The sequence below is a fragment of the Schistocerca piceifrons genome, chromosome 1 (genome assembly GCF_021461385.2).
Source record: "Schistocerca piceifrons isolate TAMUIC-IGC-003096 chromosome 1, iqSchPice1.1, whole genome shotgun sequence".
Lineage (NCBI taxonomy): Eukaryota > Metazoa > Arthropoda > Insecta > Orthoptera > Acrididae > Schistocerca > Schistocerca piceifrons.
The window spans coordinates 409298398-409586755 of NC_060138.1; the positions used below are offsets into that span (position 1 = coordinate 409298398).

At 44.5% G+C, this 288358-nt stretch overlaps 1 protein-coding gene and 1 non-coding gene across 2 annotated transcripts; both read right to left on the reverse strand.

The window, feature by feature from the left end:
- Positions 1-863: 863 nt before the first annotated feature.
- On the reverse strand, positions 864-196229 carry LOC124729998 (exostosin-1). Its single transcript, XM_047248499.1, has 6 exons — positions 196002-196229; positions 127734-127853; positions 32788-33048; positions 17593-17886; positions 13343-13593; positions 864-2309 (listed from the first exon to the last, which is right to left on the reverse strand). The coding sequence occupies exons 1-6, from the start codon at positions 196227-196229 to the stop codon at positions 2129-2131; spliced, it is 1335 nt and encodes a 444-aa protein (XP_047104455.1). The 3' UTR covers positions 864-2128.
- A 35814-nt stretch (positions 196230-232043) lies between these two features.
- On the reverse strand, positions 232044-232118 carry Trnas-cga. The gene has a single exon. It is a non-coding gene; the product is annotated as a tRNA-Ser (tRNA).
- Positions 232119-288358: the final 56240 nt, after the last annotated feature.

Below are 288358 nucleotides of genomic sequence, written 5' to 3' on the forward strand. Positions count from 1 at the left end.
TTTGTGAACATTTGTAAACATTTGCTAATCATTGTACCTTATAATGTAAATTTTGCTTTGTAAAGCTGTTTCACTTCAACAGCTAGTGTAAAATTGTGAGATTAATAGAAAAATTGCTCATTCATGGTTCTTATTTTCATTAATATTCAACCACTGGCAATAAAATGATAGTCAAAATGAAAAGATGATCGTAATTAAAACCATGCAGCAGAGCAGTAGATGATTTTTAGTTGAAGTTAAGAGAGAATTTGATGAGTTTTTCAGCCCACAAAAAATTTTATTCATCAAGAAATTTCAGGCTGAAATATTAAAATTTCATCACAGCTGATACTATTAGTTATTAATTACATAACACTGAAAATGTGCATGCACATTCAGAAATAGACTGAAATTTACAAATAAAGTTTCAGAGTTACAGTTAATAACTGAAATGTCTTGATTGGTAACTTGTGTTGTGAAATTATAGATTATCTCAAAGGAATTTAACTTGAAATGAGAATGCTTCCAAGACAACTCTGTTAATATTTTATGGTGTTCCTAAAGCAAAACGAGAATATTTTGTAATTTTTTTGAACAGTAAAGTATTTTAGTTGAAGTTCAAATGAAGGATATTACTCTATTTTAAAGCAAGGAGGCCAACTCGTCACAAAATAAAATTATATGCATTTGATGTCAGTTTTTTCATTTCAACTGAAATGGCAAAATTTCTTTGGGAGAAATATAACTAAATAATTAATAATACTATTAGTACATACATCTCATAAGCATCAATCGAAATGTACCACAGGTGGTGTTAATATTTACAATTATGATGGTAAACTGGGAAAGGTCATGTAATAGGCAGCAAAAATAAGGTTTCTCAATGCGTTAATAAAAGATTCATTTTATTAATCCTCACACACATACATATCACATTGTAACTGCAATATATCTGTGCTGAGACAATGGACAGTGTTACTGTATAGTATTCTCCATTTTATTGTTATGTATTAAACAAAAATAAAATATATGTTCCTATAAAAATGTGTCAATTTACATTGCTCTGCTAGCATATACAGTATGTAACAGTCGGGAAGCAAATGGTTGCACAACACAGTATCAAACTGTAGAAAAACAAAACAGAACAAGGTCAAGTTACATCAAGGTACTTCCCTTTGCTTTATGCTTCATTGCACAGTGACTTAGTGGAATGTAAGAAGTTACGTAAAACTAATGAATGAAACCAACAGAAAAGTCACTACAAGACAGTACTGATATCAAACTGCTGACCAAAAAATCAATGAGCCTTGTAAATTTTTACAGATGTACAGTGTCTTCCAAATGAGACACATGGATAAAACTTCAATAGTCAATAATGTACTCTCTATAACTTCAGAGTCTGTTTACATAAATTGATTACATACAGCAATGTTTTATTCAATACTGAAGTCCATTCTATGTTAAATTATTTCAGATAAATAATGAACAGGTGCTATTTAACACACAATTATGTCTGGAAAAGATGGTTTTCAATGTATATTATTAGCTCTTCTCCTGATTCATGCTTCAACAAATTATTCAAAACATCCACAAAAACCAATTGTATAAAATGTAATTTCCAAAATATTTCAATTTGTTAATAAATTCGTAAATACAAAGAAAATACACATCATTTGGGACTGTCACATATATAACTGGACAACAACATTTATTATGAGGTATAGCAGTCTGTTGGCTGGGAGGTTAGAAAGCCTTTGAATAGGTATTTTATCAAAGATTTAGTAATTCATGTCTTTGTATTCAGCGAGTTACATACAAGTTTTCAGTGCTTTAGTCATAAAGGGTTTGCAACTCAAAATAATAAATATAAAATGGGATCTAATCGATGCACATCCATTACAGGAAAATGTAAGCAAGGAACAAGTACCATTGTGTTCTCTGAAAGCACAGACGTTTCGTATATTCCTTTTGGTCTTGGTATACAATTTCATAACTTAAATAAAATACATTGCATTGATAAATACGACAAACTTTTTCTGAAAACGCCACGTCGATATAAACAACTTGTATATGTTCTTTTAAGTATCACACACCACAGGTCTGCGAAATAAATGTGAGGAACCACTGTGACTTTAACTGTCAGATGATACTAGCTGCCTACCAATTCAATCTGGCGGTACTTCTTACGCATGTTTGAGACGGGGTCTTTGAACAACACTGGATCGAGCCTCATGTTGGAACGCAGAAGAGGCATGTAACCAAAAACAGCTGCAAAGGTGTTGAGGCAAGTCTGGCGCTGAATGAAGTGATCTGGATCGTTCCATGGGGACCTGGAAAAATATCTTGAAGTAGCACAAAAAAGCAGTTTTAGTTTTTGATGTCCTGAATAAAGATTCAAAAGACAGAAAAATGCAATAAATTATATTTTAAAATCAATTTACTTTTTACTACTAACTCTAATGTACTAGTTGCAAGGCTAAAGTTTGAACTCAACATTAGCAGCGATATGTTTGCCCAAAATTACAAAGAAAAAGCTTCCTCAGATATATTTCTTTATCAGTTACTAAAATTGTAATCCAATTGCAACAACAGTTGATTTCACACGACTGGTTTCAGTGGTAATAAAGTCATTATCAAACAGCAGCAATCGAAGGAAAAATGTCTGTGATAATCAGATATTTGACATGACTGTTGTAACGTGACAGCAATTTCGTTCCATCAATATCTGAGCACTGGGGACTTCCGATGTTCCAATGCTGCGTTTTGACGATGCCTCTCACATGGGCGAAACCAGTCGCGTCAAATCACAGGTGCAACTGAAGCTGCATTGCTTATCTTTTGCACTGTCTCATAGTTGCAGACTAGCTTTTGCTCGGAACTGGTCTGCACACTGCTGAGCAGAATGCAAGAATGAAAGTAACTTTTGCACAATATGTCAATGCCACATAGCGTAGTCCGATGAAATTTGGATCATACATACAAATAACCGCTACATTGTAATATAGAAAGTAACTGAAAGACATAAACAATGAGACGAACAGAAATGACACTTATATTCAAAGACAATAAATACACTGAAGTCACTGCCAATTGTGATCATCCCCTCGCCATTAAAAAGGGTGGGAAATAGTTATCAATAAGGTGTGTGATCACCACAGCTGGCAGTGCAAGTCTACGACGTGCTGCCATACTGGCCAGAGAGTAGGTAAGGAGTTCTTGCGGTAGGGAGTTCTGTTCCTCAACCTGTGATACTAACAACTGCTGGATGCTTGTTGATGCATGGGGATGTGCTTCCAAAAGCATCCCACATGTGTTCACGGGGTTTTTAGTCAGGGTGAATGGGCAGACCAGTCCATTCGCCGAATATCCTCTCATTCCAAGAGCTCCTCCACCTTGCAGTGGGACACCCTTTTCTAAAATAAGATTTTTTTTTATAAAAACTACCAATATCATGTATACTATCAATTCTTGTATAGGTGAACACACTCAGCTGTTTCACTGAAAGAATTTCACTTGATTTTGCATATGATGTAATATATTTCAGACTAAAATTTATAAAAGAAATTACAGTGTTACAATCTATAAAGCTAAAATTATTTTTCTTTTAGAATTATCTGGCACACGTAATATTCATATTATTAATTGTACAACATAACGCTAAATATTAACTTTCGTTCTGGATTAATTTGGAGAATAATGTTATATTTTGGTGATCATTCTTCTTCTGTTGAGATAGTTTGTAAATTCTTTTGCTTTGTAAACTCTCTGGAATATTTTGAGTACTGCAGAATGTAGTAGTAGTGGGCATGCCTGTGATGGAATAGGATTTGTTTTTAATTGTGTCACTAATAATGTAATTTGGAATATTAAGTGGAAATTGTAAAAACGGTGTGATATTTAATAATGTGACAAAGAATAAAATTCAAGAAATATACGGGCAAATTTTTATCAGGATCTAACAACGTTAAATCAAAATTTCAGCCGCAAGAATTAGAGCCAACAACAAGAAGAGAAAATCAAGATAAGTAAAACGTTTTTCTTTTGTGTATCTTACGCCTCTCGAAGCTTCTGAAAATAATGAAAGGACTAAGAGAAATTTAATGTTAGTTTGTGGAAGGGTAAGATTACAACCTGCACTGTTCGACGTGGTCGCACATTATCATAAAAATGAAGTCAGGGCCGAATGCACCTCTAAAAGGATGCAGATGGAGGAGGGGTACAGTGCCACAATAAAGTTTACCAGTGAACGTACTGGGTTCTAAGATTTGGAGGTCAGTCACCCAAGCAACCTTTTTGCTTCCCCACGCTGTAATACCTGTGTGCAATATACGTTTCCCTATCTCGCCATATGAGGAGATGTCTGGCACTGTCAAACACGATCATTTTTATTGGCCATGTGTTATGGCATGGGAAAGCATAATGTTGCGTGGGTATACTGACCTGCAAATTTTGAACATGGTACAGGCACTGATCATCATTATTGTGATACTGTACTCTTTCCCCATGTGCATCCTTTAAGGGGCTGCATTCGGCTGGACATCATTTTTATGCATGATCAAGGCACAGGGCAGCTGCAGCAGCTCTTTTAAGAAAACTTACTTAACTTACAGCTCATCCACCATGTTTGGGATGCATTGCAGACAAGTACTGCAGCACATCCACTGTGTGTGTGTGTGTGTGTGTGTGTGTGTGTGTGTGTGTGTGTGAGAGAGAGAGAGAGAGAGAGAGAGAGAGAGAGAGAGAGAGAGAGACATTCACTTGAAGTGATTCACAGAAAATGTCAGCCTGGGTTTCTAGAGGGAGATTTGAAATGGTGTTCCTCTTGCGTCACACAGGAATGCATCAAGGCCTGATTCAGTTCTTCTCCTTGTCCAAAACCATTTCACAGTAGTTACAGATGTGAAATTTACTTCACCAAGCGTCTGATGATGACATTTACCATTGGTTTTATATGTACACTGGCACACATACAAGGTTTTGGTTAATTCAGAAGTCCAAAAATCAACTGACAGACTAGTAGCACAAAATGAGCGATAGTTGAAAAATAAGGAAAAACAACAGACATTATCCTTCAGATTTCATTTTCAATAATTTAGTATACTCATATCACACAGTACGGATCCTCTTGAACCTAGAGATGCTATCAGCTTAATTATAATACAAAACAAGTAAGAGTCAAGCTCAATAAAATTTGAAGTCGTATACTGAATGTAAACTACATTCTACATGCCGATGTTCATAATCCACAACAGAATACTAGCAAATTGTCAGTAACAGACTTCTAAAGATGAATCAGTTCAAAACGAGTTTTGCTGACCCGACCGGGGCCGACGTTCTGGGATATGGACGACTGACTGAGGGAACAGGAGACGATAATTAGGATGCCCTGGCAAGCTACAGACATGTGTAGCACAAGCGGGCAGTAAACGTTGGCGCCGTAACCGCAGGGGAGGGACACCTGCCTCCACAAGTATGCTGTTCACAGGGCTGGTCCGGAAAGCTCCAGTGACAAGTCGGATCCCGCTATGAAGCATGGGGTCCAGCACCCGCAACGCAGAAGGGGATGCTGAACCATAAGCCAGGCTCCCATAATCCAGACGGGACCGGATTAACGCCTGGTAGTGCCGTAAGAGGGTAGAGCGGTCGGCGCCCCAGCTGGTGTGGATCAAGCATCGCAGAGCATTAAGATGCCGCCAACACATCTGTTTAAGCTGCCGAATATGAGGGAGCCAAGTCAACCGGGCATCAAAAACCACACCCAAAAACCGATGTGTCTCCACCACAGCAAGAAGTTCGCCGGCAAGATAAAGCCATGGCTCAGGGTGAACTGTGCGTCGCCGGCAGAAATGCATAACGCAGGTCTTGGCAGCCGAAAACTGGAAGCCATGCGCTACAGCCCAAGACTGCGCCTTGCGGATAGCGCCCTGCAGCTGACGTTCAGCAGCTGTAATGCCAATGGAGCTATAGTAGAGGCAGAAGTCGTCAGCATACAAGGAAGCTGAGACAGACGTTCCCACCGTCACAGTGAGCACATTAATTGCAATTAAAAACGGACAGACACTTAAGATAGATCCTTGTGGTACCCCGTTCTCCTGAACTTGGGGGGAACTATGGGAGGCGACAACTTGCACGCGGAAGGTACGATGCGACAGAAAATTTCGTACGAAAATCGGCAGTGGACCCCAAAGACCCCAACCACGAAGCGTAGAGAGGATGTGATGTCACCATGTCGTATCGTATGCCTTCCGAATGTCATAAAAGACAGCGACGAGGTGCTGATGGCGGGCAAAGGCCGTACGGATGGCTGACTCCAGGCTCACCAGATTGTCGGCGGCAGAGCGGCCTTTACGGAACCCACCCTGAGACGGAGCCAGGAGGTCCCGAGACTCGAGTACCCAACTCAACCGCTGGCTCACCATGCGTTCGAGCAACTTGCAAAGAACATTGGTGAGGCTAATGGGGCGGTAGCTGTCCACCTCCAATGGGTTCTTGCCAGGTTTCAAAACGGGGATAACGATGCTTTCCCGCCATTACGACGGAAACTCACCCTCGATCCAGATACGGTTGTAAAGGATGAGGAGGCGTCGCTGGCAGTCCACTGAGAGGTGTTTGAGCATCTGACAGTGGATGCGATCTGGCCCGGGAGCTGTATCAGGGCAAGTGGCTAGGACACTTTGGAATTCCCACTCACCGAATGGAACATTGTACGATTCAGGATGGCGTGTGTGAAATGAAAGGCTCCGACGTTCCAACCGCTGTTTCAGGGAGCGGAATGCCAGTAGGTAATTTATAGAAGCGGAACTAAGAGCAAAATTCTCTGCTAAGCGGTTTGCAATTATGTCGGAGTTAGTACAAACTGCTCCATTCAGTGAGAGCACAGGGACACTGACAGGGGTCTGATAGCCATAGAGGCACCTAATCTTGGACCAAACCTGCGACAGAGAGATATGGAGGCCAATGGTGGAGACATACCGTTCCCAGCACTCCTGCTTGTGTTGGCGAATGATGCAGCGGGCCTGCGCACGCAGCCGTTTAAAGGTGATGAGGTATTCTACTGAGGGATGTCACTTGTGACGCTGGAGCGCCTGCTTGCGATCTTTAATCGCCTCAGCGATCTCAAGCGACCACCAAGGCACAGTCCTCCGCCAAGGGGACCCAGGAGAACAGGGAATGGCAGATTCTGCGGTAGTAACGATGCCAGTGGTGGCTGAGTGAACCACCGCATCAATGTCGTCATAGGAAAGAGGCTCAATAGTGGCAATGGAGGAGAATAATCCCCAGTCAGCCTTATTCATAGCCCATCTGCAGGTGCACCCAGAAGAGGGACGCTGTGGCAGTGACAGAAAGATCGGAAAGTGATCACTACCGCACAAGTCGTCGTGCACACGCCATTGGACAGACGGTAAGAGGCTAGGGCTGCAGTTCGAAAGGTTGATAGCTAAGTATGTGCCATGCGCCACAATGAAATGTGTGAATGCACCAGCATTATAAAGTGAAAGGTCGAGCTGTGCCATTACATGCTCAATGATGTTGCCTCTGCCCGTTGCCACTGATCAACCCCACAGAGGGTTATGGGCATTGAAGTCGCCCAGTAACAGTAAAAGTGGCGGCAATTGGGCTATCAGTGCAGCAAGGGCATGCTGCGGGACATCACCATATGGTGGAAAATGCAGACTGCAGACAGTAACAGCCCGAGGCATCCACACCCGAACAGCGACAGCCTCTAAAGGTGTTTGTAGAGTGACACTCACTGTGAAGAGAGTGGAGGACATAGATGCAGGCGCCACTAGATACCCTTTCATAAGCTGCTCGGTTCTTATAATAACCCCGATAGCCACGGACGGTGGGGGTTTGCATTGCTGGAAACCAAGTTTCTTGAAGAGCAATGCAGAAGAAAGGGTGAAGGCTGAGAAGTTGTCGGAGCTCAGCAAGATGGTGGAAGAAACCACTGCAGTTCCACTGGAGGATGACATTGTCCATGGCTGAGAAAGGCGTGAAGGGACTAAGGAGGCAAATTATGTTGCTGAGTCACCTGCCGCCACCGATCGAGTACCGACAGTAGTGACATCCATAACGTCCGAGGGACCAGCGAGATCGACGTCCTCAGCGGACGCAAGAATCCCCACCTCATCCTCAGATGCAGAGCTTGTAGGTAGTGGTGTAGGTGCCACCGCAGGTGCCTTGGTCTTAGGGGTCTTCAATTTCGCTTTATCGCGATGTTCCTTTGGATGCCCTTGCTGGGAGGGCTTTAGTGAGTCAGTCTCCGGGACCAAAGAGAATCGCGAAGCTCGACGACCAGTGACCTGTGGCTTCTTCAGCCACTGGTGGGTGTCTACTGTGCCGCTCGTAGGAACCTGGGAAGGGAGTGACCCAAGGGATCCCTTCTGAGCGAGAGAAGGCGAAGAAGACTTACGCTTCTCTGGCTTAGAAGTGGGGACTGGTGTCCCCGGTGGTTGAGGGGGTGCTACTCCGAGGTAGGTGGTGCGGGAGCAACAGAGAGAGAAGTGGCCCCCACCATCAACGGGGCAGGTGTGGTCCTCTGGCTCTGAAAGCTGACGGTATGTGGTGCAGCTATGGGAACTGTAGCAGGAGTGACAGTGGTGGCATAAGATGACTTCATGTGTACTGGATGAAGTCATTCAAATTTCCGCTTAGCCTCAGTGTAGGTCAGTCGATCCAGGGTCTTGTATTCCATTATTTTCCATTCCTTCTGTAGAATCTCCACAGCTGACACAGATGGGAGGTGGGGCACATGGAGTATCAGGATGGGATGGTCGACCACAATCGCGACATATGAGGCTGGAAGCACAGCAGGAAGACATATGGCCGAACTTCCAACACTTGAAGCACCGCATCAGGGGAGGGATATATCACAATGGTGGACGGTCACCTTGACCTTCTCAGGTAATATGTCACCCTCGAAGGCCAAGATGAAGGCACCGGTGGCAACTTGATGATCCCTCGGACCCCGGTGGACGCGTCGCACGAAATTGGCACCTTGTCGCTCTAAGTTGGCGCACAGCTCGTTATCGGACTGTAAAAGAAGATCTCTGTGGAAAATAGTGCCCTGGACCATATTTAAGCTTTTATGGGCGGTGATAGTAACAGAAACATCCCCCAGCTTCGTACAAGCGAGCAAGGCTCATGACTGGGCAGAGGATGCAGTTTTTATCAAGACTCACCCTGACCCCATTTTGGACGAGCCCTCCACCTCCCCGAACTTGTCCTCTTAATGCTCTACAAAGAACTGAGGCTTCACGGGCAAAAAGGATTTCCTGTCAGCTCTGGTACAGACGAGATACTGGGGCGAATACGTTTAGCTGTCATACATAGCCTTTCATTCCTCCCATTGTATGGCCAGGGAGGGCAACGATTTGGGGTCATACACATTAGCTTTAAAGTGAGCCCTCGAATGTAGAGACTGCTGGTGGCTGGCCACCAGCATGAGAAGATGTGCCACGCTTCATTGCGTGTCATCCACCCTGATGCCACCTACTCTGACCAAGAGCCCTCCCCACGGGCGCCACCCAGCCACAGCAAAGGCCACCTGGCAGGATGGCCATTGCCGGGAGTCCTGATGCCCCAGGAGATGGGCATCTACTCCTTGTCTTAGGTGGGGAGTTAACGGCGCAGGCATCAGTAGAGCGATCCCTGTGTTGTCAGGTGGCTACAACCAACAGGGTACATGGCAGCCCCACCACAACGGACTGGCTACCATGCTGGATATTAGGCGCAATAAAGTCCATGGTCATCGCCTCCGCAAAAAGCAACACTGCACAGTGCATAGTGGAAATGCACCCAGGAACGCATCCTCGCCCAAGAGATGGAAAATGAGCGGGACGGCAATGTGACGTCGATAAATTTGGCTAGAGGTCTCAGTGCACGATGGACAAAATGCACCACGCAAGGCGCCCTTCCCCAATTGGCTCACTCTGCGGAAGAATTTGGAAAGATGCAGGTCAAACACGAGAGGGGACCTTCACATATAGGCCGAAACGTTTGAGACTCCTTTTAGTCCCCTCTTACGACAGGCGGGCCTATTCTAACCCCCGAACCCGCAGGGGGTAATAATAAGAATGGACGACCAAGAACGAAATGCTCGGATTAAAAAGGATGTAAGACAGGGATGTAATCTTTCGCCCCTACTGTTCACCGTATACATTGAAGAAGCAATGATGGAAATAAAAGAAAAGTTCAAGACTGGTATTAAAATTCAAGGTAAAAGGGTATCAATGATGCGATTGGCTGATGACTTTGCTATCCTGAGTGAACGTAAAGAAGAATAACAGGATCTGTCGAATGGAATGAACAGTCTAATGAGTACAGAGTATGGAGTGAAAGTAAATCGAAGAAAGACGAAAGAAATGAAAAGTAGCACAAATGAGAACTGCCAGAAACTCAACGTCAGGATTGATGGTCGCGAAGTAGATGAAGTTAAGGAATTCTGCTACCTAGGCAGCACAATGACCGATGACGGACGGAGCAAGGAGGACATCAAAAGTAGACTAGCAATGGCAAAAAAGGGCATTCCTGGAAAAGTGAAGTCTACTAGTATCAAACATAAGCCTTAATTTGAGGAAGGAATTTCTGCGAATGTACGTTTGGAGCACAGCATTGTATGTTAGTGAAACACGGACTATGGGAAAACTGGAACAAAAGAGAATTGAAGCATTTGAGATGTGGTGCTACAGACGAATGTTGAAAATTAGGGCTGGCTGGAATGGCCGAGCGGTTCTAGGCGCTTCAGTCTGGAATCGCGCGACCGCTACGGTCGGAGGTTCGAATCCTGCCTAGGGCATGGATGTGTGTGATGTCCTTAGGTCAGTTAGGTTTAAGTAGTTCTAAGTTCTAGGGGACTGATGACCTCAGATGTTAAGTCCCATAGTGCTCAGAGCCATTTGAACCATTTTTTGAAAATTAGGGGATTGATAAGGTAAGGAAGGAAGAACTTTTGCGCAGAATGGGAGATGAAAGGAATATGTGTGGAAAACACTGACAAGGAGAAGGGACAGGATGATAGGACATCTGTTAAGACATCAGGGAATAACTTTCATAGTACTAGAGGGAGCTGTAAAGGGGGAAAAGTGTAGACGAAGACAGAGATTGGAGTACATCCAGCAAATAATTGAGGACAGAGGCTGCAATTGCTACTCTGAAATGAAAAGGTTGGCACAGGAGAGGACGTCGTGATGGGCCACATAAAAGAAAAAGCACTAACAGCACAACAAAACAGTAACTATGAAACAGCCATTACACTGCTGTAGGCCATAACTTTATTATTATTATTATTATTATTATTAGTGTCAGTGGTCAGGTGCAAAGCATAGGTATCCTGAAGTCTTTCCAATATCTGCCAGTTGAGAAGTAAGGAGAACTTCAGCAAATGATTTACAAGCGTAAGCCTATGTATAGTGCATACTTGATTTATTTTAAATGAGGGTGCATGGTGTGGGGGAAGCAACTACCGCTAGGGAGAGGAAGCATGTTTTGTAACAAGTTCCTACCCTCAATGTGGATAGCTAGCTTTCCTTTCTGACAAGGGAACCTCCCCATCGCACCCCCCTCAGATTTAGTTATAAATTGATACAGTGGATAGGCCTTGAAAAACTGAACACAGATCAATCGAGAAAACAGGAAGAAGTTGTGTGGAACTATGAAAAAATAAGCAAAATATACAAACTGAGTAGTCCATGTGCAAGATATGCAACATTAGGGACAATGTAAGCCGAGGAGCGCCGTGGTCCCGTGGTTAGAGTGAGCGACTACGGAACGAGAGGTCTTTGGTTCGAGTCCTCCCTCAAGCGAAAATTTTACTTTCTTTATTTTCGCAAAGTTACGATCTGACCGTTCATTCATTGACGTCTCTGTTCACTGTAATAAGTTTAGTGTCTGTGTTTTGCGACCGCACCGCAAAAACGTGCGATTAGTAGACGAAAGGACGTGCCTCTCCAATGGGAACCGAAAACATTTGATCGCAAGTTCATAGATCAACCGATTCCTCCACAGGAAAACGCGTCTGATATATTCTATACAATACTGGTGACAGCATGTGCGTCACATGACAGGAATATGTTGTCGACCCACCTAACTTGCACACTAGGCGAATGGGTAAAAAGATTCTTCTACCTTGCCCGATTTAGGTTTTCTTGTGGATGTGATAATCACCCCAAAAATAGTGATGAAAACACAAGAGTTTGTCACATAAACTGCAACAAATGAATGCAACAGTTTCACAGTCGCACAGTTTTCCCTGTGCTCTGTCAAAACATATGTTTTTTACGTTTTCAAATGTTTCCGCGTGTAGACCGTAAAATTGTGCATATGTCCAAGCAAATCTGAACATGCCCTGGAATTTTGGAGAGCGAAGTTGATTATGTGTGAGAGTCTGAACTTTGATAATTGTCTGAAAATAAAAAATTAAACTTTCCTCTCGAGAGAAGATTTGAACTGAGGACCTCTCGTTCCGCAGCTGCTCACGCTAACCACTGAGCCACGGCGCTCGTAGGCTGGCACTCTCCTTGATGTTGCCTACGTTGCGCATGGACTACTCAGTTTGTATATTTTGCTTATTTTTTCATAGTTCCACACAACATCTTCCTGTTTTCTCGATTGATCTGTGTTCAGTTCTTCATGGCCTATCCCTGTGCCACCTTATAACTAAATCTGAGGGGGGTGCGATGGGGAGGTTCCCTTGTGAGGAGGAGTTATTAGGTAGCACTCGCGACGTGCTGAGAATTACTTCATCATTCTATAAAGAAAAATTGTTAGTAAAAGTGGTACCAATTGTAGCTTTAACTCATTAGTTACCGCTTTAATAAAACAACTACAGAAAGTACCATATGGCTTATCTTTCAAATAGATTTTTCTTGATTCTCAGTTTCAGTTAGGAGCTAATCTCGATGATGATTGTTGTTGTTGGAATGGTTGAGACTGTGGTGGTAGTGATGGTGGGGGAGGGGCGGAGAAAGATAGTACCTAAGAAGTACCTAATATCTGGGCGCACTCATGGGTAATTGTCTCAGAAAGGTTGGGAACCATTGTGTTAGGTGCTGAAGGAATAACTTTCATGATACATGGCAGAGCTGTGGTGGGTAAAAACTTTCAAGGGAAACAGAGATCGGAATATATTCAACAAACTGAGGATGATCGATACAAGTACCACTCTGAGATGAGGTGGCTGACACAGGAGACGAATTCGTGGCGGGTCTCATCAAACAAAGTAAAACAATTTTATGACAGTCCTCTGATGACAGCCACCAATAAACGAAAATAAGAAGTAAAGCATCCCACAACCCCGGCCGCTACTGGCTGTCGCTCCCCACTACTACCCCTGGCCCAGAGAGTGAAGCGGGTTGTGGCCCACCTGACTCCGCCCGGCGGTTGCTCCTTGTACTGCTTGCGCTGCGTCACTTTGATGGGCGGCCGGCGCGTCACGTGCGACACGAGGAAGTTCATGAGGATGTCCTCGCAGTTCTGCGACTGCTCCACCGTCTTGTGCAGCAGCGGGCTCAGCCAGTACGTGTACAGATAGTTGTAGTAGCGGTGGTAGAACGCCGCGCCCGTCAGCACGATCGAGTAGTCGTTGGTCCACTTGGACGTGTAGCCCCAGGTGCCCTGGAAAACCACACAGTACGTTATAACATGCAACATATCTCAAAAAACTGTGCGCGCCAGATCACATTTTTCTAAATTCTTTTCAGTCCTACTAAAGAAACTAAGGTTTTCGTATTTCGCTTTGGAACCACCATGATAAAACATTTCCTCTTACAACATTGCAAGTGGAGGTATTTTCCTAAAATTTTCAACTGAAGGAAATAGAGATTTATTTATCTGCTTGTATTTAATGTGACATGAATAAAACCTGCAGGACCCATGTTACATTGATCACGCACAACAAAACTTTCTCAAGCTTTTCAGTTCTACAAACGCTCTGATTTAGTTTTGTGTATATTAGAGAACCAATTATCACTAAACAAGGTGAGTTAGAAGGAAAGGTATAGGCTTTGAGGGGTGATAGTATTAGTGATTCTGAACAAAAAACATCGTATAAACATATGTCATGTTCTTAACAGTTTTTGAAGAAACTGATGAAAACAGAGGGGAACAAGACAAATGCAGGTCATCGTAAATGAAACATTTTTATCTATGTTTTATTTAATAGTGTACATTTCCTCACAGAAGAGGTTCAGAAAGTCCACTGTTACCTTCAATGCAGCTCTTTTAGGCAGCAGCTGTGATGCTGATCTGAGCTCATTCGTACGGTCCTTTACTTGACCACACGCGTAAAAAATACGAGCTAAAAGTTCCATGTAGTAACGAATGTATTGGCTGTTGTTTCCGTCGAAATGTCTGTAACTGGAGTAGCATCTGGCCACAGGGTGTACGAGTCTGTTACCCTGAGAACATAACAGAACCCTACTGCTGGGAGTAGCAGGCCCAGTAAGTCATTGTGTACATGAGAAAAAATAGCGTGGTTTCAGAAAAATGACCTATGGTCAGTCAAGACAACACTACGTAATCGAATGTCGCTTTGGTTGTGTTCGCATGTGAGTGCTGGTGAAGGACGACATGCGACTGACGTCCATTATTTTCGAAGAGTTGTACATCGAATGCGCTTAAGAAAAGGACACACGTTCAGATGATTATTTGGTCAGAATCACCAATATTATGACCTCTCAAAGCATATACCTTTCCTCTTGACTCACCATTTATGTATAATTAACAACATGATTAATAATAACAACAACAACTTAATTTTTTCTACGTTTTATGAGGTTCATAAAATAAAACCTTTTTAGCTTCAGATACGTTTTTATTCCAATAGACCAAGCATTTTGGCAGCACGATGTTAATGACAATGGCATAACTGTTAACTATACCTCTCACTTCTTATACCATTCACACAATTTCCTACAATGTGTGTAACGTAATTAAGCCAGTGATACATTAGAGGTCCCACTATCATACATGACCATAAAAAATACTTCACACCTAAATATTCATATTCCAAGTATCTAAAACAATTCTGAAGTATGTTGCTTGAAAACTTTGTAAATTCATTTCTGTTTATTTTGCTAAATATGTACCAGAGATTGCCTCTGACGAAGATGTGAACTCTTTGCTTTGTAGAGTATCTCTACTGTTCTTCATTTTGTACAGACTTGGCAGGAGGTGGCTGTAAATGGAAGTTGAGTTGTTTGTGAGATTACAGGAAGAAGATGTATTACTGGTTGGGTTTGTTCAAATTGTGTCGTCATAATACGTAAAATGTTGCAGAATACAAACACTTAAAACTCGATTCAGTACATCGAGAATCACCCGATCTTTACAACCCTTTGATCAGTTAATCTTCCCCGTACTAGAAGAAGACCCACGGACATTATCATGCCTCTAAAGACAATGAAGCCATCATCAAGATAAACAGCTCAGTAAACTTATGTGTGAATATGTCATCAGATGCAAATCACTTCAAAATAATGACTAACGGTCGGGTCAGGAGACAAATCACTGAATATGCAGCGTTGAATAGGCACATTACAAGTGTGAAAGAGCGTGCCAGTGAGGTTATGTTCGAAAATGATATTGCCCCCGTCCAGGAGGACGAGTGTCTAATAGTGTGTTATAAATAAGAGAGTATGCTATCGTAGCCACTGCATAACACTTAAAACACTTGATAATGGTACTTTGAAGCCGAAATCATAACCGCGTAGGTGTTAATGTGACACTGCAAATAAACATCAGTCTAATGGCGGTACTGACTTTAAAGAAACAAGATTTTTTCGTTCGAGCAACTGTCTCACTTCGCCGCTTTGTCTCAGGATCGTACTCAAAAATGCAGGTGTCATCACTTGTGATCACAAAACTGAACCATTTGTGGTCATCGTCAATCCTCTCAAGAAGATCAACGCACACGTTACTTCGATAGCCCTGCTCGGTTGTAAGATCTTTCGGTACCATTTTGGCACAAACCTTTCGCATATGCGTAACTTCAAACAAAATTTTGTCCAAGTGTCTAAGTTTAACAGGTCACCCACCCTTATTGTTAAACGTCGGTCTGATCTCACAAGAGCACGTATATATTCGACGTTTTGGTCGGTCTTTGAAATTGAAGGTTTTTCCTCAGCGAGGTTCATCTTCAACGCCTTCTCTGACTTCTAAAATTGATTTGTGCAGCGAAACACTTGTGCTCTTGATAAGGAATGTTCCTTACTGGCATGTTTCAAAACGTTGCTCTAAATTCCACTGTTCCATTTTCGTAAAGCACACACACAACATAAAAACTTCACTGTGGGCGCTCTCAAAAATCACGTGATGGCTGTACGGAGCTCGGACTGAACATCTGAAAGGGAACACACCAGTCTACACAAGTAGAACAACACAGCATTTCCAGATCGCTCGCAGTCTTGTCGCTCTCACACCCCTCGTATTTGTCTAATAATGACTCTTCATGCTTCCCATTTGTTTATTTGTAACGATGCCGGTTCTTACTAAGTGTTAAATTGTGTGTCCTTATGCGTCTGGAACAACCACGCTTGCGAGAAGTCTTAATTAAATTCTATGCAACAGGTATATTTTTATATTAAAAGCCACTCGGTCAGAATTCCTGTAAATATTAATATGCATTAAACTGGGGACTTAGAAACGACGGAGAGGTTTCGCCGCCAGCCCCCACCCCGTGCCAGCCGTTGTGGCCGAGCGGTTCTAGGCGCTTCAGTCTGGAACCACGCGACCGCTAAGGTCGCAGGTTCGAATACTGCCGCGGGCATTGCTGTGTGTGATTTCCTTAGGTTAGTTAGGTTTAAGTAGTTCTAAGTTCTAGGGGACTGATGACCTCAGATGTTAAGTCCCATAGTGCACAGAGCCATTTTTGAACCTCCCCCCCTAGCCCTCAGTGGTTCACAACTCCACAATAGACCACAGCAGTCCAACCACCCCACACCGAACCCAGGGTTATTGTGCGGTTCGGCCCCCAATGGAAAAAAAAATGGCTCTGAGCACTATGCGACTTAACTTCTGAGGTCCTCAGTCTCCTAGAACTCAGAACTAATTAAACCTAACTAACCTAAGGACATTACGCACATCCATGCCCGAGGCAGGATTCGAACCTGCGACCGTAGCGGTCGCTTGGCTCCAGACTGTAGCGCCTAGAACCGCTCGGCCACTCCGGCCGGCGGCCCCCAGTGGACTCCCCCGGGAACGTGTCGTACCAGACGAGTGTAACCCCAAATGTTTGCGTGGTAGAGTAAGTGTGGGGTGTGTGTGTGTGTGTGTGTGTGTGTGTGTGTGTGTGTGTGTGTGTGTTTGCGCAGCAGTCGCCGACAATGTAACTGAGGCGGAATAAGGGGACCAGCCCTCATTCGCCGAGGTAGATTGAAAACCGCTTTAAAAACCATCAACAGGCTGGCCGGCACACCGGACCTCGACACTAAACCGACGGGCGGATTCGCGGCGGGGACCGGCCCGCCTTCCTGCTCGGGAAGCAGCGCGTTAGATCGCACGGCTAACCGGGCGGGCACAAATATTAATATTGGCACCAACGTTTAGGCTACAGTATAGCCGCGTTGTACTTCCTTCAGCGTAGTGGAAAGTATAGAAGTGGAAGCGAAGGCTCACCTTGGCGTCGTCCCAGTAGTGCGAGCGCGCGGGGTAGCCGACGATGCGGTCGGGGAAGGCTTGCCAGACGGCGAAGGCGAAGTCGACCTCGTCGGTGGTGAGCAGGCAGTCCTCGTCGAGCGAGAGGACGGCGTCCGACTGCAGCAGCGGGTGCGGCTGGAAGCGGCGCCCGATGCCCGCCGGCCCCTGGCCCTGGCCCTGCGGCTGCGAGAGCACCGTCAGCGGCACGTGGCCCAGAGAGGGCCAGCGCGAACGGCCGGGCGGCGCGCGCTCGTGCGCCCACACCACCACGATCTGCGCCAACAGACAGCGCACGTGGCACGTCACTCACAACACAGCATTGCAATTAAGCAGGCCGTCGAATATACTTAACAGATTATTCTGAGGACATCTAGCAGAGACTTCAGTCGTCAATAATATACCGGGTGATCAAAAAGTCAGTATTGATTTGAAAACTGAATAAATCACGGAATAATGTAGATAGAGAGTTACAAATTGACACACATGCTTGGAATGACATGGGGTTTTATTAGAACCAAAAAAATACAAAAGTTCAAAAAACTTCCGACAGATGGCGCTTCATCTGATCAGAATAGCAATAATTAGCATAACAAAGTAAGACAAAGCAAAGATGATGTTCTTTACAGGAAATGCTCAATATGTCCACCATCATTCCTCAACAACAGCTGTAGTCGAGGAATAATGTTGTGAACAGCACTGTAAAGCATGTCCGGAGTTATGGTGAGGCATTGGCGTCGGATGTTGTCTTTCAGCATCCCTAGAGATGTCGGTCGATCACGATACACTTGCGACTTCAGGAAACCCCAAAGCCAATAATCGCACGAACTGAGGTATGGGGACCTGGGAGGCCAAGCATGACGAAAGTGGCGGCTGAGCACACCATCATCACCAAACGACGCGCGCAAAAGATCTTTCACGCGTTTTTTTTTGTTCTAATAAAAGTCCATGTCATTCCAAGCATGTATGTCAATTTTTACCTCTCTATCTACATTATTCCGTGGTTTATTAAGTTTTCAAATTTATACTGACTTTTTGATCACCCGGTATTTTCCTTCTCTATTTACAACAGTCTCACAATGCTGGGGTAGTTTTTTTAAGACGCGACTGTAGAAAACACTCGTAACTAGTCGAGCCATATTCGGAGCGCACTTTAATTCGAAAAGGAAGTTCCTTGAAGATCGTTCGATAGAGTACGGGAAAGGTGAAAATCTGAAGCGCAAGATCAGGTGAATAAGGTGCATGTGAGACGATCTCCAAACCCAACGTCTGTATAGTGCTTTCTGTCAGTCTAAACGAATGCGGGAGGCCGTAATCGTGGAATAGCATCACTTCACGCAGTCTTCCTGGACGTTGTTCTTGGATTGTGTCTGCAAGACGTCTCAGTAGTTGACAACAAATGTCAGAAATGATGGTTCCACTTCGGGCAAGTAGATCGTGGTACAACACATCGCCTTTGTACGGGGAGTTGCTGCTTTGTTTGGGCTCAACCATTCCTTTCTTTTCCTTATGTTACCATAAAGACAGGAAGTGCAAAATGGCTAAGCAGGGATGTCTAGAGGACAAATGTAGGGATGTAGAGGCTTATCTCACTAGGGGTAAGATAGACACTGCCTACAGGAAAATTAAAGAGACCTTTGGAGAAAGGAGAAACACTTGCATGAATATCAAGAGCTTTGATGGAAACCCGGTTCTAAGCAAAGAAAGAAAAGCAGAAAGGTGGAAGGAGTATATAGAGGGTCTATACAAGGGCGATGTAATTGAGGACAATATTATGGACATGTAAGAGGATGTAGATGAAGATGAAATGGGAGATATGATACTGCGTGAAGAGTTTGAAAGAGCACTGAAAGACCAGAGTCAAAACAAGGCCCCCGGAGTAGACAACATTCCATTAGAACTACTGATGGCCTTGGGAGAGCCAGTCCTGACAAAATTCTACCATCTGATGAGCAAGATGTATGAGACAGGCGAAATACCCTCAGACTTCAAGAAGAATATAATAATTCCAATCCCAAAGAAAGCAGGTGTTGACAGATGTGAAAATTACCGAATTATCAGTTTAATAAGTCACAGCTGCAAAATACTAGCGCGAATTCTTTACAGACGAATGGAAAAAACTGGTAGAAGCCAACCTCAGCGAAGATCACTTTGGATTCCGCAGAAATGTTGGAACACGTGAGGCAATACTGACCCTACGACTTATCTTAGAAGAAAGATTAAGGAAAGGCAAACCTACGTTTCTAGCATTTGTAGACTTGGAGAAAGCTTTTGACAATGTTGACTGGAATACTCTCTTTCAAATTCTAAAGGTGGCAGGGGTAAAATACAGGGAGCGAAAGGCTGTTTACAATTTGTACAGAAAGCAGATGGCAGTGGTAAGGGTCGAGGGGTATGAAAGAGAAGCAGTGGTTGGGAAGGGAGTGAGACAGGGTTGTAGCCTCTCCCCGATGTTATTCAATCTGTATATTGAACAAGCAATAAAGGAAACAAAAGAAAAGCTTGGAGTAGGTATTAAAAGCCATGGAGAAGAAATAAAAACTTTGAGGTTCGCCGATAACACTGTAATTCTGTCAGAGACAGCAAAGGGCTTGGAAGAGCAGTTGATTGGAATGGACAGTGTCTTGAAAGGAGGGTATAAGTGAACATCAACAAAAGCAAAACGAGGATAATGGAATGTAGTCGAATTAAGTCAGGTGATGCTGAGGGAATTAGATTAGGAAATGAGACACTTAAAGTAGTAAAGGAGTTTTGCTATTTGGGGAGCAAAATAACTCATGATGGTCGAAGTAGAGAGGATATAAAATGTAGACTGGCAATGGCAAGGAAAGCGTTTCTGAAGAAGAAAAATTTGTTAACATCAAGTATAGATTTAAATGTCAGGAAGTCGTTTCTGAAAGTATTTGTATGGAGTGTAGCCATGTATGGAAGTGAAACGTGGACGATAAATAGTTTAGACAAGAAGAGAATAGAAGCTTTTGAAATGTGGTGCTACAGAAGAACGCTGAAGATTATATGGGTAGATCACATAACTAATGAGGAGGTATTGAATAGAATTGGAGAGGAGAAGAGCTTGTGGCACAACCTGACTAGAAGAAGGGATTGGTTGGTAGAACATGTTCTGAGACATCGAGGGATCACCAATTTAGTATTGGAGGGCAGCGTGGAGGGTAAAAATCGTAGAGGGAGACCAAGAGATGAATACACTAAGCAGATTCAGAAGGATGTAGGCTGCAGTAGGTACTGGGAGATGAAGAAGCTGGCACAGGATAGAGTAGCAAGGAGAGCTGCATCAAACCAGTCTCAGGACTGAAGACCGCAACAACAACAACAACAACCATAAAGATAACATTTCTCGTCATCAGTAATTATACAGGATATAGAATGGTCGGTGTTATTCACAAGCCAAATGATGACGTGCAAGCAGAGTGCACTTATGACCACCCGTTAATTTTTGTGATTGTGACCCACACAACCGATTTTTTGAAACTTCTCCACTGCATGAAAGTGTTGCACGATGGTGAAATGATCACAGTTCGTCACATCTGCTAGTTCTCGAATACACTGACGTGGATAATGGTGGATTAATGCATTTCAAGATCTCCATATAACCCAGAAGGTCTTCCTGAACGTGGGGAGGCACGAATGTCAAATCGATTCTTCCCAAAACGAGAGAAGTATTTTCTTACCGTGCTCTGTCCAATCGCATTATCCATACACACGACGCAAATGGTTCTCCCTGCCTCCGCTGCTGCCACCCCTCTACTGAACTCAAACAGAAGAATATGTCAGAAATGTTCTGATTTCTCCACTTCGCACTCCATTTCCTTGCGTCCACAGCTCCACTCACATCTACTGTTAAATATGTACCTAGAAGAAGCAATGATGGAAATAACAGAAAGCTTCAGGAGCGCGATTAAAATTCAGGAGCCACCAGATTCAGTAATAGATTCACTAATGTCATTGCTATCCTCGGTGAAAGTGAAGAAAAATTACAAGACCTCTTGAACGGAATGTACGGTCTGAGTACAGAATGTGAACTGAGAGTAAACCGAAGAAAGACGAATGCAATGAGAAGTAGCATAAGTCATTAACGAAAAACTTAATATCAAAAGTGGTAAGCAAGAAGTGGACGAAGTGAAGCAATTCTGCGACCTTTGAAGTAAAATAAGACATTACGGTCGAGGCAAGGAGACACACAAATTAGGCCAACACAGGCAAAGAGACCATTTCAGGCCGAAAGATGTCTGCTAGTATGACGCATAGGCCTCAATTTGAGAAACAAATTTCTGGTAATGTACTTTTGGAGCACAGAAAATCTATGAGAGTGTATTGTGGAGTGTGGGAAAACTAAAGAATCGGAAGTGTCTGAGATGTAGTTCTACCGAAGCATGGTGAAAATATGATGGGCTCGAAAGACAAGAAATGAATTGGATTTCCGCAGAATCGAGGAGGAAATGAACATCAGGAAAACATTGACAGGGCGAAGGTACACCCGACGACAGAATATGCGTTAAGATATGAGGCAATAACTTTCATGATACTAGAGGGAGCTACAGATGGTAAAAAGTGTAGGAAGATATGAACTGGAATGTATCCAACAAATGATTAAGGACGTTTGGTGCTATTCTGAGATTAAGAGGTTCGCACAGGAGAGGAGCTCGTGACGATCATCTAACCAGCCAGAAGACTGATGACCCCCAGAAAAGGAATGTCCAGAAATGAAAGTTATGCAATATAAGGTCTTTAGTCACCAACGCATATGACGTACGGGTTCGTAACGTTTGCAGCACTAAACTGACAAGTCTATACCCCTTCACCTACGAGAGGTGATAGTGAAAACTTCATGACCAACTCTAAAAAATGAGTTATTTCTCCACTTTACCAACGGACTGTGCCATTATGTTTTGCTCCTTTAGCAGCGTGCTGTGATAAAGTGGCGCGAGGTTTTCTACGCGTACTAGCGCTGCAGGCATGTCCCTGCAAACAATCAGATTAATCACGGAAGTTTATTTTTTCAAGGTGGTAGTTAAAACTTTATGTCTACCCGTTGTTTCTGTATTTATTACATGATTCGACTACTGTAATTGAGACTGAAGCAACACTAGAATGATAAGTAGTCTATATACATTATCAGTGGTCAAAAGTAAAAATTCACCAATGAATACTCACATTTAGAGCTCTTAAAACGAAGTACAGTGTCTCTGTTCATCCCTTGCGGATACGGGACAGCGACCGGTCAAATATTTGTTAAAGGAAATCTTCAAACAGCCGTACATTTTGAGAATATAAAGATTCCGTGAATTCGTTTCTGGAGTGTTTACTTCGAAGACTCGACAACAACCAGTCTTCGAAGTAAAGGCTCCAAAAACGAATTTACGGAATGCCGATATCTATGACTCCTGTGATGCAGGTATCGATATATCTGACTGTCTTTACATGGTGTGCACACGAGTCTGAAGATGGCATTAATGAGATGCTGAAACTGGATGTCTAAATAAAATTCTCAAAACGTATGGCTCTTTGCCGATTTTGCTTGGTAAAAAGTTCAGTGTCTGTTACGACAAAACCTATTTTTTTACATTTTTAATGAGCCGCCAGTTGAAGCAATGAATCGACACTGTTTTTTTTGCAGTATGTACTGAGCCTTCTTTTAAGAGTTCTAAGTTTCATTGGGTATATTATTACTTTTGTCAGCTGGTAATGTGTAAATGCAACACTTGTGTTCCCAGAAGATACAAGACGGCCTACGTGGAAGAACGCCGAGTGTGCTATTACTAAGGCGCAACATAGTTTAGGTTAGACTGCTAGCGAGGGAGCACGATAAGAACTACGTTAAGATTCTGCCTAACGTCACACAAACAGTTCCCAAGTGGACACCCACCCGCCAAACCTAGACATAAGCAGGCACATGGTTCCAGTCAGTTAGTTGGTCAGTGAATATCACAAGGACAATACCTCCAGACATGACCGTGTCCAAGAGAGAGTTTTAGGACTTATCTATAGACACCACTAAAAAGAGCCAAACTGGACATTACAAAAACTGATGTTAGTTGTCGTTCACTGTATCTACGAGTAAACTATTTTTTAATTACAGATCGATGCAAGTGAACACTGAGTTATATTGCCAAGCACATTCTTCATACTACAATTAAGTACTGTAAAAAGCTGTATAGTTGCTGCGTAGACGAGAGCCATCTCTTAATGTCAGCTACTTTCGAAGATAGGGGGAAGGGGTGGGTTCTCTTCTTGCCACATTTATATGTTCAACGCAAAGTGCGTTTGGTGAGTACATGAAACATATATCATTCTAATCTTATTTTGATATCAGTTACAGGAGCTGATTATGGGCGTAGGCGAAACACGCCATAATAAATAAAAATATATTAACCCATCTAGATGGTTTTATTCGGAAAAATTCACAATAATCAGACTAATTCAAGGAATTTATTGTCTTTATTAATTAAGATATTACCACTGTTTAACGTTCACAACTGGCAGTCGAAAATGGAATACCACTTGTTTGCAGGACGCGGCAGACATACTTTTAATCTGTGGAGGAGCACGATATAGTGACTGCAAGCCTGACTAATGTACACAGGGAAGTTTCGCAATGGACGTCATCCTAATTGGCGGAAATTCATAGCTGTGGACAGAAACTGGGCCACTCAAGCCACACAGAGCCAGTCAAGATTCTCGACAAAGATTTGTTCGCACAGTAGAATTTGACGAGATGCGTTAGATGGTGCGAGCAAAAAGAATCGCCAATAAGCACCCGTCAACTTGCGAGCTACGAATAATATGGCATGGACAGCTCGAATGGAGCAGCAGTTACGCTTCGTGATAAATAACGTGTGCAACCAATGAGAACAAATTCTTCTGAACCCACAATTCGTTTATTTCAGTGGGTTATGCTGTTCAGTAGTGCACGGTCGATCTTCCTACAATCTGGATTGTTCAACAATGAGGCTTTTCATTTATGATGACTTTTGCAGCTGCCGCAGCAGCCACGTCTGGAGTGAAGAAAACCCCTACGCCATTCTCATCTCTGGTCACCAGCAAAAAAACTCTCCCAACTTGTGGTGTGAAATTATACAAAATCAACCAAAAGGGATTTGTTGGTATGTGAACAATTCACGTTGGCTGGTGGCGCTTCCAGATGTGCTGTCACACGTTTTGGAGCCTGTACATCAGCTATCACGAGAGGACGTGGTTTCAACATGACGATGCACCATCCCAATTCGATAATAATCTGCAGCAAGGCAAACAAATCTGAAAGTTCGGGAGTGTATAAAATACAGTAGACGCCATGCGATGCCAAATATATTGCGCAGACAGGGAGAACTTTTTCGGTCAGGTATAAAGAAGACGAGGGCGCTGTCAGATTGAAGAGTTACGAGAAGTCAACGGCAGCCCATCACGTTTATGGAACAGATCACCTCATAAAAGGTATAGAAGACGATTTATAAATTCTGCAGACGGAAAAAGAGAGAAGAAGAATAAGGAACAGCCAAATGCGAAAAGAAAACTAACAATGTTCTTAATGTTCAAATGAATGATAATTGAACAAGATTTCTTAACAGTTTTTTGAAATTATTTTAATGCAAATGAATAGTTCGAAGTCTTTGGTATTCCATGGAAGTAATAACTAGAGGTTGGCCAAATAAATTACGTGGAAATATGAACAGGAGCTACACATGCGCAGTGGTACCTCAGACATGGTGGCTCACAGCTACCTCCGGACATCAAGAGAAGCGTCCAGTGAACACAGGACAAGGCCTACTGCACGGTTGTGAAGTTAACGATTTTATGTATGACTGTATGACACGGGCCCACAGCACACTATATTTTTTATTTATTCATTTTTTAATGAACGCCAAAAACTATGGATCAGCAACCTGGTGATGAGAGCACTGTCCATTGAAACGCATAGCTGAGTTGTAGCAATTACTATTTATGTGGTTAAAGGCATATAAGTATTACCGAGAGGTGAAACATGTTTCCTTAAAAAGAAAATAAAATTCAGTTGCAAATTATGGAAACATTTGTTCTTATCTAAGTCGTAAAGATAATAGTGTGAATTCCTGATTATCATGTTCAAAGTTTTATTTAATGGTCATTAAAGTGACTTAACCGTTGCGAAAATCTTCGTGTGGGTCACGAACATGAATACTATTATAGGAGTTATTTACCAAAACAAAAAATGACTTTCCTCTTACTCTTATAATATTATGAATTTAGTTAAGGACGATGTATGAGCGATAACAAAATTAGTACTCCATTTAAAAATTACAAAGTACAGCTAATACAGCTGTCTGTTGTGCCTCTTTGTCGACTTCTTGGCAGTTAAATCGGCGATAAACAAATCTTACATTTCTTTTAGTGTGAAAAGCGTATAAAATCAAACGAAAACCATTAAGTGTGCAAAGAAAATTTCAAATGGAAGTTACGAGTTCGTTTTGTCAGTCGAACCGGCGGGGAAGGCCACACTTGCTTCACTGACTGCAACAGAACGGTAGTCAGACGTCTGGAGTGCAGACTGCAGCGATGACGTCAGCAGCAGCGCGATACATTATGCATGTTGCGCGGCGCAGTCTTTACGGCACCAGCCGATACGTCGACGTGTATGCTTCCCCAGGTAGCAGAACCAGCAGGGACGACCGGCAGAGCAAAGCCTTGTAAAAGTTCTCTCTCTTACTCGAACACAATCTGTATCTGTATCGAACGTTTCCTTTATCTTTGACACTAGAAAGGTTATACGCCACATACCGTCGTCGTCGAAGCCATTAGAGACAGATAAGCTGGACAAGGACGGGGAAGTAAACTGACCGTGGACTTGACTGTTACTTCTATAACTGGTTTCAAGTGATGTGCAGGAACTACGGTTATCTTAAATCAGAACGGCTGGCAGTCTCTGCAAACGTGAATGCTGTTGACTAGGTCGGTGTTATAAAACCTTCTCTAACCTCGAAAAAATAACATGAAAACTTTATAAAGCAGACATGGTTTGTCTTTGTTTACATGTGTGAAATACACCAGATGCCATATTTCTGTTCATTCTTCCAAGAATGAATGAGAATACGTCTTAGGGCGGATACTTTGTTTTTTTTTTTTTTTTTTTTTTTTTTTTTTTTTTTTTTTTTTTTTTTTTTTTTTTTTTTTTTTTTGAGGGTTCCGTACTGCGACCGGTCACAACGAAGCCTTTGTCCATATGTCTATCCGACTGTTAAGAATCCTTTTTCTCACGAGAATGAAGCTGCCATTTATGTCAAATACTGAGGTCTACGATACTGTCCGTCTAAAAAATTAAAGCTTCTAACTCAATGCAATAAAAAGATACGGCCGTTTATGTCACATGTTTTGACATTCACAAAATCTCTCATCAAATCATGTAGATGAAATATCTACATACATGTCGGGCATGGTGGTCTAGCAATAAAACGCTCCCCTGGAAACCGAAAAAACGAATCTCGCTCGAACCACGGATTTTTCAGTTTTCATTTTAACGTAACTTTCACCATTCAAAGACGTGAGATATCTTCTGGAACGAAACATGGTTCGGATTCTTCCCTGGTTGGATAACTAGGACAGGTTAGGGACATGGAAGTCCCTGAAGTGGCGTCCGTTTGAAAAACTCGCACCAGGCGACTGAGCCACACGAAGTTATTATTATTATTATTATATACATAATTAAATTTGTACGGAACTCTCAGAGAGCGAAACCTACTAGCATCTGTCCGTTTCGTTTTCTTTCTTTCTTTCTTTCTTGAGTAGGTCGGTATTATAAAACCTTCTCTAACCTCGAAAAAAAACATGAAAACTTTATAAAGCACACATGGTTTGTCTTTGTTTACATGTGTGAAATACACCAGATGCCATATTTCTGTTCTTTTTTTGTTTCTTTCATGATGTTGATCTTTTTGACAGCCGTTGCTGAATTTGACCGCTGCATCGCGTATTATTTGCGGATCTGAGTAGCCATTAATTTGTTTGCGAAGGATGACTCGAGGAGAGGAAATACAGGTCTGCGTGCATGGATCATTTATACACACTTAACAGTCCAAGAAATTCGTTTGCTCTTCTCGTAGGCATATAGGCAGAGGTCTGCGTCTATGCAAATACAGGCGGTTATATTTTCTTTGTGGGGAAAAGTCCGCGTCGATGCGTTTATCTCTACGGATTACAGCAATAACAGTTACTTTGTGGTTAAAACATGAAGGATAGTGTCAGTATTACGGTTTTGGCCTCTTTCTACTACACACAATCAATACTAATAATACCGCTATGTTGGCTGCTATGCAGAGCGTCCTGAAGTGAGTAGCTGAGGGCTAAATATGGCGACATGTCCACCTCCTTAGTTTCCCCTCCCCCCTCCACAATTAAACGTACATTACACCCTATTTCCGTCTTATCAGCAACTGCCTTACGTCTGAATCATTCCTCTTTCTTTGGAGGGAGTAGCTATTACTTATGAAATTACCATACGTTGCCACAAAGCGACGTCAAAATTACTGTAGAACACACCATTGTTTGGAACCGTCGCTCTATGTTCTGATATCTGATCGGCTTTCATATACGACAGAAGTAACAATCGGTATACAGGTCAATGAATCCTTTCGACGTAACACACACACACACACACACACACACACACACACACACACACACACACACACACACACACATATATATATATATATGGTCATACCACGTGCAAATGATAAACGAACTACTTTACAACCATTCGACAGTGAAGACTGATAGAGTGTTCATTTGACTTCCCAATGTTGCAAAAATATTTCGCAGAAATATTCACAAAACCTGTTTCAGTAATTATCACCGACAGTTCTAACTTACGGAATATACGAACAAAAGAACAATGCGATAAGCTATGTTGCATTAAACCGTGGTCATGAATAGCCTTTGCGTCATTTCTCACTGAAATGTAAGTTGCAAGCTCAGACTTGTACTGACGAAAACTCGTGCCAGTCAAAAATTTACCAGCACAACTGGAAGGGAGTGAGACTAGGCTGCTATCTCTCCCCAATAATGTGTAACATATATTTGGAGCATATAATTCAGAAATGTTTGAAACGAAAAACAGGAGTGCGGGTTGGTGGTAGGACAGAATCCATTCGATTTGCTGATGATATGTTGTTACTGGCAGAGAGCGAAAAGCTATGACTGGAATGTTAAAAGCATCAAATAAAATCTGTGAGGAATTTCGAACGAGACGAAATGTGTGATGATAAGTGCAAGGAAAGTAAGAGGAAGATATAGAACGAGTTAGGGCTTCCACATATCTGGGAAGCATAACTATGCACGACCCAAGATGTAATTAGGAGGTGAAAACAAATACATCAATTGCCAACAAGGCATTTAATAAGAAGAGGAGGCTTCTATGTGGGTGTGTGGACAGGGACCTGAGAAAGGCGATGCTTTACATGCAGCGCGGCATTACACGGAGCTGAGACAAGGAAGCCGAGGAAAGAGGAACAAAGAAGAATAGAAGCATTCGTGATGCGGATTTGGATAAAAATGGAAAGGATAGAATGAGTTGACAAAGTGAGAAATGAAGGGATGCTGGGAAGAGTGAAAGAAGCCAGAGAGATTTTAAAGGTAATCTGGAAGTGGAAACATAGTTTGGACGTTGGATGAGAAGATATTGGTTACTGATGGATGCTATGGAGGGAACGGTGAATAGCAGAAGAAGAAGAAGACGACGAAGAATTCACCAGATGGTGGATAGTATAAAGACAGGAAACAATTATGAGAACACGAAGAGAGTAGCAAATGACAGGAGTGCATCGAGAGCTACATGTGAAGACCTGCCGTAGGGCAGAACACTGATAATTTTGGTTTTAAATAATTCTACATTTGTCACACGGTTCCTTACTCGGCGGATGTAGTTACCTGGGCCCTGATAAGGCAATGCTCAGGTTATTTTCGATGAGTGATTGTGCCGGGACAGGGCAGAGGCGGCGGCGCTAACAAATCGCGGGCATCAGTCCACGTCAGGCGGGCCATCACGTGGACCGCGCCGATAGCCTATCGGCACAGCCCCGCGACGGCAGCGGCCGCGTCCATCACTCACTGCGGCATTAATCACGCAAATCTGCGGCCAGCGATACGGCCCTGACAGCCAGCCAATTCGGGGCTACTTTCGAAATTCGTGTGCCATCGTAGGGCAGCGCAATGAGCGTCGCTCGATTGGCAAGTGCATCGACTGCAGTGCAGACCGGGACAGTCAACACGGCACGCAGTCGGATGGATCGGTCGTCAACTGATCTTCCATTGAAAGTGTGCCGAGAGTACAAAACGATGTATCGAGAGAGGTTATCACTGGGCGAGGTGACGCGGCATAGAACTCAGGACGTTCAATCCGTCGCACTATTGACCCATTCAAAATACCTCAGAGCACTCTGAACAGAGTACTTCAGAAACACAGTATTTCACAATGAAGGATCATTAAGCAGAGAGCACTAATTGAGAACGACGCAGTTGGATCCAAACACGTCCGAGACGTCAACAAAATTACAAATAACTGTTTTTCCATAGACAAAACCAAGAGGAAATCCTGAAAAGTAGTAAATACTTCCACACTGATGCTCATCATCATCATCATCATCATCATCATCTTCTTCTTCTTCTTCTTCTTCTTCTTGTTTCGATTACGGTCGTCTAGGAACATTTTAACAAGTAAATGCATTTTTGTTATCTACTGTAACTCCTTTTCTCATTCTCCAACAGTTATGTGTCTTCCCTCAACCCAGCATTGCCCCCCCCCCTCTCTCTCTCTCTCTCTCTCTCTCTCTCTCTCTCTCTCTCTCTCTCTCTCTCTCACACACGCACGCACGCGCGCGCGCGCGCGCGCACTCGGATCAAATTTCTAAACTTTCTTTTTTATATATAAATTATCTTGTTAAGTCGATTTCTACAATGCATGAGTTTGTTGGATCCACTGGTGGCCAATTCCATTTTTATAAACACGTTTGAAAATTGGATCACTCTGTCTACTTTCGTTTCCCCTCCTGTAAGACGTACTTCCTTGTAACAGAGGTCTTAATCTTTTTCTCTCTTCATTCTCCTGTCATGTTCTTACTGGACCCAAGTTGTTCCTTGGACTCTTTTCTTCAAACAATGCTGCTGCACGGCTGCAACGCATTTAAAGAACGGTATCACAGAAAACCGAAGCTGCTGTAATGTGTATTTGCTTACAGAGAACCATTTTCGGTCAAACGATCGTCGTCCTGTCGGAAATTAATGTTCCTTCCTTTCCGGTACCCATTACCCAGCCAGATTCCCGTCAGATCTGGTACGGTCCTCCTCCAATTTCGCAGCGAACAAACCATAACCGAATATCGGCTATTACTACAACGATTACGTCGCCACTTTCAAATGCATTTTAAATGCTACTGCCAGCTAAACCCGTCAGTTTAGTGAACTGAACTGCTCTAGAATACTTCAAACTCGATTTTCTCGTGAATTTTTGTGAGCTGATGACAACGAAAGCGATCCCGCTATGAAAAGACGTGGCATCCCAGACTGTCGTTCCTGGTTGTCGGGCTGCATGCCAAGCAACAGTCTGGTTGGTATCCCACCTATGTCCAAGGCGTATGCAGACTCGTTTTCGCTGGTCAACGGGACTGCACTCGAAGCGGGACTCTTAACTGGAGACAGTTCTACTCTAGTCACATCTCTGGACTGGAATCTCAGTGACAGTTCTACTCTAGTCACATCTTTGGACTGGAATCTCATTGAGTGGAGTAGAACTGCCTTCAGTGATGAATCCCGCTTCGAGCGCAGCCCCGTTGACCAGCGGAAACGTCTCTAGAAACGCCTCTGACAGCGGCCTGGTACCGACCTGACTGTTGCCTGCCTTACAGTCCGACATCCAGGAGTGGTATATGCAGTACCACTTCTTTTCATAGCACCCTCACAGCACAGCAGCACGTTGAAGATATTCTACACCCTGTTTTGTTGCCCTTCACGGCAAGCCATCCTGGACTTGCATTTTAACAAGATAATGTCCGCCCCACACGGTGTGAGTTTCTATTGCTTGTCTTCGTGCTAGCCAAACCCTACCTTGGCCAGCAACGTCGCGGGATCTCTTCCCAACTGAGAACGTTTGGAGCATTACAGGCAGGGCGCTCCAACCATCTCGGGATTTTGAGGATCTAACGGGCCAACTGGAATATCTCTCAGGGGAACATCGAACAGATTCGTCAACTAATGCAAAGCCGATTAACTACTTGCATAAGGAGAGAGGTGGAGCAATGCGTCTTTGATTTGCTCAATTTCTGAAGCTCTTTCTCTGAATAAATCACCCAATTTTCCTGAAATTGTCGTCACTTGCTTGTCTGCACACGTAGATCGCGTCTACCTATTTCCGTCCAATTCGGATAATTCCTTCGTGCTGCGTAGTGTTTATTGTTTTCGAGTGCGTTTGTGCTCTGAAGTTAAAGTACCATAAATACAGAAAAATAAAAAATCCGATTGCCGGGTGGTATCCTCGTTAAAATTATGTATTTCACGAAAATCTGTCACTTCACCATAAAAGTTTTTTGGTATTTTAAATTCTTTACACTTGTAAGATATTTTCAGAATGAGATTTTCACTCTGCAGCGGAGTGTGCGCTGATATGAAACTTCCTGGCAGATTAAAACGGTGTGCCGGACCGAGACTCGAACTCGGGACCTTTGCCTTTCGCGGGCAAGTGCTCTGCCAACTGAGCTACCCAAGCACGACTCACGCTCCTTCGCAGGAGAGTTTCTGTAAAGTCCGGAAGGTAGGAGACGAGATAATGGCAGAAGTAAAGCTGTGAGGAGAGGGCGTGAGTCGTGCTTGGGTAGCTCAGTTGGTAGAGCACTTGCCCGCGAAAGGTAAAGGTCCCGAGTTAGAGTCTCGGTCCGGCACACAGTTTAAATCTACCAGAAAGTTTCGTAAGGTATTTTGTTGTAATTACTCGTACGAGTATAATGAAGTACTTACGACCAGCCAAAGCAATGAAACTAAACGGGAACGACGAAATGAGAACTATGTTAAACAGGAAGAACGAAGGCAAGCAAACCGAGAACACACTGTGGCGACGAGAAATAGAGTGGATGGTCGAAAGATCGAAACACACAGACAGGATGAATGGTCAGGTGATGCGAATTTCCGATCGGCGCTACTCACCCTGGCGACGTGCGCGCTGCGGGCGACGTTGCGCAGCAGGCGGTGCAGCGGGGCGGCGCTGGAGGCGAGGGCGGCGGCGCCGAGCTGCGAGTAGACGACGGCGGTGAAGGTGGCGCCGGGGCGCGCGCCCAGCCGTGGCAGGTGGAACGGGTAGCGGCGCCACGAGTCCGAGAAGCCGGGCAGCGTCACCAGCGCGCCGGGGCTCGCGTTCCACGCGAAGCCCTCGCGCGACGGCTGCCGCGGCAGCCGCTCCCGGATGATCTGCAACAGCACGCGACCACAAAGCGTCACACAGCTGCCCGCTGTCCCTCAACTCGGCGAGCGAACATAAACTCGTTTACTTTCTGGGCTGGCTGTCGTTCGAGGACTGGGCGTGGGCGTGAGTGTTGGAAATTCGGAGGAGCAGGCATGCATAAAAAAAGAAAAATAAGATTGCGTTTAACGTCCCGTCGACATCGAGGTCATTAGAGACGCTGCACAAGCTCGGATTGTGTCAAGGATGGGAAAGGAAATCGGCCGTGCCCTTTTCAACGGAATCATCCCGACATTTGTCTGGAACGATTTAGGGTGACCGGACGTGTGTTTGAACAGTCGTCCTCCCGAACGTGAGACCAGTGTGTAACTGCGGCGTCATCTCGCCCGGCCCAGGTATGCAGGCGATGTAGCAGTGACAAGGGGGACTGTGGTGGCGTAACTGGGCTCATTGCCGCCGATGGCAGCCTTCGAGACTTACGGGGGGTAGGACGTCAAACGGGCCGACTTGGAGCAGGAGAGGCATCACAGGGCATTTTAATTTCCACTATCTATACTTTTACAAATAAATTCATAAAACTTTGTCAGCATGACCAGGAAGGATTCAGAATTTACACTCACAGCAGTGGAAGTTCGAAAACATAAAAAAAATTTTTTTTACATGTGAAATTTCATCATTTTTTTCACTTACTAATGGCAGCATTTGTTGCTACAGGTACACTTTTCTTCATAAGTAAGAGAGATTCTTCGATGAATTTTGCACAGCATAGAAACCATACTCAAAGGTGTACGAAACTCTTAGACTTTTACAAATCTATTAAAAACTGTGGTAAAAATTGAGGTAATTAACTAGAAAATGTTTTTTCTAAACATCAACTTTAAAATATAACAGCTCATTCCTTTTTTCATAAATTAAATAAATTCTAGAGTTTCATACACCTGTAAGTATGGTTTGTATGCTGTGCAAAATTCATCGAAGACTCTCTCTATCTTATCAAGAAAAGTGTACCTAGAGCAACAAATGCAGCCATTAGTAAGTGAAAGAATGATGAAATTTCACACGTAAAAAAAATTATTTTGTTATGTTTTCGATCTTCCACTGCAATGAGTGTGAATCCTGAATCCTTCCTGGTGATGCTGACACAGCTTTATGAATTTATTTGTAAAAGTATACACAGTGGAAATTAAACGTGCCGTGATGCCTCTCCTGCTCCAAGTCGGCCCGTTTGACGTCCTACCCCCCTTAACCACCACCCCCCCCCCTGCACCCCCCACACCTTCACCTCGCATCTGCCCATTTTTATGTTTAACCCTCGTCGTCGCTCAGCTTGCGAGATTCACTCATGAACTAAGTCTCAGTATGTCTACCTGATCTTGCCTGTTTACCTCTGCAAAGAAAAGATAACCCAATGTAGGATCAGGTGTGCGAATCGGCGCATGAGAGTCGTCCAATCAGATCTGTGCAATGCTCTTATCGATTTCGTCTCTCGCAGCTAGGGCTGCAGATGTCCAGGTTCAGCCAGACATGTCCGGTTTTATAACACCGCATCCGGCCTATATATAAGTCCGGCATGTTACCCTTTTGTTAATATTTTTAGCTATGAAGAAGACAACGCACAACTAACGTCTCTCCCAGGCTAAGCGCGAGAAATGAGGAACAAGGACATTTCTCATAAAGATATATAGACATACCAACCAATGCTATTCGTATGTCGCTATCCATGGTTTTTTTTTCCGCAGGGTGAACGAGCCTAAGGGCCCTCGTACGCGATCAAACAATTTATCAAACTTTACTATGTTTGCCAAAAATTTGATGGTGTACAGTGCTGTTTCACATGCATGTCGAGCATAGATCACGTTCGACGTGTTTGAGAGAAATTTTGATTGACGGAAAGTTTGATGAGATGGCGGACATTGTTTATGTCGTTGTTTCGCCATATACGTTTGGTGAAAAATACATTTAGTAGAATTTATATCACTTTATCCTGAGTTTCCACGATTATGGAAACTACGATCAAGGATAATAACAAAATAGCATTGGCAATTATCAAAATTGTAGATATGTCACGTCTTTCCCAGACATATATTACGCAGGAAGAGGCTACGAACAAAATCACTATTCAGTCGCATGTATGCTTTCAAAGTTAGTTGTTTTCCCCATCTGTGGCCCGTATGGTCGCTACAATGAATCCCCAGAGACAGCCCGCTCTCGTGTAGATACTTCGCAGGAAAATTGAAGAGCGCGTGAAAAATCCATCTCAGGGGCTCTTCTGTTCATTCTGAAGCCGGTGAAGGTGTGTGATCGCTGCTGTGCCCCAGGCTGCACTTCCACAGTCCACTATTGGACGAGTATACGTCCTACAGGTCGCGGAAGTTAGCTACATCCGTCAAGCAGAGGATACAACGCTCCAAGCCTCTGTTCAACTTTGTCTGACATCGGCAGTGTGGCGTTGCCGGATTAGTTTGCTGTCCAGTATCTCTGAGTAATTGGCGTCCTTCTCCTGGTGAATATAACGGCTTGACGTTTCAACGCATAGAATGCAATTCTCCATTCTCTAGACCATCTTTCAAGTTCCTTGCATGCCCCTTTGCAGTCGTCTGTGCATCACCTGATGCCATCCGCTTCTAGTATAAACGGCAGTGTTATCGGTGTAGATTGCACGCTCCACTCTTTGGGACCAAGAAAGGTCGGATGTATAAACAGAGCACGTATTGGGTCGGTCCAAGGACGGATCCCTGTGGAAGTCCTTCAGAAATTCGTCTCACGGTTGACGTCCATTCTTCGACCCGCACTGCAAAGTACAATCTTCTAAGTAGAAGACTAAGATGATCTTGTAGGCTCTGGGGAATACCAAGCTGTGTGAGCCATGTACGGCTCGCGTTTATCTCATTTATTGTTTCTCATCTTCTATTACGGTACTGCCGCCTCGTTTTCTTATTCCATTTACTGGTTTCACTAACTTCCGCCTTACTGGACGTGAGCGGCAGCAGCAGCAGCACGTATCGATAAGTGCACTGTCGTACCATCTCTGGAGCGACCGATAGTATTTCCGGGTCGTCGTGTGACTGGCAGTCAGTTCGAAACGGACCAGTAGTGTAGTCGGACTGCAGCAGCAGTGGAAGTCGGGGACGGAGCGCCGGTGAGGTGCCGACAGCCAGTGCTCGCCGACCGCTGGTGACACACATGAACTGTCAGACGGAGGGAGATTGGAGCGGGTCGGCCGTTGGTTGGTAGTGTCATCGGCCGACGTGTATGTGGTCCTTCACTGTTTCCGGGCCTGGGCAGTTGGTCGGTTGGTGTGGAGCAGCGACGAAATCGCGACGCATAGTTCGCCGCGGCCGCTGCCGGCGTCCACGCGCGGTCGGAGTGTGAGGGGCTGTTCCCATTGCTACGAGGTCCGTGGCTCACCGATACCGGGACACGAAAGTTAAGTTATGCTGTCGCTTGGTCCGTTGACTGTCGGTCGGTTAGGTTGACGTCGGATCGTGAATGGTTGACCGACTGCCTGTCTCACCTAAGCGAGCGTTAGTGTTTGAATTCCAGGCCGACTCTGGAACATCTGGGCACCCTTGGGTGTACTGCCCTATTTTTTTTAATTTGTTCTTGTTGTTTGTACTTGTATGGCTTATAGCCGATTTGTTTTGCTCTTAAGGCCCTCAGCGTAATTTAAAGTGCTGTTTCACGTAAGCCCTTTGGCGTTTTAAAAATTTTAATGTTGTTGAATTTTTAAGTCTTGGGCCTTCAGCCGATTTTGAGTTTGAGTTGTTGTGCTCTTAAGGCCTTCAGTCTAAATTAAAGAACTGTTTCACGTACGGCCTTTGGTATTTAAAAAAAATATGTTATGGAGTTTTAAGTGTTAGGCCTTCAGCCGATTACAATTTAAGTTGTTCACTTCAGACTAACTAAAGAACTGTTTTAACATACGGCTTGCCTTTAAATTTCTCATTGTGTTTGCGTTTTAAGTTATTAGCCTTCAGCCGTTTTTAAATTAAATTGGCTTTCAGCCGATAATTAAACCCCAAAGATTAAAATTGTGTGTTTAAAAAAAAATTTTTTTTGGACTCTTGTAATGTTTGATCAGATAATAAAGTTATATGTTCGAGTGTAACTGACAGCCCCTTATTTTGGCCCCTTTCCACAATTTACACTATCTGTCCTGTCCTGCGGGATTAGCACGGCGTCTCACTGTGGAGTTTCCATATCAGTCCTTGATGACAAACAATGTCGAATGTTTTCGGCACGTCTATAGATACAGCGTCACAGTATTCTCTGTCGTTTTACGCCTTGGTGATATATTCTACGATCCTGATGAGTTGCTAAGTGGCAGTGCCCTGTTCAAATTAGAACTGTTTTGGGGGCAGTATCCCTCTATCTTCGATTATTCTAATTCTCAGAAGGAATAGTCTTTCGACGATTTTGCGTATTTGCCACAGAAGACTGATGGGTCTGTAGTTTTTGTGATCTATGTGGCTCTTTCCTGGTTTCGGAACAGTTATCACCATCTCCTGCTTCCAGTTTTTTTTTTTTTTTTTTACATGTCAGTATCCTTTTGAAGGCCTCCGTCAGGTGGTTCAAGGCTCCTTGGGAGAGTTCCTTTAGTGCTTTTCCAGATATGTCATCCAGTCTTGGCGCTTTGTTATTCGGAAGGGCTTTTAATGATTCCTCATTCGTCTCTGCTCTGCTTGTATGCTCCCCTTACTTTCGCGCCTGCAACGCCACCAGATGGCATCGTCAGTGTGTACCCGACCAGGAGGTAGCTCGCATGTTCTCTAAATGGATGACTACTGTTGTAATCTCCGGCAGTAGAGATTCAGCAGGAAGGAGAAGGCATTTCGTGGCCGTGGACCCGCTGTGTCATAAAAGCTGAAGGAGCGAGTGAGGATGGGTGTTGGGAGATGGCAGAGACGGCAGCCCAGCGGAAAGAAACAAATTAGTCCTGTAAGGGACTCGGAATGGACAGGCGGGCGTTTTAATTGCGGCGGGTCTCATATTTCGCATCCCATGTTTAAATAATCAGGAAACAGGCGCGGCGCGGAAGACCGCCAACATGAGAGATAATGTCTGCAGGTTCCCCTGGGAGGCGCCATTTAACCAGACGTGGTGGGGATGGGGCAGGGAGGGAGGTGGGCGTGGGGAGGCGCCGCCGCACACACTTCGCATGTTTCATCAGCGCTACTCTCGCTGACACAAGAGAGGGAGCAGCGATACAATACTGAGGAAAGTCTTTGCGGCAGGAAAACAGCTTTCGAGGGAGATGAAAAGACAATTACTAAACGGTGTGCACGTTTCATAGTAAAATGCTGAAAGGAAAATTTAGAAGCAGAGCAGGATTTACAGAAACTATACAAGTACATAAACTGCTGATGTACGGTATCACAATGGGTCGAGCATGAATCCCTACTAAACCGACATACAGGGGTACGCCGGCAGACGCGAATACTTCCTTCCATCAAAATTAAGGAAAGAAATCAAGGAGTGGTAGATTCAAAATGGTTCAAATGGCTCTGAGCACTATGGGACTTAACAGCTGTGGTCATCAGTCCCCTAGAACTTAGAACTACTTAAACCTAACTAACCTAAGGACATCACACACATCCATGCCCGAGGCAGGATTCGAACCTGAGACCGTAGCAGTCACACGGTTCCGGACTGCGCACCTAGAACCGCAAGGAGTGGTAGAATTTACAGTTTTGGTCACATTTTATTGTGTTTGCACAGGTAACTGGTTTCGGCTGAGTAGTCATCCGATCTACGAAAGGACAATAAAAATAAAGGGTTTGCAGAATTTGTGAACCATTAACTATTACAAACAAATGGGAAAACAATCTTACTGTCTTATGAGCAAGCTACATAACGGGCGCCCAGTAGTTTAGTGAATTGAGTAATAATGTACGTGACACTAAAGTAATGGCGCTGATGAAGAGAATGGTGACGCACCTCAAAAGGGAAATATTTACTGAGAGTATGTCACAAAGTGCAATCAAAAGTGGGGTCTCATACATTTGCCAGTTATGTCTATCAGTCATTTTAGTAATATGATATAACGAAATGTAGTGCTATAGTTATTTATGGGAGCTAAAATAGCATGAGCTAATTACGTACAAAAATAAACCGATAGTTCAAAAGTAGTAGTAATGTAAAATACGCGTAAAAATCGAAATGTCCTTATTCCAAGATATGAATGCCTCGCCTTTTTTCGAAAATACTAGCAGGTAACATGCTAGGAGGAATCTAAAGTGGTCCTCACACGTTAAGTGTTATTGACACAAAAATACTGTGGTAGTATAATACGCGAAACTACGAGGTCAAGGACAGCACAAAATTTGTGCGAAATATTTACGTTCTTTACTAGTCAGTTAGCTCTCTGCCTCCATACAGAACATGTCCGCGCTCGAGGGTATGGATGCGTGTTGCAGCTGAGTTGCTTGCCTCGCACAACATAAGCACAACTATGGAGGACAGGTACAAGTCTGAGAAGCTCCCTACGAACGTTTCAATGGACTAGGGACTCTTTCGTGGTAGCGTAGACACGTAACCACAACAAACGTAACCAACCACTTAATAAAACATGTCAACCATTACACGATCTTATGTCTGTGCTGTGCCAAATGTTTCAAGAAAAATAAACAAGGCAGCTGACCTGATTTTTTTTTACCTATTATGAGAACTGCTGCAAGTAAATAAAAAAAATTCGGTTTACTGTCATGATGCCATGCTCTGCAGCTTCCTCCGATATTATGGATAACGAGGTATCTGGCGTATGCTGAACTACCAAGAATTTCATTTCTTCGAAGTAAAGCATGGTGCTTTCGTATAATTCTATCCTAACTCCTAACCTTTAATCATTAACTTTTTTCAGTTTTTTACGGAACTTCCTTTGGAACAAGTATAATTTCTCTCGGTCTCGCAGAAACTGAGGTGTATTGCACACCACCAGCGTACCATCCTTACATGTTACAGTATGCTGCGCAATATAGTGAACGAGGGTCAATGTAACTAATTTGTTTCCGTTGCCACACTATACCTTTATAGTTCTGCGCAATGCGGCAATACCGATCTTAGGCGGTCAATTCCGCAGTACTCAATATTATGTAATAAATATAGAGTTTGATTGGGATTCTTAACATTTGAAGCTCAGGAGAAGGAAGGCAACTGATCCTCGACGGAGAATATAAACTGTATTTGCGCGCAACTGCCTGCAGACGGTTGGTTATTTAAAGTAAACTGCGTAAGCGAAGCCGCAAAGCACATTCAGCAGATTAAGTTCTCCGTGCGCAATAAAGAAGATGAGCTGTCCTTTTACTTTCATTACATAAGAATTCACGAAACATCAGATGAAAAACACCGAGAACTCGGCAATCCAAGGGCACCCTGGTTTCAAGTAACCCTGTCATTTTCATGAGAATTCCAAGTGAAATTCCGTACAGGTTTCTCCCTTTTACTCCGTTTCCATTTCTTCTCCCTTTCACTCCCGTCAATTCTGAATCACCGGAGTGCGTTATCGCAGGAAAAAAGACTACGTACTAGCATTACGAAGTGGTGGAGTTGAAATTTCCGTCCGGGTAATGCTGGTCAAGGTTTGCAGTGAGTTCCCCAAACTCTTCCAGATAGATTCCCTCAGGAACCAATTGCTGACGTCTCCAAAATTGATGGTGCTGCAAAAGACTCGATAAATATTTTAACATAGTACCGATGATAAAAAAATTTAAGTCATCAGTCTTTCAGCCGATCTGATCCTGTCCTCTGTCTTTCTCTGTCTTATACTGAAGTTTTCATATCTATGTAACTACTGCACCCAACGTCCTTTGTAATCTGTTTTTCATGTTACAGTCAGCGGTCTGTCACTGCTGCTCCGTCCTGCGCCAAGTTAACTATCCATGAATGCCGTACCACACGTCCCACTGACTTGTGTCTTCTCTAGGTAAGGGTCTTTCATATACTTTCTCACTTAATTTTTTTCCGCAGTAAAACATTTTAAAAATACACGGTTGCTTCTTCTAGAATTCTCCAATGGTCCGCGTTTCACTTCCATACAGCTCTGTGCTCCAGATGTACTAGGAATAGCAATATATACAGCTGATAGGGAATATGTCAGAATATTCCTTGCTACATTCTGTGACCCAGTGCCCCGGCGGCTGCTTTCATACGCTGGGAGAACTACACACATCAAAAAAGTTTTGCATCGCCGCGGTTTTTTTTTTTAAAAAAAAGAAAAAAAATTCTTTATTAACAACAATATTAATTATACATATTTAGCCCACCTCCTGATATGATTAGTGGGCCATTATTGTTACATGAATCTGAGGAAAAATTTTTGCAGCTAATGTTACAATTTGTGTTAGTGAGCTACATTTAAGTTCCTAAGGTAGTGTTAATTCCTACAGTAACTATGGACACTTTAGTTTACCTACAATTTGTATTAGTGAACTACTACTTGTTAAGTTCCTACGGTAGCAATGGGCAGCTAATTTTACCTACTTCTAAACTAAGAATGACTACTAACTGCAGCGTCACAGGTGTGCCAGTAAGTACAAACCTACTTGGAATGGCCTGGTTCCCCGAGCTAATCCCGAGGAGCGTGCCCCTGGCACTGGGCCGGCCGAGGTTAGTAATCGCTGCAGTTTCCTATGTTAGTATTCTAATCTACGTCCTACTCTACTAACTTAACCTACGTCATAATTGGTGCTTTGTCATAGTCGGTGTGATTGATCCCATCCCCCTAATCCCGTACGTGGCGGTTTCCAACTGATGGAAGTCGGCCATTCCACGCACAGGCGGTATGGGACTGGGATCAGGTCTTAATCGGTTGGTTGGTTGAAAATTTGGTATTTACTCTTGATCCCTCAGGTACTCTATTAGAACTTTTCGTGGTACCTCTTCTGCCAGAGCATTCAAGGTATGAAAAGTGTCTTCCTGTCTCAGAAGGTCGTATGTCTCGTTGTGTGGAAGTCTATCTCTATATGTTGTCGCCACGTCGTTGAAGAGAGGGCACTCGAAAACCACATGTTCGGGAGTTCCTTCCGCTGCGCCACAGTCACACTCGGGGGTTGCCCTTTTCCCAAACCGACATAAGTATGTCGGATAGGGTCCATGACCAGTGAGAAAGTGGATGAGTCCTCGTGTGGGTTCGAAATAATTCATGGTCCCGCGTTCTTTAACATTGGGTAGGAACTGGAATGTTCTTCTCCCCGTTTCATCTTCCTCCCAGTTCCTCTGCCACAGTTCCTCCCCTCTGTTTCTTATCTCCCTCTTATCCTCTACTCTCACACCCATGATATCTGTTATTTTTCCCCCAACTCCCTTTTTCGCCCAATACCATGCTGCTTGTTCTCTTATTTTGATATCTAACGGGCAGAGCCCCATTATAACTAACAGAGCTCCCCCTGGTGATGTCCTGTAGGCCCCTACTGATCTTAATATCATATTTCTCTGGACTCTTCTCACTATCATGGCGGGCACGACCCGCGTGAGCCTGTGCGCCCAGACTCCCGAGCCGTAACCCACTACTGATGTCAGAATGCTATTATGATAAAGTTTGATGAGGTGAGGAGGGAGATGAAATCGTTTATGTCCGATGGAAATGAGATTATTTAATAACTGTAAGGCTTTCTGTGTTACGGTTTCTATGTGCTTTCCAAAGTTCCATCTCTCGTCAATTATGACTCCCAAATATCGCGCCTCACGTCGCCGAAGAACTGGTGAGCCATCAATTCTCACAGTGGGATTTCTAATAAGCTGACCTTTTAGTAGTAGATAAGTAGACTTAGTCGGGGAAACTTTCATTTTTGTTTTGAGGCACCATTGGTGCAGTCTGTCAATGGCCCTTTCGATTTTCGGTTCTATGTCCTCTCGGCTACGACCACCGACCAGCAGGAGGAGGTCATCTGCGTAGGCTATCACCTCTAGCACTTCTTCACTTTGTTGCAGTTCGTCTAACAAGGGTTCCATATGCATGTCCCAGAACAGGGGCCCCAATACAGAACCTTGGGGACACCCCTTAGTGATTATTTTTCCAATTCTCCCGCCGCGGTTTCCAGAACTCCTGAAGACAGACGTTGACTGTGGATATTTTACACAAACACAGTCCTTTTGACTTTTCAGAGATGTCACTAGCCGCGCGGGATTAGCCGGACGGTCTAGGACGCTGCTGTCATGGACTGTGAGGCTGGTCACGGCGGAGGTTCGAGTCCTCCCTCGGACATGGGAATGTGTGTTTGTCCTTAGGATAATTTAGGTTACGTAGTGTGTAAGTTTAGGGACTGATAACCTTAGCAATTAAGTCCCATAAGATTTCACACACATTTGAACATCTGAGATGTCACTAGACCCGCCCAAAGATGTAAACAAATGTGCATGAGCAGCGCCTATTAGACGGAGGGGGTCCGACAGCCTATCTGTTCCAGTCATTCCACCAGGAAGAAGGTACACTACTCGTGTTGTCTGCAGTTGTCATGCCTAGACGGTCAATACCGCGGTTCGATCGCGTCTGCATTTTTACTTTGTGCTAGGAAGGGCTCTCAACAAGAGTAGTGTCCAGATGTCTCGCAGTGAACCTAAGCGATGTTGTTCGGACATGGAGGAGATACAGAGAGACAGGAACTGTCGATGACATGCCTTGCTCAGAACGCCGAAGGGCTACCACTGCAGTGGATGACCGCTACCTTCGGATTATGGCTCGGAGGAACCTAAAAGCAACGCCACCATGCTGAACAATACTTTTTGTGCAGCCACAGGACATCGTGTTACGGCTCAAACTGTGCGCAATAGGCTACATGATGCGCAACTTCACTTCCGACGTCAATGGTGCGGTCCATCTCTGCAACCACGACAACGTGCAGCGCGGTGGTCATGGAAGGCGCCGTAACGGCTGTACGATACGTGAATACCATCTTCCGACCGATAGTGCAACCATATCAACAGCATATCGGCGAGGCATGCGTCTTCGTGGACGACAATTCGCGCCTCCATCGTGCACGACTTCCTTCAGGATAACAACATCGCTCGACTAGAGTGGCCAGCATGTTCTCCAGACACGAACCCTATCGAACATGCCTGGGATAGATTGAAAAGGGCTGTTTATGGTCGACGTGACTGACCAACCACTTTGAGGGATCAACGCCGAATCGCCGTTGAGGAGTGGGACAATCTGGACCAACAATGCCTTGATGAACTTGTGGATAGTATGCCACGACGAATATAGGCATGCATCAGCGCAAGAGGACGTGCTACTGGGTATTAGAGATACCGGAGTGTCCAGCAATCTGGACCACCACCTCTAAAGGTCTCGCTGTATGGTGGTACAACATGCAATGTATGGTTTTCATGAACAATAAAAAGGGAGGAAATGATGTTTATGTTGATCTCTATTCCAATTTTCTGTACAGGTTCCGGAAGTCTCGGAACCGAGGTGAAGCAAAACTGTTTTTGATGTGTGTATGTGTTACGTGTGATGCGAGTCCTCAAGCCAAGTTGTGTGCATATATTTTGAAGCTAGCAAACACGCTGCCCGACAAAAAAAAAAAAAAAAAAAAAAAAAAAAAAAAAAAAAAAAAAAAAAAAAAAAAATATAGCGATGTACCCAGAAGCGGAGGAGGAAACAAAGTGAAGCTTCACTCGTTCAGAAGGTATGTGGTGTCATTTCAGTGATTACTAAATCGAATCAAATTCGCAAAGAACTTGGCAGTATGAGTCCATTTACTAGTGAGACAACGCACCTTCTCTGGTTCCGATTCAAGGACAATTTCTGTCGGAAATCGTGTCATAAAGCCGTCACATGCATCCCTGAGGCAAATGGACCCACCACATGTTCTATTGGGGACAGATTTGGGGAAGTTGCCGACCACAAGGTTACCTCAGCATCACCATAATGCCATGGGTAACACTGCTGTGCCTCTCCAAAAACAATGGAAAGACGGTATCTCTCCACAGATAGCCGACGGTGGTCAGTGCACAACCGCGATTCATTACTGAAGGCAGTGCGACGCCCATCATCAGCATTCCCTGCTTCCCAGTCACGCAGCCGTTTGTGTTGTGGTGTTAAACGGCAGGCTACACATGAGACAGTAATTCCCTACTCCATCTGCAGCTAGTATCCGACCAATGGTGCGGGATGTCACTCAGTGTTGCAAGCACTACATTACTTGTTCTCGGACAAAATGAACAGGTTTGATCGGACTACGATGTGCTTGGTGTACAATACGGAGACCTTCCCTAGTCGGTCGGAGTCTTGACAACGTGTATGCCTGGCCTCATGTTTCCACGCTTTCCAGCAACAGACAATTGTCAGATCCGAGTACATCAATAATCAGGATATTGGATGATTCGAACAGCTGGCCAAATGGATACACAAACTGATACCCGTGTCAAACTGTCAGGTGCTGATAACGCTGCCTCACACAAGTACACGGCATCTGTCTCCTTCGCAATGATCACTCATCATCTGACGCTGTTCAATCACCTTATGTACCATACCAAGCTTAGCAATAACATTAAATACGAATGACACTAACACACACTGGTGGCCGTTCTACGTGTCAAAGAGAACTGGAACTCTTATCATTTACCCCCGATGGTGTGTACTTGCAGCAAGTTTCATCGACATCCGACCTTGTGCTCTGGCTGCTTCACTTTTCTCGTGGGGCAGTGTATTACGCACCTCTCTGGGAAATTACTACAGACATTTCTAATGAACCAAACGGCATGGAACTTTGTATACCTTTCATAATGAAAGTAGTTAACAAGTGTATGAATCCCAACGTAAAATATGATGTAACTTTTGAAATACACGGAATAGCCTAAAACACAATATTTATCAATTCCTATGATGAGCTAATTTGTCTCGTTAAAAATCAATGAATGATTTTCACTGTATATTTTATTACTAAACGACTAACTAAACAGCTTTTTGTTTAAGGAACTGTAATTTACGTAATTCTTTCAGTTTCTGACAGCCAATATTACCGTATATGTTGGATGCTATTAATTCTATTTGTTGTATTGCCTGAATGAATGAAGAGGTGAATATGATATGCATGTAAAGACACTGAAACTGTTAATAAATACGAGTGAGTACACGTGAGAATCAGACTGTGCAACCTGCTTATGAGTTGCTTAGATGGGGGAATATGACCATCGTAGAACAGCGAGTTTTAGCTAGTTTTGTAACGTAATCTTTATTTCCGTTCTCCACAAGCGTAATTATGGGGTTCTTTTTATTTGTTTGGAGTTTATTAATATGAGTTTTGTGTAAACTGACTTGGAAGCTGGGACAAGATGAAAGAGGGAGTGCGTAACACCAGACATGAACTAAAACCTCTGCTTTCGGAAGATGAATAAGGGGTAGAACTGGAATCTGTGCCAACCTAAGAGGACGAGAAGCAAATCGAAGAAATGGAGAGTAAAAACTGATGGTAACGAAATACTCTATGAAATCCAAGTCACTTTGATTTTTGCTAAAATCTCAACTTTTCTGAACTTTAATTTCAATGAGGCAAGGATGAACTAAGCACATTGAACTGAAACTTAGTCTATCTCTTTTTCTAGTCAAACGGCAACGTTAAAGAAGACCCCCGATAAAAATTCTCAGGTCGATTTCTCGTGACGCACGAATGCGTCCCATCACCATAAGAAGACAGCGCAATGCGGAGCGAAAATGCTGTACATATCGTTTGTCGTTTAGTGCTGAGCATAGTTGGCACATTACTTAGTTGCTGAAGAAAGATACAGTTCGAAGCCCCGAAGCTAGATGTGTAGGGACGACACCCGATCTACCAACCACCACGCTAAAGAATTTCTTTGGTCTTCTAATGTACGAGATATCTTAGACATTATAAGTAGTTGCACTTTTGATTTTTTTGCTGCATATTTATTGAAGCCAAATTTATTCAATCTTAAACCTATAACGCTGTCTCACTTATATTTCTAATAGTGACGATATAGAAAAAAATAGGTAATATGTGAAGGCTCTAAAATATAGTATTTAGATATGTCTTACAATTACATTTGACTTAAAAGCCGTCTGTTAGACCGGTTCTTGAGTATTGTTCACTGACACCTTCACCAGGTAGAACTGATAATAGAGATGGAAAGGATTAAACGAAGAGCGACGCGTTTCGTCACAGGATTGTTTAGTGGGCGCTAGATCGTCCCAGAGATGCTCAACTACAGTGGCAGACGCTACAAGAGAGGCGTTGCGCATCACGGAGAGGTTTTCTATTGAAATTTGGAGAGAGTACTTTTCTGGAAAAACCAGACAACATATTATTTCCTCACACAAACCTCTCGCGAATTGATCACTACAAGAAAATTCGAGAAATTAGAGCTAATACAGAAGCTTACCGACAATCATTCTTTTCATATGCCATTCACTAGAGGAACAAGGAAGGGGGGGGGGGGGGCGAAAATCAGTTAGTGTTACCAGTACACTAAGTACCCTCTACCACACACGGTCGGATTGTTTGCGGACTATTGATGTAGACGTAGATCTGTAATTATAGCTGAAAGAGAATTAAATATTATGATTATAGTTTTTTTAATGCATCAGTACCACTATTAATGCCGATTCTAGAGCTGTCAGTCATCACCAACTGTTACTGCAGACAGTTCAAAAACGAAGAAATACGGATGTATGTCTTTCCGCTGTACTTAGTCATACTGTGCGTAGTTTTTCTTCCTGTCACAGGTGAATCGGTCGCTCCATTCAGCGTTATCAAGGAAACAAATTCACTCGGTGGTATTTTTCTAGTTGTGCACTTTATGCGACTGGTTGCTTTATTTCCACAGGCAGTGCCTCCTCCCCCACCCTCCTCTGGCACGTTACCTTCCTGTTAGCGTGTCTGTATCCGGCTATCTATGCGCCCCGGCGCCCCTTTTATTCTCTCGGTAACATTTTACTGCGAGGCTCAGACGCTCCGACGCGGCAGCGAGCAGCATTTGCATTTTCGGACAGATAAACTGCAGCGCTACGAATATTCAGGCCCGGGGCGGTACTGGCCAGTCCGCTCTACACACGGCGCGGATCCGTCTACCTCAGCACAAACACGCCACATACAACCTACCTGCAGCATGAATCGGCCAGCCACGCAATTTGCATAACGCGGTATCTGGGCCCGACTGAGGACTGTGCGACTGTGTACCTGCAGACACCCGCCGCATAAACAGCTGTAAAGATTAATATATTTTTGCAACCACGAAAAAAAGTTTAGTCTCTCAACGGTGATATGTAAAGCACGCCAACTGAGAGGAAGCGCTTCCTCCTTTTAGTGCAGAACGAAAAGAAGGAAGGAAGCTATACCCGCACTGCGGATCACTGAGACGACTGCATAGCTTGAAGGTAATACACTTCTGTCCATTAAAATGGCGAATCAGGAAGGATAACAAACAACAAAAGTTTACATACTGCGGAATACAGATTACAGGATAGTAGGTACTCTGCCAATACAGACTACAGCATAGGAGGAGGGATGGCAATCTAATTTGTAGGCGACCTGTGGGTATAGAGGGTGCGAAATTTAACACACAGACATTCTACCTGTGGCAGCAACAACGCCTCTATGCCGACTGGGCATCGATCGGAAGTGAGCTTAGATAATAAATACGCGTACTTCATTTAATGGTACTTGAATTCAGTGCGATACTTCATCAGTTGTTGTAGCTGGCGAGTAGTGGCTTGACAGTCTCTCAACAAAACACATGGCCAGACCTATCCAATGGGTCAGCGATATGTAGAATATACTGGCCAGGTCAACAGTGGCAGACTCTCACTACTGACGTACATCGAGACAGTACGGGCAATGTGCAGTCTAACTTTTCATGACTGGGATCCACAGTCATGTTAAATTTTTTGGAAGACATAACGTTTACGCCAGTGACTGCTGAACTTTTTATTTCCACTATTGTAATTTCGGCTTTAGGCCATTATCAAGTGCAGATGTTTTGGCTTTTAAGCCATGTCAACTTCATACACGCTGACACATTTATATGTCGTTGTCATTTGCTGTTATCTACATTCGTAACGCAGGTAAGTAGTGCGAGCACACATGCACTTAGCAGCGGTACGACTTGTAGAGGGGACTGCGTAGATAATGTTTTACACTACTGGCCATTAAAATTGCTACACCAAGAAGAAATGCAGATGATAAACGGGTATTCATTGGACAAATATATTATACTAGAAATGAGATGTGATTACATTTTCACGCGATCTGGGTGCATAGATCCTGAGAAATCAGTACCCACAACAACCACCTCTGGCCATAATAACGGCCTTGATACGCCTGGGCATTGAGTCAAACAGAGCTTGGATGGCGTGTACAGGTACAGCTGCCCATGCAGCTTCAACACCATACCACAGTTCATCAAGAGTAGTGACTGGCGTATTGTGACGAGCCAGTTGCTCGGCCACCATTGACCAGACGTTTTCAATTGGTGAGAGATCTGGAGAATGTGCTGGCCAGGGCAGCAGTCGAACATTTTCTGTATCTAGAAAGGCCCGTACAGGACCTGCAACATGCAGTCGTGCATCATCCTGCTGAAATGTAGGGTTTTGCAGGGATCGAATTGTTAGGGATCCGTGATCCCACGAACACAGATGCTAGTATCCGACGCCCAGGTCGATAGTGCACAGGAGTCGATTGTTGAGCGCTGCAGGAGGCAGTGAGACGATTGTCGAGGGGTAGTAGTACTGGAGAGTGTCTAGCGAGAGGTAGTGTGGGAGAGACGGGCAAGAATGGTGGTCGAGTGAGTTGTAAACGGTAAAATTCACCGGAGTATGACGAGTGAGCACGTCCCCGTGATCGTCGTGGGGTTGACCCTCACTAATACCGATTCGCGAGTGATATGAAACAGAAAGTGACAAGTGCCGAATTACGTGTTTCTCGTCGGCCAGCAACAACCATGGATTGCAGTGGGGATTGTTGTGAATGTTAACCATCAGCACTGCGTGTGACGAAGTACTGAAAATCAGCAATCAATAAAAAGATATAACGGTAATTAGACGTGTAAGGCGAAGGTAGCAACTGCTCAGAATTTGTGTGTTCGTAGAAAATACAATACAGTTTGTACATCGCAACCTTTGTGGTCTTTAATAATAGACAAACTTTCAATCATTCCACTACTCAGTTGCAAAACAGCCGTACTCGGTTGAAATATCCCCGAAACCACAGCAGAAAAACCGACAGCCTTTCATCCATTAAGCACACGGTCATATAATTATAATAATTAACTGTTTGGCGGCTACGATAATTTACACAAAACCCAGTAAAGGAATTTAAACGGGGGTGTTTCAGAATAAGGGTAGAGCCACGGGTAGTAACACATCTGAAATGTAACGTCCACCGTTCAAAGTGCCGTCAATGCGAACAAGGGGGGCCAAGACGTGTAACCAATGGCACCCCATACCATCACGCCGGGTGATACGCCAGTATGGCGATGACGAATACACGCTTCCAATGTGCGTTCACCGCGATGTCGCCAAACACGGATGCGACCATCATGATGCCGTAAACAGAAAATGGATTCATCCCAAAAAATGTTTTGCCATTCGTGCACGCAGGTTCGTCGTTGAGTACACCATCGCAGGCGCTCCTGTCTGTGATGCAGCGTCAAGGGTAACAGCAGCCATGGTCTCCGTGCTGATAGTCCATGCTGCTGCAAACGTCTTCGAACTGTTCGTGCAGATGGTTGTCGTCTTGCAAACGTCCCCATCTGTTGACTCAGGGATCGAGACGTGGCTGCATGATCCGTTACAGCGATGCAGATAAGATGCCTGTCATCTCGACTGCTAGTGATACGAGGCCGTTGGGATCCAGCACGGCGTTCCGTATTACCCGCCTGAACCCACCGATTCCATATTCTGCTAAGAGTCATTGGATCTCGACCAACGCGAGCAGCAATGTCGCGATACGATAAACCGCAATCGCGATAGGCTACAATCCGACCTTTATCAAAGTCGGAAACGTGATGGCCACCGGCGCCAACCGTGTGTGAATGCTCTGAAAAGCTAATTATTTGCATATCACAGCATCTTCTTCCCGTCCGTTAAATTTCGCGTCTGTAGCACGTCATCTTCGTGGTGTAGCAATTTTAATGGCCAATAGAGTAGATAATATCTTAAATTGGAACCCATGCCCAGGAATGTACCATTTCCGTGCTACACACATTTGAAAATATGTTGATAACGCGACCATCTATACAAGTACGTAATTTACGTTGTATTTGGCGTGACAGAGTACTTCACTTGCTGTACAGTTCCACACCTTAATAACCAACAAAAGAAAATAGAAATTTAATCACATTTCACGAACACTGTTGTTCACAGTTAAACCGTTTTTGTCCTTCTAGAAGGAGAGTGAGCATTCTCGTCCACTACAAGTAAGGCTCGACGTGACGACCACCAAGTTCGGTCACACATTGTACCTAAGGATAATATTGTGGTACACGCGGTCTACCGCATCTAGTGTCTCTAAATCTGTCCCGGAGCGATCACAACTTATGCCACTAGACATCCTCCTTTCTTTCCAGGAGTCTCATAAACCATACAGCTTCACTCGACACCAGAGGAAGAAGTCCAATGGAGTCGGACGTTGTGACTAAAGATTTTAATAGTGACGAGCAGGTCTTCCTTTACGTTAGCTTCGTCATAGGATCATGGCGGTGTATTCTGCAAACGTGTACTCAACCATGTTGCTCTAACACACACAGACACGTGAATGAATTCGAAGCAGGACAGATGTCAAGTGACATCAGCCGATCAGAAGTAAACATCCCCCTCCCCCCCCCTCCCCAACCACGGCTACCCTGTTGCATACCTACCGAGCAAACATGTTTTCAAACGACTCTAGCACGGAAATGGTACGTTTCTGGACATGGCTTCCAATTCACATTATCATCTATGCAATTCCCTCTAAAAGTCCTAGAAATTCTTAAGCGGAATTTTAGAGCACCTAGTGTATCTGAGTGTTTTGACAATCCCTCACGTCTTCTCTGACTTCGGCGATCTATTTGATGTTTTTCATGTTTTTTGTGTACAACAAGATGTGTTTTGTTTGTCGGATGTCCGGTAGATATATTCTCTGTCTCTAGTGCGTTCCGCAGTCTGCAGCATTCTTCTGTCTTACTGGGACCTAGGATTTTTACGATGATTCTTACCTCTAGCATGAGATTTTCAATCTGCAGCGGAGCGTGCGCTGATATGAAACTTCCTGGCAGATTAAAATTGTGTGCCGGATCGAGACTCTAACTCGGGACTTTTGCCTTTCGCGGGCAAGTGCTCCACCAACTGAGCTACCCAAGCACGACTCACGCCCCGTCCTCACAGCTTTATTTCTGCCAGTACCTCGTCTCCTACCTTCCAAACTTTACAGTAGCTCTCCTGCAAAAGTCCCAAATTCGAGTCTCGGTCCGGCACACAGTTTTAATCTGTCAGGAAGTTTCATTCTTACCTCTAGTTTCTAGATATTTTGTAGCGCGCCTTTCTAATCCACGATCAACGTTTCTCTGCTCGTAAGGTTGCGGCAGTGTTGTTTCACTTCTACGTTACGTGATAGGCTCGATTTATTGTAATTTCCAGTACTCCATTACCTACCGAAGCCTAATTTTTCTTGATTTCCGATGACCCAGATATGTACACTCTACGACAGCGGTGTATTGCTTGATGTGGTCTTCAGTCAAAAAATTGGTTTGATGATCACCGAGTAACAACTCCAACCTTCATCCTTATGAATCTGCTTATTGTGTTCGAAATAAATAGAAGGAACGAAACCGAACCAATACCACTTGTAACTTCCTACAGATACATCTGTACACTGAAGAGCCAAAGAAACTGGTACATCTTCCTGATATCGTATATATCCCCCACGAGCACACACAATTGCCGCAACACGACCTGGCCTGGACTCCAGTAACACCATGAATCTTGCAGGCCTTTCCATAAATCCGTAAGAGTACGAGGGGGTGGAAACCTCATGTTACAAGGCTTTTCAGATATTCTGAATAATGTTCATGTCTGGGGAGTTTGGTGGACAGGGGAAATGTTTAAATGCAGAAGAGTGTTCCTGGAACCGGTCCGTAGCAATTCTGGACGTGTGGGGTATCGCACTGACCTGCTGAAATTGCCGAAGTTCTTCGTAATGCACAATGGATATGAATGGATGCAGATGATCAGACAGGATGCTTACGTACGTGTCACCTGTCAGAGTGGTACCTAGAGGTTCCAGGGTTCACATATCACTCCAAATTCACACGTTTCACATATCACTCCAACTTCACACGCTCCACACCTCTATAGAGCCCCCACCAGCTTGAGCAGTGCCCTACTGGTATACATACAGGGTCCGTGGATTCGTGAGGTTGTCTCCATATCCGTACACGTCTATCAGCTCGATACAATTTGATGAGACTCGTCCGACCAGGCAACATGTTTCCAAACAAATAGTCCCATGTCGGTTTGACAGCACCAGGCGAGGCGTAAAACTTTGTGTGGTGCAGTCATCAAGGGTACACGAGTGGACCTTCGGCTCCGAAAGTCATATCGATGATGTTTCGTTGAATGATTCGCACGCTGACACTTGTTCATGGCCCAACATTGGAATCTGCAGCAATTTGCGGAAGGGTTGCACTTCCGTCACGTTTTCCGGCCGCAGAGATGTCGGAGATTTGAATGTTTTACAGGATTCCTGATATTCACGGTACACTCGTGAAATGGTCATACGGGAAAATCCCCACTTACCTCGGATATGCTATGTCCCATCGCTCGTGCGCCGACTATAACATCACGTTCCAACTCACTTAAATTTTGACAACCTGCCATTGTAGCAGCAATAAACCGATCTAACAACTGCGACAGACACTTGTTGTCTTACATAGGCATTGCCGAGAGCAGCACCTTATTCTACCTGTTTACATATCTCTGTATTTGAATACACATGCCAATACCAGTTTCTTTGGCGCTTCAGTGTACAGTCAGCAAATTTTAGCATCAACAGTACGATTTTTTAGTAATTACTATTACTTCTTGTTGTTTCTCTTAATATATAATATTATCGTATTTTTCCCAAATTCTCTGGAATGAAGGAGCCACTCTTTTCTGTCAAAATATGTTTGAAGTTTGGAAACGATGTCTACATCTCGCATGGCTTTAGAGGAGAGAACTTCAGAGTAGGAATGTTGCTAGGAAAATAATGTTCCACATGTATCTCTGATTTCTCCATCAGCTACGAAACCGTAACAACTATAGTCTTGTGTCCAACAAAGGTGAACGAAGCCCAGTTTCTGTAACTTGCAGCTTTCATCACCTGGTCCAGTTTAAAAAAAGCCTTGTTTTAAATAACTCAAAAAACGTGCTAAGACAGTACGAATCGACCCCAGTTTTCAGAAGGAAACATGTGACCACGTTAAGCATATTGCGTAACTGCTTTCATCTCAAAGACAAGCCCTAGTTTCATTTCTTCATTCAGAGAGCGAAACGAATTTGGCAGAATTTGCATTTTAGCATTTGTAAAACAATATATGCACTTACGATCTAATAGATGACACATATGTACACGAGCCAAAATCCGCTCATTTCTCACGAACAAATGAAACGGATAGCGGAAGTGACTGCATGCCGTGGCAAAGATTATTCTTTCTTGAGCTCTGCAGAGATGACCGAACAAATATCACATTTCAGTCCTCTTGAAGCTGAGTTGGTGCCTGCAGTGCGGTCCTGTGTGGAGCATGGCCCTCTGGAAATTGTCCACAGACCGCACGCAGGGACGTGGAAGAGGGAAAGGGGTGTATGGAATCCTTTGTCTTCGTCTTCTTTGTAATCATCGTCGCCAGTTCAAAACATATGGTTCGAACCGCGACGGATCATTTCCTCATCGTGGATTCTGATCGACAGCATCCACAACATCCTCATCCGAAAACGAAGGACAATCAACTTCTTCATCACCACCATCGCTATTCGTAAGAAACCTTTTTACTTCGACACCTTGATAATCCGTGCTTGCACGTCTCCACATTTCTTCGTAACCCTCCCACCCTAACGCAATACGGTAAAAATGAACGAAAGACAAGTAATGCACGTTCTTACTCCGTCTATAAATAATATTCATGTACCTATGAACACACTTAACACCTTCATAAAGCGCTCTAAGCCAAGTCGTGTATTTCTGCTATGTTGACTCATCAAAATGTGCACACCCGACATTCGCGCTCCAGGTGCTATTGATCCCTGCTGCAAATACACGTCGTTGGCATGGACGGCGCAAACGATAAAAGCATTGAAAGCGTTAAATTTCATCACACAAAGGTGAGTTTGAAGGCCACCATTTGCGTCCTTGGTGATTTTTGTTCCATGGTCATTAAAGCTCCGCAACACACTTTGGTGCGACATCGCGGTCTGATGAGGACACGAACTGACTGTTGCGTGGACACATGTAAACAATTCGGCTTGCTGAGCTTCCTTCAGACTCTAACTGCTTTCAGACTCATTGTAGCTTCTGATGATGTCTGCAGCATTGAAAATGAAACGTTAACCAGATAAATGTGTCTTGGGCCACGGTCTAATGCCCATGATACAAAAATCACCGAGGACGTTGATCATCAGTTAAGCCTTTCCACACAGGTGTAGCACAGTCTAAAATAAGAGTAGCGCACTCCATCTCGTTTTTGTTACCGGCAGCGATAGTAGCGCCCCAAGTGGCCAGCAGGGGTCACTTCTGAATGTGGTACCGGATGAGTGCGAATACTAACGTTTATATTGATCTGTAACATAGTTTTTACAGTAGAGGTGTATATAGTCATGAAAATCGACAATAACTAAAAAGTGACACCACAATTGCCGTTATTTAGTTTCCCAAAGAGTCTGGGAGATACGAAACGGTACTTCGCAGAACAGTTTATTTACGATTCTTTTGTAACATAAAGATATTTACTAAACGATGGCGTTTTCATTTAATAATAACGAATTGCTAGTAAACACCGGAAGACCTGACGTTTTGTAGAAAGACATCATATACCTACCCAACAAAGCGGAGTTTTGTCCAGCACATTTTCAGCCAAATCAGTAAGTGTAGAGCGTAGTAAATCTATACAGAATGTAATACCTACATTATTTAACATACCAAATAAGCTACCAAAGCTTACGGGAAAACTACACAGACGTGATAATCGTCAAAAAGCAATAAAACCGAGTGCCAACACAGAAGAAACCAATCCCACAACTATTGCTAAATCTGAGCCACAAACGACAAGAATATTCAATATATTCGCTTTTGGACAAACAGTAATTACATTCACAAAAATCTGCGTGTATTAGAAAGTCGAGTGAAATGTAAGAACGGAAGAATGATTAGACTCCATAATTTTTTAGTGCAATGGAAAATGCCTATGATGATAACAGCACACAACACGCAAGAAAAACGTGTTTGTATTCTTTTGCTTTCAGCGGAATAAGCTGCAATTATACACACACATTCGAAAGTATTTTCTCATGAAGAAGTTGTCGCTTATACCATGGATCATGTATTTCATGATAATTCAGGTCTCTTGGTAATTTACTAACGCATGGAATACAAAAATTTAAAAACTATTTCGTTATGTAAGTATAAAATAATTAAAAACAAACACTGTCCTTACGACGCTTGCGACTTGGGGCGCTAGCGTCGCTCCAGCTATCAAACTGTAAGAAATTTCGCATCAGAGTATGTCGTACCTGTCTATTAAACTATGGGTGCAAAAATTGGCTCTAAGCACTATGGGACTTAACTTCTGAAGTCATCAGTCCCCTACAAGTTAGAACTACTTAAACCTAACTAACCTAAGGACATCACACACACCCTTGCCCGAGGCAGGATTCGAACCTGCGACAGTAGCAGTCGCGCGGTTCCAGGCTGTAGCGCCTAGAACCGCTCGGCCATCCCGGCCGGCAAACTGTGGGTGCAGAGTAACAGTTAAGAAACATACACCATTTCATTCCGTAGTAAATAATGGGACAGTTTCAACCTCAATCATTTCATCTCTAATCTAACTTTTGATTTGGCTTTCGGATACCTTGAACACATCTGTACATCTGTAGACGCTCACTGTCTTTCGCTATTTTTAAGGTCGCATGGCAGAGCGACGCTATCTTCAGAAGACAGCTGCTATACTGAAAAGCTTCAGTTAGACCTCTGAAACGACTAACATGACGAACGGCACAGACCTCGGTCCACTCATGAGCGGAGTACCTGGCCAGTGCGAAAATGTCCTCCGGCGACATGAGTCGACACTTAGCTCCCCGGCTGTACGGGCGGCATCCCCCCGGCGCAACTTCGGAAATAAGCACAATAATTTGCATATAAACGCAAGCGAGGGTAAGTTGGCTAAGATAATGCAGGAGAAGGCGAACTCTGTTATATTAAGAGTGACTCAGAGGGCTTGACAAACTCCCGGAGGAACGCATCACCTCCTTCCGCCAGCTCTCTCACTCTCCTTTCCCTCCCCCTCTCACCCTCCAATGTTTGTACACCGTTGTCCGATGACAAACTTGCTGGCAGCAGTTGTAAGCTACTTTCCTTATAGCGGGCCGGGCCGGGCCGGCAGTTTCGCTATTAATAGAGTTTGCGAACTCTGGCGGCGGGCAGCGAACGTCGCGAGAGCAGCCACTGGCGAAAGCGTCGGGCCCAACTTGGACGCGCGATTTAATTATTCGAAAGCGAAGGCTAGAGCGGCAGCGGGGGTGGCGGTGGGGGCCTGTCCGCCGCCCCCCGGCTGCGAAAGGACGCGGCGAGTAGGCGCAGCCTGAATATGGATCGCGGCCGGCCGTCTTGGCTGCGACAAGGCCAGACCGCCGCCAGATGCCGCCGCTCTAATTGGCCAATCCTCCCGCAGGTCCCACGTCGACAAGCGCCGCCGTCCACCGTGGCGGGCGCAAAAATCTGCGTCCCACATACCCACCTCCATTTGGATCTGTGACACGCAGCAACTTATCTAATTGTAGTGTGGGAATCGTAACAAGAGACTCCCACCACTGTTTCGCAAGTGCTACACTACTGGCCATCAAAATTGCTACACCAAGAAGATGGCGTGCTACAGACGCGAAATTAACCGACAGGAAGAAGATGCTGTGATATGCAAATGATTAGCTTTTCAGAGCATTCACACAAGGTTGGCGCCGGTGGCGACACCTACAACGTGCTGACATGAGGAAAGTTTCCAACCGATTTCTCATACACAAACAGCAGTTGACCGGCGATGCCTGGTGAAACGTTCTTGTGATGCTTACCGTCACGTTGCGACTTTGATAAATGTCGGATTGTATCCTATCGCGATTGCGGTTTATCGTATCGCGACATTGCTGCTCGCGTTGGTCGAGATCCAATGACTGTTAGCAGAATATGGAATCGGTGGGTTCAGGATGGTACTACGGAACGCCGTGCTGGATACCAACGGCCTCGTATCACTAGCAGTAGAGATGACAGGCACCTTATCCGCATCACAGACAGGAGCGCCTGCGATGGTGTGCTCAACGACGAACCTGGGTGCACGAATGGCAAAACGTTATGTTTTCGGATTAATCCAGAATCTGTTTACAGCATCATGATGGTCGTATCCGTGTTTGGCGACATCGCGGTGAACGCACATTGGAAGCGTGTATTCGTCATCGCCATACTGGCGTATCACCCGGCGTGATGGTATGGGGTGCCATTGATTACACGTCTCAGTCACCTCTTGTTAGCATTGACGGCACTTTGAACAGTGGACGTTACATTTCAGATGTGTTACGACCCGTGACTCTACCCTTCATTCCATCCCTGCGAAACCCTACATTTCAGAAAGATAATGTACGACCGCATGTTGCAGGTCCTGTAGGGGCCTTTCTAGATACAGAAAATGTTCGACTGCTGCCCTGGCCAGCACATTCTCCAGATCTCTCACCAATTGAAAACGTCTGGTCAATGGTGACCGAGCAACTGGCTCGTCACAATACGCCAGTCACTACTCTTGATGAACTGTGGTATCATGTTGAAGCTGCATGGGCAGCTGTACCTGTACATGCCATCCAAGCTCTGTTCGACTCAATGCCCAGGCGTATCAAGGCCGTTATTACGGCCAGAGGTGGTTCTTCTGGGTACTGATTTCTCAGGATCTATGCACCCAAATTGCGTGAAAATGTAATCACATGTCAGTTCTAGTATAATATATTTGTCCAATGAATACCAGTTTATCATCTGCATTTTTTCTTGGTGTAGCAATTTTAATAGCCAGTAGCGTATTTACGGCTGGCTCCGCTTCGCGCTTCCGATTTTCCATCTCTAGTCAGCCAATCTTCTTCCTGGAGATCTCTGGCAGTCATTTCCTCATGGCGAATTTCCTTTCACGTTCTAAGAGGCTGTCCTCTCTGCCTTCTCTCTTACGAAGCCCATTTCTAAATTTGTTTTGGCCACCTGTCATCGAACGACCTCTCAGGGTGCCCGATGCTCAAGAGCTATTTTTGTTATGTGACACGTCAAGCAATTGCTGATATGTGAGCGCGGAGCTGGCGTCCGATTGCGTCTCAGATGTGTTCCATCGCGTTCGGATTAGGCGAATTTCTTGACCGAGACATCAGCACGAGCTCACTATCACGCTTTTCTAACCACTGTAGCACAATTCTGGCTTCATGACACAGCCAGTTATCCTGTTGGAAGATTCCACCGCCGTCGAAATAGATATCAAGCCTGAAGGGTTGTATGTGGATCGCAATAATGAGCACAAAGATCACAGTCGTCATGGTGCCTTAGATTACTACCACAGGTCCCATTAATGCCAGGCTCAATGTTCTCCATGACATAATACTGCACGCACCAACCAGCTTCGTGACAGGATGCATGTTCCGAGCGACCATTCACCTGTATAACGGCGTATCCGAAAACGACAATCGACCTACTGAAAGTGATTTTTTCGAGCAGGCAATGCGTTTCCACGGTCCAGTCTCAATGATCCCGCGCTCACTGCAATCGCAACTGACGATGTCAAATGGTTACAGAGTTAATACGAAGACGTCATGACCAGTGTAAGTAACATCAGTCGAACTTCAGACGGATATTCGAGATCCGTTTTTATTCGCGATACATAGGATAAGTACGATTCATTATTTATTCACTGTAGTCATTTAAAGAGCAGCTAAATGACATATTTCTCTCTCTTGCACAGACTTGAAATAACCATGTCACCACCCAGTGCAGTTCATAACAACATCGATATTTTTCAATTAATAAGTCAAAATACAGACCTCACAAGCGTTCCCCACACAGCAGACCGAACACGTTGAAAGGTATGTGCTAAGGTCTGATCAGGGTAGATCCAGAAAATAAAGTCGGTAGTTGCCAACCGCAAGGTGGAATGAGTATAATATCTTTGAGTACGAGGATCTTTGATGGTTAAGAGAGCCGGACGCGTGCAGTAAAAAAAACTCGGGGAGTCGCATCTAGGTGCCCGTGGAAGCAGATGTGTGGTGACAGCTTTAAGGTAGGACTCGCGCGGGGCATTACACTGAGCAAACTTTAGCACGTAAATGAGAGAAGATATATAATGATTTCAAAAAAGGTTTTTGTTAGATAATGTTAAGAGTTAGGATTTGCAGGTCCAAGGTTTGACGCAGTAAGCGTTTTGTAAAATTTTTTGTAAGAGTGATTCGTGCCACAAAAATGTTGGAAATGGTAGTTTTTGTGTATGACTTAAAAATTTAATAATATACATATTGAGATGAACATTGTGTTTAAATCGAACAGCCTGAATCATAATCCACATCCTTTGCTTGTATTCAATATGAAAATAAGTAGTAAAGTTACCCACCAATGAAAGAACGAAAAGAAAATGAGGCCTCTATGCAATATATATGTGCAGATCATGGTCTGAAATCGATTTTGGTGTAACTAAAGTTATCAGAGCAAAGTTATTTACATCAGGTGCAAAAAATGGCTCCGAGCACTATGGGACTTAACATCTATGGTCATCAGTCCCCTAGAACTCAGAACTACTTAAACCTAACTAGCCTAAGGACATCACACAACACCCAGCCATCACGAGGCAGAGAAAATCCCTGACCCCGCCGGGAATCGAACCCGGGAACCCGAGCGTGGGAAGCGAAAACGCTACCGCACGACCACGAGATGCGGGCTATTTACATCAGGGCCACAAGTTAAATTTTCAGTACCATCTTAATGCCATTGCACAAACGGCATTAGTCTCTTAAACTTGATTGCTGAGTCAAATACATGTTTCATTACTGGCAAAATGGAGGAGTGCAAGAAGCAAGTTCACAGACGCAGTCAGATGCAGGTTTGTTGAATAATTAATTTGGAACAATTTTATCTTTGAAACTTTCACGAATTAAAAAGGAAACAATTTTGGTTAGATACTTTCAAAGTTACTCTGCGGAAACAGATCAATCGTTGCAGCAAAACGCTCAGCAAATAACCTTAATTGCTGGTAAACTTCGGACTCAGTCTGTGATATTACAGTTCAGAAATTGACCAAGAATCGAAACACTGTGTTCGCAAATTTGTAGTACGCATGCATGATTGAAATTCTTCTTCGTGCTTGCAGTATCCCTGCCGTGCAATATGTTCACTGAATATTCCTCTTGTTGAAGTGCAAGGAATTATATGCCCCGAAAACGGGTTGAAGTAAAGAATTTTTTATCAAATTATCTAAATAAACTCTGTCCCTATGCCACCATGCGTTTACTACGACATTTCAGTAGTCGATTCTGTTTTTCATGCCTTCGAAACGAATCCAGTCGTATAGGGAGCGCGACGCGCTACAGGAACAGCCAGAAGCGGCGCCGCTGCGGCCATGATTTCCTCGGAATGGAAGCCTTTCCTCAGCGTTCTCCCCTCCGTCTGCCGCGGCAGGTCAGAGCGACTCCAGCCAACTGGCCGCAGAACTTTTGTTTTCTAACGCAATCCAACTGGCGCGCAATCTACTTTCAGTTTTAACCGTGATTGGCGCCGCTGCCGAGATCCGAATCCCGTCCCGCCCTCTTCTGCCCTCCTCTTCGTCTGCCCGGCGCTGGCAAAGTCAATCTAAAGCTCTGGCCGGGCTGCCTCGGCGCCCTGTGTCAATACGTGCCCGCGGAAGTCGAGAAGTGCGAGCACCGGCCAGTGTCGTCCCGAGACCTGACGAGGAACAATTCCCAGCGTCTGGAGAAGGTCTACTCTGAACTGAAAAATGCGCTGCACATTATACTTTAGCTCTCGCAGAGGCAACTGGAAAGTGCATAGAATTCGAACAGAACGGGGCAAGTAACATTTTAAATCTCTAGGGATGGAAATCGTTAGGAGAAAATTTCTCATTTAAGGTGCAAGGATTGAGATCTACCCACTTTATATTGTAAAGTTTATTTTAAAAATACATCCTGAAATAAAAAACTCCCCTATGTATGCTTAGCTTATGGCCGAATAACAAACACTTCGAGTAAAGTTCGTTTATTATTGTTCAGTAGTAAAACAATAACACAAATATGATGCGCTGAGGTAGACTGATAAGCCAAAACATTATCACCACTGCCGACTCCAACGTTGGATGCTGCATAGTGACGCTGCGGGCACGTGATACGGTAACAAAAGCATGTAAGCGGAGCCCGGCGGCGATGTCATCTTCCGGCAGTATAGATGTCTACGTCTCGGAGCCAGAATCTTGCTACAGTGGTTTGAGGAGCATTACAGCGAACTCACGTTGTCATCTCCGTGACTAAATTCATCTGATGTAAGTCCTATGGAACCCATGTGGATCGCTATCGGGCGTCATCACCGTTTGCCCAAACCAGCGGCCCGTTACACATGGTGGTCCACTGATAGCGACCGGGCCAAAAATCTCAAGAAATAAGCATCAAACGAAAAAAACTACAAAGAACGAAACTCGTCTAGCTTGAAGGGGGAAACCAGATGACGCTATGGTTGGCCCGCTAGATGGCGCTGCCATATGTCAAACGGATATCAACTGCGTTTCTTAAAATACGAACCTTGTTTATTTTATTCATCTCCATGCCCTGACACCACACTTCATGTAGTACGTAGAGAAATATGAATGTTTTAGTTGGACCACTTTTTTCGCTTTGTGATAGATGGCTGACAGACAGCAGTAATAGTTTCAAAAACAAATTGAAATCATACCTCCTTGACAACTCCTTCTACACCATAGATGAATTCTTTAATATCAGAAAATAAATCTGGAGATATAATTTATGCATTTTGTGCCGTTTAAGGGAATGGGATAGATAATAGAAATATTTAGGTATAAGGCTATAATGAAAAAAAAAACCCAATTTGTTTCCTGTGCGCATTTCTTGTGAATTTGACACGTTCCACATCATAACGGTTTTTCCGTGCTATTGATCAATGCAACATCTAACTAACTAACTGCTACTATGGAGACGGAAAGTAATGGGCAATTGAATTTCCTGGATGTGTCTTATGATTAAACGATGGGACGGAACGTTGGGCCATAAGGTGTATTGAAACGCCACACATACTGATCGTTATCAGCATAAAGATTCAAACCACCACCCTGGACCAAAAAAGAGGTGTAATGAAAACCTTGGTAGACAGGGCGTACAAAATTTGTGAACCTGTTTATATAAAATATGAGACTGAACATCTACGGTCAACTTTCGTGAAGAATGGCTATTCTAGCAAGGATATAGCACTTCGCTCTAGGCAGAGAATCAAGAGCAACGACGAACAACAGTTCGGCAAGGTTTCTCTTCCGCTCATTAGTTAAGGTCACAGATCGCATTGGGAAAGTATTAAGCAAGTATGGGGTGGACACTATCTTCAGACCCACCAGAAAAATAAAAAAATATTTAAGATCGGCAAGAGAAGCTCGACATCCTTTGGCTACACCGGGGTACATAAAATTCTTTGTAGCCGTGGACAGGTGTATATCGGTACCACAAAGAGAAGTGTGAACACCCGTCTTGTTGAACATAAGAGGAATTGCCGCCTGGGTCGCACGGATAAATCGGCCGTAAAAGAACATGTTTACCAGGAAGGTGATCATGAAATAAAATTCAGCGAGGCAGGTGTCATATCTAAAACCTCGCATTATTGTGCACGCATGTATAGAGAGGCTCTCGAGATTGATAAACGCTGTAATAATTTTAACATAAAAGACAAAGGTCAGCGTTGCACCGCATGCGTAACGATCGATTACTTTTAATCGAGAATGTTGGTGTTATCAGAGACAATCTCATAGCCGACGCCAAGTGATTAACAGTGGTGCCCTCTGTACTGCCTATATAATCAGCGCTTCCTCGAGTTCTCTTCGCAGTTCACCGCCTCACCTCGAAGGATGTCTCCCGCAGTCGGAGACGAAACGTCAGGAGAGAGTTTTATGCCTTGACCAAGGCCTATCAGCCCGAAAGTTTTAAGTGAGGATTAAAGCGGGTGGTCGTAATGTTTTGGCTCATCAGTGTAATTGGGTATACCAGTAAAGACATATGGTGACATGTACTGCTGCGAGTTTGTTGGATGATAACTCACTCAAATACACTGAAGATAGATGTTTATAGCAGAAACCTGGAAATATCAAAATATTAAAAAACAGTGGCATTACGACTGACTGCTGTTTTTCTGTCCTTCCTTAATTAATCTACAGTCGCTGTGGCCATTGCTCCTCACGCAATGAAAGTTGCCTGTGACAGAGTGCTGCGCCCTTGTAGACAGGCAACCTCTCACACCCCTCCGACTCGGTATGCCTACTAGCAGGCGCTACAGCGGCGGCTTAGCCTGCCGGCAGGGAACACGGGTTTTCTGTGTACATGCGCATTTTAAAGTGATCGATAATGGCGCACAGGTGACACCGGGGGAGTTGCCGAACTGGGGGGATATTAGATGGATCCTTAGCCGTTTTATTCATGCACGTGTCATGATCGCATCTCTTCGTGATCATCCAAAGGAGGAGGATGAAAAACAGGAGGGCTGAAAAAGCATAACCACCCTCTGCTACTGTGGATCATTTTCAAATTTCGTCGAATGGTTTTGAACAATCTGTACCTGTTCCACGCTCTACACCAGAGTGAAAATTGCGATCGCACTGCACTCCAAGGTGGTGCGATCATGTTCAGTAGGGTTGCTGGATCACCATGTCCTCAGAGGAGGACTGAATCGTCCGGAGGGCGTCAGAGGGTGTCAAGAACGTTGCCCTGTTGCTCATCACACTGCGAACTGTAGTCCTCGACCTCGTAATGTGTGGGAATCAATGCCCTATTAGTAGGCGTAGTTTATCGATGCCCTTTACGCCACCCCATGAGAAGTCTTCGTGTCGATTGTGAGCGGCAGGGTGTCTGAAACATGTTCCTCGGCCACCGATAAGAAAACCGCTTGATTTCAACGACTGGTTTCGAGGTTATGACCTCCATCAAATGGTTCAAATGGCTCTAAGCACTATGGGACTTAATATCTGAGGTCATCAGTCCCCTCGACTTAGAACTACTTAAACCTAACTAACCTAAGGACATCACACACATCCATGCCCGAGGCAGGATTCGAACCTGCGACCGTAGCAGCAGCGCGGTTCCGGACTGAAGCGCCTAGAACCACTCGGCCACAACGGCCGGCTTGACCTCCGTCGCGGTGGCGTAGGAATAAAGGGTGAAATGTGGGTAAGAGGGGATGCGACAGTCATCCCATCGTGTGATAGTCTACGGTGACGTCGAGCCGAATTGTGGTAAAATTTGGTGCCACTTCAGATATACCTCCGAGCTCCGGCTTTTTTTGTTTCTCTCATGTGTCAACACTTTTACTGTTTGAAGTGTCGCTGTGCTCATGGGTGACGTAGCAGGGCGCCACGCTTTTGAACTATTACACAGGAATGTTTAGCGCCTTTTAACCATATCTTGAACTTCTATATCGCAATGAGAAACAATTAGGGAGTTTCGAAAAGGTGATCCTTTAAATGTGTTGCGTAGTACAGAGGCTCAAAAGCAAATATTTAGTCACTAAAGCAGAATTTTTTAAAATACGTAGTCTTCGCATTTTAACAAACGATGAAGTATCTCGTATTCACAGCAATCTGCAGCCTAACGGACTTAAAACATCTCCCAATATTTACGAGAGCACAGAATAGAGCAGGAACATTTTTTTGCCTTGTGAAGTATGGCGCTGCACGCATATATTTTGCTGAGTCACGAGACGTGTGGGTGTGTCACGTGCTGCGAGCAGTGTAGTGCTCCCCGCGCCCATCTGTCTAGCTGCGGCTTTTGGGAGGCATACGGCCCCGCGCCTTCCGCTAGAGGTTCCGCCGATAGCGGAAGGCGGACCATCCCCCGTGGGCGAATGTTTAGGATTCTCCGTGCTGCGGCATGAAAGATTCATGGCGATCGGATTTCCTTTCCGCCTGAAGAATTGCATTCGCCGAGGAACACTTCAGATAAAAGGAAAGCAGCGGCTGCCGCCACGGTTAAACGATCTGTTGAAATTGAAAGCAAACGCCGGCGTGCAAGAAGGCCCACCAGTTCACTAGCACGTCTTCCATATACAATGAAAACCGAGACTTCCCGATGAGAAACGGTGCGCTGTAAACGCGTCCGAGACGTCTTCCTGGATTAGTAGGCAATATATTGGCAGAGCGGAGCGGAGGGAAATAGTAGAAAGCGGCACTGGAAATTTCCCTACGTGTCTGGTGGCATTTGAGTGTACCCGAAAACCCTAAAACGTAACAGTGGATTTGGGAATCTGAAACGTGGTCTGTGTGAGAGTTCGTTAAAGGCCAAGGGAACACAGCATGCCTCCCGAATTGCCGTGGAATTACTGGGGACTGATGACTTTGCGATGCTGACAAATTTTTACTGCATCGACACACCAGAAAACCCTTCATCTGTGTACGTTGTAAAACGATTTAAAAAACTGAAGCTGTCCTTTATCTGTAAGTTCCTTTGAACATTGGAGTTTTAATAGGTGTGGCTTCATTAACCAACCAGTTATAGTGGGTTTTATAGTTTAGTGTGGATTCCAAATCACAATACGACTCGGCATTTTTCACTTTAACAAATGTTTGCCAGAAGTGAAAGAAGCAATAACAGACAAAAAAAAATTTGACAGGAATTTCACAAAACTTACTACATCTCAAACGACCGACAGTTGTCGACTTTTTTTTCAGTAGTTCAAATGGTTCAAATGGCTCTGAGCACTATGGGACTCAACATCTTAGGTCATAAGTCCCCTAGAACTTAGAACTACTTAAACCTAACTAACCTAAGGACATCACACACAGCCATGCCCGGGGCAGGATTCGAACCTGCGACCGTAGCAGTCCCGCGGTTCCGGACTGCAGCGCCAGAACCGCTAGACCACCGCGGCCGGCTTTCAGTAGTTACACTGATTCCGAAGTAGCAAGCATATTTCATACAGGGGGTGCATTTTCTATATCATTAATACGAATGCAATTATTTTGATTCAACGGTCTAAAATTACATCCTTTTTACAGCTAAATCCAGACATTCAACGATTACTCGTTAAAAAGATTTGTTCATGAATAAATGACGTTAGATTTTCACCAGAAATTAAAAATCTCAAACAGAAAAAAGTCACAACGACTCAGAAAATCATGTTGCATAGAAGAAGAAGAAGAAGAAGAAAGAAAAAAAACAGCAAACATTCCGAATTACTACCATCCAAAGCGAAGAAACTATTATGCTTTAAAATCACAGGAGTTTCCAATGCGCTCGGCAGAGCGATTTAGCAGAATTGCAGGCGATGATTGCAAGAAATTCGCGAAAGTTCTGTAGTAAGTGTATAAAGTCTGCACCCCGAGATTCTTGTCCCCCTCCCCCCTCACCTCCCCTCCCCTCACCCAGCAGACGCCCATGCTCCTAGTGTACAAATTTTTCACAAACGTGGCTCTGGCGCCACTCTCAGCCTGGCATCCCAACCGGCTGCTTCCGTCCCTTGGACCTACGACTGGCCTTAGTGAGACTAGGGAGCAGGAGACCCATATTCGAATCCCATCCTTGATACAAATTTTCATACTGCATATACAAGGCATTCTGGAATTCCCGTTACAGATTTATAGGGCTTGTAGAGGGGAATGAGTACGTAACATTTTGAACAGGAGCCCATTGCCGGCAATGTCATCCAGCGGTGCTACAGAGCATCGTGGTCACAGGCGCCGGCGCCAGTAAATGTATGTATATATACAGGATGATTCCGTGACGATGTTACAAACTTTCTAGGTTGATGGAGACAGATAAATGCATCAATCTGAGGTAAAGGTCCCTGGTTTGGAAACGAATGAGTCGAAAGTTACAATAGAGGAAATGTGTTTCACAGTAGCCAACTTGAACAAGTGCTAATAGCTCCTCAGGTATGCAATTTAGAGCCCATGTTTACTAGATATTTTCTTCCTTGTTCTCGTGCATACTACCATCTCTGAAAGTTGCATCCCCTACATTCTTATCAACAGTTGCGGTACATGTATTCCACCGTCAGAGGTATCAGAACGATTTCCGTTTGTAACTTTCGCCTCGTTCGTTTCAGAACCAGGAACCTTTACTTGAATTTGATACATTTATCCGTCTCCATCATCCTACAAAGTTTGTATTATCATTACGGAATCACCCTGTATACACGTACATTTACAGGCCTATAATTCGAGGATCTAGAGCGTAGCTGGGTGACCTTTCCGGAAAAGGGTTCCTATTCAACATATTATCTACTCACTCCCCTCTACGAGTGCTAGAAGTTTGTAACGGGAATTTCCGAACACACTGTATACACCTAGTTGAACGTTTCCCCGTGTCACATACCTATGGTGTGCAGGGGATACACCCAGTATTTGATAGCTTTCCTCTGTAATGTGTTATTTAATCGCATATTGTCTGAACGTTTTTTCATATTTTATTAAGTGTTTAATTCTTTTGTTTATAAATTTTCTAATCAGCATTTTGTGAGCAATGTATTGGTTCGTTAAATAGTCGAGTGGCTTAGACTCGCACGGTCCTACGCAACCTAATAATAAATAAATAATTCCGTAATCCCGCCAATGTGGGAATAGGACGCATCGTTACTTCTTTTCAAAACGATGTAGGTCACCACGTCTAATTTATAATTAACAGTTTTGATACGAATCTTTGTAAAGTAATGTATCTCTTCCGAAATATTCTACTCACATGTCTCTTCAAAAGACAGTCGAGCAGTTGTAAGAATCTTTAGTGTCCATAAATATTATGAATTTTCCTACAAATAGGCGACAAATGAAATTCGTTAGCGCTTCGGCGAAAATCCAGGCTGTTCATCAGTGGATATTTGGCTTGGCTGATGAAATTTCATTTCAAATACTCCGCTACAACAAGATAGCTTTTATTCGCACACAGTCTTTGAGATCGTATAAAATCTAACTGTCTATGTGTCGGCATTGGAACGGTGCACATCGTTATGCACAGGTCCCGTAGCAGATTTTTTTCTTTTTAATATCTAAAACGAGGTGAGTGAAATGAAGGAATATCTGTGTATAAAAGCATTGAAATGTCAGTGTATTAGAGAAATCCTCTACTGAGGGTGGAAGAAATAGTAGAACTTTAATATCGTGAGCATCAAATGGTCATTTACGTTATGTGTTATGTGCAACTACTGTACAGTCTCCAAATGCAGCGGAAGGTAACGTTAAATATTATCCGCAAGTTGCCACAATATGGTAAAAAAAAAATAACTTTCTCTACGACAATAAACACTTTAGTTCATTATTTACTACTGCTGTCCACGTCTTATTCCTAGTCTTCGCTAGAATTGGTCGCATGCCGGTCAGAGTTTGTAGAAGTTGGGTGTGTGTGTGTGTGTGTGTGTGTGTGTTGCTGCATTCAAGAACATTATACAAGAAATGAAGTTGAAGGATTCAGACGAGATAATGTATTCTTTCACATATTTGTAATGTGTTTAAAGTTTGTGAGAGAATGAGCGTAGGTGCGTGCATACTAATCCCAAGGCAGTTACCCAGAGAGGTGGCGCACTGGTTAGCACGCTGTGCTCGCACTCCGGAGGGCGACGCTTCAAACCCGTGTCCTACTGTCATGCCCATAAAATTATTTTTATCTGCCAGGAATTATTAGCTTTCAAATTCGGTATTGCAGAATTATTTTTATTCTACTAATTTACTGTTTAAAATTAAATAGAAGAAAATTTTTTCACTGTAAGCTCTAGATACGACCTGATGTGCCGTACGGAGGCAGTGACAGTAAGCATATAAACACACCGTATGACGTTCCGGATATCGTCAAGAAATGTCGCAATGAGTCACTAGCTGTACAAATTAACAAAGCGAGGTAATGCAACACTTAAATAACTGGGCTTGTTTCCAAAAGGAACGGTCATCACACACTCGTCTGTAGTTTATTTTTGTGTTTTTAGTTATTTCCCACTTCAGTACGATTCAGGCATGGTTACTTAGAAAGATCATGTTCGCTACCTTCTCCCAACTGAATTTTTACACTGTCTTTATATCTGTAATTATCTCAAAGTAGACGAGTTGCTATATTTTGATTAGATGCCAAAGGCGGTAAAAACATAGTAGGGTACTCTTTTACGCTATTGTAAACATTAATAACTACTCAAAGTTTTTGCCCAGTGAAGTCCCGAATTTGCATTTGCTTTTACTCATCTCGACTGCTAAGTTACGTACAGTCATCACGCTACATTGCGCTATGGGTTGAAATTTTATTTTCGCATTGTGCTAGGGGGGTTGAAACGTCCCTGACTGTGAACTAGTGGGAAGATTTTTGACTGAAAATTCGTCCGGTCATGATATCTAATTACTGCATACACATACGACTTGAATGTCGTGAGCTAGGACAAAAACTTTGAAGACTGTAAACAGGTGAGCTGTTCCCAATCGTGAGAGATACGTTACAGGGAATTACGAACGTTACTAATTCAGACTTTGTACGCTTGCTATCAACTTGCTCACAAAAGTCGCTGCCAATTAAAATTTGTAACAAAAGAAAAAAAGGTTCGATAAAAGAGTTTGCGTGTTCCGAAAAAGATAAAGTAAAGATAAATCTGGTCGATTCACAGTGCACAAACTTGCTATATCTGATGCCAGAATAAACCGTAAACCGATCGAAACTCCGTCGAAGACTTCCTGTTTTCGCAGCTGGTCTACGAGCAGCTCTCATGACCCGAAGCAATCTTCAAACTTTTGCTGCTTTCCAAATACGTTCTAAACTGGCGCAAAAAAACAAGAGAGAGAGCAACCTGACGACAACCATTCTCATCCTGCCGCACTGCTGCAGACGATCCATCATACTCACTGCCAAAGGTAGGCAAGAAGTTTTGGCCACTGTATGTAAGCAACGACGACTCCTTGTGTTGTTGTTGTTGTTGTTTCATTGTCCTTGAGGCCCCCAAGAGTGGCTTAATGCAGCTCTCCACGCTAGACTATCCTGACTATCCTGTGCTTTTCCATTTCTGCGTAACTACTGCAACCCATATGCCTTTGAACCTGCCTAATGTAGTCCAGCCTTGATCTTCTTCTACCATCCCCCCCCCCCCTCTCCTACCCCCCCACCCCTCACTTCCCCAAATCACCCGACTGACAATTTCTTAATACCTCAGGTTGTGTCCTATCGACCGACTTTTTTTTTTGTGACGCTGTGCCCAAAATTCCTTTCCTTCCGAATTCGATTCAGGACATTCTCAGTACTTATCCAATTTACTCATCTACACTCCGATTAAAATTTGTTGTTAGTAGACCACTGACGCTTGCCGCTACAGTATTGCCATACTGGCTGTCGCTCGGTTAAAGGCGACACGCAAACACGACTAGTCCCTTCTCAAGTGCTGTAGTGTTGTTACATGCAACGCGGAACGATGATGGAAGCGGCTGCCGTCAGGTATGACAGGAACGCAGAACGCTCCGTCCACAGCTGATTTCAAGATTGAACTGCGGCAGACGACACATTTTGCAGCCTTGAATTTACACTCGTGTCCTAACCTAACCACAACCTCGTGATGTGCAATGTATTTGAGAAAAGAGCGGCCAAGAACCTCCGGCAGACTATTAATCACGCTCGCTTTGTTTGCAGCGATTAAAGCTGACCTCTAAGAGCAAACTCAAGACAAAAACATTTCAAGTTCTGCACTAAAGGCGAACAGCAATTTCTCTGTTTCACTGGTTAGCTGAAACTATCCTCACGCTGACTAGTCGATCTGATTCGGTACCAAGCGAAGAGCAGTCGGTTACAGGCGACATAGGCAGATTCCAAACGAAAAAGGAATGACAGGAAGAAAAAATAAGGACAAATAAAAAAATTCAATGTGATTATGAAAACAAAGACTAAAAAATAAAAAATTACATTTCAGCCAATTAATTGACCAAAAATACTAATGAAAGCCATTTTGATAAATATTAGAAATACAAAAATATAACACCTGACGAAATTCGATCGAATGACCTTTTGGATGTCATGACTGTATCTTAACCACTTCGCTACGCCACCATTTCGTGTTACATTATATTTATTCATTTACAGAACCTGTCGCTACGCTGATTTGCTGACTTCAAGAAATTCGGATTCATGCAATATCACATGAAGCTCGTCTATTACAGGCCAGTCTCTCTTATGATAATAGCTGAATATGTAACGCCGAATCGCGTCTTATGAGAAAGGGTCCAGTAGTATTTCGCTAGTGCTGTGTACGAAACGTGGGTGTTTCATGGCCACCGTTGTGTCTGTTGTTTTTGGTGTGGTTATAATGTCCGACAAAATGTGAAATAAAACGACCACACGCAGTATTCGGTATACACACACATCAAGAAAGAAAACCGAACAATGGACTGGATGTGAATTGATCATTTGTCGTGGCAGCAGCGAAAACTTCGGGTACGACGTTGAGCGCTCTGATTGTAGACAAACATCTCCAACGCATGAAGTTTAAACTAATAAGTAACTTTTATCTTACTAAAATCTTCAGCATTCTCTTGTCTGAACTGTTTATCCACCATATTTCACTTCTGTACAAGCCTACACTGCAGACTAACACTTCCAGAAAAAAGTTCTGGCGCCGCGCGGGATTAGCCGAGCGGTCTAGGGCGCTGCAGTCATGGACTCTGCGGCTGATCCCGGCGGACGTTGGAGTCCTCCCTCGGGCATGGGTGTGTGTGTTTGTCCTTAGGATAATTTAGGTTAAGTAGTGTGTAAGCTTAGGGACTGATGACCTTAGCAGTTAAGTCCCATAAGATTTCAAATACACTTGAACACTTGAAAAAGTTCTGGACACTTATATTTATAGTCTATACTAACAATTTCTCTTTTTCAGTAACACTTTGCTTGCTGTTGCCAATCTGCATTTCATGCCCTCTTCTACTTCGGATAACATCAGTTCTTATGTTGCCCAAATAGCAGATCACATCATCTACTTTTGGTGTCTCAGTTTCTAATCTAATTCCCTTAGAATCGCCTGATTTAATTCAGCTGCATCCCATTATCCTTATGTGTTTTTTTTAATAACCACTAGAACCGCTTTTCCAGACACTACCTATTCTGCTCATCTATTCTTCCAAGTCCTTTGCGGTCTCTGCTATGTTGCTATGATATCAGTAAACCCCAAAATTCTGATTTCTTGTTCCTGAACTTTCCAAACATCACCTTGGTTTCTTTCAAAGTCCGCTCACTGCACGTACTGAAAAACATCGGTGAGAGGCTACATCCATGTGTGACTCCGCTGTCAGTTACTGCTTGCCTTTCATGTCCCTCGACTCTCATAACTGCAGTCGGTTTCCGGAAACGTTGACTTCATAGTGCAGAGATACACCGATAGAAGTACAACGGCCTTACCGTTACAAGAAATGAATGAAAGTAATACAATGGGTATCTGCACGTAGGAAGATACCTCAAGAGTAAATACTCAGAAAGAAGAGGACATGAGAAAGAGTACAAGCCTCATCCAATATATTTACTGCTTTAAAGGCCCCAATTGCTGCACGTATTCAGAGCTGTCTAGCCCCAATGTACAGGGGTGAATCGCTGCCAAAGCGAGTGGCAAGGCGGGCCGCGGCACGCAAATTGACTCTTGGCCTTTAGCCCTCCACGCTAGAGGCCACTGAACTTTTGTCAGCGCCCTTCACAAGGCGATGGCGCAGCTAAAATGGTAATGACGCCATAACAGCGCGTTAATGTCCTTCCTTACACGGCGGAATATGGGGGAGAAGAGGGAGCGAGGCGGTTCGCTGCAGAACGTGAGCTCCCCATAAATGATGGCCGCTATACATCGCCACCTCCCTCCACCTTCCCCTTTCACGACTGCCACACGCCTTATATTGAATAAACGGCTTCGGGACGGTGGCTGTCCCGACGCAAGGGAGACATACTACACAGTTCCCTTTGGTTACAACTATTATTATTTCCAGCAGTCTGGAGGTAACACAGTTTACCACAGTGGAAGTCCATTTGGAGTATAGTTGACTAGTGAGCTCGGATGAACGGATCGGATGGTTATAATTAAAGTGCAGCTACTCAAGGATGTCGACTGTGGGCTGTAATTATCGCATGGCAGCGAGATTTGGTAGATATGCTAACGTAATAATGCGGAATCGATTAGCGCTGGAAAAAAATAGTTCCAATTTTGGGCACCAGTTGCATATCTGGCGCTGTACAGCATCTCGTCGACGTCTCACGTACTCCTATAGAATAAATTATGTAAGCGGCCGTTAATAATAAACTCAACAGTATGCCTTTCTCAATTGTTTGTCACTTTCTGTGCACGTCCCATTTCTAATGAATTACATATGAAAACATTTCTATAATCTGTCTTGGGTCCACAGCCCCCGATTTGCACCTGGTGGCCAAAACTGGAAGCTATTTTTTCAGCGTAAATTTGTGCCACATTAACGTTTTATAATATCAAGAAAATTTCGTTGCCATACGATAATCATTCCCCAAACTGGGTCTATATGAGTAGTTGCACTTTAATTATAACCACACTGTGTATCAGTTCGCGATAAGTACGGGGATAAAGTTGGTCCAGTAATACAATTTGGATTCAAAAGCTCTCAAGATCGTAAACGACCACCCATTAACGACTGCATGTCCCCCTCCCCCTTCCCTCCCTCCCCCCCCCCCTCCAAACACACACACACACACACACACACACACACACACACACACACACAAAAGCCTTTATGCGGTTTGCGATCCAACAAAAGACTGAATATACCGTAATACCACATACTTGATACTTTTAATTGCGAGGGTGGAATGGTATACGTCGTAACATCTGCGCAATTTTTAGTGGCATCATTGTCTGTAAGTGTGATGTAAATGGCTGATTGGTTGTGGCAGAAATAGTATGTACACCGCACCTTTCTTGAAAGAAAGCGTAGAGAAAAATGATTAGTACCTACTGATGGAACTTTGTGGAGTCTATTACTAGACAAATTAATTTAACATGAGTGCTGATGATTTGGCAGTCCCATTGAGTTTTTTCCCGAATTAAATGTCTGTTATCGTGTAAGGAGAACTTAATGTGAAGTCTGGTGAGTTTTTTCAACTGTCCTGAATACTCATGTTCTTTTCGTTATTAAGGACCCGAGTGCGCAAGTGGCGCCACTTTTTTTTATATTATGTAACAAACCGGCAGAGGACGACATTACAGACTCGAGCATGGAAAACTTAAGCGTGATTTTAATTTATTGAAGAGTAAGCTAGGCATCGCGCAGTGTGGATATTTTTGTCAGCTTGCACAGAAGTAAACTTCGTCTTCTTGCGCAAAGTTATTCAATTTTTTCATAGTGAGTTGAAGCATAAAAGACCAATATTTGGAACTTGTTAACGCACCTACCCACACGTAAATTTTTGCGTTGGCACATCTGCGGAATAGTCCCTCATCATACGTTACTTCCGATACTCATCCTTACGGTGAGTTACTTGTTTCTTTCCTAACATAAAACAACCACCAAAAGAGCGTAAATTTCTTGCAATATCTGAACCGTACACGAGAAGTAGGGGACAAATTCCTTTCACGAGAATTTTTTTTTAAAAAAGTCTAAATTCTGCTACATCAAATACAGTTAGCTCTACAGACATTAAATTGAAAATAGATTTTTTGTGTTAGCCTGTTTTCTTACTAAAATTACTATGTACTCTCGTACCCCATACGTCAATTAGCATCATGTTATTTTTTTGTCCATGTTCCATGTATGAAGTGATTCATCTGTCGCGCGCTGTGTAGCTATACGCAACCACAGATTGTAGTCATTCTACAAATTTACGCCTCGGTCGCTGATTAACTATCGTTTTACTGCAACAGCTCTACTTTGGTGCGCTTCCGACCTATGCTTACCTGGCAAATTTTGCCTGATTCGACGTTCTCTAGCCTACTCTGACCATATTATCAAACTGTTTTCCCCCATCCTCTATACGAGGCTGCGTAAACGGGTTCTCTAGCGTCAGGTTTGGTCATTGAGGCTCAGTCCAGTCACTGTCTGGCGTAAAATTCGATCACCGACTTTTATCTGTTGCCGTTAAGTTCAGTTATTAAGTATACATCTTTGCATGGGAAGTTTAAAATAAACATTTCAAAGAGCAACTCATCATGCCACACTTCATCGTGTTGCTTTGTGCTCTTTCACTTTGCTGTTTACCCCCAGGATTGGATTGGCTATGGATTGGGTTGGCTATGATACGGTTGTCACCGATTCCGGCTTGTTCTTGTGGCATTATGTTGCTTTCTTCGGTGAATTTTTGTAAGCTGTTTTGAAAGTGTTTCGCATCGAGAGAGCAAGGTAATCTATTTATGTGAGCTGGGGCTATTTAATGGTTTATCAGGTTAGGAAATCATTGATTTTAGTTTTTTTCTATTTACGAGAAACTGCTTTTAGTGTTTAAAAAATCTTATCTGGTATTTAGCTCGATTCGACGTTCTCCAGCATACTCTGACCAGCCACTGTCTTCCACCATCCTCTATAAGAGGCCGAGTGAACCGATTCTCTAGCATCAGGTTTGGTCATTGAGACTCAGTCCAGTAAGCATCCTAGGATCTAACCCACAAAACTAGTCGCACTAAAATAGTAGTGCAGGACACAGGCCATATAAAGCATGTTCTCATTGTAATTATTATAAAATTTCACCAAATACGCACACTTAAGTAAATACATGTGATCAGTTATAAGAACTACAGTAGAGTTAGGCCATTTGCTTGTTATTCGTGGAAATAGTCGTCTGTCTTCACATGTAGACGACGGTCGCGATCTAATTCTAGATCAAAATTCCTGAATCGCCATAAAGGTTATTTGTAAAACTCTCATACTGCAAGGCGTACCAAGTAACGTTTACCATTCCCCAAATACAAATGGCGTAGTGATTATGACGGGAAAACTACGAATTTGGGGTTTACACGTAGGCGGACGAGCCATCCCCGAATCGGATAGGGAAACTGCGAACCGTTACGTCCCTTACGTCACATAAAATACAGAGTCCAAATGCAGATTTCAAAGGAACACGTCAGTAGTCTTTAGTTAATGAACACGAGTATACTGCCTGTCGTGCAAAACATTATCAAACAACATAACCAGCAACGGCAAATATTAAACCATCAAACACACATTGAAGGCGTACAATGCCAAACTACCGCACCTTCAGCAGGAGCACACAAAGGCCGCATTGTACTACCGATACATAATGGCAGAACTGTGCGAAATGTGAATTGTGCAGCTACGGGCTCACTGGAAGTTAATGCATTGCCCCTCCAGCAAGGAAAAAGCAGAACTTTACTCGAGCTAAGTTCCAGAATGGTGGACGGAGAATCGTCTGCCAATTACATTGACTTAAAGGAGTTTCGGTTATTTTCCATACGTATCGGTGGATTTAGTTCAGGAAAGGGTTACGACGCACACTTTGTCTCTACGTCGATCTTCCTGCTTTTAAATGGCAAACTAAACTGCTGTTCTCTTCTGAGTAACTTGGTTCACATGGCTCTGAGCACTATGGGACTTAACATCTGAGGTCATCAGTCTCCTAGAACTTAGAACTACTTAAACGTAACTAACCTAAGGACATCACACATATCCATGCCCTAGGCAGGGTTCGAACCTGCGACCGTAGCAGTCGCGCGGTTCCAGACTGAAGCTCCAAGAGCCGCTCGGCCACACAGGCCGGCTCTGAGTAACTTATAATGAAATCTAGATTGAATGATAAATTTGGCCGGTACCATTCGCTATTGTACCAAGAAAATAACAGGAATATGCTCTTTCTAACTGATAACCATATCCCCATTAAAACTGTTTATACTTAAAACTGACTGTATTGCCAAATGCATTATTACCATCATCCTTCTTTCGTTTCGCAAAATACAGACTTTACATCACAACTGCTTGTACAACACTGTCGTGGGATTCACAATACATTCCCTTCAACATAGGCAACCAACTACCTGTCTGCGTTACCAGAAGCAGTCACGCATAAGCTCCATTCAGCTCCATTTCGATACGAACAGCGTTACTATCTGCATCAGTGCAGAGTAACTACAAAGTGATTCAAAAGAACGAACAGATTTCAGTCGTTTATTACAGACAAACTATGAAAGATGTCACTTGACCCACTCACGAATCAACAGTTCCCTGTATACTGAACTGACAGCTTCAACAATTTGATTTCTCAGCTTTTAAAGAGTATGGTTCAAATGGCTCTGAGCACTATGGGACTCAACTGCTGAGGTCATTAGTCCCCTAGAACTTAGAACTAGTTAAACCTAACTAACCTAAGGACATCACAAACATCCATGCCCGAGGCAGGATTCGAACCTGCGACCGTAGCGGCCTTGCGGTTCCAGACTGCAGCGCCTTTAACCGCACGGCCACTTCGGCCGGCCTTAAAGAGTAGCTGCCATAGATGGGACAAAGACTTTGTCTCTTAGTTACGCCCACAGAAAAAAAAATCGCAAGGTGTTATGTCTGGTGACCTGGGAGGCCAAAAGGAATAAACAAGATCTTGTTGTCTACCTCTTTCAATCCAACGTTGTGGGATGCTGTTGCTAAGATAGCGTCGCACCTCAAGGTGAAAGTCAGGTAGGGCGCCGTCATGAATATTAATGAAATCATTGGGATCTTCGTGAAGTTGAGGAAACAATCAACTTTTCATCATGTCCAGGTATGACATTCCTGTCGCAGTTTCCTCCGCAAAAAAGGAAGGTCCATAAACTTTGTGACCAGAAACAGCAAAACAAACATTCAGTTTCGGTGAGTCTCCTTCAAGTTCGGTGACAACCCCAGGATTCTACTATCCCCAATTATTACATTACGGCGGTTTACTTTACCCGATAGACGAAACGTCGATTCGTCCGAAAAGATGAGTCGTTCGGAGAGGGTGTCCTCCGCCCAATCTTGGAGCACTGAAATGCAAAGTTCTTACGTCCTGTTATGTCCTGCAATAACTGCAACTTACAGGGCTTCATATGCAGGCATCTTTTGAGAACACGCGACGCCGTTGTTTGAGGGCGTTGAAGGTCCTGAGCTGGCAGGCTTGTGGACTTTCGGATGCTCGGAGTGCACGCATATCGGATACACTCGACATTGTGATTAGACGCGCATGGCCGACCCGTGTACTTCCCATTGCATATACAACCAGCTTCCAAGAATTTTGTATGCCAGTCATAAATATGTTTGTGCAGAGACAGCTTCTTGCTGAATCGACGGCGGAATGCACGTTGCGCTTGAAGAACGGGTTGACTTCACGTTAATTCCAAACCACAACATTATTTCGCCTGTGGTGTAGTCGCCATTTTGTTACAAAAACAGCGCAGCTGTGCCAAAACTTCGAATCTTTCTTTATCCAGCGGCACGTGCAATGTGTTTCTATCTTTTATAGTTCCTTTGTAAGAAACAACTGAAATCTGTTGTTATTTTCTGAATCAGCCGGTATAAAATATAACAAACGCACCACGAAGCGCGGCTGAGTTTGACTTCTTGACGGTAGAATAAAAAAAGGGTGAAATCTGTTACTTTGTTCAGTACTGTAAGCATCTTCGTCATGTTACTTTGCTCGCTAAACCCCTGTTAACAGATTTACCTTGTGTCACGGTGATTTGAAAATACTGCCTAGGAGACGAGCGAGCGTCATTGAAATTTAGCAACGTCGGCGACTGCACCAAGCTTAGTCGAATTTTCCCTTACGAATTTACAAAGGAAACCATTACAAGGTTAGAACTACCAATCATTTTTGCGGGCAACATAACAAATATTTCGATACATCTCCATTGCTGCCGCTGAGGTTAATTTTCCCCCGGTGAAAACCTTTCGCAGCAACTGAAGTTAGGTTTTTAAAGCCGGAATGGGGCCATAAAATTGCTCAATAGCGGCCTGGTTTTAATAACCTCAGCTGTAAAGTGGGTGCAAATTTATGCCGAGTAAATGCCACCGTAAAACAGGAGGGAAAGCCTTGCAGAAAATGGCTGAAAAGAACACTATGGAGGTACGGTGGGTAATATCTTCGCAAAACTGCGCCAGACTTTTATCACTTCGCCGCTAACGGCTATCTTTCAGTAATTAGTCCACCAGCTGGTGCGTACCACATTGCACTGCTCAGTTTCTTCCCGTCGTTTCTAACTTCGCCTTCTTTTTATTTACCGTCTGCAATAAGAGAGCGTCGCGGAGCAGCAACTGAGCTGTTGGAATTGGTACTTAGCTGCACCACGTTATCCATAACTGACCTGGTCTTGCCCATAAATACTACTGTAGCTCTTAACACGTCAGAGTTTCGCTGTGCGCTTTATGTAGGCTCACTAGTTTGGGATAGAAAATTTACGCTTTGTTGCAAATAACTCTGAATATGAAGAATCTTATGGTTGTCGTCCGTTTACAGACAACTGTGCAGAGATCTCTTAACACCTATCGCTTTACACAATACGTGCTGGAGTTCCACAACACTATGGAGCAAGCAGGCTCAATCGTACAGTCCAATTTAAAACTTCCCATCTCTAGTAAGTTTAAGACATTAAAGGTATGATAAGGAACGTACACCTACATTGTCATGAACAAAAAATTACAGGAAAATCATATCAGAAACTCACCTGCTCTTCCCATAGACAACCACAAAAAGGCGATATATTCTCAAGTGTTCTAAGCAGAGCAGTATGGTGACATGCAAGTAAACCGCAGTCGATGCTCACTAGAAGTCGACTCCCACGCAACATTTTTACCACCTGACGGGCGAATAGCTATTTCGGGCAACCTATAGAAGATACGTTAAATTCTCTTTGTCGCAGCGTTTTCAGTCAAATGCACTTTGCTATGTCTCGTGCAGCGTCTGGTTACCAGGAAAAACGTATTTGAAAAGCAATAATACACACATCAAAGAAAATTTGGCATCACCTCGGTTCCGAGAGTTCCGGAACCTGTACAGAAAATTGGGATAGACATCAACACAAACATCATTTCCGCTCTTTTCACTGCTCATGAAAATCACACATTGCATATTGTACCACCATACGGCGAGACCTTCAGAGGTGCTGTCCAGATTGCTGTACACACCTGTGCCTCTAATACCCAGTAGCACGTTCTCTTGCATTGATGCATGCCTGTATTAGTCGTGGCATACTATCAAAAAGTTCATCAAGGCACTGTTGGTCCAGATTGTCCCACTCATCAACGGCGATTCAGCGTGGATCCCTCAGAGTGGTTGGTCAGTCACGTCGACCATAAACAGCCCTTTTCAATCTATGCCAGGCATGTTCGATAGGGTTCATGTCTGGAGAACATGCTGGCCACTCTAGTCGAACGATGTCGTTATCCTGAAGGAAGTCGTGCACGATGGGGTCGCGAAGTTTCGTCCATGAAGACGAATGCTTCGCCAATATGGTTGCACTATTGATTGTAGGATGGCATTCACGTATCGTACAGCCGTTACGGCGCCTTCCATGACCCACATAATGCTACCCCAAAACGGCAGGGAACCTCCACCTTGCTGCACTCGCTGGACAGTGTGTCTAAGGCGTTCAGCCTGATCAGGTTGCCTCCAGACACATCTCCAACGATTGTCTGGTTTAAGGCATATGCGGCACTCCTTGGTGAAGAGAACGTGATGCCAATCCTGAGCGATCCATTCGGCATGTTGTTGGGCCCATCTGTACCACATAGCATGGTGTCGTGGTTGCAAAGATGGACCTCGCCATGGACGTCGGGAGTGAAGTTGCGCATCATGTAGCCTATTGCGCACAATTTGAGTCGTAACACTACATACTGTGGCTCCACGAAAAGCAATATTCAACATGGTGGCGTTGCTGTCAGGGTTCCTTCGAGCCATAATCCGTAGGTAGCGGTCATCCGCTGCAGTAGTAGCCCTTGGGCGGCCTGCGCGAGGCATGTCATCGACAGTTCCTGTCTCTCTGTATTTCCTCCATGTCCGACCAACATCGCTTTGGTTCACTCCGAGACGCCTGGGCACTTCCCTTGTTGAGAGCCCTTCCTGGCACAAAATAACAATGCAGACACGATCGAACCACGGTATTGACCGTCTAGGTATGGCTGAACGACAGACAACACCAGCCGTGTACCTTCTTCCTTGTGGAATGACTGGAACTGATCGGCTGTCGGACCCCCTTCGTCTATTAGGCGCTGCTCATGCACGGTTGTTTACATCTTTGGGCGGGTTTAGTAACATCTCTGAACAGTCAAAGGAACTGTGTCGGTGATACAATATCTGCAGTCAACGTCTATCTTTAGGAATTCTGGGAACCGGGTTGATGCAAAACTTTTTTTGATGTGTGTATTTCGTCCCACAGTTAACGATTTTTAAAAACAGCAAAATTTTGTTAACATATGATGCAATATCAACTAATTAAATTTAAGCTGAAGCGAAGCAGTGATATACACTTTAACGGAAGAAAGTAAGGAGGCATCACGAAGGAGTTATGCAAATTGATCATAAATTAATATTCATAAAGGTATCGACAGAAAACGCAAAACAGTAAACATTGGCGATCGATGGATGAATGTGTGAAGCTGCAGTACAATTTCACCGCGGAGAAGGCAAAGATAGTAATCAGGGCACATGTCGTTACCAGGGCACAAAGTCCCTGCGACTTTCATTCCGTAAACTCAGTTCGACAGTAACTATGCTTCAGAGACAGGCGCGTGCACAATATACGCCGATGACAGCACTTGAGAGACGACGCGTTGTTGCGTCAAGGAAACCGGTTTGAGTAATCGGCGAATCGCTCGACGTATGTGAATAGAAACGACGCCAATACTCCACGATCTTGGCAGGAATGGGTGAGCCATGGGTGAACAGCAAAAAGAAGAAAGCGATCGACTTAGAGAGACGACAGAACGTGAGAAGCGAGTAATCGTCAGAGAGGCCCTCAGAGCCCGGATTCATCATTATCATGGACCCGACTTGCAACTGGTGCATCAGTGACCACGAGGACCATTAACAGAAGCCTCACAGAGACGGGCCGGAGCTCACGGAGCCTATTGCGCCATCACTGAGCTCTGTCACTAGGCCCGTATGCAGTGGTGTCTGGCCTGGAATCTCATTTACTGGAGTAGAGTCGTCTTCAGTGATGAGTCGCGCATCGAAATCAACCCCGAAGACCAACGAAGACGTGTCTTGAGACGACCCGGACAGCAGTGGGATACCAACCCGCCGCCCGCCATACATCCCCACGACCAGGAATGATGGCCTGGATGCCATTTCATTTCATAGCTGGACCACCTGGATTATCATCCGCGCGCTCTTGCAGCACAGCGGTATGTCGACGATATTCTACGACCCGTTGTGTTTCCCTTCATTGCAAGCCATCCTGGGCTTACGTTCCAGCGAGAGTTTCTACTGTTTGTCTTCGTGCTTTCCGAACACTCCTTGGTCAGCAAGGTCGCCGGATCTCTCCCCAGTTGAGAACTTTTGGAGCATTATGGGCACGTCCACAGAACCAGTTCTGGATTTTGGCGATGTAACGAGTCAGTGGACAGAATTTGGCACGATATCCCTCCGAAGGACATCCAAAAAACTTATCACTCAATGCTAACCCGAATAACTGCTTGCATATGGGTCAGTTGTGGACGAAAGCGATGTACACTACTGGCCATTAAAACTGCTACACCAAGAAGAAATGCAGATGATAAACGGGTATTCATTGGACAAATATATTATACTAGAACTGACATGTGATTACATTTTCACGCAATTTGGGTGCATAGATCCTGAGAAATCAGTACCCACAACAACCACCTCTCGCCGTAATAACGCCCTTGATACGCCTGGGCATTGAGTCAAACAGAGCTTGGATGGCGTGTACAGGTGCAGCTGCCCATGCAGCTTCAACACGATACCACAGTTCATCAAGAGTAGTGACTGGCGTATTGTGAAGAGGCAGTTGCTCGATCACCATTGACCAGACAATTTCAACTGGTGAGAGATCTGGAGAATGTGCTGGCCGGGGCAGCAGTTGAAGACTTTCTGTATCCAGAAAGGCCCGTACAGGACCTGCAACACGTGGTCGTGCATTATCCTTCTGAAATGTAGGGTATCGCAGGGATCGAATGAATGGGAGGGCCACGGGTCGTAACACATCCGAAATGTAACGTTCATTGTTCAAAGTGCCGTCACTGCGAACAAGAAGTGACCGAGACGTGTAACCAATGGCACCCCATACCATCACGCCGGGTGGTACGCCAGTATGGCGATGACGAATACACGCTTCCAATATGCGTTCACCACGAAGTCGCCAGCCACGGATGCGACCATCATGATGCTATAAACAGAACTTGGATTCATCCGAAAAAATGACGTTTTACCATTCGTGCACCCAGGTTCGTCGTTGAGTACACCATCGCAGACGCTCCTGTCTGTGATGTACCGTCATGGGTAACCGCAGCCGTGGTCTCCGAGCTGATAGTCCATGCTGCTGCAAACGTCGTCGAACTCATCGTACAGACGGTTGTTGTCTCGCAAACGTTCCCATTTGCTGACTCAGGGATCGAGACGTGGCTGCACGATCCGTTACAGCCATGCGAATAAGATCCCTGTGAACTCGACTGCTAGTGATACGAAGTCGTTGGGATCCAGCACGGCGTTCCGTATTACCCTCCTGAACCCACCGATTCCATATTCTGCCAACAGTCATTGAATCTCGATCAACGCGAGCAGCAATGTCGCGATACGACAAACCGCACACGATAGGCTACAATCCGACATTTATCAAAGTCGGAAACGTGATGGTACGCATTTCTCCTCCTTACACGAGGCATCACAACAACGTTTCACCAGGCAACGCCGGTCAACTGCTGTTTGTGTATGAGAAATCGGTTGGAAACTTTCCTCATGTCAGCAGGTTGGAAACTTTCCTCATGTCAGCACACTGTAGGTGCCGCCACCGGCGCCAACCTTGTGTGAATGCTCTGAAAAGCTAATCATTTGCATATCACAGCATCTTCTTCCTGTCGGTTAAATTTCGCGTCTGTAGCACGTCATCTTCGTGGTGTAGCAATTTTAATGGCCAGTAGTGTATTTCCATCCCATTCACACAATCGCTTCGTGGTGTAGTAGTTACTGAGCACCGACAGACAGACCTCCATTTAATAATAGTTATTTACTTGTTCACTGACAAAAGCCATTACATATCTGTGTTGAAGGTACGTGCGAAATTTTATTAAATATTTATAATGTTGATTTTTTTTACTTCCTTCTTCTGCCAACTAGGCGAACTTCGTAGCTTCTTCTTATGTTGTCGTCAACGCTACTAGCGGTTTTACAACTCAAGGTATATTCAAATTCGGATATTTGACTTGAAAAGGAAGAATTTTAAGGCCAACGACGACACTACGGAAGGGAGAAAAATTTTTTGCATGCTGTTTAGACACAGCGGTCTTTTGGGTCGGGAAAAAGCTCAAATGCGATACTGTGTCGTCAGTTTTTAATTTTTAGCACTTGAAGTAAAATAAAAGAGTATGTTGCAATTTCAGAGAAACAGAGAAAACTTGTACTTTGTTCCTGACAGTGAGAAGAATACAGTTAAATCACCTCCCATGAGACTTCACGCTGACACCTTGCAACTCCGCCTCTAGCCTTGATCCCGTACAGTGCCAATTTACATAGATGATGATCCGCTCCGTTTTACCTACTGTTTCAAACAGTTGCAGATATTTCCTTTAGGTTTTAGACTGGCTGATTTAGTGGACCACTCAAGAGTCACAGGGCGCCTGTGCGTTCGTCAAAAAAGGAATATATGGGTGTACCCCTGTGAAAATAGCTGTTGCCATCTTTGAAGACGGAAGTATTTACAGCGTACTCATTTGGAAGATGTAGAGGAAAGATCAACACCTGATCACCCAGAATATTTAAATAAATATCGTGGTTCATATTCATGGTGCCGTGAACAAGTGGGCTCAGATCATAGCACGGAATACCGTCACTGAATCATTACGGAGCCACCTACAGCCTGGCATACACCTTTCACACACGCTGCGTGCAATCGCCTGGTTCGGCCGTTGTTGCACTCTAAGCCTGGCATCATTTGAGAAATGGCTCCAATCAGCTGCTGTCCAGTCTCTGTATGGTTTGGTCCTTTGAATACGTGCAGCCTTATATGTCGTTTTGAGCAATGACCTAGTGTACGTGCCCCTAGCCGAATGTCCATTGCATGCAGTTCGCTATGAAACTAATTGAGTTGGATCTGTATCCACTGATGGCAGCAGTGCCTGTCGGGTATAACCCACAGCCACTGGGAAGCTGACACAAACTCCCGTTCATGTTGGTTAGGATCTTTTTACGACCGCTGTTCTTTATGTCGTGTCACATGGCTTCGAGTGGTACAGCATTGCGTGTAGACACCTTGGATATTTCGAGTTGATATACCACCAAGTGGGGCAACTTTGTTTGCCGTGTTCTCACGGGTACATCCAAATACAGTAACTCCGTTCAGTCATTCGTCTCTACGTCGATCCATCTTATTGCACTGATTTCATATATCCGAATGGTGGCATGCACGCCCCACCTCCCCCCAAACACACACACACACACACACACACACACACACACACACACACACACACACACACACACCACAACACTAGAGTATTACGACTTATGTCACTGTTTAAGAGACTGGCTAAAATTTGTCCGATGACTTTCTGTAAGATAAACTGTACCTGTACCTTTATGAATATGACTAAAGAAAGTGAGACAGATTTTGTGATAGTAAAATGTACATTGTATCTGGCTCACGACAACAATTTTCTTGTTTATCAGCTTGTACAATATACTCTGCCTCTTTTCTTAATATACTTCAGTGGCGCTATCGGATTTCGTAAAAACCGTAGAACGTAAACGCATATTTAGAGTAAAAGCCGCACGTTACGGGCAAGTGTGAAACTTATAAAACCAGAGCATGGAGCATTAATGGAGTTATTTCGTTAAGGACAAAACAGAACAAACGTAGCGACACTTACTAGACAAAGTGGGCTGCAGATCTGGCCTGTGACAGTGCTAATGGAAAGGGTGACGGAACGTGCAAGCAGAGTGCTGAAGTTGGTACGTCGATACTTTGTTTACTATATTCGCGTGACTTGGCTGCTCACATCCCGGATCGCAGACATGGCCATTTGATCACCCGTGGAGGTTTTCTTCGCCCACGTGTTCACAGCCGGAAATTTGTAGTTTAAATAAGATATTCGTTGTAATTATACGCTCCCTAACAAAAAAAGTGAGGCACTCTTATGACATTCTCGGATGTCACTGTCACTTCGTACACTTCACACATCATTGGCAGGTATGAGATGCACTTCTCCTTGACAAGTAGAACGGCCACCAAAGTTTATTAGAGCTGTTCATGTTTAGTTTTCTATCAGCTCTGGTGGTATATAAAGGGGCGAAAACATCATCAGATCTTGAGTGATCACTGTCAATAACACGGAGATGCCGCATAATCGTGGTATAGAGCGTTATCAGTACCCGATACGGTTTGAACTGTGTTCCATTACGGGTCTCCGTTAGATAGGTTGGTTGAACTGGGCAACATTCAGATTTGTGGGGGTTTGGGGTGAGATAGTGGCACGATGTTTAACTGTATGGGAACCTGAGGGCAGACATACTCGTCGTCAATGTTCTGGTCGACTTCGTCTGACCAGCGTAAGAGAGGATCACTGTACTGTGCAGCAAGGACATCGTAACCTTATCAAATCCACAAATACCATCCTAGGACAAGGAAAGGACTCTGAAACATTCTCTGTGATCCAGCACCAAGGGTTGGAGACTAGCAGGAGATCGACAAGAGATTTACGGTACCGTGCATAAGCTGCCGTTAACACCACAACACAAATGGCTGTGGTTCAAATGGCTCTAAGCACTAAGGGACTTGACATCTGAGGTCATCGGTCCCCTAGTACTTAGAACCACTTAAAACCTAACTAACCTAAGAACATCATACACATCAATGCCCGAGGCAGGATACGAACCTGCGACCGTACCAGCCGCATGGTTCCGGACTGAAGCGCCGAGAACAGATCGACCGCAGCGGCCGGCACAAATGGCTGTGTTTGGGCTGGTGTCGTGAGCAGGATGTAAGGACTGCTGAAGAATGGCGTCGCATAATGTTCAGCGATGAATCTTCACTACCCCGGATCATCGCTGTCGGTGAGTATCGTGGCGATCTGCTGAGAGGTCTCGTTCTTCCAGTGTTTTGTAGAGGCACAGCGGTGCTGCTGCTGGCATCGTGGTGTGGGGAGCCATCGGGTATGACGTCAGGTGACGGCCGGCAGTGACTGAGGGAACTCTGACGTCACACCGGTATATTACGGAGAACGTGCTTCCTCATGTGATATCTCTCATGCGACAGTAGCTGGCGCCATTTTTGCAACAGGTTAATGCTCGCCCACATATGACACGTGTCTCTATGAACTACGGGCTTGATGCTGAGGTACTCCCCTGGTCCGCAAGATACCCAGAGCTGTCATCGGCAGTACACGTGTGGGGCCAACTGCGATGTGAACTCGGTCCTAGTTCCAGTACCCACGGTATCAACAAGAAGTTGTGAGCCAGCTTTCCTCACCAGGGCATACGACGGCTTTATGACACCCTTCCCAACCTAATCAGTGCTTGCATCCAGGCCAGAGTGTGTGGAACGCAATACAGTTAAGTGGGTTAGTACTGTCAAGCTCTTTGTATATTTCACTCGATATTGTAATCCCTGAAGTAACATCGCATACCTGCTCCACCCATGAAGTTTCATTCCTTTCCTTCTCCTCTTCTAAGTGATTCATCGTTTTTGTGAGGCAGCTCAATTATTATTTTTATTTCTACAACAATCGCCGAACCATTCACAGTAACTCCCAAACCGAATAATCTGAAATTTGCCCTACCCCCTGTCCTATTTCTTGGTTCTAAAGACGACAGTATTGCTACTCTAGACAGATATTCAGTTCTATGTATGTGCTGTCTGTTCTTTCGGTCATGTCCACTTTTTACAATACTATTTATTTATTTAAATAACACCAGTTTCGAACCGACACTTTCATGTTCAGACGGATGGATCACGTTACGAAACATTTTACATTAGCTTTCACTTTTTTACCGTCCCAAATAATGAAATTTCCTTGTGGTGGTGGTTTCCTACAACCAGAACAAGATGTGAGACAACGTCTTTTTAATCGTAATTGTGCCTGACAACGATTTTAAATGACGTAAACAAATTATTAAAATAAAGATGTTTTGGTAACTTACTTTGAAAAATCCGCGCCATTACGTTCCAGTGCTGACTGCTTGTGATCATGCAGCAGCGAAGACTATATGACGCACTTCTTTACGTGCATGTATACACATAATCTAATGCACCACCCACACACCAAGAAGTTTCACCACATGGAAGTATGTATAGAAAGATGGCGATACCGCAACCATAACAGTGCCAAGGAGTTCGACTCTCGGAGCTATTTCTATGTATGCATACATGTGACAGTTGGAATTCAGAAATTACTGACGTTCCATTACTTGCTATTTGTAGTAAAAGAGAACTGCTCAAAGTTAAGATAAACAAATAAAGCAGTAAGTTTGTTATAAAGTGGTACTGCAATGATATTATGTAAATATTGTGGTATTCATTGGAATGAAAGTAAATGATAAGGGGTAGACGTACATAACTAAAAATTACAACTGTGGACATATTATGTAAATATTCTGTCACACATCAGAAGCAAAGTAAATGATTTCGGAATTAAGGTGAAATCGGCATTTGACCCACAGCATCTCGACGAGATGCTGTGGGTAATGAAGCTAATGAACAGGGGTGTTGGTTTGGGTTGTTTGGGGAAGGAGACCAGACAGCGAGGTCATCGGTCTCATCGGATTAGGGAAAGACGAGGAAGGAAGCCGGCCTTGCTCTTTCAGAGGTACCATCCCGGCATCTGCCAGGAGCGTAATGAGCAGGGGCACTACATCACTAGTGTGTAATATAAGTTGAGAATTTGGGTCTGATGGGATGCGTGATAAGGCAGTCCGCGGCTGTGGTGATCACTGTGTGCTGTGGAGAGCAGCGCATCTGTCCAGTAAACTAGACACCTGAGTTCAAATCCTGGCCCAGCACAGGTTTTCAACTTGCTCCAGTGATATAAATCAATGGCCACTTTAATTGTTTTGTGCCTAGATCTTCAGTTGGCTTTACCTATATATAGACGTAAAGCTGTCCGCTCAACACGGTGTCTCTGAACGATAATATGTACGGTGACAAAGCCCGCAATTATGAGCAACGCGCCAGCGCCCCCATCCTGCTCTCCGTTCTTCCCTTGTTGTTCCCCTTTATCCCTGACTGTGTATAACCCTCTGTTTACCCTCGCAAGAGAAGCCGCGGCACAGGAGCGCGCGCGCCCACACACACAAGCGAGATCGAACACACTTTTATCCCGGGGCGTTCAAATTTTCACGCCAGCTACAGTATTAACGACGCACCTATAGTAAACGGCCCGAAGAACCGGCGCGGAGACACTGTGTGCGAAGCTAAGCAGGCGAGCACGGGGCACGTAGGGGACCGGTTTTACTTACCGGAGGCGAGATGCGAGGACCGAGGGACCGCGCTTTGAAAGCGGCCGCCGGCCGGCGAGATGGGGCCGTGCACAAAACGCCATGAATGCGTTATGGGGAGCAGAGGATAGCAGGGCAGAGCAAGGCGCGTGAATAGTAATGGCGGCGCAGACAAAGGCGCCAGTAAACTGGCGGCTGCTGGCGCCTGCAATATTGAGTAGCCCGGCGCGCCTTCGATGCCGTCTCCGATTCTACGCTGGCGAAAACACGCCGCGCCAAAATTTAACTACCCCGCGGCTCTAGGCGCGCGGCATCCACAACCGCGGTAGCGCACAGGTGTGGTCGTTCTAATGAAGCTTCTTTAGCGACGTCTCAAATAGGACTGGTGGTATGCTTCCGGGTGTACAGTCACGCTGGTGATGCCAATCCATGCACAACACACTGGCGTGCCTGATCTTAAGGAAAAAGTAACTTCCACATGATGTGTCACTTCCAAGTAATACAGCTCGATGAAACTTGGACCGTACATAGAAAGAATTGCTTCAGTATAGTACAGAAGGTAAATGAAAGAAATATTCAATAAGACGAACAGAAACGATAGTTTTATTCAAAGACAATGTCTACAGTGAAGTCACCTTGATTCGTGACGGTCCCTCGTGCATTACCAAAAGTGAAACATGGTACCTAACAGGGTGTGTGACCAGCACAGACGGCAGTGCGTGCTCCGCAAAGTGTTCCCACACTGACCAAAAGGGTGGTAAGGTGGTCTTGTGGCAGGGCGATCCATTCCTCGACCAGCGTGGTTGACTACTGCTGGATGGTCTTCGGGGCAAATGGACTTGCAGTAATATGTCTCCTCAACGTACCCAACACGTGCTAGACGGGGTTTGAGTCGGAATAACAAGCAGGCCAGTCCATTTGTCGAATATCCTATCGTTCCAAGAGCTCCTTTATCTGCGCAACTCGATGCGGTCTGGCTTTGTGATCCATAAAAATGGAGCCAAGGCTGAATGCACCACTGAAAAGTGGCTAATGGCGAAGGTGTACATCGTCACAATAACGTTGTCCTGTGAGTGTACCCTGTTCAAAGGTTTAGAGGTCAGCACAACCCCTTGCAACATTGTCTTCCCAAACCGTAACACACGACCCACCAAAATATAACATTCGACAACGTTCCTGGGTACAGTACTCTCCCGAACCCGCTTGCCAACACGGAATCGCGTTACAGAGCATGCACCGCCGTCCATGGTAATCACACACCCTACTGAGAACCATGCCCCGCCATCTGTAATAACCAAGGGCGTAGTATAAATAGCGAGGACTTCAGTGTAATTATTGTCCTTGAATAAAAGTGTAATTTCTGTTCATCTCATTGTGTATTTCTTTCGGTTGCCTTCAGTACTGTACTGTATCGCAGCAGTTTCGTTCTGTGTGTGGTTCAAGTTACTTCGAGGCGTGATACATGGCAGTGACAAATCACGTGAGAGTTATTTCCGTCCTTGATTTTGGACACCAGTGTAGCTACGGAGGAAACCAAACATCTTCTCTCTACTGACAATGCGCATCTCTTGCTCGAAATGGTCTTAGTTTCTGAATTCCCTGCATAAAGCTAACCTGCACGTGAACATTGCTTGAAATGTGTACACAGCCACACTCCTACAGTACTGAATTTATCTAGCCATTTTCTCGCAAATATATGGCTTTGCAGTTATATAAACCAAATCTACGGTATTACCATTATGTCACTCTGTGTCTCGACATTATCCGACACATAAGGCGCCTCTTACTACAAGGAGTGATTACAAACTAAGATTACAAATCCTGCAGTGAAACGCGTACACTTTACTCGATCAACAAATAAAGCCAACTGATTGTATAAACATTAGGTTATTTTTCAACATAGTCTCCACTCTATTTAGGCACTTGTAGCTTAATGGGATGAGTCTGAATACATACTCCTGTCCTTGCGTGTTCAGCCACGCTGTCGCGAAGTGTTCCGCCTCCTCGCCTGGAGCGAATCGTCGGCCTCCTACGTGATCCTTTGTAAGTAGGCTGTTTAGGGTTTTATATTGGTAAGGCCACGTAGCGCTCTGTATGAAAGTCACTGACTGTGGCTGATTTGCATTGTTGAAATATTTGCTATTGTAGTGTTGGGCATTTGGATGTGATCAGCGCGTAGCGTTGCGCAGTTGGAGGTGAGCCGCCAGCAGTGGTGGATGTGGGAAGAGAGATGGCAGAGTTTTGAGAGCGGACGATCTGGACGTGTGCCCGTCATAAAAACGAAATTTGTAAGACTGGCTGTCATATATATATATATATATATATATATATATATATATATATATATATATATATAACTTTTGAACAATATTAAGGTAAATACATTGTTTGTTCTCTGTCAAAATCTTTCATTTGCTAACTATGCCATTCCGTAGTTAGTGCCTTCAGTAGTTAGAATCTTTTATTTAGCTGGCAGTATTGAGGCTCGCTGTATTGCAGTAGTTCGAGTAACTAAGATTTTTGTGAGGTAAGTGATTCATGAAAGGTATACGTTATTGTTAGTCAGGGCCATTCTTTTGTAGGGATGATTGAAAGTCAGACTGCATTGCGCTAAAAATATTGTGTGTGTCAGTTTGGTGTTGATCAGAATAAGTAAAGAGAGAAATGTCTGAGTACGTTCAGTTTTGCTCAGCTGTTTGAAAATCAAATAACGTAGAGGCTTTCCAGCACTGCCATTTATATACTTTTCTAAGCGGATGTTTCACCTTCAAGTGAAGAAAAAGGTCATCCTCCTGTTGTCCTGAATCAGTTCCTCCACGTGAGCTGTGTACATATCGGTTGACGTCGTGCTGGGACGGCCACTGCGATCCTTGTCGATGACGCTTCCTCCACGGGCCGCAAACTTCGGCACCATTTTGCGATATGCTGACAAGACGTTCCAGCCTTTCCCTAAACCTCTGCTAGCTGCCGGTGAATTTCAGTCGCTGCTACGTGTTTCGCCCACAGAAGTTGAATGACAGAGAGAATTAATTCGCGAGACCTGTTTTTCCAAATGATTCGCCATATGTGTTTGTCTACAACTAGCGCTGTAGGTGTCGGATGGCAAAAACTCTGCACAGCTGGCAACAAGATTTATCGTACGAGGGCTATCCACAAAGTACATTACGTTTTGGAATTAAAAATAAATAAAGTATTGGATAATTTTTTTGTTATATACAGATGAAAGCCACACTTAAATACTACTTTTGTACATAGTTGCCATTTAAATTAAGGCATTTATCGTAGCGATGGACGAGCTTGGAAATTCCTTCGTCGTAAAATTCGGCCGCTTGCGCCTTCAACCACGTGGTTACCTCTTCTTGAAGCTGTGCGTCGTCATCAAAACGCTGCATAGCCAACCACTTCTTCATTGCTGGGAATAAGTGGAAGTCGCTCGGTGGCAGGTCGGGACTGTACGGCGGATGAGGAAACAACTCCCACTTAAGAGATTCGAGAACTTCACGAGTGGCATTGGGCGTGTGGGCCCGGGCGTTGTCGTGAATCAGCAAGATCTCTGAGCCCAACTTTCCCCTGCGCTTGTTTCGTATTGCTCTTCTAAGGTTGTGCAGAGTTTGGCAATACCTTTGAGAGTTTATTGTAGTGCCTCTTTCCAGGAAATCCACAAAAATCACATGTTTTCTGTCCCAAAAGAAGAGGTAACCACGTGGTTGAAGGCGCAGGCGGCCGAATTTTACGACGAAGGAGTTTCCAAGCTCGTCCATCGCTACGATAAGTGCCTTAATTTAAATGGCAACTATGTAGAAAAGTAGTATTTAAGTGTGGCTGTCATCTGTATATAATAAAAGAATTTTCCAATACTTTATTTATTTTTAATTCCAAAACGTAATGTACTTTGTGGATAGCCCTCGTAATTACCGCACACTTCTAATCACTAATGATTTCTCTTTAACAGACCGAACTCTGGGAACACTGATGTTCTAACTTTCGTTTCTGATCATCCCTCCTAGTATGTTGAGCATAATATACCTTTCTGGTAATTGTAATGAAAAGGAACACCTGCAGCCGTAATTTTGATGTTATTAATTACATAGCTACCAGTTTCGGTGATTCAGTACACCATTTGCAGGCCTTAACTGACGCTGAGAGCATTAAGTCCAATTGTATACACGGTCCCATTAATGGCGAACATCTATGAACTGGTTTACATAGATTGTAACAACGATGATGTGACTCTAATCATCAACTACCAAGTTGATGATTGAAGACACTTCTTTATGTTAACGAACAACATCTACTACATGAAGGGCATTCGGCCAAAAGGTTAAAATAAAAGAAACAATTTGCCCAGTCCTGGAAAACAGCACAAGGGTTAAACGCTAGGAAATATAGAATCATTTCATAGTCGCTTAAATACACAGTCCGCCGCGAGCCAGTCCTTTCGCATATCTTCATTAGCACTTTGTTGAACAGAACACAGTCCACCACTGTCAGACTAAGACAGATGAAGGCCTGAAATTTCACCTCCGCTGCATTTTATGCTGCTACATACATCTCAGCAGCTTGACGTACTAATTGTCCAATCCAGGTAGCATGGAACATCGACAGTAGTTGTTATGGGAATCGCACAAAAACTGACTGTTACACATCTTTGCATAGCCGACAATACACAGTGATACTTCATAGCATTTCCCTCTGATCCAATCAATATCTGGTGACCAGATAGCAACATGTGGCATCTTTGCTTGTACAATGAAAGTAAGAAACATGGATGGCATCTTTCCCTCCTTACTTGCCTCCAAATTATTATTGTATTTGTAATTTTAAACTCTGTCAGCAATCTTTATATACATATTTTTATACTGGATGAAGTTACTTTGTTCTACTTCTACTATTCATGATGTTTGGTGGACGCAACTCAACCCTATATAATCGCCGGCACTGTCGCTTCTCCGTCACAAATTTTTTCAATTACGCAGTTGATTAGTGCCCAGTATGCAGTTCTAGTACTTGAAAGCTGTCTGCGCTGCGACCTCAGAAATATTTTAAGTTTTTATGTAAAGAACGTTCCAAAGCATTTGCACCAAACGAATATGAGTGGAGACAAAATTTTCACTGACGCTTCGCAGCGAAGCCGGGCATCTTTTATTATCACTTACCCCGCTGAGAGATGTCGGGACGTAGGCACTCGATGGTTTCCACATACAATGTGTGTTGCCTATAATCCAATCATCTATTCCGTGCTTAAGGAAGTAGGCCGAACTTCTGAAATATCTTTAAAGAAACTCATTCTCAAGATTTTCTAGTTGAAAATCAGCCTATCAGTTTACTGGGGGTGGTTAGCATGCATATTGTGCTGATGTTTACGCCAATCTCTAGATAGGAATTGGAGAGTTAAGTGGATTTCCTTGCGGCAGGCTGTTGAAAGGGCCGGAAGAACGTCCCCCCCAAATCACTGGACATTTAATCCGCAATTTGTCGGCTTTTACAACCAAGAGTCATATCGCTGAATTGAGTTATTAGTAAATTACGTGTTCCGTAAATCACATTCACGATGAAGGTTATAATATGTACACATGAAAAATATTTATAAAGATACGTACTGACGATTTACATCTTCTTCGGTAGAAAAAGACTATTTCTATTCCAGATTTACTCTATAGTATAGAAGGACTTTGTATGGAGAAACATAGTTAATTTACATTCGACAACTATTCTGGTATCTGTCGGATTTTTTTATGTTCGTGGCTATATTTTCTAAGAATTTTATAGCTGCATATTTTACCCCTTTGTGTCCGAAGTTACCTTCATTAAAGGATAATATCAATCATTTTTCCTTATAGTGACTTCCCTCTGAATATCTCTGTTTCTCTCAAACTCAGATGGACTGTTGATAACAAATTTCGTAGGTTAATTAATGTACTGTAAAGCCGTGGTTAATATTCCCAACTGCCTAAAGAGATGCCTACAAAACGTACGTGTTCGAACCCAACAAACAATTCTAATTAGTTTCGTATAATGCATATTTTTGCCTAAACGAGAAGTTACCTCAGGATATTACTCTATATGTTACCTGTTGAACCTATACCCCAAAGTTAACAAATAATCTTATGGTGGAAGTAGAACGTTTTAGCAGGTTTACTATACGATTTTTCAAGTTTAAATTTTCATCTGCTATTATGGCCCAAGAAAACACCACAGCTCCATTTTAAAAGTGTTAGTTACAGATTTTTTTTTTTTTTAGAAATTGTCATTAAGCTAATTATCGGCAGTGTAGTTAGACAGGGCAACTTAACAACCTGCGTCCTAACAGTTGCCGTATTACGAAAAAATTAACATAAAATGGTTCAAATGGCTCTAAGCACTATGGGACTTAATAATATCTGAGGTCATTAGTCCCCTAGACTAGCCCTCTAGACTTACAACTACTTAACCTAACTAATCTTAGGACAACACACACATCCATGCCCGTGACAGGATTCGAACCTTCGACCGTAGCAGCAGCGTGGTTCCGGATTGAAGCGCCTAGAACTGCTCGGCCACAGCGGCCAGCTAATTAATATCGATCTTGCCAGAGTTACGTGGGACAGCCTGCATGTCATTCTCGATTAGATATTACACGACGTACGTGATGAGGACATATACTCGTACGCTGACTGTTAGATGAATGTTGAAACGTGGCCTGGAGATGTTACAGATAATTTGCAGACGAAAATTCCTCTTTAGTTTTGTTTGTTTAGTCAACGATTTGGTCAAGAGTTACCGTTCAAGCTGTGATCCATAAGCTGTTTTTGACGTATTTGTCAACTGGATTTTGGCACGAACATCCCAACATTGCGACTGTCATTAAAGAAATCATCCAAATACGAACCAAATAGCAACCGATAAACAGTGACTGCCGCTACATTCTCAGATACAATGTGGATCCCGCCCTTAGTATGATTAAGGGGAAGGATGAGGTACTCAGCACACACGGGATGACTCAAAGACGCGCTACAGTCGCAGGTTCGAATCCTGCCTCGGGCATGGATGTGTGTGATGTCCTTAGGTTAGTTAGGTTTAACTAGTTCTAAGTTCTAGGGGACTGATGACCTCAGCTGTTAAGTCCCATAGTGCTCAGAGCCATTTGAACCATTTTTTTTTACTCAAAGACGGGTTTAGTGCCAAAAGCTACTGCTCTGATGCTGCCTGCGCAGACACTGCCAACCACTCGGCTGGCCCGCGCCTTCGGACGTGGACGGCGTGCGGACGATGATCAGGAGACAAGGAGGAAAGGTATGTAAGTCATCTGCATACCAGCGATAAGTCAGTTCGCCAACGTGCGTGATGATGCCGATGGGATTGCTCGCCAAAATACTGCGCCTAGAGCCGACAGTACACCAGTGATCACTTGTACGAACGACCAAGATACTTCGTTCACAGAAAATACTTTCATAAACCTCTCGTGTCTGTAACGGGTAGCCGTGTGCGGATGTTGGAACAAGCAGCCGTATAGTGCACTTACTGGTTCGCATTGAGAACAGTCAGTGGATACTTACAAGGAAAAGTACGCCAAGGAGCGCTGCAGGCCAACCGCAGAGCTCGAACCGTGTTTCCACAGTTACTGCCCACTTTCCCTTAGTCCACTTTTCCTGCATGTTTTTACATACTTTGCTTAGGCGAAGCTGTTCCACGAAATCTTTATGATGTTATCATTTAAAATACACCGTCGTTATTTATCCGTGATGACTTTATTCCTGGCGCGTAAGCGATATCAGCTCAGAACCTACAGTGGCAGCTTGGACCAACACTATAAACAATAGAGGTGTATTGGAACAACCTGTTGTGAGCAGACGGAGATAAGTAGTGGATATGCGGCCGTAGCATGTCAATGTTTTTGTGTCACAAATCGCAATGAAGCAACATCTATAAATCAATTATTCAAGGCACTCTCCAGAATGTTTTCGAGAAAAGACAAGTGGCGCAAAGTTTGTCCCAATACATCTTGGCTCTCGAACAAAACCAACGGCACGTGGATGCCCGCCGCGATGTGACATAACTGCAATACGCGGATAATTCTTTTCTCGAAAAATCATCACAGGTGACGACTATTTGTGTTATCAGTAATGACCTACCGCAAAACGAAAAAGTTCAGTTATTCACATAAAGGTCAACGCTTTGACGACATAACCGACTTTCAACCCAATGTGACGTGCGACTTGAACAACATCCCCGAAAGGAAGTTTCTGACAGTTTCACATGGTTGTAGTGAACATTCTGTGAGTTGTGCTCATGTGGGGGATGGCGCGGGGGAGACTATGTAGAATACCTAAAGCATCAAAACCACCATCATGACTTCTCTCGGTTTCTTTTTACTAACCCAGTCTCGAAAGTTTTTCGATTGACAGTGTATGAATTAGTTGGCTTTATCTTCTCTCAGCTTGTCCCTTGAGAACTATATAAAGCCACGTTAAGATCAAAACGAATTCCAAAATGATTTATGCAAAGTATCTGTATGATGCAAAACGTGGCAGAACAAAAAGTTTGACGACTATGTATACTAAAAAAAATCCGTTGACTTCAGTTATACGTTAAATCACACAAATTTAAAGCTTGTTAACTAAATACCTAGGCAGAAAAATTACAAGCAACTTAACTCTTCCACGATAGGTTATGTGAGTACCAGTGGCTATCTCCTGCGTGTTATTGCTATGTATCAATGTCCCACCGGTAAAGGGAAGTCTGCTAATGGTTTGTTTGCAGAATTCTTATCGTTACAGATTGTATCTGTACCTTTTGCTGTCTTAAAACTTCTAGAAGTAGTTCGCGCCCGCAAAAAAGCAACCCAATGAACATATTTGCATAGCAGGATGCTGGCGCATCTTGCCAGACTATTTGTCTCAATGTACTGTGTGCACGTATTGACGTTTGCCGGGTCATAAACGGTCCCCGTACCAAGCATCTGTGACGGGAGTAAAAAACTTGGAGAGACGCCCTGTCCACTGATGTGTGTCTGCTTTCTCTACGTCTTGTTTTCGCGCAGTCGCCTTCTGAAACCCAGGAGATACATACGAAAACTTCAAGTTCCCGTACTGGGAAACGAAATTGCCAGAAATATTTTTTCAGATTATTGCTACTAACAACTTCATTAACTAAAATAATGAGACTTTAAACTCTTCCAATTAAAAAAAAGGCAGAGAAAGGGTTAAATTGCATGGAAGGCGAACCAAAGGCTGCACTGCATTAGTGAATCACTAAGAAAGTGCAACAGATCTACTAAAGAGATGGTTTAACTACACTTGCGCCCGTCGTCTTCTATAGTATTGCTTTACACTATGGGATATTCACTAGACAGCAATGACGGAGGACATTATAAAGCTCAAAGAAGGGTACGTCGTTTAGTATTATAGACAAATAGGGGAGACAGAGTGTCACAAATACGATACCACAGGCAAACTGGGAAGGCAGTTATGAACACAAAGGCGTTTTTCCTTACAGCGAGCTGTTTCTTCCGAAATTTCAATCACCACGTGTATCTTCCAAATGCCAACGACGCTCTAAGAGGGAAGTAGAAGAAAGAAAGAAAAAGAAAGACGCACAACGACGGTATTATCCGAATGGGACGGAAATCGGTAGATGTGATATAAGTGTACAAGCAAAGAAATGATTACAATTTCAGAAAAATGGGATGATTTATTCAAGAGAAAGAGCGTCACAAACTGAGCAAGTCAACAACGCGTTGATCCATTTCTGGCCTTTTTGTAAGCAGTTATTCAGCTTGGCATTGATAGACAGAGTAGGGATATCGAGCCAAATTCTGTCCAATTGCCGCGTTAGATCGTCAAAATACCGAGGTGTGTTTGAGGAGGGGGATTGCCCATAACGCCCCAGATGTTTTCTACTGGGGAGAGCACTGGTGACCTTGCTGGCCAAGACAGGGTTTAATAAGCACGAAGACAAGCAGTAGAAACTCTCGCCGAGTGCGGGCGGGCATTGTCTTGCTGAAACGTAAGCCCAAAATGTCTTCACGCGAAGAGCAACAAAACGCGACGTACAATATCGTCGACGTACCGCTGAGCTGTAAGACTGCCGCGGATGACCAGCAAAGGGGTCTTTCCATGAAATAAAGCGGCCCCCAGACCATCACTCCTGGATTTCGAGCCGTATGGCGGGCGACAGTCAGGCTGGTATCCCACCACTGTCCGGAGTGTCTCCAGACCCATCTTCGCTTGTCACTGGGAATCAATTTGAGGCGTGAGTCATCACTGAAGACAATTCGAGTCCAATAAGTGACATACCGTTCGGAAAATTCCTTCGTGATGCGACGCTTTTCTTTTTCTTCTAAGGGTGTATTTTGTTGATTCCCAGCTACATAAGAAGCAATTACCATCAAGAAATCAGAGCCTGCTAGGACAGATTCAGGTGTCCGTTTTTTGCAAAAGATTGGTACGAAATTATTTCTTACTTGCCCACTGAAAAGAAACAACTAGCTAAGAATCGCAGAGTAATCATGTAGATGTTGAAAGTAGTGACAGCTCCGCAGACACTCATTTGCGTGAAAAGTGGTAAAGAAGCTCTAGATGCCTTTCAGAATTTTCTTTTAGTCGGTTAGGTTTTCGCTTCACATTGGAAAGCTAACTTGAACATCGTTCTCGGCAGTGCAGAACATTTTTTGCGTTCAATATACGGCCGGCGGGTGTGGCCGAGCGGTTCTAGGAGCTTCCGTCTGGAACCGCGCGACCGCTACGGTCGCAGGTTCGAATCCTGCCTCGGACATGGATGTGTGTGATGTCCTTAGGTTAGTTAGGTTTAAGTAGTTCTAAGTTCTAGGGGACTGATGACCTCAGATGTAAAGTCCCATAGTGCTCAGAGCCATTTGAACCATTTTTTTTGTGAAATATACAGTGAGGTGACAGCGCCTCTCCTGGTTTGGACACCACATCAGGTGGACCCTAAACAACTGGAAAACCGTGGTCTGGTAGATGAGTCCAGATTTCAGGTGGTACGAGCTGATGCTACGGTTCGAGTGTGGCGCAGAGGCCACGATGCCATCGACCCAAGTCGTCAACAAGGCACTGTGCAAGCTGGTGGTTGTTCCACATTGGTGCGGGCTGTGTTTACACGGAATAGAGTAGGCCCTCTGGTCCCACTGAACCGATCACTGACTGGAAATGGTTATGTTCGGCTACTTGGAGACCATTTTCAGCCATTCACGGGCTTCATGTTCCCAAACCACAATGGAATGTTTATGGATGACAATGCGCCATGTCACCGGGCCATAACTGTTCTTTATTGGTTTGAAGAACATTATAGACAATTTGAGCGCATGGTTTGGTCATCCAGATCGTCCGACGTGAATTCCATCGAAGTTTTATGCGACATAATTAAGAGGTCATTTCGCGCACAAAATCCTCAGTTATAGAAGACTATAGAGGCAGCATGGCTCAACGTTTCAGCAGTGGACTTCCAACGACTTAAGAACGTAGGTTTCCGAACTAACAACAATAATAAACTAAAACAGACGTTTCGGCCGAAATGCAACTACCTTCCTCAGGGCACGACTGGCTTTCCACAAACCGAACGCTGAATGGCGGACAGCTACCAATCGTTGACGACATGGACATCCACGAATAGCCTCTTTCCTTCCAACTGCCCTTACGTTATGACTAGCCGATCATATTAGAGGGCCAATTAAAAGTTTTACAACAGTGATGTCAGACATCGATAGTCCGTAATAAATAGAAGCACCTATCCCCATGCAAAACCAGTCGTGCTCTGAGGAAGGCCGTTGTAGTTCGGTCGAAACGTCGGTTTTTATTATTACTGTTAGTTTTTAGCAACAACGCGGCATAATAACCAGAAGAATTTTATTCACTAAGCCAACGAATTGTTTAGTTCATCCCACGTCGAGCTGCTGCAATATGCCGGGCAAAAGGAGGTCCGACATGATATTAGAAGGTATCCCATACCTTTCGTCATCTCAGTGTAAAAGAGCCAAATACATTAGGGGCAGAGTTTAAAGAAGTGCGGTGAGACGCCAGGAAACATGATGGCACGCGGAGGACGACAATATCGGAAACGATTCACATAGGCCGAAGCGCCGGGAAGAGTCGATTTAAATGGCGGCTAGCGTGAGCGGTCATATATCAGGGCTGCGAGGGCTTCGCGCAGCGCCGAGTTTAGGGGTGCAGCGCAGCCCCGCCAGGGCAGCGCTCCAGCGCCCGCAGAAATCATAACGTGGTAATCCCCGCGCCGCCGACCCGCAGTCAATAAAAGTTAAGCCCGACACCGGCGCCCCACCCCCGCCGCTCTCCGGCGGTTTATTGTGGGCCAGCGGCACCGCTGCCTTCCGAACCCCCCACCTCCGAAAGCCCCGCACGCCACAGCACACCAATTACAATAAGTGCAATTTACTGCCGGCCCGCTATTAAACGCTATTACAATAACGCAACGAATTAAGTGTTGCAGCCATGTGCGCCGCCAACCATAAAGATACAGCGCCGCTGCTTCCACGCCTCCTTTTATTTTTGTACAGTAACGTATTCATTTTATTGGCCACCTGCATTAAAGAAGATCAACTCTCTCGTACGTTGCTTAAGCGAACTATATTTATAGATAGTGACCCAAATCTTTAGTGCTAAAACTGTACAGACTGTTGTGACTCTTAAAGTGTGTACTCAGAGATGAGAAGCAGACGGTCGGAAAAATAATTCGCTGACGTAAAAAAAAGCCGCAACACCAAAAGATAATTAATGTAGGGTGATAATATTTCGCGAATACATTTGACTACGCAACAAATTTAAGTCATTAAAGTTGTAAGATTTCAGGTTAATGTAACCATGAGATAAGCCATTGCAAATGCGAAAGCCTAGTACATTAATAATCGGTGTAATCGCAAAAATGCTCAATGCAAGTATGCAAACGTGCATGCATTATTCGTGCAGGTGCTGGATGTCTGTCCGCGGAACGGAGATCTTTGCCTGTTGCACTTCGCCGGTCAGTACAGCGCCAGATAATGGTAGTACTGGACGATGCTGGAGTTGCCATCGGTTGAAATCCTATATACACTATGTGATCAAAAGTATCTGGACACCCTCCAAAACACACTTTTTTTCATATTAGGTGCATTGTGCTCCCACCTACTGCCAGGTACTCCATATCAAAGGCCTCAGTAGTCATTACACATCGTGAGAAAGCAGAATGGGGCGCTCCGCGAAACTCACGGACTTCGAACGAGGTCAGGTAATTGGGTGTTACTTGTGTCATATGTCTGAACGCGAGATTTCCACACTCCTAAACATCCCTAGGTCGACTGTTTCCGATGTGATAGTGAAATGGAAACGCCAAGGGACACGTACAGTACAAAAGCGTACAGGCCGACCTCGTCTGTTGACTGACAGAGACCGCCGACAGTTCAAAATGGTTCAAATGGCTCTGAGCACTATGGGACTCAACTGCTGTGGTCATCAGTCCCCTAGAACTTAGAACTACTTAAACCTAACCAACCTAAGGACATCACACACATCCATGCCCGAGGCAGGATTCTAACTTGCGACCGTAGCAGCCTCACGGTTCCAGACTGCGCGCCTAGAACCGCGAGACCACCGCGGCCGGCCCGCCGACAATTGAAGAGGGTCGTAATGTGTAATAGATATCTATCCAGACCATCACACAGGAATTCCAAACTGCATCAAGATCCACTGCAAAAAAGCACTATGATAGGCGGGAGGTGAGAAAACTTGGATTTCGTGGTCGAGCGGCTACTCATAAGCCAGACATAACGCCGGTAAATGCCAAACGACGCCTCGCTTTGTGTAAGGACCGTAAATATTGGACGATTGAACAGTGGACAAACGTTGTGTGGACTGACGAACCACGGCAAACAATGTGGCGATCCGATGACAGGGTGTGGGTTAGCGAATGCCCGGTGAACGTCATCTGCCAGCGTGTGTAGTGCCAACAGTAAAATTCGGAGGCGGTGGTGTTATGATGTGGTCGTATTTTTCATGGAGGGGGCTTCACCCCTCGTTGTTTTGGGTGGCACTATCGCAGCACAGGCCTACATTGATGTTTTAAAGACCCTCTTGCTTCCCACTGTTGAAGAGCAATTCGGGGATGGCGATTGCATCTTTCAACACGGTCGAGGACCTGTTCATAATGCACGGCCTGTGGTCGAGTGGTTACACGACAATAACATCCCTGTAATGGACTGGCCTGCACAGAGACCTGACATTAATCCTACAGAACACCTTTGTGATGTTTCGGAACGCCGAATTCGTGCCGGGCCTCACCGACCGATATCGATACCTCTCCTCACGGCAGCCCTCCGTGAAGAATGGGCTGCCACTACCCAAGGAACCTTCCAGCACCTGATTGAACGTATGCCTGCGAGAGTGGAAGCTGTCATCAAGGCTAAGGGTCGGTCAACACAAAATTGAATTCCAGCATTACCGATGGAGGGCGCCACGAACTTTTTAAGTCTTTTCAGCCAGGTGTCCGGATACTTTTGGTCATATAGTCTATGTTGGACTAGAGACAGATTTGATGATGGAGTAGGCCAAGGCAACATGTAGACACTCTGTACAACATGTTCGGTTACAACACCGGGATGTGGGCGAGCATTATCCTGTTGGAAATCACCCCCTAGAAAGCTGTTCGTGAAAGGCAGCATAACTGGTCGAATCACCAGAGTGACGTACAAATTTGCAGTCACACGAAATCGCACCCCAGAGGATAACTCCAGGTGTAAGTCCAATGTGTGTAGCACATGGACAGGTTGGTTGCAAGATCTCAGCTAGTCTCCTTCTAAAAGACACACAGCCGTCAATGACAAGCAAGCCTGCTTTCATCACAAAATACAACAGATATCGATCCTGCTCTCCAATGAGCTTCCGCTTGACACAACTGAAGTAGGAAACGACGGTGGTTTGGTGTCGGTGGAATGCACGCTACAGGTTGTCTGCCTCGGAGCTGTCCTTCAGGTAACCGATTTGTTACAGTTCGGTGTGTTACTGTGGTGCCAACTGCTGATCAAATTCCTGCTGCAGATGCAGTACGACAAGCCTGAGGCGATACGTCGAACACTACGGTCTTCCCTCTCGGCAGTTGCACGTTGTCGTCCGTAGCCCGGTCTTATTGCGACCGTACATTCTCGAGGCCACCGCTGCCAACAGTCACGTACAGTGATTACATTCGTGCCAAGCCTTTCTGCAGTATCGCAGACGGAACATCGAGCTTCTCGGAGCCCTATTACACGACCTCTATCAAACTCACAATCAGTGAGGTGTTGATAACGGCGTCTTTGACGCATTAAAGGCACCCCCGACTATCAACAACTCACGAAGTCCAGTAACTAACGCTCACGACCGTTACTGTGTGTATTTAAAGCAAATTGATTTGGACCTACCAACTTTCATTTATGTCAGTGTATTCCAAGGTACTGAATGCATAATTCGTGAGAGATTATGAAGTGTTTACATGTCAATTAGTCGATGGAAACCTCCCCAAACCCCACAAATATTACTGTGGCGGTCACAAAATGTTTTTGTTGTCAAACACAAATATGCAGCAGGAAGAGAACCCCATACACCGAAAGTATCAGGTGGTTATAACTGAAGTGCATCTACTCACAGAGGTCCAGTGTGTGCTATAATTATCATATGACAGCGAAACTTCGTACATAAACTAATGGATTAATGCCGAACCGATTTATGGCGGCAAAAATTAGTTCTAATTTTGACCAGCAGTTACAAAACTGTCGGTGAGAACGCAAGAAAAATGTATAGAAATGTTTTCAGATGTAATACATTAGGAATGGGACGTTGGCATAACACATCAAATAAGTAAGAAGGACGTGATGTTGACTTTATTACTAGCTGCCGCTTATACAGTTGGTTCAATATGAGCATGGAGGAGTTGACGAGATGCTGTAAGCGCCTGATTTGCACCTGGTTGTCAAAATTGGAACTAATTTTTTTCCAGCGTAAGTCGTGCGAGCTAACATCCGAAAGATGTTCGGGCTCACATGCGGTTACTTTTCGTCGAAATGTCTTGGCTCAAACTCGACTAGGGGGTGAACTGCACGTGTCGCATTACACGCCCAAAATTTGACACTTGTGGCCCTTTGGTTAAATTATCTGGCTGACGGCAAGTTTGCGAAATACAAAGTTAATGTAACATATAGTAACAGTAATAATAATATCGGGAACTAAATTAACGACCCATAAATAATGCAAGTCACACAGTTGCGATTTGGTTAGAATAATGTTTATTCAGAAAGAAAACTAATAGCGAAAGTGGTCGTATTTAGAGTTACTGTTACACTCGAGCGCATATCCATTTGATACAGTTCGATCATTCAGAATCTCATTGCGAAACCCAAGTCCAATACTCCACCTCCTTGACTACACGAAAAGTTAAGAGTTCACACCAGGTGCGCGGCTGCTCACCGCTCAGAGATTAAGTCTCGCGATACCACACAACGCGAAATTTTTAAGTCGTTTCACTTCCTAGCTACCTATAGACCGACTGACCACTTTCGCGTCTCTACCAGCACTGTCTGTACTCGGCAGCGTTTCCCACGCGCCGAATATCCTCGCTTCACTGACTTGGGCAGTTCCCTTTCCTGAAGCCGTCCATCTGATTGGCTACAGCTTATTCTACATTATTTTACATTTTAACATGTTTAAATAACAAAGCTTGACCACTTTCACGTCCTAAATAAAGTAACAATAATATCCATTACATAATAAACGTTAAATTCTCTTACATAAAACCAATGCAATTTCATTCTTAACTTTGAATGTCACGGCCAGTAGCCTTACATCAATGTGCTTTCAGAAAAATAAATTAAGAATAAAAGTAACTATTATGCACTACACTTTGCAGCTAATATTGTATTGCCTTATGATTCAATAAGGTGTCATGCTGTCATCGTTCAATGTGTTTTGTGTGGAGGAAATGATGGTCTGATGCTTAACTGAAAATACAAATAAAGTTACAGAATTGATATCTACAACGTTTGTCATTTTAATGATGCGCTTCTACATGAAATGTCGATCCTTCAGATTGACCAAAGCGTTCAGATTTTAGCATACTGGTCTTTGTTACAAAACTTGATGATTTCGCTTTAGCAAATATTCAGATGTGTGTGAAATGATATGGGACTTAACTGCTAAGGTCATCAATCCCTAAACTTACACACTACGTAACCTAAATTATCCTAAGGACAAACACACACAATACCCATTCCCGAGCGAGGACTCGAACCTCCGCTGGGACCAGCTGCACATCACTTCAACAGTCAGTCCTCAACTATTATAGATATGATCAATATTCAAGTTTTATTGAGGTCACCATGAAAAATTATGGAGGATGGCAGATTAAAATTACTGTAGCTTGATTCCCTGAATTGCTACAGAATTAAATAGTTTTCATAGATGTTTCCCTTTATGGCCGGTCTTAGATCCGCCATATTTAACATTGCTACGTCTCCTTGGCCACAAAAGCCTTCTACTGGGTTTCCCTATGACGTAGGTTCTCGTCTGTCTCACTCGCACAGCCGGCCGTTGTGGTCGAGCGGTTCTCTGCGCTTCAGTCGGGAACCGCGCTGCTGCTACGGTCGCAGGTTCGAATCCCGCCTCGGGCATGGGTTTGTGTGATGTCCTTAGGTTAGTTAGGGGTTAGTTAGGTTTAAATAGTTCTAAGTGTAGGGGACTGATGACCTCAGATGGTAAGTCTCATAGTGCTTAGAGCCATCTGAACCATTTTTTCACTCGCACACTACAGCGCTTAAGCCTCAATAGACAATAGACGCCTGTGAATTTCCCCATCTCGTGGTGAATCTGCACCCTTTGTGACACACGGTCCTGGACGACAGGGTTCGTATCACAATTCCTGTAGGCTGACTCTTTCGGCTATATATTTAAATGAGAGCGCAGTGCTCGTTAACTCACAATCGGGTTCGTGTTAACGCATTGGCATCTCTACCGTGCGATAATTTAAATCCACAATGGATCTCCGTGAGCGGCTGCACTTTAATTATAAACGCCCAGTAGTTACCGTTGGTTCAACGGCCTTTCCACAGTGGAATCATCGGTTCCCGTGAGATCACCAACGTTATGCACTGTCGGGCTTGGCTGGCATTTGAATGGGTGAACGTCCAGGTCTGCCGGGCGCTGTTGGCGAGCGATGTGCACTCAGTCCATGTCAGCGGTATGCTGACTCCCCCGCCCCATGTCTGGCGTATAGATCTCCACTTGGAAACCATTTGTGTGAGGACTTGTCATGTTGCGCCCTCTCTTGGAGACTAGCCTTAACGCAGTTGCACCTCACCTCACTACTGCGCTGCTCTGCAATCCTCTACGTACGGCTGTTTTCGGTATCTTTTGGAGGACACAGCACTTGCCACTCTGCCCACGTTACTGACCTCATTTGTTCTGACATTGCAGTACTGCGTTCAAAGTGATCGGAGTTGGGTCTGAACGCATCGGAAAAGATCGCAGATTTATAAGTTTTATTAACCTGGCGTTTTCGCCAAAGTCCTTTGTCCCAGTTCATTGATGGGGAGGCGTCGATTTTTGATCGCGTACTGTCATCTGATACGGATTGCTACTATACATGACAGATATTCATGTTTAGGCAGATTTTAAGTAACGTACTTGAAATTTCACGGCTTGTGTCAAATATTTTACTCAGGACGTCGGTGTTGCTTAAAATAACAAAACCAGTAGCACAAATTCATGAAATCATTCGCATTGAGAATACGAACAACCATCAGCTGTATAAGGGAACGATGACAACGAAAATGTGTGTCGGACCGGGACTCTAACCCAGATTTTCCGATTATCGCGAGCGGTCGCCTCAACTGCTTTGGCTATCCTTGGACGGCTCACGGTCATACCCAAACTTTTGTATATTATTGTTCCTGCGGAACGGCCTGTACTCGTACACACGTTATGTAATTCTCGTGCCGGGGAGGGCATTTTAAATGAAAGCCACTCCCTGGTACTGGCAGGTTGTTACACAGCAACTACGACATAGGGAGGTTTGGGCCTGGCCGTGACTAGTACATGGATAGCCAAAGCGGTAAAGGTGACAGCTAGTGCAAAGCGGGGAATCTAAGTTGGAGTGCCTGCCCGCCACAAATTTTCACTATCCTTCCCTTGTACAGAATCTGCGAATACATTTCGCGTATTTCGTAACGGCTGTAATCGCCGCAGTGCGTACTCCGTTGGACGTGCATGCCGGTCGGTGTGGCCGAGCGGTTCTAGGCACTTCAGTCTGGAACCGCGCGACCGCTACGGTTGCAGGTTCGAATCCTGCCTCGGACATGGATGTGTGTGACGTCCTTAGGTTAGTTAGGTTTACGTAGTTGTAAGTTCTAGGAGACTGATGACCTCAGATGTTAAGTCCCTTAGTGCTCAGAGTCATTTGCACCACTGGACATGCACGCACGTTCGAAGGAACATTGGATCGTTGTTCTTAACAACATAGGCATTGTAATATCGTCTGGCAGTATCACAATGTCGTGAGGTCAAAACGATGAACAAACCGTAATCCACACGCAAAATAATATACATACATTACAAGAATACTTTTCATGCACAATGAGCAATAAGTAATATCCTGATGAGTAATTAGTTTGAATTGCCCACAGACTTGCGCCAACACGCAACAACACTGTCGGCGTCAAGGCACGCAAACCGCAACCTACTGCCAGAGCGCAATGGTTCGTCACAGCCCAACAACGCACATACTGATCCGCGATGATCATATTATTAGTATTGTACGTACAACGTTTTGGACAAATGTGCTGCATGTCGATTTATCTAACTGATTTAAATAGCTCCCTAACATAGTTGGCTGTGGACGCCTATGGCGTAGTGAAAGTAACAGAAAGTGGTTTCGCTACATAACGATGCTCGGCACTCTCTTCAGATGAAGGATATGACCATACCGATGACAGGATGATGTGAACTATCGCTAGAGCCGCTCCAGGATAGCCCCACATTTTAGCGACAAAATGGGATTCTGATGTCGTTAGGTCCCGGGCAAAGCCGCCGGATATTGCATGCCTGGGGAGGTGACTGCGGGGTTGCGCGCTGCTGCGGTTCCACTCGGGAAACACCCCGGGCTCTCTGACCGATATTTACCGTTTCCGTGCGCGTGGTGAATGTTAGCTACTTACTATCCCCATGCAACATGCAAAGGTCCCTGCTTCCTTAAGAAAAACAGAGATACGACAACCTGTGAAACCCATTCCAAGCGCCGAAGAACTATTGTACGCGTCTCCGGGAATGATAAAATACATCGAAACAAGTAAGTTTACATAAGGTATAGGTCGGGAGCGCTTTGCTACTTCTCTACAGACCATAGATCTGTAGCTATGGAAATCGGTAGCTACTAGATGACAGAAATATTTGGATGTGGGTCACTGAAAGAAGAATAATTGTTATCATCCAATCCAATCGGTAGCGATTGTTCTCAGTTTGCAATTCATACACATTACTGCCACGTGTTGCTTCTGTCTGGTGAAGAAGGCAGCACCGTGTCGTTTTGCTGTTCAGAGGGAAACAGACTTAGTTCTAAGCACACTCAGAGAACGAAGTACTATGAATCACATGTTACTGTCCGAGTTGTTATTCACTCCGCAGACGGAAAAATCGAAGTAAGTCACTAAGTCACCGTTGCGCTTTTCTCCCACGCAACCACTTACCTTGATTATGCTGTTCTTTGCAGGACAATGTTTTGTTAACCAGTAACATTATTCTTCCAACTTCAACATGGAACACTTTAATCGGCTTGAAAGGGCAGATGTGCACCTTGCCTCTTGTGCTGCACGAGGTAAGTAACTTTATATCGTAAAAATTTGTCAAGGGTTTTTTCCAAACACAATCAATGTAACTACCTGTCAGAAGCCTGAATGGTCACCTTTTGCAGAGCGATACGTGCGGAGAGAGGATGAATGAGGCTCTGGAACGTATCAACAGGGATGTTGAGACATGCAGAATCCAGCGCCGTCTCTATCTGCGCTCGATTTATCATTTGAGGATCCAAGGTGTGAACAGCCCGATCGAGGTGATCTCTCAGATACTCGGCTGGATTTAACTCCGGGAAGTTTGGTGAGCGGTTCAAAATGGTTCAAATGGCTCTAAGCGCTATGGGACTTAACATCTGAGGTCATCATTCCCCTAGACTTAGAACTACTTGAACCTATCTAACCTAAGGACATCACACACATCCATGCCCGAGACAGGATTCGAACCAGCGACCGCAGCAGCAGCACAGTTCCGGACTGAAGCGCCTAGAACCACTCGGCCACAGCGACAGGCTTTGGTGAGCGGTAAACTCATCGTGGTGCTCTTAGAACCACACGCGTACAATGCGATTCGTGTGGCGCGTTGCATTGTGCGGCTGGTAGATGCCGAATGTAGGATTGGACACGGTCTCCAAGAATAGATGTATACTCGTGCCAATCCGTTGGAGCATAAAACGTGATTCGTCTGAAAAGGCCTCCTGTCTCCACTAGGTGGACATGTAATTGCGATATTGGCGTGAAAATTCCAACCTTCAGCGTGGGTGCATGAACCAAGTGCCTGCTGCAGAGTCCCCTAAGCAGCAACGTTCGCTGACCGGTTGCTGAGGAGACGTTGTTGGTAGCCCTTGATTTATCTCGGCACCATGTCTATTCGCTCGTACACATTTTCACAGCCGTCACTTAAGCGTGTCATCTGTGGCGCCACACTTGCCTCGGGGTCGGTTTGGGGTAGCGCCATTAACAGTATACTTTAACCACGGTGGCACGTCATCAGTTTACAAACTTAGCCGTTTCGGAAACACTTCTGCTCTTGACCCGAAACCTAGTGACCATTCTCTTGGACGTCAAATAAATCGCTCCATTTCCGCAATACGAGAACGCTTGCACTGTTTCCGGCGTTCGCCCGACGCGCTTTATATACCCACCACTACTAGTGCTGCCACCTACAGTGTGCGAGTGGTTATCGGACATTGTCATCAAACGTAGGCGGTGGTCACATTAATGTGACTGGGCCGTGTACGATCATTCCGAGCAATTTGAAGATTGTTGTGATAGAGAGGTGATGGCTAACAAACGGTCATGTTGCTCCATTGTCTTTTAACTTGGTATCTGCAACCTTTTGCCAAGCAAACGGAATGCTGTCACTGCAGTCTGATGCAAGTAGCTGCAGAGGGACTGACCTGACACTGCAGAAGGCTCTGCTACGGCACTAGTGCGGCGCTAATTACCGTATGTCCAGCTTCGAAGCAGCTGACACGGCTGGACTAGTGCCAACACAGCAATGTATGTTGACCAGGCTCTCGCAGTGCTAACCTGATTACCACACGTCCGAGCTTGGCGCCAAGCCGCTTCCTTGGCTTACGTGAAAATGAATATCCGTTAATAACAGAGATTGGTCGAGTGACCACAGATACGACCTGTTTCATCTATGCAGTGTCTGTCACCGCCTGCATCCAGCTCCGAGAGGTGTACTCCACTACAGCCATCGACCTGATGTGGATCATCCGATATACTGTTGCTAGACACCAGCTCCACTAGATGCCGAACTATGGGCTGCACCGGGAGGTGAACTGGTCTGACTTCAGGGCGTCTACCTGGGGTCCTTGGTTCGCACCTGGACCTCACTAGCTGCGGAGCGACCGCCTGCCCTGTGCAAGCACACACTGCTACTGAAGAATACGGCATGGAATAAATGAACACTGAGGTGACAAAATAATGGGAAACTTTCTAATATCTGCCTCTATTGCCGTCCATAACTGCAAAAGTGTTGGCGCTGTAGGATTTTGTGCACGAAATGATCTCTCGATTATGCTCCATAAATGTTCGGTGGGATTCACATAGGGCGACCTTGGGTGGCCGAAGTATTCTCTCGAACTGTCCAGAATGTTCTTCAAACCACTGACCAATTGTGGCCTGGTGACAGGGCCCATTATCATCCATTAAAATTCCACCGTTGTTTGGGAACATGAAGACCATGGAAGGCTGCAAATAGTGTAAAAGTAGCCGAACATAACAATTTCCAGTCAACGATCGGTTCAGTCGAACCAAGGAACAAGTAAGTGCTTCTCACATCACTATGAAGCCAGGGGCAGCTTTCACAGTTCCTTGTTCACAACTTGGAACTATGGCATCGAGGGGTCTGCGCCAGACTCGAACCCTACCACCAGCCCTTACGAACTGATGTTGGGACTCGTCTGACCAAAAAAAGATGTTCAAATGGCTCTAAGTACTATGGGACTTAACATCTGAGGTCATCAGTCCCGTAGACTTAGAACTACTTAAACCTAAGGACATCACACACATCCATGCCCGAGGCAGGATTCCAACCTGCGACCATAGCAGCAGCGCGGTTCCCGACTGAAGCGCCTAGAACCGCTCGGCCACACCGGCCAGCTCGTCCGACAGTTCATGGTTTTGCAGTAGTCTAGCGTCCAACCGATGTGGTCACGAGCCGAGGAGCTGCAGCCGATGTTGTGCTGTTAGCAAAGGCACTCCCGTCGGTCGTCTTCTGCCATAGGCTATTAATGCCAAATTTCGCCACACTGTCGTAACGGGTACGTTCGCGGTAAGCCCCACATTCACTTCTGTGATTACCTTACTCAGCGTTGCTTGTCTGTTATCACTGACAACTTAATGCAACGTCGCTGTTTTTGGTCGCTAAGAGAAGGCTGTCGGCTACTCCGTTGCCCGTGGTGAGGAATCATGTCTGTAATTTGGTATTCTCGGCACAATCTTGAAACTGTGGATATCGGAATATGAATTCCCTGATGATTTCCGAAATGGAATATCCGTGCGTCTAGCTCCTACTACCATTCCACCTTCAAAGTCTGTTGATTCCCGTCGGTAACCTTTTCACACGAATCGCCTGAGTACGGATTGAATGTCTGCTCCTCCGCCAATGCGCTTTTTATATCTTGTATATGCGATACTGCCAAGGGTGTAAATCGTATAAGCTGCCAAAAAAATCCTGTCACTAACACACAAGTAACAGAACGTCTAATAACATGTCCGTCCATTTCTTACGGTTGTCCCAGAAAACAAAAAACATTTCATCTCGGGACAATATTGACAATATTTTTGAAAAAAACAGACATTATCGCTACGCGTATTGACATCGAGAGCGTGAGGTGCAAACACTTTGTATATATGAAGATGGTATGTCCGTATATGAAGATTGTATGTCCGAATATATAAGGCTCACCGGCCATTTGACCATCTTCTTCTGTGCAGATGCAGAAACAGTGCCCGAACGCTTACAGGAATCGGTAGTAAAGCAGCGAGTAATGAGTATAATGGGCAGGGGCACTATGAATATAGTGCGGGACAGTAAGTTGCGAATGTGGGTTTCACGGGAGGCGTGCCAGAGATAAGTCCCTGCAGTCACACTATCCTGTGTGTCCTCGGTGGCTCAGATTGATAGAGCGTCTGCCATCCCGGGTTCGAGTCACACATTTTCAACTGTCCCCGTTGACATCAACGCTGTATGCAGCTAGGGGTATTAATTTCATTATAAACACTTTGGCCACAAAGGCCCGCGTGGTTGAGTCACTATAATACACCGACCGTCGGCAGTCATCGAGTTACCCGTGCAGACGCTATTGCAACTCCGTTAATCGTTAATATGAACGGGAGACTTTCTATTACTGAACAACGCGATATTCAGTTCATTTATGGTGAGGCGAAAGGTGTTGCGAGAGCAGCTGCACGAATTTATCGAGAACGCTTCCCTCAACGAAGACTTTCTGCGCGATCGACATTTGTCGCTGTTCACCAAAGGTTTGTATCATCATAATTCTCCACTTCTGATCCCTTATTTTGCTATTCATTTGAAACAATGTAGAGCACTTCAGCTGAGTGTTGCCTGCTGAATGCAGCTCAATTGTTCTCATTGCTGTCTCTTTATTACACAGCACGGCACTGTACTCTTTATGCACAATAGGTACAAGTTATGTTCTTCATAGTCTGGCACATGCGATTATATGCAATGCCATTAGATTTTTGTCAGAAGAGGCAAATGAGGAAGCAAAAAACTTGTTACTAATGGTGCTTTAGAGTCTTGAAGGAACAGCTAGCTATTTCAATCGATCAATAAAGAGAATAAAGAAGGAGGGAGAAAACGTAGCTGCAAGTGCTTCTGAAGACATCACAAGATTGGAAATGCTTCGAAGACGGAGAAGAGAATATTTTGTAGTTAATATTACCAAATACGTTATCAGGCACTGACACTCGATTTTTCAAGTGAAACATGGTTTTTATTTTACACTTTCAGTAACTTTGTACGTGAAGCTGTCTGCTAGGTTACATCTTTAACATCCTTTTCCTTTTATGAGATTTCTTTCTGGCAAGACAAGTTATCATTGTTTCCCTTTAGGCAGTCCTTCGATACTCAACTTTCCTTCTGTGGTATTGTAGTGAAAAACTACTGAATCTGAAGTACAGTTACCGCTTATAGTAACATCAGCTGTTGAGGGGGATAGGACGTCAAACGGGCAGACTTGGAGCAGGAGAGACACCAAAGGACATTTTAAATTTCACTGTCTAAACTTTTACAAATAAATTCATAAAACTTTGTCAGCATGACCAGGAAGGATTCAGGATTCACACTCGTAGCAGTAAAAGCTCAAAAACATAAGGAAATAATTTTTTTTTTACATGTGAAATTTCATAATTTTTTCACTTACTACTGGCTTCATTTGTTGCTATAGGTACACTTTTCTTCATAAGAAAGAGAGATTCTTCCACGAATTTTGCACTGCTTGTTAAACACAAACTCCTTAAAGAAAAACTCTAGAATTTTCCAAATCTATTAAAATCTGTGGTAAATGTTGAGACAAATAATTATAAAATTTGAATTTCTTCTAAACATGAAGTTTAAAATGTAACAGCTCATTCATTTTTCCATAAATTAATTAAATTCTAGAGTTTCATACACCTGTACGTATGGTTTGTATGCTGTGCAAAATTCATCGAAGAGTCTCTCTTACTTATGAAGAAAAGTGTACCTATAGCAACAAATGCAGCCAATAGTAAGAGAAAAAATTATGAAATTTCACTTGTAAAAAAAATTATTTGGTTATGTTTGAACTTTCATTGCTATGAATGTGAATCTTGAATCCTTCCTGGTCATGCTGACAAAGTTGTAAGAATTTATTTGTGAAAGTATAGACAGTGGAAATTAAAATGCCCTGTGGTGCCTCTCCTGCTCCAAGTCGACCCGTTTGACGTCCTGCCGCCCTTAATACGATCATTTGCAGACCCTCTACTTGCAGACTGCAAGTTATCTAAGATATGAATTCGTTCATATGCTCCAGGTGTCCAGCACCACCCCTACTGCGCCTTAGCCGTTCACAGCGGAGCCCCCACCACTACCGCTGCCCCCTCCCCTCCTGCGCCGTCTGCACACACACAGGCCGAGTCATTTCGCGCGCCCTCTGCTGTGATACCGAGGAAGGCGGGGACCGTTTGTTCAGCTGCCAGCCGCCTGTACGGTGCAACACAGTGCTGCCTAGAGGACAGAGAGACGGCAGAGGAACACTTTGGCGCCGCGAGAGAGGTCTGCTTGTTGGACGGACGGCGGCGGCTGTCAAAGGCGGCGCTTAATGAGGCTGCCCACTCGCTGATCATCAGCAGAGAGAGAGAGAGAGAGAGAGAGAGAGAGAGAGAGAGAGAGAGAGAGAAGGGGGGGGGGGGAGGGAGCGTGCTGCGCTGCAGACTCGCGCTCGTACCGACACGTCATTACTGAACCCAGTAACGAGCCATGTCCGGCGTATGTGCTGAGTGTACCTCACGTCTTCTTTACGAGGAAAAAAGCGGCTATTTAACGTGGAAAAGTAAGCACTGGACGTCGATTCCGCTGTGCTTCTAATGAAACCGTCGTCCAACAAACTACGCAGACCAAGTCACGGTTATAATGGCCACCACTTTCGTGCCATTTTGTGCTAGCTCGCCTTGGGCTTTGTGAACAGCCCGTTATTTGGTCAAACGATCTTTGCTTTACCTTACGTTCATCATCACAGACTGGCTATTCTGTACCCTAACTGCACTTGTTACAACGGTAGAGAAAAAGCTACAATTCTGACTGACCAGAGAGAATTCGCTCACATGAGCTTGTGTACAATTCTACCACAATGAATAGCCTGCAACCTGAGTTATGATGCTGTAATTTAAATTTTTTGATCAAATGTCTGAGTCTATCGAAAACAAAACGCTGTAAAAATTACAAAATTGATTTTTGTCCGAATTTTCGTAGGCAAACGAAGAGTGGGAAATAAGGAAATGGGGCATGTAACTGACTAGCGTAAGGTCTTGTTTTGCAAACAATTAATTGCTTGAAAGTGATCAGAGTAATGAAGAAAAACTAAGTTATTTGAAGAAAACTGAAAAATTCCACGAACACAGCAACTGCTAATTATGCAAGTCAAGTGTCAAAAATATCAAATCACAGCATGAATTGAAATGTCTTTTCTTTCTCTTGATCTGTATTCTCTCAAGAATAATAATAATAATAAAATAATAATAATAGAATAGCGATCAATATAGAAATAGACTACATTTAGTGCTTTCTGGACAAAACTTGAATTTTTATCGCAAAAGACTGCAAACAGGTTTCTGAAATGATTTGTACTACAGCAAGAAAGACAACAGATTAGAGAAATACTTGATACACCAGTGACTGATAGTCGAAATCGTATACAGCAAATGAGTTGCCGATTGGGAATTTAAAGCTCAATGTTTAACTTGGGATCGTTGAATATTGAAAGAGTACTAGAGGACATTTTGTGAAATTTCGCTCAGTGGTCTCCTTACGTCACTAATGTATGAGCATCTCAGCTACTGTACATTATTTCGAGTATCATTCAAGTGTGCTTCAAATGTTCCTCTAATTTACTTTTATCTGACTATTAAAACAATTCATTTCAGAAAACACTGTGTTTTTCGATTTTTTTAATTTGTCATAGTAAGTCCTGATTACTGGTATTTAACAACTGTAATCGTTCACCTGAAGAGAGAGAGAGAGAGAGAGAGAGAGAGAGAGAGAGAGAGAGAGTAAATTATTTCTTTAAACTGTGATATTCGTGTATGAAATTATTGAGTGACGTAGTTTTTCCTTAAATTTATAAGTTACTGAATATGCACTATTTACTGGTAAAAGAATTCATGATTACGCGTCGGCAACTGAAACATTTCTATTCAGTTACCGATTTAATTTGGACGAGACACGCATTGTTATAAGCTATCCGTTCGTATTTATGACTTGAAAGTGGTCACAGACACCGAAATCAGCTGGTATTGGAAGGCTAACAAACACAGTCCAATAAAGGAAAAATGACGCCACTTCAGAGTGAAAAATGGCAACAGTTGTAACTTTACAAGAAGAATTAGTGACTGATTCTGCTACCAGTAATTGAAATGCAGAGCTATATACAACACAGTAGTATCCATTACCGATGTCGAAGAACAGTAGTCTAAACATAAGGAAAAAGTATGTAAAAAAATTCATATGAAGCTCTCTTCTTTATAATTCATAGATAATGCAGAGTCAGAAAGGAGGTTGGGGAAGTGTTCTAAAGAAGGCCGTGAATACATCTCCTGTTTGAATACACCATCCGAGATTAGAGTTTCGAAGCTCATTTTCTGTTCGCAATAATATTAACTGGTTTTCTTCGCTAACACATGAATAATCCGTTATTTTGGAATCTTTTCAAACCGAGTCCGGAGTTGTGGATAAGTCAGTTCATGCTACGATTGCCGCCAAAGCAACATTCTGTTAGTTAACAGATATGCTAGGTAATGTGGTAAACCCCGAAACCTAGGCCGCAAAAAAAAATACTTAATGAAACCAGTTGCAGAAAGGCGTGGTTTTTCATGCAATCACGGGTCACTAAGTACCACAGTAAAATGATAACTCTTGCACGAATCGTAACACTTCTGTTAAAATGGGTACAGAATATTCGTAATATGATGCAATATGTCACAAGACGCATAGTATGGGCACAAGGACACATGCAGGACACTGGGAACGAGGCCCGCGAGAAATATAGGCCAAGCCGGGTACGTCACAGCACATGACACTGCAGGTCTTAGCGTAGAGTTCGAGAAATTACTTCAGACGAATTTAATAACTTTTGACTGCACTTTAATTGCTTACAAGTTCTCGATAGAACACGACAAAGTTAAGACTATCTTCAGTGGGTACCTTTTCAACTAAAAACTGATTCCCCGTGTGTCCTGCAAGGAGCGGAACGTGGCCGAAGTGTGGCGGGCAAGCCGACTAATGTGACGTCACAAGTTCGTTGCCCGAGGCGCCACGAGAAAGACAGGCCGTGAGGCATAGCTCACAGCACGTGACACTGCAGGTCTTACGAGTGCCAGCAGCCGTACCCGGTGGGGAGCAAGTATCTTCTTATTTCAGACGCGTTTAATAATTCTTGACTGCGTATTTAAATGCATGCAAGTTCTCGATGGCACACAACAAAATTAAGCCCTTTAGAGGATATCTTTCCAATTAAACACCGATTTCCCGTGAACCCTGCACGAAGCCGAGGGTTCGCTATGTGTGGCGGACAAGCTGACAAGTGTGACGTCGCAAGTCCGTTTCAAGACCCGTATATCTCGCTGGCCCCGTTCACTGCGAGGCCCGTATTTCTCGTGGGCTCCATCTGTGAACAACGTCCTCGCTTGCTATTGGCTAAGCACGGCTCCACTATATATCGTAGCAAAAAATTTCCTTTGCTGTGGTTGGCTAAAACGCGCGAGGCAGAAGCTCCCTTGTACCGGCAGGAACTGTTTTCTTTGCTGGTAGCACGAGTCTGGTATCAGGTATCCCAGTGGTCGGTCGTATCTGTGGTGACTCTTGTCAGCTGTTGTAAAATGGTATTGTTTATTCAAGAGAATATCAGGACGACGGACAAATTGAATGGTCTGGGTTGGCTAAAACGCGCAAGGCAGAAGCTCCCTTGTACCGGCAGGAACTGTTTTCTTTGCTGGTAGCACGAGTCTGGTATCAGGTATCCCAGTGGTCGGTCGTATCTGTGGTGACTCTTGTCAGCTGTTGTAAAATGGTATTGTTTATTCAAGAGAATATCAGGACGACGGACAAATTGAATGGTCTGGGTGGTCATGGAAATATCAAATTTTTATGGAATATTACATTATTAAATGTGTCGTCACTGGGCGCGAATGTGGCAGCCAAAATAGCCGCCACGCAGAATAAGTGTTGACTAAAGTACCACCAATGACGACCTTGTTACTCAAAGTGTGGTTCGTTTTTATTAGATTAACGCACCAGCAAGTGATACGTGTGGCTACTGTTTCAACACGGTGCTGTGGCATGACTCACTGACCATTATAAAACATGGCATCCCTTGAAACAGATGATATGCTGTTCATTGCAGAACAGCTCCCCTCCATCTTACAATTTAAACTGAATAGCGCTACAACATCTCACCGAGCTCTCGACCGGTACTTTATCTGCTGCAAGAGGGACGTCTTTAGAAGATACCCGGTAAGACCCCTGTACACAATTTTCGCGATGTGCGACGGCTTTGCACATCTCCAGCCACAACTATCGCGTGTGCGGTTTGTTTGTTACATCAGACACCGGGGCATGAACTTGTTACCACAAGGGAAGTGTTGTACAACAAAAACATAAATTGCAAGTACTTTGCGTTCGCACCACGTGCAACTGTGTAACATGACCCCTACGAAGGAAAGGATGTGGTAAGACTGAAGAGAAGCCCCCAGGCGGCTGCAATTGCACGACGCCGCCTTAGGAGCTGTCGATGCGGACGGAGCGTCTGAGGCCCCGCCGATAACTAATTACGACACCAAACTTCCGTCACTGTTTCCGCGCACCAGTAATTACTTCATCAAAAGCTCCGATTCGCGAATTCCACAGGCAGCGGCGCTCGTAAGAATAATTAACAGACAGCAAAATTTGAGGAGAGTCACAATATCGCAGACGGCGACGCGGTGTCTCCGCGAGTCGCGACGAACGACAAACAAACGGAACTTGTGCGGCAGGCCGTCTTAATTAATGCCGCGGCGGTTTCCGGACTTTGCTTGCACCGGCATCTCTCCCGCGGGCAAGGAGGGGAGCGACGCCAGCAAACAGCGCAATTCCAGGACGTCTGCTGCACACGGCCAACTGCAGCTGGTGAGGCAAGAATTCTCCTGCGAATACCCGAACTACAGATGTGCATCCACGAGGGAGTTTACGTCGTCCAAAGACAAAAACTTAGACATTATTAACAGAATGACATCGTAGTTGCGTCCGCTATTATAACTCCAACAAAACTTCAACACGATCATTAGAGACTTATTTCAGTTGCAAAAAGAGGTCATAATCTATAAAGTAGTGGAGATCAGTATAAAGGCAGGTTTCCACGAAAGTAAGAGTACAATGTCGGAAGCACATATGTATCACAATGTCGGAAGCACATATGTATCACAATATCGGAAGCACATATGTATCGAATATACTATCAAGGTCTTTCCGGGCGGGAAGGAGCGCCTGGTCCCCGGCACGAATCCGACCGGCGGATTTGTGTCGAGGTCCGTTGAACCGGCCAGTCTGTGGATGGTTTTTAGGCCGTTTTCCATTTGCCTCGGCGAATGCGGGCTGGTTCCCCTCAACCCGCCTCAGTTACACTATGTCGGCGATTGCTGCGCAAACAAGTTCTCCACGTACGCGTACACCACCATTACTCTACCACGCAAACATAGGGGTTACACTCGTCTGGTGTGAGACATTCCCTGGGGGGGGGGGGGGGGGGGGGGGAGGGGGGGGGGGTCTACCGGGGGCCGAACCGCACAATAACCCTGGGTTCGGTGTGGGGCGGCGGAGGGGTGAAGTGGACTGCGGCAGTCGTCGTGGGGTTGCGGACCACTGCGGCTGTGGCGGGGACGGAGCCTCTCCGTCGTACCTAGGTCCCCGGTTAACATACAATACAATACTATGAAGGTAGTAGGTACACGTTAGACATACACAGTCATAATAGAATACCAAAGTTTGTTTCATAACACGAACAAGAAAATAAGAAGTTCGCATTTCTTGTACGGAAATTGTTATAAAGGCACTCATTGTCCTGTTAAGTTATTGCATTGTTAGTACTTTCTGTAAGCTCTGTTCTTCCTAATTACCTCAAAAATTCTCTTCGGCATCGATTTTGTTAAGGTTTGTAGTTCTTGCGGTCAAATTGTCGCCGACTCTTCTCGTATCGCTCTTTCGGCGCACATGCGGCCTCTAATTGCCATTCATTGCGATAAACACGCCTTGCAAGTATTCCACAAATCTTTTCCATGGGGATCAAATCCGAGCAGAGTGCAGGGCAGGGCAAGACATCGATATCTTTAGGTCCTCATGCGTTCTAATCAATTCTGTCCCTAGCATCTCTATATCTACATCTCCATCCACACTCCGCAACCCACCATACGGTGCGTGGCGGAGGGTACCTCGTACCACAACTAGCATCTTCTCTCCCTGTTCCACTCCCAAACAGAACGACGGAAAAATGACTGCCTATATGCCTCCGTACGAGCCCTAATCCCTCTTATCTTATCTTTGTGGTCTTTCCGCGAAATGTAAGTTGGCGGCAGTAAAACTGTATTGCAGTCAGCCTCAAATGCTGGTTCTCTAAATTTCCTCAGTAGCGATTCACGAAAAGAACGCCTCCTTTTCTCTAGAGACTCCCACCCGAGTTCCTGGAGCATTTCCGTAACACTCGCGTGATGATCAAACCTACCAGTAACAAATTATCTCAGTGTACATAGAACTCATTCAACTGATCATCCAGACAACGCGTGATTCAACCTCAGTGCTGAAGGCTGCCCAAATCATAACACTTCCACCACCAAAATTTCTTCTCATTCTTACCTGCCTCTCCGTTCTGAGATCACGTCAAAAATATTGAAATCCATCCTGCTCATCTAATTAAACTTCTTCTCATCATTGTAGATCACTTTGTCCCATTATGAAGTCCATGACATGTACACTCCTGGAAATGGAAAAAAGAACACATTGACACCGGTGTGTCAGACCCACCATACTTGCTCCGGACACTGCGAGAGGGCTGTACAAGCAATGATCACACGCACGGCACAGCGGACACACCAGGAACCGCGGTGTTGGCCGTCGAATGGCGCTAGCTGCGCAGCATTTGTGCACCGCCGCCGTCAGTGTCAGCCAGTTTGCCGTGGCATACGGAGCTCCATCGCAGTCTTTAACACTGGTAGAATGCCGCGCAAGCGTGGACGTGAACCGTATGTGCAGTTGACGGACTTTGAGCGAGGGCGTATAGTGGGCATGCGGGAGGCCGGGTGGACGTACCGCCGAATTGCTCAACACGTGGGGCGTGAGGTCTCCACAGTACATCGATGTTGTCGCCAGTGGTCGGCGGAAGGTGCACGTGCCCGTCGACCTGGGACCGGACCGCAGCGACGCACGGATGCACGCCAAGACCGTAGGATCCTACGCAGTGCCGTAGGGGACTGCATCGCCACTTCCCAGCAAATTAGGGACACTGTTGCTCCTGGGGTATCGGCGAGGACCATTCGCAACCGTCTCCATGAAGCTGGGCTACGGTCCCGCACACCGTTAGGCCGTCTTCCGCTCACGCCCCAACATCGTGCAGCCCGCCTCCAGTGGTGTCGCGACAGGCGTGAATGGAGGGACGAATGGAGACGTGTCGTCTACAGCGATGAGAGTCGCTTCTGCCTTGGTGCCAATGATGGTCGTATGCGTGTTTGGCGCCGTGCAGGTGAGCGCCACAATCAGGACTGCATACGACCGAGGCACACAGGGCCAACACCCGGCATCATGGTGTGGGGAGCGATCTCCTACACTGGCCGTACGCCACTGGTGATCGTCGAGGGGACACTGAATAGTGCACGGTACATCCAAACCGTCATCGAACCCATCGTTCTACCATTCCTAGACCAGCAAGGGAACTTGCTGTTCCAACAGGACAATGCACGTCCGCATGTATCCCGTGCCACCCAACGTGCTCTAGAAGGTGTAAGTCAACTACCCTAGCCAGCAAGATCTCCGGATCTGTCCCCCATTGAGCATGTTTGGGACTGGATGAAGCGTCGTCTCACGCGGTCTGCACGTCCAGCACGAACGCTGGTCCAACTGAGGCGCCAGGTGGAAATGGCATGGCAAGCCGTTCCACAGGACTACATCCAGCATCTCTACGATCGTCTCCATGGGAGAATAGGAGCCTGCATTGCTGCGAAAGGTGGATATACACTGTACTAGTGTCGACATTGTGCATGCTCTGTTGCCTGTGTCTATGTGCCTGTGGTTCTTTCAGTGTGATCATGTGATGTATCTGACCCCAGGAATGTGTCAATAAAGTTTCCCCTTCCTGGGACAATGAATTCACGGTGTTCTTATTTCAATTTCCAGGAGTGTATTTCAGCAAACTTCAGTCTAGCCTGTTTACGTTTCGATGTTAATGCGGGTTTCCGCTGTCGTTTCTTGAATGCAACATGCTCGTCATGTGACAAAATTTGTATTACACGTCTGGTAGTTACTGGGAACGGTAAATCACCAACAATTTGAGAAGAATGACTGTTTGTGGCCACCGCTTTGCGCAAAAGTAGCCCTTTCTATGCCTCAGATAATTTTCTACTTTGTCCGTATTTCCAGTTCTGTCTACATGGTAAGCCCAATGTGCTTGAACTATTCACCTTCTTAGTAACGGAAATGATCGTATGGCATTGCTGGCCGGGAGGCCCCATGCGGGGCAGTTCGGCCGCCGTATGGTAATTCCTCTTTAGTTGACGCCACTTCGGCGACTTAGGGATCAATGATGATGAAAATGACGATGATGATGGACACACAACACCCAGTCCCCTGCCAGGAATCGAACCCGGGCCCCCTTGCGTGGTAGGCGGAAACGCTACCGTTACGCTACAGAGGCGGACACCTTCTTAGTAATTTGACGATTAGAGTGTCCCATTTTTGCTTTTTCATCACTTCGCAACTATTCTCAGCGTGGAATTATCACAATCGTGGTTTATGTACGAAACATTCACCGTCACCAGTGGTGTCTGCTTCCAATCTGTAGTAAAGGCACGTACGCACACACTAACAGCGCACTGAGCCGACTGCCTTTATACCAAGTTCCACCTGAATCGTCGATGTCTTGTTGTATACTGTACTACTGACATCAAATGCGATGCCATTTGACTGCATTTATTGGAATAACGGATTTCATACTACTGCGTATAGATTGTGCACGACTATTCCAAACGACAATGTTAATTTTCCTGAAAATATCCATGCCTTTATACCAATTTCTACACTATCCACTAAAATACAGAGGTGCTACCTAAACTTTTTGCCTTTGGTGTGTTGTAAACATACTGTATTTGTGTTACTCTGTAAATCTACGGATAGTATGTGTATGTACTGAAACCTGTATACATTATTTTGTATTATAATGTATTTATACTGGATAAATGCCGTTAGGGAAAGTTATGGAAAGCAATATCGTTGGCAGAGCGCGAAGGGGCTTACTTAGTTGACAGATGAAAGTGTGAGCACACGCAAGTGGCGTGTACTGTCTGGCCTGTGTGAGGCACAGCTGTTACTATCAAAGAACCAAGAGCATGACGAATGTGGGCAGAAGTAAGAAGCACCAATAAGATCAAGATCCCTGCCCCATAATTTGTCATCGCCAATGAAGGGGTGCCCGCAATATTACGCGGAGAATAACAATATGAATAACTCCATCACTGCTAACTATCGAAAGACGAGGCAGTTTTGAACATAAATGGATCGTTCTCTCCTACAACTTCATATCTGATCTGTTTTGGTACTGAAGTCTAGCTCTTCCCCTCCTTTCTCTATTGGTTTGACTCATTCCTTTGATTACATTACCTAGAAACCTATTATGTCGAGAGAGGTGGCCAGTCTCTTCTTTTCCTTACTGTTGAAAGCAGTGATCCTTTATCGCCTATTCATCTAGGAGGTTCTTCATTTGTGAGATTTGCTGTCCACAAGTTTTCCATTCTCCTCCAGCACCATGTTTCAGATATCTCCAGATATCTCTTGTCGTATGCGGGGTTTTCTCGGTCCTCATCATTTCATCCTCATCATCATCATTCGTGACAGTGGCTCGATTAGACTGTGTAACAAAAATTGGACCGTGTAAAACTTGGGACTTTGTACGGGCGCTGATGACCGCGTAGTTGAGCCCCCCACGAACCAAACTTCATCACCATCACCATCTCGTCGTACGCGCCAACAGTCCAGGTTTCAGAGACGCACAAGGCAAAGTTTCGGGTAATCTCTCAATACATCTCTTTTTGGTTTCCACATTTAGGTTGCTTGATGTAAACTTTGTCTTGTAATACGCTACATTTGCGATTCTGCTCTTTACGTTGGTTAAACGTTTGCCATACGAGAGGCCTTTACTTCCTAAGTAGTTATAAGTTTCTGAGTAGTGTATCACTGACTCTAACGTCTACTGCGGTATGTTGGTGGTGCATACCATGCTTCTTGTCGTCTTTGTGTTAATTTGGATTTTATACACGATCATTCTTGAGACAGAAGTATAACATGCTGACCTTATATAACAACCAACATTAGCAGCCTACAGTTTACTATTAAATGCGGAGCTATTTTCAGTGAACAAGAAGTATCGCCTTTGACAGGACTCAAACGTCCAATACTGTGGTGTTACTGGGATTATATGCAGAGTGTACATAGCCCAAAAAGCGTACGTCGACAAGGTACTCACCTCGAGGGTGGTGAAGACGATCTTCTCGATGGAGGAGAAGTAGCGCTCCCACAGCACCTGAGTCTGTTGCCGCAGCGCCAGCACCTTCGTCGCGGGCACTGACCGAACTATGTCCGGAACCTGCAAGCACAATACATCCTTCCTCAGGCAAACGCCCACTAGCATTTAAGGACTCTAGAACATAAACACAAATTATTATCTGAGTTGTAGCCTTTCACGGCCGCTGTTTACTCAGTTACAATTTATGCACTGAGAAGCCGTCGTAGATACATGAAACTGTTCCCCGTCGTTTCGTCTCCGGCAGCAGGGAAATCTTCGGACGTGCAGTTTGTTCTTTACTCACGTGATATCCTGCGAACCGTGCATGAAGGGCAAGAGGCAGGTTCCATATGCCTAGATTTTCGGAAAGCGTTTGACTCGGTGTCCCAATGTAAACTGGTAATGAATGTACAAGGAATAAGTTCCCAGACATGTGAGTGGCTCTAAGTGGCTCTTAAATAATAGAAACACAGAATATAATACTACAGAATAGAATAGATTACATTATCCTCGGCGGCGAGTGATCATTAGAGATAAGGGTACCGTCAGGAGTCCCCCACGGAAGTATGATAGTCTCGGTCTTATTCTCTGTGTACATACAAATCTGATGGACAAGGTAAGCAGTAATCTGCGTCTTTTTCCTGATGACGCTGTCGTGTATGCGAAAGTATCGTCGTCCAGTGACCGTTGGAGGATATGACTGACTAAATCTGTAGTTCGTTTGATGAATGGTAGCTTGCTCTAAATGTAGAAAAATGTAGGTTTATGCATATTAGTAGGGAATAAGTCCTGTAATGATCCAATACAGTATTAGTGGTTTGCTGATTCACAGAGCCATTTCGATTAAATACCTAGTAACGTTGCAAAGCGATATGAAATGGAACGAGCATGTAAGGACGATAGTAGGGGAAGGTGAATGGCCTATTTCGGTTTACTGGCAAATTTTAGGAATGTATGGTTCATTTGTAAAGAAGGTCGCGCATAGAACACTGGTTCGCCGCCGCGCGGGGTAGTCGCGCGGTCTATGGGCGCTATGCACGGTCCGCGAGGCTCCCCCCCGCCGCGCCCCCCCCCCCCCCCCCCAGTCGGAGGTTCGAGTCCTCTCTCGGGCATGGATGTGTGTGTTGTCTTTGTTGTCTTTAGCGTAACTTAGTTTACGTTAGATTAAGTAGTGTGTAAGCCTAGAGACCGATGACCTCAGCAGTTTGGTTCAAAAAATGGTTCAAATGGCCTTGAGCACTATGGGACTTAACATCTGAGTCCCCTAGAACTTAGAACTACTTAAACCCAACTAATCTAAGGACATCACCCACATCCATGCCCGAGGCAGGATTCGAACCTGCGACCGTAGCGGTCGCGCGGTTCCAGACTGTAGCGCCTAGAACCGCTCGGCCACTTCGGCCGGCGCAGTTTGGTCCCATAGGAACTTACCACCATTGGTTCGCCCGCTCCGTAAATCAGGACACAAAGGAATCAAAGACATTAGCTGCCGGTAGGCAGCGCTGACCAGGTCATCCGGACACAGTGGCCACCACAATCGGACGGACTACCCTAGTACGCTTCCCGTCAGACCCACATTCTCAAATTATACCGCACACTACTGATGATGTCCCCCGGGTAAATTTGCCTCATTACTTGCGGCATCCCCGAGCTTGGTGTGCGTCTGCACTGAAGGGATCATTGGCCGTCAGCCCCGTAATTGTATATGCGGTGTCAGTTCTTTCAGACACGTCCGAAAGAACAGGCACTACATACGCCGATCAGCCACAAAGTTATGACCATCGACCTACTATCGATATAAGCCCGTCCAGGCGATATCAGCGTCACCTGGCGAGGAATGACTACTAGCCAGACACACGCACAGTGCATTTAGTATCAGCGAGAGTGCTGTCCGTGTGTAGAATTGGGAAGGGCGGTATCTGTCTGAGTTTGACCGAGGACAGGTTGTGACAACCCGGAGGTTAAGCACGAGCGTTTCGGAAATAGCACGACTTGTCGGGCGTTCGAGGAGTGCCGTGGTGAATGTCTTCAACACGAGGCGAAACCGAGGTGAAATCACGACCGGACGTCGTGTGTTTGGGCGGCCACCTCTAATTACAGAAGTCGGACGTCACTGGGGAGTCCAGTCTCGAGAAAAAAAATTAATAAACAATACTTGTCAGATCAAATGAAAGGAGACTGCGCCAAGAGCCACAAGCCCTGACGCTAAAGGAAGCTTTCCAGTATACGTAAAGTGGTAACATCGAGAGGAAACCTGTAAGAGAAATCAAACATTAAAGTGTTTTCGTGTCGAAGGAGCCAGCTGATGGAAATATCCCCAAAAGGCTATTATAGAAGGTCAGCCTCGACTTAGAACTATATATAAGCAAGAGATTCTGAGAGAGGAAGCAGAAAGAGAGAGAGAGGAGGCAGAGAGAGAGAGAGAGAGAGAGAGAGAGATAGAGAGATAGAGAGAGAGAGAGAGATAGAGAGAGAGAGAGCAGTAGTGGCCGCTTTGAGAAGACACCGTGTAGCTACGCCAGTCAGCAGCAGCAGAAGAAGAAGAATGCAGAAGTAATGTTCTCAGCGAGAAGTCGGTGATCAGACCTGGTGACACGCACATCAACTGCGAGATAAGAAATCGTTATCTATTCTGAGGAATAGCTATGAACATAGACGACCTGTCTTTGTCTCGTGGAATAGATAGCATTTGTAGTTTCATTTAAGGAATAGTAATTGTCTCTTGTAAGCTTAGGCGAGTGGCCTGTTGATAGGAATAAATTGAGTCGGACATTTATTAGAGAAGGGGTTAGGAACTGGCACCTCTTTTATAAGTTATCAAAGAGATAATAAATAAATTACTTAAATAAATACTGCTCTCTTCAGCATACCCATCCTGCCATTAATCCTAAAAGATGACCACTGAAACCAATAACCACAGTTCCACCTCGGAGAGCTTTCTCCCTCTCATCTCCGACAACAAAGGTGGACAACCCAACAACCCTCAGATTGTCGTCAACGTTCCGATTGCACTAAAAAAACTGTGCTGGGACGCGACGGCTAACATCAGACTAAAATGCAGGGCAGAGTACAAGCCTGTCTCAACACACAGTGCAACGAACAGTTCTTAACGACGGGCCTCCGCAGACGATAACCGATGCATGTGCCAATGTTAACACCACATCGGCAACTACGACTGAAACGGGCACGTGACCATCGGCACTGGAGATTGTCGCAGTGGCAGAGCGTATCATGGTCTGAGGAATCCCGTTACCTTCTACACCATGCCGATGGGAGGGCGCGAATCCGTCGTCTTCCAAGGGAACGGCTCCTTGACGTCTGTACTGTGGGAGACAAGCTAGTGGGGGCTCCATTATGGTCTGGGAAACATTTACGTGGGCATCCATGGGTCCAGTGTAGCTCGTGCAAGACACCATGACGGGCAAGTACTATCATATATTGGTTATAGACCACGTAACATCCCTTCATGACAATTATGTTTCCCGACGGCAGCGGCATTATTCAGCAAGACAATGCGACATGTCAGAAGGCCAACAGTGTGATGGAGTGGTTCGAGGAAGACAGTGGCGAGTTCCAATCGATGTGCTAGCCATTCAACTCGCCACATCTGTGCCCGATCGAACACATATGGAGCGTAATTGGACATGCCGTCAGAGCTCATCACCCCCTCCCCGGAATTTGCGGGAATTAGGTGACATGTGTGTATAGATGAGGTGCTAACTTCCTCAAGCATCCTTCAAAGCCCTCACTGCTTCCATGACACGATTTGTTGCCGCTGTTATCCGTGCCAGAGGTGGACAAACCGGCTTTTACATAGGTGGTCATAATGTTCTGGTTGATCCGTGAACTCAGATGGGAATCCCCTGAAAGGCAGACGACTTTCTTTCCATGAAATAATATTGAGAAAATTTAGAGAACCGGCATTTGCAGCTGAGTGCAGCACGATGTACTGCCGGCGCCACTGCACTTTTCGCGAAAGGACCGCGAAGACTTAAGTGAAATTTGCGCTCGTATGGGGACCACCTCCATGCAATATGCTGTGGATTGTGGAGTATGTGTGTATGCATTAACATGCACATGTAAAACGGCAGCTGCATTGCATTAGTGGTACGTTTCTTTTAATTATATAAGTACTGGTACAATGATTAATAAAACGATATTTATGTAACCTCTACAGTTAAAATTAATATAGGACGAATCTCGATTTCGCAGCTGGTAATTCTGTGTGCATCGCCAGATATGACGGATTAAAATCAAAATGAACACTATTTGTGCAGAGCACACGGAGCTGGGAAAGGTCTCTCACGGAGTATGAATCGATGGTCGAGACTGCTTTTTGCGATCAGAATGGCAGCCGCGTCGTCCTGCACTTGGCATAACAACGGCCGACTTTATTGCCAAATGGCCGTGGCGTCGGCGGACGAGTAAGAGCAGATTACAACTTCGGCGGATCTCGGGCCGGCAGTACGAGCGCTCAGCGGCAGTGTATGCGGCGCATCACGCACTGTGGTCGCGGTCGGCCCGCCAAAGACCGCGGCCGGATTTGCGAGCCTAACGAATGCCATTCACGAGTCGCGCGGAATGCGATTAAGTGTAGCCGGGCAAGAGTGGTGGACGAGGGAGGGGGAGAGGGTGCGCAGCAAGGCAGGCGGGTTGACTGTACAGGGCGGGGGCGGCGCGTATCCCCCGCGTATCTCACGATTCGTTCGGTGAAACGATCCGACGGTTTCCGCTCGTCGTGCCAGTTTAATCAACGTTAAAACGGGACGCTGCCGGCCCCGCCGCATCACAGCCGAACAAAAAGTTTCGAAGCGTGCCGGATTTACTGTTGCCGGAATGTGGACGGCGGTTTTGACATTTCAGCGTCACTTCCAAATGGAGCACAGCATTCCAGCTACGAGTATAGACAGATATTTTCCCCGACAAAAAGAAATTGAAGGAAGGAAAATCAGGGTTTGACTTCTCGTTAACGAGAGGGTGTAAGAGACACACGGCATGCTCGGGTAGGGGTTGGTGGGGGAAGGATATTAACCCTCCTGGTATTCTACTCAGTCGATGAAGGAAAACGACGGAGAAGCTAACTCTGGATGGTCAAATGGCGACTTGAAAATATGTCCTCCCAACCATATGTGCAGCGCCAATTAGGTCGCTGACAAAAAATAAAAAGAGGCAAGGGAGGAAAGAATACTGGTGTCTTAATGTTCCGACGGTGTCTGGGCCATTAGGCACAGAGGATAAGACGGCTGAATAGACTTGCCGACCTGGGCATTTCCGACCCTACTAGAGGTGCCACAGGGGCCGTGGCACATTTTGCACCGTGACATTTCCGACCAGGGCCTCCACCACTGCTGATTTATGCTAGTCGTTCACCAGCAGGGCTTGTGCTGTCACCGCCAGTCTGACAGTGCCCTCCTCGACAGTCTTCGTTTCCGTGCAGCTTCGTAGGCTACTTGAGTTCTGTGCACTGCGAGCAATGGAGATCACTGCAACAACGAAAGGGAAGTCGTTTCTCCTCATCGATGCTGATCTCTAGCGAGTGCACAAGAAAAGAAAAAAAATTGTGGCGAATATAGGAACTGGTTTGCAGTCACAGACGGGACGAACATCGCTCTAGTCTGCGGCGTAAGAACGGGGATCTAAACTATTCCTGCTGCGAACCTAGCAGAACTAGCACTCCTGAAAGAAAGGATATAGCGGAGACATGGCTTAGCCACAGCCTGGGGGATGTTTCCAGAATGAGATTTTCACTCTGCAGCGGAGTGTGCGCTGATATGAAACTTCCTGGCAGATTAAAACTGTCAGGAAGTTTCATATCAGCGCACACTCCGCTGCAGAGTGAAAATCTCATTCTGGAAACATCCCCCAGGCTGTGGCTAAGCCATGTCTCCGCTATATCCTTTCTTTCAGGACTGCTAGTTCTGCTAGGTTCGCAGGAGAACTTCTGTAAAGTTTGGAAGGTAGGAGACGAGATACTGGCAGAAGTAAAGCTGTGGGTACCGAGCGTGAGTCGTGCTTGGGTAGCTCAGTTGGTAGAGCACTTGCCCGCGAAAGGCAAAGGTCCCGAGTTCGAGTCTTGGTCGGGCACACAGTTTTAATCTGCCAGGAAGTTTCATATCAGCGCACACTCCGCTGCAGAGTGAAAATCTCATTCTGGAAACAACCCCCAGGCTGTGGCTAAGCCATGTCTCCGCTATATCCTTTCTTTCAGGAGTGCTAGTTCTGCTAGGTTCGCAGGAGAACTTCTGTAAAGTTTGGAAGGTAGGAGACGAGATACTGGCAGAAGTAAAGCTGTGGGTACCGAGCGTGAGTCGTGCTTGGGTAGCTCAGTTGGTAGAGCACTTGCCCGCGAAAGGCAAAGGTCCCGAGTTCGAGTCTTGGTCGGGCACACAGTTTTAATCTGCCAGGAAGTTTCATATCAGCGCACACTCCGCTGCAGAGTGAAAATCTCATTCTGGAAACATCCCCCAGGCTGTGGCTAAGCCATGTCTCCGCTATATCCTTTCTTTCAGGAGTGCTAGTTCTGCTAGGTTCGCAGGAGAACTTCTGTAAAGTTTGGAAGGTAGGAGACGAGATACTGGCAGAAGTAAAGCTGTGGGTACCGAGCGTGAGTCGTGCTTGGGTAGCTCAGTTGGTAGAGCACTTGCCCGCGAAAGGCAAAGGTCCCGAGTTCGAGTCTCGGTCGGGCACACAGTTTTAATCTGCCAGGAAGTTTCATATCAGCGCACACTCCGCTGCAGAGTGAAAATCTCATTCTATTCCTGCTGCTCGCCGGGGCCAGTCCCAGTACGGTGTTTATTGTTTTCGTTTAAATGCTTGCTGGTGCACGTCTACTTTCCTCTACGTAAAGACTGTGTCTCCATCTGATAAGGGCACCACCTGGCAATCGGATGCTTGTAATTTTTAGGTTTCTCGTGCATCAGTCTGTAAAAACGGAACGCTTATAGTGTTGCTTCGTTCTCTGTTTGTCTGTCCAACTGTTCAAAACTCTTCTCTCAGAAACAGCTGGACGTATCACGCTCAAACTTGTGTCACTTATTAAAGTCAATGGTCCATTGAAGGTATATAAATTTTAAGCTTCTAAGTCAGTTCAATAAAAAGATACTGCCATTTATGCCACATGGAATCACTCAATAGAGGAAAGTCCACTGGACCTGATGGGATACCAATTCGATTCTCCAGAGTACGCGAAAGAACTTGCCCCCCTTCTAACAGCCGTGTACTGCAAGTCTCTAGAGGAACGGAGGGTTCCAAATGATTGGAAAAGAGCACAGGTAGTCCCAGTCTTCAAGAAGGGTCGTCGAGCAGATGCGCAAAACTATAGACCTATATCTCTGACGTCGATCTCTTGTAGAATTTTAGAACATGTTTTTTTTTGCTCGCGTATCATGTCATTTCTGGAAACCCAGAATCTACTATGTAGGAATCAACATGGATTCCGGAAACAGCGATCGTGTGAGACCCAACTCGCTTTATTTGTTCATGAGACCCAGAAAATATTAGATACAGGCTCCCAGGTAGATGCTATTTTTCTTGACTTCCGGAAGGCGTTCGATACAGTTCCGCACTGTCGCCTGATAAACAAAGTAAGAGCCTACGGAATATCAGACCAGCTGTGTGGCTGGATTGAAGAGTTTTTAGCAAACAGAACACAGCATGTTGTTATCAATGGAGAGAAGTCTACAGACGTTAAAGTAACCTCTGGCGTGCCACAGGGGAGTGTTATGGGACCATTGCTTTTCACAATATATATAAATGACCTAGTAGATAGTGTCGGAAGTTCCATGCGGCTTTTCGCGGATGATGCTGTAGTATACAGAGAAGTTGCAGCATTAGAAAATTGTAGCGAAATGCAGGAAGATCTGCAGCGGATAGACACTTGGTGCAGGGAGTGGCAACTGACCCTTAACATAGACAAATGTAATGTATTGCGAATACATAGAAAGAAGGATCCTTTATTGTATGATTATATGATAGCGGAACAAACACTGGTAGCAGTTACTTCTGTAAAATATCTGGGAGTATGCGTGCGGAACGATTTGAAGTGGAATGATCATATAAAATTAATTGTTGGTAAGGCGGGTACCAGGTTGAGATTCATTGGGAGAGTGCTTAGAAAATCTAGTCCATCAACAAAGGAGGTGCCTTACAAAACACTCGTTCGACCTATACTTGAGTATTGCTCATCAGTGTGGGATCCGTACCAGATCGGTCTGACGGAGGAGATAGAGAAGATCCAAAGAAAAGCGGCGCGTTTCGTCACAGGGATATTTGGTAACCGTGATAGCGTTACGGAGATGTTTAATAAACTCAAGTGGCAGACTCTGCAAGAGACGCGCTCTGCATCGCGGTGTAGCTTGCTCGCCAGGTTTCGAGAGGGTGCGTTTCTGGATGAGGTATCGAATATATTGCTTCCCCCTACTTATACCTCCCGAGGAGATCACGAATGTAAAATTAGAGAGATTAGAGCGCGCACGGAGGCTTTCAGACAGTCGTTCTTCCCGCGAACCATACGCGACTGGAACAGGAAAGGGAGGTAATGACAGTGGCACGTAAAGTGCCCTCCGCCACACACCGTTGGGTGGCTTGCGGAGTATCAATGCAGATGCAGATGTTCTAGATACTCGAAAACACACTCATTGCTGTGCACACAGAGTCATGAAATTTAACAAGAAGCAACGTTTTACACTATAGATAAAGGAAAAAATTGAAAATTATTAATTTGTGATCGCATCGCTTGAAGAAATATTTTTTCTCATATTTTATCCATCTGTCTGTCTGTCCTCCTGTCAAGACCAGTTTTCCACAGGAGCAAATTAATATACCACGATTAAATTTGTGTCACATACTAATATCTGTGGTTTTTGGCGCGTAAAATATTTAATTTCCTAAGTCAACGCAACCGAAAAATTCGATCATTGATGCTGTGTGTTTTGATACTTGCAAACTCTCCCATAAAAACCTATTAGGTGCTTCCCGTTCTAATAAAGCCAAATGTTCTATTAAATATTCTCTCTCTACATATATAACCTGAAGACCCCAGCTCGCTTCTTCTTGTGTCTCCAGACAAGTCTGAGGAACTACTGCATATTATTGATAAGGTCTTGGAATTTCAGTGATCAATAACTTGCCGGTATTGATATCAATGACAGCAAGAAATCCTTGAGATCCTCGTAATTAAATTTGTACGGAACCCTCAGTGCGAGGTTTCTAGTAGCACTTGGCCTTTTTTTTTTTTTTACACTGAAAAGCCAAAGAAACTGGTACACCTCCATAATATCGTGTCGGGCACCCGCGAGCACGCAGAAGCGCTGCAATACGTTATGGCGTGAACTCGACTAATGTCTGAAGTAGTGGCGGAGAGAACTGACACCATGAATACTGCGGGGGTGTCCATAAATCCGTAGCCGCGCGGGATTAGCCGAGCGGTCTGAGGCGCTACAGTCATAGACTGTGCGGCTGATCCCGGCGGAGGTTCGAGTCCTCCCTCGGGCATGGGTGTGTGTGTGTGTGTGTGTGTGTGTGTGTGTGTGTGTGTGTGTGTGTGTGTGTGTGTCCTTAGGATAATTTAGGTTAAGTAGTGTGTAAGCTTAGGGACTGATGACCTTTGCTGTTAAGTCCCATAAGATTTCACACACATTTGAACATATTTTTTTTAATATAAATCAGTAAGAGTACAAGAGGGTGGAGTTCTCTTCAGAACAGCACGTTGCAAGGCATCCCAGATATGCTCAATAACGTTCATGTCTGGGGAGTTTGGTAGCCAGCGGAAGTGTTTCAGAAGAGCATTTCTGGAAGTGTGTGGTGTCGCACTGTCCACCTGGAATTGCCCAAGCGATGTAAGTCATCAGACAGGATGGTTGCGTATGTGTCATCTGTCCGAGCCGTATCTAGACGTATGAAGGGTCCCATATCACTCCAGGTGCACACATGCAACCACATTCCAAAGCCTCCACCAGCCTGAATGGTCCCCTGCTGACATGCAGGGTCCATGGATTCATAGATTGTCTCCATACCCGTACACGTCCGTCGCTGGATACAATCTGAAACGAGACTCGTTTGACCAGGCAACATGTTTCCTGTCATCAACACTCCAATGTCGGTGTTGACGGGCCCATGGAAGGCGTAAAGCTTCGTGCCGTGCAGTCATCAAGGGTACACGAGTGGGCCTTCGGCTCCTAAAGCCCATATCAATGATGTTTCGTTTAACAGAGCTAGGGGAAATAAAGTTAATTGTGGGGTGTTATTACCGGCCACCAGGTTCCACCGTGACAGTTCTAGAATCATTCAAAGGGAGTCTATTTTCTGTATTGCAGAAGTACCCGGATCATGCTATATTAGTCGGAGGCGACTTCAACCTACCTAGTATACACTGGGATGTCTATGGATTCATTACAGGTGATATAGACAAGCCGTTGTGTGAATTACTTTAGAACACATTATCCGACAACTGTCTTGAGCAGCTAAATCGCCATCCAACGCGTAATGGAAATATTTTTGATCTGGTAGCCACGAACAGACCCGACCTCATCGACGGTGTCAGTGTTGAGACAGGGATTAGTGATCATGCTGTTGTCATTACGACTATGGTTACGAAAGTCTAAAAGTCGGTCAAGAAGGCTAGGAGAGTATTCTTGCTAGAAAGAGCAGATAAGCAGTTGTTAGCATTCCACTTAGTAAATGAATCGACTTCATTTACTTCCGGTACGATGGACCTGGAAAAATTATGGGCAAATTTTACACACATTGTAAATCACGCATTGGACAAGTATGTGCCGAAAAAGTGGGTTACGGATGGAAAAGACCCACCGTGGTTTAACAGCGCAATTCGGAGAATGCTCAGGAAGCAAAGGCAGTTGCACTCGCGGTACAAGAAAGATCGGGAGAATGAGGACAGGCAAAAGTTAGTAGAAATTCGTGCTGCTGTAAAAAGAGCGATGCGCGAAGAATTCAACCACTACAACCGTCATACCTTAGCAAAAGATCTTGCTGAAAACCCAAGGAAATTCTGGTCTTACGTAAAATCGGTAAGCCGGTCGAAGGTTTCCATCCAGTCACTCACTGACCAGTCTGGCCTGGCAACGGAAGACAGCAAAACGAAAGCTGACATTTTAAATTTAGCATTTGAGAAATATTTCACGCAGGAGGATCGTACAAACATAGCGCCGTTTGAGTCTCGTACAGATTCCTGTATGGAGGACATAGTGATGGACATCCCTGGGGTTGTGAAGCAACTGAATGGGTTGAAAATAAATAAATCGCCAGGTCCTGATGGGATTCCAATTCGGTTTTACAGAGAGTACTCTACTGCATTGGCTCCTTACTTAGCTTGCATTTATCGCGAATCTCTTGCCCAACGTAAAGTCCCGAGCGACTGAAAAAAAGCGCAGGTGACGCCTGTATATAAGAAGGGTAGAAGGACGGATCCTCAAAAATACAGACCAATATCCTTAACATCGGTTTGTTGCAGGATTCTCGAACATATTCTCAGTTCGAATATAATGAATTTCCTTGAGACAGAGAAGTTGCTGTCCATGCATCAGCATGGCTTTAGGAAGCATCGCTCCGGCGAAACGCAACTCGCCATTTTTTCACATGATATCTTGCGAACCATGGATGAAGGGTATCAGACGTATGCCATATTCCTTGACTTCCGGAAAGCGTTTGACTCGGTGCCCCATTGCAGACTCCTAACAAAGGTACGAGCATATGGATTTGGTTCCCAAGTATGTGAGTGGCTCGAAGACTTCTTAAGTAATAGAACCCAGTCCGTTGCCCTCGATGGTGAGTGTTCAACGGAGGTGAGGGTATCATCTGGAGTGCCCCAGGGAAGTGCGGTAGGTCCGCTGTTGTTTTCTATCTACATAAATGATCTTTTGGATAGGGTGGATAGCAATGTGCGGCTGTTTGCTGATGATGCTGTGGTGTACGGGAAGGTGTCGTCGTTGAGTGACTGTAGGAGGATACAAGATGACTTGGATAAGATTTGTGATTGGTGTAAAGAATGGCAGCTAACTCTAAATATAGATAAATGTAAATTAATGCAGATGAATACGAAAAAGAATCCCGTAATGTTTGAATACTCCATTAGTAGCGTAGCCCTTGACACAGTCACGTCGATTAAATATTTGGGCGTAACATTGCAGTGCGATATGAAGTGGGACAAGCATGTAATAACAGTTGTGGGGAAGGCGGATAGTCGTCTTCGGTTCATTGGTAGAATTTTGGGAAGATGTGGTTCATCTGTAAAGGAGACCGCTGATAACACGCTAATACGACATATTCTTGAGTACTGCTCGAGCGTTTGGAATCCCTATCAGGTCGGATTGAGGGAGGACATAGAAGCAATTCAGAGGCGGGCTGCTAGATTTGTTACTGGTAGGTTTGATCATCAGGCAAGTGTTACGGAAATGCTTCAGGAACTCGGGTGGGAGTCTCTAGAGGAAAGGAGGCATTCTTTTCGTGAATCGCTACTGAGGAAATTTAGAGAACCAGCATTTGAGGCGAACTGCAGTATAATTTTACTGCCGCCAACTTACATTTCGCGGAAAGACCACAAAGATAAGAGACATTATGGCTCGTACTGAGGCATATAGGCAGTCATTTTTCCCTCGTTCTGTTTGGGAGTGGAACAGGGAGAGAAGTTGCTAGTTGTGGTACGAGGTATCCTCCGCCACGCACCGTATGGTGGATTGAGGAGTATGTATGTAGATGTAGATGTAGAATGGTTTGCACGCTGACACTTGTCGATGGCCCAATACTGAAATGTGCAGCAATTTGCGGACGGGTTGCACTTCTGTCACGTTGAACGATTCTCTTCACTCGTCGTTGGTCCCGTTATTGCAGGATCCTTTCTGGCCGCAGGGATTACGGAGATTTTATGTTTTACCGGATTCCTGATATTAACGGTACACTCGTGAAATGGTCGTACGGGAAAATCCCCACTTCATCGCTACCTCGGAGATGCTGTGTCCCACCGCTCGTACGTCGACTATAACACCACGTTCAAACTCACTTAAATTTTGATAACCTGCCATTGTAGCAGCAGCTGCCCCAGACACTTGTTGTCTTATATATGCGTTATTTTCAAGATGGTCCGCGTGGTTCAGTCGGTAGGGTTGGGTACTATTAGTCGGATAATCAACGGATCGCTGGGTCGAATCTTGCGACGGTCTTTTTTTCGTTTTTATTTTGTTCATTGGGTTCCTTGCCTTTCTGAGGAAACTAGTGTGCAGATTAAAATACGCATGTATAACTGCAGCAGAAAACAATTCCGCAAAAGAAAGACGGCGCCTGTTTTCCAAATATTTAAAGGTGAATTTCAAGACTTGAAAGATAAAAGTTTATTATTCGTTTCAAGTATGCAAATGACGAGTACTCAAAGACTGGATTTCGTAGAGCAAGAAGAAGAGCTATTGGGACGACCCAGAGTTCTGGCCCTAGCTGACCAAAGACATTTTGAAATTAACTGAAAGTAATAATTTTTTTGAAATTTGACGATGGGTCTGTTGCTGGCAAAAGAATAGAGAAAATCAAGCGAGAAGACGAGCGGGACATTTGAAAGCTGTTTGAAACAATTGAAACAACTGTACACAGTATATGTCGATGTCAGGAGCACGGAAGAGGAGATGAAGGTATTTTCTGTTGTATTTGATTTGCTCCCAGACAAAATTCAGAGTGTTTATAAAAGACTGTTTTCACATTGAAAAATAACATGCTTGGTTGGTTTCCGAAAACTTCAGTATAACATTTCGAAATGACTATAACTAAAGCTATCAAATCGTGCTTCCCAAAATATTGGTTTCCAGTTGCAGTTTTCATATCAGCTAAGGTCTGTGAATGAAAATACAAGAACTTGGATTAACGGGGGAGTATCAGGATATAAGTTCGATTATTGTGCAACATGTGTGTTGCTGATGCACGTCTTCTACTAAACAGTGCCGATTAAGCTTCGACAGTAATAATGAAGAAAATATCTAACAAGTAAAGGTCTCACAGTTCGCGGACTATACGTTCAATCCGTGGATGGAAACTCTAAATCCCTCAATAAAAACTCCAGCGTATACTTTCGGACAAATAACATGAAGGAAGAACAGTAAATGCTATACTTGAAATTGAGAAAGATAGCATGCGCCAGCCTCTTCCAGAAAGAAAAAAAAAAAAAGATACATAAATCTTGACAAGAAGTTAAGCGACATTATAGAACTACATAACGACTCTGAGGATAGTAACCTCTCCATTACAGAGTAGCACTTGCAGCACATGGACCTTAGTTATTTGATGGAATATTTCAATCACTGGATTTCACTGAAGTACTACCCACTGCAGCTCCATCTAGTACAACGGAATGTTTTTCCCTGATGTTTCAGCACATGTCCAGTCATCCTGTCCCTCCTTCTCGTCGGTGCCTTCCGTATGTTCCTCTCCTCGCCGATTCTGTAGGGAACACCTCACTTCTTATCAATCCACCTACTTTTCAACATCCTTCTAAAGCACCACATCTCAAACACTTGAATTCCCTTTTTTCCGGTTTTCTCACGGTCCGTGATTCACTACTTATAACGCTGTGCTCCAAACACACAATTTCAGAAAATTCTGTACTTTATACTAGAAGACTTCTTTTGACCAAGAGTACTGTTTCGGCTGCGCTTGTCTGCCTTTGACGTCCTTCTTTCTTCATCAGCGACGTGCTATTTTGCCTCCAAGGTAGCGGAATTCCTTCAATTAATCTACTACGTGACCATCAAGTTTGATGTTACGTTTATCGCTAATCTTATTTCAGTTACTGATAATTACTTCCCTCTCTGTTCGGCTTACTCTCAACCAACAGCGTGCGCTCATTAGATTCTTCATTCTATTCAACACGTCTGAAATTCTTCCTCGTCTTTACTGAGGGTAGCTTTCTCATCATCGAATCTTATCATTGATATACTTTCACCCTGAATTTAAATCCCACTCTTGAACTTTTATCATCGTCATTACTTCGTCGACGTACATATTCAACATTAGCGGCGAAAGACTACATTGCTGTCCTTTTTGTTCTTGTACATGTTGTACGAGGGGGTGCTGAAAAGTAATTTTTGTCTTAAAACTCTTAAACCTTTAAAACAGAACAAAAGTTATTAACACTACATTCTTATTCTTCATGTCTATATATTTGTTTCTCAACGTAGTCACCCTGGCGAAGAACGCATTTCTCCCAACGAGAGACCAATTCGTTGATACTGTCACTATACAGTAGAACGCTACTTTTGCTCCGCTTCATCACTATAAAAGTGAAGTCCTCGAAGATGTTCTTCAAGTTTTGGGAATAGATGATAATCGATGGGGCCAAATCAAGACTGTAGGAGGATGATCGATGGCAGTGAGCCCAGGGAGTCGAACTGTTGTAGATATCGCAACGCACGTGTGTGTTCTATCATCGTCACTGTCATTGAGATGGTGCTCCATTTGTGGAGGAGCTATTCAAAATTGCTGTTTCTCACGCATCGACATAGTTACGTTACACACCACCGTGTTACACGCTACAATCGGGAACCCGCTAGCGGAAGAGCGCTGCAAATATGTAGACACGAGAAATAAATATGTAGAATGTTAATCATGTTTGTTTTATTTAAAAAGCTTTAAGAGTTTTCACGAAAAATGCGGAGGCATTACTTTTCAGCACGCCTCCGTGTATTACCCGTCCCTTCATATACGCTACATCTATTTTCCTGAGAATTTTGTATTTCTATTTTTTGTACCATATTACAATATCGCACAGCTTTTCTAGGTCGGCATACTTTATGAATGTGTCTTGATTGCTGCCAACACTAGGCGCAACGTCAGGACTTTCAGTCTGGTGACTTTGCTTTTCCTAAAGCGAACCTTATCGTCATCTAATAGATCCTGAATTTTTTTTTCCATTTGTCTGCATACTATTTTTCTTAGCACATTAAACATATGAGCTGTTACGCTGATTGTACGATAGTTATTGCACTTATCTCTCTTGCTATTCTTGAGACTGTGTGGATGATATTTTTCCGCAAGTTTTATCGTAAGTCTCCAGTCTCACAGATTCTACAATCCAATGGTCGTTTGGTTGTCACTACCGCAATGATTCCAGAAATTCCAAGGGAATGTTGTCTGTGGCTTCCGCCTTACGACTGACAGATAAATACAAATTATTCAACTAATTTTTGAATATTTCTGCTAATGTCCTAGGAGCGCCGTCGTCCTGCAACAGATAGCGACAGTAGGAGAGCGTTCCAAAATGGCATATAACACCGAGGTGCGTATAAAATAACAGTGGGTCACTGAATTCCTCACTGCTGAGCAAACTGCACCAATTGGTGTTATGGTCGGGGGTACGACACGTACAGATAAAGCAGCGGTCTAAAGTACTGCTAATAATACCTGTGTATTCAGAAACAACTACAGGAAAAAATAACGCTACTAGTTATTGTTCGTATCGTATGTATGTGACAGGAAGAGAGAACATTGTCAATTAACTCCGTGGAATCGTTCGCGATGAAGCCTAGCACAGTGAAGCATAGCATGAGGCCTAGGTCTGCAAGTCGGCGTCCATTACGATTAGGACCGCCGACGATCATCGAAGGTTGGCGCTGCTCGGGAGTATACTCAGAATGAGGGAGCACGGAATGGTCGACGCATCTGCCCGGAATAACTCCCAACGATAACTGACTTCTCGGAGGCCGTCTGGGCGGAGGTATACAGTGTGGACTATTTTCAGACACGTGACTTGCGGAGAGACTGGTCCCACACTGGATGCCCCTCCGGTCGCCGACTGGAAGGCCACGAAACGGGGAGAGTAGCGGTCGCAGCGTCCTCAGTTCCCGGCGACAACAAACCACGTTGTTATTATTATTGTTGTACTACCTTGCTACCCAGAACTGGTGTAGCTGGCCTGCAAACGCCTGAGCATAAAGTGGAGGACGCCTGAGGCTAGGCCACCCGCTAGATACCGGTGTGCGTGCGGTTGCGTCCGCGTGGAGAGTAGGGGCGGATACACATTCCTTCTTCATTGGGGAGAAGACGGCAGAATCATCTTGCTCTTAGCCGAAGATCCTTGCTCATCTACGCCTTCTGAATGTTTGTGGAGACGATATAGTAGAAGCGATTAACATGAGGCGGTGGCTATTGAGTTTCAGCAGCGATGAGAAGAATGTGCTTGACAAATCACTACCCAGTCAATCCTGCACACCTGCCATCTCTCTTAAGGGGCAGCATTTCGATCAACACGTCTGTCATGATGGCCTATTACGACCAAGGTACTGCGAGTGTGAGCTGAGAACTTTGGTTGTTTACGTAACCTTCAAAAAATCATGCAACGGAAATTTTGCGGGACCACCGGGACCAGTACAGAGTCGAAGGCGACACTTTTCCAGTCACGACAGATGTGACATGGTGTCATCAAAAATAGCCCATGTACTGGCAGTCTTGTGTATTGTCCAACATACAAGACGCTGCCACCTACAAGTAAAGAGATTTGCATAGTTTTATGAGTGTGTGTGCTCATTAGAGCTGTGGTTCTTGGAGCAGTTGCTAGATGGCGACACTGATTATGCTGAAATCCCGAATTTCCTGTCAGGCCATTCAAGGACTTGTGCACGCAACAGGACAAAGACAGGTCCAACAACACTTTTGGGACCAAGGACTCCATGCCATATTTAGATAGACTGGCCTGTCACTCCCATCGTACAGTGCTTGATTCAGAACCGTCAGACTTACATCTCGATGGGTCCTCGAAAGATGGACTAAGTGGCCAACATTTTCCAGACTCCCATGCTGTCGTCAGAACTCTAAGACAGTAGCTAGGCTCAGATGGTTCAGGCATGCAGGCCCCTGTTCATCGCTGACAAAAGTGCATTACGGAAGGCGACAGTACATAGTTAAAATTTTGCGTGATTTATTGCGCTTTCTTTATGTGTTTGTTTCCATCAAATGGATCGGAGATATATGTACATGGTGGTGAGAAACAGTGTGTAAAGCTTGTAAAGGTGTTGAGGAGTAGACTGTGCTGAGAAAAATTCGATACGTTGAGCCGTTCCCTAGTTACTTAGCAATGAAGTTAGCCAATCACGCCGTTGCGCGTGCAAATTCAAGCGGCCTGACATAGACGGTGTTGCAAACGTCTACCTAGTTTGGTTTCCTAAAACAGAATAAGAGAATGATACAAAAATAGGACATGGGATGGTAGTAAGGATGGAACTCGAGCCAAAGGCTGAGTGCTGTCTTGTGCTATCATCTACTCTATGAGTATATGTAACACAAACAAAAAATGGTTCAAATGGCTCTAGGGGACTTAACATCTGAGGTCATCAGTCCCCTAGACTTAGGCGGAAGGTCAGCCTATTGGCCGAAACTAAAATGGACATAGGGCACGATAGTACCCTACGCTCGTGACAGTATCCTGGCAGTGTCTGTTGCAATCCTTTTCAGTCTGCTATTTGATAAGATCATGAAAATATGGCACAAAGAAAACCCTAGAATACATATGGGAACAAAAGTAAAAGAATCCCTGTCAAAAGTTTTGCCTTTGCACTTCATCTAGCAATAGACACAGCACACAGACCCGTTCGCCATCAGGACTAAATTCATAGTCGCTCCGGTTCAGCACTTCAACTACTTCGGTGAAATTGCCGGCAACGCTAGCGATTACAAAGTGAGCAACAAACTTCTGCAAAGCCTATACTATCATCCGGAATATTTCTAACAATAAATCCCTTTCCACCAACCCCAAAGTAAACCACTATCGAACCAGACTTTCTCCCAATACTCCAGGCAGCTGAGACAACATTAAGCACAAATGTCAATGTCAACGCGAAATGTAGAACGACAGATATCGCGAAAAATATCCCAACTCAAGATCCCGATATCGGGATGCGGAAAGGAACAAAAGATGTGTAGTTCCTGAAGAAATCATGTAGTTTCATTAGACAGAAAAGACGTCTGAAATTTTATGAACGCCGTACAAATGGACTTCTCACGATTAATCAATAAAATCTATATTCTCACTAACGGAAGTCGAAAATTCAAAGAAACCGATAATGATACGAAGGAAGTGGCAGCGACACGGATGACATACTTGTACAGACAAGTAACTTATAGGAAGATGCCTGAAACTAAAATACGCATGAACATTAGAGCGACGACAGATCAAAAGTAACGAGATAAAGTAGTTTTGCTAAGGTACATGAAGTAAAGTTAACTAATGGTCCTACGTGCTTTGTAAAGAGGAAATTGAAATTGTTGTGTACCCTCTCTTGTGTTCTGCGTATAATTTGAACATAAACTAAACTAAAACTACGAGAAAGGCTTTCCTATCATGGGAATCACAGATTTAAAAAAATCATATCCATTGTAAAACACTGCGAGTAACGTCCCATTTCCAGTACCTCAGTTGCAACATATCACATGCAGATAAAAAGGGTATGCAACTAATAGAATATTAAAGAATACTTGAAGGATAAGCTCGCACTGATAGTCGATTTTGTGCCGTGTTTGAGTTGTCGAGACTGAAGAAGCGCACGCATTCCAGCAACCTACTCCTCCTCGCTGCAGACGTGCGGTGTGCGGGCTGCATGCCCGCAGGCGCCGGTGGGAAATCCTCGCAATTACGTCTGCTAACCGCCCGGCACAACTAACGCTAAGCAGCAAGCGCTCCCCGCGTAATTTCTTTGCCTGGGATTCCGGGCTGAGGCTGTTCCTCCTTAATTAGATTCCTTAAGCTCGTTCCTTGCGCACTAAGTGACCTAGTGATTTCATTTTTAGTAATGCCGCAACAGAAGCCTCCGCGCTATTCAGCCGCTCTTACAGACAACCTCCATTGTGGAGAGATAACCTGCTTTTTTTCCTTCTTTTCTTTCATTTGCTATGGCAGAATACACAACGTAGTGACAGTCGGATGATGCATCTACTCGAAACGAATGCTACTAAGGACCAATCTGCATGTTAAGAATAAGGACCGAATTTTTTAAAACAATCACACACACACACACACACACACACACACACACACACACACACACACACACACACCTTTTTTCCGTTCTGCGTAGGCCCCATTGTTTTTCTGAAACCGTAGAACCAGCTTTCTTAACCTTACAGATCAAAATGTTGTCGAATCCAGCGCAGAAACGAGATTTTCAAGATTGAATTATCTACAAACGTTGAAAATCAAGTGATTTATTGAGCTGCAGGAAGAGCGGAAATCAAAATGGGGCAGTTCACAAAACTAAAGTTACAAATGTATACATTGCCGGAAAAAAGTGCGGCACCCTCAAGGAGTGGGTACAGTGGAGAAAAGGCATACTGAGGGGCTGCAGAGTGAGTCATTCAGTTTTCATGGTAATAGGCGGTCAGATGGCTCATACGAGGCCTGCCTGTGCACCCTCTGTTTTGACTATGCAGGCACTAACTGTACTGGGTTTACAGGTGAACAGTGTTTGCAACATTCATTCTAGGGTAAACCACTCTTCATCAACAAGTACACTGAAGAGCTTCAGCCATTTGAAAGGCGTTACACTGTGTGCCTGCAGGAACATGATGGACGTATCGACGAATTGCTACACATTTTCTTCACAATGTACCGGTGATGTGTCTCAGCTTGCAGCAGTGGTCTGGACGCACGTCAAGATCGAAGATTTGTGCGAACTGTGTTGACCGACAGACTATCACACAGGGACAAAATCGGGACTCGTGCTGCACTTGCTGTGTTATCAGCGACCATCGGAAACCATCTGTTTACAACAGTGTAAGATCGACTGTGTCTGTGGCCAGGCTACCACTGACTCATACACCACCAAGCACCGCTTCTTTGGTGTCGTGAAAGGGGCGAGTGGAAGCTGTATCGGCGGTTTGTTGTCGTCACTGAAAAAAGTAGGATCTGTCTGTATGCGACTGATGAACGTACACGTGTATGGCGCAGAGTCGGTGAGTTGCCTGTTCCGCAGTGAATTCGCCCACGACACACAGGGTCGATCCCAGGCTTCATGGTGTGGAGGGCCATTTGTTACAACTCGATCCCACATTTGGTATTTCTGCTGGGTAAAGTAACCCACGTCAACTACATTGCAAGGTGCTCTTCGTGGTGTAAAACAACTTCCCTGGCCATCAATATCGCCAGATCTCTCGCCAATAGAAAACGTATAGGACACGATGAAGCTGGAACTTACTCTTCCCCAGAGCCTACAAGAACTATAGCCGAATTGCAAAAATGGTGCAAGATGCTAGACACAATCCATCTCAAGACGCCATTCGGAACCATTACTATCATTTACATGTGTGATGACTACACGTCCGCGTTGCCGCCGGCGGGTAGGGCGGGGGGGGGGGGGGGGGGGGGAAGTTGGTACTGTGTATTGATGCGACTGTTTGGACCCCTTTACTGTGGCCTGTGTGTTCCATTTGGTCTGAATTTGCTATCGTACACTCCTATAATGATGAACCACCTGCCACACGACTTTCAATAAAATAAGTCCGACAGAACGGACAACACTCATTTACATTAACACAACCTAGCGCGACAGCTCCGTGACGTGTTTTCGTGCGAATGCATAAATGTCAGCCGACCGGAGTTGCCGAGCGGTTCTAGGCGCTACAGTCTGGAACGCGCGACAGCTACGGTCGCAGGTTCGAATCCTGCCTCGGGTATGGACATGTGTTATGTCCTTAGGTTAGTTAGGTTTAAGTAGTTCTAAGTTGTAGGGGACTGATGACCTCAGAAGTTAAGTCGCATAGTGCTCAGACCCATTTGAACCATTTTTTGCATATATGTCGTTGGAACCCTTACGGTATCACGAATTTGCGAGTAGGGAGCGTAATGGACCAGAGACGCTGCAATGTAGCATGCAGTAATTTGTGAATTTGGGGTGGAGGGGAGGGGTGTCCGGGTGGCAACCGTTCTAAACACGCAGAGCATCTGGGTTCGAATCCCGATCCTGCACAAATTTTGAACTTTCGCCATTGCAACACAGCAATGCCTTGCGCGGCTAGGAGTCATGAGTTTCCACCTCGCCCGTTCCCTTTCTTCCCGCTTCCTCTGTTTCAGAGAATAAAAAATAATTTTCGTGAATAAAGCCGTCTAAATCGCTTACTATGTTTCTTTATTTACACCGACATTTCGGTTACTGCCCTCATCGAAATTTAAATCATGTAAAACAGAGTTTAGAGTTAGTTTCAATAACACACCTAAGCGTAGCGTTCCTTTCATTCACGTTCCCATTGCGCCTTGTTTAACAGGGTTTAACTTTTAAACTTATCATTGCAGTTGCTGAAACATCGGTATAAACGCAGAAATATAGTAAGCTGTATAGACTGCTTCGTTCATAAAAATTCACAATCATAGCAGATTTCTTCAGAAGGTTTATGTCCTTTATTAACAGAACAAAAATTAATTGTCTTGGAACAAATAAAGAGTGCGTAGCAGAATTGTACTATTTCAGATTTACAAATTAAAAACGAATGACCAATTCAATCCTGGAACAGCAGTTACTAAGAGTAATCGAAAAAATGTTCCAAAGCTCCATAATTGCCATTTCCAGCAAAGAGAATATTAGAACAACAACGAATCCATGCTCACTGAAAAGATACTGTTATCCTCCAATACTTTTTAATATCCGTGCTGACAACATGTTGAGACAATGGGTAAATTAATCGTAGCTTTATACCCGTAACTTTACCAACAGATTTACCTAATGACAACGCCCTTTATTGACGACCAATGTCTTATGCGTTACAATGAGGACATCGTTCAAAAAGCCACTGATACGTTAAATATAACTGCCAAGAGCTATAACATAAAATATCTCCAGAAAAAATGCCTTTTAACGGTATAGATCCGGTCCCATATAAAATTGTAATAAACGTCCACAAAGAGAGAGGAAGAGGAAGAGGAAGAGAGAGAGAGAGAGAGAGAGAGAGAATAGATCTAGTTTCTTGGGATATATCATCTTCACATTCCAAAAAAACCGAAAGGTTAAACTGCGTTAATAGGACTTCATACAGAACACTGAATAAAGAGATGAATGAAGGAACTCTAATAAAGTTCAATAAACGGCGAAAATACCATCTATGCTTTGTGGACAATAACAGATGGAAATGAACGAACAGTACAAGCTGTGGAAATGAGATTTTGCCTATAGGCAACCGAAAGTAAGGAACACAACAAGGAAACAAAAAATAGGACTCAAAAACATAAACGAACAATCGAGTAGTCTAGAAACAAATGGACAGATCACGCCAGAAGGCTGAATGAAAACAGAATTTCGAACATAGGATTTATCGACCAATAGCGAAAAGATCGAGAGGCATACGAAGAAATGTGGAGACACGAAACAGAAATTAACCACAGAAATTAAATACACTGAATAAGGGTATGAAACTAGCAGATGCCGAAAGAAGAAGAAGAAGAAGAACGTCACATTTTTAGTGTGTTTTGCTCACAGGCAGTAAACGGGCCATCTAATTTTTGTAAGTTTTTACATTTATGGTACGTGAAATTCAGAACTCAAATATCAATGAACGAAAGCAGTTAAAGACAATTCTCAAAAATGCTGAAGGTAATCGACGTTTAAGAGTTCCGAGGAACTTTGATTTACTAAAATTAAGGGGATTTTCGCAAATAGCCGCACGGTCCATTCGATAGCTTAATAAATGGTAATCGGGTAATCTAGGAATAGCAGGTTCTAATGTCGCTATCGTCTTTTTTTCATTTCATTTTGTTCAGTTTGAATACCTAAATCATTTAAACGTCAAATTCACCAAATTCATATTGTTTCTACTTACGTATCACAGCACTTCAAATACAGATTTTTAATTATCGATATTTTATAAAGGATTTTTAACAGAGACTGGGCAGTTTAAAAAATATAACAAATTTATCAAAAATATTTTATAAAACATCGATAATTAAGAATTTATATTTGAGTGAATTTGAGTTAATTAACATATATTTGATTAACTAGACACTTAAATGGTGTAAGTTTTCGAACTGAGTGAATAAAATGAAACGAAAAAATAGATCGTCACGACATTCAACCCAACGATCCATTGATTATCCGATTAACATTACCCAATGCTAACGAGTGACTGACGCAGCCCATTGTGAAAATGGCCTTAATTTTAGTAACTTAATTTTAGTAAGGTTCCTCGGAAAGCTTGAAAAGTCGATTTTCTCGAGAGCTTTTGAGAGATGCATCGAACAGCTCTGACAATTGATATTTGAGTTCTGAACTTCGCGTACCATAAATATAAAGAGAATCGGCCAAGTGCGAGTAGAACCCTCGCACTGACGGTTCCGTACAAATTTAACTACGTAGATAGAGGCGGCTACAATGGTTTGGCCACATCTTACAGGGGAGTCGTCCACACTCAACCCACGGGAAAACGCTCGAGAGGACGCACAAGAACGCGAGGGAAGGATCGAGTGACGACGATCCTTCAAGAAGTGAAACTGGCGGCCGTGGAGGATGATGCTAGAGACCGGAAAAGGTGGACTGCCATCTACAGCTAATACGAGGGTTGACTGAAAAGTAATGCCTCCATCCTCGTAACACTTAAACAGTTGGCAGCATTGGTATGCGACAGGTACTGGCTTGTTCCGTAGCCTCTGCTCTACAGCTCCAGTTGCCGGGAAGCCTTAGCATTGAACGATTGTGTTGTTACAGTGTAAAGTATGGAACTCCGCGCAGACGGTCGGTCAATGCGATTTAAGCAACTTGCAGTCATTGAATTCTTGACAGCAGAAGGTGTCACCCCAAAGGAGATTCATCTAAGAATGAAAGCAGTTTATGGTGACTGTGTTGATGTGAATACTGTGCGTCGTTGGGCGAGTAAGTTTAAAGATGTTGAGGCGGGAACATCTGACCTGCGTCACAAAAGAGTTGGACGTCCTGTGACAGCAACCACCGTATTTCACAAGCAAAATGTTGACAGATTGATTCAGGATTATCGTCGTATCATTCAAGGAGAAATTTCAAGCACAATCGGCATTTCACAAGAACGTGTGGGTCACACTATTGCTTTGCTTGGCTATCGGAAGATCTGTGCACGATGGGTACCCCGGATTCTGACTGCTGAAGTGAAAGCGCACAGACTTGAAATTTGCCAGGAACTCCTCTCGCGTTACGAGCATGAAGGTGATGCCTTCCTCCATTCAGTTGTGACAGGAGACGAAACGTGGGTATACCATTACGACCCAGAGACGAAACGTCAGTCTATGGAATATCGTCACAAAGACTCGCCCCAGAAAAAGAAATTCAAGACACAGCCCTCAGTTGAAAAAATCATGGACATAGTGTTCTGGGTCGCAGATGGTTATCCATGTTGATTTCCTTGATCGTGAAAAAGCAATAAATTCAGAGCTTTACATCACAACGCTGCGAACTCTGAAACGACGGCTAACAAGGGTCCGAAAGGAAAATGGAAATGTTTTCCTGTAGCATGACAATATCAGACCACACACTTCACGTGCCACCACAATAGAACTTCAGAGACTGAATCTCACCACCATACGGCATCCTCCATACAGTCCAGATTTAACACCGTCTGACTTCCTTCTGTTCCTGATAATGAAAGACGATCTGCGGGGACATCATTGTGCTTCTGATGAAAACGTTGAGAGAACTGTGAGACTGTGTTTGTGGAACCAGAGTGTCGACTTCTTCCGTTACGGCTTCAGAAAACTTGTTCATCGTTGCCAGAAATGTATCCAATTGGCTGGTGATTATGTGGAAAAGTGAATATTAATATTGGCAATTAAAGATCACATTCTAAGGATTATTTCTGCATTTGATTTATTAAAATATTCCCATCCAAACCCAATTAACGAAGGTGGAGGTATTAATTTTCATTCAACCCCCGTACCTCCTCTCCTGTGGTTGACAGACATTCCTTTTATTGGGGTTTTTATGTTTGTAATGTTTTATTTATCTTTCCTATTGTTCTTCTGCTGTGGGGCTCAAACGCCCGTCAATTGCAATAAATGATTATGATGATGATGATGATGATATAATTCACCCATAATGGGAATCGAGAATCTCAACGATTTTTTTTCTGTTGCCGATATCAATACATGTAACATAAGGGACTGAATTGATCACTGAAATGCCAAGACCATATCAATACAATATGTGATAGAAAGTATCCGGACACCCCCAAATACATACGTTTTTCATATTAAGTCCATTGTGTTGCCACCTACTGCCAGGTACTCCATAACAGCGATGTCAGTAGTCATTAGACACGGTGAGAAATCACAATGGGGCCGTCCGCGGAACTCATGGACTTCGAACGTGGTCAGGTGATTGGATGTCACTTGTGTCATACGTTACGTTTCTCATACATCCCTAGGTTCATTGTTTCCGATGTGATATGGAAGTAGAAGCGTGAAGGGACACGTTCAGCACAAAAGCGCACAGGTCGACCTCGTCTGTTGACTGACAGAGACCGCCGACAGTTTTAAAGGGTCGTAATGTACAATAGGCAGACATCTATCCAGACCACCACACAGGAATTCCAAACTGCATCACGATCCACTGCAGGTACTATGACAGTTGGGCGGGAGGTGAGAAAACTTGGATTTCATGGTCGAGCGGCTGCTCATAAGCCGCACATCACGCCGGTAAATGCCAAACGACGCCTCGCTTGGTGTAGGAGGCGTAAACATTGGACAATTGAACAGTGAAAACGTTGTGTCGAGTTACAAATCACGGTACACATTGTGGCGATCCGTTGGCAGGCTGTCGGTACGGCGAATACCCGGTGAACATCATCATCCAGCGTGTATAGTGCCAACAATAAAATTCGGAGGCGATGGTGTTATGGTGGGGTCGTGCTTTTCATGGAGGGGGCTTGCACCCCTTATTGTTTTGCGTGGCGCTATCACAGTACAGGCCTAAATTGATATTTTAAGCACCTTCTTGCTTCCCACTGTTGAAGAGCAATTCGGGGATGGCCATTGCATCTTTCAACATTGTCGATCACCTGTTCATAATGCACGGCCTGTGACGGAGTGGTTACATGACAACAACACGCCTGTAATGGACTGGCCTGCACAGAGCTCTGACCTGACTTCTATACAAGACTTTTGGGATGTTTTGGAACGTCGACTTCGTGCCAGGCCTTACCGATCGACATCGATACCTCTCCTCAGTGCAGCACTCCGTGAAGAAAGGCTTGTCATTCCCCAAGAAACCTTCCAGCACCTGACTGAACGTATACCGGCGAGAGTGGAAACAGTCATCAAGGCTAAGGGTGCCCAACACCGTATTGAATTCCAGCATTACAGATGGAGAGCGCAACGAACTTGTAACTCATTTCCAGCCAGGTGTCCGGATACTTTTTATCACATAGTGTATCTGTGTAGTAGCTCCTGAGATTAATGTCGACATACAGAAAGATACGAGCAGCAGACTTCAGTTTATACATATAGAGACAGAATATTTAATAAAGCATTTTTATTTATTAGAACGCGAATTACCCTATAGGTTTTGAGGAGAGTGTTCTCAAGTATCATAACATGTGACATAAATGACCGAATATTTCGACTGCATTGACTTAGAAGCTTACTTTTTTTACACCGCCAAAACACACATAAATTTGAAGGTGATATACTGATTTGTTCCAGAGAAAAAGGGATCTCAACAGACGAACAGAGAGACAGACATATGGATGAAAAGTAGAAAAAAAAAATATATTTTTTCTTGTGATACGATCACAAATTAATAATTTTCGTATTTTTCCTTTACCTGTAGTGTCAAAACATTGCTTCTTGCCAAATTTCTTGAATCTAGGTTAACAGCAAGCAACCTGTTATGTTTTGATGAGTGGGTTTCTGAGTATTAAAATATGTGACATAAATGGCAGTATCGTTTGAGTGAACTGACTTAGAAGGTTAACATTTATACACCGTCAAGGGATCATAAACTTTAGTAAGTGACATAAGTTTGAGCGTGGTACGTGTAGCTGTTTCTGAGAAAAAGAGTTTTAAACAGTTGGACAGACAGACGGACAACGAAGCGACAATATAAGGGTTCAGTTTGTACAGACTGATGCACGGAAACTTAAAAATTACAAAAATAAGATTACCAGGTGGCGTCCTTTTCACATGGAGACACATTCTTTCCTTAGAGGAAAGTAGACGTGCACTCGGCAGACATTTAAACGAAAGGAATGAACACGATATTGACTTTCGCCCCGGCGAGCAGTGCAAAATACTTCAGCCTACGACGCAGACTGGAGCTCTGTTCCTCCCATCTCGGACTGTCGTAAAAACGAAGCTCGCAAACTGGGCGCGCGACAGCTGCCACGGGACTTCACGGCTCAGCAGGAAGCATCGGTTACACGGGCGCGCCAGACGCAGCCGCTGCGCTTTTTCCTGCGGACCGCGCCCGGGTCTCACAATTAACCGGCCGTCGGCGTCGCCGGACGCTTCGTAGCGCGCCCTTGCCGCCACAGCCGGAACTACCGCCGCGTGATTTACTGCGCTCCCCGCAAACCCTCCGGACATAAATTATTTCTCGATTAATTAAATGCGTTTCTGTTCCCAGAAAGCCGCGGGCCACTTTTAATTGCCGTGCAAAGCGATATAAATTACTCTCGCGGCGGCAGGCCGGAAACAACGCCGGCACGACGGCCGCCTCGGCTGCGGCTTTGCGCCTTTTCGGAATCCAATCGCATTAAAGACGCTATACAGGAGAGTTAACGGGCTGTGAGTACGGGGTTGGATGCGGCTGACAACAGTACACTGATGGCTACCGATACAGCGTCTTTCTTTACGAGTTCTTTTCCTTTTTTTCTAAAAATAATATTTTTTGTGTTGTGATCTCTCCGGTTTCTTCGACGCGAGTGATTAATGGCATGATTTCTCCCGTTCTGCCGATTTGTTGTTCGAGCCGGCCCGGGTGGCCGAGCGGTTCTAGGCGCTACGGCCTGAAACCGCGCGACCGCACTGTCGCAGGTTCGAATCTTGCCTCGGGCATGGATGTGTGTGATGTCCTTAGGTTAGTTCGGTTTAAGTCGTTCTAGGCGACTGATGACCTCAGATGTTAAGTCCCATAGTGCTCAGAGCCATTTGAACCATTTTTTTGTTCCACTTCATGCGCAATATTTCAATGACAGACGCAGCCGCCTTTTCAGGTGCTACGAGTTTCACTGTTACGTACACTTGCTGCCTAGACTCCAATCACTCGGCAGGACATCCGGAAGCACATCATTAATAATTCGTGTTATATGAAATATGTAAATTTCGTATAGATAAAAATAGTGTACATGTATAGCTTGTGTAATTTAAGTACTTTGCACAGAAAAATAATCAGAGTTAAATTAAAAGAACAGAGAGTCGTAGACGGCCGAAAGACAGTTGAATCTAGAGACGAATAGTCACGTTTGTGGGACTACGTCCATGCTCTGCAAATCACTGTCATGTGCGTGGCACAAGGCACTTCTCATGTACCAGTTAGCAGAACTTTTCCGTTCCAATTACGTAACGAGCGCTGGAGGGATGGCAGTTTTAAGTTCCTCTGTACGCGCTTTAATTAATGCAATCTTGTCCTCGCGATTCTTACGAGCACGATACTTAGGGACTTTTAGGTATTCCTAGATTTAACAGTTAAAGTTTGTTCTTGAAACTTAATAAGCCTTTCACGGAATAATTCCCATCCACCTTTAAGCGTTTGCCAGTTCAGTTCTTTCAGCGTCTCCATAACACTCTTCCATCCGCCAAACAAACCTCTGACCATTCGTACTGTCTTTCACTGTATACGTTCAGTGCACCTGTTATCTCTATTTCGTACGGATCCTACACACTTCAGCAATAGGTCCAACACACGTTTTCTAAGGAATCCCCTTTGTAGATAATTGCATTTCCCTATGATTCTACCAATGAAACGAAACCTGCCACCTACTTTCAGGGCTGGAAAAAACCGATCTGTTAAATCCGATACCGGTGTTTTATTCTCAATGACCGGTATTTTTCGGTATTTGTCTGATCTCCGTTACAACACGTATTTTTATTTTCACTAATACTGAATAAAAAAAAAACGAAATACCAATTAGCCACAACGGCAGTAATTTTTTGTTTTTAAATGAAACTTTTACTAAAAATTTTTATTCATAAAATTTGCATTGCTTTGAAATATTGCGTTGTGGTAGAAAATGGGAAAAGCGATCAGTACTATTTTAAACAGTGCTGACAGAAACGAGCAACAAACACGTGGCATGAGAACTGCCGCAGTGCTTATCATCATGTGGCGTGGCCTGTTAGATGGGAGGCACGGACATGTAATGTGCATCTTTTCACTACACCACCTTCTGTGATAACTTTTTGGTGAATAAATGTTGATTGCTTTTCTTCATGCAATGCACGCCATTCACCCATGATTGACAAGGAATTCTTTACTTAGTTTCTCGTTTTTATTTCCGGAACTATCGTTCCGGCTTGCAAGTACTGCATAGAACGACGATGCTTCCCGCGCTCACCATACTGTCAGTCATCCGGCTTGTTGTGAGAAAAGTTTCGTGATCTCTGCTTTAGAGGATCGAAGAACAGTTCATGCCGGATAATCAACCGAAAACTTCACATCATTACTTGACGGAGGGAAACACGGAATCAATATAGCATTTCCCGCATTCATCTTATCTTTCGAAAATAACTTTTCTTGTCAAACAAATCCGCCTCCGCAGCCACACACTTTATACTTAAACACAGGTCGGAGGAAGGCCTCCACTACGACCTTACTGAGAATGACGATGCAGAATTCCTGCATCTGCTCCCCTACGCTCATTTCCCGAGTTTGCGACTGTTTTGATTTAGATGTCAAACAAAAAAAAAAGAGTGAACAATGATTTTCATCACCCCAAGAAGCTGGTCAGTCCGTTCTAAACCATGTTTTATTGGTCCCGACCTCAGAATGGGGAAAAGAATATTTCCGAAACATAAAGCATGCGAACGTGTACACATTTTAAAGACTAATATTTTCAGAAACAATAAAATTATTTGTACTAAACACCATATGTCGTCGCATACTTTCACCATCAAGTTTTCACCTTGTGAAGGACGAAACTGCACTGTATGATGGAAACGGTTCACTTTACACGGTGTGACTTTGCTTGCAAGTTACATCGTAATATCGTTCCTTCTCATATTTCTAACATGCACTACAGCCGTAATAACTACAGGAAACATACGTTCAACTTGTATAGTCTTTTTGCTTTACATAACAAACGTCGAAGGGATGTTGACGTCCCTAACGAAACAAATCTGCGGTACGTTAGAGCAGAGACCACGCTGCATTCAGAGCTGCAGCACTGCTCTGAAAGGCACAGGCTCTGCGGTTTAGACGGCAACGCTACAGTTCACCTTATCAAATTCCTCTCCCCTGGCGTACAAATTTCCAGCAGAAACTGATCCCATAATTTATCCGCTGGGCATTATATCAAGCAGCCGTTATTGTCAGTGTGCTCGAAACATAGTATCGTAAAATAACTTTGTGGCAAGTGGAAATGTGCAACTATCAGCACGTTGTTTTGTTCCTTTACCCGTGGACGGAAACTATGCAGATCTGCAAGCCCTGTTTAGTTGGTTGATACACATCCAATTTAATAAACGTATTTTCTGCTATTGGTACAAACCATGGCAGAGCAATAGCAACCCGACACTATAATCATACTCCAAATCTGTCTCTTTCTTGAACTTTACATAACTCATTTATAATGCTATACTCTTCTGTTAAAAGTATTCTTTAATACGCGACCGGTTTCGGTCACAGAACCTGTTCTAGCACAGCTTGTGTTACCAGCAAGAGTTAAGTTGGAATAAAATGGCGACAGGAAAGGAGCAAAGTATCAAAAAGCTGACCGTAAACTTACTGGGAGTAAAAATTCTTATATGATATAGAATATGTTAAGCCCCCTTCCCGTTGCATTCCGATATAATTCTTACTGTTAATTCAACTCAAAGTGAAAAATGGTCTGACCGAAACCGGTCGCCTACTAAAGAATACTTTTAGCAGCAGCTTACGCTGTTACGTAATGTAATTTCTACAGTTCATCGAATCAGTAGAACACAACCAACAGAAAATCACTTTTTTTAAAGTTACGGCTGTTCGTGTGGTGTCTCCCGTGCACCAAGAAAACTAATAACTGAAATATTCATCTCCTCCTGGGGATCGAACGTGTACGACGCACACGATGTCGCTACACTATTTAATTATCTCTCTATCGGAAAACACATGAATGGAGACCTCGAGTAGATCTCAATTACTAGTACGACCAGAAAATCGCTTTAATCAAGTTCGCCAGCCTCGCTTTGGCTTGCGAGACTAATTAATGCAGTATGTGCTGCTGCACTACTGATGTTACCTCACTGTACTCGGGAAACTAGTGATCTGACTGCATCGGTAATTATATGCTACATGCTGTCCTAGGCACTTATGAGTCTCCATAAACATTCTCGAATCCCTGGAGGAAAAAGAAAAAAAAAGTTTAACGATAATAACTCGAAAAGGACCAGATCTTGTAGGAAAAAAAATCCATTTTATTGCCACTTGAAGCAAATTTAACCGAGTCTGTTCTTCTACACACTACGCTCTCCAGTCAGCTGTAAGCTCTATGACCTAACGAGGAGCAACTGTGGAAAAGTTTCGCTACCCACGATTGAAACAAAATCAAATCTCTCCTCTCGCCGTTTCTACGTTAGCCAACGGTGATGATAATCGTATCGGAATATTTTAAAATACTTCAATGCAGTTGAATCCCAGATCCAGATCTCATTGTACAATCTAACTACTGTTAGTTTTTCTATCGTTTCCCTAAATCAATTAAGGGAAATGCTGGGATGATTCCTCTGATTCCTGGGATGATTCCTTCCCCAGAGCGACCTTGTCGTCGAGGGAAAGTAAAATCCATATCTTCCTTCTGTTGTAATTGGCTTCCGCATTAGTAACATTTCTGACAAACAAATATGCAGAAGAATGGGAAAGAAAAATTGACAATCTCTTATATGACTATCAGTTTGGCTTCAGAAAAGGGGGAGGCAACAGGGCGACAGTTCTAGCGTGACTAAAAAGAGCACAACACGATATGTGTTATAGGAGTGGTAAGACTGGCACTGCGAAATTACTATCCTCAATCAAAGTGAAGAAGAATTGCAAGATCTGTTGAGTGGAGTGGACAATAGAATGAGCAAGTACTATGAGCCGAGAGTAAGCCGAAGTCACGCGAAAGCAATAAGGAGTAGCAGAAATGAGGTTAGCGATAAAATTAATATCGAAATTGGGGACAACGAAGTGAAGGAATTCTGCAACCTTGGAATGAAAATAACCCATGACAGACGAAGGAAGGACATAAAAAGCTGAGTAGTACAGTCAAAGGTACAACGACAAGATATGAAATGAGGAGGTTTCCAGCAAAGTTACCGACGAGAGGAAAATGTTGAAAAGTTGACAAGAAGAAGGAATAGGATGACAGGTTCTTTGTTAATACATCAATATTTGTACACTGAAAATATTTTCAATAAACTGACTGTCGGTGACGTAGGGAGTATAACAAAATACAATAAGACTATTTCTAAAAACTTTCTTCTTTTGTGTGTTTGAACACACTAATCAACAAACCTAATTTACGAATATTCGTGCGGTTTTCACAGATGGCTTGAGTGTAGCTGGGGGCAACATATAAGTTTTATTTCATCAAATCTGAATCACGAAAAAAAAAATACATTTCAAAGTTTTAGGAAACTATTTAGCTTCGTAATTTGTTTACCTCAGTGACACGATCATCACGGCGTAACAGATCAGAGAAACAATAGAAGGTGGTTTTTTTTTTGTTTGTTTTACGTAAGTGGCAGAAGTATTCTCGGAAGTTCACATCAGTGACAGAATTAAGTGCCACAGTCTTACATTTGCGAATACAAACTAACACTGAATTTACTTGACTAGATTATATGAGTTTACTATTTAGTTTTGCTTCCTTTGATGAGTTTTATTTATAACTGACTCCTTTGTTATTAAAAACGAATTCATTGAGTTTGCTTTGTGATTTGGGTACCTACTTATTACGTTTTGATTTCCTTTCCTTTACGAATAAAAATGGCTAGCAAACAGTCGAATCTTTCTCAGTACACTAGAACCGTTAATAGACTGACAACTACAAGGTCTCAAGACCGCGAGGTGAAATTTGCTGCAGCTCGAAACCATCAGGCTGTAGGTCGCTCTTTGCAAACTACTTCTGAAAGCCAGGCGCGATGTAACTCTGATCGAGAGCGTCATGCGTAATCTTGCTCCTCATTATATATTATAAATAAGTTCTCTGGCCATACATACTTGTACAAAGCTAGGGCGGGTCGCTAGTCAGATAATAACTTCGACTGTACTCGAGGGACCTATGGAGAGTAAAAAACGAATGGGGAGACAGATATTGCAATATGTCAAACAAATAACTGAGGACGCTGGGTGCAAATACTACTCCGAGATGAAGAAATTAGCAAGAGGAGAGCACGTGGTGGCCGGTCGCATCAAACGTGCCTAACACAATGCTGGATAGAAAATCGCAGCACGGAAGAAATGTAGAATAATGAAATTTCAGGAATACATTACCTACGTAACATACTTAAATGATCAACATTCCCAGATCACAGGTTAGTGTAAGTGCGGGATAAATTGTTGGTAATGTGAAATGCTGGTACATTAGTAACCGGCGTAACCGACAGAATACTGAATGCAAGCACGCAAGCGTGGATTCATAGTGTCGTACAGGTGGCGGATGTCAGTTTGTGGGATAGAGTTAGCTGCCTGCTGCACTTGGTCGGTCAATACAGGGCAGATGATGCTAGTTGTGGATGACTCTGGAGTTGTACGATGATGTCCCAACCGTGCTCGACTGGAGACAGAACTGGTGATGCAGCAGGCCAAGGCAGCATATCGACACACTGTAGAGCACGTTGGGTTACAACAGCGGTATGTGGGCGAGCATTATCCCGTTGGAAAACACCCCCTGGAATGCTAGATCGAATCACTAGACCGACGTAACCACGAGAGTGCTCACGCTGTCATACGAAATCGTACCCCACACCGTAACTCCAGGTGTCTAGAACGCAGACAGTTTAGTTGCAGGCCCTCAACTGCCCTCCACCTGATCAACACGTGGCCGTCACTGGCAACGAGGCAAAACCAGGTTTCATCAGAAAACACAACAGACCTCCACCCTGGCGTCCAATGAAGTTTCGCTCTACAGCACTGGAGTCGCAAATTTCGGTGGTTTGGGGTCATTGGAATGCACACTACAGGGCGTCTACCTCACAAGTGTCCTGGATGTAACCGATTTGTAGCAGTTCTGTGTGTCCCCGTGGTGCCAACTGCTGCTCAAATTTCTGCTGCAGATGCAGTACGGCGCACCAGAACTATACGCCGTACACGGTGGTATTCCCTCTCGGTAGTGCCATGTGACCGTCCGGAGGCCGGTCTTCTTGCGCCCGTACATTCTAGTGACCACCACAGCCAGTAATCATGTACAGCCGCTACATTAGTGCCAAGTCTTTCTGCGTTATAGCAAAGTAATTTCCAGCTTCTCGTGACCCAATTACACGATCTCGTTCATACTGAGTGAGGTGTTGATAATGGCGTCCGTCACCTTAAAGGCATTCTTAAGTAGCATCAACCAACCACGTCCAATCTCAAAGGTATTGTATTTATGTATTGAATGTTAACCGGGGGCCTATAAACGACGGAGAGGCTCTGTCCCCTCCGCAGCCGCAGTGATCCACAACCCCACGACGACTACCGCAGTCCACTTCACCCCTCCGCCGCCTCACAGCGAACCCAGGGTTATTGTGCGGTTTGGCCCCCGGTGAACCCCCCCTCCCCCCCCCCCCCCCCGGGAACGTCTCACACCAGACGAGTGTAATCCCTATGTTTGCGTGGTAGAATAATGGTGGTGTACGCGTACATGGAGAACTTGTTTGCGCAGCAATCGTCGGCGTAGTGTAGCTGAGGCGGAATAAGGGAAACCAGCCCGCATTCGTCGTGGTAGATGGAAAACCGCCTAAAAACCATCCACAGACTGGCCGGCTCACCGGACCTCAACACAAGTCCGCCGCGTGGATTCGTGCCGGGGACCAGGCGCTCCTTCCCGCCAGGAAAGCCGTGCGTTAGACCGCACAGCCACCAGCGCTGGCCATCTCAAAGGTAACTAACGCTCACAACTGTTATAGGGTGTATTTAAAGCAGATCTGATTTGGATCGTCATAGTGGCGCCTCTAGCACTACTCTTGTGTGACTGTCGCGAAATTTGATAACACGTCGTCTTTCAAATATAGAATCAGGCCTAGCAGCTTTCGTTGATGTCGCACAGCTCCTCTGTACTGTGAGTTTTTACCGTCAGTGTATCTCGCCAGGTGAGTTTTTATTTTGTTACCAATACAAATGAATCGTGGCATCGACAATAACTAGTTAAGTCAATTGTGTACCACTTTCGTTTAAGTGTAGGTTAGATACATGTGATAAAACAGTGAATTGTCGTAGGAAGAACACCTGTGATTTCTACTCTTGTACAGGTATGTTTGGAAAGCACCTGAAAGTAGAGGGACAGGATGGTGGAGAGTGTAAGGAGCCCGCTGGCGCCAGCTGGTGCCCAAGGCGGCTGGCGGAGCAGACAGGGGGCTGCAGCCGCTGCCAGCGCGCCAAGTCGGCGTCAAACGGCGGCTCAACCGGGATTACAGCGCGCCCGCGCCGCGGCTCCCAGCCTCGCGGCGCCTCTCCTCGTCGCCTCCCGCCCCATCCCGTTCCAGCTGCCGTCTCTGACATGCTGCGGCCTCCACGTCGAGCAAGCAGCAGGGCGGAAGGCGCAAGGAGAGTGGCGGGCTAGCAGTCACTACAATTACCGCAGTGACTCTGATTTTCCTAAAATGATACACGTTGTAAGACGTGTATATTTCTATTGTCAAACCACAATTTATGAAAGATGTTTATATTTTATTAATAGGATTAAGTAGGAATAATTAATATTTGTCATTTTGGAAATAATTGTGGTATAGCACGGAATGTCTGCACCAAAGTATTGCTGGCGGGAGAGACCGCACATTGATATAATTTTAAAAAGGGCGGGAGAGACCGTGTATGGATACATTTTAAGAGAAGAGCGGGAAAGGCCGCGCATTGATACATTTTGTAATGGTAGCAAGTATTGTCTGCACCAGAAAGCATTGTTGGCAGGAGATACTGCACGTTAGCGTTCGTAGGAAGTCAGTAGTAAGCGAGACGTGAAGCGTGTCGGTAGCAGGTCTGAAGCTAGAGGATGAGAGGAGCGGTGTGCCTGCCAGCCACCAGCTGTGATTTAAAAGAGATTATAAGCGGATGTACAGAGACATCAGCTAATTATTATCATAAGAGGAACTAAAATTATCGAATTTTTTTTGAGAAACTCAGGACTACTGAAGGTATGTTTGTGCAATGCTAGTTGTAAGATTACTGTAAAAAGTAAGTCCCATTCGAACGTTTGTAAAATCATTTCATTACCAACAGTAAATATTTGAAGAATGGTTTTCAGAATATAATTAATTTTTGGCAGCAATATTGCATTACTGCTTATAATCCATCCCAAAAACCATCAAGGTAAAACTTTGCAAAATTTTATTGTTGTCAAGAAATGAATTACGTAACTTCAGTCAAATTAATTAAAGAATAATGTCAGCTTTGGTAATAAATACAGCCACTTATTATAACAGCCCACCAGCAGCTAATAGAGTATAGTAAAACAGAGTAAGTATATTCAGGTCGCAGTTCGATGTAGCAGTCAGATGGCGATCCAGTAACAGTAAGAAAGGTAGGGAACAGTTGTGGGTTATTGCAGGTAACGACTGAGGGCCACGACGACGACACATTCTATGTTTCGCCGAAATAATCAGCAAATCACTTTTAATAAGCAGCATTTAAATTTGTATGCGAAGATTGCACTTATTATTATTATTATTGAGAAAGAGAATTGATTTCAAAGGGAAGATTTCATTTGTTATTATTAAGCAAGAGATAGAAATCCTAAGGGAAGGTATCATAGGTTATTGTAGAAAGGAAGGTAGCGTAACAAAAGAGAGATACAGGAAACGAGAAGGTTTCAACGTATCTGTGTGTGTTAGACATTCCATTACAGGGAATACAGTGTAACCGTTTAGAAACCTCGACAAGGTGGATTAATACTACGCATGTTCCATGTCTATGATGGTCGCGCCTCAGTTTTCGTTTACTCTCGTTGGTACTCGTAAACTACCTGGCGAAACAGTTTTTTAAGAGCTTTTTTCTAAGTCATGAGTTTTGTGACCCTTCTTCTTTGGGTCATCCGTCTTTCGACAGGTCTGTTGGGACCCAAAACGAATTCCGCTCCTCTGCCAATCTCTCCATTTCAGACCAGCACTTGTACCCAACGTCCTGAATTGTTTGTTGGACGTTTTCCAACTTCCATTTACCCGTACAGTTTTTACACTCTACAGTTCCCTCGAGTACCATGAAAGTTATTCCCTGACGTCTTAACAGATATCCTAGCATTCTGTCTCTTCTTCTTTTCAATATTATCCACATGCTCCTCTCCTCGATGATTCTGCGGAGAACCACCTCACTTCTTATTTTATCAGTGCACCTGAATTTCAGCATCTTTCTGAGTCGTGACGCTTCCGTAAGGCCGCGCGCGTGATCGTACTGGCGCCACTTCTGCGCGCGTTCCATCGACTCTGGCCCTCGTCGTATGATCTTTGCTGGGTTACGCGTTCCCTCTGAGGTTGAGTGGTGTGTCAGACACGGAGCTGGACGGCTGCGCCCGAGTGCTCGGCAATTGCAGCGTTGCGCCATGGGGGAATCGCGTTTTCCTCCAGCGCTGATCGTTGCGACCGGCGAGTTTAGTGGGCAAGGAGCGGCTCTCGTTGCGTGCAACCTGCATCAGTCAACTGTGGTGTGCTAAATACGCCGAGCTACTCTTTAGCAGCCACGACAAACAGGGCAGTATTATCCGGTGCCTACCTGGAGTCCTGAGGCTACTGGCCTCCTTGGAATTTGTTTGAAATTATCTACGAAGACTGTCTAGTAAGTACTGTACTTAAAGATTGTATGGGGTTGCACGTCTCAGTCTGGAGGTTTCTGTATGTACCAAGCTAGTATTTTGCCATGTTAATTTTGTACTTGAAATCATGGTTTGTTATTTTTATTTGATGCTAGCGATTGTAATTTCTGTTTGTTGCAGATCTCATGCCCCTCCCTGGTGCGCCTTATCGGATTTGTTGTACTTGGACACACTCTTACTGCGTGTCGAGGAGCCCTTCGGGCCATAGGTGTGTAGTTTAACAGGCCATCTGTCATTGGGTGCGTGTCCCAATTACCATGTCTATTAGCCCCTAAGTGATACCAGTGAAGATATACCTTTACCTTTTACATTTGTTCGAATTATTATGTAATTATTCTTTTACATGATCTTGTACATTGCTTCTTTTTGCTGGAAAGGTTAACTTGCAGTGTTATGAGCGGGCCGCTCCCAGACTGAAGTTTTAATAGCTCAGTCTTTAATTGCCCGTTTAAGTATTACTTTGTATGCTAATTTTTATCAAAGTTGCTTAACTGTTTGTTGTTTGGTGTACGTTGACGGCTTTGTATAGGCAGCGGTTGAGCGTTGCTTTCTGCTAGCCCGGGCGGCTTTCGCGTCATGATGCGAGGCATAAGTACTTGCTGGTCACACGCAATTCTGCCGATCTCACGTTACAGCCTCAAGCTGAGTAGTTTGTTGTTATTCTTTTGGTATCATGCCACGGCGGGGTGACAGAATTTCTGTCACTGTAAGGCCCTTGCAGCGTGTGATGAAATTCTTTGGGCAAACTGAGCACTGAGTTTCTTGACGTGTTTAAAAAATTGAGTTATAATCATTTTAATTGTATTTTAGGGGTCCGGTGATTTAAGTAATTCACGTGATTTATGTGGGACAGGCTTGTGGCCAATTAGTGAAGGAGTACTGTGGGATGCCTTTGGGCAGCTTGGCCGTACTTGTCTATATGAGAGCACAATGCCAGTCGAGATGTACGCTTTTTAATGTCTTTTATTTAACATTTGTTGAACTTATATTCAAGTCCTGTTGTCGAATTAGCCACAGTTGTGATCTAGCTGCGGGGACAGAGTGCCGCCGCAGATTTATTTAATTAATTAACTGTTTGTAATCGGGCCACCATTGTATTGCACAGTTAACATTTTTGGGTACTATTTGTAATTTCATGTATGATACAAATGTCGTTATACATTGTGAACTTAATATAAAGATCTTAACTATACGTATGTATGTCGCAAGAATCTTCGAAACTGTAGTTGGCTCATGATAGAATTCTTATTAAATAAAAATATTTGTTTGCGAATGATAAATGACGCTCCGAACTGAGCCATCCTTCCACATGTTTTCCTTAAATGAATCTCGATTCTTGTTCTCGGTCTCACTTCTACACCTACAGCACGTAGGTGTCCAAATTTCTACTTTTTCGGTTTAACGACAATACATGATTCACTCCCATACAAGCTTCTGCTGTAACGTTTATTCTCAGCAATTTCTTCCTCAAATTGAGACCGATATTTGATACCAATAGACTTCTTTTGAGCAAGAATTTTCTCCTTGCCTACGCTAGTTAGCTTTTTATAACATCCCCGCTTCACCCGCGATTTGTTATTTTCCTTCCAAAATAGAAGAATTGCATCACTTCGTCCACATGGTCTTAATGCTATTGTTGCCTACACGTTTTGGTTGGTGCAAATGGCTCTGACACTATGGGACTTAACTTCGGAGGTCATCAGTCCCCTAGAACTTAGAACTACCTAAACCTAACTAACCTAAGGACATCACACACACCCATGCCCGAAGCAGGATTCGAATTTGCGACGGTAGCGGTCGCGCGGTTCCATACTGCAGCGCCGAGAACCGCTCAGCCACTCGGCCGGCCTACACGTTTTAATTTTATGGATCTCTACCATCTTAATTCTTCTCTGACCGCTTTTTATTATGCAACATAGTGTTTGCCAACGAACTTCCTTTCACACGAAAATAGCATGTGGTTTTTCTAAGTGTCCAAATTTAAGCGCCATCGTACGCCATGGCTTCAACAGAAATAATGTACAGCCGCTTTTTTGAGTCTGGATATACTGCCATTCCGTAATACTCGATGGCGTATGGAACGATAGTAACTCCGAAGTTACAAAGAACCTGCTGTAGAAGCATGTTGTCATGCGAGAGACAGCAGTGATCGCTGACGAGGAAATTGAAAGAAAGATAGAGTATTGAAAAACCGAAATAGAGGAGAGGGTAAAGAATGAAGTCGTAACGCAAGAGAAGGGAGCAGATACGACAGCTGCAAAGTGGATAAAAGAAAAGAAATGGACTAATACGGCCGTGAAACGTATGGATGGTAATGGAATACCTTCTAAGGCGTTGGCATGGAAACCACGAGGAAGACAGAAAATAGGGAGACCTAAGAAAGGTTGAATTGCAAGAACTGATGTCGCAGTGCAGCGCAGACGGTTAGGATGGAATATCTACGCAGATAAAGAGGCATGGTCAATGATGCTCTACAACCACTGTGGAAAAAAAAGTACAACCTGTAATTCGAAGTACAGTACGTGCACTTACTACGTTCGCACGTAGCTGCTCAAATGGCAGGACACGGTGGAGAAAAATGGAAGGTTAGGGTTCAAGGTGTGACAACGACGCGCTCATTAGCGACGGAACACACATTACAAAGAAACTTACTATACTGCCACGGCAGTAGTACTGTATGAGAACAGAATCCGGTATGACAGTGAAATAACTGCGACACTGCCTGTGACTTGCTACCGGCTGCCGAGGCAACAGGCATTGGACGCGAGAGGCGACTGGAGGCTGTGGCGTCAGACGCAGGGCAGGGCAGGGGGCACGGAGCTCGGCGGGCAGCCAGGCAGCCGTGGAGCGTGCGCGGCAGTGCTCTCGCATTCATGAATTCAGCGCTCGAGTTGCCGCCGCTTCCTGCAGGAAACGCGCGGGAAGCAATTTTCAATTCACTCCAGTCAATCTAACTTTGAATCGCTGCTGTTAATTGCGTAATGCCAGGGGAGCCGCGGAGGAAAGCCGCCGTGTAATTTCATTTTTCCGGACACGACTCGCGGGACTCGTTTGGCGGTTTCTTGGGCTTCATTTGCTTTTATGCGCCGCGTTGAGGTACTGCCTAAACAAACACTACGAATACTGGTGCGCCGAGAGTCTCCGGTGCGGTACAGCAGTTCTCCGTGCAGTCGTTCGTCTTTTAGTATTCAAAATGTTGCCTTCGGGACCTCCAAGAAGAAAGGATAGTGGCGATATGTCAGGATTAATCTTCCAGTAGTGGTAGCCATTTACCAATATCAGTTCCATTTAATTGGTAACATTATTAATAAGGGACAGTGTGGCAAGTATGACATTTTATTTCCTACATCAACATATCACAAAATAACTATACTGCCTGACAAAAAAAGTGAAGCACCCATAACACACGGTCGATTTACATGTACACAGACACAGCACAGGAGTATATGTAAATGATTAGAGTTGCAATTGTCTGTGCGACGTAGAGTAGCCACCAGGGAGCATATGTTTTATTCGTGTATAACATTCTTACCAGGCCTGACGGGGTATATAAGGGGTGTAATTAACATAGGATACTGAGTGATCACTGTGAAGGACACGGAGATGCTGCGTATTCGCACGAGACAGCGTTATCAACACCCGACGAATTTGAAAGGAGCCTCACTGTTGGTCTCCATATGGCTGGCTGGTCGATTTTTGCAATATTTAGATTTGTGGGGCATTTAGATCGAACAATAGCCCAATGTTTGACGCTTGAGAACAACGCATTTTTATAAAATATCGATATATCGATGCTTCTTTCCAATAAATTTCGATGTGTATCGGCGACGTTATCTTTCAGCGATGTATCGATAACGAAGGGGCAACATCGAGAGCCGATATTTTTATTTTACATTGCATTTTTTCGCAATTTTCGATAAATAATTGAAGTTGTTCTTTTGAAACTGTAGTAGAATATAATTTTACTTTCCCTGTGTGAAGGAGTCTTGCTACTTCTCGAGCTTTCATGTTCACTCCTCCTATTTGACTGTGTGAAGCGAGTATAGATGGCACAAAGAAGTAGTCCGATTGCATTTTTGGGTCGCGGTGTGAATGGAATAACAAGATATCCGATGTGAAGAAACAGCACACCAGTTGCGTTAAAAGACAATTTCTAACGCAACTAGTGTGCTACTTCTTCACATCGGCATTCTTCAGAAACTGATGAACAAAAATCGAAACGACAAAATTGGACTTTGCAGAGGGTGGAGACAGGTGAGGGGAAATGCCCACGTAATTGGCACTCGGCGCTACCAACAGAAACTGCAACGTTTAACTTCACGTCGCAATTTTGACGCTACAACTGCTACGTCACTGGCGTTTGCATAAACGAAAAATAGGGAAGTCGGGATTAAGTATACCGGACGAATCCGATATGTGACGAAATCGAACGACGGACCAATCGGACACCTTTTATTGGGCCACTTACCGCTAATTACCATTATTAGCAAAGTGGTTATCGCCAAGCGTTAACGTGCATCGTTTTCCTTTCAATTCTTGCTCTGAGGCGGATAAGCAAACTGCTACCTCGTTGATGTACAGTATATCTAATAATAAAACAATACTTAAATATACAGCTCTAAAACTGGCAGTATATTTACGATGTGCAGCCAATATTTTTTTTGGCTGGTACGTCGATATTTATTCCGTCGATATATCGATAATTTTCCCATATCTCTAGGGCCAATAATGATATTTCTTCAAATATCGATGTATCGGACTTACTATGTTTTTAAAAATATCAATAGTCGTAAAAGGAAAGTATCCGGTCGACCACGTCTGACCACCACACGGTAGGATCTCCGTATTGTGCACCAAGCACCTCGTAACACCTCCACATTTCAGTCTGCCAACTGAGGACAAGTAATGGACTCCCTGTAACATTTTGTGCGATTCCGCACCATTGGTCGGAGACCAATAGCGGCTGGACTAGTGAATTACTGTCGCTTGCATACGCTGCCGGTAACACCATAATACAAACGACAGCGTTTGCCGTGGTGCGGTGACCGGGAAGCTCGGACTCCTGATGAATGGCGCAGCACTGTGTTCAGCAATGAATCACTGTTCTCCACTACTCCACGTGTCCATCATCGGTGAATATGGTGGCGACAAGGGGAGAGATCCGTTTCATCCAATGTTTTAAAGAGAGAGAACGGTATTACTCTTGGCGTCTTGGTGTGGCTTCAGGTCACGGCTGGTAGTGACTGAGGGAACTCTGGTGGCGCAACTGTACGTCATTGGCATCTTGTGTTCACATATATTACCCCTCATGCGACATTATTGCGGTGCTATTTTTCAACACGACAAAGTTCGTCCGCACATGACACATGCCTTAGTGAGGTACTCCCACGACCTGCAAGATGCCCATATCTGTCTCCGACAGAAAATGTGCGGAAAAAACTTAAACGTCAACTCCATCACAGTGCCAGCATTCACGACATCGAGGACCAGTTACAAGGACCAGTTACAACGGTTGTGGAGCAGAAAGCATACAACAACTTTATGACGCCGTTTCCAATCGAACAGTGAGTTAAGCTCTTTGTAAATTTGATTCCATTTCGTAATCACTGAAATATTGTCACATGCCCTATGAACCTGTGACGTTTCATTTCGTGCCCTCCTCTCCTACTGTGTGCTTCAGTTTTTTGGTCAGGCATTGTATATGATGTTTCAGCTGTTGGAATGTAAGTCAAAGCAGTCTCTTTGATAATATATTGTAAGCTACGAAAACATTTATCCCGAAGTTGGGAGGTGCTCTTGAGAACAGAAATCACCCCACACTCACGCAACCCATTCCACAGCAAGATAAAATAAATAACTGTGTTACTCATCGAACATCTGCACGAAATCTCTAAATCCGTGACCCAGAATAGCTGGCCTCCTCTAGCAAAAGACCGAACAACAGAATAATAAACTCGTTTATAGGATGGTTACCGTTAGGTTAGTAGCGCCAAAGTACCAACTTGTGACTGCACAGGGGTAGGTTTCCCGTCACAGCCCAGCACTTCCGCATGACGAAAGATTATCCTTGAAAAGCAGTGACATTTCAAGTGCAGCAACAGCGGCAGCAGCTCCAACTTATCTACCGTGATGAGCGCCTGGGAGGCAGGCCGCCCTCGCGACGCGTGTGCTGTGCGGTGACCTTACGCGGCGACCACAGGCGGAGGCTGCAGCGGCGCCGACTGCGGCTCCTTTTATCCGGCCCGCAGGCTCCGGGCTGCACAAACACAGATAAAGGCGCCGGCCTCCCCCCAGTAAGCCGCCATCGCTCACAGTGGAGGCGGACGCGGAGGAAAAGCCAAGTGAGACGGCGCGGTGTGGGACGGGACGAGATTAGAAGAGACGAGACGGGTCGGGCCTTTGTCTGCCGACACCAGCCAGGCCGGGCGAGGCAGCCAGGGCAATACGGCAACGAGGGTCAGCACGCGATTGTTTCGCAGCCCGTAGTCGTATCTCGCAGGCAATAGCCGACCCCGAGGCGAAGACTCGCTATTGTCTTCTCTCACTACGCGGGTTTCTTCTCACAGGGGAAACGATGCACCGCATTAACCACTGGTAGTTCTCAAAGTACGGTGGTACCTCGCTTGTTCTAAAGTGGAACGAGCACATGAAACAAACAGGGGAAAAATAAAGACTCCAACCGGAGATTCACTGGAGAATCTTGCGAAATTTAGTTTATCCACGAAGTAAGTATCCCACAAAACACCTGTGGGGCGATTCTCAAGTACTGTTCATCGGTCTGCAATCCTTGCGAAGTAGGGTTAATAGAAGAGGTAAAGAAGAATAGATTGGTGTTGTGCACCAAGGAGAGGATTAATGTTGAAAAGCTGTGTGATCGTACTACTTCGCACGGTATCCGTTAACAAGTAACCATCGGGTTGTATAACACTGTTTTTGTCCATGTTTGTTGCGAGCGTAAAATCACACCAAAACGAAACTAGGTGGTATTATTCACGACCAAAAGAATACAGTGCACAGGATGGATAAAGAAGAGCTGTTGAAAAATTTTGTTATTGAATTTGGCGTAAGAACTTCATCGATGTCACATACGAAGGGAATTTTCTATGATCAGTCATTTGGAAGGCTACTGGCTTAGTTTACCCATTCAATAATAACAGTGGTGACACTGTAGACCTGTGTGAGTTCGCTGAAGCATTTTCAAACATTCCTAGGTGCTCGGACATAGGTGTTAATGACGTACGGTAAGCGACTTGCTGCAAAATTACATTTACTGCATGACCTATGATGACGAAATTATCGCAGTTTGCCCGTCTGTAGCTAATGAAGACCGGTTCCTGAATTATATAAAGTCAAATACTGGAAGGACGACAGTGATGATCGACTAGCTGATGAAGTCTGTGCTCAGTGTGAAGACATTATGACACACGCACGCACGCACGCACGCACGCACGCACACACACACACACACACACACACACACACACACACACACACACACACACACACGTCTACAGTTTCCAGTATCAGAACACTGAACTGCACAATTTCAGAGGAATAGTTGTCTTTAACCAATTTTTTCCTTGCTTGCCTTTTATTTCTTGACACACAATTGGAATATTACATGAAAGAACTATAATAATTTAAGAGACTTTTCTGTCGGTTTTACTTTCTCATTGAGCGGACTATATAGTGACAGGCGTGATAGGGACCACTTGCGGCTAGTCCATGATCATGATATGTAGCATGCTGCAAATATTCCTCTGTGAACAGCATCTCTCGCAATTCGATAATGTTCCGCTTCGATACACGAGTATTCTGCGAATGTAGCATCTTACCTGTTAGTTATATTGGTTGAATCTGTTTCCAATCATCCATAGAGCTACGTCAGATGGCATGCGTTCGTTCGATCGGTGATGGCACGTCCATGGTTGAGAAAATTCCGCATGTCCTGCTCTGCACCGCAAACAAACCGTTGCGCGAGTGAGTCAACCTTTTCGCATTTGTGGCAGTCGGCTGTTGCACCGTGGGGGATTCTGTGCAGTTTCTCGTTCGTAGGGATTTTACCTTTAATAATTAGATACCGCCGCGTCACGTAAGTGCAGAAACATCTGGTGAATATTATGCCACTGTGCTCTCCGGCTTACGCATGGTTCCCTTTCTTCAACGGATTTCCAGGTGCGGTCTTTACCATGATTTTGTACAACGTCTTGTTATAAAGCTGTGAGGTGTCTGATATAGTGGAGAATGTGCTGGTGGCGCTAGGTTCGTTTGTCTCATGCTTGTTAAAAGACTATGAGGTAGGTATGCGCCCTGACGATGTATTTCTTTTCTAGAACGTTTTATGAAAAGCGTCGTGCAATGGCGTCGAGAGCTGCTGCCCCGAGAGGGGGACAAGGTGAGTGCCGTGAACTGCAAGGATGTTGCCACAGGAAAGAAGCCAACTTAATGCTCGATGAATATTCACCGCTAGAGCTTCAGGGAGCGGAAGTACTTCGGCCATGTAGTACATTTTACTTGCGACGTATGCACGAATTATTTGCACAGTTAGGCAGGAGGTTGAGATTCTGAGTAAAAATTCAGAGTGGCCCAGTTTTCTGCCCAGTTCTTAGTTATCAAAGGACCAGATGTGGCCGTTGTGGCCGAGCGGTTCTAGGCGCTTGAGTCTGGAACCGCGCGACCGCTACGGTCGCAGGTTCGAATGCTGCCTCGGGCATGGATGTGTGTGGTGTCCCTAGGTTAGTTACGTTTAAGTAGTTCTAAGTTGTAGGGGACTGATGACCTCACATGTTAAGTCCCATAGTCAGAGCCATTTGAACCATTTTGAGAACCGTGCGACATCTATAGCTCGGACCATGTCACTTCAGGAGTTCCGCCAAAGCCGCCACTAAGTGGAAGTACGGTTCTCTTCATGCTGCTGATTTTTGATAATCCAGTTGACTTACGGTCCCCCCCTAGTTTGGATAAACGAGTTTCCACTGTAGCTACTCACATTAAAAAGGGCGTAAGGCAGCAGGGGTGCTGTCTTTCCCCTCTACTGTTCAACCTGTATGTCGAAGAGACAAAGAAGGACATAAGAGAAAGGCTCAGATCCCGAATCAACATGCAAGGTGAAAGGAATCAATTCACTAATGACGTTGTTATCCTCCATAAAAGTGAGGAGTAGTTGCAGTGCCTCTTGAATGGAATGGACAGTCTAATGAGCACCTAGTATACAGGGTTGAACCCGAACTCTGCTGACGGAAATTTCGGACGTCGTACACAGAAGCAGAACTATTGTGTGTGCTGCGAGAACAACTTAACGCAGCGTCGTTCTCCCGATCTTCCATTACATTCAGTGAACACTTACACGAGTTGCGTATCGGCCAATTCTTCGTCAGTAAATTTATCCGTACACCTGTGTATCACTGTTAACGTACAAATAACACTGCCGGATAATCAAACTCGAGACACGACCGAGTAGTACTCAAAGAAATCTAGAGGGCGAAGAATAAAGTGGGTATTACCGTTGTCAACAACAAGTACCATCAATGACTGGAACAATTTTGTTTTCAAACAAACCACGCAGGGCATACCGCCGACATTCTCAGCGCTGTGCTATTATGTCCACTACAGTACAGTACAGATACCAAATTAAAAGGGGCTAACAAATCAAACGAAATGCAATAACACTCTAACGAGCAGCCGTAAACCACTGCTCCCTTACATCAAACTACTCTCAAGACATTCCTGTACAGTTTCCGTAATTATCAGAAGAGTTCACGTTGAAATCTACGGACTCACGTAAAACCCGTAGCACCGTAGGGGAACATGGTCTATGCGCGGTGAGGAACAGGCAACTTTTTCTGCTGTTATGAGGCGACATTTAGCACGCCAGTATGATCCAAATGGATAGGTCGAGCAGAGCCTCTGCCTTGGCGTCCACGATCATCTGACCTCAGTCCCCTACATTTTTATTTCTGGAGCCATCTCAAAAACGAAGTGAACAGCACTCTCGCTGATACGATTGAAGAACTGGAGCAGCTAACTGTACAGTCTTGCCAGCATTTGGGAGATGAGGCAGCTGTGTTTGAAATAATTCGTAACTCACTGCAGGAACGAGCGCAGTTTTGCATCCAAATGTGAGGACAAGTGCAACGTCTTCATTAACATGTACGGGAGTACAGTAAATAGTAATATGTATTGTTACTAAATAGTTGGTTGATTTGGGGGAGGGGACCAAACAGCGAGGCCATCGGATTACGGAAGGAGGGGGAAGGAAGTGGGCTGTGTCCTTTCAAAGGAACCATCCAGGCATTCGCCTAAAGCGATTTAGGGAAATCACGGAAAACATAAATCAGGATGGCTGGACGCGAGTTTGAACAGTCGTCCTCCCGAATGCGAGTCCAGTGTGCTAACTCCTGCGCCACCTCGCTGGGTTACTAAATAGTGTAACATGTAACGTGCTGAAGTAGTACTGTATTTCTCGTCAAGATGGGCCTTGGATTAAAACTCGAGCCCAGTTAGACGGGGACTTAATATAAATTTAGATATTTGAAGACATTTGCACTAAAGGCGCTAATCTCTATATTATCAAACGGTTATCCCGGTTCATGATTCATGATCGCAGTTGCAAGTTGAGAAAGTAGTAACTTCCTAGGGCAACAAACATTTGACTTTCAATATATGATATAATTACTGACCGAATTTAAAAATTTAAAATGACGTCATAATTTACTGGTTATGAGGTATAATCTTACGTTAAATGTTTAACACAGTAAAATACGTACCGTGTGGTTATAATTAAAGTGTGGCTACTCAAAGAGGTCCAGTGCGGGCTGCAGTTATCGTATGGCAGTAAAATTTGATAGATATTCTAATGCGTTAATGTGTACCCGATTTACGCTGAAAAAAAAAATAGTTCCCATTTGGGCCACCAGCTGCGAATCTGGCACCGTGAATGCAAGAAAGACGTATAAAAATGTTTCCATACGTAAAAGATTAGGAATGGGACGTGGGCATAAAAATTCGAACAAGTGAGGAAGGCATAATGCTTATTTTAATATTAACCTCCACATTCACAGTTTGTTCAGTATGAGCACTGGAGACGTCAGCGAGATGCTGCATACGTAAAACGACGTGATCAACAGTTGCTCGCAGCAGTTCCGGTGGAATCTGAGCAACAGGTTACTGTGCACACTGACCTTTGGCAGTTGCTGCCTTCCTCTTAAAATTCATGGTTTTATCAGTGGAAGGAGCAGGTGATATTTCTTCGAAAAGTTTTCTCTACGTTGGCTCAGCAGGAGTCAGTTTTGAGGTGGTAATCTTGAAAATTTTATGTTCAATGGGACTGGAGTCCGAAGTTCTTTCAGTGAAGGAATTTGACTTGTGCAGATAACACTGCTCTTTTGGTTTGCGTGGTACCTGAAGGTCTTCTACTGAGCTTTGAAGAGGTTGATTGGCCTGTGCTCAAGATTCTGCTCTTTCATTCGTTGACACAGACATATCTTCCGAGAAATAAGTATAGTTTGAGACTGAGGCCATTTTCAGTGGGATTATTGCACATACCTTGAAGCTAAGTTTAATTGCGCTCCATCTCTCTCGGATTAAAACAAGTGGTTGTTCTCTCCAAAATAACATGGTTAATCTCTCCCGATTATCTGGGAGCCACCCCGTTCGGTCTGTAGCCAGCGAACTCGATGACCACTTTAGGCTAGTTTCATGCCTACAAATTTGTCAAGCTCACAGTAAAAAAAATCCTACACGACAAAATGTTTCGGCTTGACAGAACAGAGGGTATGATTTTTCTCCAGAACTAACACGAAAATGACAGCAACACTTCTGCATCACTTTTTTTCACTAAAGAGCTTTCGAAACGACAGCTGCTCTCCAGCGGCATTTTTGTGAAGCATGCCACCGGTCCTTTTCACCCTTTGGTCCAACTCTTCCGGACTTCCCCTAATTTCTCCCGTGTCAGTTTTCTCTACTAATTATGATACGCTCTGTGTACAAATTTGCCATTTCATCTTGGTGTACCAAGCTACCGCTTGTGTCGCTTAGGGTTTGAACTGACCCAGGAGGTACCCCGCCCCCATTCCATTCGAACAAAAACAAACTTTCAAAGTATTTCTGACGGACCTCATGTAGACGGAAATCGTAGCAGCAGGGCAAGCACGGACGACAGCACCATCAGACAGTTATTAGGAGAGAAAGAAACTCTAAATTCGATACTCCAGCAAAATGAGTTCATTATTGACTCATCTCTTTGTTCAGCCATGAGAAACATCCGCATCCGAGGGACTCCGAAAACCTGCTTTATTTATCTGCCGACGCTGCCTTCCATTCAGTACGTGTGTAGGTGGGGTGGGGGCTGGAAGGCACTCGTATTTAGTATTAACACGGAATGGAGTTGGAGCACCGGCTTGTTTGCGACCAGGCGCCGGAGACATGAATTTATATTGTCTCATTATTCGACGGGGGATTTGTGATTTATGACCCGCAGACGTAGCAAGGAGGTCGATGCGAAATATAAAAAGAGGAATCGGTCGCGGCGGTGAGCTGAGGGTAGTGGTAGGAGGGGAAGGCGCCCGCAGGAGATAGCTGATACACATCGGCAAACGATAGCTCATCATATTGGAAACCCATTAAGTCTTTTCTATCAGGTTCCACTTTATGCGCCACTGGTTTCTTGTTCGCCGCAACTTAACTGACGCAATAATATCCGAATTTCTCCCCTTTTTCCCCCTTGACCTTTATTACCCCCCATCCCTCAGACGTCGCGGAAGCTCCCCATTCGCTGCCAGTTTTTCCTTCTCTCTCTCTCTCTCTCTCTCTCTCTCTCTCTCCCTCCCTCTTTTTGTCTCTGGTAGGGAGGAGGCGATGTAACGTTATTAGAGCGAAAATTTACCCTCCCCTAACGGCCTTAATTTAGAGGCATTAGATATAGGAGCGGAATTAAAGGGGCTTAATTACCTGCCGTTGGACCGGAAGAAAGCGCACGCGAATATAGCCAACAAGTTCGGAGTCCTACAATGGCTTCTTACTCTAAAAGGGAGCGGACGGCTAAATCAAGAGCCGATAATTCTTGGGAGACCCCTCCTCGAACTAAACGGTACAGTGGCCGTCGTTAATTGCTCCTCGCAGGCCCGGCTCAGGAAAAACAAGTGCCGTGACAAAACAGCGGGGCCGCCTCTCCCCTGGAGCTTAACGACACCTGTGAACAATGTTCACGTCCGCTACACCTGTAGGAAGAGTTCACCATCGGCACCCCGGAAGGGATCTAGAAGATCCACACCGACTATGGGGTACGATTTTGGCATGGAATAAAAATTTTACCCAAGTGGGACTTCGTCTCAGTTCTTAGATACTTAGTAATATTTGCAAAATATAGCTGGTATTTTAGGTAGCTTCACAGCTAACATAACTTAACAGCTTCAAATAAAATGTAATTTTATTTTTGCTATTTACGAATTTTTACTTCCGAACACCTCCACATTTAGGTTTTTACATTAATGGTCTACATCGTCTCAAATGCTCATTTTAATATCAATGTGCCGCACAGGAGGAGCATGCATTGTCCGTCGCATCTACACTATGTGATCAAAAGTATCCGGACACCCCCAAAAACATACGTTTTTCATATTAGGTGCATTGTGCTGCGACGTACTCGCAGGTACTCCATATCAACGACCTCAGTAGTCATTAGACATCGTGAGACAGCAGAATGGGGCGCTCCGCGGAACTCATGGACTTCGAACGAGATCAGTTGATTGGGTGTCACTTGTGTCATACGTCTGTACGCGAGATTTCTACACTCCTGAACATCCTTAGTCCACTGTTACCAATGTGATAGTGAAGTGGAAACGTGAAGGGACACGTACAGCACAAAACGTACAGGCCGATCTCGTCTGTTGACTGACAGAGACCGGCGACAGTTTAAGAGGGTCGTAATGTGTAATAAGCAGACATCTATCCATACCATCACTCAGGTGGGAGGTGAGAAAACTTGGATTTCATGGTCGCGCGGCTGCTCATAAGCCACACATCACGGCGGTAAATGCCAAACGACACCTTGCTTGGTGTAAGAAGCGTAAACATTGGACGATTGAATAGTGGGAAAACGTTGTGTGGAGCGAGGAATCGCGGTACACAATGTGGCCATCCGATGGCTGGGTGTGGGTACGGGGAATGTCCGGTGAACGTCATCTGCCAGCGCGTGTAGTGCCAACAGTAAAATTCGGAGGCGGTGGTGTTACGGTGTGGTCGTGTTTCTCATGGAGGGGGCTTGCTCCCCGTGTTGTTTTGCGTGATACAATCACAGCACAGGCGTACATTGATGTTTTAAGTATCTTCTTGCTTCCCACTGTTGAAAAGTAATTCGGGGAAGGCCATTGCATCTTTCAACACGATCGAGCACCTGCTCGTAATGCACGGCCTATGGCGGAGTGGTTACACGACAATAACATCCCTGTAATGGACTGGACTACAGAGATTCCTCACCTGAATCCTATAGAACCCCTTCGGGATGTTTTGGAACGCCGACTTCGAGTCAGGCCTCACCGAACGATGTCGATACCTCTCTCTGTGCGGCTGATCCCGGCGGAGGTTCGAGTCCTCCCTCGGGCATGGGTGTGGGTGTGTGGTGTGTGTGTGTGTGTGTGTGTGTGTGTGTGTGTGTGTGTGTGTGTGTGTGTGTTTGTCCTTGGATAATTTAGGTTAAGCAGTGTGTAAGCTTAGGGACTGATGACCTTAGCAGTTAAGTCCCGTAAGATTCCACACACATTTTTGATACCTCTCTTCAGTGCACATTCCGTGACGATTGGGCTGCCATTCCCCAACAAACCTTCCAGCACCTGACTGAACGTATGCCTGCGAAAGTGGAAGCTGTCATCAAGGCTAAGGGTGAAGCAACACCATATTGAATTGCACCATTACTGATTGAGGGCGCCTAGAACTTGTAAGTCATTTTCAGCCAGGTGTCCGGATACTTTTGATCACATAGTGTACTTGTTGCACTTGCACTTGTAGTTGTAGTAGTAGTAGTAGTAGTAGTAGTAGTAGTAGTAAAAGTTTTATTAATCTGCAAATCACTTTTACAACGATATTGCACATCTCATGGTACTTCAGTTTAAGGATAAAAAACGTAATTAATACACAAAGGCATTTGCATATTTACAGTTCTAGATAAAAAAACATTGTTCAGCTGTGGCATGGCATCTCCCCGACGTAATTCAGGAAAATCAAGGAAAAACTAAATCGCAATGTCCTGAATACAAGAAAACACCGAGCATCTTTTATGGAGATATTCATAGTCATATAATACCTATAAATGGACATCGTAATCCCCTTCGACTGTGAAAACTATTTATTTATAAAGTCCATGATCCAAATGTCGGCCTTTGACCATTTTCAGATACAATGATTTTGTGCTTTAGCACATTTCAAAACTTAAAAATACCACATGCAATCGTGTGATTTATAGGTTAATCTTCTTTTAACAGTCGAAGGCGATGACTAAGTCTTTTCAAAAAATGGTCAATGTGTTAAAGAAAAGTGCAATCTCCATTGATTTATCCATACTGTACAAGCTGTTTCGTTTGTACTTTCTTACAAAGAAATTATTTGCTAGTGTAAGAAGAAAGGTTAGTGAGCGCGCGCGCGACTTCGTGCCAGATTTGATTTATGTTTTACGTACCCCCACATTCCCTTCTGTTTGCCTGAAAAACTGAGTCAGTATCCCTCCATAATAAGTGTGGTGTTGAATAGAATGCTAGTATTATTTATTAAATAGCTTTACGTTTAAATTTCTCCACAAAAAAGTGGTGCCAACACATGATCCTAACGTGTAGAGCGCTTACGTGAAATTGATCTTTTGGAGGGTCGAAACCGGTAAAAGAAACCGAAGTCCTCTGGTTCTTCCACGGACGATGTTAGCTGTATGTTCCCACGTTGCGTTATTTTAATGATCTGTCATTAGAGGACTAAGTAGAAGAGGATAAATTTTCGCATACTTTTGTCTTCTTTTTCAGCGTGAGGGCGAAGTAGCGCTAAACAAGTTATTTAATGTCCCATTATCCATCCGCAGAAAGTTGATGTAATCAACAGGTTCTGAGTGAGACATTTCCATTAATAGGTTTCCAGTTGCGTATTTCTCATTTTAAACCATTCCCTGAACCAACGTCTTGTTTTTTCCCCCCTCTTTACACACAATGCCAAAGGCAATGTTAGAAATGCTTTATCTGCATTTGTAGTCATTCCCACTAGCGCCAAAATACAGCATATCCGAATAGTGTCTGCTTCAAAAGTAAGGTTAAATTGACAAGCTTTCTTAGTACGTGTACGGGCTTGTTTCATACATCCGTGGTTAGACAAGAGCGAACTGGACAATCAACTTTGCTCTTTTAGGAGGGACTTAAAAAGTTTTAAAAAGGTTCATTGTCTCTTCGAAGAAAGTTTTAACCATCGGGTACTCAGAGTAATATTTCCTTTAGCATATTTTCATGAGTAAATCGTCATTTTACACAGTTCCTTGGACCAGAGTCTTGTTTTCTTCTTCATCTTTAAACACAGTGCCAAAGTCAAAGCCAGGGCTGCTTTGTCTGTATTTGTGGCCGAATTCACTACGCTCAGAATGAACACGAACTGCGTCTGGTTTAAAGTGAGGTTAAACTGAAAAACATTGAACGTGTGCGGGCTTGCTTAGCAAATCCGTAGCTAGTAAAGAGCTATTTTGTCAAACACGTTTGTCCGTTTAAAGACGCGTTTATGCTTCCACCTTGCTGCTCGCTGTCATGGCCAGGCGATGATGAATCAAACCGCCTGCGTCTTAACGACCCATTTAGCCTGCGCCATCGCCGCTCGCTACGATCCTCGCAAGGCAACGATATCTATCTGGTTTGTGTTTCCCTCTGCGACCATTGCCTTGAGCCGTCACTGGCTACGACAAGGTCACCCAAGCAGTGCCGCTATTGATATGTGAACAGTTGTGGGGTAATTACTCCCAGCGGGCAGCGAGCAGCGAGGCTGTGGCGTAAATGCACCCTTAAGCCGTCGGCACACGGACCGTGCTGTCGAACGTCAACGTTAAGAATGCTAAGCTCAACGTGCTGCTGAACGCTCACGAACGATGAGACTTGTGCACACGGTACGTGGGCCCCAACGTGGTATATGCGATCGCAACGCACTCCAGCGGCATTTGCGGGAGATGGTTCTAGTTCGTAAATCACACTGTTTACTAAACGGGCGCGCGTAAAATTCCCACGTTAGCTCTATTAAAACGCGCATTTCCTCCATCATCCACGGAAACGAAAGTACCATGTCCAATCAACAAGGACACAGGCTTATACAAGTTCCATTACAAACAGTGCGATACAAATTTGAAATACTTCTCCTCATAACATATACATTATTTCGTCATTCCCACATTTTAGTAACACCCCAAGGTCAACCTTACTTGATCACTGTTCCTACCCAGTAAAAGGATGTTTGCAACATGTGAATTACGAAGCGTAAAAGAAAAAGGAGCAAAATATCTATATACAAGTAGCGCAAGCTGTCCTATAGATTAAGCCAATCGGACAAAGTCACCGCTCAAAAAAAAGGTGAACTTATATTTACATAACATCAAATATTATAGTATATACTTATATTAAAATAATAATAAAGTATCAGAACCTAACAAAAGCGCAAATGTTGCGAAAAAATTTAGAAGCTTCGAGTCGCGAACCACCGTCCAAACACGCTACTTCATACGGATCAGTGACACTTCTCACTTCGCTAAACCAACAACACACTAGTGACACTCAATTATAGCATGTTAGCACTTGCTGAAAACCTTAATCGTAGATATGTTACTAATTGAAATTTAATTACAACAAATTGTACCAAGAACGATGTGTTTTGGGTGTATCTTCAGTGTGTCGCTGCCTTCAAATAGCATACTCCCATAATATGCAAATTACAATAATTCTTTTGCCACGAATATGATGTTTCTCATTATTTTATTGGAGCGAATTACACAGTTAACAACGGGTTTTCCAGTGATTCTCAATTTGCTGGTGCCCAGAAACGGCGTATATACGTATACGCTTCAAATGAATGCCAATATGGCGCCTCACAACTCTGTACTGAAGGGAGATGGCGTGCATGTGACGTAGGTGGCGTTGTGCCGTCTCATTGGTCAAAGCTTAGACGACGCTCAGAATACCTGACATGCTAGATATTGCTCTGCACGTTCGGAAAGACTCCCGAACGTGCTATTCCACGCTATGAAACTCGGCATGCTCAACGCTCGGTTGCACGGTCCGTGGGCCGACGGCTTTAGGGTTGATGACCCCATCAACCTTTACGCCACGAACAGCCTTCCGCTTGCCGGCCAAGTACAGGCGATCAAAATTTCTTCCACCACCACGGTTCGAAGCATCTACTTCAACGTGCAGCAAGATTACATAAGCGGACTCTGTTACGGAAGCGGGTATGGTACAAGCAGGGCGTTCAGCAAGACGAGGAAGTACGCGAGCTACCTTTCAGGAGAGTGCCTTCGGGTCCATCGCGCAGGAGCGATCCCCCTAATAAGGGAGTGGGACGGACGCCAGAGGAGGAAGGAGCAAAATAAAGGCTCGCGCAGGAGAACTGCGCTGCCAGGGGTGGTGGGGGTGCTGCGGGGGCGGGGGGGGGGGATTGGGGGTGGGGTGGGGACCAGTATTTCAGAGCGGCGCAGGCTGGCCAGATCTCTCGCTAATTAGCGGAGCTGGCCGGGATCTGCCCGTCATTAGCCGGGTTTCTTCTCGGCTCTCATTACCGGACTGGCTGCACCGCGGCCCCACCTCCGCGGCCAGTGGCAGCCCGCCTAGCCAAGCGGTCGTGGCCGGCGGCCGGAGCCTCCGCACTGTGCTGACGTCACCGCTCGAGAGCACGACTGGACGTGGGAGCGACAGATACAGGGTACGGCGCCTACCTTTCTCACCCGAAGTAACTTTTGGATCGATGAAGATACTCATAATCTCATTCCACAGAGAAGAAACGTGGACCACATGAAAGCAGAACGTCTCCACAACTTCATGAACACCGAGATACAGGGACCTACTTCAGTCTTTTTATGGAACTAAGGGTATTTTTTTTTTTTTTTGCGCCAGAACAGCAGATCGGGATGCGCAAGAGGCAAAGACAGCACTCTAATTCTTTTTTGTGGATCTGAGCAGACATAGCGGAGTAAAATTTCATTGAACATGGGGATTTGCACGCTGTCGCTTCGGCAGTGTGAATGGCGCACCGCACGGAAGCTTATACCACTCTTCATCGAGACTGGTGGCGTAAACATCATGTGTCATTCGTCTCTTTGGGCTCTTGTTTGCGCAGAGTGTGATGTAGGCTTCCGTGCGGCGCACCAATCAAACGGCTGCGTCAACAGCACAAAAATCACTGATTTATTTTTCTCTCCGTAATCTGTTGTCAGATCTGCAACAAAGAATTGCATCACTAAAACTGTTCAGTACAGATCTACTACTCTGGCATAAAAATATTATTCTTTCCCTTAAAGAAAGACACACGAGATGCTTGCATCTCAGTCATTAATTAAGTTGCGAAAATTCGTAGGTCTTTCTTTCATGAATCTCTGTTTGTGATGATAGTTGAAAATCAAGAAAAAAATTATAGTTATGTTTCCATCTAACTTTTTATGTAACATATTTGGGTTGAATTAGAAAGTATTGAACTCATTTCTACACACACAATCGTGAACCCATTTAAGTTGTTTATTTTTATTTCTGGATGACCGGTTTCGATCGTCTTCAGATCTTACTTGCTGAGCAGTGTTCTGCACAGATGGACCTGCACCACGCCAGCGGTTCCTACGGTCATAATACACTGCTGGAAATTGAAATAAGAACACCGTGAATTCATTGTCCCAGGAAGGGGAAACTTTATTGACACATTCTTGGGGTCAGATACATCACATGATCACACTGACAGAACCACAGGCACATAGACACAGGCAACAGAGTATGCACAATGTCGGCACTAGTACAGTGTATATCCACCTTTCGCAGCAATGCAGGCTGCTATTCTCCCATGGAGACGATCGTAGAGATGCTGGATGTAGTCCTGTGGAACGGCTTGCCATGCCATTTCCACCTGGCGCCTCAGTTGGACGAGCGTTCGTGCTGGACGTGCAGACCGCGTGAGACGACGCTTCGTCCAGTCCCAAACATGCTCAATGGGGGACAGATCCGGAGATCTTGCTGGCCAGGGTAGTTGACTTACACCTTCTAGAGCACGTTGGGTGGCACGGGATACATGCGATCGTGCATTGTCCTGTTGGAACAGCAAGTTCCCTTGCCGGTCTAGGAATGGTAGAACGATGGGTTCGATGACGGTTTGGATGTACCGTGCACTATTCAGTGTCCCCTCGACGATCACCAGTGGTGTACGGCCAGTGTAGGAGATCGCTCCCCACACTATGATGCCGGGTGTTGGCCCTGTGGGCCTCGGTCGTATGCAGTCCTGATTGTGGCGCTCACCTGCACGGCGCCAAACACGCATACGACCATCATTGGCACCAAGACAGATGCGACTCTCATCGCTGAAGACGACACGTCTCCATTCGTCCCTCCATTCACGCCTGTCGCGGCACCACTGGAGGCGGGCTGCACGATGTTGGGGCGTGAGCGGAAGACGGCCTAACGGTGTGCGGGACCGTAGCCCAGCTTCATGGAGACGGTTGCGAATGGTCCTCGCCGATACCCCAGGAGCAACAGTGTCCCTAATTTGCTGGGAAGTGGCGGTGCGGTCCCCTACGGCACTGCGTAGGATCCTACGGTCTTGGCGTGCATCCGTGCGTCGCTGCGGTCCGGTCCCAGGTCGACGGGCACGTGCACCTTCCGCCGACCACTGGCGACAACATCGATGTACTGTGGAGACCTCACGCCCCACGTGTTGAGCAATTCGGCGGTACGTCCACCCGGCCTCCCACATGCCCACTATACACCCTCGCTCAAAGTCCGTCAACTGCACATACGGTTCACGTCCACGCTGTCGCGGCATGCTACCAGTGTTAAAGACTGCGATGGAGCTCCGTATGCCACGGCAAACTGGCTGACACTGACGGCGGCGGTGCACAAATGCTGCGCAGCTAGCGCCATTCGACGGCCAACACCGCGGTTCCTGGTGTGTCCGCTGTGCCGCGCGTGTGATCATTGCTTGTACAGCCCTCTCGCAGTGTCCGGAGCAAGTATGGTGGGTCTGACACACCGGTGTCAATGTGTTCTTTTTTCCATTTCCAGGAGTGTATAATGTTAGACCTGAAGCTGATCTGTTTGAAGATGGAAACCGGTCACCTAAAAATAAACAACTTAAGCGTAATCACGACTGTGTGTATTGAGATAAGTTATAATATTATAAAGACCGCCGTTTTTCTTGAAGCAATGTTCGAGAAAAATTTAAAAAGTTTTGATGTTAAACAATCAACTTCATACGAAAAAATTATCTGTGTAGATTTTATCGAGAAATAGTATTGACACTTCACGATTTCTTCATATTTGTTTTAAATTTTCTTTTTACTTTTGTTTTAATTAATGCAGCCCTTCTTGTGGTAAGATTGGTGCCAAAGATAAAATCATACGGGGCTGCAACAAACTAGTCCGGAAACTTATTGAATTAGTGCCTATATGTGATCAAACCTTCGAAAAACAGACAAGGAAAATGCTGCATCTTAAAGGCAAAAATGCAATTTCAGGAGAACTCAAATTTGCAACCTACAGCAAAAAATCACAGGTATAATCAGGAAGAGGTGATTACTTATGTAAAATGAACAACAGGTTCACAAAGAAACTTTTAAGCTTAACCTATCGATGAATATGCTAACAAATAGCGAACAAAAATTCATGAAGAGCCGAGAAAACTGGATTACACGAAGAAATTTTTCAAGATATATCATAATTGAGAACCATAACTGAAGACCTGCGCGGAAAAACGGGCTAACCATCAAATGTAAAAGCTTGGAGGTAAGTATTGGCATCTGTTGCTACGTACGGGAACTATCAAAATTGACATTGGTTTCACCCCTAAATATTACTTGCGGGTTAAACCAAGGCCAATTTTGATAGTTCCCGTAGCTAGCAACAGAAGGCAGCACTTATTTCTAAGCTTTTACAATTGATGTTTAGCCAGTTTTTCCGCGCGTGTCTTCAATTGAAGGCGTACGGTGGAAGAAAGCGCTAGCCCTCAATATTGCAAGGATTCATCTAATCATGTTACCTCTACTGTATCAGAAAGCACCACATGCTGGTACGAAGTAGTTCCTCTCGTATCTCTGGAAACGGCTGTTTTTGTTCTTATCGCGACTGAGTTCTTATATTTGAATTTAATCAACGTATAACTCGCAATGACTCAAAATTACGTTCTGTGGTGTTATTACTTTCTTCCACCGACCACTTCAGATAACCGAGACTTCAGAGAGCCTGATGAAAAGTAATGTCTCCGAATTTTTATTCTATCCTCATAATCGGTTGAGGATATTACATGCCATGTATATTTTCTGTCGACTTTCTCGCTTCGCTGAAGCAAGTTGCAACTCTCTGTAGTCAGAGGATTCCGAATTGTACAGTGTAACATGTCGGTGTTTAATGCAACTACGTCGATGCATGATAAACAGCATGCTGTAATAGAGTTTCTAATCGTCCACACATGGAGTACTCTATCCTTCAGAAAGACAATGCCAGATCGCACACGAGTGCCGCGACATATGAAACAATCCGATGTATTGGGGTCATTGTTGTCGATCGTCCTCCATACACTCCCGACTGTGCACCATCCGATTGTTATCTGTTTCCTTAACTTAAAGAACGCCTTCGAGGACTTCACGTTGATAGTGACGAAACGGTACAAGAAGAAGTGAGGTTGTGGCACCGTCAACGAAGTCAAAGATTATACACTGACGGTATCAACAAACGGATCTCTCGTTGGGAGAAAAATGTTCGTCGACAGGGTGAGAATGTTGAGAAATAAATATGCAGACATGAGAATAAAGCTGTAGAATGTTAATAAATTTGTTTTATTTAAAAAGCTTTAAAAGTTTTCACGTAAAATATTCGCAGACACGCCCTCGTATTTGTTGAGGAGTGCCATTGAAACGTTACAGAGAAACGGGAGAAGAAACCGGATAAGAAACACAGTGAACGGAGGAAAAGATATTTTGTGGGAAAGAAGTGGAGAAATGTTTCGCAAGTTGAGAAGTTCAAACGTGTTCCTCATTTGGGTGTAAGGAAATAGCAAGAAGGTCTAGCATTGAACAGTACCGACTGGAAGTGTGTTATCGACAGAGGTGGCGCAGTGGTTGAGATTTGGGACACTGTTTGTGAAGAACTGATATTCAGTTTCCCGTCTGGCCATCCACATTTAAGTTCTCTGCGCTTCTCGTCAATTTCTTACGGCATCCTTTAAAACAGAGACGGGTAATTTCTCTCCTTACTGACTAATGCTTCCCAATCCGAGTCTGTGCTCCGTCCCTAATAATCTCGCCGTCGACGGTAAGTTTATCCCTTTCCTTGCTTTGAAGATACATTCGTGCAAAATAATGAATAAAAGTTCTTCGCAGGAAAGGTGGCACGTATAAAAATGGCGCTAGTTTCAGCTGAGTAAACTTTTATCGTGGTGTATGCGTCATTAAGAAGTCTTTTTTTATATTGTATTGCGGTAATGCTGTGTGTATGAATACAGCCTTTCCGGGTCCTCACAGAATATTTCTTCTGAGCGCTTTCCTGGGCCACGCACTTCTTTGCCCAACAACTCTGTAGTTATTGAACATCACTTTATGGGACTTCGACGAACTTGGCCGACACGAAAGGAGGCGGAAGGAAAAACAAGTGCTGTTTCCTTGAAAGAGATCTATTGGCTCCTCTTTTTTATTTGTAGTCATGCAACATGCAGTTTTATCGTGTCCTGGCACTGCTACGATACACCGAGATATCAAAAGGTAAAGACTGGGTGTTACATATTAACATTTTGACGACGTCAAATGTCATCTGCAGAAAACAATACCATTGTTGAACAAGAATGTGGAATGAACCGCCTATGATTTTGTTGAAGAAACACACCCTGTAAAGCGCGAGGATAGTCACTTAGGGATTTAAATTCAGCTCTTCCAGAAAATGAATCAGCATGTGTTAGCCAATGCACTTCCTCATTAAGTCATGGAGGTGCCGGCTGCACGTTGGCTTAAACAATGATATGGAACGAGGTAGCGCAGTCTCAATACATCAGTCACACAGGTAAGGAATTTTGGCCCCAATCTCGGTCCATACTTGAGAGTTTAGTTTTTTGGAGTTTTCCCAAATCTGTTTATTTGCGGCGATTCCATAGAAGTCCTCCAACTGATTCACTGCTTATTCTATTTTTAATGAGTTAATATTCTGTCTACAGTTTCTTTAACGAAGCAAACTCTGCCAATCCGAACTCATCATTTTTCTCGTCTTACCTTTCACTTGTTCTATTTCTACCTTTCTTACTTGCTTTTGTCATATTCCCTTTTCGTTTAACTTCTCCTCTGCTGAATTTCCCTTCCGCTCTCAGAATCTCTACTCGATTCCTCAGTGTTCTCAAAATCATGTTTTACCATCGATCTAGCGACAAGTATTGCTAAGTTGTTTTAGTAGTTACATGGTATAAATATCTTGCCTGATAAAACAAAAAGAAAACAGTACGTTTAATATTGATGTTCCCGCCGATATAAAAAATGGCAACGCTTATACTACATTCTACCAATGACAATCAATATGCAGAGAGGTATCTAAAAGTAACGTACATGAATTATTATGCGATGTATTTAATATGTTGGGTGTAACACATGTAGATACTGCGGTTCCACATTTTCTTAGCTGCTTCTAGGTAGCAAAGAAGTGCGTCTACCTGCAGGCGTGCAATCGATGTGAAAACGATGACCGCCTAAAGTTTATGTCAACAGCCCCAAAGGATTGGAAAGCAGACGGTGCCAGGTCGGGGTGTCCAGATATGTAGTGGAAAAGGTCCCAACGGGACTGAGGAATTGTTGAGTGAACGAGAGCCATAACAGAAAAATCCAAGTCGTCTTTACGGCGAGGTTTACTATCTTTTGATTCAAAAAAATCGATTTTTTTTTTAAAAAAATTTCAGGACGGATTCAAGTATACATCCGTGTAAGGGGATTTTCCACCCCATACTGCGTTGCTCAGGAGTGCTGTGAAAAAATCCCCATGGGAAACATACCATTTTGTCATTCCACAATTTCTTTTATATCATGATCTGGACACAATGCAAATTAAAATATAGGCGTGCCTCGGAACCAGTTTTTCTTTAGTGTGCAATGAATTTCGAAATAAAAGGAAGATGGAACACTTTTGTTGATGTGTATATTTTAGTTGTTTTGTAACTTTGATTTGAAAAGAATGACTGAAATTAACCTATCTGTTCTGTTTTGGTGAACATTTTTTGGTAACAAAAATGTATTCTACACTGTCCAGCCACATTAATATGCCCACCAGTGAAAATCCTGATGAACCATATACTGCAGCGCGGACCGCAGCGAGATGTGCGGGAAGAGTGTCAGTGAGGTTCTGGAAGGTTGCGATAGGGACGTGGAGTCATGCCGATTCCAGAACCGTGGCCAGCTGCGCAAGGTTCCCCAGATGAAAAGCCGTGGCGCGAACAACTCGATCGAGCTATCCCGCAGATTCTCGATTGGGCTTAAATTCGGGGAGTTTGGCGACCAGGAAAGTACAGCAAACTCATTCCGGTGGCCTTCGAACCACGCTCTTATACTGCAGGGCGTGTGACACGATGCATTGTGCTGCAATTAGATCCCATCGTGCAGGGGAGAAACATGTTGGGGTTGGATATGGTCCCCAAGGATAGCTTCATACTGGTGTTGATACATTATTTCTTCCAGAATGAGGAGATCATCCAAGGAATGCCACAAAAGCATTCCCCAGAGCACGAAGCTCCCTCCTCCGACAATTGTTGCAGGGTGTTTGCTTTCAGATGATTCATACCGTAAACACCAATCGGCATCTGTCCGATGGGGAATAGAAGAGGATTTATCTGAAAAGGTCACCTATCGCCACTCAGCGCACGTCCATTTGCGGTATTTTATTGTATTGTATGTTAACCCGGGTCGTAGAAACGACGGAGAGGCTACGCAGCCGCAGTGGTGGTCCACAACCCCACGACGACTACCGCAGTCCACTTCACCCCTCCGCCGCCCCACACCGAACCACTCTTTCAGGGTTATTGTGTGGTTCGGCCCCAGGTGGACAACCCCCCACCCCACCCCCTCCCCCAGGGAACGCCTCACACCAGACGAGTGAACCCCTATGTTTGCGTGGTATAGGTGGTGTACGCGTATGTGGAGAAGTTGTTTGCGCAGCAATCGCCGACATAATGTAGCTGAGGCGGAATAAGGGGAACCAGTCCGCATTCGTAGAGGTAGATGAAAAACCGCCTAAAAACCATCCACAGACTGGCTGGCTCACCGGACTTCAACACAAGCTGACGGGCGGATTCGTGCCGGGGACCAGGCGCTCCTCCCCAACCCGGAAAGCGGTGCGTCAGACCGCGCGGCTAACCGGGCGGGCTTCATTTGCGGTACTGGGATACAAATTCCAGTCATCGTCGCCGATGAACATCAGTCAGCACGAGTGCATGAACCAGGCGCTTGCTGTTTTCCACGTCTCCCAGCCACGCTTTACGATTATATACACCCCAGTGTTAGCACTGCCACCTGCCATGTGAGACTTGTTTCTGCACATTGACGATGATGTAGGCGGGTGTCACATTACTGTGACGAGACCGTGTACGTGCGAGAAGTTAAACTTGCACCCCTATTAAAATAACAGCAAATTGCTTCGCAGTGTGTGGCCTAACGAAATTCAACACTACAAGCTCCATCAGTTAAGAGCATCACCCGGTATTTGTCAATTCATCGAAGTCAGGAGAAGAGAGCGGGGAATAAAAGAAACATGCGATAACAATTGAAAGGTGGCACACTGAGTCACAGTGTCAGAGATTGCGCCAAAGAGTATTATTCCACCGCCTGCACTGGCAGTCGTAGTTCGGAGGTTGCCGTGAGCAGTACTTGTTGAGAGGATGTCGAGAGCAGTACCAGTTGAGACCATGTCGTGTTGCAGTTATTGTTCTGTTGGGCGAGAGAGTTAATGCTGTTCGGTTGGTGTAATGTACAGGGTTATTACAAATGATTGAAGCGATTTCACAGCTCTACAATAACTTTATTATTTGAGATATTTTCACAGTGCTTTGCACACACATACAAAAACTCAAAAAGTTTTTTTAGGCAATCACAAATGTTCGATATGTGCCCCTTTAGTGATTCGGCAGACATCAAGCCGATAATCAAGTTCCTCCCACACTTGGCACAGCATGTCCCCATCAATGAGTTCAAAAGCATCGTTGATGCGAGCTCGCAGTTCTGGCACGTTTCTTGGTAGAGGAGGTTTAAACACTGAATATTTCACATAACCCCACAGAAAGAAATCGCATGGGGTTAAGTCGGGAGAGCGTGGAGGCCATGACATGAATTGCTGATCATGATCTCCACCACGACCGATCCATCGGTTTTCCAATCTCCTGTTGGTGAATTGCGAATTTGCTGCACGAATGCGTGAGGATCCTCTACCGCCCAGATTCGCACATTGTGTCTGTTCACTTCACCATTAAGAAAAAATGTTGCTTCATCACTAAAAACAAGTTTCGCACTGAACGCATCCTCTTCCATGAGCTGTTGCAACCTCGCCGAAAATTCAAAGCGTTTGACTTTGTCATCGGGTGTCAGGGCTTGTAGCAATTGTAAACGGTAAGGCTTCTGCTTTAGCCTTTTCCGTAAGATTTTCCAAACCGTCGGCTGTGGTACGTTTAGCCCCCTGCTTGCTTTATTCGTCGACTTCCGCGGGCTACGCGTGAAACTTGCCCGCACGCGTTCAACCGTTTCTTCGCTCACTGCAGGCCGACCCGTTGATTTCCCCTTACAGAGGCATCCAGAAGCTTTAAACTGCGCATACCATCGCCGAATGGAGTTAGCAGTTGGTGGATCTTTGTTGAACTTGGTCCTGAAGTGTCGTTGCACTGTTATGACTGACTGCTGTGAGTGCATTTCAAGCACGACATACGCTTTCTCGGCTCCTGTCGCCATTTTGTCTCACTGCGCTCTCGAGCGCTCTGGCGGCAGAAACCTGAAGTGCGGCTTCAGCCGAACAAAACTTTCTGAGTTTTTCTACGTATCTGTAGTGTGTTGTGACCATATGTAGATGAATGGAGCCACAGTGAATTTATGAAATCGCTTCAATCATTTGTAATAGACCTGTATATATGGAAGATGTTGCAACGATCGCAATATATTTTTCCTCAATATATATGGAGGTAACAAAAATTTTTTATTTCAAATTTCCTATATAACAATGCCTCTTGGTCACAGGTTCAGTCAACAAAGCATCTGGCTCGTGTTCCTGTATTAGACTTGTAATTCTGGTTTCTATGTGCAATTATAGTATTTCTGTTTTTTTTATTACTTCATTGTAAATGGTGTTTAAAATTTCTTGTCGTATTGAGGAAGAACCGTGCCAGATACGTGTACGTTGGGCTCAAATGGCTCTGAGCACTATGGGACTTAACAGCTGTGGTCATCAGTCCCCTAGAACTTAGAACTGCTTAAACCTAACTAACCTAAGGACATCACATACATCCATGCCCGAGGCAGGATTCGAACCTGCGACCGTAGCAGTCGCGCGGTTCCGGACTGAGCGCCTAGAACCGCGAGACCACCGCGGCCGGCAACGTGTACGTTGAATCGCACCACCACACACAGAACAGTTACACTTGTGCCTTGTTGTTTTGTAGCTTTTATTGTTGCAGGGGACTTAATTAATGAATTGTGTTAACGGAAATTTCCTTTCATTCTTTACTGTTATTTTATGCAGTCAGATTGCATACTAATGCTAGTCGGGGCCAACCGGTTACGAGACTTCGTAGCCGGACACACAGCTACGAAAATTACTTTTATTGTAGCATTTTAATAATTAAGCCCCCATGAACAATACGTGAGCCGTCCGGTCTGGCGAGAGGACGCGAGAAGCGGGGCGGAGCAGGGCAGGGCAGGGCAGAGCGGCGGTGCGTTACCTGCAGCAGGAGGCGCTCGTCGGCCCAGACGACGGCCTGGTGCCAGTCGATGACCTGCGCGAAGGGCAGCGCCCAGCCGTTGGAGAGCAGCACGGGCACGCAGCCGGCGCGCAGCGCCTCCAGGAAGCGGAACGACCCCAGGCGGCGGCCGCGCGGCACCAGGCAGAACGTAGAGTTCTGCAGCAGCACCTCGTAGTCGTACCTGCCCACACACACCACAGCCCACATTCATATGTCGACCAGCAGGCATTTCTATGCATAAAGAAAAAAGTACAAATTTTCAATGTTTAGATGAGATAAAGGTAAACACACTCTTCCTGACAAAAATGTTCAGCTGCAAAGTTTTGACGTTAATGAAGTTTAGAGGCGGTGTTCAAACAGCCGTGCGATGAATACTTTTTTAGAGATGTTGCTAAAAATATCGCCCGTTTACATAAAACAAATCAGTGGATAGGATATCTCCCAAGTTTCGAGGCCGGCCGGAGTGGCCGAGCGGTTCTAGGCGCTACAGTCTGGAACCGCGCGGCCGCTACGGTCGCAGGTTCGAATACTGCCTCGGGCGTGGATGTGTGTGATGTCCTTAGGTTAGTTCGGTTTAAGTCGTTCTAGGCGACTGATGACCTCAGATGTTAAGTCCCATAGTGCTCAGAGCCATTGAAACCATTTAACCATTAAAAAAATCCCAAGTTTCGATTCATAATACGACCCGTGGTGTAGTTGCACTGAGGGACATGCCTGTCAGAACACGTACACAAAGCATCCGCTCCATATTGTCGCATCGAATTAGCTCGCGCCTGCAGACAGGCACTCAAAGAACAGATTTCCGAAACCGGCTGCCGTCACGCCTTCTCAGGCAATTCTTGTCAGCGACTTCACTCATGCATTGCCATTTGCCGCGTCAAAAATTGTGCCCATATTGAGCACCTGTGATGTATGTAAAACTTAGAGAGATCATCTATTCACTAGTATGTGTCTGCGAACTGCATGTCTTGCAGTTTTCACTCACTCGTCTCCGAAACTCCAGAACTGCTTCTGAACGACCTTGTATTAGGGAAGGGCAACGGACTTGCCGCAGTGGTAGTGTCCGCACAGGATACGGTGGCCGATGCCCAGTGGCCAGTTTTCGTCCAAAGCGCTGGGCGAATTCATTCGTTTGTTTGGAAGCGGAGGCCGACAAGTGTTTGCCCCATTTCGGCCGGTCGGCGAAGACAGAATCGAGGCGCACGCCATGCTATCTTTCTCAAACAATTTTACAGAAACTATTTGGTAAAAGAATTTCATTTTTGTTTTATTTATAGCTTTATATGGCAGGTTCATGATGATGTACCTACCATTTCGTTAAGGGTCATCGTTATTGTGATATTTACGTGGAAGTAAGACACCGCGTGAAATTGAATGAAAAACATAGTTCGCTATAATTTTGTTTTTGGTGCTCATTACATAATATGTTGTTGCGCACGAAATTTAGCTAACATACTGAATTTTTCTTTCGACAATCTCAAGAAAATCGATCTGACGTAACACACTCATTTGTGATCGTGCCGCACCAGCCAGAGTGAAATATCCATAACATTCCTCATATTTCATAAACGTCTGAGATAACGGAATGAGGTAGTGGCAAATGATGGCAGGCAAGGGGGAGAGTATATTCCCATATCGTTATTACGCAAAACTTCATTATCTACTGTGTTATTACACTAACTCCAGACTTTTTTGATGAGATAATGTAATTTTTAAGGGTCGTCGATAAATAGTGAAATGCTATGGGTTTTGGAACAACATAAATAAAGACATCCGAGAGCATGCTTTTTCCAACATCCGAGAGCATGCTTTTTCATAAGCTACTGACCTTAATTTTCCTCAATTCCTCACTTTATAAACCATTGTTTCAGGATTCTCTCCCAACTGTGTCTGCACAACAAGTTAGTCAGGTGAGACTTCGTAAACTACGCTGTGTTTTGGCAAAAGAAGCAAATTTTCACATGGCAACCAGAGAAGTTTGTTCCTTTTACCCAAAATTTGCCTTTCATGGCGCTACTCTGAAAGTTACAAATGGTTAACAAGCCAGACGAAAATAAATCGCTGCATTTTCAGTGAAATTGCTTTTACATACTAACCTAAGCAGAAACGACAGATCTTTCTGAATGGTCACCACGCAAGTGTGGGCGTGGAGAGACCCCACTTAATATCCACAAAAAATGTGAAAGTAGCCTTCAGTTTAGAACGGCACTTCCCTTCCAGCGCTCAGTATTTCCCCTACAATGCCTTCCTGTAACCCCCACCACTACCACTGTCCCAACACGTGCCCTGCCGTCTACACATCTACCAACCACGGTATTCTCCACAGACTCTTAACACCTGTTCCCTCCCGATCACCGAAGTTAAACGCTGTTAGGCTTGGCTAGCATTCCTATAGGTGATTGTCCAGTCTGCTGAGCAGTATTGCCAAGTGAAGTGCACTCAGCACTTGTGAGACAAATTAAGGAGTTTCTTGTAGTGGCGGTTGTTTTCATGAAAACTGACAATGGCCAGAAGAGTGCTGTGCTGACCACATGCCCCTACATATCGGCATCCAGTGACGCCAATTGGCTGAGGGTGACACGGCGGTCGGTGAGTACCATTCCGCCTTCCGATGCCTGTTCACATAGAGTTCACTTTTTTGTATTAGGGAAGGTGAAAGAAAGACAGATTTGATGGAAGGATTCCGAGAAAGTTCAAGACATCTGTAATGGAAATCTTGTATGAGACGCTAGTGCGACTAGTTCTACATACACGTCCATACTCCGCAAGCCACCTTACTGTTTGTGACATAGCGTACTTCGTTTAACAGAATAACTTCCCCTTTTCCTGATGCAGTCACGTATGGCTCGTGGGAAGAACAAATGCTAGCACGCCTCCGCATGGGCTCCAGCCTCTCCAATTTTATGTTCACAGTCGTTTCGCAAGATATGACGGAAGCAATATATAGGTTGACTCTTCTAGGAATTTACGCTCTTGGAACTTCACCAGTTGACCATAACGTGATATAGAACGCCTCTTTTGCGGTGTCTGTCACCAGAGTTGCCTGAGCATCTCTGTGACACTTTCGTGCTTATTAAATGAACCTACAAAGAAACGTGCTGCTTTTCTTTGGGCCTTATCTATTTCCTCTACCAGTCCTTTCTGGTACGGATACCATTCTGAAGACCAATATTCAAGTATTGGTCAAACAAGTTATTTGTAAGCTACTTCCCATGTTGATTAATTACATTTACTGCGGATTTTTCCAATGAATCTTAGTCTGGCATCTGCCTCATTCGCAATTAATTTTATGTGGTCGTTCCATTTTAAATCTCTCCTACAAATACTTCAAATGGTCCAAATGACTCTGAGCACTATGAGACTTAACATCTGAGGTCACCAGTCCCCTACACTTAGAACTAATTAAACCTAACAAACCTGAGGACATCACACACACCCATGCCCGAGGCAGGATTCGAACCTGCGACCGTAGCAGCAGCGCGGTTCCGGACTGAAGCGTCTCGAACCGCTCGGCCACAACGGCCGGCTCTACAAATACTCCTAGATATTTAAGGGAAGTAATTGCTTCCAGTGATTGTTCCGCAATTTCGTAATCTTACAATAATGGGTCTTTCTGTCTATGTACTCGCCGTACGTTACATTTATTTATGCTGAGTGTCAGTTGCCACTCTCTGCACCAAGAGTCGATCCTCTACAAGTCTTCCTGCATCTCGCTACAATTTTCTAGCGTCGCGACTTCTCTTTATACAGCAAAATCATTCGCGAAAAGCCTCAAGCAACTTCGGACGTTATCTACTAGGTCATTTATATATTTTGTAAAAGGTAATGGTCCGATAACACTCCCCTGGATCTCGCCCGAAGTTACTTTTACGTCTCAACACTTCCCTCCATGTTCTGTTTACCAGAAACTCTTCGATATAATCATACAATTATTCTGGTATCAGTACGCTCATTCTTTATTCATTAGGAGGGAGTAGGGAACTGTAGCTTCCGGAAAGCAAAGAATTAAAGTACTGCTTGAGGATCTCAAGTCCTTGCCAGGTAGGCTTGATCACAGATATCGAACGAATTCAGAAACGCGATGTGGGGCTGAAACAGTTCGGCATAGTCCACATCAACCTTGGAGGGGCTGAAACACGTCGGCGTAATCCATATCAAGTTCGACCTTAAATGGAAATCTTTTGAAGAAAGACGGATTAGTTCTTGCGAAATTGATAGGACCTGAATTCGATGAACGTCGTGCAACAATTCTGCTGCCACCATCGATATCTCGCTTAGGAATCATGAGACTAAGATAATACGGATTTAGGCTCTTTTTTTCATCATCAGTCTTCTGAGTAGTTCGATGCGACGCACCACAGATTCCTCTCTGCTCCCAACTTCTTCATATCCATCTACATGAGTGCTAAAGGGAATCCGTTGCACTCCGATTACAAGATAAATCAGTCAAATCTGAAGGCCGTAAATTCAACTAAATACCTAGGAATTACAATTACAAACAACTTACATTGGAGGGAACACACAGAAAATGTTGTGAGTTAGGCTAATCAAGGACTACGTTTTGTTGAAAGAGACTGCCTACACAGCCTCTTTTAGAATACTGCTGCGCGGTTTGGGATCCTTACCAGATAGGATTGACAGAGTACATCGAGCAAGTTCAAAGAAGGGCAGCATGTTTTGTATTACCGCGAAGTAGGGGAGAAAGTGTCACTGAAATGATAGACGATTTAGGGCAGACGTCATTAAAACAAAGGCGTTTTTCGTTGCAGCGGAATCATCTCACGAAAATTTAATCACCAACTTCCTCCTCTGAATACGAAAATATTTTGCTGACGCCCACGTATATAGTGAAACAAGGGAAGTCAGAGCTCGCATGGAATATATAGGTGTTCGTTTTTTTTTGCGTGCTGTACGAGATTGGAATAATTGAGAATTATTGTGAAGGTGGTTCGATGAGCCCTCTGCCAGGCACTTAAATATGATTTGCAGAGTGTCGATGTAGATGCAGACCAGAATAGTACTTGCACCCCAAGCCGCCAACTATTTGTTGGATGTTTTTCAATTTCTATCTTGCCCTGCAGTTGTTGCCTTCTGCAGATCCCTCTGATACCCCTGTTGCCGTACGAAATGCCCTATTTGAAGAGGTTGAAAAGATCAGCCAACAATTGCAAAACTAAAGCTTACTAGTCCTTGACCTAGATTTCGTTATTTCTAAAAATATCTTCTTCAGAGGGAGTGGACCTTGTTACATCACACGATGGTGCATTTACATTAGCTGAAGTCAAGCGATCTTTTCATATATAAAATTGACTTAAAAACAAGAATTATCACATGCCATGGCTTTAGATAGCAGCCAGATTACATTCGGCGTACTTCAGAATACACGCTCACTGGTAAATGTACACTGGTAAAGGTTATTATCAACATAAAATTATAACAGGAGTCAGAGGATAAAATATTTGCGTAAGTATGGAAATTTTTACAAAATATCGAAATCTAGGCCAAGGGCTCATAAACCTTTGTTTTGCAACTGGTTTACTGTTTCTTCAACTTTTTCAGATTTATACAGCCGCTGAGTCGCAGCCATGTTTAAGATTTTGAAATATCCTATCTCCCTATCTCTTCTTCTTGTCAGTGTTTTCCACATGTTCCTTTCGCCGATCCTGCGTAGAATCTCCTCAGTATTCATCTTATGACTCCACATAATTTTCGACATTGCCCTGTTGCATCATAACTGAGACGCTTCCATTCCCTTCTGTTCAGGTTTTCCCCACTGTCCATTTTTCACTGTTACGAAATGCTGTGTTCCAAACTCACATTCTTGGACTCGTACACAATCAAATAGATAATCATACTTCCAATTCTCAGTAAGAGAATGGGAAACGTCAGGAAATCGTTAACACTGGTAGGAAGTAAACTGTACAGTAACTTCCGAAAAAAAAATTAATATCGACTTCCAAAAGAAAGGACACAAACAAAAGAGGTGCAAGCAATTTTGCTCTAAAAAACCAAAAAATAATGTATTTTGTTTTATGTGATTACTGTTACAAGTAATGGATGGAACTATACTCCTGATATTCGGCGTCAAATTTAAAGAATAAAAGAAGATGTAAGTTGAAAGGAAAACCCAACAGTTTTCGATGTCTCTCCTATATATACTTTGGAAACTTCCCTGACTAACAACAGAGCCCTGGTACTGGATGCTCGGCACTTCGAGATCCTCACAGCCACACTTCTGCTTAAAATACGGGGTGTTTCAAAATGATTTATCCCATTTCAGGAGACTATATCTTATAAATACACGAACGACGATAAAAAATTGAGGTAAATTTCAAATTTGCACACAACTACAAAATTTTATTTGCAAAAGAACCATCCGATTTTTCAAAGTGTACATCTTTCACATATTTGCACATAACCTTGTGGCATCTTTTTACTGTGACATTTAGGATAAAATTATAACTTACCTTACACAAATATACACCGTGCCTTACGCCGGACGTATAACGAACATTCAGACGGTAGTCCAGCTTATGCCATACGTTTACGGACACGCCTGGAGCAGTTGATTTCCCTGCTGTCATGTGCCATCTTAGTTCACATAAAGTTGTTGGAAAGAGAGAAGCACAAGACGGAGTCTCGGGTAGTAAAAAAATTAAAAATCAGATGGCGTAAGATCAGGCAACCTTGAGGCCAAAGGTGGTGCTCACATAGATCCGTATGCCCTTACGCTGCTACTAAAATCACACCGCACAGTTGTAACTGAATTGCAGCTGTTGGGACGGAGAACTGAAAACTTCTTTTGTTGGTGTGTTATCTCTATCTCCATTCGACGCACACTGGGTAATGTTAAGAACGAGCGTTTGAACTCGCTGTACCAGTGCACCTCTGCCGCCAACCACATTACAAACGGTGCCAAGGTAAACTTTTCTTTTTCATGTTTCTCTACTCTATCGTGTAAAAGATATGGCCTTCTAAAATCGGACAAATCTTTATGCAACATCCTGCAGTTTATCACCGTCCACGTGCGACATACACAATCTTTTAACTTGAGTGAGAATTGAAGTGGAGGCCGCTGCTCCTGAACGGCGGAAACGCCGACTGAGTTACTCATCGCTGTCTGCCCAGTTGGTGCTGTGGCAGCCTTCGAAACGAATGCAGTAATCTCAAACATGGGCGCCAGCGTTTAAAACGAGATGGGAACACGGCGACCGGAGAAACCAGCAATTATCTCCATTTGCAGCGGACAAATACAATTAAAGGTTACTGGCCTACCGGAGACACTGTGAAATTTAATGGCTATGCAAATGACAAGGCCCTAAAGACTGTAATGAATACGAATTACATAAATTCTGCGGAACTTCTTAAGAGGCAATGAAACTCCCTTTGACGCGGGGGTGGATATAAATATGCATGGCGTCGTGAAATGACCAGGCCAGGCCCCAAGCGGCTGCAAAACCCCGCAGCTAGCAGCCAACCGCCCGCCTACTGCCGAGTTTGCTTTTACCACCTCGCAAATCCCCGTGTACAGGCTGCTTGATCACCATAAGATTCTGCTCTATTCATTAAGATGCGCAGACGGATGTCTCATGTACATCTGCCAAAACAAGTAGGGAATGGCACGTTGCATTACACAGCATCTGACGATAACCTCATGTCGTAAGAAAGAAACTGTAAAGCTTTACGACACGTCTATCATGAAGTCTTTAGAGTCGGGCCTTAAGCTCTGATTGAGGAAGGTAATTGAACGCGTTCACTCATAAGGAACCCCAGGAACTGTCTTAAGTGATTCCGGGAACTCATGGAAATCCTAAATTAGGACAGCGGGTAACATTCCTCGCGACACCACTTTGTTTTGTGAAGCGTGTCTTCCGTGTACTTGGAATTTAAATGCACACAAAAAAATGGTTCAAATGGCTCTGAGCACTGTGGGGCTTAACATCTGAGGTCATCAGTCCCCTACAACTTAGAACTAATTAAACCTAACTAACCTAAGGACGTCACACACATCCATGCCCGAGGCAGGATTCGAACCTGCGACCGTAGCGGTCGCGCGGTTCCAGACTGTAGCGCCTAGAACCGCTAGGCCAACCCGGCCGGCAGTTACATGAATGTCACAATAAAGATGAAATACAAACAATAAAATGCATCAGAGCAGTAAAAGAAAACTAGAAACAACAGCAATAGCACAAGACAGAGCAGAAAGTAAAACTGTTAGGCAGAAAATTCAGAACTGGACAGCTGGCAGAAAGACGCAAGAAAACCAAAAAACTTGATTTGACGAGCGGAAAGAGAGTCCATTCTGAGAGAATTAAAGTAATATGGACACAAAGAAAAGCTAAACTCAGAAAATGCCTTTTGTAGTAAATCGCACTTTCCAGTACGGCCCAAACGTAAGCAAAGTAAAACTTGGCTGTAGTTAAGTCCCGAACTGCCGCTTCCTCCCTTCTGTATACGGATACGTAGTCCGCCAGCAATACAGACCGTTCCTGCGGGTTGCCGACTTGGGTGCCTTCCGGCGTCGCGTTATCGAAGAACGAACCACAACAGTCTGGATGGCAACAGTGACAACTCGAGCGACTCAGCGACCAGTCATTGAGAACGCAGCTCAACAGTCCGGGGCAACAACAATAAAAGCAACGTTTGTTGTCATAGGAAACTATAGCTGCCACTGCTGCGACCAGTGGCGTCCGCGTCGCCAATAGGCCGCTTCGTCGGCAGTAGAAGGCGCAACACTACTTGCGTCCGCCAGGTCACATGTCCTCAAATACGCCACCCTGTATTTCTCCGCTGCTACTACAATATTTATGCCGACGGCCACAGGCAGCCAGTTTCGTCCAAGCCACCAAACCTGTCGGCCTCAGTAGTCGAACGAAGATGCTGTCCAGCCACCAATCCAGGACCACTTCCTCTGCACCATCCTCCGGAGCGTCTACCTGGTTTACTACGAGCCTTTGCCTCATCGACCTTTGGCCCCTGAGAACTCCGGCCTCGGATTTGTTCCTCACCTTCGTCAGCACCATCCTCCTGAGCTACCAGCCAGTCAACTCGAAGCCTTCGTATCACTGACAGGGGGCCTCTGATGACACCGGCATCTATCATAAACTATCATAAACTTTTCTTATTGTTAATGCTAGACAGGAGTACAGCTTGCGAACTGCCCGCAAATAGAGAATAGAATACGACCCACCGTGATTTGTGCTTCATTATGGACACATAATTAAGAAGTGTAATCAATTATGAGACAGTGACAGTGTATATTATATTCGGAAGTTGCATTTGTGTTTTTCAACGACTAACCCAATAGCAGCCCATGTAGCTATTACAGTGTTGTTATTACACCATTCCTAACAAAGCACATAGTGTAACCTCTCTGATTGGCAGCTTGTCCTTTCTATGTGCCCTGTGTCCCGGTCGTAAGAGTTTTCTTCTTGCAGACAATCAGTTTCTTAACTCGAGAGAAATTTTCCTGACACGGCTTCGTAGCATGGTCGAATTTATCGTCTTACAGTAGTGTTTCTGCCGAAACTTGCAGCGTGAATATACCGGGACAGGTGCAACACTTATAGACAAGAAACATTTGGTAGAATTTTAACTTAATTTGAGGATATTCTTCAATTCGAATGTAAGTCGAGGCATCTTTCCATTTTGAGAGGCACTAATCCACACTACCGGATTATTAGTAGAAACAGCCCTGGTACACAAGGGGAATTATTAGAACAGAAAAAGTATCATGAAGTTCACTTGCTAAAAACCATAGAATGTTAGAAATGGAACGACGAGATGGCGCTAAACCTATTAACCACCATGCTTGCGTAAGAAAATAAAAGAACTATTCGACTTCGCACTCGCGGAAAACCTCTACAAATAAAGAATGGGCGTTGTCAATGAGCCATGACAGTAGTAGGCATTCATTACAAGTGGCAACATGGACCGTAATGCTTGTCAACGCAACGACAGCGCGTAGGTGGGCGGCGAGTCACAGCTTCGAACCCAGACGTGTGTGGTCTCCGTTCCAACGCGTGTTGAGGCCATATTCTCTAAGTAGTAAGCCTGGACTTCTCCATGGTAACGGAGGGCAGAGCATATTGTTGGCTAGGACGGCGCAGAGTGCTGCGCCAATGTACATATTGACGAGAAACGAACTAGACGAATGAGAGGAAACGAGTGAATGAACTGAGTTAGTATAAGCCATGTGAGTGAAATGGTGGGCAGTGTCTCCAGCAGTTTTATAACCTGGGTAGTGCGTGGCCGCAGCTAAAAGCACAGTCCATGATGTTCATTCTAGAGGCTAGCTGCAATTACCTACTCCTGTTACGCCTTTATGACGGGGACAAGCTTTTATTTATATATATATATATATATATGCAAGGCTGCCCTCTTCACACGGGGCTAACGTAAAGACACGTAGATAAAGTCTTCCTCTGAACCCACGTAGGTGACAAACAAAATTTGAACGTATATGCCTTTACAAATGAAATTACACAATTTCAGACATTTTACTGATCTCGTACAGATATTTTATCTATATAGACTAAAGCGGTGAGTGAAAATTTGTACCAAGGCCGGGAATCGAACCCGGGTCTCTTGCTTCCTAGGCAGGTGCGTCAACCACGTTGGCAAAGCGTTTCACACAACTGCACAGGTTACCCTACCTTGCCTCCCTCCTCGATCCAAATTCTCACTACCGTCCCAGTCTACTTTAAATTCCCCCTTACCAATAAACTCTCTGAAATTGTGTCATTTCATTTCTGTAAGTACCTGCTCCTGGGTTTCAGGTTGGATCCCCCATTTATGTTCGATGCCAAGGTGCTATTCCAGAACATGGAGAGCCTCGGCAATTCTTTCCGCGTGAAATGGGATATTTAAAGTAGACTGGGGTGGCAGTGAGAATTTGGATCCAGGAGAGAGGCGTGCCAGATTAATCTGCGCAGCTGTGTGAACCGCTGTGTCAATGTGGCTTAGTGGCTAACGCATCGGCCTAGTAAACAAGCCATGGTGCAAATTTTCACTCACCGCTTCAGTTTATATACATCACTGTCTCGTAGCCAACACCTTCCACAACACACTGATAGTTTCAGAACTTCGCGTATAATTGATTTGCAGGACTAGATTTGCATATTAAGTTGATGTACGACAATCACTGTAAAAGAAATTCGCAATGTTTTTTACAGGAAATCTTTTATTCTACGTCTTGTCCCGCCGCTATTCAAATGTGATTAAAATGTTTCCGGAAGTCACGCTGTCGTAGCACTTCGTCAAGATGCCTGCTACTCTTGATGTATGCTAACATTCACCACATACTGAAGACGGTGTATAGGGAATGACGCTGTTGATCGCAGCACAGTTGCTTGTTGAGTGAACATATTAACTAGTGAAAGTGGGCGCACCCGTGTCCGGGACCTACCGGGTAGCAGCAGACCGAGCACCGCACAGACTCCTGAATCCTGACAATGTACAGCGCTTTCACAACTGGCTGACAAAGCACAACAGCGAACCAACCGTCAATGCGAGTGTGAGTACGAGAAGCGTCTGTATGGAGCTGAAGTTGGAAAAGGTGTGTGCCAGGTCTGTTCCAAGAGTGTTGATGGATGTCCATAAAGAAACAAGGAAGACATTGTGGAGTGAATTTTTGGAACAGTATGTGAATTCAGGAGATAACTGCGTTGCAAAAATTGTGACGGGAGATGAAATCTGGGTGCAAAGAGCCAGACGGCGCAGTGGTTAGCACACTGGACTCGTATTAGTGATGACGACGATTCAAATCACCGTCTGAACAACCAGGTTTACGTTTGCCGTGCTTTCCCTAAATCTCTGCAGGCAAATGCCACGTTGGTTCCTTTAAAAGGACGCGGTCGATTTCCTTCCCGATCCTTTCGTAATCCGAGCTTGTGCTCCGTCTCTAATGACCGCGCTGTCGACGGGACGTTAAACTCTAATCTTCCATTTTTTCATCTGTTTGCATCGTTTTGATCTGGAGACAAAGCTGCAATCGATGGAACCGCATCGTTAAAACTAGCCGGAGAAACAGAAATTCGAAACTGCGCCTTCAGTAGGCAAAGTGATGGCTGCTGTGGTTTTTGATTCTCAAGGACAGTAGCTTGTGGACACCGTGCCACACAGAACCACTATCAGTTCTGTCGCGTATGTGGCAACCCTTAAAAAAGTTCATGCTCGAATGCCTCGCGTTCGACATCATTGGTAACAAATCGCGACGTTTTTGCTGTTGCATTATAACGCCTGGCCGCATGTCAATGAGAAAACCACCAACGAGATCACGAAGCTTTGATAGAAAACGCTGAAACAATCACTCTCCAACCATGGTCTGGCGCCGTGTGTTCACAACTACTTCGGTAAACTGAAAGAATTCCTTCGCCGATCGAGATTTGAAGATGGTGACTCCCTTGTGAAAGCTGCCGGATTTTGGCCCAAACGTGCTGCCCTGACTTCGACCGAGTAAGTACGCATTTAGTTCAAGATTGGCGTACGGCCATTTGAAAGGGACGTAGATTACGTGGAAGAATGACACGAATGTACAAAAATACAATAAAAATATCAAAGGTATCGAAGATAGACTGCGTATTTCAACAAAATTATACATGTAATTTGGAGTGACGCTTGTACATGTCTAATATACATGTAATCGATTTGTGATTCTGGTGATGAATTTGTAACCTTATCACTTGTCAGAAACTGAGATCTGAAATTAACTGTCTGGTTTCTTTGTATGTGCTGGATGGAACGGGTGCCTCTGCCTTGTTACTGTGAGCGTGAATCGTCCTGGAAAGTTATATGATCTTCTTCTTTTTCTACTACTACTACTACTACTACCACTAAAATAATAACAATTATCATAATAATGTCTTTAGTGTATGAAAAGTTATTTGAGATGATCTTAGGAGCCTCGGCTAATATAGCAGTGTTATTACCGTTACAAAAACATCCTTGCACACGTATTAACGACGTCTTTGCTAACGCCGACAGTCAAAACACACTATCAATTCCTTACTATGTACACCCTCAAATGGTTCAAATGGCTCTGAGCACTATGGGACTTAACATCTGTGGTCATCAGTCCCCTAGAACTTAGAACTACTTAAACCTAACTAACCTAAGGACATCATACACATCCACGCCCGAGGCAGGATTCGAACCTGCGACCGTAGCAGTCGCGCGGTTCCGGACTGAAGCGCCTAGAACCGCTCGTCCATCGCGGCCGGCTGTACACCCTCTTCCTTCTCGTTCCCGCCTCTTACAAGATAATGACCACAAAATTCAACACCTCCTTCACGTCTCTCTCTCTCTCTCTCTCTCTCTCTCTCTCTCTCTCTCTCTCTCTCTCTCTCTGTGTGTGTGTGTGTGTGTGTGTGTGTGTGTGTGTGTGTGTGTGTGTGTGTGTGTGTGACCAGCGCGCGTCCCTGCCGAACTAGTTTCCAACCCATTTCCTGGAGCGATCGCTACAGCTCAGGAAGCGCGAGCAGTATTCGCCGAGAATTACAGCCGGATGGCGAATTCGCCGCCGCGAATAGGTCTGTGGCCGACGCTGTCCCGTGCTGTAAATGCTCTTCTGGTAACGCAGCGGTCGCAGCAGATGTACAGTCCCCTGTACTCTGCTGACCTGAAGTATGAACTAAGTAATCTGTCTGCCGCTTGCCTGACTACATCTCTGTTGTTGTTCACAGGAGAAGCACTGCCTACTAGAGCTGTTGCATATTTTAAGTCTTCGTTACTCAGTAACGAATGTTTCATGAGCCTAAGTAACGCGTCTTTATTACCTGAAACATATCGCTACTGGCACGTTTTCTTTCCGGCACCCTGTTCGTGTCAGTCTCCGGCCCAGCCGGTAGTTTATCTATTCCTCCAATTCGTTATTCTCAGTGGATTCAGGCTAACGGAAACGTTGAGAATATCGTTAGTGACGCAGAGTATCGAATATTCTGTCAGTCGCCATGTTTTCTCTTACTCGTGTAACTGGTGTTCGACTCGGGCCGTGTCGGCAGTATTCACAATCGTCCAGTTTTTTACTCTCACATACGATTCGCATGTGCAGTAGATGGCGTGAGTGATTGTATGTTTTCAATATCATTTAGTGAGACATACCTCCGTTTTTACGAAATATTCAGGTCGATTATAAAATTAAATTGTAATCTGATGTGAGTGCGGAGAGATTAGTTCCATTTTTGCAATGATTCGTGATACTATTCGTAAGAGTTCACATTAACGGCTTTTTAGTATATTTTCGTATTTTGAAGTACAAATATCATGCAGCGGAAAAGAAGCAAACTGAAAGCGCCAAACAAGGATAATGGAATGCGGTCGAATCAAATCGGGTGATGATAGATTAGGGAAAAAGACACTAGATGTAGTAGGAGAGTTTCGCTATTGGGGCAGCAAAGTAACAAACAATGGCTGAAGTAGAGATGATATAAAAAGAGAATTTGTTAATACTGAAAATACACTGATAAGTCAAAACATTATGACCACCTACTTAACAGCTTGTTTGTCCGCCTTTGGAACGAAATACTTCGCTGATTCTGCGTATCAGGAATCCGGCAGTTTGTTTGTAGGTTTGTGGAGACATGTGGTATTAGACATCTACGCACAAGTTATGTAATAACGAGCCACTGATTTGTGTACGCGTAGAAGGCACCCGATAGAGACCCAGATGGGTTCGATAGGGTCTACAACAGTCGAATTTGGTCGCCGAGACATCAACGTGACTTCACTATAGTGCTCGTCAATCCACTGTAGCACGGTTCTGGCTCCGACACACTGAAAATAATACTGCTGGAATATGACATCGCCATAGGAGAAGACAACAATCATGAAGCGATGCATGTGGTTCGCAGCTGTCAGCGTGTCTTCGATTATTACCTCAGGACCCATGCAAGCGCAGGAGAATGTCTCCCATGACATAAAACTGCTCCCACCAACTTGCATCCGTGGCGCGCAGCATGTTGCGAGACCCTCTTCACCTCGATGACGGCATGTGTGGAGATAACATCGACCTAGTGTAGCAAAATGTGATTCGTCCGAAGAGCCAACACGTTTCCATTGACCGACGGTCGAATCGCGTTGGTCCCGTGCCCACTGCAATCATAATTGACGAAGTGGTTGTGTCAACATGTGAACACGTAGGGATGGTCTGCTGCTGAGCTCCATGTTCAACAATGCACGATGAACGGCGTGCTCCGAGACACTCGTGCATGCACCAGCACTGTGCTCTTCCGCCAGAGATCATCACCTCTCCTACTTTAAGCGCAGACAAGCCTCCGAACCTCACGTTCTGCCGCGCGGGGTAGCCGCGCGGTCTGAGGCGCCTTGTCACGTTTCGCGCGGCTGCCACCGTCGGAAGTTTGAGAAACTCAAGAAACACACCCGAGCCGAATCTACATTAAATTACGAACGCTGTAGTACGCTGCTGGACAAGAAACAGAGTTTTGGTGTGCCTATACGGCAGTTGTAGCTTTCTTCCGGAAACTGTCACCCCAGCACTAATGCTGCTGCTCTTCAGTTTAGAAACTGTAGGATTGCAGCGCTCAGTGTCGTTTGCTGTTCTGACGTTACTTCAGCAGTCATCGTAAGTACTGCTGAAACTAGCATATGTACAGGGTGAAAAGTATTTAAACCGACAAACTCTGGGAGGTTGTAGGGGACATCAAAACAAATTTTTTTCCCTAATGTCATTTTTTCCTATGAGGATTATTTAAACCAGTGGAGGTCATATTACGCTCTTCAGTTGTTAGAGGCCGTATTACAGTTGTAGGCAACTGCTGTCCACCAGTGTAGTAGTGCATTGTCTGTTTACTAATGGATCGACACACCTGGAGTGAGTACACTGATATGGTTGGTGAGTACTACGTAGCACACCACAACGGACGAGCTGTACAGGGGGTTTATCAACAACAATATCCTAATCGCCGTATCCCGCATCATACGACCTTTGCTGCGTGAGACCGGGTCATTTAGCACATTACCTGGATAGGGACGCCGTCGCACAGCAAGAACGCTGCAATATGAGGAAGTTGCTGGAAGATGTCCTGCTCGCTACAAGACAACACATGAGGTTCCAACATGACGGGGCGCCGGCACATTTCAGTCGTCGTGTGCGTCGATTCCCAGAAACGTGGATTGGCAGAGGTGGTCCTGTACCATGGCCTGCTCGATCCCCAGATATGTCCCCTCTGGACTTTGTGTGGGGAGAGATGCACAACTTTGTTTAGGCAACTCCTGCTGCATCAGAAGAGGATCTGATTGCCCGGATAGTAGCAGCAGCAGGAACAATTCAGGATACTCCTGGAGTTTTTGCCAGTGTCAGACAGAACATGATCCGACGGTTTAACCTTTGTTTACGTGTCAATGGAGGCATTTTTGAAAATCTACTGTAATTGAAATTGGGTTGTGTTAATGTGTTGTCTCTTGGTTATAAAAAATGGAAAATTGTTGGTTGGTTTAATTAATTTGCCGCCAGATAAATCTTCCTCTACCGGTTTAAATACTCCGCATAGGAAAAAATGACATTAGGGAAAAATATTTGTTTTGGTGTCCCCTACAACATCCCAGAGTTTGTCGGTTTAAATACTTTTCACCCTGTATAGCTGCTCAGGGGACCAGATCGTACTACTTAACAAGCAACGCGCTGGTTTACGTGTCAAGCAGGTGAGTCACACCTGAGGGTGGTTTTAGGCGTAGTATAAAGCTAACTCCATGGCAATGGGACATTCGCCAGGGAGAGAGAAAAGAAGGAACTGAATGGCCGCTCGTACTTGTGACATACAAAGTAAAGTTTCATGTTATACGGAGAGTTCTGATACAGTAAACAATTTGTAGCGTACCGCAATAACTTTAATAAAGGAAGCCTGCTGCTACTGTACACTCTACGGCACACGCGTGGCTCCTGTACAACTCACAATTTGGCACCAAACATGTGTGAACTGCGATGGCGGAACTCTAGATGTTCGCTTACTAATTCCGTAACACACGATTGTCCCGTTTACATCGAATATTTATTCAAACGTGGGTTTTTGTCAAGGCTGAGCCTACCGTCCGGCTTTCCGCTGTTTTTCCTGTTTTTTAATACGCCTGCGGTAGAATTTCAAAGTATAGAGCGCATATTTGCAGAAAAAATGGCCCGCCTGACGCGGACTAATAAAGAGACCGTCGCGCGATTCATTCTGCCGCCTGTCCCCTCCTCCCTCTCTCCCCCCTCCCCCTTAAAACCGCAACCCCACCCCCCTTAGGCCGAACCCAAGCCCTGAGCATCCCCCGCCCCCACAAATCCGATGCGAGGCGACGCTCGAATTACTCGCAGGCCACGCCGCACCGGACCGGACTGAATCTCATTCCGCGGAAATACCGCCGCATCAAAGCCGATACAATTGCCAGTCAAGGACTGACAAAAAGAGCGAGAGTGCAAATGACGTCCACTAATAAAATCTAATCATCATTACTACACGTTCTCCAAGCAATAATTTGTTAATTAACTGTCTGATGGGATCTACTTTTTTCCCCTGCCCCTTTTTTGGTGTCCGAGGCCGATATTGGAAGTCATCACAACACAGCGACATATAACGCTTTTAACATGAGCCAATATGTTGCGCTCATGGAGATTTAATCTGTATGCGAGGCACGCGCCGCGGGCTCGCGGGCTTTATCGTAGCCTTCGGAAGCGCCCCCTGCCGCTGGTTCGGGAGCGAGCTGCTGCTGCTGCTGCTGCTGGTGCATCGCTACGTCCAACACGAGTGTGGGTTCCCGTCCGGAAGAGTAGATACAGGGACTGGACAAAAATACAAAAACACCAAAAATACAACACATTGTCGTTCTTAATATGGTGTAGGAAAAACGGTGACATTTAAAATAACTTCCAGTCGTCTCGGAATGGATTAATGCAGTTCCTCTATGACTTTTGAGGGAATCTCATACCATTCTTTCTGCGCAATAGTGGCAGGGTCAGGTTACGAGTATGGGTGTGCACCGCGATGACGAACCCTTCTCTCCAAAGCAGACCACATAGACTCAGTAGTATTGAGATCTGACGGCTGTGGTGACCAGGAAAGGAAGGGGGGGGGGGGGGGGGACATGACCACTCATCCTGTGTGAAGAGGAGCACCCACGTCGTGGAAAACACTGAACCCTGTGATTGACACCCATGACGCCATGTTAAGGTCGTCCACGTCATCGCCGGACCCCCACCATGTTTCACTCTTGGGACATAAAACTCGGCCTGAAGTTGGAAACATTGTGAAACGACACTCATCCAACCAAATTATTTTCTTCCATTGCTCCATAGTCCACGATGGCTTCGGCATCAAGTTTTCGTGTTCCGGGCATTTGCGTCACTGATGTGTGGTTCGGGATTTCTAGCTCGCCCTGCAGTTCCCTGCTTATGCAGCTCCCTTCGTGTTGTTTTCGTGCTGACATGGTTCGCGAAGGCGACATTCAGCTCTGCAGGGACTTTTGCAGCTATCATCGTCTTACTTTTCGTCATAAACTTGTTCAGTGACCGTCCGCCACGATCACTCAACACAAACTTCCGTCTGCGTTGCGACGTTTTTCCCCTCTCCCCGTATGCGGCATGAATCTTCGTAATGTTTCCTCTTGAAACACCAAACACTCCGGCTACCTACTTTAGGGAACCATCCACCGTAAGAGCATCAACAACTTTCCCACGTTTGGCTTCACTTAGCCGCCGAAATAATGCACTCACAACTATACAGTCATTGTTTTGACCACGACTGAGGTTTGCAACGTATTGAAGACACTGCAAAGGTGTCTGTGGGCATACACAACAGCGAAACCAGCAGGCTTAGGCAGCATCTGAATTCACATTTAAGCTTTGCATTTCTCGCGGTGGTTTCATATTTACGTCCAACCCTTTTACATGTGCGAAGGTTGGTGAATATTGTTATTATGCCTGACGCACAAAAGTGTATAATCTTGTTGTAGTTACAGTGCTGATGTGGCGCTTAGACCGTAGATAATTAATTACTTAGAAAAATCAGCTGTGTTTCCCTATTAGCAGGTAAAATTAAGCGCAAAAAATGGTTCAAATGGCTCTGAGTACTATGGGACTTAACTTCTAAGGTCATCAGTCACTTAGAACTACTTAAACCTAAGCCGGCCGGAGTGGCCGAGCGGTTCTGGGCGCTACAGTCTAGAACCGCGCGACCGCTACGGTCGCAGGTTCGACTCCTGCCTCGGGCATGGATGTGTGTGATGTCTTTAGGTTAGTTCGGTTTAAGTAGTTCTAAGTTCTAGGGGACTTATGACCACACCAGTTGAGTCCCATAGTGCTCAGAGCCATTTGAACTTAAACCTAACTAACCTAAGGACATCACACACATCCATGCCCGAGGCAGTATTCGAACCTGCGATCGTAGCACCAGCGCGATTCTGGACTAAAGCGCCTAGAACCGCTCGGCCATGACTCTGGTTTACTTGGCACGCAGCCAAGAAAATAATACAACAGACAAATGGTAATATATCCAGACCCTAGCGAGTGATATGTGGAGAATTAAGATGTCATCTCGGAAGAGAAATTCACGAAATAAAATCGTTAGCCACGGTAAGTTACGGATACTAACGCAGAAACAGACGTAGCACGACAATGCTTACAGCATCAGCACTGATGAAATCGCGGTGCCGGCTGCACGCTGTGGAAGCGGCGTTATCGCTTAATAAGAACGATTATAGTAGCGACGGGCATTCTAACACGAACCGTACTAAAACTGACTGACTCCGTATGAGCCTGCATTCAAGGTTGTGGAAGCTTCTTAATCACCTTATAGCAGCCTAACAAATGAGTTACACTGACCATGTTTTACGGATAAGGGGCTGATCGACTAATACTGTTGTGGGAGTTGTTTAGTATCAGTGTTTCGGCTGCTGAATAATGAATTACACATCAATAAGATTCTCTTGTAATAATAATCACTACGGTGGTTCACTGATTTTACACAAATGTGAGACAGTTACTCCCTTCGCCTTACAATTTAATGACTGTCGCTCTTTGATTTATTCGCAAGCTATTGCATTAATTAACACAAACACACCACAGTATTCACTGCAGTCCAATTACATGCGGCCGGCGCGATTGACGCGAAACGCGTAATCACGGTACGAGGTAGATACTTAATAAAAACACTTCAAAATAAACTCTTTTGTCACGATTGGTAAATTGCTGATGGTCAATCCGTTATGTCGGGGACACGCTGAGCCGACAGTACGCGTTACAGACGGCCGCCATTACACCATGTCCTGCTCGCTTAGAGCTCCCTCAGTGATTACCCCCTGCACACTGCCTGCAGTCCACTACCAACAATTGGTGTTCCTCTCTGGTGCTCGAATATCGATATCTAGCCGATCTAGACATGTGTGAGGCACGACTACATTTATTTTCACCCAAAAGACTGCGCACCCCTTACAAAGCCAACACATGTCCAATAAGACGGCGGTAACTCCCACCCTACTACCAACTACGACGTGCCACAGAGCAACAACTGCAACGGAAGGGGACTCGGCGCGCTTCTCTTCATGGTTTTGTAAACTTCGTCGCACCACAAATGAGCACGCATTTAGAAAGCATCGCTCATACGAAACTCGGCTTGTCTTGTTCTCACGCGGTTGAAGAGCAACAGGCAGATTCCATATACTTAGATTTTCCAAAAGTGTACGATGCACCACGGCAGACAGTTTGTGAAGGTATGAGCATACGGAATATGTTCCCAGAAATATGAGTGGCTCTAAGATTTCTTAAGTAATAGAACCCAGTATGGTGTCCTCGACACCGAGTGTCCATCAGAGGTAAAGGTATCATCAGGAGTGCCCCAAGGAAATGTGGCAGCACGGTCTTGTTCTCTGTTTACTTGAATGATCTGACGGACAAGGTGAGCAGCAATCTGCGACCCATTGCCGATCATGCTGTGATATACGGGAAGGTGTCGTTCACAAATGGCTCCAAGCACTATGGGACTTAACATGTAAGGTTATCAGTCCCCTAGACTTAGAACTACTTAAAAATAACCAACCTAAGGACATCACACACATCCATGCCCGAGGCAAGATTCTAATCTGCGACCGCGCAGTTCCGGACTGAAGCGCCTAGAAAAACTCGGCCACAGCGGCCGGCGAAGATGTCGTCGTTGACGGACTGTGTGAAATCTTATGGGACTTAACTGCTAAGGTCATCAGTCCCCTAAGCTTATACACTACTCAAGCTAAATTATCCAAAGGACAAACATACACACCCATGCCCGAGGGAGGATTCGAACCTCCGCCAGGACCAGCCGCACAGTCCATGACTGCAGCGCCTGAGACCGCTCGGCTAATCCCGCGCGGCGTTCACGGACTGTAGGAGGAGATAAAATATCTAGATGATGTAATGGTAGGGAGCTTGCTCTCAGAGTAATGTAAATAAATGCATATGAGTAGGAAAAATAAACCCGTAATGTTAGAATACAGAATTAATAATGTACTATTATACAGTAACATCAATTGAGCATCTAGGCGTAACGTTGAAAAGCGATTTGAAATTGAACGAGCACGGAAGTACCGTAGGAGGGAAGGCCAGCGGCCAACTCTAGTTAATGGGAGAATTTTAGGAAAGTGTGGTGCGCTTGTAAAGGAGATCGCATAGAGAACACTAGTGCAACAAATTCTTCAGTAGATCCCTGAAGGGTATGTTGTTCTCCCGGTGCACTATTGCGAAAATTAGAGAATCAGTGTTTGAAGCTGACTGCAGAATGGTTCTAATGCCGCCAAGGTATATTTCGCGTAAGGACAACGGAGATGATGATGAAGAAATTAGGGATCGTCCGGAGATATATAGACAGTAATTTTTCTCTCGTTGTAATTTCGAGTGAAACAGGAAAGGTAATGACAAGTAGTGGTACAGGGTAGCCTCCGGCACTCGCCATACTGTGGCTTCAGGAGTACGTATGTAGACTTAGGGGACGATTGGCGTCCTGGCGCCACGTCAACAGACAGAAAAACTATGTTGTTCATACGCCAAGGCGGATCTACAGCTTAAATTTGAACATAACGGCCCCAAACTGTTACCACTTTTCGCCATCTCCCGGCTTTTCAAAACTAATGATCGATGAACACGAAAATTATTCTTTCTCTCCCCCTCTCCCCCTCCCGGCTCTCAATGGTCGTCAACTTAAGGCAAACCATTCGTGGTTTCGCATGGAGGGTAAAATTTATTTTAACGCATAAATTGGACGATTAATTCTACCGACGTTTTAATTAATTAAGCAATAATATTGTTGAGATGGCGATTACGTATACAGTATGAATTTGCGATTGGAAACGTGATTTCTATTCAAATAAAGTCTCTTTCCTTGGTGGGTCAGAACTGAACCATGCTGAGGCTTCTCCACGTGGACTATACTTCCCAAAGAAGTCTCAGTGTGCAGTCTGATGAGAAATTTGAACTGCCGCAAGCAGCTTTATTATGCACTGCGTTAGGCAGGATACTGGATACCGCAAATTTTTTGCGTCAAGACTACACAAATGAAGGAGTATCCTAACGCACACGAGACATACTGCCTAGTGGGAACACGGTGACGTTTTGCAAACAAATTTCTCTCTCTTTTCTAATATATGAACCCCAATATGTTTCCTCGCCCACTCTCATTTGCATCCCCAACTGCTGGGACAATGCGCACGCACAAACAATATACATGTTTTTGTGGAACTTCACTCGTAACTCACTTTTCACTGCGTAAAACGTAGTATTTATGTCGCTACCAAGGACAGATCCCAAGTTTATATATAATTTTCCTCAGGTCGGTTGCCAGAGCCGTGAATTTGTTAAACGATAGTGGCATTCCTAGATTACCACATGTTGTTAATATCTACAGCATTTGACAACAGCCTGTAAGACTGAAATTGGCCAATCATGCAAAACGTAATAAAGTAAATACTTGTTAATTATGCAATAGCTGAGGTGCAACCATGACAATCTCCTTTATCAGATGGAAAGTCTGCAACACGTAATTCGTTACTTATATGTCGTTAAGAGAAAAGTGTGACGGAATCTCGATTGAATAACAGTTAAGGTTATCGTATCACAAATCCCATCAGCCGTGAAAGAGCAACCGGGAACAGACATAACAAAGAGTTGCCTTAAAATTTTTTATTATGGGTTCTTGAAGCATTTACAATGAAGTATATCATGCAACAAAATACTGGAGTGTGGTTTTATCACAAAACTTTTATGCACATATATTGTAGTGAATTCTAGAAATTGATATACGGAATGATAAAGATTGCCCCACGCTGTGTACCAAAAATAAAGGAAAATAGATGAAGTGAAGGATTAAAACGTGGGAACATTTGCATTCATTATTATACCATCAATACCGACTCAGTAACTGCGCAAGTACAGAGGGAACGAATTCTCTCGTCTCAGCACACGACAGAGTCACGAAGGAGTATGTCGCAGGCACATCAGCCAACCCTTGTTGCTTTTGTTGCAGTGTGTTGACAGCTAGCAGCTTTCATCTTCTACGTTCTGGGGTTTGCGGTGACGCCCTAATTGGCTTAACTCCCTTCCCCTTTTTCTTCTTCTTCTTCTTCTTCTTCTTCTGCACTGGCTGACTTAATTCTCCAGTTATAGCGCCCTTGGCGGCCGAAGCAGTGTTCCTGGGCTCGCACTGTCGGCGACTATTCTCAGCGGTGATTATCTCGCAGAAGAGCTGTTAGTGTAATATTTTGTGCCTGAGTTCAGACAAGAAAGTACGATCAGGTAATTAATGATCCAAGTACCAGACTGAAAGAAAAGTCCATTCGACATTCAATGGAAAATAAATGTGTCACAGGGTGACAACAGACGTCTAAATGAAAACTGGGATCAGACTTAATGTTCGAAGATTTGACTGACTGACCGACTGACCACACTCTGATTATTCACCATATGATCTCTCCATCTGTCTCACTGAATAGCCTGCTCCTGCTTGACAGTTTTCTCCGTGGACTCTTATTCCCTGTGCTCCAGTGCGCTTAACATTCCATCGTATCGTTTTCATCACTGGGGCGTTCAATTTGCAGTCTCACACAGTGACCAATCAATCCTGCGTAGTCTCTCCTCGCAGTCCTCAAGTAGGGTAATATTTCCAATGGTGCAACAACTGGCGTGTAAGGCGGGAACTTCCCTCTCACTTTCATGCTGTTCCTCACAGTGGCTGTTCCCAATGCTGGCTTCAATTTTCCCTGCAAACTGTACATCGTTGGTCATTGCATCACGCGTTTGCATCTATGAGTTGTCAAGAATGCAGATACCCAATAAAACACCCATTTATCTGCGACAGGAATGCCTGTGGTTCGCTCAAATGTCCCCAGGTGCTCGTGCATCGGCAGAATTCCTATTGCTGTTCGTCAGACTTCAGACGGGCCAACCTTCCGGAGAGAGGCAAACATCTCAATTAAGCTGTCCTTGTCTGGTTTTTGGGAAAACGTCTCGTACCAGTCGTGCCTTAAGTCTCCTTTCCCTCTTCCTTTTATAACATAAACTCCAAGAAGAAGAAGAAAAAAAAATGACGACGCACCACGAAAATGTTATGCAAACTGATCTCAAACTGATATTCATACAGGTAACGACGGAATATCCGGAACTGTAAACTTTGGCGACCAACGGATGAATGTGTGACACTCCAGTGCGATTTGCGCGGGCGCTGATGACCACACAGTCAAGCGACCCACAAACCAAACATCATCGTCCACTGCGATTTCACCGCGCATCTGGCAAGGATAGTAAACAGGGGACATGTCGATACCAGGGCATAATGTCTCTGCGAATTTCATCCCGCAAGGAACTGTCAATCACTCATATTCCCTACACAGTTCTTTTTGTGTAGCATAATATATAGTACATAAGAAAAGTTTGCTAAAACATCTGATGACAGATACTAAACTAAATATTCCAAACTTATCTTTTCTGTGTGAACATGACGCAACTAGTTCTCTGGCCCTACTGAATTTATGAGGGGCAATCAAATGGAAACGAAACACCCGCCACAACGGAACCATGGAGTCGTTCCATTCAAAGGTAACCACCACACGGTTTAAGACGTTTGTCCCATTGACAGACAAGACGACCGATGCCTGTTTCGTAGAACGCTCTCGGCCACTGACGGGTCCACAACCGCACCCACTCTTGTACTACTTCATCCGACTGAATCCGAGATCCGTTCATGACTCTCTTCAGGTCGCCAAATATGTGAAAATCACACGGTGAACGATACGGGCCGTACGGAGGATTTTGCCATATTTCACTACCAAATTGCTGAAGCGTAGCCTTTGTCCAAAACATGGATAGATCTTCTCGTCTCCAACCGCGCGACTGCTACGGTCGCAGGTTCGAATCCTGCCTCGGGCATGGATGTGTGTGATGTCCTTAGGTTAGTTAGGTTTAAGTAGTTCTAAGTTCTAGGGGACTGATGACCACAGATGTTAAGTCCCATAGTGCTCAGAGCCATTTGAACCATTTTTTTTTCCCACTGGGAAAAGTGTCTTAACCCGTGTGGTTACTACTTCTGAATGGACTCTTCCATGGTCCCGTTGTGTCGGGTCTTCGGTTTCCATTTGACTGCCCCTCTCCGCGCGGAGTGGCCGCGTGGTTTGAGGCGCCATGTCACGGATTGCGCGGCCCCTCCCGCCGGAGGTTTGAGTCTTCCTTCGGGCATGGATGTGTGTGTTGTTCTTAGCATAAGTTAGTTTAAGTAGGGACCGATGACCTCAGCAGTTCGGTCCCTTAGGAATTCACACATTTGAAGACTGCCCCTCATATATCTAGGTCGCTGAAGCTGTTGAGAAAGATTATCGTGTCTACATCCGTTATAAGAAGAGATAATTTCCTTTACCCCCCACACCCTCCCCTCCATTACGAAACTGACGACTCACTGATACCTCAGGATGTCTTCTATAAGCTGATCCTTACTTAAGTCAAGTTTCAATAATAAAATTAATAAAATTCAGTCGCTTCCCTCAATTCGATTCGGTACTACAATCCACTCATCGACAGTATTCTTATGTAGCATCTCCTCTTCTTGTCTGTATTTTTTACGTTACACGTTTCACTTCCACGAAAGGCGACACTCAAGAAAGAGTTTTCAGAAAGTACTTAATATCTGATACTGACTATTCAGATACTCTGCAATTTGAATCTTGTCACTCTTGCCTAGCAAGAATACTTTCCTATCTTTGTTAACAGTCCTTACAACCCCATAGTCATTGAGGCTAGTCTCATGATTGCTAACACCCTATTCTATGTCAACTTATTCGAAAGTGAGTTGCTAGAAGGTCGTAGACGCTACGTTCACGAGCCGTTTCCGTAAGTCTCTGGTCGAAGTAATTTTCTGGCAAGACTTTCACAAAACATTCAATAATGTCCATCCAGAAACAAAAAGGAACGAAGTTTCGCACATTATTGATAACGACTTTATGATAAGAGCCCAAGGGACCCACCCCGATAGCCGTGCACGTTATCACGCCGCTTCCGGGATTCGGGCAAAAGTGCCGTCCCTAGCTCGAATCGGCCAGCCGGGCAGCCTTGATGTGGTTATTAGGCGGTTTCCCCCAGGTTTCTCACTTAAACAATTCACAAACCTTTTAATAACGAATACGAAACATCAGTGCCTATGTTATTTAGAAGTATGATGCAATGTTCTTTCAGAAATGCATGCACTGCGGCAACTGCAGCCGTCAAGAAATACAGGATGTGTATCCACAGTAGCTGATATGAGCCCCCTTCGGCTGTGTATTGGAGAGACGACAATGAAAATTTGTGGCGAACGGCGAACTGGGGATCGAACCCAGATTTCCCACTTTATGCGAGCGGTCACTTCAGTCGCTTCGCCCATCCGAACACGAATCACCGTCAGACCCAAACTTCCACAAGTGACTGTGCATGGGTCACAAATTGCGCTCTCGGTTGTAGTCAGTGCATGCGTGTGTGCAGGAACCTTGAATCATATTTCTTAGTAATACAGCCACTGTTATTTTGTATTTATTCGCCTATACCAGGCCCTCAATTTCCAACAACTATGTCCTTCCTGGACGGGAGTATACGTAACGTACGAGTGCAGATTGCAACACATGGACGACATACGGAAGTTTGGGTCTGCCGTGATTCGTGCTTGGATGGCCGATGGTTAGGCGACTGCTTGCATAAAGCGAGGAATCCGGTTTCAAGTCTCCGTCTGGCACAAATTTTGATTGTCGTCATTTCAATATACAGCCGAAGGTAGCTCACATTAAGATGCCGACCTCGTGAAGAAGAAGAAGAAGAAGAAGACAACGACAACGAGGTGAGAGCTGAAAGGTTATGTATGGTGGATACAGTAATTCAACTGCGTGTTGCATTCGTGAGGGTATACGGACTCGCACCACAAAATTTAGCTTGAGTAATTAATTACTTTTACATCTAACAATCGGCACAGTTGCGTGCTTTGTTCGCATGGTGCTTTTAGATGCTAAAGCAGGCAACAAACTTCGCTCAAGCAATTACTTTGGCCTGTCGGCTCACAGCGTGTAGCAACACGTACCTCCAAAACGTTTAACAGTTCAATCACACACAGAACCCAATTCCTCCAGTGAAAGCGTTACCTAAAAAGTCCGCAGAGATTTGTTTCCCCGCATTGCTTGCTCTCCTGTTCATGCACTTCAGTAGAAAGAGGCTATTTTATTTAATGGCGGGGACTGACTGTATCTCAGCAATCTACAAATTGCCGCGGCAACCGAACGCAGCGGAACGGAGAACTCTGGCTTTTGAGTTGCGCCATTTCTGGGACAATGCAAAGAGAAATGGCTAACAAGCGAATAGCCGGCGACTCTTCAAAGTTTACGCCAGGAAGAAAACATCAGCGTTTATTTGTTAAGGGCCCCCTCTCATCTCACGGGAGAACAGAAGTTTTCTTCGGTAGCGCTCGCAATTTAATTGCTCCCGTAATCTCGTTAGACCGCTTGTTATAGTCCTGAAGAGGCAATAAAGTAAAGATAAAACGCTCGGTTATTGCACCTAACGCTGGTCACTCGAGTCTGTCCACAGCATACTTACTGTTTTTGAGGTAGATGTATAAACTATCGACAGTCACTGCCGGCTTAACAATGGCATTTTAGGTGTTCCTAGGCAGCGAGAAATTGAATCAAAGGATTCGTCTCTGTACAGCACTTCGAGGACTTTACCGCATGATCTTTTCCACGGGATCACCAAACTGACCTTAAGTTACGCATATAGTTCGCCGACTATATCGTTCGGTCTAACTCGAAAAGTATCCCGCATTTTTATGAGTGTATGTGCAACATGCTCAGACAGTGACCTCTAAATCTATATACAGTGTGTCCCAGGAGGAATGGTCATTGTTCAGGGATAAAATAGGAACGAACATTCGAAGTAAGAAAGTCGAGTAAACATGTGCTATGAAATGTACACCTTAAGAGCTATAAGCAGCTGTTGAGTAGAAGAGATGTCTTTCATAGCAGCGAAGATGAGCAAGTCCTCAGTAGCTCTTAAGGTATATACTTTAGAGCGCATGTTTACCGGATTTTTTTTCTTGTTTTGGGCCGCACTACCACCTCCAATAAATATGGAAAACTAAGATCTTCTAATAGAAAAGATTTATCTCACGGTACCGAAGACGATGAAGTGCTAGTAGCTCTTAAGATATGCTTTTTAGACTTAATGTTTACTACTTTGCTGCGAACACTCGTTCCCGTCATATGCGTGAAAAGTGATCGTTCCTCCTGCGGTACCATTTATATTTACTCAGTAAGGCATTGTACAGTGAATGGTAAAGGTTATTTTGTACGAGCCCTTTTCCATTCGCGAACAGAGCCGACAGAAAATAGGTGTTCGTGCTCTTCCATACGCGCACTCATCTGTCTTGTTCTTATAATCCGTCAATGAGACATAGTAAGGTGACAGCACAACTGTTACATTTACGACACCATCCTCGCTTCGGCCATCGTGTGTAACCTTGCTCCCTTTTCACTCCTACCACTTCTGTGACGTTTCCAATACTGAAGTTCAACAAGTCGTAATCTCTTTCCTAATACTCTTCCTCCCTTTCGACCTGGCATTGTTTATCCTCAGGTCACTCTCTGTGCTAAGCTTCCTCTCCATTCTTATCAATAAACCATCTAACTCTCGTGATTCTTCAAGTTTTACCGTTGGATAGAATATCCCATCATATTTGGGACACTTGGATTCATTATTGTTTATTCTCGCAAATGGCATTAATCTGAGCCCCCACCAATAACGCAGTTTCCCAAATACACTACTCCCGTGCATGTATACATCTTGTATTCTTTTGTTCCCCACGGTTGCGAGTTCACGGTCTTAAATGTATGTTAGAGGTAGCCTTTTAACTTTATAAATGAAAAACGAGAACTTCGAACTACCAGGTTCACTTTATCTCTGAATGCAAACAACAACCTGAGGTCGACCCACTGAACGACAAAGTCTCTTCGCGACTCATAGTCAGTCTGTTACCACCTTCACCCTATGCAAAAACAATTTAGCGCCATCCTGGAAAAACACACACACACACACACACACACACACATACACACACACACACACACACACACACACACACACACACACACACACACACACACACACACAAGCGCGCGCGCGTGTACGCCGTTCGCTAAAGCGTCTGCCAAGACTCTCACCACCGTGACGTCAGACAAGTCCTATGCCAGGGTTACGAAATGTCTTACGACTCAAGTATCTCGCAAATTTAAGTTACGCTGATGGTAATGCACAGGATGATTCATTATTAGAAACCTGTTCTTATTTTACTGTTATTCTATTTCAAACGATGGAAGATGAATCACTCTATTACTATATTATGATCCGTTCTATGCCATTATGTAATTGTTGCGTATTTGTTGTCTGTTGCAGCTCTAACCAAAAATCAAGAGAAGACTGTAACGGTGCAACAGTAGTGGAGAGGGGAAGACACTCCACTCTGGACGTGAAAACGACAAAGAGACTGCAAGAGAATTTGTTGCATACAGGTTAGGTTATTCACCAAAGGGGTGCTGGGCCCCTAAAGAGAGTTTTCATTGAAGAAGCTAAAGCCAGCGCTACTGCGGCGTTTGCGCGAAGTCCCAGGAAGTCCACCGAGATAATATCAGAGGAAAGCTGGTTTATCGTATGGTTTGGTCCAATGCATAATAAAGGAGATCGACTGGAGACCATGGAAACCACAATTCCTCCAGGAATTGTCACCGGAAGACTGAGCTTTTAGGATGGATTTGGCTGAATAGACGTTACAATGGATGGAAGATGAACCAGATATCCTGCGTGATATTTTGTGGTCAAATGTGGATGGGTTCATAAATCGCCGTAACTGCCATTACGGGGATCCTGGTAACGACAGTCCTGGAGTCACGATTTAAAAATTGCAGTCACGTCCTTACTTGACTGACTGGTGTGGTATTCATGATGATGCTCTTACTGGTCCTTACATTCTTCGTGAAACAATGAATACGCACAGGTATGCGCAAATGTTACAAAGTTTTGTTCATCCCATTGTTTTAAGCTGGGACGGTGTGGACAATGAGTACTTTATGCACGATGGGGCACCTCCCCATTTTGCGTTGATTTGGCGAGAATGGCTTGACAATTATTTTACAGGCCGTGTTATTGGTCGTCGCGCTGAAATGTTGAGTGGCAACCGAGAAGTACTGACTTGACGCCATCGGAATTTTTCCTTTTGGGAAATTTGAAAGAGAAAGTGCATGCCAGGAAACCTGTGTGACTTGCACACTTTAGAAGCAGTCATTGAAAAAGAGTGTGTGGCAATAGCAAACGACCTGTTGCAACGGTCTATCAGGAATGTTGTCATTCGACTACAGCGGTGTGTTACTATTGTTGGTGCCTGGGTGGAAATATGAAATGGCAAAGAACGGAGTACATAAAAGAATTGAAAGCAGCCATGTAACTTTGTTAATGAGTGACTAATAGTTACGCAAAAATAGGGATACAGTAGTGGATCACCCACTGGTTAGTTCAGGGCATCTACACAACATTGGGAGTCCGTCACAAGTGTTACTTCTGGTCGAACAAAAATTGTGTTTATAGCGTTTTGACTGAACCGTTCTGGAAGGAAAGGGTGGCAAGGGCTAAAAATGTACGAAATCACTAGAAAAATCATGTACATTATGTACATTACGTGATTCCGTTTGATCAAAGGATTACAAAACTGCAACTGAATTTCGTTTAGGCAAGGTACGAGGAGCTTTCACTATCTGATACGACAGATTTTTTTTCCGGCCAATTGCGGTTGGAAAAATGCAGAATTTGTTGTGCGACATCGTGGAATATTTCTGCTTCAACCCCTACAGTTTCGTGATATTCTGATTGGTGGCAGCGTAGCCTGCAAAATGGCGTCTGTAACGCAGGCGCGCTCCAAGCGGAGAGTTACCGTTGAGTTTCTATTGGTGGAAAATCAGACCATCGCAGATTTCGTAGACACATGCAGAATGTCTAAAGAGACCTGGTAGTGAACAAAAGGACGGTGAGTCGTTGGGCGAGGCGTCTGTTCTCATCGCAACAAGGTCGCGCAAACCTATCCGATCTCCCGAGTGCCGTACGGCCGCACACAACCGTGAATCTTGCAGTGTTGAAGAAACAAGTGCAGAGTGTTCGTCACCACAAAAATGCAAAGGAATTTCTCCTCTACAGCTATTTTGACACTTCATTAAAAGTGTTCGCAGCAGAATCTGAGCCGTTAATATTCACTAATAGGCACCTGGGTATTTTACATCAGATACTGCACTAGCATTTGAAAGTGGGAATAAATTCCTGGAATGCGTCACGCTATTCATGAGGAAAAACTGGTGCAGTGTTTTATGACCCTTTTATCATCATCATCGTCGTCGTCGTCGTTAGTTCCCCCGTAAGGAGAGCGCTGAAACACAGCTCCATGGCATTTTTTTCTGTCTCTTTCTGTTTTTCCCAGAAACTTTTCATATATTCATTGCGTTTCTTCTTCCCATCTACTGTACACTTCTTCCCTGTTTCCTTCACTTTGGGTTTCTGCTGAAAGTTCTGTTTTCTGATTATGTGTCTGTATTTTTTCCTATCTGCCACGTCTTTTGTGAAGATAGCGAGTTTCTTGAGGCATTCTGTGGCTTCCTATACCCATTTGCTTTTCACTGTATTAGTTGCCACTATGTTAAAAATATTCTTGCTCAGTCTGTTTTGATTCATCTCTTTATGCTTCAGTAAAACTATGTTCTTCTTTTCCTGATTTTGTTTTTAATCGTTTCTGTTTGTTCGTGCGGCTGTTTTGTCGGTCTCTTTATTCATATACCCTCTTTCTACAGCAGCCAATAGACCTTTCTCGGTATTTTCCTTTCCTGTTTTCCAATCTCCTTGATTTTCGTCCTTCCCTTGATTACTGTTGTTTATGACGCATATAAAGCTACTGTACTATTGTGTCTTAATTTGGTATTGATGGAAATACTTCTTTCGTTGTAATGGTTCCATGTAAGTCTGTACCGAGCGAGGTGGCGCAGTGGTTAGCACACTGGACTCGCATTCGGGAGGACGACGGTTCAATCCCGTCTCCGGCCATCCTGATTTAGGTTTTCCGTGATTTCCCTAAATCGCTTCAGGCAAATGCCGGGATGGTTCCTTTGAAAGGGCACGGCCGATTTCCTTCCCCATCCTTCCCTCACCCGAGCTTGCGCTCCGTCTCTAATGACCTCGTTGTCGACGGGACGTTAAACACTAATATCCTCCTCCTCCATGTAAGTCTGTATGTTTTTAGTAGTTTTGTGATTTTTTCTTTATTGGATATTGACTTCAGTCCGGTTTTCTGTATAAACACTCTGACAGCTGAAACTTCCTAATGTAAAAACCCAGACAAGTCTTGTGCTAGCCACAGGTACTCCGGTCAGCGTCTGTTAGCTCTGCGAGCTCAGCTGTGACTGCATGTTCTGGAACTCAAAACGACAGTCGAATTTATGTGGGCATTTGGTATTTCACCACCAAAACCGTAACACAAACCAATAATCATGACAACAATGACGGCGTGGTCATAGGCGTCTTGCCACGGTTCGCGCGGCTCCCTCCCTCCGCCCCCTCCCCCCGTCCCAACCGTCGGAGGCTCTAGCTTCATAGTGTGCAAGCCTAGCGACAGATGACCTCAGTAGTTTGGTCCCATAGGTCTTACGACAAATTTCCAATGACAACAATGGGTGCAGTGTTTTATTATTAAAACCAGTATTTAGGCCGTTTCTGATGTCAGTTATGCACTGAAATGTATTCAAATACAGAGATATGTAAATAGGTAGAATACGGCGCTGCGGTCCGCAACGCCTATATAGAACAACAAGTGTCTGTCGCAGTTGTTAGATCGGTTACTGCTGCTACAACGGTATCTTGCCAAGACTTAAGTGAATTTGAAGGTCGTTTCATAGTCTGCGTACGAGCGATGGGAAACAGAATTCCCGAGGTGGCGATGAAGCGGTTATTTTCCCGTACGACCATTCCACGAGTGTACCGTGAATATCAGAAATACGGTAAAACATCAAACCTCCGACATCGCTGCAGCCGGAAAAAAGATCTTGCAAGAACGCGGCCAACGACGGCTTAGGCGAATCGTTCAACGTGACAGAAGTGCAATCCTTCAGCAAGTTGCTGCAGATTTCAATGCTGGGCCATCAACAAGTGCCAGCGTGCGAACATTCAACGATGCATCATCTATTTGGGGTCCGCGGCTCGTGGTCTTGCGGTAGCGTTCTCGCTTCCCGCGCACGGGGTCCCGGGTTCGATTCCCGGCGGGGTCAGGGGTTTTCTCTGCCTCGAGATGACTGGGTGTTGTGTGTCTTCCATCATCATTTCATCCTCATTCACTCGCAAGTCGTCGTAGTGGCGTTAAAAAACTCGTGGCTCAAAAATGGATCTGAGCACTATGAGACTCAACTGCTGTGGTCATTAGTCCCCTAGAACTTAGAACTACTTAAACCTAACTAACCTAAGGACATCACACACATCCATGCCCGAGGCAGGATTCGAACCTGCGACCGTAGCAGTCGCACGGTTCCGGACTGCGCGCCTGGAACCGCGAGACCACCGCGGTCGGCAAACTCGTGGAGCGGTGGCCTAACCGCCCCGCGAGGAGTCTCCTGGCCACCAATGCCATACGCTCATTATTATTATTTATTATTATTATTATCATCTAGATGGATTTTCGAAGCCGAAAGCCGACTCGTGAACCCTTGACGACTGCACGACACAAAGCTTTACGCCTCGCCTGGACCCGTCAACACCGACATTTGAGCATTGACGACTAGAAACACGTTTCCTGGTCGGACGAGTCTCCTTTCAAATCGTATCGAGCGGATGGACGTGTACGGGTATGGAGACAAGCTCATGAATCCATGGGTCCTGCACGTCAGCAGGGGATTGTTCAAGCTGGTGGAGGCTCCGTAATGGTGTGGGGCGTGTGTAGTTGGAGTGATGTGGGACCCCTGACATAAGCGACTCTGACAGGTGACACCTGTCTGATCACCTGCATCCATTCATGTCCATTGTGCATTGTGCATTCCGACGGAACTGGGCAAGTCCAGCACGACAATACGCTACACCCCAAACGCCCAGAATTGCTACAGAGCGGCTCCAGCAACACTCTTCTGAGTTTAAATTCTTCCGCTGGCGCCCAAACTCCCCAGATATGAACATTATTTAGCGTATCTGGGATACCTTTCAACGCGGTGTTCAGAAGAGATCTCCACCCCCTCGTACTCTTACGGATTTATGGACAGCCCTACAGGATTCATTGTGTCAATACCCTCCATCACCACTTCAGGCATTAGTCGAGTCCATGCCACGTGGTGTTGCGGCACTTCTACGAGCTCGCGGGGCCCTACACGATTTAGGCAAGTGTACCAGTTTCTTTGGCTCTTCAGCATGTATAACTCGACATCGGAGTAGGGGCTGGTGATATTTTGTCCAGCCCCTATGCGTTCATAACGTCGTCGCTGAAGCGGCCACGTTTTTCGCCTCTGTGTCTAACGAGAGCGAGAGCTCTATACTGCTGGCTCCACATCGGTGAAGGTGTGTGTCGTGGTGCGTGTTTTAACGGCGTCCGCTCTGGACGCGACATTTCCATGTGGCCAGTCGCTTCTGCCGTAGCATACTAGCCAGCCGAGTGGAGACACTAAGGTAAGCTAATTCTGGCGCCGGTCAGCCAGCCGCGCCGAGTGCGACAGGCCGCACATTAGCGTGCGGCGGCTGGCCGCGGCAAATTGGCCGACGCGGAACGCCCACGGTCGCCGGAAGCCGGCGCACTCTGTAACGGTTCTGCCGCCCCATCCGCGCAAATGGGGCCGCGTGGAGTTCCCAGTAGCGCTGTGCAGCATCTCGCGTCCCCAATGCCGCCCTGCGGACGTCCGTACGAATAAAGTCAGCCTCGAAGAGGCCCCATTGTACAGACAACAAATAAATAGAGAGGCGCACCGAACAAGATACGCGTCACCCCAGTAAGGGAACTTACTCGTCGCTTTTGAAGAGTTGTTCAAGCTGTAGAACATCGGTTCCCAAAACTTTTTCTCCGACGGAACACTGAAAATCCTTGTACTTTGATGGAATACTTTGTTTACTTCGAAAATTAATAAAGGTAATAATTAATACATAATTAATTGCCAAGTCTATTTCTAAAATACCGGGACGTATTCAGCAGACTTCTACAGCACAGTTACAAACAAACATATTAAATGACACTGGAGAACGGAATATGGTCTGTTTGGTTTCTCTGGACTGGCGGACCTACAAACAGTTAATTTTCATTACTTCATAGCATTTATTCTGAGTGACATGGTCGCTGAGCGCCATATTTTAACTGTAAATGTTACCAATAATAAAAGCGAAGTCTCCCATTTCCGACCACCACCTCATGTCACTGTTGTAACAGACACGATCAAAAAATAGAAACCAGAATGAAATTTTCACGCTGCTGTGGAGTGTGCGCTGATATGAAACTTCCTGGCAGATTAAAACTGTGTGCCGGACCGAGACTCGAACTCGGGACCTTTGCCTTTCGCGGGCAAGTGCTCTACCAACTGAGCTACCCAACCACGACTCAAGCCCCGTAGAGCACTTGCCCGCGAAAGGCAAAGGTCCCGAGTTCGAGTCTCGGTCCGGCACACAGTTTTAATCTGCCAGGAAGTTTTTTTTTTTTAAAGTTTCTCCTAATGTTACATATGTAAAAACGTAAACAGTTAGTTCAAAAATGCTTCAAATGGCTCTGAGAACTACGGGACTTAACATTTGAGGTCATCAGTCCCCTAGAACTTAGAACTACTTAAACCTAACCAACGTAAGGACATTACACACATCCATGCCCGAGGCAGGATTCGAACCTGCGACCGTAGCAGCAGCGCGGTTCCGGACTGAAGCGCCTAGAACCGCTAGGCTACAGCGGCCGGCGTAAACAGTATACACGTCAGTTACCCATTCTATTTCATGTGTCAAAGAGAATTAAGACACGAATTAGAAATTATTTTTGTCATCCCAACGTTAATTTATTTTCGTTAACACGAGTTTATCAACCCATTCCTTTGACATGTACTGACCAAAAGCGGGGCATCGAAGCTCAACTTTCCCATGCGAACACAGGGATCTGATTAATTTTAATCTATAGAACAACACTTACTTGTGAATAACGTGTTTTTCCCGCAGATTAGTTTCCTCCAGAATTCAGACATCTGTACGCTGAGCACTTAACAAATACTTTACTGACGTATTTTAATCAGATTTGTGAAGAATGTATCAGCAGTTCTGTCAACAGTGTTGTTGCTGCGCAAAATTCCGGCAGCAGAAGAAAGATATCGTAATTGTTGAGTGAGTTTGGAGGTGCAGTGAAACGACTTTTCCCCATCTTCATTGTGTGCCGACAACACCATCGCGCCATACAGATCAGCAGCACTTCTCCACTTCCCGCGGAACACCAGTGTTGCGCGAAGGTTACGAAAACCTGCTGCAGAAATACAGGGCTCTCAGGTGACACTACACCGCTGACATTAGATTTGGCCCTGAAGTGCTGTGTCAGCCACAAGAGCTTTGAATTTCAGGTATACGTCCATTAGAGAAGTGTCCTAAATCGCTTATTGTTTAACGCTGTGAAACCAACACCGTGAAATCTTTTGTGGTCTGACGATGTTGCCATTTTACCTAATATCAAGGAAAGTCAACAAAATCTTAAGAAGTGGAGAAATACACCTGGAGCAAATAGCTCAAGCATCAGCAGAATAATGATGGAGTTCTGATGTACAGCTTTAGCCCCAGTGCCACACAAACCACAGTTATCAAGCTTCATAACGTCACACTTCCAGAAGTTAAAAATCATGAGTATCTGGGATCAATGGTAAGTCCAGCCAACGTAGGAAAATTAGGGAAAAAATTCGTGAAGTCGAATTAACTCTAGCGACCTACCTTTCCTCCCTCACTCTCTCTCTGTCTCTGTCTCTCTCTCTCTCTCTCTCTCTCTCTCTCTCTCTCTCTCTCTCTCTAGCCCGTCACACCCGCAGAACACAATTTTTCCCTGAATACCAATTTACTTTGCTTACATATGGCTCACATACATTCAATATCTTTGTTAACCCACTTCATTTAACAATGAACATTAATTTTATACTATTAAAACACTGTTTTACAAACCAAATTCTTGAGGTGGTCGGTGTGGGGGCGATTTGCAATGTATAGCTGTTGTTGTTGTGGTCTTCAGTTATTCAAAAAAAAAAAAAAAAAAAAAAAAAAAAAAAAAAAAAAAAAAAAAAAAAAAACACCCCAAGTCCCACGCTCACACTCCAGAGGTCAGAATTTTTAGCATGTTATACATGGCACTCTATTCTATCACCGTACAAAAGTTTGCCACTGTACAAATACTTTCCCCTAACACACCTTTTTTTAGTATTCGTTGACCGTGCTAAATATCACAGGAGTGATCAACTCATTCTGATGTAGATCAAAGAATAACGTCTGGCTTAAATAGTGGCGTATGCTTTCTGGGATTCTGTGCGATACAAATATGGCTCAAATGGCTCTGAATACTATGGGACGTAACATCTGAGGTCATCAGTCCCCTAGAACTTAGAACTACTTAAACCTAACTAACCCAAGGACATCACACACATCCATGCCCGAGGCAGGATTCGAACCTGCGACCGTAGCGGTCGCGCGGTTCCAGACTGAAGCGCCTAGAACTGATCGGCCACACCGACCGGCAGATACAAAGATGCGCATAAAAAGCGAAGAAATACGTTATAAAATGCCTGTAACACCATTTCCACCGTATGGAAGTGTAGTGTGGGAATCAAAAAGAGTATCACCAACAGAAATTCGATCAACAGAAGTGCGCATGCTACGATACGCGGAAAGGATTCGATACAGTGCCCCGTCCCGGGCTGTTAACGAAGGTACGAGCATATAGAATAAGTTCACAGATATGTGGCTGGTTCGAAGACTTCGTAAGTAATAGAACCCAGTATGTTGTCTTCGGCGGTAAATGTTCGTAAGGATAAGGGTATCGTCAGGAACGCCCCAAGGAAGTATGATAGGACTGCTGTTGTTCTGTATATACACAAACGATTTGACTGACAGGGTGGGCAGCAATCTGCGGTTGTTTGCTGATGATTCTGTCGTGTGCGGTAAGGTGTCGAAGTTGAGTGAATGTAGGAAGGTACAAGACGACTAATCAAAATTTCTACTTGAAGTGATGAATGGCAGCTAGCTCTAAATGTGGAAAAATGTAGTTTATGCGGATGACTGTAATGTTCAGTTACGGTATTACTACTGTCCTGTTTGACACAGTCGAATAGTTTCAATACCTGAGGTTAACGGTGCAGAGCGATATGAGTTGGAGCGACCATGTGATAGCGGTAGTAGGGAAGGGGGATTGGTCGACTTCGGTGTATTGGGAGAATTTTAAGGAAGAGCGGTTCACCTGTAAAGGAAGCCGCGTATAGGACGTTAGTGCGACCTATTCTTGAGTACTGCTCGAGTGTTTGGGATCCGTACCATGTCGGATTGAAGGAAGATATCGAAGCAACTCAGCGGCGGGCTGCTAGATTTGTCACCGGTAGGTTCGAGTAACATGTAAGTCTTGCGGAAATGCTTCGGGAACTCGAATGGGAATCTCTGAAGCGAGAGTGATGTTCCTTTCGAGAAACACTATTGAGAAAATTTAGAGAACCGGCATTTGAAGCTGACTGCCGAACGAATCTACTGCCGCCAACATACATTGCACGTAAGGACCACGAATATAAGATTCGAGCAATCTGGGCTTATACGGAGGCATTGGACAGTCGTTTCTCCCTCGCTCTCTTTGCGAGTGGAACAGGGAAGGAAATGACTAGTAGTCATTTTTTTTTTTTTATTGAAAATGAAACTCCTCCAGCTGTACTTAAGATTTCATATTTATTTGGCTACTAGTTTCGACGTTGCGTCAACGCCATCTTCAGGCCCGTACACTTTGATGATATCAATTGTGTGTGGCTGAGTACTAGAAGTCCGCGGTGAGACCAATGCGTGCTCCCCATGGATGGCGGGCAATAAAAATTGTACCAGCTGATGCCCCACCATCATCCAATTTAAATATGATGTAGGTACGAAGAGTAGTAATATTGGCTACCCTCTACCACGTGCCGTACGGAGGCTTGCGAAATATCTATGTAGATGTAGTAACACTGAAAAGCAAAGTGCGCAATTAATTCATAACACATACATTTAAAGTCGTCCCAATAAATATCTCAGTAATCAGGCAGAGATGGCAAGATCACATAACACCATGTCGCGAAAGAGTGACTTTCTGTGGCACTACATAGAAATGAAAGGATCGAAGGGTGTGATCAACACTCACTACCACTTGCGGGAGATGATGTGCCGATACTCATTAAAAATATTGCGAAGGTATTGCGACATCATTCAATCCAACGTTGATGAGCCTCAACAACAAAAATAATCTCTTAAATAAAATTTTTTAATGCAATAAACTTTTTAATGTCTAGACTGCAATTGTCAGTATTCAACTAAAGCACGATGAATGGTTTCGATTGTTTTCTAGAACTATCTTCAGATCGTTCCAATCGTGAAAAAGTGGTGAACATGCATTGAATAACAGCATTAGCTGTAGTCAAGTAATGACAAACGTTCATATTATGGGCTAACAAGACTATGACATGAAACTTCCTGACCGATTACAATTGTGCGCAGAATCATGACTCGAACTCAGGACCTTTGTCTTTCGTGGGCAGTGGTCTACCACCGAGCTACACAAGCACTACTCACGATCCGTCCACACACCGTTACTTCGGTCAGTACACCGTCTCCTACCGACCAAACTACTATCCTTTCTTCCATGAGTTCGAACCTTCAAAGTTTCGCAGAACTTCTCTGTCCTCTTCTGAGAAATCTGGAAGGTAGGAGATGAGGTACAGGCGGAAGTAAAGCTGTGAGGACGGGTCGTGATTCGTGCTTGTGTAGCTCGGTGGCAGAGCACTGCCCGCGAATAGGCAAAAGTCCAGCACACAGTTTTAATTTGCCACGAAGTTTCATATCAGCGACTACTCCACTGTAGAGTAAAAATTCCATTCTGAAGAGTATGACAGTTATTAGTTAAAAAGTTTATCGTGAGCGAACAAGCTTGTAAACCATAGTCTCACAAGATGGCGGTAATAAGAAAGATACATGACTAGTTGCTGTAGTAAAAATTGCATCACATGGCTATGTTTTGCAATTGACAACAGGTATTCTAGTAATTATCCTTTGTAAGCCAGGTTACGGAACACCTGCCAATTCTTGTTTGGGCATGTGATGCCACTTTTACTAATGTAACTGGTCATTTTCCTTCTTTAATGCTGTCGCCTTGCGAGATTATGGTTTACAACCTGCCTCGATGAAGTTTTTGATTACAAGCTGTGGTAGTCTTGTTGTCCCGTAATACGAATGCATATCATTGCATGGCTACAGTTAACGATGATTTTCAAATCGAGTCCACAGATTTTTTACGATTTGAACGATATTAAAATGGTTGTACAAACCAACTGAAACTAAGCATCGTACTTTACTTCTATACTGAAAATTGCGGTCCAGGCTATAAGGTTTTCTACAGTAATTTTTTTTTCATTTACTAAATTAAGACCGCCGCCTCCTCCGTGTGAATGTCAGGCTTCACGATTACTCATTTCGATTAGAAAGTACACTTTAGAATTTGCTACAGAGTGACGAATATGGGCACTCTTTATTATGCTTAGCGCCACATTAACACACAGCCTTACTGAGTTCACCAGCAGACACAGCGTAACTGTGCCAGATTGCGAGACGGTGCTTTGAGATAAGCATTACGTAATACCAGGGTGCCCCACATTCAGTGCAGCAAAACACACGGCAGTGTGCCAAAATTTTTGTCGCACGGCGTTCCTGGTGTGTTATTCTCTTCGACGGTGCCTTTAATGTACTAAGTTCAAATTATTAAATTATACTGCATGATAGTAATTAGTGCGATTGACAAGGGTTACCAAATCGATTCAATATTTTCAAACTTCAAGAAAGCTTTTGACATGGTTCCTCACAAGCAATTTCTAATCAAACTGCGTGCCTGTGGAGTATCCCTTCAACTGTGCGACTGAATTCGCGAGTTCTTGTCAGAAAGTTCATAGTCCGTAGTAAATTGGCGGAAATTCATCGAACAGAAGTGATATCTGGCGACTTCCATGGAAGTGTTGTGGCCCTCAGCTGTTCCAGATCTACATAAACAACATATGAGACAATCTGAGCACCCCTCTTAGACTGCTCGCAGATGATGCCGTCAGTTACCGTCTTGTAAAGTCATCAGATGATCAAGGCCAATTGCAGAATGATTTAAACAAGATATCTGTATGGTGCGAGAACAAGAAATCGACTCTAAATAACGAAAACTGTGAAGTCATCGACATGAGTATTACAAAGAAACCCAATAAATTTCGGTTACACGAAAAATACACAAATGGAAAGCTATCATTTCAGCTAAATGCCTGGGAATTACAGTTTAAGAATAACTTAAATTGGAACGATCAGGCAAATAATGTGGGAAAAGCAAAACAGATCTATTATTTACTGACAGAACACACAGAAATTGCAGTAGCTCTATTAAAGAGAGTGCTTACACGACGCTTGTCCGCCGTCTCGTTGGAGTATTGCTGTGCGATGTGGGATCCGCATCTGTTGGAACTGACGGAGAACATCGAAAAAGTTCAAAGAAAGGCAGCTCGTTATGTATCACAGCGAAATAGAGGAGAGTGTGCCACGAACATAATACGTGAATTGTGGTTGGTAATCATTATAAAAGCTGGCGTTTGTCGTTACGGCTGCATCTTCTCGTGGAATTTCGATCACCAACATTCTCCTCGGGTTGTTGGCGCCCACGTACATAAGAAAAATGGTCATCATAATAAAATAAGAGAACTCAGGGCTCGCACACAAACATTTAAGTGTTAGTTTCTTCTGTGCGCCGTTATAGAGTCGGATTGTAGAAAAATAGCTTGAAGGTGGTTGGAGGCACTTAACTGTGCATTGCAAAGTAACCATGTAGATGGAGAAGTATATGTTAACCATCTCTCTACGCTGCGGCCCGTCAACAAAATTTCCGCTACACCAGACAAATTGTCCAGCTGTAGTGCTTAGGGCTACCTCTACAGATTTAGAGCAGGTCGCTAGTTATGTATAAAATTTGTAGTGCTGGTTATTGTGATTAAATATCATGATCGCTACAATGATTTTTTTAATTTTTAATAGCTTTAACGTTGCACTGATTACCATATCGCCAGATTGTTTCCTTATTTTACCTGGGCAGCTGAATAAGAAGGCATCCAGTTTTACTGGGACATTCCGTAACAAAGTGGCGAACGGTTTGCCTGGCTGCTCCACAATCGCATTTTGGAGATGGATGGAGCCTTACCCCATCACTAAAGAGAGTCCGCGCTTGTGCCGTAACTGGAGTGTACTCTACGTGATTGGTCGAAGGCAGGGGTTTTGTTTCTCATGCAGTGCAAGTCCTGCCAATGTGGAAGGTAAGCCCCTGTTCAGTCTCGTTCCTATTAGTCGGTTAAGTTTAACAGAGACCCGTGCAGTTACGTGGCTTGATCGAAGCCAGTTTTATTTTTATTTATTTTTTTAATATAGAGTAACAGCGACTCGATGGATAGGGAGTTGAGTGTTGCCTTAAAAGCGTTTAAACCCAGGGAGAAGAGCTGTTTTTTGTTGAAGGCCAGAGGAGGGGGGGGGGGTTGCAATGTAGCTCAATCTGGGTCTTGGCACCCATTCGACGGTGGTTGATCTTAGTGTGTCACTGATAACTGTCATTTTACTGATAATACACTACTGGCCATTAAAATTGCTGCACCATAAAGATGACGTGCTACAGACGCGAAATTTAACCGACAGGAAGAAGATGCTGTGATATGCAAATAATTAGCTTTTCAGAGCATTCACACAAGGTTGGCGCCGGTGGCGACACCTACGACGTGCTGACATGAGGGAAGTTTCCAACCGATTTCTCATACACAAACAGCAGTTGACCGGCGTTGCCTGGTGAAACGTCGTCGTGATTCCTCGTGTAAGGAGGAGAAATGCGTACCATCACGTTTCCGACTTTGATAAAGGTCAGATTGTAGCTTATCGCGATTGCGGTTTATCGTATCGCTACATTGCTGCTTGCGTTGGTCGAGATCCAATGACTGTCAGCAGAATATGGAATCTGTAGGTTCAGGAGGGTAATACGGAACGCCGTGCTGGATCCCAACGGCCTCGTATCACTAGCAGTCGAGATGACAAGCATCTTATCCGCATGGCTGGAACGGATCGTGCAGCCACGTCTCGAACCCTGAGTCAACAGATGGGGACGCTTGCAAGACAACAACCATCTGCACGAACAGTTCGAGACGTTTGGATCAGCATGGACTATCAGTTCGGAGACCATGGCTGCGGTTACCCTTGACGCTGCATCACAGACAGGAGCGCCTGCGATGGTGTACTCAACGACGAACCTGGGTGCACGAATGACAAAACGTCATTTTTTCGGATGAATCCAGGTTCTATTTACAGCAGCATGATGGTCGTATCCGTGTTTGGCGACATCGCGGTGAACGCACATTGGAAGCGTGTATTCGTCATCGGCATACTGGCGTATCACCCGGCGTGATGGTATGGGGTGCCATTGGTTATACGTCTCGGTCACCTCTTGTTCGCATTGACGGCGCTTTGAACAGTGGACGTTACATTTCAGATGAGTTACGACCCGTGGCTCTCCCCTTCATTCGATCCCTGCGAAACTCTACATTTCAGCAGGATAACGTACTACCGCATGCTGCAGGTCCTGTACGGGCCTTTCTGGGCACAGAAAATGATCGACTGCTGCCCTGGCCAGCACATTCTCCAGATCTCTCACCAATTGAAAACGTCTGGTCAATGGTGGCCGAGAAACTGGCTCGTCACAATACGCCAGTCACTACTCTTGATGAACTGTGGTATCGTGTTGAAGCTGCATGGGCAGCTGTACCTGTACACGCCATCCAAACTCTGTTTGACTCAACGCCCAGGCGTATCAAGGCCGTTATTACGGCCAGAGGTGGTTGTTCTGGGTACTGATTTCTCAGCATCTATGCATCCAAATTGCGTGAAAATGTAATCACATGTCAGTGCTAGTATAATATATTAGTCCAATCAATGCCCGTTTATCATCTGCATTTCTTCTTGGTGTAGCAATTTTAATGGCCAGTAGTGTAGTAGTTGTCCCAACGACCATACTGATTTTCAGTGTTGAAAACTGCTGCGGTACTTGTATGTTACGAACCGCGAAAGACGCAGAAGAATTCCAATGAGTTCTATGTGACACCTTCAGAAGATCTGGGGTAAGGATGCCGCCTCTGAAACAATCAGCGAACAACCAAGTGCCGACTGGTAGGATTAACTATTGCATTTTATCCATAGTAGCGCTCCAGATGTAACATCGTGTAAAAGACAACTTCAGATGCAAGCAATGTATAACGGCAGGAAGATTCCACAGCCAGTTTTTAATAGAAGGTCGAAGGTACCGCTACACAGAGCTTGCCACCTCGCTCCGTAACACAGCAGAGAGCAGCGGCGCACAGTAGGTATTTGGTACACGGTTTTTCTCGTTTTGAGTGACAAGACCGTCAGAATGTGCAACCTCCACGGCACAGTGTTCCGGAGCAGAGGGAGGGGCGCCTTAAATTGGCGCGCCTGTGGCCGCACAAAGGGCCGAGCTGCAGCTGCCCGCGGCAGCCCCTCTGCGGCAGCGGCAAGTATGCACGCGGCGGCCGTCTTGGGGGCGGCGCAGAATTCCTGCCGGCCTCGCGCTCCACCTGGAACGCCTTTGTCGGCCACGCCCCTCTTCCTCGCGCTGTCGCAGCAGCCCGGGCTCCGCACACGAGCAACCTTCGCGGCTGCAGCCGTCAAGGACTTCACCGTCACCCGACTTATCATTTACCCTCTTTTTCACCTACCATTTCACAGAAACACCGCGTTTAAAGCTGAAACGGCCGCGTACTTTATTTTTATGCAGTAAGAGGATGAAGGGAGGTTTCTCTTTTATTGAAAAGCATTTAATTTTCTAAATTTTACAGTTCATAGGGACGCTGTACCTAAGGGAAGTAGGAGGGCTTGCTGAAAAGTAGCTGCTTCTAAGTCTTTATATGAAAACTCTTCTCTATTCTTCGTTTCTAAATATTTATTCCTCAAGACATAGTCACCCTGGTGACGATCACGAGATCAGTTTGCTGATACCGCCACTGAAGAATGTTTGACAAAAAAATCAAAGAATTAGTTGTCGGCACAAAAATTGCATGTGACATTGCCAAAATAAGTACAAGTGAACAAAATACTGTAAGTTCAAAAGCGGAACAAATAATAGCAAGAAAGCTGCGACTCATTTCTGGGTCCAAATGGTTCAAATGGCTCTGAGCACTACGCGACTTAACTTCTGAGGTCATCAGTCGCCTAGAACTTAGAACTAATTAAACCTAACTAACCTGCGGACATCACACACATCCATGCCCGAGCCAGGATTCGAACCTGCGACCGTAGCGGTCGCTCGGTTCCAGACTGTAGCGCCTAGAACCGCACGGCCACTCCGGCCGGCTCTCAGTTCTGGGAAAACAGATTCAAAATGTATGAATTCCAGATGTGGAACCCGAAATTCTCTTTATTAAATATTACATATCGAGGTCCACTTTCAGCATTGCAAATACTAGGAGGAGCCTATGGTTCACCAGAGCTTATCTGCCCCCGGTAGCCGAGTGGTCAGCGCGACACAATGTCAATCCCGGCTGGGTCGCAGATTTTCTCCGCTCAGGGACTGGATCTTGTGTTGTCCTAATCATCATCATTTCATCCTCATCGACGCGCAAGTCGCTGAGGTGGTGTCAAATCGAAAGACTTGCACCCGGCGAACGGTCTACCCGACGGGAGGCCCTAGTCACACGACATATACATTTTTACCAGAGCTTTAACACAACAATACTACTGAGCAGTAAATCAATAAAAAAATGAATATTGTTGAGACACCAGCGATGTACAAATAACTTCAATTAAGTTTTATTATAACGAGAAGAAAATTTCAGTCTTTTCCAACTGAAATTTATACTTGAGGACCAGATATGTTTCTCCTATTAATGTTAGACGTCTTCAGTGATCTCTAATACATATAAAGTATTTGATTATAGAAATTCTGAGGTGAGATTTGTAGTGATTCTTTGGCAGTTTGTTTACATCTAGCTATTTCTATTTACAGCTACATGTTTGGTTTTTTACTTACATTCATTTTTGTGTCATGTTCACGCAGCAATTGGTTGTTTGTATTTTTACTTACATTCATTTTTGTGTCATGTTCACGCAGCCATTTGTTGTTCTGCATGTGTTAAATGTACATGATATGGGTTTCTTCCAGTAAATATTTCTTTGCACATAACATATACCGTAGAAAGCTGCAAACGCTTGCATTGCTCTTTGTACCCCCCGCCACGCACCGTACGCTGGCTTCTGGATAATGGGTGTGAATGTAGATGTAGAGTGGATGTACTCACTCCAAATGTGCTGAACATCTAATAAAAGCAAATCACCAACCCACTGGGGTAGAGGTCAGACATGGCAATCTTATACCGTAACCACAAAAGAAAGGGAATGTTCACACTACAAGAAGAATATTTTATATGAAAGGCCATAATTAAAAAGAAAATATTCCCGGTCACCAAAAGAGTGACAATAGGAGACGAATATTTAACCTAATTCACAGTCTACCATAAACATGTACCTAAAAAAATTCAAAAAATAAAATAAAAATAAAAATCTTCCCCATATATAATAGATGTACGAATAGTTACGAAGTTTTGTGAAGTATGCAAGAAATTTGGGTTGCGCGCACATCTCGTCAGTCGGCGATAGGATAAACTCGGAGCCTGTTCTTCTGTGATAGTCAGCGATAGAAGGCAGTCTGAGTCTGTCCTTCTGCGATAGTCGGTTTTACCATGCTCTCGAGTATCATTCACTTTTTGGGATGTATCGTTTCAGACTATTTCACTAAGGAATTGAATGCGTTACAAGGGCTGCATCGAGGGACATCATCAGCTAGAGATTCGAAGGAAAAAGATAGAAGGAAATCCTACGTGCCGATTCATTAAAATAAACCAGGAAAGGGTTAGCTTAACTAACACAGTCTCGGGTGGGAAGGCCTGACCAATTATACTATACTATACCAGTTGTACTATACATCGCTTTCTACGGCCTCGTGACTAAGCTCAGAAACTGCTATTGAGGTTCAGTAGCGCGAGGAGATATTGTAATGAACCGCCATGAATAGGCTCAATGGTCGTTCTTATTGCTCCGAAAAGTGTATGATATCAAGACCAGAACAGTTTCGTGCAGTGATCTTACCAGTTGAGCTACCCGTACAATCATCGCCGCTTGTCCCCCTCTTGCTGTATCTGTATCAAAATATTTGACCCAGTACCATAAGTGTTGTGAGGTATCGCAAAGACACTTCTCCGCATACTGGTAAGTATTTATCAATTGCTGAAGATCTGGCTTCTTAGGTAAAGCGTCTCGGTGTATCACTGTTTTGCCGGCCGGAGTGGCCTTGCGGTTCTAGGCGCTTCAGTCTGGAACTGCGCGACTGCTACGGTTGCAGGTTCGAATCCTGCCTCGGGCATGTATGTGTGTGATGTCCTTAGGTTAGTTAGGTTTAAGTAGTTCTAAGTTCTAGGGGACTGATGGCCTCAGAAGTTAAGTCCCATAGTGCTCAGAGCCATTTGGACCATATGTATCACGGTTTTGCTTCGTCCGCTGGCGTGTGCGATTAATTTGACCTCCAACTATAGATTCTGAAACACCTTGCCACAGTTTAACCTCCCTCCACTCGAAGTGTCATGTCTGTGCCTCTGCCCTTCCACGTGGTGCGTGCAGCAGCCATTAAACAATTGCGCCTTTGGTCGACGTTCTGGGATGGATGGTAAAAGTGTGAACATTGCAGTTCTGATCCGAGCAAGCTTATCGGAACGTTTGGGATGAGGAGACGAAACGTGGAAACGAGGTAGCTTCAGTAAATGACTACCGTATCTTTTTTGTAAATTCTAATAGCTGGTGAACATATTTTTGTAATCTATTCAGGGTTGTAACACGACTTACAGTACATTTTCCTTTCAGAATTGTTCCCTGTGACATTTTTTCAGCTCTATTTTTGTTCTTTACCATGTGTTTCATTTCAAGTCATAAAACGGAACCGTTATGCAATTAACTTACAATTCATTTGAGATTTAACATTCATCACGGGTGTCTCATTTCAGCTACAATATAGAGACCCTGGAATCCATTCGACTATTCCGTTGCACAGACACCCACGTGCGTATATACGTAAACGCCCCACCTTACAATCTCTAGAAACGGAACGGAATGAGTGTATTCAGTTCGGTATGGAAATCAGTTTGTTGAAACAACACATCTCTAAAATATCGACAATGAATGTAAAGAAGCCAGCGGAGATCCTGATTCCTCGTGCCAGTTCTCTCTCCTGATTCCACGTGCCGATTCTCTCGGAAAACGTCCCTGAACAAATGAAAAATCGTCGTTAGAGTTCATATGCGGCCGGCATACTGTTTAGCGAAATCAGAACTCCCAGCTTTCAGAATGACACTCTAGATCAGTGGGCGTCAAACTGTGGCCACAAGCGACTCTAATCACGTTCGAGTATTAGTGCGACCTTCGGTTCTCAGCCGTATTATACACAATCATGTTCGGGGGGGGGGGGGGGGGACAGAACTCCTTGAACGACTGGAAATATTCACAAGACATGTACATTAGTATGCTCTGCACCGAGCGGTGTAAGGTGCTGCAGTCATGGACTGTGCGGCTGATCCCGGCGGAGGTTCGAGTCCTCCCTCGGGCATGGTGTGTGTGTGTGTGTGTGTGTGTGTGTGTGTGTGTGTGTGTGTGTGTGTGTGTGTTTGTCCTTAGGGTACTTTAGGTTAAGTAGTGTGAAAACTTAGGGACTGATGACCTTAGCAGTTAAGTCCCATAAGATTTCACACACATTTATGCTCTGCAGAAATGATAGCGTTTAACCCATGTCAGCCCGTAGGTTCAAGGTCAACATCGATATCGCTGCGCAACACACCAACCAGCAGCAAAATGCTCCCGTGCCTCTCGTTGTCACTATGAACCGAAAGCAACCGATTAGTGTGACTTGGGCAGACGTATGCGCGAACCATCCCGTCAAATCAGTGAGTTTAAAATAGGGCGCGTTGTTGCCATGAGAGAATGTGATGCGTCCGTCCGGGAAACTGTAGCCTCCGTGGAATCAAATGTTTCGGCAGTGCAACGGGCGTGTGCCGAATAGTTCACGGAAGGCCGAAGATGGCCCAGGTCGCACCACCCAGATCACGCCCCAAGAAGATAGTCCCTTCATCCGAAGAGCATCGCAGGACGGATCTGCGTCCTCCTCGAATCTAGCGCAACATTATCAGGGGTGACAGTCCGACGCTGCTTATTACGGCACGGCTTACATGCGCGTCGTCCACTTATCCGCCTGCCTTTGACTATTGTGCAAAAACATGCCAAACGACAACCGTGTATGGAACGACGTCACTGGGGACAGGAATGGCATCAGACAGTGTTTTCGGACGAATCCAGGTTCTGTTTGTTTGAAAATGATGGTCGCATTTTGGTTCGCCGCAGACAGTGGGAGCGGCATCAGAGTGACTACATTCGCACAAGACTTACAGCGCCACCTCAAGACCTTATGGTGCGGGGTATTATTGGGTACAATCGCAAGTCACAGTTGGTGCGTATCAAGGGCACTGCGACCAGTGCGACCTAAGTGAATGACATCCTGCGACCCGCAGCCATACCCTTTCTGCACAACACCCGAGATGGCATTTTTCAGCAAGACAATGCACGACGACATGTTGCTGTACGAACACGTGCCTTCTTGGTGTCACAGGTTGCAAGTCTTTTTGCACTGGCTCGCCAGATCATCCTACTTATCGCCAATCGAAAATGTGTCGGATGCGGCGAAACGACAGGTGCAGCGCTCTGACCCAATGGCAACCACCATATATGAACAATGTCTAACATTCTGCGTGATGTCTGTTGTTCTATGTCGTGTCTCCCTACCACTTTCGCGCAACGACGCTCTGAGCGTGTTTTTTAGGGAATTGACTAGTTTGAACCTGGGACCTGTTGCTGGTAAGGAGACGTCAGACCACACATGACATGTAGAATTCAGAAGAGTTCAGTGAGACTAGCGATGATATAACCAAATACTTAATGATTTCAGCGTCAGCTCCACTGCACTCCCTGTAAAAGAATCTTAATACTAACTAAATTTAGTGGAAGGGGTTCAAGGCTTTCCTATTTTTAGTTAGCTAGTAAAATAACGTCGAAAAAGCAGTTACGTTTACCATTGCAAATTTTATTCTACGCACAAAATATTGTTTATAAATTGCACTATTGATAAAAGTAAATATTTTAATACAGGATGATAAAAACCAACTGCGTCCAACAAAAATGTGAACGAATATTCCCTGAGTGCGTTTCCAAGTTCTACAATGGATCGAAGGAAGACCTATGCCATATCACATCTATAATCTAGGTTTAAATTAAGTTTCACAAAAGAAAACTATCAAAATGGTCTACAGTGACCCTCAATTATCTTAATTACTTATCTAACTTGTCGTAAATTACAGTGGCTGATGTGGCTTCTCAATAATTATATAACAGAGAAATCATCGCGTTTCAGATTTTAACTTACGTAGCAAATGTGAATACCATGAGATTTAATTGACGATCGACAGTAGTATTACGTAAAAAGGGGATGTAACAGATGAGACTTCTGCAGTTCTGAGTGAAGCCTTGTTGTTGTTGTTGTTGTCTTCAGTCCTGAGACTGGTTTGATGCAGCTCTCCATGCTACTCTATCCTGTGCAAGCTTTTTCATCTCCCAGTACCTACTGCAACCTACATCCTTCTGAATCTGCTTAGTGTATTCATCTCTTGGTCTCCCTCTACGATTTTTACCCTCCACGCTGCCCTCCAATACTAAATTGGTGATCCCTTGATGCTTCAGAACATGTCCTACCAACCGATCCCTTCTTCTGGTCAAGTTGTGCCACAAACTTCTCTTCTCCCCAATCCTATTCAATACTTCCTCATTAGTTATGTGATCTACCCATCTAATCTTCAGCATTCTTCTGTAGCACCACATTTCGAAAGCTTCTATTCTCTTCTTGTCCAAACTACTTATCGTCCATGTTTCACTTCCATACATGGCTACATTCCATACAAATACTTTCAGAAATGACTTCCTGACACTTAAATCAATACTGGATGTTAACAAATTTCTCTTCTTCAGAAACGCTTTCCTTGCCATTGCCAGCCTACATTTTATATCCTCTCTACTTCGACCATCATCAGTTATTTTGCTCCCCAAATAGCAAAACTCCTTTACTACTTTAAGTGCCTCATTTCCTAATCTAATTCCCTCAGCATCACCCGACTTAATTAGACTAAATTCCATTATCCTTGTTTTGCTTTTGTTGATGTTCATCTTATATCCTCCTTTCAAGACACTGTCCATTCCATTCAACTGCTCTTCCAAGTCCTTTGCTGTCTCTGACAGAATTACAATGTCATCGGCGAACCTCAAAGTTTTTATTCCTTCTCCATGAATTTTAATACCTACTCCGAATTTTTCTTTTGTTTCCTTTACTGCTTGCTCAATATACAGATTGAACAACATCGGGGAGAGGCTACAACCCTGCCTCACTCCTTTCCCAACCACTGCTTCCCTTTCATGCCCCTCGACTCTTATAACTGCCATCTGGTTTCTGTATTTTACCCCTGCCACCTTTAGAATTTGAAAGAGAGTATTCCAGTCAACATTGTCAAAAGCTTTCTCTAAGTCTACAAATGCTAGAAACGTAGGTTTGCCTTTCCTTAATCTTTCTTCTAAGATAAGTCGTAAGGTCAGTATTGCCTAACGTGTTCCAGTGTTTCTACGGAATCCAAACTGATCTTCCCCGAGGTTGGCTTCTACTAGTTTTTCCATTCGTCTGTAAAGAATTCGTGTTAGTATTTTGCAGCTGTGACTTATTAAGCTGATAGTTCGGTAATTTTCACATCTGTCAACACCTGCTTTCTTTGGGATTGGAATTACTATATTCTTCTTGAAGTCTGAGGGTATTTCGCCTGTTTCATTCATCTTGCTCACCAGATGGTAGAGCCTTATGTGCTCAAAAATGCAGCATCGCGTGCGTTCATTACCTCGTCGGTGTTCGTCAGGGGGCGGCGACCGGCGCAGCACCATACAGCTCGCCGTCTCGGAAGCAACTCTCTTCTAACTTCTCCTTACTACAATTTACCGAAGTTGGTTTTAAAAAAAACTATCTGGCTGTGTTTTCATCTGACCAGTCGGGGTCTCAATGTTAACCTTAAGCTCCGCCTACAAAAATTCTGTCTATCCAATGAGAAACGTTATACTTTTCGTGGTGGGGCAATGTTTTTAAAGTTTGCAACGTAACAGAGACGCGAAAAGGTCTCACGCTAAAACTTACAGCTGGTGTGGCCCTTTTAGTGTTATCGTAAGATCTATACTGTTCTTCCGGAGGGCTCTAGCTTTTAACATGGGCTGGGGGCTGGTCCTGGCGGTTACTTTTCGTGGTGGGGCAATGTTTTTAACGTTTGCAACGTAACAGAAACGCGAAAAAGTCTCACGCTAAAACTTGCGGCTGGTGTGGCCCTTTTAGTGTTATCATAAGATCTATACTACTGTTCTGGAGGGCTCTAGCTTTTAACATGGGCTGGGGGGTGGTCCTGGTGGTTATCTGGCTACGTGGGTGTCCGTCCCTTATCGTAGGGCCTTCCAGCTTAACACGGTTCTGCTCTCGGCTTCTGTTCTCGTTTCTCCCCTCGGAACTGTGTCTGTCTCACGGTGGGAAGGTATGACATGCATTTAGGCATTCTTGTGTTAGTCTGTGGTATTCCATTTGCTCACTCGTTACCCGTATTACTTTGGTTAATTTAATGTCACGATTTATTCGGAGCTATGTGACATACTACTGGATTTGCTTATCATGTCAGGGTTTTCATGGAAGGTGTTGGATTTGCCTGACACCTTACAAATGGAATTAGGTGAGTGCAACATGGATGGCTACACCACAGGACGCCATACGCGCCTTATATGCGTCGATGCCATCACGCATGGCACAAGTTATCAGGGCCCATGGTGGACCCTGTGTCTACTAGGCAACAGGACACATGCTGAACCGACGTGAATGAAATGCTATCATTTCTGCAGAACATACTTATCTATATATCCTGTGAATATGAACGTCCTATATCTAGTCGTTCGTGGTTCAAATTCAAATGGCTCTATGCACTATGGGACTTAACATCTGAGGTCATCAGTCCCCTAGAACTTAGAACTACTTAAACCTAACTAACCTAAGGACGTCATGTCACACATCCATGCCCGAGGCAGGATTTGAACCTGCGACCGTAGCGGTCGCGCGGTTCCAAACTGAAGCGCCTAGAGCCGCTCGGCTACATAGACCGGCTCGTTCATGGTGTTCTGCTTTTTTATGAACGTGAGTTTAATGATATACATCCAGCACTTAACAGCCGAATTAACATCAACAAGCGTTTAGAGCACCTTCAGAATGTGGTTTCCCCACTTAGTAATAAACAAAAGTACTTACAGAGACAGTAATATTTTAATGTGTGCATAATTTTAAGCTACGAGGTAAGTGAAGTACGCCCTTTACGTCAGACACAGGCGGGGGGAGGGGGGCGGGGGTAAGTAATAGCGACCAGTTCGGAGTTAGAGGATGTGAGGGCGGGTAGGTTTTCTTGTTTCCCTTCCTGTACCCAAAACTCACAGTGTCTACATCTACATCGATACTCTGCAAATCACATTTAAGTGTGTGGCAGACGATCCATCGAACCACCTTCTCAGTTCTGTATTGTTCCAGTCTCGTATAGCGCACCGAATGAACGAACGCCTATACTTTTTCGTACGAGATCTGATTTCCTTTATTTTATCTTGGTGATCGTTTCTCCGTAGGTAAGTCGGTGTCAACAAAATTTTTCGTAATCGGAGGAGAAAGTTGGTGACTGGAATTTCGTGAGTAGATTCTGCCGCAACGAAAAACGCCTTTGTTTTACTGGTGTCCACCCCAAATCCTGTATCATTTCAGTGACACTCTCTCCCCTTGAAAGTCTCTTCGGGTTTGCTGCCGGATCCTAAAATCAACTTGACTCGATATTTCGGCGATCCAACTGTTCGCCATCTTCAGGAAATGCTGCATCTGCTGATGAGGCCCGCTGAGAACTGACACCAGGTTGCAAATCGAAGGCCACCGTTCAGTACACGGCGCATGCGCTGCCCATCACGGCTTCTGCCTTCCAAAACAGGGAGCTGGCGTCGCCCTTAGTGAAACACTGCTGGCAACGATGTATCGCAATCAAGGCCGCACCGAAGAACGTTCAGTTTTGATGCGAGAGAATACGGGATTCCACGTTTTGCTAAGAGGAAACCCACTGTCTCTGTTGATTAAATTATCAGCCACCCTAATTTCAATCGCCTCTTTATAGACACTGTTCCAAAAACCGGAAATGTTGGCAACCACAGCAGTTTCCTCAAATTTCATTTTGTGTCCCTCATTTAGGCAGTGTTCTGCTACCGCCGATTTTTCCGGCTCTTGTAGCCTCGTATGACGGCGATGTTCCACACACCTGTCGTGCACTGTGCGAATAGAACGGCCAACGTAAGGTTTCCCACATTGACACGGAATTTTGTACACCCCGGGTTTCCTAAGTCCCAAATCATCCTTCACAGAGCCGAGCAGAGCCCTAATCTTAGAAGGTGGACGGAACACACTCTTAATGTTAAAATTCCTTAAAATTCGTCCAATCTTAAACGATAAGCCTCCAGCATAAGGAAGAAAGGCCACAGATGTATGTTCCTCTTCGTACACCTCCAGAGATTGTCCAAACACCATAGCCCGACGAATCTGTTTCTCGGTGTATCCATTTTCCTTCAAAACAGTCATCAAATGCTCAAGTTCTTGGGTTAAGTTGTCTGCGTCGGAAATGGCATATGCTCTCCATTCCCGAGGCAGGATTCGAACCTGCGACCGTAGCAGCAGTGCGGTGCCGGACTGAAGTGCCACAGCGGCCGGCTCCAGGAGTTCAGTTCCATTCTGTCTGTATGCTAGTGTCAGTAATAAACGTGCTTTCAATTCTAGGTGTTGTAGTTCGTTGTCGACCCTGTCTTCGGATCTGCACTTTACTGTGGTTTCGCCGTAAAATGTAAATGTAATGTGACTAGGGCCTCCCGTCGGGTAGACCGTTTGTCGGGTGCAAGTCTTTCGATCTGCCGCCACTTCGGCGACTTGCGCGTCGATGGCGATGAAATGATGATGATGATTAGGACAACACAACACCCAGTCCCTGAGTGGAGAAAATCTCCGACCCAGCCGGGAATCGAACCCGGGCCCTTAGGATTGACATTCTGTCGCGCTGACCACTCACCTACCGGGGGCGGACGGTTTCGAGGTTACACGAGCAAGCAATATGAAATTAAGGCTGTCACAATACACTCTAATGAGTAGATGGAAAGTGAAATTCAAAACATTTAGGCAACATCTGTCAATGTGTCCCGTGCCACACAATGCAGTTAACTGTATGTACAATTACTGTTATTAATTAATCACCCAATCACCCAGAAAACAGTACAGCACTTCGTCAGGCAAGTATGGTGTCAACTTTTGGGTTGCCGAGTGTGGCGCCAAACTGAAACAAAAAATAGTGGACGTGAAGTGCTCCAAATGCTATCGACATTTAACGGTCAGTAGCCACTTGGTGGCCGGCGGCCAACTTATTTCATCCTTACTACAGCTAGTCTACTGGGGTTCGTAACATGCTAATTAATGCATATTATAAATTTACAGTAAGATCGATACATAAGCGGCCCGAGGTGCCGCCCCACAATGTCAGAATTAGCTCCTGAGCATAAAAAAAAAATAAAAAAAATTGACAACCACTGCTCTAAATCGTCGCTTGGCTTTTTTTAAAAAAAATTTCAAACTGGAATTGCAAGTAGTATTTGTCCGGTTTTCCGTGTGGGTGCAGGAAAACACACACGTCAGGCAGAGAGGGCGAGGTGGTACGGCATGGCGCACTGCCGGCTGAATGCTGCTGCTGTGAACGGGAAATTGAATATCGCGGCAGGATGCGACTCCGGCTGTCCACGCGCCACCTGCCGCCGCCAAACACTGTACGCTGCCGCTGGCAGGTTGTTTGCGACCCGACCCGTCTGCGCATCTCATTCACGCGCCCGCACCCAGGCCCCTGCTGGCACAGGCGCGCTATCTTCCCTCCAGTGCATCGCTGCTGGCGCTCTGCTCCTACACCCGCAAAACAACACCGACTCACATGCACAACTGTCTGCAGTAGTGGCCTAGTAGCATTTCTGTTTACAGTGACAACATATAACGACAGAGCACACAAAGACTGCAGCACTGCAAGCGCAGCTTCGGTGTGCCACAGAGGGCGTGACTACACTTGGCGGAAGTTGCCGAAGTTTAGCGGCACGGCTTCGCCTAATGACAGCCGAGTGAGCAGTTGCACACGGCCACGCGGCTAGCTTGTTTTGGGACCTACGTTGCACACAACATCCGAAAATTAAGCTGGTCCCCGCCGTAACAAAACCTGAGACTCAGAAAGTAGTAGGTTGATGGTTCAGCAACGCTGTCTAATGGGCAAAATAAGAGCGTGTGACTGGATTGAAGAGTTCTAAGGAAGCAGAACACAGCATATCATCCTCAACAGAGAGAAATCTTCAGACGTAAAAGTACACTACTGGCCATTAAAATTGCTACACCACGAAGATGACGTGCTACAGACGCGAAATTTAACCGACAGGAAGAAGATGCTGTGATATGCAAATGATTAGCTTTTCAGAGCATTCACACAAGGGTGGCGCCGGTGGCGACGCCTACAACGTGCTGACATGAGGAAAGTTTCCAACCGATTTCTCATACACAAACAGCAGTTGACCGGCGTTGCCTGGTGAAACGTTGTTGCGATGCCTCGTGTAAGGAGGAGAAATGCATTCCATCACGTTTCCGATAAAGGTCGGATTGCAGCCTATCGCGATTGCCGTTTATCGTATCGCGACATTTTTGCTCGCGTTGGTCGAGATCCAATGACTGTTAGCAGCATATGGAATCGGTGGGTTCAGGAGGGTAATACGGAACGCCGTGCTGGATCCCAACAGCCTCGTATCACTAGCAGTCCAGATGACAGGCGTCTTATCCGCATGGTTGTAACGGATCGTGCAGCCACGTCTCGATCCCTGAGTCAACAGAGGGGGACGTTTGCAAGACAACAACCATCTGCACGAACAGTTCGACGACGTTTGCAGCGGCATGGACTATCAGCTCGGAGACCATGGCTGCGGTTACCCTTGACGCTCCATCACAGGCAGGAGCGCCTGCGCTGGTGTACTCAACGACGCACCTGGTTGCACGAATGGCAATACGTCATTTTTTCGGATGAATCCAGGTTCTGTTTACAGCAGCATGATGGTCGCATCCGTGTTTGGCGACATCACGGTGAACGCACACTGGAAGCGTGTATTCGTCATCGCCTTACTGGCGTATCACCCAGCGTGTTGTATGGGGTGCCATTGGTTACACGTCTCGGTCAACTCTTGTTCGCATTTACGGCACTTTGAACAGTGGACGTTACATTTCAGATGTGTTACGACCCGTGGCTCCACCCTTCATTCGATCCCTGCGAAACCCTATATTTCTGTGGGATAATGCACGACCGCATGTTGCAGGTCATCTACGGGCCTTTCTGGATACAGAAAATGTCCGACTGCTGCCCTGGCCAGCACATTCTCCAGATCTCTCACCAATTGAAAGCGTCTGGTCAATGGTGGCCGAGCAACTGGCTCGTCACAATAAGCCAGTCACTACTCTAGATGAACTGTGGTATCGTGTTGAAGCTGCAGGGGCAGCTGTACCTGTACGCGCCCTCCAAGCTCTGTTTGACTCCATGCCCAGGCGTATGAAGGCCACTATTACGGCCAGAGGTGGTTGTTCTGGGTACTGATTTCTCAAGGTCTATGCACGCAAATTGCGTGAAAATGTAATCACATGTCAGTTCTAGTATAATATATTTGTCAAATGAATACCCGTTTATCATCTTGGTGTAGCAGTTTTAATGGCCGTTAGTGTATGTTCACGGCCACGCGGACGTCGCGCGCTTCCATTCACTGCACGCTCGCTGGCAACGGTGTCGGTCGGTTGGTTGGTTGGCTGGTTGGTTGATTTGGGAAGGGGACCAAATAGCGAGGTCATCGGTCCCATCACATTAGGGAAGGATGGGGAATGAAGTCAGCTGTGCCCTTTAAAGAAACCATTCCTGCATTTGCCTCAAGCTATTTGGGTAAATCAGGATGGCTAGACACTGATTGGAACCGTCGCCCACCCGAATGTGAGTCCAGTGTGCTAACGACTATTGCGCCACGTCGCTCGGTAGAAACGATGTAACAATCCAGATGGTCATTGGAAGATTAAAAGGCTCTCCAGGGAACTCCACCACCGAGCTGTAGAAGCTCGCGAAGAAATGGGGGAAGACAAAATGGTCTTCCTTTTCCTCCAGACACGCGATCACTGGAGTCTGGTCAGACACCTTCGCCGAATCGACCACACAAGGACCCGCAAGGACTGTATACGACCTGCTGGGCAATGGCGAAATTTTCGTCGAGGTGTAGGAGGACCAAAACACCGGTGGTGAAATGGTCTATGATGACAACACTGAGGGAATGCGTCGCAGAGCTCAGAATGTAAGAGAGGCTCCTCGACTTCAGCCACTTCAAACCACACCAGCTGAGGTGAAGATTTTAATCCGCTACTTGGGAACTCACTCCGCTCCCGGACCAGATGGCGCTACGAATGAACATGTTATACATCCTCCATGCAAGCTCTTAGCACTTCTCAGAAGGATTTATAATAGTTGCATAAGGCTGAGCTGTTTTCCGTGAGCATGGAAGGTTGCTCAAGTCGCCCTTATCCCGAAACCTTAGTCTACAAATAACTACCGTCCTATCAGCCTACTCTGCACCTCAAAAGCCTCATCTTCGACCATATGAGACCATTTATCCACGATCACATCATCATTAGGCTAGATCAGTTTGCGTCCAAGCTTTCGCTTTCAGCTAAAGTTCAACTACTGCGAGTGGCAGAGTACATCGCCTATAATATGAATGTCTCCAATTACACAGCGGCCATCTTTTTAGACGTAGACGAAGCTCATGACCGTGTGCGGACTGACACAACCTATATGACTGTAGTCCGCTTAAAATTCCTTACTGGTTGCCACTTCACGCGCTGGAGCTGATTTCCTCCAATCAGAGTGCACAACAACCGTTCGCCATTGTCGAACTGCCGCAACAACTGGTCAGTTCGCTTCCAATTCCTCGTCCGGCTCTGTCTTGATGTGCTTGGATTCAATGAAACATAAACACACAGCAGTAACCAAACACTACTGGATACTTCCGAATAAGACGCGATTCAGTGTCACTTATGCCGTCATGATAATCACAGAGATGGTTAGCATAGAAACCTGACGTGTAGAAGGGGGTCGAAGGTTTGAATCTCATCAAATATAGTAAAATTTCCATTATTCCTAAATCTAATCAAAAGTGTCTATTATTTTTAATCAATTTATTGCTTTGAATGCATTTTTTATTTCTCATACTTAGACGAGTCATTTTGATCATCGCATTAACTTTTTACTTGGTCTTATTTTTCTTCCTACCACACAAGCTGTTCGCCTATAATCAGCAACCAAGTGCCAAACGGGACTGCTGATCGGTTGGCAACGTTGCAGTTCGTGTAACCAGTGCGACTATAGTTTCAGGTAAACAATTACTGCGAGAAATTGCAGTTTGCTTTTAGCGCTGAAACTGAATTTTTTTTCTGTGTTGAGTTTGTTCGGTGAGGTTAGCTTTAATCGCGGTGAACGAAGCGATCGTGATTTCAGTTCTGCCAAAGATAGAATCTTCTCGAATATATTGCACATCACGAGGTTGTGGTTAGCTTAGGACAAGAGTTTAAATTCAGGGCTACAAAACGCGTCGTCTGCCGTAGTTTAGACATTGGTCTACAGAGCATCTCACATTTCCGACATAGCTCGCGGCGGACGCTTCCAACATTGCTCCACGCCACAACATAACAGCATTTGTGAAGCGATCCGCCATGTTTGTGTGTCACCTATAACCGATCGGTAGCCGGCACCCATGTGGAAAGTGCCAGACGTCAACTATCAGGTAAGTTTAATCGGACTTTTTTTAATATAGAAGTGGAGATACTCTTTCTCATTTACAGCGTAGTGGCTTATGGAGTATAGCTCTAGATCTACATGTAACGTGTGTGTGTGTGTGTGTGTGTGTGTGTGTGTGTGTGTGTGTGTGTGTGTGTGTCATATTTTTAAAGTATCATCAAACATAACTTTAATTTCCTTTCTCAAGAAGACAAATTCATCAATGTAATTAATAGGCAGTCACTATGCAGCAGTTCAAGACACGATCCTACCGAAACATTGATTTAAAAATAAAAGAACAACACAAAAAGAAGCATTAGAAGCATCACTAGGTTAGGATGAAGCTGAACAATGGTAACTGCAGCTTCTGGATCAACATCTTCCGTCAGACTACGAATGATGGGTTGTGATACGTCATCCGCCAAGGTCCAATGTGTTGTCCTTCCTATTGCGAATGGACCTAGGCGCAGTGGGAACAGTGCTGTGTTCATCAGTGTGTCACGCATCATGCCCCTGGGGCATCTGACATCATTACAAACGAGCTCTACGGCAGTCCACCTAGGCAATACAAGATGTCTCTCAAACCAGTAACACGTGTTCTAATGCACTAGGAAATGGGCGGATATATTGCTGCAGGATGACATTCCTATAGATGGCATCAGTCCATCAGGTGTTGACCAGTCCCATACAAGTTCTGTTTTGCGGACGAATAGCACACACCCGGAAAGTGCCACTTACAGCCGATGATCGATTTTGCGGCATATCTCGTGTTAGTAACACTGTGTTATGGGTCGCAATGTTGGCAGAGCTCCTTTTTGTGAAATTTTACCTGCGAATCTCATATTGCGTCGAAAAATTCTAAAATTCCTTAACTTACAACAATAAGTGTCTAAATTTACAGACTTGCAAATCTTTGATTTTGTTTGACATCTAAATGCAAGAAGATACCGTAGGAAAACTCCGTGTGAAGTAGGGCGTAGATGCTGTCAAGCAGTTGTAGCATTAACAATAAAGATAAATAAAGAAAATGTAATGTGGCAGAAGATATCATGAGCTTAAACCAAGCATAGATAAAAGCACGCTACAATGATGGTTACAATGAGTTATCTAAATGTAAATTTCACCGGCAACGGTTGTTACCAAGGAAACTGACTAGAATGAATTAATGAACATGTACATTTGACACGTATTAACTTTGGCGCCACGCGGAGTGGCCGCGCGGTTAGAGGCGCCATGTCACGGACTGCGCGGCCCCTCCCGCCGGAGGTTCGAGTCCTCCCTCGGGCAGCCCTTAGCTTAATTTAGTTGAAGTAGTGAGTAAGCCTAGGGACCGATGACCTCAGCAGTTTGGACCCTTAGAAATTCACACACATTTGAACAGTTTTGAACATTTACTTTGGCATCTAGGAAAAAACGGAACGTAGGCTGTAGTCGTTCTATGCACTAAAAAAGTGTGAAGCCTGATAAACTACATTAAACAGAACTACAGCGTGACATGTTGTTCTATAAAAAATAATGTACAATAGCGCACAAATGCAGTACTAAAACTGAGTTGGCCTTCTTCCTTATCTACAGTTTCGCGAACCCTTTTCATGACGTAATATGTGAATTTTAATGTATATTATATTACACTCCGAACTTCCGCAGAAAAAAAAGAAATACGGAGCTTTCGAATAAAAGCTATAAAGACATAAGCTGGTGGAACAGATTGTCATTGCCGAAGTTAGTTTAAACTTTTGCTATAGTCCTTCCCTGTCATTACGGAGAATTTATCATTTCCTGGTGTTCCTTCAGAAGATACTATTTTGAGAGAGTCTTTTGCAAGGAAGACACTTCCTGATCGATAACGAGTTCTGTCAAGTTATGTTTTCGTAGAATGGTATCAGAGAACTGGAGTGGAGACAGACAGCTTTCAGTGGTGAAACTTGCGTCAGTCAAACATTGGTCGAAAGTTGCGAATCGCACGTTCGCGAGCTGCGTGTTCGCCTGTAACACGCCGTCGCTAAAACACTGTGGGATTCCGCACGTTTTTCCCGACTGGCGAAGTGAGTGGCTGAGTCATAACCGTGTCAGGAACGTGGTTCAACCAGCTAGAGAGACCAGTGCAGAATTATTAGTAGCAGCCGTACTAATCGTATATCATACGGGTAGAGATGATACCATTTTTGAAATATGTACATGACATTTTGGTTCGGATGATGTAAGCGGGTTTCGATTAATAGGAGCAACTGTATAGATATTTCATACGTTTGTGTAGTTCCGAAATCGAAAGTGTAGTATAAATATCTTAGCTAAACGACAACTGACTGCAGATTTACAGTATACAGTTAGCAGATTAGAAACGAACGCTCCACCACAACAGTCCGCAAGATGGAATCCACAAAAAGATCAACACTTACGATATATAGGAAAGAGATATGACAAGCTGAAGAGGGAATAGGTTTTAATGATGTTTGTCATTATAGACAATACAGGAGCACTGCACATTACAGGTTTTTCATGATCACGACTACAATATTTTACCGGATTTTTCTCCTTTTCTGAGAGAATCGCAATCGAAATCTCAGCCCTTAACATTGCTCACGATACACATTTAGGTGCTAGATTCTCATAGCTCAGCAAAAATCTCTTTTAATAGTTAATATTTGCAGCCAATCTTCCGTTGTTTACCAAGAGATAAGCCAGATAATTGTTGAACTTTAAGTATTTTGTTGTGGGATATGTCGAATTACCTGCCAACATATTTAGATTATCGTAATATTTACGTTATTTACAGTTACAGGATTGTGATTTAGCTGTTGGTTTTATTATTCCTATGCTCAGTATTTGCGTATTCTTTACTTTCATTATTCAACCAAGATTTTCTGTGGTGTTAACTAATCTTTGTGTGCTGCTTGTGAATCACTACTTTCTTCACAAATATTTAATCTGGAAGTGGTACTGTTTATACTTTTTACTGAAATTCCAATTTTTTACTGTCCTATGGAGTTAGATGAGAGTCGTCTTGTAAAACCTGTAGGTCTGTGTCGGAAAATATTGGCAGGCAACAATTCGACTGGGGTGCACGTAGAGCACAGGAGACATTTTATCTGCTAAATCACAGCGATGTAATTGTAAATAGTGTAAATAGTGCAAATATTGAGATGATCTAAGCGTGCTGCCAGGGAACACTGCTTGTCCCACAGCAAAACATTTATAGTCAAACAATTGTCTTTCTCATGTCTTTGTAGACCACTGAAGATGCCTAATATGATTAGGTGAAACATTCATGTGATAGAGACTGATGATATTTATACTTACTTACATGACACACATAACTGAAATAGCAACTATAGAAGAATGGCTACAAATATTAACAAATTTCAATCTCTCTATTTTTGTTGACGACTGCATATCGGAGGCAAGCAGCACCAATGCATTTTTCTATTGGAAAGGTTACAGACTTTCAGAGGCTTCTCTTTAACGACCTTAATTATTCATGCAACATACGTGGACGATTACGGAATACTCATTTCATCAGCACGTGTATCTGGGAAATAAATCACATCCATACCGATTCAATGAAATATGTCCATTCATGGATAGCTCCCAACCGCCGATGTCCTGCCATAGCTCTGTACCACGTAGGTGAACATCACGAAGTTTTGGGTAAATTTCTTTTGTTTTACAGCACATACGAAACCCAAAGTTAAAGTCGACTCTAACAAGCAAAGCTGAGTTCCATCGACAGGTGAACTAATTGCCGTGAGAGGGGGAGGGGGGAGGGGACACAGTGACATCTTTCCTTGCCTGTGAACCAAACACATATCAGTGGTAGGTGTAGCATCCACACCTACATTTTTTTCAAAAGTATGTGGAATGTGACTGGACTTTGATAGGATTCTCGTGATACTGATAAAAGGGACTACATCGTTAGTAAAATAATAAATTATTATTGTCAACAACATAATTAAATATTTTGTAAAAAATTATATCTCAGAAAATAACCATGTAAAAAGATAATGAAAATACCAATATTTTGTTATCTATTATTTTTGTAGGTAAATCCTTCTTGTTCGAACTGTTGTACTGATAGGATGTGATTAATATCTCGTACCACAGAGGTCTGTAAAGAACTGTACTGAAGTATTGTTACGTTTCTCACTGATATTTGAAAATAGAGTTTGTGTGTTATTGAAATGAATCTTCTTTGTTTAGAGTTTTATTTCATTGTTATTCTAGTCCTATATAAATGTTAAGTTTTCTGCTCAGCTACCAAAGAGCGCAACCATCAGCGCTATTGATCTACAGCGCAGTTTATTCGTAAATGGTGAATATTAATGTGTCATGTAACACTGAGAAATATTTTCGAATGTAGTGAAGGTGAGAACAGATTTAATATGTATTATTTACTACGAGTTAAATACAGCCTGAAGCAGAATCGGTAAGTGATTGTCTTGTGTTAGCCGCCATCTTCGTGAAATATTGCAGTGGCAGTTTTGAATAGATTTTCTATACATACTTAAATGTTGTTGTTTATAATTGCAACAATAATTGTGTGCTAATGGCCGAGGACCCACTTTGAGCTAATAAAGTCCAGTTATACCGTGAACACATCGAACTTCTATGAATGCAAACAGCATCTTACGTGATATAAATTCTTATCTGCTGATGTGTGAAGCCTGTAATTTCGTAACAACTTTTATGAAATATTTCGACAGGAAAATACATTAGTGTTGTGTACGTGTGGTATTGTGTGACACAATTGCTCATCTTACTTAAAGAAAAGTGTCGCCACCTCGAGATAGCAGTAGTAGCGTTAATTTTGACAAACGATCTGCAGCTAGCAGAGAGTCGTTTAAACAACAGCACTGAAATTACTAAAAATCGTTACTCTTGTTTAGTTACTTATCATACATTTAACTTGTTTGTTGGTTACAAATGATTACTTTTGTGAATGAACTTAGTGACATTTACACTGCTTGGCAGACAACATTGCTATACGTTCCCAGGTGGAGACTTCTTTAACAAAATAACATTCATTAGCCGGGAGAAGCAGTGATTAAATAAAACCTCATGTTACATTAATAATACGTAACTAGTATCGTTGCAGTATTGCTGAAACTGTACAACACAACACGCTTAATTAAACCAAACGCCACATACGGCAGGATGTTATCGGTGGCTATTAGTTATCCATCCATGGACGAATTTCATAGAATCGATATACATGTAATTAGTTTCCTAAATACAGATCAAGACAGAATGAGTATTCCTAAATTGGTCACGTAGGTCTACGTTACACGATTCTCCCGAATAGGTGCGCGATTTAACGTGACGCTTTCCGAATTCACGGAGCTGAGCCGGTCCCGAATCGAATCCACCCGGCTGATTTACGAGACCCACTGTGGCGGTAGCATAGCTGGGCAACGTTAATCAAGAAGGTAACTTCGCTAATCCGTTATTAAGAAAGTTAACTACGTTAAAGCGTTACCTTATAGGAAATTTATCGGAAATTAAAGTTAATCGTTAACTCGTAATGCTAAACTTTATGGTGCGGGTGTAGCGAAACGAGCAAATCAAAGGCATTACCTTGCTCAAATTAAAAAATAGTTTCTGATGTCTAGACGATAAAAAAATATAACTATTTGCTTATCAATATTGAATCACGGGGAAATCAAAATACGGAAAACAAGACACTATCTGAACCTCGGTGCATATTTTCCTTAACATGATGCTTGAATCAAACATGCTCATTAAGGATGCGTCTGCCCAAAATTCTCCTAGAAACTGAACTTTTGCTAGGGTTTAAAATTTTTATTACCTTTTCAAATGACTTCGATTCGATGATATGTGAAGGAATCATGTTTGTGAATTTTACTGTGCACTGGTCCGCACTACCTTGAGACACACCGCTGCCAATTGCTGCAATGCCAAAAGACTTTCCAATGTTTCTCTGCCGTTTTCTTTTAACCAAATTACCGCTATTTGCTCCGCTGTCGATATCTGAATGGCCAAGATTGATTTTCCTTATTGGCTTTCTTCGACCAGATCCTGCCTTCACTGTTTCTTCAAACTGTACATACGACGATTCACGTGCTTTACTTATGTGTTGTTTCAAATTGTGAAGGCTCGAAGTGTGAGCCCTAAAAATTGACCTTTCTTTTTTTAGGAAAGCACAGTTTACAATCTAAAAATATTTTTTCTCCCGATCTGAATACAAAAGTGATGTACTCATTTAAATGCGCCCACAGATTTTATGGGTTGTAAAGCTAGAATCCGATTCCATGATTTATTTTTCACAGTCAATTCACTAACAAGAAACAGTACTTAACGCGAACTCAGTACATAAGAATAAGCCGGCTGCGGTGGCCGAGCGGTTCTAGACGCTACAGTCTGGAACCGCACGACCGCTAAGGTCGCAGGTTCGAATCCTGCCTCGGGCATGAATGTGTGTGATGTCCTTAGGTTGGTTAGGTTTAAGTAGTTCTAAGTTCTAGGGGACTGATGACCTCAGTAGTTAAGTCCCATAGTGCTCAGAGCCATTCTTTTGTACATAAGCAACAACAAACACTCAACGCCTATAGTTACTCTCGTCCGCACTCGATTGTTTACATCAATTGTGCGCACCCCGACTTAGTTACACGTCTACATGACCCGAAATTGTCAGAACATGATTTCTGCGGGCGGCGCGCGGCGTCATTTTTGTCATAACGGCAGGTACCTAGGTCCCGTCTCATTTAACTCAGAAACATTTCGGAAAATAAGTTCTCACATTTTCACATGGGTGACACTAGACGCACGCAGATAGGGGTACACGCAAATTCCGACCGGGGGGGGGGGGGGGCGGGGGGGGGGGCGAAGGAATGTGACAGGAAAGGCTTCCGGTTACCCCGTGCCACTATTACAGCCAAATGTAGAATTAAAATGCCGACCCGGTGAAGAGACAACCACGCAAAAGAAGGATCACGTATGTTACAAGAGTAAACATCAGTAAGCCTGGTTCTTGCTAAATCACGAGAGGATATCACCTAAATACGTATTTCGAGTCATTTAAAGTATTAAATTTTGGCTGCAGCTCGCTTAAATCATGAGAAAAAGCAGTAAGACACAGGATTCGCGATTGTAAAAAATACTCTTTATACGAGCTGAAGAGCTACTTTTTATTATCAGTTCCGGGCGTCGTAACTGTCGATCGTCTGATCCACCTGGTGGAGGTCTACGTATCGGAGGCTAACACCGGGTCAACTCGAATGGAGTTGCAGTTAACTGCTGCACCAGCCAGAAGTAAGTGCGCGTAAAATGAGGAAATACGGCGCCCGCACACACTGCATTAGCCGGCGGCCATAAATCTGCACGTCATAAATATGGCGCCGAACGGCTCGCCGAGAAGCAGAGGTGGGGGGGGGGGGGGGGGGGGGAGGGGTTTGTCATGGCGACCGCTGCAGAAGCAACGGCTTTGCTCCCACAAGTTAATGTACACGTCACAGAGGTCGCTTCCGCGACAGCAGCGCGAGTAATTTCTTAACGGGAGCTACATCCCAGTCCATTTCTCATCGCTTTATTGATATTAAACATCATATTAACACTCTAGTTTGTTAAGGATCAGCTGCAGGCCTAGAGTATTAGCTGGACGTAATAAATCCATACGTATTATAGATGTGGCTGTATGTACGTATTTTCACATCTCCTCCAAAACCACTGAAACTATTTCAACCGAACTTGGTAAACATATCACTTACTGTGTGGAAGGAATCACTATAGGGTTAAGAGCCACCTTCCTCTCAAAAGGATGGCTGAGTTGACGAAAAAAGAATCGTGGCGCACGAAGTGCAAATACCCAGACTATATTAATCCAGTATTTGAGAATGAGAGCACTTACTGACATGTAACAAACTGAACCCGTAACTTCAAACCTTTACGAGACTTTTTTCCTCGCTGACACCCGTATCCCAACAACACGATGAAAGAACAATATATTTTCAAGTTCATCTAGCAAAACTGTCGCATCAGGCATGACCTTTTAATTTATTATTTCTTTGCTGATAACTCTGATTGCGATACATTTCACAAGCAATATCCACATATACCACTGGATGATCTGCAAAATTATGTCATTGTACGACACATATTTAAGCAGATATGACGTCAAAAACACTGATCTGCATGGAAACGAAACTGCAGCGCGAAATTGTCTAAAGATACAGGTGAAATATGTGGACAAACATGTGTAAGATACGTGAAATATATGCGATGTGCGCACATGGGCAAAATCATGGGTAATACGCTGCGCCTATAGCGCTGTATCGAGTTCAACCAAACTTGGTACACATAGTAATTATTATCAGGAAATAAATACTGTAGGGGTAAGAACCAGGAACATCCTGTTGAGGTGGGAAGTGAAAAAAATGGTTCAAATGGCTCTGAGCGGTATGGGACTTAAATTCTGAGGTCATCAGTCCCTAGAACTTAGAACTACTTAATCCTAACTAACCTAAGGACATCACACCCATCCATGCCCGAGGCAGGATTCGAACCTGCGACCGTAGCGGTCGCGTGGTTCCAGACTGTAGCGCCTAGAACCGCTCGGCCACTCCGGCCGGCGGTGGGAGTGAAAACGTGGAGGAGAGAGAGAGAGAGAGAGAGAGAGAGAGAGAGAGAGAGAGAGAGGCGGGGAGGAAGAGATGGGCACAGGTGCGGGGGGAAGAGTGGATGGACAGGGAGAGAGCTAACAAAACATTGGAATAAATATATGCAAAGGTAACGTCGAATACTCAGCTAGTTAATTAATAAACTGAACATCGAATGGCTTTGTGAAGCCACATTTTCAAGGTATTAACATAAAACTTTACAATTAATTAGACTTGAGGCCTTAAAAAATCTCTGAATCTTCAGTAATTGAGAAGTTGGAAAATTTGGATATTTTGCATGTTATACGAGGGCGATAGATAATACTGATACATCCGTATAGAGGTATTTTTCCGTAATTTTTGGGAATCGGTACCAAGTTGTATCAGAGGTTTATTAGATATCGTCAATATCACTGTTTTCTTCAAAACTAAGTCGTTGAAGGAACTTGAACGCTTTCACGCACATGTATACAAACTCAGTCTGAAGTTCGCCTTTAGTAGGATTGAAGTGGTGACGAGCTGGTGTAAAGGCTGGAACATCTAGAAATATTTTGTTGTTCTTTTTGTAAAAATATTAAGGCGGACATGGCTAGAAAGACACTGTGGAACAATTACGCTATATAATGTAAAAACCTGTGCGTGTAAGTGTATGCGAATTAATTTATTTGTAACTTCTTTCAGTATCCTTTCTCTTTAAATTTAAAGTGGGTCCGACAGAGTTCGCCGAGCGTACTGTTGGATATAGCATTAGTGAACACGAATCTCTGATCCAATGGCAACAAATTTAGTAATTGTCTCCCAACCAATATACGTTACGTTGGTATCTACGCGAACTTTGAATCGTTTTGTATGTCGTGAACAAGAACCCCACCCCCCCCCCCCCCCTCGCCATCGCCCCGCCCGCACAGTGATGAGTTTATGTTCCTTTCGGACAGTATCTAGCTAGGCAGAATGCAGAATATTAATGAGGCGTCCGTGGCCACTTGATGACCAACTGGCTGTTAACTTCGGCCGAGGTGTATTTAACAACGCTTCTGACGCTTCGCCAACAGAAGTGGCTGCATTACACGCTGAACGTACGTAGATCAAGAGAGAGAATCCGACAGGCAGTACTATATAGTATGATTTGAATTTGTGAAAAAGCTTTCTCTGACTACCTTTAAGAATCATTTCTCAGAAATTTTGGTTTGATAATGCTGCAACGATATTCTAATGACATATTAAATTTATAATTAAGAGGGAAAAAACCGATTACAAAATTTTTTCACGATAAATGATAACAGCCAAACAGTTGCAGGATAAAGATTTATTAAAATTCTTGACCACGGTTTGATGTTTGCTGTTTGTGGCTTTCGATGTGTATGTGTGGTTAAATAACTCTTATGTTTTTATTCACAACGAAAGATGGTTTCTGTTTACTTTAACAATTTGGTTGTTTTCGCTACTATGTATTTTACCTTTTAAGTTACGCGAGAATCTTGCGCATAACACTAGTGCCCTCTCTCGGTGAAACTGTCTGCTCTAGGGCTTTCACATCCTCTTCACGCTAGTTCACAGACGATATAATGATGCTATATTGTGTTCGCATCAACCCTCTGACCATAATTATGTTGTATAAATGGAGATGATGTTTTAACTACTGATGACGCCTTTGGCACAATTGTTTTATGTATCTCCACTGCAGGATGTGATTTTAGTAAGTGACTAAAAGTTTCTGTGCTTGTAAAACTCTGGTAATTTTTACAGTTACTTAAGCTACAGTGTTTTTTCTTTCTCAGTTCCGATGCTAAGTTTTTGCTAATGAAGGTGTCTTCCTGTTCAGGTGTATTCTACTTCTGATGAAGGTATATTTAGATATACCGAAACCGCGGCCAAGAATTTTAATAAATCTTTATCCTACAACTGTTTGGCAGTTATCATTTACCGTGAAGAATAACAACAGTTGCTGTTTCACCCATGTTTATAATCTTGATTACAAAATATTAGTTGTAAGTATTTTATGAACGTTTGTCTGTCAGGGACCAGTGACAATCGATGTTGTTAAGTGGAAAAATTAAGCTGAGGTTGTTCAAAACGTATATATCTGATACTAAGACGCACTACACGTGGAATGCGCAATAAATGGCTGCAAATTAGGCCATAACATCAACACACTTAACCGTCAGTTGAAAAAAAGAGTTATGCACATCTCGTAAATCAGATTTAAAACTTATTTCCAATGTACGCAAGTAATGGGCCATAGGCAGCACACAAAAGCATAAAAAACCTAATTATAAAGTCAGTAATATACGCTGAATGCACTGCTGAGGATGTACAGCCCTAATTAGACAGCTAACCAGCAATAAGTGCTCGGAATATGTGCATTCAGCGTAACTCGGCCCAGCTAATAACTGTTCTGCTAAAGAGCTAAATGGTTCAAATGGTTCTGAGCACTATGGGACTCAACTGCTGAGGTCATTATTCCCCTAGAACTTAGAACTAGTTAAACTTAACTAACCTAAGGACATCACACCCATCCATGCCCGAGGCAGGATTCGAACCTGCGACCGTAGCGGTCTCGCGGTTCCAGACTGCAGCGCCTAGAACCGCACGGCCACTTCGGCCGGCGCTAAAGAGCTCCATGACTGTTAAAGGAACTCAAGTTAATTGTGTAAGTTGAGCAGTTAAATCAACACAAACATTAAATTTCATTCGATGAGATTTTATCGGATAAAGCTTGACTATTGAACCAAATACGCCAGAAGTAAAGCAATTCCATTAATGCACTGTAATGAGAAACTGTACTACAGAAGCAGAATCTCACTAAAGCAGCCGACACATTGACACAATAAGATGGATTCCTATGCATCATTTCTTTTCAGTTTCAGTAATGTACGGAGATCATGAAAAAAAACTTTCATTTTAAGAAGTACACCAGTAAGTGCAACTATAAGTTTGGTGAAAAACAAAACAAATTAAAATTTAACTATTTCTGTTATCTTTTAACATTAAACGCTCGAAATTTATGCCTTCAGTATCACTGTCAAGTTGATAGCCGCTTATACAAAAAATGTCAGTACAACTTCCGGAAAATTCCTGGTATGGAGTAAACAACAGACACGGCGGCAAAAATTCAGACGGAGAGCTCTCCATGGATATAGACGACTGCACCCTCGCCTCAGAGTGGCTGCCACCCCTTTAGCCTTAGCTCCAGAAGGGCATGATTCTTTGGAAAATTTTCCCCAGTTCAACATCCGCTATTCAGATCACATTTGAGCTTTAGTTGTCTTTCGTTTTTTGTTCTTTTTCCTTCCTGCATCCTATACTGTGTATATTATGACGGAAGTAGGGCTGCTGCATTTCAGATGTATTCGTTACTGAGTAACGAGTATTCCATTAGACACAGGGTGCCGCTCAGTTACTCCCCGAAACGTCGCATTACTCGCATATTTCTTTCCTGCACGCAATTTGTCCCCGATTCGAGTCAAATCGGTAGTTCTCTTATTCTTCCAATGGGTTACCCTCAACGGACTCGGAGTAACGGAAATATTTCGTTACACGCCTGACATCTCTCCCCGTACGCTCGTACCGAATGTTCAAATGTGTGTGAAATCTTATGGGACTTAACTGCTAAGGTCATCAGTCCCCTAAGCTTACACACTACCTAACCTATATTATCCTAAGGACAAACACACACACACATTCCCAAGGGAGGACTCGAACCTCCGCCAGGACCAGCCGCACAGTACATGACTGCAGCGCCTCAGCCCAGCTCGTTCCGACTCTACAGTTTTTGTAGTCATCCGGTTTCTAATTCTCGGCGGAGCAATTTGTTAATGGTACAGAATGCCGAATAAATTTTGTCAGTCGCCGTGTTTTCTTTCCCACATGCAATTCCTGTCCGACCAGGGTGTAGTCGGCAGTATTCGTGAGTCTCCAGTTCCCTCTTTTGCACGCCACGAGTTCCACCTTTACTGCAAATCGTCGGCTTTTCGACAGCCCGCAGCGTTAACTGGTGCTTTCAACAAGGCAACGACATATTGCACGAACACAGCTAGTGTCGTCCGGCGAACGTATGTCGCTGTCCTTTGCCACTGCAGAGGTCGTCTGCCACACGGCAGAATTGCCAAATCTGCCAGCAGCAGCTTAGCGGCCTACCCGTCAGGAGGTGCAGTGGCAATTCAGTTTTCAATTTGCGATTATTTTGATATGACAACGAGTTTAACTCGTGCAACTTAAGCTGTTTCCATTGATGCCCATCGTGACTGTTCATCAGGACGTACTGGGTGGTTATAATTATAACTGCAGCTACTCATGCAGGACCAGTGTGGGCCAGAGTTATCGTATAGGAGCGAAACTTCATAGATATGCTACAGCGTTAATACGGAACCGATTTAGCTGGAAAAAAATTAGTTCCAATTTTGGCCACCAGCTGCAAATCTGCCACTGTACAGAACTGAACAAATTGTGTAAGCGGCAGTTAAAGATAAAAATCAATATTTTGCCACGCGGGGTGGCCGCCGTGGTCAGGCGCCTTGCCACGGTTCGCGCGGCTGCCCCCGTCGGAGGTTCGCGTTTTCCCTCGGGCGTGTGTGTGTGTGTGTGTGTGTGTGTGTGTGTGTGTGTGTGTGTGTGTGTGTGTGTTGTCCTTAGCGTAAAATAGTTTAAATCAGATTAAGTAGTGTGTATCCCTAAGGACCGATGACTTCAATAGTTTTCTCTCACTTGCTTGACTTTTCCGCCCATGCCTCATTCGTAATACATTACATACACAATATGATCAAAAGTATCTGGGCACCTGGCTGAAAATGTCTTAGAAGTTCGTGGCACTCTCCATCAGTAATGTTGGAATTCAATACGGCGTTGGCCCACCCTTAGCCTTGATGACAGCTTCCACTCTCGCAGGCATACGTTCAATCAGATGCTGGAAGGTTACCTGGGGAATGGCAGCCCATTCTTCACGGAGTGCTGCACTGAGGAGAGGTATCGATGTCGGTCGGTGAGGCCTGGCGCGAAGTCAGCTCTCCCAAACATCCCAAAGGTGTTCTACAGGATTAAGGTCAGGATTCTGTGCAGGCCAGTCTATTACAGGGATGCTATTGTCGTGTAACCACTCCGCCACAGGCCGTGCATTATGAACAGGTGCTCCATCGTGTTGAAAGATGCAATCGCCATCACCGAATTGCTCTTCAACAGTGGGAAGCAAGAAAGAGCTAAAACATCAGTATAGGCCTGTGCTGTGATAGTGCCACGCAAAACAACAAGGGGTGCAAACCTCCTCCATGAAAAACACGACCACACCATAATACCACCGCCCCAGAGTTTTATTTTGGCACTACACACGCAGGCAGATGACGTTCTCCGGGCATTCGCCATACCCACAACCTGCTATCGGATCGCCACATTGTGTACCGTGATTCGTCACTCCACACAACGTTTTTCCACTGTTCAGTCGTCCAACGGTTACGCTTCTTACACTAAGCGAGGCGTCGTTTGACATTTACCGGCTTACGAGTAGCCACTCGACCATGAAATCCAAGTTTTCTCACTTTCCGCCTAACTGTCTTAGTACTTGCGGTGGATCCCGATGCAGTTTGGAATTTCTGCGTGATGTTCTGGATAGATTTCTACCTATTACACAATTACTACCCTCTTCAACCATCGGCAGTCTCTGTCAGTCAACAGACGAGGACGGCCTGCACGCTTTTGTGCTGTACGTGTCCCTTCACTTTTCCGCTTTCACATCGGAAACAGTGGACCTAGGGATGTTTAGGAGCGTGGAAATCTCACGCACAGACGTATAACAAGTAACACTCCGTCACCTGACCACGTTCGAAGTCCTTGAGTTCCGCGGTGCGCTCTATTCTGCTCTCTCACGATGTCTAATGACTACTGAGGTCGCTGATACGGAGAACCTGGCAGCAGATGGCAGTACAATGCACCTAATATGAAAAACGTATGTTTTTGGGGGTGTCCGGATACTTTTGATCACATAGTGTAAGTCGGAGGGAAACATTTCTATACGTCTTTCTTGCATTCACAGCGCCAGATTTGCTCCTCATGGCCAAAATTGGATTTTTTTTTATCGTTTATCTGAACGCTGAAAGGCATAATCAGTCTTAAATGATGATGATGATGATGATGTTTATCGGTTTCACATTAACTCATTAGAATCATTACAACTTACGCGCTGCCATACGATAATTACAGCCCATACTGGACCTCTGTGAGTAGCTCCAGTTTAATTATAACTGCCCGACAATACAGACACACATGTTCAGGAAAGAGATTCTGCTCAAATGTCGCACACACTCACAAACTGATACGGTAGCAAAACAGTATTTATGTATAATTGGCACATTATTGTTGATGTTCAGTAATAAAAGTAACAAGTAAAGAATACTTAGGCAACGAGAACGTGTCTCGTCGGTGTCGAATACATACAGTATACATTTTAAATCTTATTTGTATACCCCAAGCTAGAAGTAACAACAGAAACTCTACTGTGGAATAGTGGTATACTATTCACTTTCTGTCCGAGTTTGCGCTGTTTGCGGTAGCTACGAAGCTGTAAACATCAGATATGAGGACAAATAAATAGTTTCTTTCTTCGTTTGTATGGCCATCTTACGTAGTAGCTGTTACAGTCATTTATTATTGATTTTTTCCGCCTTAAGCTTAATGAAGTTAAGAACTTTTTCTCCAGACGCATTTACCTGTTATTTACAACGAATCTTGTGTGGTCATTCTGGAAATTTCGGTACACGTTATGTCTGTACATTTTGGTACATACACATTAAAAACAAGACGGCCGTTGTGACCTAGCGGTTCTAGGCGCTTCAATCCATTCCGGAGCCGCGCTGCTGCTACGGTCGCAGGTTGAATCCTGCCTCGGTCATCGATGTGTGTGATGTCCTTTGGTTAGTTAGGTTTAAGTAGTTCTAAGTTCCAGGGGACTGCTGACCTCAGATGGTCCCATAGTGCTTAGATCCAGTTTTGCTTAAAAACAGTATTTCCTTACAAAATAGCGTAAAATTCACTTACAATGGTTTTGCTTCTTCTTTATAATTCTTCTAACTGCTGTGTCTTCCTCGTTGTTAGCGGAGGCTGAGATCGAAGGAAACATTGTTTCACAATCACTTTTAGCAATTTTTCACCTTTTTTTAATCCGTCTCTTCTGCTATTCCATTGCTTTTCCCCGCTTAACTTCACTTTTTAAAACTTTAAAAGAGGAACAGTACTGCAGTTTAACGTGTGGCTCATGCAGCATGGTGTTTGTGTGTATCATTTGTTTCCTGAGTAGGTTGTCGGCGTTGACAATCTGTGAATGCACCTTTTTTCGTAGTAGAGCGTGTGTGTGCTGGTGTAGGCAGGTACATGGGTGTGAATGTAAATTAATGAAGATCTGTTAGATGTTCATCTTGGATGTGAACGATATGTGGCCGGGGGGGGGGGGGGGGGGGCGCCTGGGTTGGTGGTGGGATGGTTCAAATGGCTCTGAGCACTATGGGACTTAACATCTGAGGTCATCAATCACATAGAACTTAGAACTACTTAAACCCAACTAACCTAAGGACATCACACACATCCATCCCCGAGTCAGAATTCGATCCTGCGACCGTAGCGGTCGGTGGAATAGTGATTATGGCGCAAACCGCTTGGAGAGGATGGTAGTAGTGAAGGGGAAATGAGTGATATGAGGGGGTGGCGGCAGCGATTTGTTATACGTCTACATCTAATGTTATACTAAGTGGTCTATTAACATAAAAAAGTGTGTAGTGCGTCAGCCTGGCCTGATAATTTATGAGTTGTTTTTTTTCTGTTTAGGTTTTACCAATGTGGTAATTTTCTTGTTGCGTGAAAAAGTTTTTTTCACTGTTTATCCCTGTGATTTCCACGTCTGTATCTTGCTGGTAAAGAACAGGCATAAACAATGCAAGTGAACTGTACGCTAAGGAAATGCTGCTTTTAACCTGTAAACAGAAAAATGTAGGCCCTAATTGTGTGTTCATAAATCCAGAATGATCACAGAAGATGCTTTTATGTATAACACGAACCGCGTCTAGTGAAAAACACTCTTCAATTGCAGTGAGTTTAATACGGGAAAACCAACAGCAAAAATCCTCTTTGTTGTAGAGCAAAGGGATGACAGATGGAGACGTCCCCTTACAAGAGTAGCCGCCTTTCTGGGGGAGAAGTAGTTTGGTGGAGAGGAGAGGAGGAGAGAGCCCGGGCGTGCAGCTGTCGCCCGGGCCTGGGAGGGGACATTAGCAGGTCGTTTGTGAGGCTTAACACGCGGTATGCGTGCGGCGCTGGCCAGCGTTATCTGCCGGGAGGCGTCTCCCGATGTAATTCCAGCCGGCGGCGCTGTAAACTCGACACGGGATTCCTGCCGCCTGCTGTAAGCTACGACGGTAGCGCACGCACGGGGGGACGGAGGTGACGACGAAGGCGACACGCAGGCGGCAACTGCGCTACGCCCACGCACGGTGAACGCGCGGCGTGTGCTCGGAGGTCGAAAATCGGCTGCGTATTACGACGTCTCTAAACAAGGCACAGTCTAAGAGGTGGATCACGTAATTTACCGATAACGAAAGTTTCAGATTTAAAATATGCAGTGCAGAATAACTATCCAGGTCTACATCCACATGATTACTCTGCAATTCATACTTACGTATTTCCTAGAAAACTCATGTGACAGATTTACGACTCTTTCTTTGCCGTTCCACGCTCGAATACCATGAGGAAAAAATGAACACCTGTATCTTTTCGCGCGACTTCTGATTTCTCTTATGACAAAGGTTATTTTCTCTATCCAGGTGAAACGAAAGGATTAAAAAGCATATTGCACTAGCGGAAAGATATATACTACCTACAGGAAAATTAAAGAGGCCTTTGGGGAAAAGAGAAGCACCTTTTTCAATGTCAAGAGCTCGGATGGAAAACCAACATTAAACAAAGAAGCGAAATCTAAATGGTGGAAGGAGTACGTAGAGGGTCTATATAAGGGAGATGCACTTGAAGGCAATATTATAGAAAGGGAAGTGAACGTGAATGAAGGTGAGGTGCAGATGATGATACTGTGAGATGATGCCAGACCTCTGAAATATCCAAGTCGAAACAAGGCCTCGGGAGTAAACGATATTCCGTCAGAAGTACTGATAGCCTTGGACGAACCAGCCAAGACAAAACTGTTCCATCTCGAATGTAAGATGTACGATATGGGCGAAATACCCCCCCCCTCCCTCCCCCAATACTTAAAGAAGAATATAAAGATTCCCATTCCAAAGAAAGCAGTAGCTGCCAGGTGTGAAAATTACCGCACGATCAGTTTGATAAGTCTCTGTTGCAAAACTCTAGCACAAATTCTTTACATATGAATGGAGAAACTGGAAGAAGTCGATCTCAGGGAAGATCATTTTGTAATCCGGAGAAATGTAGGAACACGTGAGGCAATACTGATCCTCATTTATGGACTCAGTGAAAGCTTTTGAAAGTGGTGACGAATAATCTCTTTGAAATTCTAAAGATAGCAGGGATAAAATACAGGGAGCGAAAGGTTATTTAAAACTTGTACAGAAACCAGGAGCATGAAAGGGAAGCAGTGGTTGAGAAGGGAATGAGAAAGAGTTGTAGCCTGTACCCGATTTTGTTCAATCTGTAGAATCGGGAAGCGGTAAGGGAAACCAAAGAAAAATTTGGAATAGGGATTAAAGTTCAGGGAGAAGAAATAACTTTAATCTTTGGCTATGAAGTTTCAATTGTGACAGAGACAGATAAGGACTTGGAGGAGTAGTTGAACGGGATGGACAGTGTCTTGAAAGGAGGATATAAGAAAACATCAACAAAAACAGAACAACGACAATGGAATGTAGTAGAATTAAATCAGGGGATGCAAAGGGAATTTGATTAGGAAACGAGACACCTAAAGTAGTACATGGGATTTGGTATTTGGGCAGCAAAATAATTGATGTTGGCCGAGGTAGAGAAGATATAAAACGGGTAGACTGACAATGGCAACGAAAGTATTTCTGAAGTATACAGATTTAAGTGTTAGGAAGTATTTCCTGAAACTATTTTTCTGAAGTGCAGCCATATGTGGAAGCGAAACATGGACGATAAACAGATTACATAAGAAGAGAATAGAGGTTTTGAAATGCGATGCTACAGAAAAGTGTTGAAGATTCGATGGGTCTATCACTAATGAGGATGTACTGAACAGAATTGTGGAGGAAAGAAATTTGTGGCGAAACCTGACCAAAAGAAGGGACATTTTGATATGGCATATTCTGACATGACAATGGATCACCAATTTAGTATTGGGGGAAGTGTGCGGAGGGAAAATCGTAGAGGGACGCTAAGAGATGAATACATAAAGCAGATTGTGAAGGATGTATGTTTCGGTAGTTATTCGGAGATGAAGAGGCTCGCACAGGATAGAGTAGCGTGGAAAGCTGCATCAAATCAGTCTTCGGACTGAGGACCACAACATCAACAACAACAACAACAACAACAACAACAGGTGGGAGTCAAATACTTTGGCATTCGGAGCAAAACGCCGGTGACTGAATTTTCGTGGATTTTCTCTGCCTCGTGATGACTGGGTGTTGTGTGATGTCCTTAGGTTAGTTAGGTTTAAGTAGTTCTAAGTTCTAGGGGACTGATGACCATAGATATTAAGTCCCATAGTGCTCAGGGACATTTTTTTGAATTTTCGTGAAAAGACCTCACCGCCACGGAAAATGACCTTCAAAATTTTGGTAACATTTTCGGAGAACAGCTATCTTGTAAGCTACATAAAATTAGTGAAAAATTTTAGATCAAAATGGTTATTTTACTTAAAATGACCAGTTTAGGCATAGCGTTAGGCCAACTTCAGAACAGCGACATCAGCAGAAGTTGATAATGTCCAGAACAGTAAGTAACCTCAGTCGCTGAGTTTTAGCAGTTTCAGCGCCTGAGGTCTATTGACTGTTCTGGACATTATCAACTTCAGCTGATGGCGCTGTTCTGAAGATGGCCTAACGCTATGCCGAAAACGGTCATTTTAAATAAAATAACCATTGCGATCTAGACTGTTTATGAATAATTTTGTATGGAAAATGACCTTGTTTTAACGACTGATACCCCAACTCGGTTTACATGTATGTGACGCTCTCTCGCCTATTTCGCAACAATACAAAATGAGCTCCCACTTTTTTGAACTTCTTAGATGTTTGTCAATTTTGTCTGGTAAGAATCCCATACCGCGCAGCAGTGTTCCGGAAGAGGAAGGACAATCGTAATTTACGCAATCTCTTGTTGCATCTTCTAAGCGCTGTGCCAATAAAGCGCAATTTCTGCTTTGCTTTGCCGTCAATTTCTTCTATGTTATCGTTCCAAGTTAAGTTATCGTAGTTCTAATCCATAGGGATTTATTTGAATTGACGACCTTTAAATTTGTATGATTCATCCTGTAAACTAAATGTAATGGGATGCTCTGTAGTGCTCATGTAGAGGACTTTATACTTTTTATTGTTTAGGGTCAGTTGCCACTTTTCACAGCTTGCAGAAATGTTGTCAGCTTCTTTTTCATTTCTGCCGGTATCAGGGGGCCGCGTTTTGACGGGCGCACCTACTGACAGCTATTCTGCTTTATATATTTTTTTAAACAAGTCATTGTTTTAGTTGGTGACAGGACGCCGCCTTTTTACAACAAGCGCCATCGAAAAAAAAAACGCTTTTCGATTAGTTAGGGGAATAACGGAAATAAATTCAAACTACAGTTAAATGCTCTTCAAGTTACTACACCATGATCGCTTTCGAGGCTTCTAGCCCTTATCATCAGATGTACCTGATACATCAAATCGATTTGTTGTATGTTCTGAAGGATGTATTACTGACATCGATTGTCCTTCATTAACCAGGGACGCAGTGCTTAACTTACGAAACACCTCCAGAGACATGGAATAGTCAAATGAAGAGTCTGAGGTAATTTCTTATTTTGCCTAATTCATCATATGATTCCATTACCCGCAGCCCAGCAATTACGATAAGTTTACAATTTTTGAATATTCCTTGTTAGGTAATAGCTTAATCTCATCTATTTTCTTGGATAGGGAGGAGGGGTGATGGCACTATATCCGTACGTGATCTCAGTTTATTTTTCTATCCCGTACTCTTGTCATATATGACTTCTTCACATACTAACAGTTAGCAAAACACATGTAACTGGAATTGAAACCAATTTCATTTTTCAATATGAATGAAGATTTTTTTGAAGTATAAATAAGGTAACTTCATTTTATTACGTTGCCTCATATTTCGTTTCTCTCTTTCCCTTACAGCATCTAATGCAGCTTTTTCTCCGAAGAACTACCTGTTGTACGTCTCAATGAAGCGACCGACGTTGGACTGTCATCGTGTTTGTATTTCAGCAACCCTCATACTGTCTTCCCAGCATTTTGATGTCTTGATTAAGCGCTAACCTCCATTGTCACTGACGACACCCAATTTTTCAGTGAATTTGATTGCTCCAATCCTGAATGTTGAAGTTCATGAAACAGCCTAAACTCTTAAATATATCTTGCACGCTTACTACAACAGAACTGTAATTTTTTTTTTCAGTCTAGTAACTTGGTAGCAGTTTACTTGATTGACATTGAAGCCTGTCGCTCATTCACAATCATAGTTTGAGTCAAGAGTTGGCGATACTTGAAACATTCTTCATCTTTGGGAAAGGCTTTCACAAATTGTTTCATTACATCCAACTTATTTTGTAGAGGTGGTACAAGATTTTTTCGGATCCGTGACGTTCTTGCACAACAAGAAATTGAGACAAAGACCTTGTCATAGTAATTACCATATATACTAACTAGTGCAACCACTGCCACCGCAATTTCAATTTCATATTATTAGTAACTGGAACATTACATGAAATACAAAACATCGCAAAAATTGTATTTTTTTAACATATCGATAGTTAATTTAAAAAAATATAGTCTGTGGTGTGGCTTTTTTGTTATCGTGTTTTGATTGCGCACACTAAATAGTAAGTCACTTACATTGACACAGTTTTTCGTCGTCGGCTTGCGTAACTAAACACACATCCAAAACTCCTGCTTACTAACAAGAGGTATGGTTGTGAATACAGCAGCCTGTCATAAACTCAGAAACTGTATCATAAAAACTCGCACACACAGCAGAATAGATATGTACTTCCGGCCAATTTTCATTTTACATTTAAAAATGGTTCAAATGGCTCTGAGCACCATGGGACTTAACATCTGAGGTCATCAGTCCCCTAGAACTTAGAACTAATTAAACCTAACTAACCTAAGGACAGCACACACATCCATGCCCGAGGCAGGATTCGAACCAGCGTCCGTAGCGGTCGCGCGATTCCAGACTGTAGCGCCTAGAACCACTCGGTCACCCCGGCCGGCTTTTACATTTACTTCCATACTAAGTATCGTATTGCCCGTGTGAATCATGTTGGCGGGTAGCAATGACTGGAGTGAATTCCTCTAGCTGCGAAATGCCGGAGAGTGAGTTAATCAAAATGGCTCTGAGCACTATGGGACTTAACATCTGAGGTCATCAGTCCCCTAGAACTTAGAACTACTTAAACCTAACTAACCTAAGGACATCACACACATCCATGCCCGAGGCAGGATTCGAACCTGCGACTGTAGCGGTCACGCGGTTTTAGACTGACGCGCCTAGAACCGCTCGGCCACACCGGCCGGCAGGTGAGTTAATCGAGAGATCCCTAGAGAGTGGAATGCATGTCCATCAATGAGCAGCACAGCTGTTATTTGCGTGCCAATCAGAATGTTTACCCCGTTTTTTCGTTAGATAAATAGAATGGTGATTGTGTAAGTCAAGGCCATGATGAGAACTGGAGCGCTTGTGGCACTTGATTGCAATATAATAACTCAATTTTCTGCGAAGCTGTAAAAGAAAACTTTATCAGTAGGGAAAAACCAATCTAGGTGGTCAAAACAGCATTAGCTTATTTGACGCGGGATTGAAAAAACTTCACATACTTCATATTATAGAAATTAATACGCGAGGATTTTTTTTAAATAATCCCGATCATTTGGCCAAAGCGGATTGTAAACGTCGGTTCTTTTCAGCCAAATGTCAGCTGAGCCCGTATAATAGGGCAGAGTCAGAAAGAGGAGAGGGGAGCAGAGAGGGGAGGGGAGAGGGCAGAGGGGAGGGGGGAGGGGAGGGGGAAAGGAGGGGAGAGTGGAGGGGAGGGGTGAGGGGAGGGGGGAGGAGAGGGAAGGGGTGAGGGGAGGGGATGGGAAGGGGTGAGGGGAGGGGAGGGGAGGGGGGAGGGGAGGGAAGGGTGAGGGGAGGGGAGGGAGGGGAGAGGTGAGGGGAGGGGAGAGGTGAGGTGAGGGGAGGGGAGGGGGAGGGGAGGGGGGAGGGAAGTGGATTGGGGATGGGAGAGGGGAGGGGAGTGGGAGGGGAGGGGGAGGGGAGAGGGTAGGGGAGGGGAGAGGGGAGGGGGAGGGAAGGGGAGTGTAGGGGAGGGAAGGGGAGTGGAGGGGAGGGAAGGGGCGGGGAGGGAAGGGGAGGGGAGGGGAGGGAAGGGGAGGGAAGGGGCGGGAAGGGGAGGGAAGGGGAGGGGAGGGGCGGGGAGGGAAGGGGAGGGGCGGGGAGGGGAGGGGAGAGAAGGGGAGGGGTGGGCGCGACCGACAATATTTAGGTGGGGATTTACAGTTCAAGAGAAACTTCTCGAGAACTTTGGTTGGAATCGGGAGTTGAACGTATTTTTATTTTACTTTGTGGGCGTTAGGTCACAGCCAAAGATATGAGACACGTAAGATGTATTCGAAGTTGCGATTACGGACAATCATCAGCTGTGTAATGGAACGACAACAATTAAAATTTTTTCCAGAAAGGGACTCGAACTTGGATTTCCAGGTTACGTGAGCAGTCGCCTGAACCGTTTGGCTATCAGTGCACATACCGTCGTTCACGCGTCACAACCTGCACTTTTGCACTTGCTGTAATTTCCGTCCTGGGAGGGGGGCATTTTAATTGAAAGCCACTGCTTGGTATCGCAGATAAATACCATATTGCAGTGCATGTGTTGTTAAGAAGAACGATGGGAGCTGACGGAACTCTGCATCGTACTCCTTAACAACACAGGCGCTGCAATATCAAAAAATTGAGGACCTAGTGTCGGTAATGTGCATCTGGAAGTGGGTGTAACAGAGTTAAGTCAATTACTTCCTCAGCTTGTGTTCTATACGTAAGTATTTACGTGAGAGCTGGTTTGACAAATGCACCAGCGATATTGTATCGTTACAGCCAGTACCGTTTATCGTAAATACTGGTTGGTCTTTGCGTGGATTTCAAATCCATCACACTTTTTAATTGCGAGTAAACAGTCGGTGGATTTGGGGGGGGGGGGGGGAGGGAAAAAACAGCGAGGTCATCGGTCCCACCGGACTAGGGAAGGATGGGGAAGGAAGACGGCCGTCCCTTTCAAAGGAACCATACCGGTGTTTGCCTGAAGCGATTTAGGGAAATCAAGGAAAACCTAAATCAGAATGGCCGAACGCGGGTTTGAACCGTCGTCCTCCCGAACGTGAGTCCAGTGTGCTAACCACTGCACCACCTTGCTCGGTACCATCAGACGTATGTAAAAATACATAATAATGGAATCCATTTAATAATTACCAATAAAATTAGAAATAATGTACCAAAAATATGTACTATTTACTTCCAGATAACCTTATGATGGCAATTCAGGCGTAATATGCTTATCGTAAAATAAAAGCAATCAAACTTAGCAGCGTACTATAATTATAGATTATGACTGTACAGTGTCCTCAAGAGACATGTACTACACAACAGGCCCACAAGAACATAACTTGTTGAGTAACAGTACTGAAGAATGGGTCGCAGACGTGTACTGTACGCTGTCTCCTTCATGAATGAGAAACACTTTCTTGCAACTTGCCCAGTAAATCTAAACTGACAATATGCTTTCACTACATCGACATTACGTGCTCGTTCCATTTGACGTCACTTTGAAACGTCACACCTAGATATTTAATCGACGTGATTACTGCTCTGTAATATGGCAGCATATTATCTTCGACAAAATGTGGTAACTCGAAGCGAAGCCTTTCGATAAAATGCTCTGAATGTACGATAAAACATTTACGCTCCTCGATAAGCTGCTCCAGCACCATAACCCACAGAAATTATTAAATAACTGCAGACTTCTGCAAAACGACAGCAGAGACGTCAATATCAATTCAGCTACAGCAGCCCACCCCTTGCTGACCGCCTGTTGAAAACACGCCTTGTATTAGTCTAAATTGGATATGAACCACACGTAGATGGACATCTGTCACAGCAGTCGACATTGATCGGCCTTTCTGGATGGGTACGCATACAACGAATATGAATTGCCCTTTTAATTGGGACAGAATTAATGATTGAAGGTATCGTTGGTTTCGCTCTGTAAATCCGAATGTACTTAAATTCAAGTTAATCCACGAGTATAAAAACTACCCAGTGCAGCTCATGCCGAACCATTTTCAGTGTGTACAGACTCCAATACTCGGCTGGCAGACGCAGACACACGACGGGAAAAGTGACCAACCTAACCTAACCTTTGATATTAATAGCCCCAGCTGTCACTAATGGCTGAAATAATGTTATGTTTTGTTAACATGCAAATGCAATGCGTTTCGAACAACTTACGCTCATCACCAGCAGTATGATATAGAGGAAAAAGAAATTCATTTTAACCCTCTTCCAAAAGCAATGAACTGCTATAAACAGTCTGGAACGAAATTCTACATTGTGTGGTCATATTGTCCGTAGTTGTGCACAATTCCTGGTGTATTTTCGTTCCGTCATTATAACTACAAGAAATAGTGTTTTGCTTTCAGTGACAATTCATGATGCTTTACCTCAATAAGGCGAAACGCGTCTGGTGAAGAAAAAAAAAAAAACGCTCTATTCCTTGTACTTGCAATGAGGGAACGAAAGTACTCCAGGAGCCTGCAACTACATTAAACCCTTATTTACTACAGTACGAAGGAAAGTCAAGAAGTATCTCCACTTTCGTTGTAATTGTATTTCGGTTAGCAGTAAGGTTTAGTGTGCCAGCCTGCCGCTAGATGGCCCCGTTCTCCTTGCTTGTGGCAGGTTTCAGTGTTGAAGCATCAGTTTGGTTTACGCTTTTGCGAAATAACCACGGCTGAGCCACGCTCTGTTTGCATCAATGAAAACAGCGCTTCATAATCCTTAATTTTTTCTTGTTTTTCTCTTTTGCGTTCTGACTGTGTTGCAGGAACTGAAATTCATCGAAGACGTTCAGCACAATACAGCGGCACTATTTTACCATGGTAAAGTGTTTACCAGTGGAATGAACCATTAAAAACCGGCCGACCAAGCGTAGAGGATGAGGAAACGACAGGACGTCCCGTCCTATTCATTACCGATGGCACCGATGACCAAGTCCGTGACCTGATCTTTAATAACCGTCGATTAACTCTTGATGAAATGGGAAACCAAATGAATATTGGTTGGTTGGTTGTTTGGGGAAGGAGACCAGACAGCGTGGTCATCGGTCTCATCGGATTAGGGAAGGATGGGAAGGAAGTCGGCCGTGCCCTTTCAGAGGAACCATCACGGCATTTGCCTGGAGCGATTTAGGGAAATCACGGAAAACCTAAATCAGGATTGCCGGACGCGGGGTTGAACCGTCGTCCTCCCGAATGCGAGTCCAGTGTCTAACCACTGCGCCACCTCGCTCGGTCAAATGAATATTCTTCATGGTTTCGCATATCTACATATGCATCTATACTCCGAAACTTTTTGTACCTCAGTCACTCCCCCTCTTTCAGATTCCAGTCGCGAATGGTCTGCGAGAGAAACGATTGCTGGAAAGCATCCGTGAGAGACCGAATCTCCCTAATTTTTACGTTCTTTTCGTGAGATATTTTCAGGAGAAAGCAATATATTGCTTGACTCTTCTAGAAACGTAAATTCTGCGGAATTCTAACAGTAAGCCACACTGTGAAGCAGAATGCCTTTCTCTATTGTTATGAGACTGAAGTTGACTTAGCATCTCCTTCACGCTTTCGCGGATACTAAATGAACCAATAATGAAACACGCTGCACCTCTTTGTATCTGCTCCATTCCGTCTGTCAGTCCTCCCTCCAATAAAATTATCTGGTACTGATTCCAGACTGAAGTACAAGATTAAAGTATTAGTCAAACGAGGGATTATTTCTAGCCATCGCCTTCGCGAGCTGACCACACTTCTGGATGATTTCTCCAATGAATCATAGTCTGCAATCTGACTTCCTGCTATTACTTTTATGTGGACGTTCCAGTTTAATAGACCTATACGCATGTCGCTAGATATTCAATGCATGAGGCTACTTCCAATGATTGTTCGGCGAATACAATAAAAGGTATGTCTGGTAATATAAGCGCAATATGTTACATCTGTTTATGTTGAAGGTCAACAGACAATCCCTGCACCAACCACTGATCTTCTGCAGGTCTTCCTGCATTTCACTAAGATTTTCTTAGCGATGCGACTTCTCTATATACAACAGCAACATCCGCGAAAAGCCTCGTGCAACTTCCGACGTTACCCATGACTTCATCTATACGCAACGTGAAAAGGAAAAGTCCTATAACATTCACCTGAGGTAGGCTCGAAATTACACTACTGACCATTAAAACTGCTACACCAAGAAGAAATGCAGATGATAAATGGGTATTCATTGGGCAAATATATTATACTAGAACTGACATGTGATTAGATTTTCATGCAATTTGGGTGCATAGATACTGAGAAATCAGTACCCAGAATAACCATCTCTGGCCGTAATAACGGCCTTGATACGTCTGGGCATTGAGTCGAACAGAGCTTGGATGGCGTGTACAGGTACAGCTGCTCATCAAGAGTAGTGACTGGCGTATTGTGACGAGACAGATGCTCGGTCACCATTCACCAGACGATTTCAGTTGATGAGAGATCTGGAGAATGTGCTGGCCAGGGCAGTAGTCGAACATTTTCTGTATCCAGAAAGGCCAGTACAGGACCTGCAATATGCGGTCGTGCATTATCCTGCTGAAATGTAGGGTTTCGCAGGGATCGAATGAAGGGTAGGGCCACGGGTCGTAACACATCTGAAATGTAACGTCCACTGTTCAAAGCGCCGTCAATGCGAACAAGAGGTGACCGAGACGTGTAACCAATGGCACCCCATACCATCACGCTGGGTGTTACGCCAGTATGGCGATGACGAATACACGCTTCCAATGTGCGTTCACCACGATGTCGTCAAACACGGATGCGACCATCACGATGCTGTAAACAGAACCTGGATTCATCCGAAAAAATGACGTATTGCCATTCGTGCACCCGGGTTCGTCGTTGAGTACACCATTGCAGGCGCTCCTGTCTGTGATACAGCGTCAAGGCTGACCGCAGCCATGGACTCCGAGCTGATAGTCCATGCTGCTGCAAACGTCGTCGAACTGTTCGTGCAGATGGTTGTTGTCTTGCAAACGTCCCCCTCTGTTGACTCAGGGATCGAGACGTGGCTGCACGATCCGTGCAGATAAGATGCCTGCCATCTCGACTGCTAGCGATACGAGGCCGTTGGGATCCACGGCGTTCCGTATTACCCTCCTGAACCCACCGATTCCATATTCTGCTAACAGCCATTGGATCTCGACCAACGCGAGCAGCAATGTTGCGATACGATAAACAGCAATCGCGATAGGCTACAATCCGACCTTTCTGAAAGTCGGATACGTGATGGTATGCATTTCTCCTCCTTACACTAGGCATCACATCAACGTTTCACCAGGCAACCCGGTCAACTGCGGTTAGAAACTTTCCTCACCGGCGCCAACCTTGTGTGAATGCTCTGAAAAGCTAATCATTTGCATATCACAGCATCTTCTTCCTGTCGGTTAAATTTCGCGTCTGTAGCACGTCATCTTCTTGGTGTAGCAATTTTAATGGCCAGTAGTGTACTTTTAAGTCTGAAGATTTCTCTCTGTTGAGGATGACATGCTGTGTTCTGCTTCCTTAGAACTCTTCAATCCAGTCACACGCTCTTATTTTGCCCATTACACAGCGTTGCTGAACCATCAACCTACTACTTTCTGAGTCTCAGGTTCTGTCACGACGGGGACCAGCTTAATTTTCAGATATTGTGTGCAACGTAGGTCCCAAAACAACTCAATGAAGAACACAAGCGAAATCTTGTAAGAATCTGTCAGCCGCTACTGAACCGTCATGTTAAAAAAGGAGAAATGTTTTTGAAATGAATACTCACTAGAGATGGAACATGAGTTGATCACTAGAACCGCAGGTAAACTTCGGAGCATGGAATAGGAACAATGCGGGTCTCCAGCTAAAAGGAAGTTCAAGTATCAACTCTCTATAGGAAATGTTAATGGCAGCTTTTTTTTTTTTAACGCACAACGGCCAATGGCCAACATTATGTGAAAAAAGAGGGGTAGGAATATTTCTGCATGCCCAATATCAATGACGACTGGAAACCTCTTTTTAACGCCGTCAATACGCAATGCTTTTTTAACCAATAGGGATTTGTGATCTATTCAGTAATGGAAGAGCTACTGCGGTACGGTATGATTTGTTTTTTATTCAGTTTGTTGCCATAATGGCTAGGCAACACGTACCATATATTCTTTAGATAGAAATTAGGAAGCATTCTTACTTTTACATTTTGTCCTGCTCACTGGCAACATGCAAGAATACCCTTTTTATGGAAGTGTCATCAATATCACTGACGCATGAGATGAGTAACAGCAAATCGGGTCTTCCACGTAATTGTCCGGATAAGATTTCTGATAAGCATTCGTCTGTGCATTTAATATTATTAACTTCATTTCTCGAGATACTGAAGCAACATTTTTAAATGAAGAGACTATTTTTTAACGAAAATTGAAACCTCTTGAGATTAATACAACACAGAGATCAAGTTTGTTATTTTTTGTCGTAAAACTCAGTGTTAAATTTCTGTTAACGTGGCGGCCAAGGCGACAGTCACGATTGTTGTCATGTAACGATTCCACAGCAACTGAAGCAAATCTGCTGTATGTCTATAATCCTATCCCTCATATTTCGAAAGCAAAAAGTTTCACTGCAAACATTAACATGCGCTGTACTTACTGATTAGATGACGTTGCCCGGGTACGTATTCACCCCGCGCTTACATAGAAAAAAGAATTAACTCATTCTACAGTTTAAAAACAAACTTACGGGGTTAAATATGGATTCCACACCGATGTTCGTTGTATCCTATTATTTTTTTACGTCAGTCCCTTTCCATCCATCGGAATTGCCGCCAATCAGCCAAGCGGCAATAAACACCGCGGAATGGCCGCTAATGTTAATTCTTCTCGATTATTTTTATATGTCATGCTAATTACATCAGCATCCAATCCCTAAAGATACAAAGGGCTTCTTACACAACCTGTTTCTTTTTCGAGATATTAAGTCAAATGAAGAATGGAAAAGAATATTGAGAATAGTTAAATGACGATCACTTTGGCTTCAGGAAACGTAAAGACATCACACAGGCAGTTCTCACATTATGCTTGACAAGGCTTTAGAAAAACCAAGAGACGTCGACTGGACTTGTCGACCTAGAAAAAGCAATTGCAGTGGGCGCTAGTGGTGTCAACTATACTGCCACATCGTGGCGTTCCTACCTTACCGACGCTTTCTGCAGCAGAGCACTCGATGGTCGCTCACCTGCAAAAAAAGAAGCATGTAAGCGTTAAATCATTGTCACTAACAATAATATGGTTCTTATAGTCACCCGAACACAATTTATTTTATTTAAATATTTATCAGGTTTTTGTGGGACAATGCGAGCCAAAGGTGGTCATTGGAGAAATCAGCACATATCTTCCAGAATACCGATTAGAACATATATTCATAAAAGAATTAATATAACATGAAAAAATTGTGGGAGGGAATGAAACATATATAATTAAAACAGGCGAAGTTTTATATTTTAGCCGGCCGGTGTGGCCGAGCGGTTCTAGGCGCTATAGTCTGGAACCGCGGCCCGACCTCTACAGTCACAGGTTCGAATCCTGCCTCGGGCATGGATGTGTGTGATGTCCTCAGGTTAGTTAGGTTTAAGTTGTTCTAAGTTCTAGCGGACTGATGACCTCAGATGTTAAGTCCCATAGTGCTCAGAGCCATTTGAACCATTTTTTTATATTATCCCGCTACGATCAAGCCAGAGCAGCCTCGTCAACAGATGGAAGAAAGTGCCCTAAACTGAACACTTCAACGCCCCTGCCCCAAAAGCGGACCTATGGTCTCCTGGCTACGTATTCCTCTGAAAGCTAGTGGCACCAAGTGTGAACAGTAGTTTAGGATTCTACTGCTACGTAGCGGAGCGCACACATCGCCCGCTTCATTTGTAGTTTCTCTGTTCGCTGTTACATATTTTGACAATGGAAAAATGTTTCACGTTGTGTTTCATTCAGCCTAGGAGTGTTCGTGTACAGTAAGGTTAAAGGTTTGGAGGGAAATAGACTGTCCGATAATTCGTATTGCAGTAATTGCACTCCAAACTCTTGAATGCACACCATGCACAGTCTCTTGATGTGACTGGGGCCAGCGGGTTCACGGGTTCCGACAAATACAGCAAGTCTTAAGTGTTACATGGTGCAATTAATTTTTCAGCATTCTATCGAAGGCTCCTCTTGACTAGTCTGGTTTTTCTCGTCTGTAACCGATGCGCCACGTAGTGTACTGTCCGGGCAACGGCCTGGAGCATCGTGCGGTGATGGGAGCCGACCTACAAGGAGAATGAAACCCA

Excerpts from the sequence above, each read along its gene's own strand:
- LOC124729998 (XM_047248499.1), bottom strand. The coding sequence starts at position 196,229 with ATGTGGGCTGTGGTGTGTGTGGGCAGGTACGACTACGAGGTGCTGCTG. Across the intron at positions 127,854-196,001 it reads ACGAGCGCCTCCTGCTGCAG|GTTCCGGACATAGTTCGGTC; the intron begins GTAACGCACCGC and ends TTGTGCTTGCAG. Across the intron at positions 13,594-17,592 it reads ACTACTGGGACGACGCCAAG|GGCACCTGGGGCTACACGTC; the intron begins GTGAGCCTTCGC and ends GTGGTTTTCCAG.